The sequence below is a fragment of the Ursus arctos genome, unplaced genomic scaffold (assembly GCF_023065955.2).
Source record: "Ursus arctos isolate Adak ecotype North America unplaced genomic scaffold, UrsArc2.0 scaffold_26, whole genome shotgun sequence".
In the NCBI taxonomy this organism is placed as follows: domain Eukaryota; kingdom Metazoa; phylum Chordata; class Mammalia; order Carnivora; family Ursidae; genus Ursus; species Ursus arctos.
In genome coordinates this window covers 8,876,027-9,122,727 of record NW_026622941.1, presented here as the reverse complement: position 1 = coordinate 9,122,727, position 246,701 = coordinate 8,876,027, and the positions used below count along the sequence as shown (strand labels likewise).

The 246,701-nt window shown below is 40.9% G+C and overlaps 5 protein-coding genes across 9 annotated transcripts; 2 read left to right on the top strand and 3 right to left on the bottom strand.

Moving 5' to 3' along the window:
- Positions 1-22,111: 22,111 nt before the first annotated feature.
- Positions 22,112-60,068, top strand: LOC113257917 (alpha-2-macroglobulin-like). Its single transcript, XM_026502489.4, has 36 exons — positions 22,112-22,591; positions 24,894-25,077; positions 26,118-26,277; positions 26,457-26,509; positions 28,347-28,367; positions 28,642-28,810; positions 29,439-29,523; positions 30,917-31,037; positions 31,779-31,893; positions 32,043-32,152; positions 34,644-34,805; positions 36,507-36,734; positions 36,978-37,041; positions 38,599-38,741; positions 39,347-39,496; positions 41,462-41,629; positions 42,081-42,189; positions 43,542-43,662; positions 44,358-44,586; positions 45,303-45,423; positions 45,787-45,908; positions 46,284-46,335; positions 48,733-48,816; positions 49,115-49,291; positions 49,611-49,698; positions 50,374-50,530; positions 51,115-51,189; positions 51,616-51,796; positions 53,602-53,825; positions 55,180-55,398; positions 55,553-55,680; positions 56,591-56,681; positions 57,933-58,001; positions 58,979-59,081; positions 59,547-59,588; positions 59,927-60,068. Exons 1-36 carry the CDS (start codon positions 22,431-22,433, stop codon positions 59,941-59,943), a joined length of 4,503 nt encoding a protein of 1,500 aa, XP_026358274.4. The 5' UTR covers positions 22,112-22,430; the 3' UTR covers positions 59,944-60,068.
- Positions 60,069-64,833: 4,765 nt separating this feature from the next.
- Positions 64,834-149,248, bottom strand: KLRG1 (killer cell lectin like receptor G1). 2 transcript variants are annotated; one of them, XM_057319025.1, is made up of 8 exons: positions 132,553-132,597; positions 128,692-128,796; positions 125,777-125,946; positions 108,071-108,171; positions 107,372-107,471; positions 84,802-84,978; positions 69,333-69,405; positions 64,834-67,755 (listed from the first exon to the last, which is right to left on the bottom strand). In XM_057319025.1, the coding sequence occupies exons 3-6, from the start codon at positions 125,894-125,896 to the stop codon at positions 84,901-84,903; spliced, it is 399 nt and encodes a 132-aa protein (XP_057175008.1). In that variant the 5' UTR covers positions 125,897-125,946; positions 128,692-128,796; positions 132,553-132,597; the 3' UTR covers positions 64,834-67,755; positions 69,333-69,405; positions 84,802-84,900. The 2 variants fall into 2 exon arrangements, with proteins under 2 accessions (XP_057175008.1, XP_057175007.1); XM_057319024.1 differs by lacking the exons at positions 64,834-67,755; positions 69,333-69,405; positions 84,802-84,978 and adding exons at positions 132,115-132,157; positions 147,800-147,985; positions 148,744-149,248 and having other exon boundaries at positions 106,332-107,471; positions 132,553-132,601.
- Positions 149,249-149,453: 205 nt separating this feature from the next.
- M6PR (mannose-6-phosphate receptor, cation dependent) lies at positions 149,454-159,101 on the top strand. Its single transcript, XM_026502499.4, has 7 exons — positions 149,454-149,758; positions 153,597-153,776; positions 154,457-154,623; positions 155,792-155,901; positions 156,183-156,313; positions 156,854-156,980; positions 157,466-159,101. The coding sequence occupies exons 1-7, from the start codon at positions 149,532-149,534 to the stop codon at positions 157,586-157,588; spliced, it is 1,065 nt and encodes a 354-aa protein (XP_026358284.3). The 5' UTR covers positions 149,454-149,531; the 3' UTR covers positions 157,589-159,101.
- Positions 159,102-159,175: 74 nt separating this feature from the next.
- Positions 159,176-179,999, bottom strand: PHC1 (polyhomeotic homolog 1). Of its 3 annotated transcripts, none has more exons than XM_026502493.4 (15): positions 179,709-179,998; positions 176,609-176,766; positions 174,929-175,039; positions 173,848-173,928; positions 173,158-173,307; positions 172,409-172,564; positions 167,082-167,577; positions 164,881-165,674; positions 163,895-164,042; positions 163,436-163,647; positions 162,741-162,855; positions 161,951-162,059; positions 161,612-161,762; positions 160,938-161,169; positions 159,176-160,186 (listed from the first exon to the last, which is right to left on the bottom strand). In XM_026502493.4, the coding sequence occupies exons 2-15, from the start codon at positions 176,720-176,722 to the stop codon at positions 160,032-160,034; spliced, it is 3,024 nt and encodes a 1,007-aa protein (XP_026358278.1). In that variant the 5' UTR covers positions 176,723-176,766; positions 179,709-179,998; the 3' UTR covers positions 159,176-160,031. The 3 variants fall into 3 exon arrangements, with proteins under 3 accessions (XP_026358278.1, XP_044241175.1, XP_057175006.1); XM_044385240.3 differs by having other exon boundaries at positions 172,409-172,540; XM_057319023.1 differs by lacking the exon at positions 172,409-172,564 and having other exon boundaries at positions 179,709-179,999.
- Positions 180,000-207,977: 27,978 nt separating this feature from the next.
- Positions 207,978-243,521, bottom strand: A2ML1 (alpha-2-macroglobulin like 1). 2 transcript variants are annotated; one of them, XM_026502503.4, is made up of 33 exons: positions 243,274-243,521; positions 237,062-237,082; positions 236,093-236,252; positions 235,737-235,821; positions 234,984-235,110; positions 234,182-234,296; positions 233,735-233,844; positions 232,435-232,602; positions 230,808-231,035; positions 228,642-228,702; positions 228,236-228,381; positions 227,581-227,730; positions 226,853-227,011; positions 225,475-225,568; positions 224,969-225,089; positions 224,022-224,250; positions 223,767-223,893; positions 222,311-222,432; positions 221,318-221,369; positions 220,871-220,954; positions 218,808-218,984; positions 218,559-218,640; positions 218,050-218,206; positions 216,233-216,307; positions 215,891-216,053; positions 214,670-214,884; positions 212,263-212,478; positions 211,970-212,097; positions 211,722-211,812; positions 211,356-211,424; positions 210,146-210,248; positions 209,671-209,712; positions 207,978-208,514 (listed from the first exon to the last, which is right to left on the bottom strand). In XM_026502503.4, the coding sequence occupies exons 2-32, from the start codon at positions 237,074-237,076 to the stop codon at positions 209,672-209,674; spliced, it is 3,870 nt and encodes a 1,289-aa protein (XP_026358288.4). In that variant the 5' UTR covers positions 237,077-237,082; positions 243,274-243,521; the 3' UTR covers positions 207,978-208,514; position 209,671. The 2 variants fall into 2 exon arrangements, with proteins under 2 accessions (XP_026358288.4, XP_026358289.2); XM_026502504.4 differs by having other exon boundaries at positions 207,978-208,347.
- Positions 243,522-246,701: the final 3,180 nt, after the last annotated feature.

Sequence of the window (246,701 nt, the reverse complement as noted above, 5' to 3'; positions counted from 1 at the left end):
AAGCTTCCATCTTAAGAAATTAGAAAAAGAAAAGCAAATTAAATCCAAAGTAATTATAAGAAAAAAAATTAACAATTAGAACAGAAATCAATGAAACTAAAGCTGCTTCTTTGAAAAGATTAATAAAATTAATAACTTCTTTAGGCTAAGAAACAAAGAAAGATGACCCAAATTACTAATATCAGAAATGAAAACAGAGACATTACTAGAGATCTCATGGACATCAGAAGGATAATAAAAGAATACTATAGACAATTCGATGCCCATAAATTTAATAATCCAGATGAAACTAGCCAATTCCTCAAAGGACACTTTGGCAAAAACTCACAAAAGAAGAAACAATTTGCATAGGTCTATATCTATTAAAGAAATTGAATCAATAATTAATAATCTTTCAAAACAGAAACCACCAGGCCCAGACAGGTTGACTGGTGAATTCTACCAGACATTTAAGGAAGGAATCATACTAATTCTCCATAATTTCTTCCAGAAGATAGAAGCAGGGGAAGTTTTTTCTAACTCATTCTATGAGTCCAGTATTAATTTAATACCAATATAAGACAAAGACATTATAGGAAAACTACAGAGCAATATGTCTCATAAGCATAGGTGCAAAAATCCTCAACAAAATATTAGTAAATCAAGTCCAACAATGTATAAAAGAATTATACACAATGACTAAATGGGATTAATCCCAGGTATGCAAGGCCAGTTCAATATTTGAAAATCAATTAATCATCACATGAACAGGCTAAAGAAGAAAAATCATATGATCATATCAATAAATGCAGAAAAAGCATTTGAAAAAATCCAACCCCCAACCATGATAGAAACTCAGCAAATTAGGAATAGAGGGGAACTTCCTCAACTTGACAAAGAATATTTACTAAAAACTTAGTGCTAACATCACACTTACTGGTGAGAAACTAGAACTTTCCCACTAAGATCAAAAGAAAGGGAAAGATATCCCCTCTCTCCACTCCTTCCCAATATCATCCTGGAAGTCCTAGCTAATGCAATAAGGGGGAAAAAGGAAATAAAAGTTATATAGAGTGGGAAAGAAGAAAATAAAACTCTTTGTTCAAAGAGAACATGATTGCTTGTGTAGCTGTGTGAAAGAAACAACAACAACAAAAACCCTCCTAGAACTAATAAATGGTTATAACAAGGTCACAGTATACAAAGTTAATATAAAAAAGTCAATTGCTTTCTTAAACACCAGCAATGAAAAAGTGGAATTCGAAATCTAAAACACAATACCATTTATATTAGCACCCACACAAAAGTGAAATATTTAGGTCTCTAACAAAATATATAAAAAAACCCATATGAGGAAAACTATAAAATTCTGATGAAAGAAATCAAAGTACTAAATAAATGGGGAGTTATTCCACGTTCATGAATAGAAAGACTCAATATGGTCAAGTTGTCAGTCTTTCCAACTTGATCTACACACTTAATGCAATCCCAATCAAAGTTCCAGCAAGTTATTTTGTAGATACCAACAAATTAATTCTAAAGTTTATATAAGGAGGCAAAAGACCCAACACAATATTAAAAGAAAAGAACAAATTTGGAGGATACCCACTACCCAACTTTGAGCTTTAGTAATTAAGATGGTACGGTTTGGTGAAAGAAAAAACAAATAGATCAATGGAACAGAATACAGAGCCCAGAAACTGACCAACATGATCTTTGATAAAAGAGCAAAGGAAATATAATAGAATGGACAGCCTTTTCAACCAATGGTGAAAGAAGGAAGGATAGAAGAAAGAAAGAAAGAAAGAAAGAAAGAAAGAAAGAAAGAAAGAAAGAAAGAAAGAAAAGAGCAAGAGAAAGAGAGGAAGGAAGGAAAGAAGGAAGGAAGGAAGGAAGGAAGGAAGGAAGGAAGGAAGGCGAGAAAGGAGGGAGGGAGGGAGGAAGGGAGAGTCTGGGTCTGAGGGGGGGAGGGAGGGAGAGAGAGGGGGAGGGTAGAAAGGAAAGGATCTAGATACTCTTATATTCTTCACAACCTTATACTCTTCACAAAAATTAATTGACAGTGTTTCATAGACTTAAATGTAAAACACAAAACTAAAAAAACAAAACAAAACAAAAAACCCTAGAAGATAACTGGAGAAAATCTGGGTGACCTTGGGTATGGCGGTGACTTTAGATACACAGCAGAGGCAGAGGCACAATCTATAAAAGAAACAATTGATAAGCTGGACTTCATTAAAATTAAAAATCTGTTCTGTAAAAGATGCTGTCAATAGAATGAAAAGATAAGCCAAAGACTGGGAGAAAATACGTATAAAAGACATATCTGATAAAGGACTGTTATCCAAAATATTTTTAAAAACTCTTAAAACTCACTAATAAGACAACAAACAACTTCATTAAAAAATGGTCAAAAATCTGAACATATACCTCACCAAACAAGATATATAGATAGCAAATAAACATATGAAAACATGCTCCACATCCTATGTCATTAGAGAAATGTAAATTAAAACAGTAAAATACCACTACACACCTATTAGAATGACAAAAATTCAAAACACTGAAAAACACCAAATGCTGGTGAGACTATGTAACAGGAGCTCTCGTTCACTATTGGTGGGCATGCAAAATGATACAGCCACTTTGGCAGACAGTTTGGCAGAGTCTTACAAAAATAAATTTACTCTTGCCATACAACCCAGTGATTGCACTCCTTGGTATTTACCCAAATGAGATGGAAAATTATGTCCACACAAAAACCTGAACATAGATGTTTCTAGAAGATTTATTCATCATTGTCAAACTGGGAAGCAACCAAGATGTCCTTCGGTAGGTGGACAGATAAATAAACTGTGATACATCCAGACAACAGAATATTATCTAGTACAAAAAAAGAAAAGAGCTATCAAGCCGTGAAAAGACATTGAGGAACCTTAAACATATGCTATAAAGTGAAAGGAACTAATGTGAAAAGGCTACATACTGTATGACTCCAACTATATGACATTCTGGAGAAGGCAAAAACTGGAGAAAGAGCAAAAGATCCGTGACTACTAGTGGTTAAGGGAGAGGATTGGATGTGGAGGCAGAGCCCAGAGAATTTTTATGGCAGTGGAACTATTCTGTATGACACTGTTAGGTGGGTACATGTCATTATACATTTGTCAAAACCCATAGAATGCATGACAGGAAGAATGAGCCCTAATGTAAACTATGGACTTTGGGTGATAATGATGTGTCATCGAAGGTTCATTATTTGCATACCACTCTGGGGCAGGACATTCTTTACGGGAGAGGCTGAAAATGTGGGGGCTGGGGTAAATAGGAACTTTATGTGCTTTTGATTTTGCTGTGAATCCAAAACTACTCTAAAGAAGTCAATTTTATATTTTAAAAGAAAAAGTATATATAGCTTTCAACTCCATGTAGATCTTGAAGGCCTCCGGGTTCTTAGGTCTATCTCTCTTTCCTTGGACCTCAGCAATTAGTCCAAACGCCCACTCCAACTTTCAAACCCTTTTGGCCACTATTTTCTTCTTATTCTCAGTATATGACCTTGCCCCATATTTTACTGAAAAACAGATTGAGTCTATCAGCCGAGAGCACCAGAACTTTCCTTTCTACCATCCCAAGCAGATCAGAACCTATACTAATCCTGTCTTCCATCCTTTCTGGGTCAGAGAAGATGTGTCCTCCTCCTCTCTGAGGATAATCCCACCCATTGTGTTTGGGACACCAGGCTTTTTTAAATTTGTTAAGTGAATAATTTAATTTATTAAATTTATTTATTTAATTTCTCTCTCTATTGGATCTTTTACCTCAACTAATAAATATGTTGAAATTGACCCCATTTTATGGAAAAAAAGAGCAAATTTTTAAAAAATAAACTTTCCTGTCACTCAATTCACCATACCTACCATTCTGTTTCTCTCTTTTCTTTTGCAACTATTCTTTTTCTTTCTTAACTAGATACTAATTAAGCAATCCCTGAAGAAATTAACCTTCCATTCTTGCCCCCACAGAAAAATAGCATTTTACCAAGATAATCCTATATAATGTCTAGGCCTATGTCTGTTTGCCAGTTTATTTTTTTATTTTATTTTGTAAGCAGCACATGTCTACTAAAGTAAATTTGGAAAATGCCGTAAGTCACTAGAGAAGTAATAATTAGCTATCTCTTCCCTTCATTTCCTGAACAGTTCAGTCCAGTGCCACTAGATGGAGCCAGCTAAACTGGCTGCCACACTGAATTAAAGAGAGTCAATACAGTAGAGCGGGGTGTACAACACTGACCAGGTTGAGAATGCTCACCAAGGGGGGTGGTGTGTTCAAGCCGTCAGAGCCAGAATAAGATGAGGAAGGTGTTCTTATGGATGGGGTAGTCCATCTGTGGAATATAGACGGTATCAGGCTATGAAGCCAATCAGAGTATGGATGGATGGATGTATGTATGTCTAAACATACGTACATTCCCTAACTCTGTTTGCTGAGACAGGCTGGTATACCTACAGCCCAGTTTTTGATGTTTAATATTATCCTCTAAAAACAGCAAAAGCCATAAGTCCTTAGAGAAATGATGATTCTGGGTTTGGAGAAGGGAAATTATAAGATGAGCCTGAAATATTCTAGACCCGAAAATAAAGAATCGTTCAAAGAATGATGAGGACATGTCAAAAGGACTCAGAAGCCAGCTTAAAAAGTGGCCAATTTAGCATCCAAATAATGACAGTAAGAGATTATAACCCATTAAATAAAACAGGAAGCCATGACTCCATATTGGCATAAACAAATAAATGAATTCATTGAAATTTTGATGAGAAGCAGGATATTTACATAGTATGATAGTACATAAAATATTCATTAATTATAAATGAAAAATAGTTTTATAGGCCAGAAGCTTGGCATATATCACCTTAATCAAGTGATCAAATTTAATATTGCCAAAAATGGGAGAGAGTGAAACTTATGCCACCTACATTAAGACCACAGTCTGGGGTATTCCTACTAAAGATGTAAATGTCTTCTACACATTTCTACTTGAATGTCTTGTAAACACATCAACTCTTGACCCTCCTTCTCACTTTTCCTCTCCTCCTATGTGAACTGTCTTGGTAATGACAGGATCATGACTTAATCACCTAAATTTACTCTCTCTACCTCCATTCTTGATCCTAACCTAAAACACCATTATCTCTCACCCTGTAAGAACCTCCTTTCTGATCTCTTTGCTCATCTCGCTCTCTTAAATCCATGCCCTACATAGCAATCATGATTTTTTTAATGTCTATAAGAGTACACCACTCTTTTGCTTAAATGCTTTTAGTCAATGCCCTTGCATGATCCAGACCTTTCTCTTTAAACTCATATCACTATCCTCCCTGTGCACTCTGCTCCATTCACACTGGCTTTCTTCCAGTGTCGTAAATGCTCCAAGGCCTTTTGTCTTTCAGAGGTACTAACTGGAAACCTCTTTTCTCTAATCTTTTCCTGGCAAGGTATTATGTAGGGATCAGCCAAATGTCACTTCCTTTTCCGGATATCTGCCAATCTGTCTTCCACATTGCTACCAGGATGATAGTTCTGGAGCACAGAATTGATCGTCTCACTTCTCTGTTTTAGAATCTTTTGGTGAAGACCTTTAGCTTAGCACCAGATGCCTGTGTTCTGGCCCCTGCTTCCTCCTCTGCTGCCACTTCCTCCTCTTTTGCTCCTCACATGTGGCCTTGACTGTGTGCAGGGATTCAGGGAGACCATGCCCTTCACATCCCCATGTGTTGTCTCCTCTTCCTACTCTATCATCTGAAGAACTTCTGCTCTTCCTTCTAAAGTCAGGTCCATGGGTATCATCCCCAGGAGCTTTATCTCTGTCAGATTTAGGTGTCCCCCTACCACTTCCCCAACATGCTAGATTGAGGTTTTCAAGGCACTTGACGCACAGTGATGTCATCATTTATTTATTCATCTGTCAATCAATAGGTGAAGTTCTCTCAGGGCTTTTCAGCTTCAGGAATCACAGAGCTCCCCATATAGAGTAAGTGGGCAACAAATGATGGTGAAATGAGTGACTTGTTTACATAAAGTGCCATTGCGAATTGCACAAATTAGTTTGTTTTTGTTGTGGGTCTATAAATTGTGCAGCTAAAGATATTTTTCAGATAATTGGAATGAAAATTTTCAAGGTTCACCCACCTTTTCAAAAGTCTCTTAGCTTGTTCTCCTTAAAACATTTACTGTATGGGTGTTTGTTTGTTTGTTTGTTTGTTTGTTTTTTTAATGGGTAGCAATCACATGGCTCAAACACTAGAACATATAAAAAGCTATACAGTGGGGGTGACTGGGTGGCTCAGTTGGTTGAGCTTCCGACTCTTGATCTGGGCTCAGGTCATGATCTCAGGGTTGTGGGATCCTGAGTTGTGGGATGGAGCCCTGCATCAGGCTCTATGCTCAGCAGGGAACCTGCTTGAGATTCTCTCTCTCCCTCTCCCTCTGCCCCTCTCCCCCACTTGCACATACTCTCTCTCCCTCCCTCTCTTAAATAAATAAATAAATCTTAAAAAAATAAAAACTATACAGTGAAAAGCTGGCTTTTCACCTTTCTCCAGATTTGCCTACTTCTCACTCACTCCCTCCTTTAGGCAATACTTCTTCTTAGTGTTTTATGTAACTTTCCAAACTGTCAATACCCAAACAAATATGATTATTCGCTCTTACTTCCACCTTGTTAACATAAAAGGTTGAGATAAACTCACTTTTTATTTTCACATAATGTATCTTAAACATGTTTCCATATCGGTGGAGAGTTTTTTCACAGCTTCACTGCATTACATTATATGCATGTCCCATATCTTATTAACCTGCTGCCTATTGATGTACATTTGCACTGTTTCCAGTCTTTTACTACTACAAACAAAACAGCAATGAATAATCTTGAACACACATCATTTCGCAAGAGTGCTAATAAAACAACAGACTGAAGTCCTAGAAATATAACTGCTGAGTCAAATGATTTGTGCAATTATAGAGGTTTTTTGTGATTTATTTTGATAGATGTTTTCTATATTGACAAATATTGCTGCATATTAATTTTATGTCCAGCTAACTTACTGATTCTCATATTGTTTGATGTAGTTTCTTGGTTGGTTTTCTTATATTTTCCAGGTATAAATGATCTCATATTCAGATAATCCTCATTTCATCTTTTCCTTTTATACTTAATGCCTCTATTTTCCTTTATTTGTATTTGCTGAAATGTTTAGAACAAACTTAGAATAGTAGAAATAGCATTTTTCTCTTCTTTCTTCCATATCGTAAATACTTTGATGTTTTCACATCAAGCCTGGTCCTAGCTTTCAGGAAAAGATAACATATATGTATAATTATGGAATTAACCATTCATTCTTCTTTTACTGATTTTTATAAAGAGCAGATACGTTTCAAATCTCTTCCTACATCTACGGAAATGAAGTCAACTTGGTCGTGATGTAAAATCAGTTCTTCTTGGATGAGCAGTTGGATCATGTTTACTAACTTCTCACTTAAGACATGTTATCAATATTCCTGAGTGAGATTAGTTTCTACGCTATCTTTGCCAGGTCTGTGTATTAATGGTATACCCAGTTCATAAAAAGAAGTTTGAGTTTCTTGTTTTTCCATACTCAGAAACAATTCACACATTTTTGAGCACATTAAGTGAAATAATTAAAGCAGGATGCTCAGCACAATGCCTGGCACAAAGTACTTAGAAATATTAGCTATTACCAACTTTCAGTGATTCTAAGATATGCATCTTTCCACATCTCCGAAATCAGAATGTGTGTTACAATCAGTAGTGTAACATAATTTAATTAGAGGTTCTTTTCTTCAAATAGTGCCTTAGATAATAGTGTCCATTATATCAGTGATGTCTTAGAGGTGATAAAATGCAGTAATATAACTTCTCTCCACTATGCCCGTCGATATTAAACTAGTAACTAAGTCATGTTCAATATACTTCAAATCCATATTTTTCTCCCTCTCCCCACTGTCGCAACCTTACTTTAGGCCCTTATTTTCTCTCACTGCAACACTGAAATAGCCTCCTGATTGGTCTTCTTGTCTCCTACATGCTCTACTCCAACGTGTGTGCCACCTTCCTACCAGAGTGATCATGCTTCTCCCACATCTAACTCATTTCTACAAGTTGCCTACAGAATGAAATCCAAATTCTTCCCTACGGCACAGAAGGCTCTAACTCTCTCCGGTCTTATCCCTAAGCCCCAGCCAAGCTGAATTCCTTTCTGTACTTGCAGATTACCTAACACCCCATGTTGTTTCAAAACCCATGTTTTTCATCACATTGACCTATCTACTTAGAATATATTTTGCATCTGTCTCTGTATCAGCTAGGAATCCCTCTGGCAATAAATAACAGAAAAGCAACTAGTAGTTGTTTAAACAAATAAGAAAGAAGTCCATAGGTTCACCTTTCAAGGTTGATACAATTGCCCAATAATGTTGGCAGAAACCAAGGCCCTTTCTATCTTTTGGACTTACTTAGCATGCAGACCTTCATCCTCCTCCTGTTGCTTCATCGTCTCAAGGTGGTCACTGAACTTTCAAGCATCACATCCATTTTCCATACAGGAAGAATGAGGAAAGGCATTCATTGTGACTACTGCAACTTTCTCTTTTTACTAAGAAAGGAAAAGTTTTCCATAAGCCCACCCTCCAGCAGTTTTCCACTTATATGTCATTGGTCAGATTAGATCAAGCTAGACCCATAGTTTGAAGATGGCTAGGGAGAAGGATAGTGTGTGACTAGTTAAGCCAATGAGCAGTGTCTGCAGTGGTCTGCTGGGCAAATATCTTCTCAATTTTTGAGACTGAGCTCAAGAATTATACCTTAGGAATTTAGGATATATATCATCATTAAATAAATATTTATTAAACATCTAGTACATACCAGGTACTGTTCTATTCTAGGCTCTGGGGATATAGCAATGAACAAAATCCTTTCCTTTGTGAAACCTTTATCCTAGTATTCACCCTTTGATCCAATATGTCTACTTCTAGTAATTTGCCTTTCAGACTACTCTTCAAAATCATGGACGCTCCAAAAACAGACATGTAGATCAATGGAACAGAATAGAGAACCCAGAAATAGACACTCAACTCTATGGTCAAGTAACCTTTGACAAAGCAGGAAAGAATATCCAATGGAAAAATTCTCTTCAACAAATGGTGTTGGGAAGATTGGACAGCCATATGGAGAAGAATGAAACTGGACCATTTCCTTGCACTATACACAAAAATAGACTCAAAATGGATGAAAGACCTAAATGTGAGACAGGAGTCCATCAAAATCCTAGAGGAGAACACAGGCAACAACCTCTGTGGCTTTGGCCACAGCAACTTCTTGCTAGACACATCTCCGAGACAAGGAAAACAAAGGCAAAAATGAACTATTGGGACTTCATCAAGATAAAAAGCTTTTGCACAGCAAAGGAAACAGTCAACAAAACCAAAAGACGACTGACAGAATGGGAGAAGATTTTTGCAAATATCTTATCAGATAAAGGACTAGTATCTAAAATTTATAAAGAACTTATGAAACTCAATACCCAAAGAACAAATAATCCAATCAAGAAATGGGCAGAAGACATGAACAGACATTTCTCCAAAGAAAACCTACAAATGGCCAACAGACATATGAAAAAATGATCAACATCATTCAGCATCAGGGAAATACAAATCAAAAGTACAGTGAGATACCACCTCACACCAGTCAGAATGGCTAAAATTAACAAGTCAGGAAACAACAGATGTTGGCAAGGATACAGAGAAAGGGGAACCCTCCTACACTGGTGGGAATGCAAGCTGGTGCAGCCACTCTGGAAAACAGTATGGTGATTCATCAAAAAATTGAAAATAGAGCTAACTTATGACCCAGGAGTTGCACTACTGGGTATTTACCCAAATGATACAAATGTAGTGATCTGAAGGGGCACCTGCACCCCAATGTTTATAGCAGCAAAGTCCACAATAGCCAAACTATGGAAAGAGCGCAGATGTCCATCAACAGATGAATGAATAAAGATGTGAGATATATATATATATACAATGGAATATTACTCAGCCATCAAAAAAATGAAATCTTGCCATTTGCAATGACATGGATAGAACTAGAGGGTATCATGCTAAGCAAAATAAGTCAATCAGAGAAAGACAATTATACATGATCTCACTGATATGTGGAATTTAAGAAACAAGGCTGAGGATTATTGGGGAAGAGAGGAAAAAATGAAACAAGACAAAACCAGAGAGGGAGACAAACCATAAGAAACTCTTAATCATGAGAAACAAACTGAGGGCTGCTGGATGGGAGTGGTGTGGAGGCATGGGGTAATTGGGTGATGGACATTGGTGAGGGTATGTGTTGTAACGAGCACTGGGTATTATATAAGACTGGTGAATCACAGAACTCTACCCCTGAAACAAATAATACATTATGTGTGAAGTAATTGAATTTAAATTTTAAAAAACTAAAACAAAAACATAGACGCTTATTAATGCAATAACTAGAATAACAAAAAACATTGAATATCAATAAGGCATTAATTACAATATAAATGTAATAAATCAAATATCTCAAATGAACATATTTCTCTTAATATAGATATTTATCCTGACATGGGTAGTTATCTTCAATACACATTTTAATGGAAAAAAATGTAAAGTAAAATGTATAGTATAGTAAAACCACACTTTTAAAAGAAAACCATAACAAAATTTGTGTGGAATCTCAAGGGACCCTGAATAACCAAAATGGCTTTGAAAAGAAGAATAAATTTGGAGGATTCACACTTCCTGATTTCAAAAATATTACAAAACTATAGTAATCAAAACAGTGTAGTACTGGCATAAAGATAAAGAGATCAGTGAAAGAGAATAGACAACCCAAAAACAAATCCTCACATAGATGATCAGATGGTCTTCACCAGCAGTGCCAAGACCACTCAAGAGGGAAAAGACAGTCTCTTCAACAAATGATTATGGGAAAACTGGATATCCACATGCAAAAGAATGAAGTTGAGCCCTTATCTTACATAATATACAAAAATAACACAAATCAGGTTAAAGAAATAAATGTAGGACCTAAAACTATAAAACTCTCAGAAAAAAACAGAGGGGAAAAGCTTTATGACATTGGACATGGCAATGATTTTTTTTTTTTTTTGGCTATGACACCAAAAGCACAGGCCAATAAAAGCAAATTACATAATTGAGACGACATCAAACTTAAAAACTTTGGTACATCAAAAGACATGATCAACAGAGTAAATACACAATCTATAATGACAAAAAATACTTGCAAATTGTATATTTGATTAGGGGTTAATATCTATAATAGATAAAGAAGTCCTACAACTCAACAATAAAAGATCATAACCAGATTTGTTAAATTAGCAAAAAGCTTGAATAGACATTTCTTCAAAAATGATATACAAATGGCCAATAAACACACAAAGAGATGTCAGCATCACTAATAATCAGAGAAATGCAAATCAAAACCATAGTGATATATTATTTTACACCCATTAGAATGGCCACTATCAAAAACAAATGAACAAAAACGAGGATGTGGAGAAACTGGAAATCTGACCACTATGGGTGGCATTGTAAAACCACCTATGCTATGAAGAGCATGGTGTTCCTCAAACAACTAAGCATAGAACTACCATATGATCCAGCAATCTTGCTTTTGAGTATATATCCAAAGAAAAAAAAAGGAAGGAAGGAAGGAAGGAAGGAAGGAAGGAAGGAAGGAAGGAAGAAAGAAAGAAAAAGAAAGAAAGAAAGAAAGAAAGAAAGAAAGAAAGAAAGAAAGAAAGAAAGAAAGAAAGAAAGAAGAGAAAAGAAGAAAAGAAAAGAAGAGAAAATTGCAGAATAAACAATTACCAAAAAATTAAAATATGTTAGCAGTCTACAGCCTCCTTTTTCATTATGGGAAAATTACATCATTATGTCTAACTAATTAATAGAGTTATTTGTGATTATTGCTCTTTTTGGTCTCTCGGACCCAATTTTAATGGGGAGGGGGGTGATCTTCCCACATACGACAAGCAAGTCTCCAGGCACCAGTTGGGCGTCCTACAATTCAACACAATTCTGACACTATCTACCTGGAAATAGCATCAGGTTCTACAGGTTAAGGGTTCAGTCCTACAAGCCTGCTCCCTAACCACCGCCTCAAACACCAGTTGTAAGTACAAGCTGTTACCTATGCTTCTGACTACAGGTTGGGAGTTCCAATGGCCCCCTCATTGGGTTAGATTAATTTGCTTGAGCAGCTCACAGAATTCAGGGAAACATTTTACTTACTAGATTACCAGTTTATTATAAAAGGATGTAACTCAGGAACCGCCAAATGGAAAAGATGCCTGGGGCAAGGTATGTGGAGTGGAGCGTGGAGCTTTCGTGCCTTCTCTGAGTACAGCATCCTCTTGGCACATCCACGTGTTCACCAACCCAGAAGCTCTCCAAAGCCAATCCTCCTGGGTTTTTATGGAGACTTCACTACATAGTCATGATTGATTAAACCATTGGCCACGGGTGATTGATTCAACCTTCTGCCCCTCTCCCCTCCCCAAGCATCACGGTATGGGTGTAGGGGACCGAAAGTTCCAGTGCTCTAATCACATGATTAGTTCTCCGGGCAATCAGCCCCCCATCCTTAGGTGGGGTTTAAAAGTCATCTCATAGACATAAGAAACATATCTGTCCCTCTCAACACTTAAGAAATTCCAAGGGTTGGGGAGTTGTGAAAAAGACCAAATATAGACAAAGACTAAATATAAATGGGAAATGCATATTTGGTCTTCTGAATGACCAAATATATTTTTTTCTTGTAAAGCACAATATTGCAGTTACCAAAAGCTGAAAACCAGAATTTTATACACACACGTTTATTAAAGTAATACCATTTTTTCATACTCTTTGCTTTGTAGATAGCATGATTTTACCTCCAAATTATACTGCATTATTTCAAATTAAGTGATAGGAGACTACATATTTATAACTTGCCATGAAAATACATGAATTAAAAGAACAATGATTTTTAAAACTTAACAGCTTTTAATAATATCTTACAAAACATATTCCATTATTTATTTCTTACACATTGCTATATAGTACTACTAGAAATTGTAGGTTATTTAAATAACCCACAATTCAACTAATGGTTAAATAACCTTTGGGCATGACCAAAAAAAAAAAAAAAAAACAAATAAATTAGAACATTTAAAGCTCTTAGAACATTACTCAGTTCATCCATACAGTATGTACTATGTAATTACTAGCTATTGTCTCTATTGTTGTTCTTAGTATTGTCTTTAACATCTAAGTAATTAAAGCTTGACATATAATTTCACCTTTTCCTATTCTTAAAATCTGATTCCACTGTTTTCTCCTAGACTAAATATAACTCTCTAAAATGAAGGTTCTGGGGCGCCTGGCTGGTTCAGTCGGTTAAGCCTCCAACTCTTGATTTTAACTCAGGTCATGATCTCCGGGTCATGAAATTGAGCCCCATATTGTGGACTAGGCGTGGAGCCTGCTTACAATTCTCTCTCGCCCTTTCTATCTGCCCCTCCCCCATCTCTCTCTCCGTCCCTTTCTCTCTCTCTTTCTCAAATAAATAAATAAAAGGAAGTTCCTGACACTAGAAAGTTCCACAGTGAACAGGAGAGCCTCAGAAAACAAAGTGGATTCATATGGTGAAATAATCCCATGTGTGTTAGGGCACACATGTGCATGCACACACACAATTTTTCATTGACCAAAGGAAAATTCACCCTGCAACATATCCTCTATTTTGTTTCATATTCAAAAATGAACTACATGTAAAGATAAAAATATAAAATACAAAAACTTAAATTAGGAAAACAATATAGCAGAATATTCTTTTACAATTTTGAGGTTCAAAAGGACTTCCTAATCAGGAAATAAAAACCCTAAACAAAGATAATATACAAGTAACAGATTTCCTACAGGTGACAATGACGCAGTACACCGCTAGTAACCATATACTCACAAAAGAAAAGAAATATATAATGCACCCCTCCCTATCAGATTGGGAAAATTTTAAAAGATGTGGAAAAGTAGTCTGGAGCACAGCTGGAAAGAGATAATTGGCAAAGGGCACCTGGGTGGCTCAGTCAGTTAAGCGTCTGCCTTTGGCTTAGGTCATGATCCCAGAGTCCTGGGATCGAGCCCCACATCGGGCTCCCTGCTCAGTGAGGAGTCTGCTTCTCCCTCTCCCTCCACTCCTCCCTGCTCATGCTCTCTCCCTCTCTCTCTTGCTCACTCTTTCTCTCAAATAAGTAAATAAATAAATCTTAAAAAAATAAAAAGATAACTGGCAGAGTCATTTTAGAGACGTGACAATACCTCTACAAAGTTTTAAAGGTGTATGCTCAGGGTGCCTGGGTGGCTCAGTCAGTTAAGCATCTGCCTTCAGCTCAGGTCATGATCCCAGGGTCCTGGGATCGAGCCCCACATCGGGCTCCCTGCTCAGCGGGGAGTCTGCTTCTCCCTCTCCTTCTACTGCTCCCCTGCTTTTGCTTTCTTGCTCTTTCTGTCAAATAAATAAATAAATAACATCTTTAAAAAAAATTAAAAAGGTGTACATTCCTCGATCTAACAAATTCACTACAAAGTCATCATACAAAAATACTTCTACATGCCCAAAAGTATTGTAAGGACAGTCACTGAGTTCTATTGTTTGTAATAAATTGCTTTAATCCAGGCACTGATTCCTCTATCTCGCAATGTAAAATCCCATAAAATAGATTATTTGCGGATATCAGTATTCTTTAGAAACATAAAGGAGTAAATGAAACTTGAACTTAAAAGATAAAACACTCTGCTTTTTGATAATTTTGAGAAATTATACCCAAGCATATTGTTTGAATAGAAACAACCTCAGGGTTGTTTGTTATGCCTTTTTATCTTTGTACATTCAAATATTTTTCCCATCAAAAATTAAGGAAGGTTAATGGATCGCCCAAAAGAGAAACATTCTGATCTTTGAGATCATCTCTGGAGATACATAGTGTCCAAACTCCCAAGTTTTCCTCAAGGTACTCGCGCCAAGATAAAGCACACGCACTCTCTCATAGAGTGAAGACAGTAGGCCGTTCACTATGCTTTCTGGCTTTGAAAGCGGTTAACATGTAATCAGCTGCCATGTCCTTGATTTCACTCTCAGGAGCTACACTCTCCTGAACGTTCTCTGCACCTACTCAAAGTAAACCAAGTGTAACACTTGTTACCACTAGAGGAGCCATATTCAGTCCCTGGCAAGCAGTATACCAATACAATGGAAACCTGTTTTTCTATGTGTTTCTGTTAAGACCCGTAGACCTCCTAATGCTATTTTCTTTCAATTCCCAAATAATCCTCCCTAGTTCTTAATGGCATGAGTTTTCCTGCATTTTGCTCCCTTGCTTTTTTTTTTTTTCCAGGAACTGCCTTTTTTCTTACCCCTACTTTCTTTCCTTTCTTACCCTTTACCTCAGTTTTTTAACAGTAAGTATTTGCGAAATACTTCAAACTCATATAGAACGTGTTCTCTTTTCTGTCAAGGACTTGTTACTCAGGTACCCTAACTTTCCTTATTTGGATGCCATTCTAGACAAAAGCCCAGAGCTCTTCTTCAGTCATTAAGAGTCAGAAGATAAATATTCATTTTCACAGGTTCATTAAGGTTAAAAGTCTTAAAAACTCTGTTCCATGAAGCATCATGTGTAAAACTATCCTGTGAAGCTGATAGCACAGACATTACCATCCCCATATTTTTTGGTGAGGAAGCTGAGGCTCAGGGCAGTCAACTGAGTTATCCAGGACCTTACAGCTGGGTCAGAACTAGGACTCAGGGGGCGCCTGGGTGGCGCAGTCATTAAGCGTCTGCCTTCGGCTCAGGGCGTGATCCCGGCGTTCTGGGATCAAGCCCCACATCAGGCTCCTCTGCTGGGAGCCTGCTTCTTCCTCTCCCACTCCCCCTGCTTGTGTTCCCTCTCTCGCTGGCTATCTCTCTCTCTGTCAAATGAATAAATAAAATCTTAAAAAAAAGAGAGAGAGAGAACTAGGACTCAATGTCCTGACAACTGATCCAGTCACTTTTTCCCCTAAGCTCATTTTTCCTCTTCCCAAGAAGAGAAAGCCCCACCTTGGGTAAAGGCAGCATTTTCATAAAACTTACCTCTTTATCTATGATTATACTGAAGCGATGCCATTTCTCCCGAGGATAATTTCTCTGTCCACTCACTTACAACCGTCTCACACATCCTCAGCCTTCTCTTGGGATTATCACTTCTCACGCCACAATATTCAACCTCTCCCCTTTCATTTGACTTTCCTACTCAGCATTTATAGAAGCAACATTTCATTTAAACTTTTTCAAGTCCCTTGCCTCTTAAAGAAACACTCTGTCAGGGAGGAATGAACCATGAGAGACTGTGGACTCTGGGAAACGAACTGAGGGCTTCAGAGGGGAGGGGGGTGGGGGATTAGGATAGGCCAGTGATGGGTATTAAGGAGGGCACATACTGCATGGTGCACTGCGTGTTATATGCAAATAATGAATCATGGAACATTGCATCAAAAACTGGGGATGTACTGTATGGTGACTAATATAACAAAATAAAAATTATTAAAAAAAAAAGAAGAAGAAGAAACGCTCTGTCACCCAAGTCTGCCAAGGACTGAGCTATCATTTCTCTTCGCTTTAGACCAACTCAGTGAAATTGACTCCAGTTCCTTGTTGTCCTCTCACTCGACAAACTGCCATCAGGTTTCTGCCCAACACAGACACTGGGGTCCCAGTGTTCTCCTTGTGCCTAAATCTAGAAAGAAAAAAAAAAAAAAGATCATGTAATCTATTATTTGATTTCACTGTGGCATTTGACATGGATAGCCAGGGATTTAACAATAACAATCTTCACAGATCATCTTTATAATTTATAAGGCAATAAATTAATGCTTTTAATGTTATTGATCCCTCGTCCTTTAAGTAATTAATCTTGCAAGAAAATATTTAGTTATTTCTAGTTTCTTAAAAACAACTTAAGTTCTGTTGTATTTTGAATCAACACATTGTAAAATCACGGCAACTGCTGAAATGACTTTCTAATTCTGTATGCCATTAATAGATGCCCTGGCATCAAGCCCTAATAACTTCAACTAGTGGAAATCTTCTCTTGACTCTTCTTTTCTTAAAAATGTCCTTTTGTGGAGAGGGCTTAGCGATCTCATACACTCTCTTGTTTCTCTCTCTGTTGGGCCCTTCTTGTTCCATTGGGTGCCCCTGCCCATCACTTAGACGCTGAGGTTACCTGGGGCTCTGTCCCGGGCTCTTTTCTCTTTTCACCAACATATCCCACCTGAGTATTCTCATCCATTTTTCATGGCATCAGCTTTCCCAACAAGCTGAGAAATCTCCAATCCGTGTAAGTAGGCCAGATCTCAGTAAACTGGCAGTGTTCCGATCGCTTTAACTTTAAGCTACAGTGACAAATTCTGTACATTCTCATTGGACAGTGCACAATGGAACACTACAATCACATTTTCGCAATGTATGAAGACACTCACAGTTAAGAACAGAGATGACAAGAGACAGAGATAGTGATAAAGAAATGACTTAGGATACAAGCTTTGCTGCCCCAGTGAGGAGATCTAAAATGCAATAACTTAAATAAGAGAACACATTTTTCAATTACATGAAAGTCTAGGCTACAGCGGCCTTTGGATGATTCAGGAACGCAAACTGCATCTTGCTTATTGTTCTGCCTTCTTTGACACATAGCTTTCATCTTCAGGTCTACTTTAGGAGCTCTGAGTATAGTCTTCATGCCCACGTTCCAGCCAGTGGTAAGGAAGGAAGGGGGAGCACAAAGCCCAACTCATCCTTTTGAAGTCATGAAAAGCTGCAACCATAACTTCCACTTGTACTCCAATCACCAGAACATAGTCACATGCCACATTCAACTTCGAGGGAGAAGGTTAGAAATGAAAGTATTTAGCTAAGCATTTTGTGTCCAGCTAAAACTCAGGAGTTCTATTATTTTTTTAAAGCTTTTATTTACTTATTTGAGAGAGAGAGAGCATGAGTTGGGGGAGAGGCAAAGAGAGAGGAAGAAGCAGGCTCCCCACTGAGCAGGGAGCATGGTACGGGACTCCATCCCAGGACCTTGGGATCATGACCTGAGCCAAAGTCAGATGCGTAAATGACTGAGCCACCCAGGCGCCCCCTCAGGAGTTCTATTTAAGATATAAAGACAGAATTGGAGAAGGGGTAAAAAGATACGACCAACAGTTTCTGCTGCATGGATGTGAAACAAATGTTTCTGAAATCAATCTTTTTACTTATTCTGTTCACTACAATATTTTCTATTTTACTATATTCTAGCTCATGTTTTTTAAATCTTGGCCATAACTCACTGATCATATCATAGCTCATTGTAGGTGATGACCCATAATTTGAAAAACATTGCTCTAAGCCTACTGTGTCAAACATGGTACCCAGTAGCCACATGGGCTATTGAGCACTCAGAATGTGGCTAGTCTAAATTGATATGTGCTGTAAGTATAGAATCCCACACCAAATTTCAAAGGCTTAGTTCAAAAAAAGAACGTGAAGTATCTTTTTTTTTCAATTTTTTTATTGTGATAAAATACACGTAACATTTACTATCTTAATCTTTTTAAGTGTACGTGTCAGTGGTGTTATTCACAGGCTTATGTACCCACCACTACCATCTCCCAAACTCTTTTCATCTTGTGAAACAGATTCTCTATACCCATTAAACAATACTCTCTAGTCCCCTTCTCCCAAGAACGTGAAGTGTTGTAACAATTTTTATATTGATTAAATGTTGAAATGATAATATTTTGGATATATTAAGTAAGATATATAATCAAAATTAATTTAATCTGCTTATTTTTGTTTTTTAAGGTGGCTACTAGAAAATGTAAAATTACATAGGAGGCTCACATTATATTTCTATTAAGCCATCTACTCTAAATTCTAGATGCCAATGTTAAACTCCCTTTGAATATTAATACTTAAATATTCCATGAGCACTTTCTTTTTTTCTTTTCTTTTCTTTTTTTTTTTTTTAGAGGGGGGGCAGAGGGAGAGGGAGAGAGAATCCCAAGCAGACTCCATGTCCAGTGCAGAGCCCGACGTGGGGCTCATCTCATGACCCTGAGATCATGACCTGAGCTGAAATCAAGAGTGGGACACTTAACCAACTGAGTCACCCAGGTGCCCCTACAAGCACCTTCTAAAACCAGACTCTTTATCTTCCCAGGCCTCAGCCCTTCTTGTGTCCTTCATTCCCACTCTGTATTTCCTCGTTTCATTTCATCAGGTAAAGGCAACACAATTCACTCCATGACCAGCCAGGAAAATTGAAAGGCTCATTCCATCACATTCATATATTCGCTGTGTACTATAATTTTACCTCTTAAATATGATATAAATCTATCAGTCTTTTTCTAATGTGATCATGAATGCCCTAGTTCAAAAATACCATCATCTCTCACCTATACAATTGTATCAATTCCCACATTGGCCTCTCTGGCTCCTGGATGGTCTCCTTTCAGTCAGTCTTCCAAATTTCAATAAAAGTGACCTTTATGAGAAACAAACCCAGAGAAGTGACTCCACTGATCACTCCCCAATCACCTTAATAAGGTCAACAAGTTCCTTTTTGATTTGAGGCCAGCTTGCTTTACCACTTTCCTGAACACATGGGCATTTTCTTTCTCTACCAAGTACTTTTCATTTCACTGAATATGTCATGAATATTCTCGCATCCTGAACCTTTGTATAAATCATTCCTTATGTGCTTAGAAAGCATTTTTCATCTCCTTCTTTCCTCTGGCTAAACACTATTCATACTTCAGACCTTGATTAAAATTTTGCTTTGCCATAGATTTCCTTTCCAAAGCCCAAGAGTGAATTATGTGCCCCTCTTATGTGCCCCCACAGCATCCTGAAAACTTCGATAATAATGTTTGGCTACCGAAAGGATGAGATCATGCCATTTGAGACAGCATGAATGGGCCTTGAAGGTATTACGCTAAGTGAAATAAGCGAGACTGAGAAAGACAAATACCATATGATTTCACTCATAAGTGGAATCTTTAAAAAATGTATAAAAAACAAAAAGAAGGGGCGCCTGGGTGGCACAGCGGTTAAGCGTCTGCCTTCAGCTCAGGGCGTGATCCCGGCGTTATGGGATCGAGCCCCACGTCAGGCTCCTCCTCTATGAGCCTGCTCCTTCCTCTCCCATTCCCCCTGCTTGTGTTCCCTCTCTCACTGGCTATCTCTATCTCTGTCGAATAAATAAATAAATAATCTTTAAAAAAAAAGAAGAAGAAGAATTCGACCTATAAATACAGAGAATAAACTATATTCTCCCCACCAGTGGGAGCTGGGAAGGGCGTGATGGGCAAAATGGGTGAAGGGGAGTGGGAGGTACAGGCTTCCAGGTATGAAATTAATAAGTCACGGGAATAACAGGCACAGCATAAGGAATATCATCAATGGTACTGTATAGCAATGCACATGGACAGATGGTAGCGACACTTGTAGTGGACACAGCACAATGTATAATGTATAAATTGTGACTACGTTGTGCACCTGAAACCAATGTAATAGGATATGTCAACTATACTCAAAAAGTCAATAGATCAGTAACATTCCATAAACGCCCATGTACAAAAGATATTTCTAAGAGTGCTAGGTGCTTGAAAGAATCAGTAGAGCGCTGTCTCTGTCTACACATTGCTCAGCAGTGTGTGCAGTGTGTGACACATTCCTAAAGGAAACATGCACAATTGTTGGTAACAGTGGTATCTGAGTGAATTAAACCATACCTTCGATTTTAGTAAAACACCGTATTTAGCGCTTTGTGCTGCGTGTTATGCACTCCATACAGGAACACGTCCAGAGGTGATCCTGACAATGCTGGTTTCATGAATGATTCAGTGCACTGTTATTCCCAAATAAAAAGACACAAAATATAAAAAAGAACCAATCACAGTTGAAGAATGAAATAACCAATAAAAATACACGAGAGGAAATCAAGGGTAGATCAGGAGATGCAGAAAAACATATCAGAGATCTGGAAGACGGTAATAATAGAAAGCACCCAAGCTGAAGAACAAAAAAGAAAAGAATTTTTATTTTTTATTTTTTCTAAAGATTTTACTTATTTATTTGGGAAAGAGAGCAAGAGGGAGAGAATGAGAGAAAGAGAGAGAGAGAGGGAAAAGCACTGAGCAGAGCTGACTCGGGGCTCGATCCCAGGACCCTGACATCATGACCTGAGCCAAAGACAGGCGCTTAACTGACTGAGCCACCCAGGCGCCCCAGGAAAATAATTTTTAAAATGAGGATAAGCTGAGGAATATTTTGGACAGGATCAAGCAAATGAACATTTATATTTTAGGGGTCCAAGTAAATAATAATGTTTGCCTACTGTATTTTTATTGCTTGCTTATTTGTCTGCTTTCACACCCATAGAACATAAGACCTTTCAGTGCATACCAGTTTCTACATATTTGACCACTCCATCTCCATAATTTTGCATAATATCTAGCCTTATTAGGCTCAATAAATACTTATAAAACAACCGGTTGGATGGATGAATGAAATAGTTTGTTTGATTAGAGATTGTTGAGGACTAGCATATTTAGAAGGCTGTAACAAAATCTGTTTGTATAACAGATGATAAATTGGGTTCTTTGTTATGCACAATAGGTCAAAGCTTTTTTTTTTTTTTTTAAGTCATGCTACTTCTCTTTTCATCTTTTCACTTTCTTAATACAGGAAAATATTTTCTATTATCATTCTTCCAGGATCTGGCTCTTCATCCACAAAATCCAGTAATATTCTTAAGGTCAAAAACCTATTAGTGTAATCCAATGCCCTTCCATAGGGAACTACTGAATTCTGAAAGTGCTTCAACATTCCAGGAGGCATATCTAATGGAGGACTTAAAGGGACGCTGACTTGAAGTGAAATAGCTATTTTGAGCCTGTCCAGAGTTGCTTAAATTGTAGCTTCCCTTGCCAGCTATTCAGGCAAGAGACGTGAGGAAAGCCATAAAAGGAGCAGTGGGGAAGTGGACCGAGGGGGGAAGAGAGAGAAGGGGTTGAAAAGCCGATTAGCTTCTTTACAGTAAAACCCAGAGAAAGTGAGCACTAACGGGGAATGTGGATTTTATCCCTCCAGGAATTCTATTCAGCCCACCCGAAAATAACCTTGACTGTAATTAGGCCCCTGAGAGCAATGACCCTTTCAGAGAACGTTCAGAAACCTCTACTTTGTTTAGACACTATGTGTGGGTGGAACTTCCTGTTTGCACCGGGAGCAGCATAAAGCCTAGTTGCTCTGAGGAATGTTTGGGACCAGACCAGTTGCAGGAAGCAGGGTCAATACAGTCTGGTCTCCTCAGAGACCTTCTCCCTGCAGCATGGGGAAGAACAAACTCTTTCATCCAAATCTTATTCTCCTCCTTCTGGTCTTCCTGCCTGCAGATGCCTCAGTCTCTGGAAAACCGTGAGTTTCACAGAGAACATGAAGAATCCTTTCCTTAAAAGAGAATCCTTTGATTCTCACTTAGACGATTCATTTATCTTTCCCACAAACTGTCACCTTCTTACCTCTAAGGTCTCTTCCAATGAAGAAATTTCATAAATCTGGTTTATTCTTTCTTTACTTATTTTGTTTGTTTGTTTTTCATTTTTTTATTATAATAATATTTTTTATTATATTATGTTCGTCACCATACAGTACAGCCCTGGTTTTTGACGTAAAGTTCGATGATTCATTAGTTGCGTATAACAGCCAGTGATTTCTTTACTTACTCTTAAATATTTTTCTCCAACTCTGAATCTCTGACCTTTCTAAATTTTCTGGGTATATACAAAGACTTTCTAAGGGGCATTGGTAATTGATACTTTTAAAGGAATCGATTTTCAGATCTTCAGATTGATTTGCTGGAAACCATGCTATTTATCCTTTCTTACTTCTCCTTTCTTAATTGCCCATCTTCCACTTTATAAAAGAAAGACAAACCTCTCCCTCAACCAGATGTTACCTGGAGCATTGTCCTGGACTATAAAAATCTGTAGGGTGGAATAATTTGAAATACAGATAAAGGAAAAATTTGAAATACTGATGCTGATCTTGAGAAAGCAAAGGACTCTCACAATGGGGGAGAAAATTCTTTTGCACATTATGTGGTGATGAATTCTTTGTTTCAACAAAGTTAAAAGGGGCTCTAAAGGAAACACCAGCTGATAGATGATTAGAAGCAATTCTTGATAATACTGGGTGACTTTTGGTACCTAATGCAGGAGTTGCAAGAACTGGTAACAATGATATAATTGTTTTATCTGTATTTTATTCACTTTATGTAAACAATTTTTCATGGCAGTCATGTTCATACAAACTAAAAATAGTTACAGAATTAATATCAAGCTTTGTTCAGTTCTTACAATTAAGGAATATCCATCCATGGATACACAAAAACAGCTCATGTTCTTATTAAAGATGTGTTTCAAAAATATTTTTATTTTATTTCTAATATGTGTGAATATTGTAATACATTTATTTTGCTTTGATCAGTTATAGACTTGAAAATAATTCAATCCAGAAGAAAATGTTTAACAGCTTTATGGTCACATAAAGAGTTAAAGTTAAATTAAGCACCCATATATAATATTACATATATATGAGTATATGTCTATATATATACACATATATATAGTTAATAAAGAAGCAAGAGTTACCCATAAAAATATTTTGAGGATAAACTTCTATGTAGTAAGTGGCATGTTAATTCAAGTTTAAGGAGGAAAAAAAGGAAAGATGTTAAATTTCTGATCATTACAAAAAGAACCTTTGGTGTGTTTTTTAAGTAGGTCATACTGGGTATATTATCACTATGATATTTAAGAATCCATCAAAAACTTATAGAAGACTAAGTTTTAATTTAAAATATCATCAAAAATTATATCTTTTGCTATTATTTGTGATAAAAATATCGATGTTTACTTGAAAATATGTAGGGAATTAATACTGTCTATAAAATTATTTTAGGAATTCTGTGAGCAAAAAATGTTTGAAAACTACATAGTCAATAAAATTATATAAGGAGGGTATTGGCAAAGTTTCTGTTCTGCTCATGAGTTACCAAGACCCAAAATTCCATCACTAGAAAGCCATTTTTGGGTGGAACCATTGTCTAGCGGTGAGTTGAAAGGCAAATATTTAAAATGCAAACAGCCAGGGTTAGGTAACATGAAGATTTCATTAGTTACTTACTACAACTGAGACTTTAAACTAATGACTCACTTTCTTTGAGCCTCAGATCCCGTATCTGTAAAGTGGAAGCAAGTGTCTGCCATACCATTTTCACAGGGTTGTAGAGTATACATATCCAATGAAATACTGTTTATTGAGTGATTTTTGTAGTGTCTCTCCTGAGACTTTGCTTGCTTTTTACAGCAATCCTAGTGTAAAATAGATTTACAACATGAATAAACATAATTAGCATATTTTTTATTTGAATTCAGATGCTCGCATATTGTGGTCCTTAAAGTGAGGTATCCTTGAAATTTTCATCTATTTAAAGCTCTCTTCCAGCAAAATGTTCACTGTCATGGCACTGACGATGGAACAGGGAATAATTCTCATGCATGCCATTCAACAGCAGAGATCCATGTCATGTTCCTCAATATATCCTCTCTTGATATCAAACTAATGATAGTAACAATCATTGTGATGGAAAATACTGCTGGTAATAACAACACCTTTCCTCTTACACTCTCCTCTAACTGTACTCCCCCATTCCCAGGCAGTACATGGTCCTGGTCCCCTCCCTGCTCCACTCTGAAACCCCTGAGAAAGGCTGCCTTCTTCTGAGCTACCTGAATGAGACAGTGACTGTAAGTGCTTCCCTGGAGTCTCTCAGGGAGAACAGGAGCCTCTTCACTGACCTGGTGGTGGAGAAGGACTTATTCCACTGCGTCTCCTTCACTGTGAGTATGCCTGTTTGACTTCATAAACTTGATTCTACTCGTTAGGATTATAGGCATCTAGAATTCAGTCAAGATAAAGCTTTGAGAGCCTTGGAAAGACTTCAGAAAGAAATGTAAATATAGCAACGGTGCATAGAAATTAAGAAGCAGTGCATGAATTTCCAACCATGGGAGACAAATACTTATAGGCAAATTAAAAATCAACTTAGGGGTGCCTGGGTGGCTCAGTCGTTAAGTGTCTGCCTTTGGCTCAGGGCATGACCCCAGGGTCCTGGGATTGAGCCCCGCATCAGGCTCCTCCACTGGGAGCCTGCTTCTTCCTCTCCCACTCCCCCTGCTTGTGTACCCTCTCTCACTGGTTGTCTCTCTCTCCGTCAAATAAATAAATAAAATCTTTAAAAAAATCAACTTAATGATCAAAGAAAATTTCTATTAGCTGGGAGGGGGAAAGCAGTATACACTAGACAAAAGGAAAATGTTGACTTCTTAAAATTCAAATGGAAAAAATATTAATAAGGCAAACTAGACCAACACATGACATAAGCCTCCAGTGGTGGTCTGACAGGAACACATCAGCCCATATTAAAGAGGGAAAATTGCAGAAATTACCATAAGCAAATATCCACTCTCTCTTCAGAGTGGCCCATATGTAAAATACTTACAGCCTACAGCCAATAAAATATGGTAGCTTCATTTCCCATAGCCTTAAATATGCTTCTACCATGCCCTTTTAGCACAGAACTTCAACTTGGCAAAGTTCATTATATAATTGAATCAAGATTCTATTGGCTGATCTACAAGGAGATGTGAGTCTCACTTATGACCTCTTTTACTGATGTGTCTTCCTCCATCTTCTGTTCTGTCTCCCCATTTGTAAAATAACAGCAATATTTCCTGTCCGGGCCAACTTCCCTTGATGAAAATGTTGGGGGGGGGGCAGTGAAGTAAAGGGGCCAGATCTCCAGGGATGAGAGGAACAGGGAGTGGAAGAGGAAACTCGCAAGACTGAAAGGGTTCTCTGGGTCTGTCCTATATTTCAGGTCCCAAGATCTCCATCCAATGAGGAAGTCATGTTCCTCACTATCCAAGTGAAAGGACCAACCCAAGAATTCAAGAGGAGGACCACAGTGGTGGTTAAAAACCAAGAGAGTCTGGTCTTTGTCCAGACAGACAAACCCATCTACAAACCAGGGCAGACAGGTACGAAGAGGCCCTACAGTCAGAACACCTCCAAAAAGGAAAGACCTCCTCCCCTGCATCTTCCCTAGTCATAGGCTCTATAGTCCTGGTTCTTTAACAGTTTTGTGTGTTTTTTTTTTTACTGGCTGCTAAGCCTGATTTAAGATTTCTGGGATTCATGGAAAATATTTCTGTTTCAGTGAAGTTCCGTATTGTCTCATTGGATGAAAATTTTCACCCCCTGAATGAGTTGGTGAGTCTCCAAGTATCTATCTAGAATCATTATTATCTATGTAAACAATCTGGAAGCCTGTTTTTAGTGCTGGGGGAGGACCAGGGAGAAGAAGAATCTGGTATCACTAGCAATGATTTCTGGCATTACAATAGTGCCATGATCCTAATTTAAACCAGAATCCTAGGTCAAGAACATAGCTAGCTCTTTCCATCTTGGTACTCGTACCAGGTCAGTTGTCACACAATTAAACTTATGCTTTATAAAGTTTTCGATTAGGCAAATTAGAAAGATATGTTAAATAATAGACATGCCTACACCAAGAAATAACTTAAATTCAAATAACTTCTCAAAGATTTAGAATTTTTCTAAACACACCTACCAGAACTTCTTCTATCAAGGAATAGTGTAATCAGTGTTTGTTCTTTGAGACTAACACCTGATATTTATAAGAAACAACTCTTTCAATTTTAATGCAGACATCAAACCAGAAAGTCTTAATTTTTCTCTCCCAAATCTATTGCTCCACCACATCTTCTTGTCTCAGAAGCAATTCTTTTCTTCTAATTCCTAAAACAAAAGCTTGTCATGGGGAACCTGGGTAGCTCAGTTGGTTAAGCAACCAACTCTTGATTTTGGCTCAGGTCATGATCTCAGGATCCTGGGATTGAGCCTGGTGTCAGGTTCTGTGCTCAGTGGGGAGTCAGCTTGAGGATTCTACCTCTCCCCCTCTTCCCACTCCCACTCTCTTCTCTCTCCCTCTAAAATAAATAAATAAATCTTTAAAAAAAAAAGATTATTGCATAATCCCTGTTTCCTCTCTTTCTCTCATACCCACATCCACTTTATCCGAAAATCATGTTATTTCTATTTCTTATAACCTGAATTGCCACAATCTCATCCTGGCCAATATCACCTCTAAACAAGGCTATTGCAATAACCCTGAAGCTGGTCTTCTAGTTTCTACTTCCATTCCTCTATCTAAAATAAACACCTCATCGGTCACTCTAGCAGCCTTACCCTGCTTCATTTTTTCTTCTCAGCATTTCACTACCTAATATAATATAAATCAGGTGTGTCTGTATGTGTGTGTGTATATATATATATATTTATCATATACATTTTATCTTTGAGACATGATTGATAGCATATCATTGATATAAATCTCAAATAAATACTGAATATCAAGTAAATATCAATATCAAAATATACATATAAAATATTAAGTGTATATAAAATATGTATCTCTCAAATATATGTATGTGTGTATATATGTGTATGTGTGTGTTTCTTATGTACCCGTCCCTATTAGAATGCAAGCTCCACAGGAGCAGATATATTGTTCTTTTGTGCATTGCTATATCCCAGCATCTAGAATGATGCACAGCACATGGGAAGCACTTAATAAATATTAGCTTTTTAATAATGACTAACCATTGATAGTAGAGGAGCTATTCTTCCTCTTTATTCTTAGAACTAAGAATTCTGTGACCATCTCAATATTTGGATCTGAGTATGGTTCCTGTAGTTCTGTTAGTGTTTATTTCTTAATCTATAAAATTTCATAACAAAGGAGTGTTCCTCACTAGGATACTATAAGTATTTAAGTAATGTTAGTAAATCCCATTCTTAATGAATGGCTGTGCACATGGGTATTTGTTGCGATGGCCTAATAAGTTGTTCATATTATTTATTAATTGCTTAAAATAGATTAATTAAAAGTTTTGTAAAATTTAACCTGAATTTTTTTTCTGTTTTACTACAGAGTTATTCTACGTAAAGCTGTCTTGCTTATAAATCAGAATTGAGAATATTTGAGAATAATTTTACATTCCTTTGTTTCTCTTTTGTCTTTCAGATTCCATTAGTATACATTCAGGTAAGTAACATGAAACTTTCCATAAGCAGAATTAAATAAATTTAGAGAAAATGTTCATATTTGAGAGGTTCTTATGATATACCAGAAACTTGTCATTAAGGGAGGAACCTTTGAGCTCATATAGCGCTAGATGGTTCTAACTCAACTGTCCTCCCCACCCCTCACCACCGTCTCATTGGTTCTCTTTGTGGATAACACAGGAGTTTCCATAGATTTCCTTTATTGTCTCTAATGCTCTAAGCTCTATTTTAAGTTACAATTACCTTATCCATAGGACCCGAAAGGAAATCGCATCACCCAATGGCAGAAACTCAAATTAGAGAACGGTCTCAAGCAATTGAGCTTTGCCCTCTCATCCGAGCCCTTTCAGGGCTCCTATAAGGTGGTGGTGCGGAAGGAATCGGGTGGAATAACAGAGCACGCCTTCACCGTGGAGGAATTCGGTACGGATTATAAAAAGTCACGGAGCATTTTTCTTCATATCTAAACTTCTAAGGCCTGGAATTTGAGCTTATTTAGCGTCTTTTTATTTCCCGTGTGTGAGGTTGGGCTTTGAGTAGAATCAATTATATCTGACTCCAATGAGACTATCAGTGATCTGTGAAGAGAACTTCATATAGCTTGGTTATTTTTTGTAATAATTTTTAATCTCAAAAAATATATAAAACATCCTTGTTTTAGACAAGTCATCCATAATTCATTAAGGTTACAGTGATCTGCCACAGTCCTTCAATCAGAATATCCATTTGAGGGGCACCTGTGTGGCTGTCAGTTAAGTATCTGCCTTGGGCTCAGGTCATGATCCCAGGGTGGTCCCTGCCCAGCGGGGAGTCTGCTTATCCCTCTCCCTCTCCCTTTGCTCCTCCCCCTGCTCATACTCTCTCTCTTTTTCAAATAATTAAATAAAATCTTAAAAAAAAAAAGAATATTCATTGATAGTAAGGTGGTTGCCTTGGAGAGTATAGCTACCTTTTCAGAGCCCTAAAATATTATTAGGGAACTGTTACTGAAAATACTAATTCCCCAAAAGTTGAAAAACAATCACTAACTACCTTTATCTCCAATGAACAGTGCTTCCCAAGTTTGAAGTGCAAATAACAATGCCAAGGATAATCACTATCTTGGAAGAAGACGTGAATGTGTCAGTATGTGGCCTGTGAGTTCATATATTTTTAATCTTTTGAGAGAATTATTTAAAGGAAACTTACCACTGGGGATATTTTGACTCGCTTTTTTAGGAGCAGTGAGAGCACAAATACTTATAAGTACATGAGATCATCCTATCTCTGGAACCTTCCTCACCTGTTGCTTTTCTATTTTTCCTTCTTATTTTCTTTCATGGCCTTACCAGTATTATTATAACTATCATGGGGCAAGCTGCGTTCCTAGAGAAGTTATATGCTAGGATTGATTCTGAAAGCGACAAAGGTGCACACACACACGCACACGCACACACACACACATAAATGGGATTGTGTTGAAGGGTATAGTGACTTTCCCTTCCCCAGGCCGTAGAGGAAATTCTGTCATCAACAGATGATTTACCTGGCCTTGCATGCATAGTGGAAAAACAGCTTACATTCAGAATTTGTAGAGATAGGCATATTACCAAAATCTCCGCTGAGTCACTGGTCTACCTAGGGCACGTCACGTACCTCTCAGCACCACCATTTTTACTGATGAGATTGGACATGATCTCTCATTTTTGTCCTTTCCAACCTTGAAAATTCATGTTCCTAAAATCTTAGGCTCCCATCTCCAGTAGTCCAGGGGTAGCACTAGCAAAAAGCAGTAACAGAAAGCAGCACTAGCACTGAAGAAACCAGCCCTGCCTAAAGACCACATGTGCAATACACCCATAATTCAGCTGGGTCCCTGCACTGTCTCAGAGCAATCACCATCGAGTTCCTGTTCCCACATAACGGGTGAGCCAATACTCTTGCAAATAAAGATACAGAGAATATTTTAGATAGGAAAGGAAACAAATGCCCTTGAAAACACATCAACCATCAATGACATAAATGTACATATGGCACAACCCCATTGTTATAGAAAATAGACAAGTTAAACTCCATATCAATAGAGAGAGCTACACATCGGAAGAGGATAATGGAAGGAAACACCAATGTATTAATAGTTTGTATTCCTAGGTAGAATTGAGGGCATTTTCTCTCTCTCATTTTCATTTTGTTGGTACTGTGGTTTTTTTTTTCTTTTAAGAACAGGTGTAGCTTTGATAATAAGAAATACATTTTTTAAAGATGAAATTAAAAATAAAAAATTAAGGGAAAAAAGATATGATCAAAGACTGTAGTCAATTTCAGCATTCGGGGCTGGAGATATTTTAAAAAGCGTCATAACTTAGCTTACTTGCTCTCAACACTGTGAGAGCCCTGCAGAGATCAGAGAGAAGTGCAGAGGGTAAACATACTATCGCTAAAGGAGGAATAGAAATAGGTAATAAAAAATCATCAAAAAAAAAAGAAATAGGTAGAAACTGGGGATGTTCAATGTCTGCTTTGATTCATTTGGCAATGTTCTTATGACAGATACACATATGGGAAGCCTGTCCCAGGACATATGACTATGAGAGTGTGCAGAAAGTACAGTAACCCTTCTAACTGCTATAGTGGAGAGTCACAGGCCGTCTGTGAGAAATTCAGTCACCAGGTGGGTGGAAAACTGTTCCTTCTAGGGACTAACAATGGAGACATTGTTGATAATCAGTGAATTACAACATGGTGCTAATTCAGGAAGGGAGAGATCTGTAAGAGAATTCTGTGTTAGCTACACTGATTTTTAAATATCAGTGATTTAGCACAATAGGAATTATTTAGTTCTTGTAATTGTCCATTGTGGGTGTTCTTGGTTCACCAAGCTCCCAGAAAAATGAAAGTTGAGCAGTCTCCAATACTTGGAACTACCTTGGGCATCTGCTTGGATGAAGGAAGAAAAAAAACATTACACCTGTTCATCACTTTGGCTGGGAAGGATATAGGTTTTGCCTTCATTCATTGAGCAAGAACTTGTCACATGGCCCCTCCTAGGTGTCAGGGAGGTAGGAAACACAGTCTCCAAATGGGCACCCCCTTCCCAGCAACAGTTGTATACTATGGAAGGGGAGCTCAGTTTTGGTGAAAAGTTAGCTCCCTGCTACAGTAGGATTACCCACAAATTTTTAAGGCATTTCAATCTCAATAACTCTAGGTAATATCAGATACTAAGAAATATATCTATTATAAACCAGATACTATTATGAAATGCAATCATAAGTAATCCCTAGAGAATATTTATTGTGTTCTTATTATAGAAAATCCCTGGGTTATATGCACCAAAAAAAATCCCACTGTATTAATCGACCACTGATCTGTCCAGTATTATGTTTTCATATTTTATTTTATCCCCTCCTAGCTAAACAGCCAGGGCTGCTTCTCTCAGCAAGTAAAAACCAAGATCTTCCAGATGAAGAGACAAGGGTATGAAATGAAACTTGAAGCGGAGGCCAAGATCCAAGAAGAAGGAACAGGTTTGCGTACCACCTGGGTATGGGAGAAAAAACAATGAACGTGGATTTTTTTCCTTTGCCGAGCTATGAACTGAAAGGGAAGTAGTAGTGTAAGAAGTTCAGGGAGATCATCCTTCCAAAAAAACTTTTTTTCTTTTTCTTTTTTCCAGAGGTAGAATTAACTGGAAAAGGATCCACTGAAATAACAAGAACCATAACCAAACTCTCATTCGTGAAAGTGGACCCATACTTTAGACAAGGGATCCCTTTCTTTGGACAGGTGAAGTATTTTCTAAGTCACAAATCAAATTGTGTACTATCACTTAATAAGCACATCATATTCTGCTAAACCCAGACCTGGTTTATTATCTATTGATTAGTATAAAACCAAAAGTATAAAACCACATAAAAATAAATCTGTCCCCCTGTAAATGGATATATGAAATCTACAAAATCATTCTAAAGCACCATCAAAATTAGAAGTGGGTTTTCTTTTTCCACCTTTGGAACAGCATTGTGTGATATCACTCAATCTTTTCTTGGTTTACCAGTAGTCTCAGATTTTTATATTTTCTTACAAGAATCTCAAAATTCATAGTGGCCACTTACATTATCCTTCTAACATTAACTTTGTATGGAAATGAGTGGGCAGGTGGCTTTAATTTTTATTATGAAGTATAGAAGAGTCTACTGTACCTAGTGCTCCTTTCGTGGATATTATATTTACACTATTTTCTCTATAATAACAAGAATATATTTTTTTAAAAACAGTGCACATAGGGTAAAATACTGTTATTTAAGGCTTCCAGCTTTTAAAAATATAACTTTTCTCATGTACCTATAAAATATCTTGTATTGTTATTTTTTCTATTATAAACAGATGTGCAAATGGATCTTTCTGACTCCAGAAGTCTGAGATGGCAGTTGTATGTCCTTCAGTGTGTAATTATTGTGTATCATATTCTTAATGGAAATGTTATGAGGTTTCAGGTGTGAAGACTGTAAAACAGAGAAGGACTAGACCCCGCTAAGGAGGGATGGAGTATGTTCTAGAATGTTTTGATTATGTCACGACAGCAAAAGATTTGAGAAACTTTAGTCACTTCCTAAAATGAATAGTCCATTTATTTTTAATTTCTCAGAGGTATATTATACTTTTTTGATATTTCGTTCCTGCTAAATAACTACCTCATTAGTAGTAAGACTCTTTCACCAAAAGAGAATCAGAATTTTGTACCTGTCCTTGTCTTTGTAAGTGCAGCCAATATTTCATTGGCAAACTCAGATTTTATAAATCAACTACAAATATGGACCCAAGTCTTCCAATTGTCCTTCCTTCTACCAGAAGTAGCTTCTACTGAAAAAGAATCATCATTTTTGCAGTCTGAATTGGACTACTCATCTACTAAGTTCAATATTAGCAGTAATTTGATATTAGGCCCCTATGTAATACTGTATGATTCTCATCAATTTTGCATTTTTCACATAAGAAGTACCTCATAATATCTGCCTACCTTCCAAAAGTTTGAAAGTCTAGATTGAGAAGCAGATGTATAAAAAACAACTAGAAAAGTACACAGGGTAATTAATGTATTAGCAGCTGGTAACTTGTGCAGTCATTATACCTCAGAACACTAATGCATCGAAAGTTAAGGGTTGGCCACAAAATAAGTGTTTGGGGCTTGATGAAATTTGGCTAAGGGTTTAAAAATTTTCATTACTCTCCAACACTTATGCATTGTGACTCTCCAAGAGTTCTATATAGTACATGGCATTTCCAAAATATCCACAGAATACTTTTTTCAGTTCACCCCTATCATCAGCTCCGTGATTCTGTATCCTTCACACTGCTTTATTTTTTTTAAGTGTTCATTTTTATGATTAAAGGAACTACCTGGTTATTTTTAATAATAATATTTTTTATTATATTATGTTAGTCACCATACAGTACATTCCTGGTTTCTGATGTAAAGTTCCATGATTCATTAGTTGCGTGTAACACCCAGTGCACCATGCAATACGTGCCCTCCTTACTACCCATCACCAGCCTATCCCATTCCTCCACCCCCCTCCCCTCTGAAGCCCTCAGTTTGTTTCTCAGAGTCCATAGTCTCTCATGTTTCATTCCCCCTTCTGATTACCCCCTCTTTCTTTATCCCTTTCTTCTCCTACCAATCTTCCTAGTTCTTATGTTCCATAGATGAGTGAAACCATATGATAATTGTCTTTCTCTGCTTGACTTATTTCACTTAGCATTATCTCCTCCAGTGCCATCCATGTTGCAGCAAATGTTGAGAAATCGTTCTTTTTTATCACACTGCTTTATTTTGTTTTATTTTATTTTATTTTATTTTATTTTATTTTATTTTATTTTATGGGGATTGAGGGGGCAGAGAGAGATGGAGAAAGAGAATCCTAAGCAGGCTCCGCACCCAGTGCAGAGCCCAATGTGCGGCTCAATCCCACAACCCTGAGATCAACCTGAGCCAAAATCAAGAATCGGATGTTTAACCGACTGAGCCACCCATGCACCCCCACAATGCTTTATTTTTTGTCTTAGGGCTGATTACTACTAAATAAATATATATCATTTATGCATTTATTTAATATCTATCTCTTTTCTATGATGGCAGGAACTCTGTTCACTGCTTTAGCCTTAGTGTCCGGAGCCATGTCCAACATACAGGACCTAATAAATATTTGTGATAAAATGAATGTTTGGTGTCTACTGGGTATAACCATAGAACTGATCCACAGATTCTAATCTTCAGGTGCAACTATTGGATGGGAAAGGTGTCCCCATGCCAGATGAACTTGTCTTCATCACAGCAAATGAAGCTAACTATAATTCCAATGCTACCACAGATGAGCATGGCCTGGTTCAGTTCTCTATCAACACCACCGACATTACGGGTACCTCTCTCACTGTCAGGGTAAGTTTGAAGAGAAGTTTCCAATGACATGAAGTAGCCTTGGAAATAAGGTTGCAACCTAACCTAAAAGTGATGAAATTTCCAAGTTGTATTTAGTCCTCTGGAAAGGGAAAATAAATAAATAAATGTAAAGTCCTTCAGTTTTCAGGGTGGTGGGTTAAATATGATGTTTAATTTCCTTTTTTAAGCAGTTGTGTTATTTTGAAATAAACATAAATAAAAATTTACTTATAAAAATGATAATACATATTAAAGCACTTAGTAAGCTCTCTTTAGCTTGAAATTATTATTGTAAAAGTTCAGTTTAACGTCACTAGCATTTATTTTCAAGTATCTATACTCTATAAATTATTGTTCTTACTTTATTTTTGTCCTGCTATTCTAATTTTCTCCAGACTTTTGTTATACCCCTATAAATTGCTTTGTATAACATAGAGTTCTCTATTCCTCAGCAGAGATGTAGATATACATTTACATATATATGGATACACAATAAATATTACATAATAATGATGATAAATAGGATAAGTAATGTATTTTATTGATTCCACTTTATTTTTTTTTTAAAGATTTTATTTATTTATTCGACAGAGATAGAGACAGCCAGCGAGAGAGGGAACACAAGCAGGGGGAGTAGGAGAGGAAGAAGCAGGCTCATAGCGGAGGAGCCTGATGTGGGGCTCGATCCCATAACGCCGGGATCACACCCTGAGCCGAAGGAAGATGCTTAACCACTGTGTCACCCAGGCGCCCCTATTGATTCCACTTTAAATAGATGGCATGAAAGCCCATACTTCCTAATAATTAAAAATCAAGCATTCATTCATTTATTCAATCAAGAAGTGTTTTCCCTGAAATAAATAATACATTATATTTTAAAAAAAAAAGGAGTGTCTTCTTTTGACACTTGAATGTTTTCTATGTGCTAGGCAATGTCCTCATCCTGAAAATAAAAATATTATTTTTAAATGCTCCCTCTTTTTGATAATCATTTACCTATTATCGCTAGAACATATATTAAAATATAAATAAAGTGTTTTGTTGACACAAGGTTTCATTCACGCCACTTGGGAGGTGAGGATGAGGGTAGAGGAAGCCTGAAAAGAATAAGGAAAAACTTCTACATGGAGAAAAGTTAAACTACAACCCAAGTAGGGCCCGTGGACCTTAAGAGTCCAGAACCACAAAAAGCATTAAAAATAATCAGCCTAAGATAGCCCAGAAAAGATGGACTTCAGCTAATTCACCAACTCAATTCTTGGAACAAAGCCATGGACAGAAAGTGTTCTCAGACCCCTATGGTTGCAATATCACATTTATTCATAATACCTATTTGAAACCCGTCCTAATCAGGTTTCTGAAATGTAGTTCTTCAGTTTCCGGAGAGTATTTAGTCTCCTCTATGAGGTTCTGTAGCTCCAGCTCTCTGTCTGTATAGGTAAAGTGACCCCAAAAATGTCGAGCAAATTAAACAGAGCAAAAGATGCCTCTATGTACGCTCTTCAGAAATTTAAACACCAGCCCAAGGAGCCTCCTCAGTGGAAAGGTCTGCAATCCAGAAAAACTCTCACTTTTTACTCTAGAGCAAAAGCTTTCTAGGTATTAGTTAAAGTAGGACAGTGAGCTAATGCGGTTTTGTAAGAACACTGTTTCTCTACGACGTATGATCTAGAAAGTAATATTGTTTTTTAAATTCCTTAGGTCAAACACAAGGATTCCAACCCCTGTTACGGCTACCAGTGGCTGTTGGCAGAGCACGAAGAAGCTCATCACACCGCTAATCTTGTATTCTCCCTAAGCAAGAGTTTTGTCCACCTGGAGCCTATGCCTCGGGAACTGCCCTGTGGACAAACCCAGACGGTCCAAGCACATTATATTCTGAATGCACGGGTCCTGCAGGAGCTGAACGAGCTCGTGTTCTATTACCTGGTGAGAAGAAAAGCCACTTCATTGACTCATCCACAGACAAAAGCCCTCTGTGGGGCAAGGAATTATGAAATTCTTTAGACATCATGATTTTGACTTATTATCCGTGTTCCTGTTGAAAGTTTGACTACTCTTAGGGCTAGTTATTGCCAGCTGGAGCTCAAAGCATAACACATGCAGGGCAGGACATGGGGTATACGATTTCTGTCAGGAAAATCAAATTCCTTTTCCTTTCCTTTTTTGCAGATAATGGCAAAGGGAGGCGTTGTCCTAAATGGGGCACACATGCTGCCTGTGAAACAGGGAGATAGTGAGTATTCCCACAATTCCACATTTCGCCCCCCCTCTGACATAATCAGCCTTACACTGCAGAAATACCAGAAATAGTTTCAAATAAACAGCAGTGATTTCCATCTAACTCCAATAAATGAGAAGGTGAGAGGAGAAAGAAAGAATGGGTATTTGTTTGTTCGTCCATTTTGCCCTTTATCCAATATTTCTTTCCTTTCCCTTCAGCGTCTTCTGTTCAGATTACTTAAAATGTTGAGGTGGTTGTTTTAGAATCTATGCTTATTCCAAATTTTCAAGCCGTAAATATTCATGGAGCTTCTTCTCAAAATGGCGTTTGAGAGTTGTTTTAGGAAATGGAGAGAAGGTAAAATTGTGGAATGCTTCCTGTATACTAGGTCTTTTGCCGAGTCATTTCTATCTTTATATAATATTTCCTTTCTGAAGATAGCTCTGATTTATAAAAAGTTAAATTGGGTACTTCCATCATTGAATTGGACTCTCGCCATGAACAAATATGGAACAATATAAACCTCTGAAGTTTTCTGCTCTTCTAAGGAGGTTTAAAAGACCACTTAGAAGAAGACTGTCATCGAGCTACTCTTTTGATGCATTTTCATAGCAACACAGAAGCACCATTGTAGGGGCGCCTGGGTGGCTCAGCCGGTTAAGCGTCTGCCTTCAGCTCAGGTCATGATCCCAGGGTCCTGGGATCAAGTCTCTCATCGGGCTCCCTGCTCAGTGGGGAGTCTGCTTCTCCCTCTGCCGGGTGTTCTCTCTCTGAAAAATAATTAAATTGTTTTTAAAAAGCACCATGGTAGACTTATAGAAGCTTAATGCTACTACAAAGGCATCAAAAAAGAACTACTAAGGGGGCGCCTGGGTGGCACAGCGGTTAAGCGTCTGCCTTCGGCTCAGGGTGTGATCCCGGCGTTCTGGGATCGAGCCCCACATCGGGCTCCTCCGCTATGAGCCTGCTTCCTCCTCTCCCGCTCCCCCTGCTTGTGTTCCCTCTCTCACTGGCTGTCTCTATCTCTGTCGAATAAATAAATAAAATCTTAAAAAAAAAAAAAAGAACTACTAAGGAGAACAGTATTCCTCTTAAGAAAAAAAATAGAATATTTGGTTCACAGAAATTAAAGACGATATAAGGATAAATACAATGTGCTACTCTTACTATATTACAGCACCCAACTTCAGGTTCTAGTCTCTGCTCTAGTGTGAAGCCTAGATCAAATAGTAGCCAAGTGGATGTCTCCATACCCTCAGATAGCATCAGAACTTAACAGAGATGATCTAAAGCTGAAAGCTGATGTGAAATCATTATATGATTTACAAGAGAAGAGAACCCTTCGGTAAAGTTTTTTTCTAGACCTAGAGTTCTTAGAAGAATAGAATTCTTAGGGGTAAACATTCATTTATTACATCTACTTTTTCTTATCTCTGTTATACCAACTAATAGAAATAGTCATTCACCAGACCAGGCTCCTAAAAATGGCTCTGTGCAACAGAAAAATTTCATTTCAGCCCTGGGAGTTGTCTAAGCCATAATCACATCCTCATGCTCTCTGTGCTCCAGTGAAAGGCCATTTTTCCGTGTCCATCCCTGTGGAGTCAGACATTGCTCCAGTTGCTCGAATGCTCATCTACGCCATTTTACCTGATGGGGAAGTGATTGGGGATTCTGCAAAATACAAGGTTGAAAACTGTCTAGCCAACAAGGTGGGGTTTTTATCATGATATTTTCAACATTTAAAACTAAAAGTTGTTATTATTATCAATTACTTTCTGCATGTGAACATTGGGGCCAAAGGGGTTAAATGAATTTTCCAGAGATTTTCAGCAAGGTAATGGCAGAGTCATACTAAGAAGCCATGCCATTTGACCTCTAGTTCAAAATTCTCATGCATTGTCTCTTACTATATGATACAGTTCAGAGTACCTTGCTCCCTTCTATGATGAAGTGTTGGAAAATATGTAAGCAAGTTTTTAAGGCTACTAAAGGCCAAAAGAATAATCCAAGAGCATCTAGAACCATTTGCATTCCACCCGCATTTGATATACACCTTGCCATGTGCCAAAGATTAAAAAATGGCACTTCAAATTTAATAACTTATAAGAATAACTAGATATCATTATAATGGCTCAACTGATTCTCGAAAATCAGAGCGAAGTATAAGGGACAAGAAGCCCCAAGATACATGGTGCCAACCACCACCACGTCCAAGTGGGCATGCACTGAATGTGAGGAACACTCAGGAAATGCTCGTGAAAGCACAGTTAAATCAGAATATTTGTTTTCTCGCCCATTCTCCCCAATTCCCCAGGTGGACTTGAGCTTCCGCCCAACACAAAGTCTCCCGGCTTCCCACGCCCACCTGCGAGTTTCAGCTTCTCCTCAGTCCCTGTGCGCCCTCCGTGCCGTGGACCAAAGTGTGCTGCTCATGAAGCCCGAAGCAGAGCTGTCCGCAGCCTCGGTGAGTTCCCGGCAGCCGTGCGGGTCAGGAAGGGCCACACAAGAGGCCCAGAGTAAGGAGAAATGCCTGAGTAAGATCAGATCTATTAAAATTGTATTTATCTAAGAGCTCATAGTTATGATCTCCTTCATGGACACTTTTTTGTTATGAAATATATTACATTTGAACACGCACATATATATATATATTTATTTACATAATTTTAAATACATATATATGTGTGTGTGTTTGTATCAATAAAATCATGCACCATTCTAAGTCCCTGAAATCCCAGAGCTCTATGAAACTAGTAACAGGTGTTTTCAAGCTAGTTGCAATGTTTAAAAAAGTCTGACAAAAGTAGTACATTGACCTGCACTAAAACTGATTTGAAATATCAAATTTCTGTTTTTATAAGAATTATATCAAACACTGTATGTTCCAAGATGGACACAATTTCTGAAAGAAGATATACATTGTCTCTGATGAATAAAAATTTGGAAAAATGAGTTACTATATGATAAATGACATTGATAAATGAAACCCTTTAAAATGTTGGGTGAATAGAAGAAATATCACAATGGTATGGCTGGAGTAGAAAAATGAGGAACAACATGTGCTAATAGTAGTCTGCTTATATCTTCAAAATTTCAATATGAGGCCAATTGGAATAACTTCTTACCGAAGTTTGTTTTTTGTTTTTTTTTTTTACTGTCAGAATTTTACAAAGGGAAAGTCATGTTTTACTCCCTAAAAAAGAAAGTTACAAGAAAAGACATTCAACTTTTTGGTCCTTCCAAATGGAATCTAATCAAAAATATTAGAATTCTTCGAAAGGAAGTATTAAGTATATTTTCATGGGAACAAGGGGATACATGGAAAAATAACAATGTTTTATGTTTATATAAAATAATTTTATAGTTCTCAGGGGTTTTTCTAAATTATAACAATGCTGGTGGATAGATAAGGCAGAATGTCCTATTAATTCGTTAATAAAAAAACAGAAGCTTTCAGGTAGTAATAGACCTGGGTTAAGACACTAGCCTAATCCTCTCCAGCCTTGATAGTATTTTACTAATGAAACGCTTTGCTCCCAGTAGCATAAGCCATCCATTCAACACATGTTTATTTAGTGTCTGCTGTGTTCTAGGTGTGCCCAGTTTGTTGAAATGCTCAGGATCTAGTAGTGAACTACTCAAAAGACAAAAAGCCATCCTCTCATGGAACTTACGTTTCTATAGATGAGATAGACAATAACACATTGATATGCTTTGGAGAAAAAGCAGAGAAGAGAGATGGAGAATAATAAGAGGGAGCTACCTTTGAGAAAGCATTTAATTTCATTACACGACTTACTTGGCCAAGCAGTTTTAAACTCCTTTGAACATAAGACAGTGCACTATCAGCATTTTTACAAGTGTCTTACTCTTCCCCTTCAAATGAATTTGAAAGCATCATTTCCAGTATTTTATGTACTGTGTGAAGATCTGAAGCATTTTGTTCCCATGAATAATACCTAAGAAAATACTATCCTGTCCTATATAGAGGATTATATTTATTCGTGTGCCAGTTTAGAACATGGGTTCATTAACTTTGTTACACACAGAGTCAGTTGCTGCCCACAAGGAGAGACAAAAGTATCATTTCGCTCTATCATCCTGAAGTTTTATACCATGTCTCAAATACAGCAGACATCAATTTATCTCAATAAAGTTTTATCCCATTCTAGTATGGAGTCTGGTGTTTGCCTTTGAATTGTGCAACAAATGTTTGTGGTCTTTGAGTACTCAGATGGGAATGTTTCAATTTTTTTTTCCACCTAAAACTGTTAAAAAAAAAAAAAACAGCTTCAAAATCATCTCTATAAATTACTGAAGCAACAGTGGTGCTCAAAGACTGACGGTGATTATTCTTTTCTTTTCTCTTCGCACTTAAGAAGAATAAGCCACAGATAAGTTTGTCCTTTTGTCCTTTGCATTTGTACAGGTTTATAACCTGCTACCAGTGAAGGACCTCAGTGGTTTCCCTGGGAGCTTGAATCGTCAGGAGGAAGATGATAGAGACTGTATCAATCGCCATAATGTCTATATCAATGGGGTCATGTATTCCCCTGTATCAAATACAAATGAAAAAGATATGTATAGCTTCCTACAGGTAAATTCCTTATATTGTAAACGATCCATTCTAAAGATTTACAAAATATTATATGTGAAAAATTATTTTAATGCCTTTATATCATAATTGAGGGTAATGGGACACAGAGAGGTCAAATGACTTCTCCAAGGTCACTAATATTAGCAGATCTGACAATAGCAACAGAGGCAGGGCTAGAACTTTTTGGACTATTAATCAGGATTTTTTTAAGTTTTTCCTGAAATTCATTGCCTTGTGTTATTTATAAAACTCTCATATATAAAATATTACTCTTAAAAGAGTTTTAACAGACTAAAATTACCTCCGTAAGCATACCAATAACCCTTCTACAGATGTGAACATTAAAAGTTTAGTATTAAGTAATCAGATTATTTGTGAAATTCAATGAAGTATGTGCCTATGTATATTTTACAATATTTATGTACTGATTAGGTAATAATCTCCTTCACAGGATATGGGCTTAAAGGTATTCACCAACACAAAGATTCGTAAACCCAAAGTATGTTCACAGCCTGAACACGAGGCAGTGTACTCATCTCGAAGACTATTCGCTTCTCCAGGTAAAAAACTAATAAAATTCAATATATTGAGTCAAATCAAAGAATATTTTAAAAGATAAAATGTGATAAAATTAACAAAAAAGGCCTTGTGATTCAGATATGTTAAGGTTCTCGCTCAAGATCACATAGCAATACAAATCCCCAGATTCTGATTGTGTCAAGCCCCCACATGTGCAATGCTGGAGAGAATACAAGGCCGACTGTGAGGAGTTGTCCGAGACGTACAGTAAGGTTGTGTGTCAAGGATACTTCCATTTAAAAAAAGAGAGAGAGGCACAGATATGCAGAATAAAGGAAAGGATTAATTCTGATTGAGCAATCAGGAAATTCATTCATCAAGAATCTGCCTCTAGTAAACGGAGATGCGTGAATGTGTGAGGTTGAGAAGGAAAGGTGATTTCCAGAGGATCGGTATAAACTGAAGCAGAAATGTTCACAAGGTGGGACTACCTTCTCACCAGTTAGATAAGGAAGCACTTTAACTTATCCAAATTATCAGCCAATATTCATGTCGAAGTCACATTCATTTGTAAATGAAATGGACTACTTTACTGGTGAATCAGAGAGGAACCAAGCATTTATTTCTAGTCTGATATTGTCAAATCATGGTGGAATATAGGTTGAGTACAAACTAAAGAGTTTGTCAAAAATCAAGGAAAACGTTCAATGAAAATTAGCTGGTTATGTGGAATTTAAGTAAATATTATTATATATGTTTATTACTTGTGAATTGAAGTCTACCATCCTTTACAGTAGAATTTATAGTAAACTTATGTATGTACAAGACTATATGTTCATAAATTTTTTTCAGAGAGCTGGTTGTTGAATATTTACCAGTATAGCATTAACAGAAGGTAAATGGGTGAGAGAACCTGACTGACCTTCTGGCACACGTGAAAATAAAGAACTTTTTTATCCTTGATCTCTCACTCCTGTAAACTTTCCCAGAGCCATTGTCATCATGTCTGGGTACCATGTTTCTTTGATCCCACAGAGGAACACACCAAATGGAAACTGACACCTGTCCTCCTCCCAACCCTCCTCCCAACGTCCTCTCACTCTCCTCGAGACAAAGCACAGTAACCACAGAGGACACCTTTTCTGCTCCATAGGCCATCCTAAGCTCCTTCTGCCTCTAGGTCTCTGCTCTCTGCTTGTGATTCTCTTCCCCTAGCTCACTTAGAACTTATTCTAAGACTCCAGGATTCAGCAAAAGTATCACCTCCTCAAAGGAGCTTTTGCTTAGCACCCAAGCATCCTCTCCCGGTTCTATTACATCTATTTTTTTTTGTAGCATGTTTTACCATCTCTTTATCTTTATATTATTTCTTTCTCCCCCTCACCTACCATAGTCGTATCTGAATTGCAAAGAGGCCATGAACTTACAAAGATGGTCCATGTTTCTGAGCCTCTCACCGAGACTGTGCGAAAGTACTTCCCTGAGACATGGATCTGGGACTTGGTGGCAGTAGAGTGAGTAACTTTCTTTTTATACAAAAAGCAACAATATAGACTCCCCACAATTTCCATTTTTAGCTAATTTTTCAATACCTAAGTATTTCTTTTAGACACATTGCTATTTTCGAGAGAGGTTTAACATAAATACTTCTGCTATGAGAGTCTCACTATTCTAATTATATTCCGAGCTAAGAAATTTTGTGGACATTTAATTCCAAGACTTTCAGAAAATGGGAATAAGGACGAAATATGACCAGGCACTGCACAGACTAACACCTGTCAGAGATCCTTCACTGGCCAACATTCTTGAGTTAAATGCAGAATCAGTCAGGCCAACTACACACCAGTAGTAGAATTAAAACTTAAAAAAGCCTGCCCTCATTGGAACACTATTTTAAAGAATAAAATCTACGAGCAATCTCAGATTACATATTTAGTTCATAATGATATTATCTGTAATAGATAATGCTATAATTCTGTGTCTATGGGAGATTCCGATATAGACTAGAATTGAAAGCAGAATTGGAAGGAAAGGACTTCTTATATTTTCCCAGTTTGAGTCTTGATTATACTCTCCTTTATTGATATTTCTACTGAGTGCATTCAAGATATGACAATAGAATTATTTATAGGGGTTCTGTTCCTAGAAAGGATAGAAAGGATTTATTTAACTGCTTACTTTCTGTTCTTCATATTGCCATTCTCCCCAGCTCATCAGGTGTGGCTGAAGTGGGAGTAATAGTCCCTGATACCATCACAGAGTGGAAGGCAGGGGCCCTCTGCCTGTCCAATGACACTGGACTTGGTCTCTCTCTTCCCGCCTCCCTCCGAGCCTTCCAGCCCTTCTTTGTGGAGCTCACAATGCCCTACTCTGTGATCCGCGGAGAGGCCTTCACACTCAAGGCCACCGTCCTCAACTACCTTCCCAAATGCATCCAGGTAAAGACCTCTTACCTAAATTGAACACAAGGTGAAACAGTCACGTAAATTAAAAATTGCATTCTTCGAAATACTGACAAACTCTTGCGTGCAAGATGTGTTCACCCGAGAAGGAATGCTCTGAAAGGTATTCATATGTTGTAGAAGCTATGGTTGCTGATATCTCCATATACCTGCAAAGCTTCTGACTCTTACCCCAACCCCATAAGGTTAAGAAGCTCTCACAGTATGAAGATTTCTGACACGGTGAACAAAAATCAGTATGCTTCATTCTTATGTCTTAGATCCCCCAAGTTTTCGACTTCTGCATTCCAAATATTTAACTTTCATATATCATCATATGGCATTAATTAGATTAAACCTCACTTTAAAATTTATTTGTGAGCATCTTAATACCCATTTATAAATCTTGAATACTCTGCTGGGAGAGCCGAAGGAATGGTCGAGATCCCGGACCAAAGAAGAGCTCCCACGGGCAACATGCCATCTTGACTTTTCCTCACCTCTTGTCCCGCCCCATGAAAGAGCAGATTACCCAAAAATACAAAGATTTCGATGTCAGATCCACTGTAAGGTAGTCAATCTGCATTTCGATCATCTTCAGTATTAGGCAACCTAAAATCTAACCAATCCCCCAATATGCTTTATTTCAAACCATTCCTCCTTTGGTCCCCTTCTCCCTCTGAGCTGTCTCTTTGTCTCACATGTGGTTTCAGGTTGGTGTGCAGCTAGATCCGAATCCTGCATTCCTGGTCCAGGAAAAGGAACAAGAGTCTCACTGCATCTGTGGGAATGGCCGGCACACCGTGTCCTGGGCAGTAACGCCAAAGGCATTAGGTGAGGAACAGTCTCCTAGAGACAATTCTCTACTCAAGGATTGTACATATCAGCAGGATCCTTATATCTAGTGCTACTTCCCTCGGGCAAAGACCACACACCCCCTCCCCGCCATGGTAGGATATTTTTTCCTTTGTCTTTTATTCTAGGAAGTCTGGAAAACTGTCCCCACTTCCCTTATCTCCCTCTATCTCTGCCTTGGATTCTCAGGATCACTAGCCTCTAGTTGATGCTGCTTCCATTCCTGCTCCTATGTTTTTATAAAACAAAAAGAAGTTACAAAGCATTGAACACTTATAAATCTTGAGGTTTGGAAGCATAGAAAGAAGGAAATGGTGCTCATCCGTATTGGCGCTTTTTTAGGGAATGTGAATTTCACTGTGAGTGCAGAGGCACTGGAGTCTCAAGAGCCCTGTGGGACTGAGGTGGCGGTGGTCCCTGAGTTTGGAAAGAAAGACACCATCATTAAGTCCCTGCTGGTTGAGGTAAGTAAGCCCTCCCATTCAATAGGTCACTGTGAGCCAAAAAACAGTGGTGAGCTGAAGGTCCCAAGTTTTAGATGAGAAGGGCTAAATAATACATAATCACAGAATATTTCACAATATTCTCTCCTCTCTCTCTTTCTCTTTCTCCATCTCTCTGTTATCTCTGTCTGTCTTTCTCTCTTGATATTTACATAATTTTTCCTCACTTTCTCATCTATCAACCTGTCTCCTTCATAGTGCTTATACTTAGAGATTCGTTTATGTAATACATTTGGAAGTCAGCTCCAATTCTTCTCACTATCAAGAAATTTGTGGTTCCACTATCGACATGCATGTCCATTCTCACCTCCACTTTTTCTTTCTTTCCACCTACAGCCTGAAGGACTAGAGAAGGAAGTAACATTCAATTCCCTGCTCTGTCCGTCGGGTAAGAGTCATTCATCATAATTAGAATAGCATTGACTAAAGTTTCTGTAACAAGTTCAAAGAATCTTACATCTTATTCCTACACTTCCCTACGAGGTAAGACCCAAAGAACCATCAACCCATTTGATAAATGAGGCACCTGGTTCTTAGAGAAGCCATGTAATTTTATGAGGAGACTATCCCTAGCCCATGCTTTCTGAATTTTTATCTATTATAGCACCTGTACAAACACCTATTGTCTTTCTGACCAGTGTATGACGTGGTTACATAGAAAGTGAGTAGAATCAAATGAATATTGCTAAAGGGAATGTCCCCTTGAATATTTAGTAATACAACATATGGTTAGCTGAATTCAAGCCACCGCCACATTGAATTTTGCATAGCCAACAGCATTCGATAATGGGACCATGCTACGTCCCAAAGAAAGAATTATCTTAGCCTGTACCATTGTTGTCGTGTCAATATTGGATGCCAATCTTGTACCTAATGCTCTATGAGTCATTTGAGAAGATACTAAAGAAACTCACACAGAAGAAGATATAACTTTATCTTGGTGGAGAATTTTCTAGTCTAAACAAAAATACAGAGACTTAGCACACTAAGAAACTTATCAACACAATGTGTTCTCACTTCAAACAATGTCAAATCAACATCATACATGTATTTCTTGCGTTTCTCTGTCTACGTCCTAAGTTTTGTTTATTATTTTTATTATACTGTCAAGACTTCAAATATATAAAATGTGTTCTAAAAACATATTGCCTGGTTGTTCAGCCTTATTTCCACATTTAAGTGAATTTGTCACCAAATCCTTTTATCATGGTGTTTATAGCAGCAATGTCCACAATAGTCAAACTATGAAAAAGCCTAGCTGTTCATCGAGAGATGAATGGATAAAAAAGATGTGAGATATAGATATAGATATAGATATAGATATATAGATATAGATATAGATATAGATATAGATATATAGATATAGATATAGATATAGATATAGATATAGATATATAGATATATAGATATATAATGGAATATTACTCAGCCATCAAAAAAATGAAATCTTACCATTTGTAACAACATGGATGGAACTAGAGGGCATTATGACAAGCAAAATAAGTCAATCGTAGAAGAACAATTATCATATCATTTCACTCATATGTGGAATTTAAGAAACAAACCAGAGGATCACAGAGGAAGGGAGGGAAAGATAAAATAAGACAAAAATCAGAGAGGGAGACAAACCATAAAAGACTCTTAACTATAGGAATCAGAGGTGCCTGGGTGGCTCAGTGGGTTAAGCATCTGCCTTCAGCTCAGGTCATGGTCCCAGGGTCCTGGGATCAAGTCCCACATTAGGTTCCCTATTCAGTGGGGAATCTGCTTCTCCCTGTCCCTCTGCCCCCTCCCCAACTTGTGCTCTCTCTCTTGCTTGTTCTCTTTCTCTCTCTCAAGTAAATAAATAAAGTCTTAAAAGAAAAATTATAGGAAATAAAACTGAGGGTTCCTGGAGGGGAGTGGGGGGTAGGGGAGTTTAACTGGGGGATGGTCATTAAGGAGGGCACGTGATGTAATGAGAACTAGGTGTTATATACAACTGATGAAACACTGAACTCTCCCTCTGAAACTAATAATACATTATATGTTAATTAACTGAATTTAAATTTAAAAAATAGTAGGCACTGTTCTGTACAACATAATCCTCTTGCATAACTGAAATTGTATATCCTTCAAAAGTTTCAATATTAATTTCATGAGGAAGGGGATGCAGCATGAAGATAAATACTACATTTCTCTTTCATCATCCTATAATTTACCAATACTAAAACAACAGTAAATGTATGCCTATCAGCAGCAATTATTATATTTCCGGAGACTCAAACACTGTTCATCTTCACCCCCACTTCCATGTCTAGGGCTTCCATAAAAATACTATCTTCATATCTGGTGAAATTTGATGGCAATAAGGACAGAGCATTATTGTAGAATTCAGGAAATTTCAGAGATTTTTCTTTTGCTTATGTATACATTAGGGTATTTTTCATTAAACTTTTGAGTAAAGAGGGTGGGGATGAACACTAAACCGATTGTCTTGTGATAACCATCTCATGCTAGCCACAGGATGCCTACCACGGAGTCACAACATCATGGGCATTTCTCAATCTGTATCCTTCTTTTGGAATGCTCTCGATGTAAGGGAGGAAAAGAAAGATAAGGAAGGAGAATTTCTGGAAATCTCAGAATCCTGTTCATACACATTTAAAATATACATATTTTGAAAATAGAAATAGTAAAAGAGGGACAACTTTTCAGAACTTTAAGTGTAAGGCACAGTTCTGGCTTCTGGGTTTGGAGCTCTTCAAGAAAATACATCCAGAAATAATTTCCATTATTTGTCTAGGTGCTGAGGTGTCTGAACAATTACCTTTGAAGTTGCCAGAGAATGTAGTAGAAGAATCGGCCCGAGCCTCTGTCTCAGTATTGGGTAAGCTCCAACCCTAGTGAATTATTCTACTCTCTTGATAGTTTTTACTATTTTTCTTTTCCATAAATACTCGAAATCACAACTATAGTATTAACTTCAGCTCAGGTCAAGAACTTGGTTCTTCCCTCCTTCTTGGGGCTTGTATATTGCTCCCAATCATACTTCTGTCCCTGGACCACTCACCCTTCCTAAAAAATCTTCATTTTTCAATCTTCCTAAAATTATTCCTTTCTTCTTAATGATTCAGATAGATTATAACCTATAAGCTTTATGATGTCCCATCTCTCCCATTCCCTAGGAGACCTACTGGGCTCTGCCATGCACAATATACAAAATCTCCTCCGAATGCCCTATGGCTGTGGAGAACAGAATATGGTCCTCTTTGCTCCCAACATCTATGTTCTGAACTATCTAAATGAAACACACCAGCTGACTCCAGAAGTCATGTCCAAGGCTGTTGGCTACCTCAATACTGGTGAGTGACTAAATGAGTGAGTGAAGACTTCACAGTGTTATTTTAACAATAGCTTGGGTTTCCCAGTAGGTTTGAGTTACTTAGCAATTCTGTGGTATGTTAGCTTATCACAGTATCGTAGTTACTATGATAAGAATGACAGTTAATTTTATGGTTATTACCCAGTGTCCAACCTCTAATACTAAATGTTTAGGACTCAGAAACTTGTAACGTATGACAGCAAAACTTAAGAAATATCACAAGAGAGACCAAAGCATTTTAGTAATTTCTCTGGCCACAACACAGTCTGTCGTATTGTTTCATCAGCCTTCCATTTCAGGTTACCAGAGACAGCTGAAGTACAAGCACCATGATGGCTCCTATAGCACCTTTGGGGAGAACTATGGCAAGAGTGAGGGCAATACCTGGTAAGGGATAGACAGTTTTTCAAAGTCCTATTTTTGTACCAGCTCTTTTACATATATTATCACAATTATACTCATAGTAACCTTATCAGATATGTATTATTAAACCTATAGTTGGTTATACTCGACAAATATACCAAGGGCAGCAAGGTAACAAGCAGAAAAGCTGACATGTGTATGTTAGATTTGTCACCCAAATTCATCCTGTTAATAATAACCAGGGTATTCTTTCTAAAATAGCTATTTTTTTGAGAGAGAGAGCACACGTTCAAGCCCTGTGTTGGGCTCCACGGTGGGTGCGGAGCCTACTTAAAAATAAATGAATAAATAAAACCCCTAGGGCAAAGCAAAGCAGTTCGAAGTTATTCAACCTTCTTAATGAGAAGATTCTGCCACCTACAGAAGGAAATCTCTAAAGGAAGAAAGTCTTACTCAAATAAGTAAAAATAGCATCAGAAGTACTTAGACTCTCTGTAGCAAGGAGAAAATGAGTCAGCAAGGAAATATTAGATGTAGCAGACGAATCAAGCAGTCTAAAGGAGATGGGAGTTCTAAGTACACAGAACACCTGTCGGGTGACTCACATCAAGCTGGACAGTGTCACACGAAGCCTTTACTGCACCACAGTCATAAAACTATTGTAACAACATAAACATCATCACCCCTCCCACCGCTCAGGCTCACTGCCTTTGTACTGAAGAGTTTTGCCCAGGCTCGAGCCTATATCTTCATCGATGAAGCACACATCACCCAAGCCCTCACCTGGCTCTCCCAAAAGCAGAAGGACAATGGCTGTTTCAGGAGTTCCGGGTCTCTGCTCAACAATGCCATTAAGGTGAAGTGTTCTTGGAGTTAGTTTTTTGGGTTTGGTTTGGTTTTGTTTTGTTTAATAAGATTTTATTTATTTATTTGAGAGAGAGAGAGAGCAAGAGAGCACAAGCAGGGGGAGGAGCAGAGGGAAAGGGAGAAGCAGGCTCCCTGCTGAACAGGGAGCCCAATACAGGACTCGATCCCAGGACCCCAGGATGATGACCTGAGCCAAAAGCAGAAGCTCAGCCCACTGAGCCACCCAGGCACCTCCAAGTGAGTTTTGATTTGTCCATTTATGATGTCTACAATGATGAGAGGAAGTAATAATGTAGGAATTCCTTAGCAAAGGTAAATACATACATACATACCATACGTACATTAAATAAATAAATAAATAAATAAATAAATAAATAAATAAATAAATAAATAAACAAACTGGATAGTACCAAGAAGGAGGGGATGGAACTTCGGTTGAGTGTGATCATTTACCCCAAGGGGATGAATACGGGTAAGGATAAATTCCATGACACAGCAGAAAGCGAAGAGCTGATGAGGAGCATTCTCAGAAGTTAAATCACTCAAATCTCCCTCTCTTACTCATACTTACAGGGAGGAGTGGAAGACGAAGTGACCCTCTCCGCCTACATCACCATTGCCCTTCTGGAGATCCCTCTCCCCGCCACTGTAGGTACCACCTCATCCCCCTGCTGAGCCTAGTTCTGGATGCAATGAAACTGCTGCCCTGCTGTCAGAACCATCTCCCGGCTAAAAGTCAAGTGTCAGCCTTCCTTTCATGCCATGACAGTGCTCCGCAGATCAACAGAAAACTTGGTCAATCCATTACGAAAGATTTACACTATCCCAGTGATGCTCCTAGGCTATTTCTCCCCTATGGACCTCTCACTACTGCCGTATACACACCCAAAATGAATTCTAAAAATATGGTCTGTGTTCCTGCCTTATGAAAGCAATAACACAAAGATACATTCTCTCTATCCACAAGAATCAGAATAGATGGACACCTGCATTTGAAGAATGATCTGTGCCTACCTGGGAGCGCTGACATCCGTGTTCACAAAGCTTGGTTCCCTCTTTCTTCTCCCTCCCCAGCACCCCGTTGTCCGCAATGCCCTGTTCTGCCTGGAGTCAGCCTGGAAGTCAGCAAAGGAAGGACCCCATGGAAAGCATGTCTACACCAAGGCACTGCTGGCCTATGCTTTTGCCCTGGCAGGTAACCAGGACAAGAGGAGAGAGACGCTCGACTTACTTCATGAGGAAGCTGTGAAGGAAGGTGAGCGCACATCTGAGATCTCCCATCCCCCATTCTCTGTATCAAGAACTGTAGTGCAAACCCCCCCACCCCTACGTCTTATGATCCCTTCTCCCCTCTCTTCTTTTGTCTATATCACTAGAAAATCTGGGATCTCTTCAGCAAGTCACACGTCAAAAGATAAGAGGCAGTGTACTGTAGCAGTGAGAAGCTGAGCCTCTGGAGACTAGCTCCAAAACGTTTTACCTGTGAGGCCTTGGGCAAGTCACTTACCTTGGCTGTGTTTCGGGTCCTTCCTCAGTAAAATGGGGATAATAATAGTATTTACCTCACAGGGTTGTGTCAATATTAAATGAATTAATACAAGCGAAGCACTTAGTAGACTATATGGTACACAGTAAGTGCTATAAAAGTATTACCTATTATGATTACAATAGCCATTCTTACCCGACCTTTACCTGGTGCATCATACCATCTTAAACATAAGAAAAGAGTGAAGGAAGTAACCCCATGAATAAATTCTGCTATTTTATGCTCATATTACAAGTCTGATGATGATGACAAATCTATTCATATTCACACAATATTCCTATGTATACAGTGGTCTTGTATAAGGGGTCAAAGAAATAGAAAATAGAAATGCAAATAATATTTTATCCAATAAACCACATCCTACCTTTCGCCCTTGACTGTGCCATTAATTGCTTATTCTTAAAACATATAGGGAATATTTCAGATATACAAAAAGGCAAAAAGAATGATTAGCAAACCACTTTATACTTTCCTCCCAGCTTAAGAAATACAAAATTACCAGTGCAGGAAAAATTCCCTGTGTACCACTCCCACCCCCAAAGGTAACCTTTATCCTGAATTTGTCATTACAATTTCCATGGGTTTCTTTATTTTTCCTACCTATTTCTAAACAATATTGAGAATTGTTATGGTTCTTCATCTTTAGATTAAACAGTATCACACTTTGGAGTATTTCTGCATCTTGTTTTCTTGTCCGTTTGTCTGCTTTTGGTTTTGACATTCGACCTTGTGCTAATAGGAATCTCCTATATGAGTGTCATTGTTTCCACTGCTACATAACACATGGCGACATACACATAGGTCGTAATTTATATTAAGGAGTCTCTCCTCATGGATCTCTTCTCGTGTCTCATTTGTGGCTATTGCAAACCATGCTGCAGTGAACGCTCACCCACCTGCCTCCTTGTACCTGTGTGCGAGTTTCTCTGAGTTATCCTTCTGGAAGTGAATTGCTGATTAGTAAGCTGAGCACATCGTGCCCTTTGCTGGGTATTCCCAAATTGCTCTCCAAAGAGCAGTTTCCATCCCACAGCAGTGTAAACCCGTTCCCATTATTTCACATCCTTGTCAGCTTTGGTATTTTAAGGATTATGTATTTTTTTCTGGCCTAATGAGTAGGAACTACACGTCATCTGTGATCCTCACAAGAAACCTCTATAGAAAAATTTATAGAAAATTTAACAAAGCTCAGATAAGGCCTGGAGAGGACCACAAAGAGGAAATCACCGCAATCGGTGAGGGAACTTGTTCTTCACTGTCTCCCCAGCAACCCAACCGTAGCAACCATTTGAAAACTTCGCTGGCTGTGGGCTTCTGACTCCAGCAACATTATCTGCCTTCGGCTGGCCCAAACAGACCAAGTTCAGATTCCCACAGAAAGGAGACCAGGCAGACAATAAGGTTCAAGACAATATAATTGGAATGCACTCCTCACTTCAGCTCCGGCTTAGGTACTTTCACCTTTAATTAAATAAGAATACGTAGTCACTCATAAATCTTTTTCTCAACTCCAGATAATTCCGTCCACTGGGAGCGACCTCAGAAACCCAGGGCACCCGGGGGGCATTTTTACCAACCCCCGGCTCCCTCAGCTGAGGTGGAGATGACGTCCTACGTGCTGCTGGCTTACCTCACGGCCCAGCCCGCCCCCACCTCAGAGGAGCTGACTTCCGCCGCACGCATCGTGAAGTGGATCACAAAGCAACAGAATTCCCATGGGGGCTTCTCCTCCACCCAGGTCTGTATTTACCAGAACTTTTGACTTCACCTTTAGGTGACAAAAGTTTTGAACAAAATATAAAGACGCACAAGAAGAAAACTGAAACTGAGAATAACTTGAATGAGGAAAATATTACTAGCATCCAAGGATAGTGAGAAATAAGGAAAAATGACAGTCAAAGAGGGCTAAAAAGAAAATGCCTGCAATTCTGGCACCCCATCCTTGTTATCACGGCCCCCTCCTCCCGATAATGACTCTACCTCCCTAAAGAAATGGAACCCGGGATGCAAGGGTCGCAGCAGGATGAATAAAAAAGAAATCTACCTTCTGGAATCTTCTGGAAGTTCTAAGAGTGCCTTTCAAACTGTTCCAGGAATGCTATTCAAAACCCAATAATCTCTCTTTGCAAATCTCTCCATTTGTAGGTCCCCTTTAACTGGCTTATTTCAAAGCTGACACATTTTACGCTTCCACTATTCACCTCTTACTATACAAACATCTGTTCACCAGGAACATGAAGAATTTTCTTTACTGCGCCAACATCCTGAGCCTAACTATATAATCTTACATCTTAAAAATTCATCAATATGTACACAGCAGGATGTTTCATCTTCAGAGAATTTAGAGGTTAGCCTATAGACTAAATCTAAAAGAGAAAGAGAATGTGACACATCTTTTTTCCATTGTATTTAATCTCTTATTTTGCCATATGAATGGAAAGAACTGAACACTTTTATTAAGGCAGTTATTCTTTCTCAGAAATCTATTATTTAAAGACTGTCATTCGGGTCCAATGCTGATGAGAATTGAGAATATGACATGTAGGGGTGGGAGGAAACCAGACTTCCAATAAAAAAGGGAGAGCCAAAAAATGTCAATAAATCAAGAAGATAATTATAATTAAGCATGACCCTGATCGTGGCTGCAAAGGACCTTGGACTTTCTCAGGGCACTGACCTCAGCAGCAGAGCAGAGTTTAATCTGGGTGAGAGCCAGACTGAACTTTGAGTGGTGGCAGGTATGACAACAATTATCAAGGAAGACCTCTTAGGCAAATAGCTAATGTCAATAAATGATTCCCATTCATGTATATTTTCCACATTCTTTATCCCGCAAGTATTTATAGATGGAAAAAGATCGATGTTCTGAGAAATAAAATAAGCTTCTAAAGCATTCAGTCCCAGGCAGATTTGGGAATGTTATGGTCCTACTTAAGGATTGTAATCAATCTTGAAATTAGAACTCCAGTATTTAAGTAGTGAGGGAAGCAGGAAAGAGGAAATCAAAGCCCCTGTTGTGGCAGCTGACATGGGCCTTTGGGCCCTCAGAACGTTACCAGGCCTACGAAGGTTCTCTCACTCGTCTCTTCCAGGACACAGTGGTGGCTCTCCAGGCCTTGTCCAGATATGGAACAGCCACCTTCACCAGGACTGGGAAGCCCGCACAGGTGACCGTCCAATATTCTGGGACATTTGTCACAAAATTCCAAGTGGACGACGACAACCGCCTGTTACTACAGCAGACCTCATTGCCAAAGGTGCCTGAGGAATACACCATGACGGTGACAGGAGAAGGCTGTGTCTACCTCCAGGTGAGACTTGGGCCACGTAGGGGCAGAGGGTCCACTTTACCCGTTCCCACCGAAAATCCGTGACTCAGCAAATGATAGGGCAAATCAGAGAAAGAGTTGAGGAAGTTAGGAAAAGAAGAGAGAAACACAGATTTTTGTCTTCGGTGTTCCACAGACATCCTTGAAATACAACATTCTGCCAGAAAAGGCAGAGTTCCCATTTGCTTTGGAGGTGCAGACGGTGCCCCAAACTTGTGACAGACCCAAAGCCCACACCAGCTTCCAGATCTCACTGAATGTCAGGTAAGACCTCTGACTGAATCATCTAAGTCTGGGCATGACAACCAGTCCTCTTACTGGAATTCCTCATTAAGCTGAGCAGTGTGGCAGTAAATGTTTGCACTACGTTTGTTGAAAAAGCTGTGTGTCTTCATGCTCGTACAGATTTCTGCGTGGTGGGGTATACCTACATTGTGCATCCCCTGCCTCCAGAGCCTAGGATTGTCGAACCTCATTATTTAAAGGTTAATTCCCCTCAATAATAACTTAAAAAGAGCATTAGCCCTTGCCTCTGACCTGGATTCCTGATTTAATTCTCATGTAATTGAGTCATTCTCTGATTTCATTCTGCTGTAATGAAATTCTGTATTATCCTTGCTCTATCCAGGGCAGAGACGGAGAATTCCTGAAAAGCATGAATAGAAGGAAGTAGTGACTCCCTAGTTAGAATTCCTACCGGCAATAAATAAATCTCAGATTATATACAAAATAATCAATTTGGGGGGGGCGGAATAGATATACAGGCAGCAGTATTCAAATGGCTCCAGGGCTTACGAAAAAATGTATCTGTCCGCAAGAATATTTTAACCTGGATGGGGATACTATTCAGGAAAAAAAGTTAAAGTATATGTAACAAATAACTGGCAGAGAGCAGAGGTCTCAGACCCAGCTCCGCGTCACGTTCTTTCTCAAACGCACAGCCTCGAGCCCACACACATGAAGCCCTGATTCATCAGATCTAGGGTCCAGCCTGGTCTTCGTGGCTTTAACAAATTCCCCGGAGATTCTAATGCACAACCGTCTTCCACCTGGGTAGGATATTTAGGAAGACTTCCGTGTATGTTGAGGGCTGTGAGGGCTTGCTCTGGGCATAGGAAAAGAGACTGTTTAATATCACAGAAAACCCTAATTCCTTTCTTCCCTGAATCTTTAGTTACATCGGGAGTCGGTCCGTCTCCAACATGGTGATTATTGATGCGAAGATGGTGTCCGGCTTCATTCCCCTGAAACCAACAGTGAAAATGGTAGGTCTAGTGGACACCCAGGGGGCTCTATTTTATTTAACATTTTAGGTATCTCCAGACTAAGAAAATTTTAAAATATTTTAAATCACTTCTATGAAAGACTAATAATTTCTCCAAAGTCAGAAATAGAATTAAACATGTTTGTATATGGGTTTTTTGGTGTGGTTTTTTTTTTTTTTTCTCGTTAAATTTTGTTTTAATGGGTCTCAAAATTCTGTGACAGATTTTTGGTCAAGTTGCTCCTATTAGAAAGTACTCATTTTAAAAACTAATAAGTTAAAACTCACACACACACACACACACACACACATACATATACAAATGGTCCACAAAACGTTCTCTCTTCCCTCTGAAGGTTTTCCAAGGCATTTTTATTACTAACCCGTCTTCCTTTATACTTATATGGCCAATTGAGACAAACAGTACTGTGATCATTCTTCCCCAACTGGTCAGGACCGGGGTGGCGGGTATTAGGGATACTAATTCATTTAGCCTTCTGAGCTTTCTGGGCGGACGTGGTGACCTTGCCAGCTCCAGCAGCCTTTCCGTCCTCTGCTTTGATACACCCACAGGGACTGTCTGTTTCATGTTACAAACAGCTCTCTTCTAGGAGCCGCACCTACTGGAAGAATGTCAGCACGTTCCCGCTTTCATGGAGCTTAGACTCTTAAGGAGACAAAGCTTAGGGGCGCCTGGCTGGCTCAGACAGAAAAGAATGAGACTCTTGATCTCAGGGTCATGAGCTTTGAGCCCCGCGTTTGATGTAGAGATTACCTAAATAAATAAAACTTAAAAAAAAAAAAAAGAAGATAAAGCTTATGCACCAGTGGGAAAAAAATATGAAAATGACCACTAGACATAAACTATAATTATTACAGAAGTTCAGAGAAAAATAAGTTTGCTGTAAGTTAGAACAAGCAAAAAAAGTTTGGAAAAAACCCTCCTTCGTGAAGGAATCGAATGTACATTGAACATCGAAATTTGGAAAATTCCTAAGTTTAGGATACTTATTTCCCTTTTTTTCAGACATATCCATTCTACACATATGTCATGTGTCATACTAATACCAAACCCTGCATCCCAATTATCTTATATTTTCAATTTAAAAACATTATCATCTTCACTTACCAAAAATCACTTGAAAAAACTTTACCCTCAGGCTTAATTTGGTCATAAAAATTCTTCTTTTCTCTGGCTTTCCCAGAGGTTTAATCTGTTTATTAACATTTGTGATGTATTAATTTTCTTCAGCTTGAAAGATCTAACCACGTGAGCCGAACAGAAGTCAGCAACAACCATGTTTTGATTTATCTGGATAAGGTGAGAGCCCTGCCAATCTAGTTGCAAAAAATATATAGATAATAATCTCTCTCGGGGAGCTAAACTAATCCTAACCTACGGGCAGTGAATGAAGGCGTTATCGCCTCCGTGGCAAAAATTTGAGCATTCTAATATTAATTCCAGTAAATATTCTCCTCTCCTTTATTTGCATTTCATGTGAGACTATGGGAAGAAATGGTTTATTATAATATTGGAATATGAATACTTCTTATACCTCATAAGCAAAAAATTCTCTGCACAATGTGTTTATGTCCATAAGCTGTTTTGAAGACACCGAGTAATATGAGGAAGAAACGCAATGGTAAACCCAGTGGTTTCTTCCTTACATTATTATATCAACATAATAATTGATGTTATATATTATATGTGTATATATTATATCTCAAATATATCAATTATGTAACTCACATCTCAATTATTATATCAACAGTATAAAAGGGGAAAATACTGTCCATTTCAGCAAGGAAGCACCATAAAATGATAAGATCAGTCGGCCAATAAACCCATCTCATTTTGTTGATACGTGTTCTAACGTAATTTATTCATTCATATATTAATGGACATTATAGTTGGCAAGTTTTGTGAAATTTTAATAAGGCTGTAATGATAGACCTTTTACATGACTTTTAAGTCAATACAGTATTTCTACAAGATAGAGTAGGAAAGCTATACCACATCTCTAGATATGTAAAAATGAACGTCACCATTCAACCAACAAAACCATGTATCATTCACCCCCTATGAACAGAGCCCATGTACAGTACTGGTAGGAGTATATAAATTGTTTGGGTGATTTAAGAAAAACTTAGGGATGGTTTCATTCACCCTGGGAGCTTTTTGTACAACTTAAGGACACTGTTAGTTGATTAAAAGGTTGTTCCCTCCAAAAGTAGATGAATAATTAAACTCGCCGAATGAAGAGAGAAGAAGGCTTGTAATTCCCTTTTGCTTTCTAGGTGACAAATCAGACACTCAGCTTGTCCTTCATGGTTCTGCAAGATGTCCCAGTGAGAGAGCTGAAGCCAGCCATAGTGAAAGTCTATGACTACTATGAGACAGGTGAGTGTGAACAACTTTGACTTAGACATTACATTTCTGATCACAAAAATGTAGATTTGAGAACTGTGTGGGGGCAGCTTATTGCATGGTCCTTTCATTGTCTCCATCAAGTCTGACTCTTCTCTGTGTTCTGTACATACATTGCAGCAACTCCCTCTCGTGTAAGTACATCACCTCCTAATACAGACCACCTGTCGGATATTTAGTTCCCTTTTCTTCAGATCAATCAACTGTAAGACAACATGAGACTTAAATAAGTATAATATCTGAACTGTCTTTCGAAAGTTTAGAGGAGAGAAATACACTATACTTGAAGAGTTAACGTTATACAACAGCAAGCAACGCATAGATGATGCTGATGTTGCTCATACAATTCTGCCCGTAATAAAAGATCTTTAACGGACCTGTAACCCATAAGCGTTTGCTTTCCCTCTCACTTCACCTAATGGTTTTGTTCTTATTCAGATGAATTTGCAATTGCTGAGTACAGTGCTCCGTGCAGCCAAGGTAAGTAATGCACACTCTTCCAGCTGCAGTCAGACCCCCCTGCCTTGTCTCTTGTATGTCCTCCAGAAAATTCTGGCCCCTAGTTTTTGTAGACATCATCTTGCTCACAGTGCAACTTATTATAGAAAAAATGCATTTATTGGGAAAAGGCCAGTGACGATCAAACTTCAGATAGCTCATAGGATTATTTACCGGATACTTATAAGTAATAAATCTCATTTCCCACTATACTAATCAGGCTTCCTTAGACGGTATGCTACCCATATCTAAGGGATAGAATATTCGCTGCTCGGGAAACCCGAGTCCATCTTGATTCTCTCTTCTTTCCACTATCACAGATCATGGAAATGCTTGAAGACCACGACAGTGAAAACTGCTTTGCTGGGGTCCCTGTTTCACAGACTGACATTTCTGTGGAAGAAAAGAATTTTTGTTATCTATGAAGATTTGAAATAAACCTTTTTTTCTGGTCAATCTTTATCACTGTTTCCTCTTTCATTCAATAAACATTTATTACATTTCCATATAATTCCCAATAGAATCCTGAGATTAAAAATTCATAGCAATCAAGGGTTGAGGGACGTCAGAAAATGAAAAATATTATAGCGATGTTGGTCTGAGTAGGTCTCATTAGCAGGTGCAAGGAAAGTACTGGGTTATGTACTAGGAGAGTGGGAAGGGTATTTGGTTACAGGAATACCCTAAGAAAAAGCCAGAGAGTATTTTAGGAGAAAATAAGGCTGTCTGGCCTAGAAAAGACCTTCCACATTAAAGGGACATAATGAAATACAATGCCAGATAAGTCACATTGGGAGGCAGCGTCATTAGTTGGGACTTCACCTGAACTGGGGTTACATGTCCTCAGAACCAAATCTGCCATGGACTGATACAACCGATTAGTCAACTAACCGTGGGTCTCAGATTCAATAAAGGATGACAGATGGAAAATGTGGATGACACATTAGAAGCGAGCTCTCTTAGGGGCACCTGGATGGCTCAGTCGGTCGAGAGTTGGACTCTTGATTTTGGCTCAGGTCATTATCTTGGGGTCATGGGATCGAGCCCCATATGGGGCTCCGTGCTGGGCGTGGAGTCTGCTTGGGATTCTCTCTCCTTCTCCCTCTGCCCCTCCCCCTAACTCCCTCTCTCAAAAAAAGTGAGCTGTCTTAGAAGAAAGGATATATAGGATTCAAAAGCCCAAATAAGAGTGTTATATTGAAGCATTTTTTTGCCAGAACTTCAAGCCAGGATCAAAGGATAGGTGTAAACTCAGGGAAGAATTCAGAGGCAGAAATCGGTGTCCCCACAATACCCAGTCTCTACATTTTCTTTGTGGTAAGTATTCAAATCATTTATTGTATGGATGGAGGGGCAGAAGCCTCAAGAGTTCATAGAGATCTCTGGAGTTGTCCTAGGAGTCCAGGTCTGCCTTTGGGTTAGTTTGACTGAAGCTTGGATGGGATCAGCTAAACACTCTATAGGACTTTGAAGTTCAAGCATTCTTAGCTCTATCCCTGAATTGGGCAAAAGGAGAAGATAAAAGCTATCGCTGGATTCCACACATTCAAGAGCCCCCCAGCCCTACTTGAATCCCAGGTCACTTGCAAAGCTGCAACAGCACAGCAGAGGCCCCACGCAGGAAAACTCCCGGGGGTGATGAAGCACAAGATTTATTCAGCACAAACTCGATAACCAGGGCCAAGCTAAAACCCTCCCAAAAACACAGGGAAGAAACGATTACCCTAATGGTGACGTGGTCAGGAACCTGGTTACCCTCTTCTGAGGATCATCTCCTTTCCACATTTGACATCATTTTCAGTGTGATGTGGTAGGAAAAGCACATGCTTTCAAAGATGTGGGAAATGGACTCAAAATGCAACCCTGCCACTTAGCACCTATGGAATCTTACCTGGTACTTAACTCTTCTCAAAACTCAACTTTCTCATCTGTAAAGAAGGAGAATATTATTACCCTCCACAAGTGTGTGTGAGGATGAGAAGCCAAAGGCCCTGCACAGAGCGGGCCTCGCTGGACCCAGCTGTGCTGACTGGACTCAGTGACCACCTCAGTTCCATCTGTGAAATGGGAACAGAAACAGCAACTATCACAGGAGACAGCGGTGAAAATGTGCCGAATCTAGTTCTTGACACGTACAAACTCTCAATAACTAAATGGTTGCGATTTGTAAATGATCTTTTACTTTTTTTAAGATTTTATTGATTTGAGAGAGAGAGAGTGCAAGCGAGAGCAGGAGCAGCAAGGAGAGGGAGAAGCAGGCTCCCCGTGAGCAGGGAGCCCGAAGAGGGCTCGATCCCAGGACCCGAAGATAACCACCTGAGCCGAAAGCAGACGCCCGATCAATTGAGTCACCCAGGCACCCCTATTAAATGATCTTTTAAAGCCTGCCAGTAATAACATGATCTGTTCAAGGGAAATCTGTCCGGAAGTGGGGAAGTTCAAGGTTGTTTCTGAACAGTAATAACAATGCGCTGGAGAGCAATTAACCACAAAAAAGCAAATCTGAAATGACTTACCATTTAAAATATTACATTTTGAAGTCAAGTCATTTTCCCCAATTTCCTAAGCACAGAGCTGATAGAAATCTGAGACTTTAAATATATATTGGAAAATGCAAGTAATTGGGTTAATGCCCTTATATTCATTTTGCTGGCAGAGAAGGGAGCGGGGAGGTGACAGGGCAGGAGGAGGGGGACATCGGGCCTGAGCCTGGGGGGCTCCTGCAATGGTTTCTGAAATACGACACCAAAGACACAGGCAGTAAAAGAAAAGATATGTAAACTGAACTTAGTTAAAATTAGAAACATTGTACATCAAAGGACACTGTCAAAAAGAGTGAAAAACAACCACACAGTGGGAGAAAATATTTGCAAATCGTAGATCTGATAGGGGTGTGACATCCAGAATATATAGAGAACTAGAGGTCAACAACAAAGACAGAAACAACCCAGTTTAAAAATGTCAAAGCACTTGAATAGAGATTTCTCCAAAGAAGATATAAAAATGGCAAATACGTGCATGAAAGACATCAGTCATCAGGGAAATGCAAATCAAAACTACAATGAGATACCTCTTCATGCCTATAGGATGAGTAATGAAAAATAAAGGGGGGGAGTAACAATGGTTGCCCAGGATGTAGAGAAATTGTAACCCTTGTATATTGCTCCTGAGAATGTAAAATCCACAGCCACTACAAAAACACTTAGTGGTTCCTCCAAAGATTAAACACCGAATTACCATATGATTCAACAACTCCACTCCTAAGGGTATACCCCAAAGATTTGAAAACAGGAGCTCAAACAGATACTTGTACACCATTGTTCATAGCAGCATTATTCACAATAAGGTAGAAATCAAGTGTCCATCAACAGATGAATGGATAAACAAAATGTGGTACGTACTTGGGCTGGAACATTATCCAGCCATAAAAAGAACGAAGTTGATACACGCTACAACAGGAGGAAACTTGAAAACATTATGCTAAGTGAAGTAAGCCAGACACGAAAGGACAAACACTGTCTGATTCCACTTGTATGAAGTTAGCTAGAATAGGCAAACTCAGAGAGACAGAAGGTAAATGAGAGGCTACCAGGGGCAGGTGGAAGATGGGTGGGGGAGGAGCTTTGCTTAGTGAGCACAGAGTTTGTCTTAGGAATGGTGAAAAGCCTTCGGAAGTGGTGATGGCTGCACAACTTTGCGTATATAATTAATGCCACTGAATTGTACATTTAAATTATGGTTAAAATAGCAAATTTTATATTAACATTTTTACCACAATTTTTGAAAAGCAAAAAAAGAGAAACCACAGTTTGGATATTGAAATGGCTACATAAAATGTAGTATTGTGCAGTATAACACTATAGAACAGCTAAAATGAATTAACTGGCTCGTTGTACATGTCAACATGGCACCTAAAACCATCTGAGGGCTTCAGAGGGGAGGGGGTGGGGGAATGGGACAGGCTGGTGATGGGTAGTAAGGAGGGCACGTACTGCATGGTGCACGGGGTGTTATATGCAACTAATGAATCATCGAGCTTTACATCAAAAAATATATATTTATTTAAATAAACATGTTGGTAACAATTTAAAAAACCCACACAACTGGGAGAACAGAGCGAATTTCAGACTGATAGATGCATGGTGCTGCATTTATAGAGAAAAAACACACAGCAGTAATTTAGCTTTTCTCTTGGGATACATAGATGTATGTAAAATAGGGTTGTTGTTTTTTTTAATTCTAAGTATCTCTCTGGGGAGTATGGAAGACAGCAAATGGAGCGTTTGCCACAAAGGACTTTCCCTTCACTTGTAATTATCTTTTTTTTTTCTTAAGTATGCATTAGTATATTATTTCTGTGCTTTTAAAATGGAATGAAAACTTTCTGGAGAGAAACTTAATAAGGTAACAGTGGATACTTCTAAAATGGAAAAGTAGAAGAGGAGGGACTGATGAATGGAAGCCTTTCTATTTTTCTCTTGAATCTTCTGCATTTTTACCCAGTGTGTATTCACATGTTACTTTTGTCATTTTCTGAATGCTGGCTTCCTTCACCACATTACGAGCAAATATTTAAGGGCTGAGACATTGTTATTACTACACAGGTGAAATGTGATGATGAATTTCTCTGATTCTTTATTAGTACCTTCAGAAACTCTTCTTCCATTTGATGAAATTCTTAATCTTTACACATAAATGGCAAATTTTACTCAGCTGGGGCAAGGAAGGAGAGAAGTCAGCAAAATCAGTGGTAAGTTTATGCGATCCCTTAGACAAAAAGATAAATACAATTGATTTGCATTTAAAATGTCCAGTGAGTCAGTTTGTTTAATTTGCCTTACAACTCCGAAGAAAGTTTAAAACAATAATAAAGCCTGGGTTTGGATTCCAGGTGTTGTCTGTTTTTGTTTTTCGCCCTCTATAACTGACCCCGTGCTTGTGGACTATCACAAAAGATGTCCTTCTTGCATCCTTAAAAAAAAAAATGCAAGATGGCGGAGATATTAAACTCCCATAGTCAGAAATTTTGCAGGGGACTAAATGAGCCATTATTTTCACTGGACAATGGGCTTGGGTCATTTGGGGAATAGCATTAAAGAAACAAGATCTTAATGTTCAGAGGTTGACATGATTACCAAAGTATTTTATCTTTTATCACTTTTAGAAATGAATGAAATCACCTAAATTATCAAGTTCATTTTAAAAATAAACGAATTATAACTTGATGATAACAATGGTCTGGAAAATGTTTATTAGGTTTTTCACGTTGTGTATTCAGATTAAGCTTCCAATTAAAAACAAGGACATAGAATTAACATCATAGCATAGTTGGGCTTGCATTCCGAGAAGAAAAAATCGGTCATGTCCAGTTACTGGGCTTTGTATTCGAAAGCAGTTAATCTTTAACCAGACGAAAGGTCCCTCAGCCACTGTAGGACTCGGGCAAAGTGCAGCTCCTGTACTCTTGTGTAATTTATTCCGGTAGAGTTCGAATACAAGGCCAAGAATCTTAGGATGCAAGAAGACAGGAATTAATCCAGCCACACAGTAATCGTTACCAAAAACAAACATTTCATGCAGTTGACTTGTGGTGTCTAACTTTATAATCCCTATTTGTGTCCAATCTCAAATATTCCTGCTTTCCGTTTCATGCTAATCAATCGTGCGTTCATTCAACAGAATTCAACAATTCATTAATCAACCACGATAGGGTCCAATAGGAAACAACAGACAAAAATCTCCACCTTCAGAGAGCTTATATTCTAGAGGGTGGAGAAAGATTTTAATAAAACAAAAATGTAAACAAGAAATTTAAATTGCAGATAAGAAATATTTCCTGCTGTGGTGGGAGGGTGGGGGAAGCGGGGAGAAAGACGGGGTGGGGCGTGGCTACAGCTCTGCTCAGGGGCTCGGCAAAGACCTCTGTAAGAAGTGGTGTTACAAGAGGAGACTTGTAAAAGGTGGGAAAATATTGCTCATTTTCCTGTCTCTGGTTCCTTGTCTTTCTTGTTCTTGATCTCTCTTCCTTCTTTCCTTCCACCTTTTCTCTCTATTCCTCTTAGCTAGAGACACTCATGGGATGAAGTAAGTATTCCAAACCTGTAGTCAAAGTCACAGGGGCTCTCTTCTCCAACAGAATTTTTACAAAGATTATCTAATATCTGTATTGTCTAGAGGTTAGTAAATTCCTTCCCTAGCAGACTTGCAACTATTCGCCGTCTCACCCCTGGGCACAATGATAATAAGCAACTATGATTATCATGAGGGGGAGGGGAAAGAGGAGCTCCCACAGGATGTTGCTAACCTTGCGCTGGCACTGTGATAAGCACATTACGTGGCGTTCTTTCGCACCCTCACAGCCACCCCATGAGTGGATGGTATTACTGTTTGCATTTCAGGGTTGAGAAAGTGAGGCTTAGAATGCTCAGTAAACTGGAGAAGCCGGGATTTGATGACAACATTCTCAATCATTATGCTAGTCTTTCGAATGTGCTGTCCAGTGAATGTGCTTCTCTTCTCATGAAATACCAGCTATCACTATTCCCCCAACATTAGAGGTGATATTAGTTTATGTTATTTCTCCTCCCCAGGAACATTTTCCCAGTCTTTGCAAAAATGAAGAGCCCATATCATCTAAAAGGAAAATGCTAACGCACTTCTCGACCAGTACATCAATGTGCTGCAAAAAGAATTACAGTGTGTCTTAAATACTGAACCCCTCAGCCCTCAAAGCAGTCACCTTTAGCTGCGACAGATGCCTTTGACTTCCTACCAGCCTGAGCAACTATTCTTTTCTTCCATGTGTGCCCAGATGTGGGAAAGTTTGGGGAACACTCTTCTAATGCAGAAACTGCAGCCAATGACATGTTGTTGGTAACAGGCTCTGAATCTTCCCAGTGCCCACAAACTGGAGGAGTTGAAAATCTCTGACCAGGACTTTATAAGCCGGTGGTTCTCAACGGAGGAGACGGGAGACCTCTTTGGTTGTCACAACTGGGAAAATGCTACTGACATCTAGTGGGTAAAGGTGGGGGTGCTGCAAAGAACATCACAGCTCGCCCCCGAGAATAAACACTTATCTCACCCCAAATGTCAGTAGTGCTGAGGTTGAGAGACTGTTCGGAGACGAGGAGGTGGGTTCTGACGAAAGGCTGATTTCCATTCCCTGGACCCTTTACTAACATCACCTGCTCCAACACCACTTCTGGCCTCTCCTGAGAGCAATGACCCCTCTCAGGGAGTTCTTGCCAAATGCCACACACTCTGCTTGGAAGCCTTGGGGTGGGGCGTTCTGTTGGCACAGAGCGCTCTTACAAATAAATTCCTGTGAATTGGGGGAGTTTCTGAGACCAGGCAGAGTGCAAGGAGGAAGACAGCATATTCTCTGAGCCACACCATGGGGACAGGCAGCTACGCTCTGTCATGTCTAGTTCTAATTCTTCTTGTCCTCAGTGCGTGGAAGACCATGAGTACCCCCCATGGTCCTATTTTACACTGTCTCCTTTTCTTCCAGTCTCTCTTATCTTACATCATTCCACTGCCATTTTCCCCTCAAAATCTCCAACTGTATTCTTGAATGCCACTTCCTACTTTAAAATTATATGATTCCAGATAACTTTTTTTTCTAAAGGAATTAATGTGACTAAAGTTATATGTGATTTTATTGAGGAGAATCCCCTTCCTGTGGGTCTGTCGCTGTGGGCTCCTAACCTCCTCAGGAGCTTCCCAGGCGAAACCTGAAACCGGCCCCTGCACACGGAAGGCAGGGAGAGGCCAAATAAGCAAAGGGAGCTTACACAAGAGGCTGTGTTCAGCGGCTGCAAAAAAAGTGGATCACACCCACGTGCCAAATCTTCCAAGTGTATATGAAGGCCTGACCTGGGTTCAGGCACGTATACCGTGCAGGTGTCCCTAGGGCCGCTCCTGGGAGTGGGAAAGGCAAGCAGAATATATTCCAAAGACAGGGGAATGGGGAAGGAGCCTCTGAGTGCCAAGGTCAAGCTCACGGGTCAACTCGCAGTCACGTCCTCTTAACAACGTCCTCCAACATTCCACTGGCTCTTCTAACTTCTCTCCCAGTGTGCTCTGAGCAGTCAGCAAGGGGTTTCCTTGGCATGGAGGTGGCTCGTTTTCTGGCTGTCTGGCTGCACTGGAGGCAGATGGCGCAGGAAGAATGCAGGTACATGGAAGAGAAAACAGAGATTGAGACAGTGATTCCCGAAATCAGTGACAGCTTTTTCCAGCCAAAGCCCCATGATCCAAACCACTGATTTCTTAAAACCTCTAGGCTGGGGATCAGATTACTCAGGGTGTGTATTCGTGTCCTCATAATTTACTAAAGATGATACATGAGCAGACTGACTCATCAGGTGTGAACACACAACACTCTGTTTGGAAAATGGCATAAGTGCCTCCTTGTGAGACGTGATGATGTGTAAGGCCAGCCTATTTTGGAGGCTAGCCTTTCTCTTTAGAGACGTTTCAGTACTCAGTAAGGACAGGCTTTGTTGCTATCATTCGAGGCTTGCTGAGTGAATTTAGGAAGGGTTTCTCTTTGTGCTGTAATGTTCTCCAGGTCAATGGAGGGGACAAAGGATCGTACCAGTGTAAAACAGAATGTGTCCACCTGGCCTTGAGGAGGAGGAGGTTGGCAGGTTTAAGAACTTGACCTGGTTGTACATACCATGTCGTTGGCTGGGGAGACAGTGCTGCCAGGCATGAGGAGATGGACCGAGGGAGAGAGATGCCAGACCAGGACTCCCATCTTCTCTTCAACACCAGGGGTCTAGATGGCCCGTCTCCAGCCCCCTAGGCACTTGTACCTCCTCTAGAGATGCGCAGGGTCCCATGTGCCCAGCGAGATCCCCCTCATTGGGCTGACCCTCCCTGCAGGCTAGAATAATCCAAGCTATATGGGGGTGCTTGGATCCCCCTGAGGACCATGCAGTAGCCGGGGACCATGCGGGACTGGGGGTGCGTGATGCTGCTCATTTTCTCGGTCTCCCGCCCGGTCAGAGACACGCCGTGGCTCCTGTATCCCGCAGCCGCACGAACCACACCTGGAGACTTTTCTGGGCCTTTTGTGGGAAGTTGGCAGCTACTGAGTAAGCTCGGTGAGCGCATAGTCTCCCGTCATGAGCATTTCCTGAGTTGGGGGCTCCCCGCTAGCTTGGGAGGTCGTTGCTGTGCTTTGCTTTCCTTTGTGTGAGGAGCTGGAAGCCATGGGACGTTTTATCCGTTTCCCTGTTAATCCCCACGACACCTCCTGTCCATTCTCGCTTTCCCAGGGATCCTCCTTGCCGCAGTGCACTGCGCGCAGTTCTCAAACAAACACATCAAATCCGCAAGCATATTCAGGGCACGCGGTGGTCCACAAGCTGCTGACACACGGGCCACCCCCCACACACACATAGATGCCAACAGCCAACTCAGGATCTCCAGATGCCTCTTCCCCCAGGGCCCATCTCTTCAGTCTCCTGGCTGGCTGGCTGGCTCAGCAACTGTTGGTTCAAAACCCCCTTGGGATCTTCCCGGGTGAAATCTGAAGCTGCTCCCCTGCTCAGAGGCAGAGAGAGACCTAAGACAGAGGCAGCCACTCCAAATTGGCAGGTGGCAGGTTTAATAAACAAGGGAACTTACACATGAGGCTGGTTTTGGGCAGCCGAGGGACAAGTAGATCTCCGCACCCACCCACCAAATCTTAACAAGTTTATGTAATGACCTTACCTGGGTTCACTGTTAGGGGTCCAGGGTCTCAACACCACATCACTCTCTCAAGGCTATGTCCTTGGAGCAGCATCTGGGAGCAGAAAAGGGCAAGAAGAACGTCTATTCCAAGGGCAGGGGAGGAGGAGGGAAAGAGCCTCTAATTGCCGGAGTTGAGCTCATGGGTCAATGGGGGGGGGGGGTTGTCACGTCCTCTCGCTGACCTCCCCAACAATCACTGAGACATAAAGTTCCAATAGTGTTAAAGAGCCATTCCTTTGTGTTGAAGCCATTTAAACACAATGTTCTAAAACACAAATACTTCAAGTGTGGACACTCGTGATTAGATGACACGTTAAGACTGGAGCCATAAACTAGGGCCCCAGGTGAGACTGAACAAATCACCTCTTTGAGTCTAAATCAGTGTCTATAAAATGACCCTAACTGCTATGCAGGGCTATTGTGAGGACCCAAATGCCTTGAAAATCATCAGGTGTGCTACCGATAGAAAGTATTAATAGAGATTAAAAAATACACACATTAGCAGGAGTCGTGTTGTCATATTGCTTTCCTCCTTTTTTACAATCATAAAAACAAAGATATTTAGGGACACCTGGGTGGCTCAGTCAGTTAAGCATCGGCCTTCGGCTCAGGTCATGATCTCAGGGTCCTGGGATTGAGCCCTGCCTTGAGCTCCACATGGGCTCCCGGCAGGCTCCCTGCTCAGCGAGGAATCTGCTTCTTCCTCTCCTCTGCCCCAACCCCCACTTGTGTGCTCTCTCTCAAATAAATAAATAAAATCTTTTTTATTTTATTTTTTTTTAAGATTTTATTTATTTTTTTGACAGAGAGAGAGACAGCCAGTGAGAGAGGGAACACAAGCAGGGGGAGCGGGAGAGGAAGAAGCAGGCCCATAGCGGAGGAGCCTGATGTGGGGCTCGATCCCATAACACCGGGATCACGCCCTGAGCCGAAGGCAGACGCTTAACCGCTGTGCCACCCAGGCACCCCAATAAAATCTTTTTTAAAAAATGTAAGCACCAAATGTGACATTGTGCTGAGACCCATCAAGGTGTGGAAAGAGCACATAACTAAGAGTTCACAGTCCTTGCTGAAAGTTCAAAGTCTGCCACTAAGTCACTTTGACACTTGCCCTGAGTTTGCATTTCTTTATCAAAAAAAAAAAAAAAAGATTTTTTTTTTTAAAGATTTTATTTATTTATTTGACAGAGAGAGAGAGAGTGGGAGAGCACAAGCAGGGGGAAGGGGCAGAGAGAGAGGGAGAAGCAGCCTCCCCATTGAGCAGAGGGCCCCGAAAAAAAATAAAAATAAAAAAAGTTTTGAAATTGCTATTAAAGTCTGCAATCATGGAAATCCAAAACAGCAATAGGAGAAGTGACTTGCAGAGTGAGAAATTGTATCTGCCTAAGGATCAAGTACAGAGGACACTGCTTTACCAGGGCCCCCTCAAACTCTTTCAAAGTAATAGTGATGAGATTCTTTTTTGAGATTTATTTACTCCAATAACCTATGTTTCTTTCTTAAAAGTGAACATTCAGATAAATAAGAACAATGACAAAAAAACCAATTAGAATATTCGGATAAATCAGAACAAAATAATCAATTATTTTATCACATATTGAAAAGTGTATAAATGAGGAAGTCAATTCTCCTAAAGCAGAGTGATAATAAATGACATATGATGTGATGTAATATTTTTAAGATTTTATTTATTTGAGGGGGCGCCTGGGTGGTGCAGTCGTTAAGCGTCTGCCTTCGGCTCAGGGCGTGATCCCGGCGTTATGGGATCGAGCCCCACATCGGGCTCCTCCGCTAGGAGCCTGCTTCTTCCTCTCCCACTCCCCCTGCTTGTGTTCCCTCTCTCACTGGCTGTCTCTCTCTCTGTCAAATAAATAAATAAATAATCTTAAAAAAAAAAAGATTTTATTTATTTGAGAGAGAGAGTGCAAGCACATGCAGGGGGAGAGGCAGAGGAAGAGAGAAAGGGAAAAGCAGACTCTCAGTTGAGTAGGTAGCCAGGACCCTGGGATCATGACCTGAGCTAAAGGCAGACACTTAACCAACTGAGCCACCCAGGCACCCCGGTTTATTTTAGAGAAATACAGAGAGAGAGAGACAGCAACAGCATGAGTGAGGGGAGGAGCAGAGGGAGAGGGACAAGCAAACTCTGCGCTGAGCATGGAGCCCAACTCAGGGCTTGAACTCACAACCCTGAGATCACAACCTGAGCTGAAACCAAGAGTCAGTCTAACCGACTGCAGCAGCCAAGTGCCCCAAGGTGTTTTCATTACTTGGTATAAACAGTAACATCTAGCTGATGACATTTAGGCTTGCTAAGGTTTAGAACAGAAAACACTATATGATTAGCCAGAGGGGATAAATAACATGGATAAACTTTCAACAGTGAGGATTCTTGGTGGAAGCTATCCTGCACTAATGTTCATACCCTAACCAGACCATTGACCAGTAACACCCAGGCCATTAGCCACAGATAGATGTAGAAATGTCGGGGCGCCTGGGTGGCGCAGTCGTTAAGCGTCTGCCTTCGGCTCAGGGCGTGATCCCAGCGATCTGGGATCGAGCCCCGCATCAGGCTCCTCCTCTGGGAGCCTGCTTCTTCCTCTCCCACTCCCCCTGCTTGTGTTCCCTCTCTCACTGGCTGTCTCTCTCTGTCAAATAAATAAATAAAATCTTAAAAAAAAAAAAGATGTAGAAATGTCTTCAATATGATGCAGTTCCCCAAATCCCTATGTGTCCAACCACTTGGGATTTCCTGCCAGTATTCTGGCCCATGACCCTTCCCTCTTGTTCTCTCTGTGCTCCAGTGAGAGGCCATTTTTCCGTGTCAGTCCCTCTGGAGTCAGACACTGATCGCCCCCATCACTCAAATGCTCATGTATGTCATTTTACCAAATAGGGAAATGACTGGGGATTCTGCAAAATATGAGGTTTAAAATTACCCGATAAGGTAGGCAATTTCTTTTCCCTAAAACTAAAAAAACAAAAGACAAAACAAAACAAAAAAAAAACCCATGAGGCTAAGAAGGACATAGATTATTTTAAAGTTGAAGAAACTGGTAAGACCAGAAGAACTAGGATCCAGGTCTCCCAACTCTTGGTTCAGTGCATTTTTTTTCTCACTGTCCAGTGGTTGAAACACTACTTGGAGCAGAGTTGCCCAAATGTTGGCCAGCTATGTTGCGTGAGTATTTTTAAATAGGAACACAGCAATAAAAGAGTTGTTTAATAACTACTACAATTTTGAAGAAATGATGAGTAGAGATAGTATTTCCAGATATCTGCATTAACTATAACGGAATATGAAAATATCAATAGTATTTTTGGTAATAAACTCACAGTTGCTGCTGATACTACGGTAGCCTGTTACTTGGATTAATAATTGAAAGACATGTTAAATTTCAGTTAGATGTTTAAGAGAATAAAGATGTGATTTTTCCCATCTAAACTTACAAACTTCTGAATTCTAATCCTGAATCCCTTGAAATTCTGTGATCCAAAGTCAATTCCCAGACTCTAGGATCATGACCTGAGTTGAAGGTAGCTGCTTAACCAACTGAGCCACCCAGGCAGCCCTGTGCTTTTTTGAACATACTCTGTGGCACTCTCTTTACAACACTCAACTTGCTGTGCTGAAGAGTACAAGGAACAATATTCAAAGAGTCTCCAAACAGTAAAATTCTATTATTCCACTGTTGTGTCAACTATTCTGTAACTCTCCTTGGTTATGTAATTATAATGTGGATTAGATACTATAACTTTATACAAAGTGAGGTTTTTATATCATTTTTAAATATTTATGTTTAATTTGGTAATTATTTTCTTTCCAGAATATAGACTTAAAAGTATTCACCAACTTAAAGCTCAAACCTTATGCTTTCTTCAGGATTTTATCACTTCTACTTTTGACAAAGAACTATCCATCCAGAAAATGAGAAGCTCCACACATTGTTTCCAGTGCAATTGTTTTTAACATTTCAATTATAGCAGGAAAACTAAGTATTTAGCCACATTATTCATACATGTCACATTGTGTGGAAATACCTTTCTCAAAGTAGTATATTCTTTTCTTCCATTGTAATATTCACAGTGGCACTTCCTCATGTGGAATAAAATGAGATAATTGAAAATCTCCACATACAGCCATCTGCTGAGACTGTAAGAAACTATTTCCCTGAAACTTGGATCTGGAACTGACAGTGGTAAAGTGAGTAACTTGCATTTTTACCATTTGCTTGAGATGTGAAACATGATTTCATTATTTCCAACTATTTTTCTAATTAATTTCTGACATTTCAAGACAAGAGTAGGCTAATTTATAAAACTCTGGTCTAATTATATCAACTCATCAATTAATGACATATTTGTACTGCAGGCACTTCCAGAAAATGAACATGGTGACTGTTTACAATCTAGCTTTCTAATTTTTAACACCATTCAAGGACATGGTATTGAACAGCAAACTTGAAGCAATCCTACATGGAATAAACCATTTTAAGAATTATAATTTATAAAATTTTCAGATGGTGTTGTAGAGAGGGCAGTTCAATGACATTTTCAAACCCATAGTCAGATTTCTAATGGTAGGACAGACTTTGAGGTGGTGTGGGAGGCACGGCCATTGTTGGTGAAATAGAACCATTGAAATGCCTTTTATTTTTCCATTTTGGGCCCTGATCACACTGCTAATTTCTATAGTTCTTTCAAGAGGACTCAGAAGTACGGCAATGAATCATCATGATCAGTTACCATCCTAGAAATAACCAATGCACCTGCTTGCTTTCTGTTCTTCACATTGTCGTCCTCCCCAGCTCATCAGGTGTGGCTGAAGCGGGAGTAACAGTCCCTGATACCACCACTGAGTGGAGGGCAGGGGCCCTCTGCCCGTCCAGTGGCAATGGACTTGGTCTCTCCCACTGTGTCTCTCCAAGCCTTTCAGCCCTTCTTTCTGGAGGTCACAATGCCCTACTCTGTGATCCTTTACACTCAAGGCCACTGTGTTCAACTGCGTTCCCAAATGCATCCAGGTGAGGAGCTTTCCAAATTAAGCATGAACAAAAGATTATGTTTGGCCCATAACACTTCTTCCAGATCAATGAACTATCCCCTAATTCCAATGATCTATATTACCATATTGATAATTATCAAGTTCTAAAAAACTAACAAATTTTTTTCTCAAAAATATGTAGAACACTGACTGTGAAACTATAGCTTACAAAATCCAGATCTCAATTTTCTTTCATTTCTAGTTTTTAAAAATATTTTATCATAACCTAGACTGAGTGCCTTAAAATAGCATAAGAGTCAGTACTGTTCAATCTCATTATTTGGATTTTCTAAGTCTTCCTTTAAATTCCCAGACACTTTCTTTGTACCTTTCTTCTAACACATCACATTTAAGCATATGTAACATAATTCTTCTTTCTCAGCATCTTACATGTCCTGCAGCAAAAACATCTTGAGGACAAGAGCCACTTATATATCCTAGAAGTGCCTTATATACATAAAACTTTTCATATGTATTTTTAATTGAATGAATGGGTGAGTATGTGGATAAAAAATGAAGGAAGAAAAAAAATGAAAGAAGGAACTCCAACTGGACGACAGCCACAAAGTAAGCTAGGAGAATTCTCATGAATCTAAGCCAGTAGATAAATTTCTTCAGGACAACACGCTATTGTTGACTTTTCCTATCCTCTACTACTGGTACAAAAAATACACAAATAAATACACATATATAAAATTTCTATGTGTATATATTTATAAATATATATGTTCTATATCAATTTTATACAACTTTTTAATGTAAATAGTCTCAGCTATGTCATTTTCAACCCCACGCTTTCCAAAAGTGCTTCTCCTGGTCCTTTTTTTTTAAAAAAAGATTTTATTTATTTATTTGAGAGAAAGAGTGAGTGAGAGCCAAAGAGAGCACAAGAGGGAGAAGCAGTATGCCCACCGAGCAGGGAACTCGATGCAGGACTCGATCCCAGGACCCTGGAAGCATGACCTGAGCTGAAGGCGGATGCTTAACTGACAGAGCCACCCAGACGCCCCTCTCCTAGTTCCTTTTTAACACCCAAATTCACTCTGGGCTCTTTCACTTGCCCCATGCCATACATCAACTTGCTGCCCTTCTAAACTCATCTCTTGTGTTGCATGGCTCATGTGAGGTTATAAGTAAGTGCGCACCTGGAAGATTCTCCTGACTTCATGGCTATCCCAATAGAGAAAGACCAAGATTCTTACTGCCTCCGTGCAGATGACAGGCAAACTGTGTTCTGGGTGGTAACTCCCAAATCACTAGGTGAGTGGAAGTTCTCTGAAGGAATCCTCTCTGCTCCAAGCTGATGATATATAACGGTTCCTTAAATTAGGTTCCTCTCTTTGAGTCCCACAAGCAGAAGACTCCAGTTGATGCTGCTTCTGCTCCTGTACTTGCCAGCTCCTTAAATAAGGAGCAGATCTACGAACTGCGCACAGAACATAGGACACCTTAAAGATCTGAGGGATTTATTTAGAGAGTACCCAGTCCCTGGGACATCCAAGGTCAGATCTATAGGCTCTTTGATTCAGGAACGTGAATTTCTCCATGAGCCCAGAAACACTACAGTACTCTGAGCTCTGTGGTACTAGGGTGGATAGGGTTCCTAAAATTGGGAGGAAAGATTCAGTTGTCAAACTTCTACTAGTTGAGGTGAGTAAGCCTGACTTGTTTGATAGCTCCACCGAGTCCAGAAAATGGTAGCAAAATTCACTATCTATAATCTTCGGGTAAAAAAGAATTAATAAGAATAATACATGAACAGTATATTTCACAGCATATGACAAGTCTATGCATTAAAATAGACAATGTTTTATTTTTCCATTTGCCTTGTAACTATTTTCCTATTAGCTGAAAATTGAGCTAGATATATATTGGGGATTTTTTTGTTCTGTATGGTTTTTTTAAGATTTTATTTTATTTATTTATTTAGGGAAAGAGAGAGAATGTGTGTGAGGAAGGGGAGGGGCAGTGGGAGAGGGAGAGAGAGAATCCTAAGCAGACTGTGCCCTGAGCACGGAGCTGAGGTCATGACCTGAGCTGAAATCAAGAGTCCGTCACTTAACCAACTGAGCCACCCAGGTGCCCCAGAGCTAGATTAATTTTGTGCCTAATTCTTTTTTGTTGTTGTCTTTGGGGCACCTTGCTCAGTCGGTTAAGCATCAGACTCATGAGCTCAGTAGTGAGATCGTGCCCTGCATTGGGTTCCACACTCAGCTCAGAATCTGCTTGTCTCTCCCTCTGCTCCTCCCCCACTTGTGCTCTCTCTCTCTCAAATAAATAAATCAATAAAAATCTTTTTAAAACATGAAGTAAGGATGAATTTCGTTTGTTTTTTCTTGATGATACTGGCCAGTGACTGCTGTTCTGACTTTTCATTTTTCATTTCCAGGTGACATTCTAGGTCCTGCCATAAAAAACATACAAAATCTTCTCCAGATGCCCTATGGCTGTGGAGAAGAGAACACAGTCCTCTTTGCTCCTAATATCTATGTACTGAAATATCTGAATGAAACCCAACAGCTGACTCAGGGTATCAGGTCCAAGGCCATTGGCTATCTCAATACTGGCAAGTAAGAGGCAGAAACTTCACTTCATCATCATAAATGTTCTTTCCACAAGTAGGCTTAACATTCACTGGACAAGAAGAGCATGGCCATTGGTAGGTCCTGTGTGCCTGAGAAGCTAGGGCTTGTCATTGGCCTCTGGCTTCTCTGGCCTTGGGTTGTACATTTGGGAATCCTCTCATTCTTGGATATGTCACTGCTACTTCATGGCCCATCTGAAACCTTCTGTTCCAGGTTATCAGAGGCAGCTGAACTATAAACACATAGATGGTTCCTACAGCACCTTTGGGGACCAACATGGTAAGAAGCAAGGCATCACTTGATAAGAAGGGGGTCCTATGGACCAAACTTTGTACAGGCATTGCCACTCTTATTCCTCATGGAAACCCTACAAATTAAATATTATGAACCTCATTTTGGAGAGGTAGAAGCTTATACCTAGTGCTGTTAAATAAATGTTGTTAGATTGCACAAATAATAAGTGGCAGAGCTGAGACTTATCTCAAGGTCCATCTACCTGGACTCCTAAATGTATTTTTGATTCAACATGGTAAGCTGTTCTTTCTCCATGTCTAAAACCCATCATAAGAAAAAAGTATGGGGGCGCCTGGGTGGCACAGAGGTTGGGCTTCTGCCTTCGGCTCAGGGCGTGATCCCGGCATTAAGGGATCGAGCCCCACATCAGGCTCCTCTGCTATGAGCCTGCTTCTTCCTCTCCCACTCCCCCTGCTTGTGTTCCCTCTCTCGCTGGCTGTCTCTATCTCTGTCGAATAAATAAATAAAACCTTCAAAAAAAAATAAGAAAAAAGTATGGCCACTTTATTTTCCAGCATCCAGAGATGCTAGAAACTGGAACTAGAAAAGCTGTAGCCATCCTTCACACTACCTTATATTAAATAACACTGTTCCTCTGAGACAAAACACACAGTCAAACAAGAGGTAATAAATGAAAAGGAGGTTGGTGGAAGGAGAAGGGAAGGTGTGGGAAGAAAGTACTTAACTTTTTCTTTTTAAGATTTTATTTATTTATTTGGGAGAAAAAGAACATGAGTGGTGGGGGGAGGGTGGGAAGAGGGAGAAGCAGACTCCCCACGGAGCAGGGCTCTGAGCAGGGAGCCCAACAAGGGGCTCAATCCCAAGACCCTGAGATCATGACCTGAGCCAAAGGCAGATGCTTAACCAACTGAGCCACCCAGGCGTCCTGAAAGTACTTAACTTTTTAAGGCAGAAAACCTTGCCGAGATGTTAGTCCACATAGCAGGAGCTACAGAGGAGAAGGGTTTTCTCTTCTCCCATGGAAAATCAGTGAAAGGGAGAAAACCTGGTATGAGAGCACAAATGTCTTAACCACTAAGGAAGACAGAGCCTGAATCCTTGAAGCAATGAGAAAGTGAGCAAGGAAGTAAGGACCACTTGAAACCACTTGGTAGTATGTTAAGAGCAGATAGAGCCCAAAGAGAGTGAACAGTGTCATGAAGTAACAAAGAGAGAGTCCCTAGCTCTAAGGACCCGAGCCCCTCATATGACTCTCATGAGTGTTGACCGGGTCCCCATGAAGCCTGTGCATGTGACTTGTTGCATGAAAACAAATGGCCTCATCACCCCACTCTTCTTCCTCCAACAGGCTCATAGCCTTTGCACTCATAACTCTCACCCAGCCTTGAGCCTTCATCTTCATCGATGAAACACACATCACCCAAACCCTTACCTGGCTCTCTGAGAAGCAGAAAAACAATGGTTGTTTCAGGAGTTCTGAGTTACTGCTCAGCAATGCCATTACAGTGGTGGCTTTTGTAGGCTAGTTCTGAACCCTCTGATCTCACTAATCCATGGAAATTTGTCCAAGGGGGAAGGCACATAAGAAGGTAGCACACAGGGGGACACCTGGGTGGCTCAGTTGGTTAAGTGTCTGCCTTCAGCTCAGGTCATGGAGATCATGACCCTGAGATAGGGTCCTGGAATTGAGTCCTGCATTGGGCTCCCTGCTCAGCGGGGAGTCTCCTTCTCCTTCTCCCTCTGCTGCTCCCCCTGCTTGTGCTCTCTCTGTCAAATAAATAATAAAATCTTAAAAAAAAAAAAGTAGCACACAGGAATTCCTAAAGGAAAGGACTGGGAAGTATGGAAGGGCAATAGGATGGGAGAATATGCTAACATACCACTGAGGAAAAAGAAATGGAATCTCAGCTGGGAGTGCGGAGACATTGTACAGTGAGGATAGATATAACTGAGAAGAATTTCTGAGGAACCAAGCAAGAGAAAGGACTGACCATGAGGAGAGTGGACATCAAAGGGCTTTCTGAAGTAAAAATAACCTCTTTCCCTTAAACTTACGGGGAGGAGTGGAAGATGAAGTGACCCTCTCTGCCTATATCACCACTGCTCTTCTGGAGATTTCTGTCCCCATCAGTGTAGGTACCGCCTTAACTTCCTCCGCTTCCCAGACTGCTATGAAACCACTGCCCTACAGTTATAATAATACTCCTGTAAAAGCCAAGTGACAGCTTTCCTTCTGCATGACACTGATGCATTTGCCAAAATGATAGAGACTTTGACCAATTTATCAAGAAGGATTTTACTTGTTCAGGAAACAGGACTATGTACCGAAGCTAATCCTAAAACATGTAGCCTCCAGTTTACATTTTGCCTTACACCTCCTGCCTTTATCAGTTTACATTTTAATTAAAAGTAATTTTTGAGTGATTCTTATTATGTGTTTTTTACAACCAAAAAAAAAGTTATTTCCAAAAAGATGGTCAGAGAATGGATTGATAGATGAATTATTTGAAAAGCACTGCTACCACTTCTCCTGTGGGGTTTATATTATTCCAGGACTTACAAGGACTCCTTTTCCATAGCTTAGGATACCACTGCTCTGCCTTCACAGCACCCTGTTGTCCAAATGCCCTATTCTGCCTGAAGTCAGCCTGGAAAAAACACAGGAAGTGGCCCATGGCAGCCATATCTATACCTAGGCACGGTTGGCCTGTGCTCTTACCCTGGCAGGTAACCAGAACGAGAGGAGAGAGACCCTGGAATCACTTGACGAGGAAGCTATTAGAGAGGCGAGAGCATACATTAAGGTCTTCCCCCCACCCACTTCCAGTAGATGGAAAGGGGAAGAATATTGAATTCCTGAAAATAACGTCCCTTTTTGGCCTATACCACTATAAATGCTGACATTTTAATGCAAACTCACACATTAAAAGATTAATGTTCCTTTTATATCCAAACCTTTCCTGGAATATTTTGTTACAGAAAGAACAAGATAAATAAAAGAAACATCACAGGAGAACGCAGGTGTTTCAGTCTCTTTTTATTTACAAAGACAAATATAGTTGACATTTATACTTCTCCTTATGGCACATGACTATATATCAGTGTGAGTAGAAGCAAAGAGTCATAGCAAAGACACTGTCATCCACAATAATAGCTTCCATGTTGTACTATTTCTAATACAACTCTCTGAAATAAAGTGGTAGATTTTATATTTCATTTCAACAAAGCCTAAACAACCACAAAATCATTTTAGGTTGAGAGCAAGGAACCAACCAGTGAGGAAATCATGTCTGCCTTCCCCTCCACCCCACCTACCCACTGCACAAACTCTACCAGCACATTTGAGAAAGTAGTTGAGTTCACATCTTATGAATTTGTCCTCAATATTTCCCTAAGTCATATTAGACCATACCAAGTTCGTATTTTTACTCTGGAATAATAAAACTAGGGATATCATGATTGAAGTAAAAAATGTACTTCAGTAGGTAATATTTTAAGAGTTAGATAATAGAGACAGTGAGTAAAGAGGACTAAGAGCCCTAAATAAATGCAATCCATAATAAAGAAATTAGATTGTGTTAGACGTTTGTAAGCCCTGTTTTTTCAACTTATTCTGTCACCCATAACTTATTCCTGCTACCTAGCCTTAGAAAACTACCACAAATACTACCTACAACGTAAGCCTATCAATCATGCAAAATTTTGCAATGTACTAAGAGTCTTACAAAGAAGTGTTTACAGATAAAGAGATCTATAAATCACCTTCAAAAAATAACGTAAGGGCGCCTGCGTGGCTCAGTTGGTTAAGCATCTGCCTTCGGCTCAGGTCATGATCCCACAGTCCTGGGATCGAATCCCACATTGGGCTCCCTGCTCTGCGGGGAGCCTGCTTCGCCCTCTGCCCTTCACCCCACTCATGCTCCCTCTCTTTTTCTCTCTCTCTCAAATAAATAAATAAAATCTTTTTTAAAAAAAGATAACATAAAAACGCAAAGCAATAAATAAAAATCTAGAGAATTACACAAATAATTTTCGTAGGACATTTGAGACGGGTGAGAACTATAGCCTGAGTGGTCCCTGAAACGCAAACAAAGAAAGTAAAATTTGAGTGGAAAAATAAAAGGTGTGTTTTATGCTGATTAGTGGAGAACATGCCGAGTATTTCTGACTAGGAGGAAAGTATAATACCATGAAGGAAAAAAGAAGCAAATATCGGAAGAAAACCAAAAGGATGCATAACCACAGTTATCCCTCCTGTACTTTGCTTGAACAGCTGTAGTACAAGCAGGCTTTCATTCTTCCCCCAGAAAATGGGATTATGTCAATGTTATCGAGAGTGGAAATTCCTCAACCACTTTTGTCTATTGCCCCAGATAGTTATTTCCGCAACGATGTAGTTCCTGATTCAGGAAAGTCTGCAGTCCTACTATACATCAAAATCTCTCCGTGAAACCTGTCCCACTGAAGCTCCCTTTCTTGGGCTTTTCTTCCATTGTGTCTTTCGGATAAAGCAGCTTTTGCTGAATACAGTGCCCTCTGCAATGCAGGTAAGGAGCTTGCACTCCATGTCTCAAGCCTTCATTTTGCTCTCAGGGCCAGTCCTCTTAGATACAAAATAATCTACATCTTTTTTAGTTGATCTCAGACTCCTCAAACTACGTGGTAACACAGAAATATACATCTTAGGACAGGAGCACTAACTCTCTGGAAAACTTCTCTAATTCCTTTATCAGCAGAGAATATGTTTCTTATAGGTGCATATCTGATGAATCCCATTCTTAGCCATAGCCAGTTTGGTTTCCTTTAGCAAGCCCTATTGTTCATATCCAATTAAAATTATATTCAAGAATAGGTACTAACTCTTCTTTAAATGTTTGGTAGAACTCACCGATGAAGCCATCTAGTCCTGGATCTTTTTTTGGGAGAGTTTTTAAATTACTGATTCAATGTCATTGCTTATAATTGGTCTATTCAGATTTTCTCTTTCTTCATGTTCAGTCTTGGAAGGTTGTATATTTCTAGGAATTTATCCATTTATTCTAGGTTTTCCAATTTATTGGCATGTAACTGTTTGTAATAGTGTCTTATGATCCGTTGTATTTCCGTGGTGTCATTTGTAACTTCTTTTTAATTTCTGATTTTAGGGATGCCTGGGTGGCTCAGTCAGTTAAGCACCTGCCTTCAGCTCAGGTCATGATCCCAGGGTCCTGGGATCCAGTCTCACATCAGGCTCCCTGCTCAGTGGGGAGCCTGCTTGTACCTCTGCCTGCTGTTCTCCCTGCTTGTGCTCTCTCTGTTTCTCTCTCTCTTTCTAACAAATAAATAGATAAAATCTTTTTTTTTAATTTTAAGTATTTTTAAAAAATAAAAAATAATAATTTCTGATTTTATTTATTTGGGCCCTCTCTTTTTTTTTTTTTTTTTTCTTGATGGGTCTGGCTAGTGGTTTATTGATTTCATTTATCTTTTTAAAGAACAAGCTTTTGGTTTCATTGATCTTTTCTTTTCTTTTTAAGTCTCTATTTAATTTCTTTCTGTCTGATCTTTATTATTTCTTCCTTCTACTAACTTTGGGCTTTGTTTATTTTCTTCTCTTACTAGTTCCTTCAGGTGTAAAGGTAAATTATTTATTTGGATCTTTTCTTGTTTCTTGAGATAGGCCTGAATAGCTGTGAACTTCCCTCTTAGAACTCCTTTTGCTGTGTCCCACAGATTTTGGAAAGTTGTGTTTCCATTTTCATTTGCCTCAACGTATACCCTTATATCAAAAACAGACAAAAACACCACAAAAAAAGGAAAATTAGAGGCCAATATCCCTGATAAATATAAATGCAAAACTCCTCAACAAAATATTAGCAGACCAGATTCAGTAATATATTAAAAGGGTCATACACCATAATCAAGTGGGATTTACTCTGGGGATACAACGATGGTTCAATACACACAAATCAATGTGATATACAATATTAATAAAGGATAAAAATCATATGATTATCTCAATAGATGCAGAAAAAGCATTTGACAAAATTCAGCATCGATTTATAATACAAAACTCTCAACAAAGCAGAACATACTCCTCCATAACAAAGGCGATATGTGAGAAACCCACAGCTAACATCATACTAAATGGTGAAAAGCTGAAAGCTTTTCCTCTAACGTCAGGAACAAGCCAAGTGTGCCCACTCTTGCCACCTTTATTCTCCGTAGTACTATAAGTTCTAGCAACAGCAATCAGACAAGAAAAGAGAAATAAAAGGCATCCAAATTGGTAAAGAAGAAGTAAAACTGTCACTATTTGCAGATGACATGATACTGTCATGTCATGATAGAAAACCTAAAGATTCCGTGGGAAAAAAATATTAGAACAAATAAATAAATTCAGTGAAGTTGAAAGATACAAAGCTAACAAACAGAAATTGGTTGCATTTCTATACACGAATAGCAAGCTATCGGAAAGAGAAACTAAGAAAACAATCCCACTTACAACTGCAACAAAAAGAATAAAATACCTAGGAATAAATTTAACCAAGGATAAGAATGAACTGAAAACTCTGAGATATTGATGAAAGACGCTGAAGAGGACACAAATAAATAGATATATTGTGCTCATGGATTGGAAGAATTAACATTGTTAAAATGTCTATACTATCCAAAGCAATCTACAGAATCTAATGCAATCCCCATCAAAATACCAAGGGCACTTTTCACAGAACCAGAACAAAGAATTCTCAAATTTGTACTGAAGCATGAAAGAGCATGAATCTGGAGAAAGAAGAACAAAGCTGGAGGTATCACACTATCTGATTTCAATTATACTACGAGCCAGAGTGATCGAAACAGTGTGGTACCGGCATGAAAACAGGGGATCACTGGAATAGAACAGAGAGCCCAGAGATAAACCCATGCATATGCGTGTCAGTTCATCCATGACAAAGGAGGCAAGAACATACAATGGGGAAAAGATGGTGTCTTCATAAATGGTATTGGGAAAACGAGATAGCTACATGCAGAAGAAGGACACTGGATTACTATCTGACACCATACACAAGAATAAATTGAAATGGATTGAAGAGGGGCGCCTGGGTGGCTCAGTTGGTTAAGCATCTGCCTTCGGCTCAGGTCATGATCTTAGGGTCCTAATATCGGGCCCTGCTTTGGGCTCCCTGCTCAGTGGGGAGTCTGCTTCTCCCTCTCCCTCTGCCTCTGCCCCTCCACCTGCTTGTGCTCTCTCTCTCTCTCTCAAAAAAATATTTTTTAAAAAATGAAATGGATTAAAGGTTTGGATATAATCCATGAAACCATAAACCTCCTAGAGGAAAACATAGACTCTTTGACATCAATGTTACTAATATATTTTTGAACCAGTCTCCTCAGGTCAGGGCAACAAAAGCTAAGATAAACAAATAAAATAAACATCAAACTAAAAAGCTCTGGCACAGCAAACTATTAACACAATGAAAAGGCAACCTGCTGAAAAGGACTTCTATATTTCCTATATTATAGATATTTGCAAATCATCCATCTGATAAGGGGTTAATACCCAAAATATATTTTAAAAACTTACACAATTTAGGGGGTGCCTGGGTGGCTCAGTCGTTAAGCGTCTGCCTTTGGCTCAGGGCGTGATTCTGGGGTCCTGGGATCAAGCCCTGCATCAGGCTCCTTACTCCGCTGGGAAGCCTGCTTCTTCCTCTCCCACTCCCCCTGCTTGTGTTCCCTCTCTCACTGGCTGTCTCTCTCTCTGTCAAATAAATGAATAAAAATCTTTAAAAAAAAAAACTTACACAATTTAATATCAAAAACAAAACAAAACAAAAGAACCCAATTTAAAAAATGGGCAGAGAATTTGAACAGATACTTTTCCAAAGAAGACAGACAGATGGCCAATAGACACATGGACACAGGTAAAGATGCTAAACATCACTCGTCATCAGGAAAATACAAATGAAAACCACCATAAGATATCACCTCACACATGTGACATTGGCTAGTAACAAAAAATAAAATAAAATAACAAGTGTTGGTAAGAATGTGAAGAACTATATACACATAGTGACAACAGGGATGGACCTAGAAGGTATTATGTTAAGTAAAATGAGTCAGCCAGAGAAAGACAAACACTGTATGATTTCACTTACATGTGGAATCTAAAAAAATAAAATAAGTGAATAAGCAAAACAAACCAAAAACAGACTCATAGATCCATACAGGAAACAAACTGCAGGTTACCAGAGTGAGGAGATATTGGGGGTGACGGGGCAGGTGAAATAGGTGAAGGGATTAAGAGGTATAAACTTGCAGTTACGAAATAATTAAGTCATGAGAATACAATGTACAGCACGGGGGATACGGTTAATAGTATTATAACAACTTTGTGTGGTGATAGATGGTAACTAGACTTACTGTGGAGACCGTTTCATAATATATAAAAATATCAAATCACTATGATGTACTCCTCAAACTAGTAGTGAGTAAGGGACAGGCAGGGCCAGGGAGGGAGAGATAGGTAGGGAGTCATGGGATCAGGCTCACAAAAATTCCAAAAATGTGGAGGTGAAAGGAAACCAGAGATAAGGGAACATCCTGTCCTAGGTGTCAGAGGTGGGGTCTTGTTATAACAGCTACTTGTGACCAACAAAAAATTTCAGGACCCTAAAAAGGAAGTGAGCCATTGAAGGTGTTATCACTAATCCTTGTTCAATAGTGCTATCAATAGGATGTTAAAAGAATTTAAGCTCCCTGGTTAGCTTTCAATAAAAGACCAACCCTAGAAGCCCCCAGTGGCAACCCTGTCGGGACCCCTCTCACTCCTGAGAGCTTTTTCTGTATCCTCACTTAATAAAACTACTGCTTTACTCACTCTCCTTTGTCCTCCAGATTCATTCTTCAACTCCGTGAGACAAGAACCTTGTTCTCCCTCCCGCTTCAATAGGATATTATACTTCGATTAAAAAAAAAATTATATTCACTCTTTGGCAAGTACTAAACCATGCTACTTCTTTCTCCAAAGACACTGAGCAACGAAATACTTGAGGCCCATATCCATAAACAGGGCTTTGCTGAAGTCCCCAGAACCAGGACTCTAAAAAAATGTTTTGTCTCTGAAATGTGCAGCTAAACAACTTGGTAACCAAATGTATATTTGTAGAGAATATCTATCATTGATTCCTTCTTCATTCAACGCAAATTTACTCCAAGATCACTTTATTCTACCAAACCTCAGAATATTCAAAGTAATCTAATAGCAATTTGAGAAACTTTACCTCCCCCCAAACTTGTTGATGGGTAGATTAGTGACAAGAAGAGTATAAAGTATATCTGGGTGGAAGCACTTTTTAAACAGGCATAGAGTGTACTTTAAGCCAGGTAGCACGACTAACCTGATTAGATGGCAATTCCATATTTCAGAATGCTGAGAGTTAATTAATTAATACGTTATGTTAAGGTGGCAGACAGAAAAGTATTATGGCAATGTCACTGAATTAGGAATTAGTTGACTTGACTTCTAGTTTAAAATCTGCCAATAACCATCTGCATGACTTTGGATAAACTAACCTGGATATTAATTTCATGCATAAGAGAGAATCTGATGCTATTTAAGAAGTAATAAGTATAGTAGCAAGGTTCTGAGGAGATAAGAAAGTGCAGAAGCAAAAAGAATAGATATAGGGTTAACTTAATTTTTTTTTAAAGCCAGTACTGTCTACTATCTGCTAGGCACTTTTCTCAGCATTTTGTGTGTTATGTAATTCCATTCCCACAATCACTCTCTGATGTACCTAGTATGGTTAATACCATTTTTTAAATGAAGAGACAGAGGTAAAGAGAAATTACAGAGGTAAAGAGAAATTACAAAGCTTCCCAAGGTCCAACTGACGAGGAGGCAAAATTTGAAGCCGGGCATTCTAGCGTCAGACTCTATACCTCAACCACTTCCCTCTGTTACTTAGCTGTGGAAGGAAAGGTCATGTCTGCTTTTGAGATTTCAGATGGTGGTGAGAGGCTGGATGCAGAAAGACAGATGTATTTAAGAAAGAACAACGTATGTGAGAGCAGAGAACAGGTGAGAAAAATGGGACAGAGAAAGCAGGAAAGGCAGAAGTTAGGGGTTCCGGGGAGACCCTCAGGCAAGTTCACCTCGGAGACCTCTGGGCATCACCAGGTAGCAATTGTCCCTTTCTTGCAGGAACCATATGGAATGGGCAGACTCTGGCCAGTGCTGCTGACACTGGAATAGGCCTTCCCCAAAAGTCAAACTACACTGGGGAAGGAGGAAAGGTAACATCTACAAAATCTCTTGCTTAAAGCCTCTTTATTTGAAGATTATGTTGGCTTATTTCCTTCCTAGAGTACAGAAAGAAAAGGGCCCTTCAGTATTTCAAAAGAGCTAACAGATTATGATTGGATGATATCATGGGATCCAAGATTCCTTCTCTAAATGGTCACAATAAAAGGGTCAGAGAACCTCTGCTCTCAGACTGGACCTGGCCATGCCCACAGGCACTCAGACAAGGCATATGCTATCCCTCTGTTATATGCCCCAACCACAAAAGAGCTACAGGAGCTTAGAGCCCAGGTTTGTGGAGCTCCTCTCAGAAATGGTCACAATGGAGAACCCCAACTTCATGCAATGAGTTAGAAGCATTGCAAGTCAATAACCAAGTACTTTAATTAGCATTATATCTGGTGAGGAAGAAACAGGAAAATCCTGCATCGGACCCTTGATGCTCTGATATTTTTGTCTAATTGCAATGAAAGAAATATAAGACCGAGGACAGGATGTGGGAGCAGCTTTCAATTTTAGTCTGCGTTAGGAGAGTGAGACCAGGTTGAATGTTGAAAAGGTGTGACAGTGTTTATGGGAGTGATAAAGGCTAAAGCCACAGTGTAGCCTGGGTGGCTCAGTCGGCTAAGTGTCTGCCTCTGGCTCGGGTCATGATCCCGCGGTCCTGGGATGGAGTCCCCGCATCAGGCTACCTGCTCAGTGGGAAGCCTGCTTCTCCCTCTCCCTCCGCCCTTCCCCCATCCCTGCTTATGCTCTCGTTCTCTCTCTCAAATAAATACAATCTTTTTTAAAAAACAAAAAACGGAAGCTTACATAGATCAGGTGAGACTGATTCATCAAGCATCTTCATAGACGTCTGCATTTTATCCTACACTAGGGAGCCAGTGGAATCTTTTAAAAACAGGTTAGTGGCATGATCAGATTTGGTTTGGGATGGTAACAAGTGCAGAAAGGGTCTAGGTGGCAAGGAGATTATTACAATAGTACTTATTTCTCATGAAAAATGTGCCTGGAAAATAGGCTGTAAGTATATTCTACTTCTTAAAACTGTATTCCTTAATTCTTACAATTTCGGGAAAGCCAGAATGTTGTGCACCAATATGACGAGTTCTAGACCAAAATTAAAGTCTACAAAAAAATTTAAGACACGGGCCTACTGTAGATAGGTTTAGCTTCCTATGCAATTTTTTCCCCTGGACTCATTAAAAGCCACAACTGCCACTAAGTGGCAAATCAAGATCAACAATTCATGTGTTCCCAGAGTAATTATGCATCTTGGTTATAGGATGAGGAATGGGGGACTACTGAAATAAGCTTAGACTCAGACTAACAGGATTTTAAAGGACAAATACTATAAGAGACAGAGATAGCATCTATGAGATTCATGGCTAAAATCCTGAGCATTCTGGTGAAAGACCATCTTGGATGTTCTGTGATTTTTTTTTTAAGATTTATTTATTTATTTGACAGAGACAGCAAGCGAGAAAGGGAACACAAGCAGGGGGAGTGGGAGAGGAAGAAGCAGGCTCATAGCAGAGGAGCCTGATGTGGGGCTCGATCCCAGAACGCTGGGATCACGCCCTGAGCCAAAGGCAGATGCTTAATGACTGCGCCACCCAGGCGCCCCTGTAATTTTTTTTTCTTTAATGTGCTTCCTGTACACTTGTCCCTCTTCTGATGGCTTAGCAGAAGCGTTGTGATGCCCGCTTCTCACGTACAGTAATGACAATTAGCCACAGGGTGGCAGCAAAGTTTAAAAAGTGAGTACTGCTTCTCCATTAATTATTAAAAAAACATGTAAAAATTTTTAAAAAGTTAGGCATAAGGAAGAGAGAAAAAGAGGAATAAATGCTTATGGAAACTTAAAATAAGAAGATACCAAACTAAGGTACCTAGAACAAGCCGTCCGTTATCTGTGGGCAGAATTATGTTCACAGTGCAGGAAAGAGCTGGGTGATGGGGAGAGGGCCATTCTTAGAATCAGTGTATTCTACAAGAAAGATTACATTTCTTTGTTTTCTATAAGTGAAATGTGACTTTAAGCCTTAGCCCATTGGACTACGAGAAATTTATCTCAGGGGGCACCTCAGGGCGTGATCCCGGGGTCCTGGGATCGAGCCCCACATCAGGCTCCTCTGCTGGGAGCCTGCTTCTTCCTGTCCCACTCTCCCTGCTTGTGTTCCCTCTCTTGCTGGCTGTCTCTCTCTCTCTAATAAATAAATAAATAAAATCTAAAAAAAAAAATAAAATAAAATAAATTTATCTCAGATATCCTGGGGAACTAACAGGATGAAGGTGTTGCCTCCCCCTGGACTGCCATCACCTGTCTGTAGCCTACATGACTGTCCTAGAGCCTGTACTCTGCAGCCTCCTTGTCATTGCAGGGATCGACTCTGACAAAGATATGTAATGTTTGTCTGGTTTTGGTATTAGGGTAATGCTGGCCTCACAGAATAGGTTAGAAGTGTTCCTTCTGTTTCTATTTCCTGGAAGAGAGTGTAGAGAATTATACAAATGTTGGGTAGGATTCACCAGTGAAACCATATGGTCCTCGTGCTTTCTGTTTTGGAAGATTATTAATTTCTGGTTCAAATTTTTTAATAGATAGAGGCCTATTCAGATGATCAATCTCTTCATATGAGAAGTTCGGTAGATTGCATCTTTCAAAGAATTAGTCCACTTCATGTAAGTTATTAAATTTATGGGCATGAAGTTGTTCATAGTATTCCTTTAATCATCTTTCTAGTTCCCATAAAATCAGTTGTAATGTTGCCTCTTTCATTTCTGATGTTAGTAATTTGTGTCTACTTCTTTTTCTTGATTAACCTGTTTAGAAATGTATCAATTGTATTGATATTTTGATTTTTTTTCTGTTGATTTCTTGTTTCTAATTTCATTTATTTCTGCTCTACTTTTTATGATTTCCTTTCTTCTACTTACTTTGGATTTAATTTGCTTTTCTTTTTCAAGTTTCCTAAGGCGGAAGCATATATTACTGATTTCAGAAGTCTCTTTTTTTCTAACACACACATTCAATGCTACAAATTCCCTCTAAGCACTGCAAAGACAGAAAAGGCCTGGGGAGTCAGCACTGTGTCTGTGACTCTGAGGATTTTGTGCCATATACAAAAATTATGTACGGGCTTATGAAGCACTTTACTCTACCACCCTTCTCCTTTTTCTCCTGCCTTACTGAAAATTTAATTTCCTACAATCCAACGTCACCTTTTATTAAGAATATGATGTGTCTCTGTTTTATCCTCTTTTGTTCTTTTTCCGTTATGGAACCTTCTACTCCTGAAATTTCCAGTTTCCTTGCTACTGAATGTTATCATTCTTCCTTCTTACTCGCTGGCTATCATCCTCGGGCTAGTGTTCAGAACTGGCAGTAACCTGAATACAGTGTACAGGCAGCCTTGCTAATCGAATGATCCTAGATCTCTATCTTGAAAACCTACGTTCACAAAGGGAATGCCTGGCCACAAATAAACTGTTCATATCTGAGTAAGGAAAAAATAATGCACGAATATTTCTAGAATCAACGTAATAAGAAAACATTCTTTCCACTAGTGATTGAAAATAGTCTGCCCTTGACTGGCCACCAAAAACAAGCCCCGAAGGGGTATCTTTAATTCAGCGTCCTCCAAAATGACCTCCGGCCGAGTGCTTTAGCAACTCTCATTATCAGTGCGATCGCTGGCTCTGACCACAAGAGGGTTTAATTGCCCCTTGTGTAATGAGATGATTACACATCACTTTTTAAAGTGGAGAAACAGGAAAAGGTGGTGGGATAGGAAAAAAATTGTTTTAATGTTTTTTTAAAAACGCATAATATTATACATATGCAGAGATCAAAGAAGACTGCTTTGCCAATCCTCTATTTCTGTGTACACAACTGATACCTGGAAAGTTTAATCCAATCTAAATCAAATTGTCAATCTTAACAACCAACTCAAAAATTTCACCTGCATTTCTCTCCGTTCTGATCCTTGTTTTCGCAGACCAGCAGTATGAAGATGAGGCAGCCCTCCGGCCTCAGGGATTGGAAGAAAAGGGCAAAGACCTTCTCGTTGGTCGTGTTGTTATCAGGCCATCATTCTGGGTAGAAGATACCTGTAATGGTTATTTGATGTCAGCTGGGCTAAGCACCGGTCCTATACACTTGTCCTTCTTCTGATTCATGTAATCAAAACACTAATCTAGATGTTGCTATGAGGGTATTTTAGAGAGGTGATTAAAGTCTATAACCAATTGACTTTGAGTAAGAGATTATCATAGATAATCCTTGTGGGCTTGATTCAATCAGTTCAAAGACCTTAAGAGCAGAGTTGACGCTTCTCTGATGAGGAACTAGCCCCGGTGGACAGCAGCCTCAGCCCCGCTGGGGAGTTCTAGCCTGCCTTTCCCGACAGCCTCCCCCATGGATGTTGGACTTGTCAAGTCAGCTCCACGATTGCACAAACCAATTCCTTGCAATAAATATCTTAACGTCTATCTCCTACTGTATCTGCTTCTCTTGTTGGGCCGGATACAACGCCGAGATACTAGTTTTCTTTCATGGGGCACTTCAGATACACGCTTGAAGAGCTCCTGCCCTGCATCATTCCCTGATACAGGTGATAAGCTCTCTAGAAGGCCTCTTACAGGTTTACCTTAACTCTCAATCTACGGTGAAACATTCCACAGGACTTCTTCCTTCTGGGGTCCCTTTGCCTGGCAGGAAGTCCTCTTAGATAAAGCCGTTTGTAGGTGACTCGAATCCCATTACCTTCTTCTGCTTCCTCTGGGCTCAGGGGAGCTCATGTACCCAGGCAACAAACCTCGAAACTGCAGCTTGCTTTGCCTGCAGCTCTTCCTCCTTACCTCATCTTTAGGGGCGATTTCCACAAGTTTTTCTACAACCATCAGACCTCTCTACGCAGCATTCAGATAAAAGTTTCTATGCCCCCCCTTCCCATGCTAGCAAACTTGGGTCAAGTTCTTTCAAGCACTCTCTTGTTCTCCAGGCAGCCCCAAATCTATAAGTTTCCATGACTGAGCAACACAGACCCGGGGAGTTAGAGTTAGACTCTGTTCTCACCTCCAGGAAGCAGCACCCACTCTGTCCCAGCTCTCCTCTAGTTTTTCCTCTCACTTGGCTTGCGGGTGGGAGGCAAAAAATACCCCTGCCGTCTCTTCATCTACAAATTCCTGCAAAGAACTTGCCTGTAATTGATGAGAGAACAGAAGGCAAGCGGAAGACAAAGCAGAAGCTGACACCCCACAACCCCCTACCCATGGGATATATGTGACATTCCTCAGGCACTCCTGGCTGCCCTAAAGCTGAGGAAAAACAAATAGTTAACAAATAGAGATCACAATCCTGCAAGACCTGAGTCTCCCTGAGTTTACAAATGCCTTAGCAATCTACAGGAACAAAGCATTTCTATCAATGGTCTAGCTTCCAAAAGGGAATGTAAATACAATTAAATGTCCTTATAACCTGCAGCCCATTGACAGATACTTGAAGTGGGCCGAGTGTAGTGTTCCTCCAGGAAGCTCCCAACTATCTTACTGTTCATGCCTTACTAGAAGGGTAAACAATCTTAACTGGACAATGGCAAGGCCTCCGGTATCCCGTGAGTCTTCTTTAACCAATGAAAGTTCTTTCTCGAAACCTCCCTTTTTCCTTACCGCCCCCAACCCCATAGTATATAATCAGCCACCTCTCACAACCTTAGTGCAGCAGCTCTTTCTGCCCACGGGTCCTGTCCCCATGCTTTAATAAACCACTACTTTGCACCAAAGATGTCTCAAGAATTCTTTCTTGGTCATTAGCTCCAGACTCTACCCCACTGAACCTCACCTATATTGCAAAACTATATCATAATCAGTGTTTAATTTCCCCTAATGAACTGTTGGTAACTGTCCCTAAACCAGTTTGGAAAATCCTATGGGGTGTGTCTAAGGACTCCCTTTAGAATATGGCACTTCTTGTCCCCTACTATTCTCAGCTTTAGCTTCAGCCAGAATTTCAAGACCACAGAATGAAGTCTTTCTCTAATATTCTACAACTCTCATCATTGAGTAAGTTTTTATACTCTCAAGAAAAGCTATTATTCATAGGTAAACTTCTATCCAGAATTTTGTATATTTATTTTTTTTAAGATTTTATTTATTTATTTATTTATTTATTTATTTATCTGGCAGAGAGAGCACAAGCAAGGGGAACAGCAGAGGGAAAGGAGAAGCAGGCTCCCCACTGATCAGGGAGCCCGATGCAGGACTCGATTCTAGGACCCCAGGATCATGACCTGAGCCAAAGGCAGGTGCTTAACTGACTGAACCACCCAGGCATTCCCAGAATTTTGTATCTTTAAAGAGCACCCCAGGGTTCTAGACTCTCAACTATGTTTTCCACTTGTGGCTGTTTCTGAGTCTAGGGATTCTTGGTGAGTTCCTGAGTCAGAGACTATCTGTCCCACCATACGTTGGTTCTTAAGCCCTCCTGGATGAGCCTTCAAACACGTAATCATTGCACTCTTCCATGTTTCATGGGCAGATGCACCAATTTTCCACCCTTCTTGCCACAACAGTGCCGATTCCAGTTAGTCCCTGATGCTTCGGTAATTCTGCATTTCACTAGAAGTCAATTGTCTTGTAACTCTTCTTTAACTAATTTGATCTTAGAATGGAGACTGAAAGATTTCAAATGATATGAAACCCAGAACTTATTTAAAAAATTATAAATTTGATATATAAAAACCCAAATTTCTTTTTTTTTCTTTGCTTTGTCTTGTTTTCTTTTTCATTTTATTTGAAGTTCTTTCTTTTTTTTTTTTTTTAATGATTTTTTATTATATTATGTTAGTCACCATACAGTACATCCCCGGTTTCCAATGTAAGGCTCAATGATTCATTAGTTCTGTATAACACCCAGTGCACCATGCAATACGTGCCCTCTTTACTACCCATCACCGGTCTATCCCATTCCCCCACCCCCCTCCCCTCTGAAGTCCTCAGTTTGTTTCTCATAGTCCATAGTCTCTCATGTAAAAACCCAAATTTCTAACTAGGGAAAAAATCCCATCATAGACAAGAGAAAAATGACAAACTAAGACAAAATATTTTCAGTTTTTATCACACGCAAAAGGCTAATCTATTTAGTATATACAGAACTTTTTTCTTCCAAATTATTGAGGAAAAGATTACTCATCCAAAAATTTTTAAAGACTTTATTTATTTGAGAGTGCACGAGCTGGCGGTGAGTGGGCAGGGGAGCAGCAGAGGGACAAGCAGACTCCCTACTAAGCAGGGAGCCCTACGTGGGGCTCGGGGCTCAATCCTGGGACCCTGGGATCATGATCTGAGCCAAAGGCAGATGCTTAACTGACTGAGCCACCCAGGTGCCCTTCATCCAATTTTTTTTTTAAAGGATAAAGGCTAACCCCAAAGATACAGACGTAGTGAAGAGAAGGGCCATATGCACCTCAATGTTCATAGCAGCATTGTCCACAATAGCTAAATTGTGGAAGGAGCCGAGATGCCCTTCAACAGATGACTGGATTAAGAAGATGTGGTCCATATTTACAATGGAATATTACTCAGCCATCAGAAAGAACGATTATCCAACATTTGCAGCAACATAGACGGGACTGGAGGAGATAATGCTAAGCGAAAAAAGTCAAGCAGAGAAAGATAATTATCATATGGTTTCACTCATTTATGGAACATAAGAAATAGCAGGAAGATCGTTAGAAGGAAGGGAAGAATGAAGGGGGGGTAAAGAGGAGGGGGAATGAACCATGAGAGACTATGGACTCTGGGAAACAAACTGAGGGCTTCAGAGGGGAGGGGGTGGGGGATTGGGATAGGCTGGTGATGGGTATTAAGGAGGGCACATATTGCATGGTGCACTGGGTGTTATACGTAAGTAATGAATCATGGAACATTACATCAAAAACTAAGGATGTACTGTATGGTGACTAACATAACATAATAAAAAATTATTATAAATAAATAAATAAATAAATAAATAAATAAATAAATAAAGGATAAAGGCTATGAACTGTCAGTCCACAGAAAAGGAAATACAAATGGCCCTTAAGCACATGAAAAGATGCTCTCTATAGTTCTTAATAAGAGAAATACAAATTAAAACCAAAGTGGGAGAATATTTTTTACCTCTCTATCTAATTAGCAAAGATCAAAATGTTTGATGAAAAACTTCTCTGGTGAAGAAGGTCAAAACGTCTGTTGAGGGCCCCTGGGAGAGCCTGCTTCTCCCTCTCCCTCTGCCACTCCCCCTGCTTGTGCTCTCTTGCTCTCTCTCAAATAGATAAATCAAATCTTAAAAAAAAAAAAAATAGACTAGCTAAATACATTGTTATATCCATAAAATAGAATTCTATCCAACCATTACAAAGAAAGAAGCAATTCTTGTGAGTATAAACATAAAAAGATTCAAGATACACTGTTTACTGGGGGGGAGTGAAGTTCAGAACAGCACATACACTACGCTACAGCTCGAGGGGCATATGCGTCTGTGCACGCACACATGCTCATATAAGTAACTGCTGTGTATGAGAAGATTCTATCTGGAAAAGAACGGAAGAAGGAGTAAAAACTGAGTGAGTCAGCAATCAGAGGTGGGAACAGACTGTTTTCAAATCCATCCCTTTCTCGCTTTTGTATTTTTATACTGTGAACATGCACATTTTCAAAACTAGTAAATAATAACTTCAAAGAAGTAACACGTCAAGAGAATCACAGACTTGACGAGAGTTTTGAAGGAACTAACCTGCAAGTGCATGTCAGAGTAAGGAGACCGGCTATTTTAGATGGAATGAGGTTATAGGATAGGCAAACCTAGGCTCAGAGAAGTTACGCGTTTTGCCTAAAGTCACACAGTAATTATTTAAAAAAGGATTTGAATACAGGTTTGTCTTATTATCTCCAGCATTGGTGTTCTTCCCAGTACGTTCCCACCCCTCTCAAGTAGGCACAAGGTATTACCTAAAAATACATATATGTAACATATGGCCATACAAAGAGCCAGTGTAACTAACAGGTTTCAGGGAAGTGTTTGAGCACAGTACACCCATCACAGTGAGGAGCAGCAAGTAGATGGTACTAGTCACACAGGGCCTTGCAGTTCGGAATACTGAAGCAAAAACAAACAAAAAACCTTCTCCTAGTTCTTACCGGGGATCTACAGAGCACATGCTAGCCAGCCCGTGGACAGATCGCATGCACATAACAGCTGCTTTGGGGCCGCACTGGTAAGACCAGCACCGGCCACAACAGCCCTTCTAGCCCACAGAGGCCACCACCTCAGTCTTGGCATCCGTTACAAATTTGGAGTGAGGTCACTAACTCTATAGCCATGTGACCAAAGATGTCGCCTTTTTGAAGATAGAGAGGACCTGTTCTCAGGGGCAAAAGAAGAAAATGCAACTTTTGAGAGTAGATTTGTATGGGGGGGGGGGATGGAGAAAGGAGAAGGTACATTAAGCAATCCAAAGCACCATGAAGCAATAGGACTACCGTCTAAACTTGCATTCCCACAGGAGCCAAACCAGACTAATCCTCCAGCTGGGACGAGCTGGGCAGAAACCCGAGTCCAAGCGAACAAGAGCACTGGGATCCAGAGGAACTCCTCACTCCACTAACATTCTAGCTTGACGATTTTGTTGGAGTAAAGACCGGTTTCTTTTTCTCTATTATTTTTGTTGTTTCCTAGTTATACGGGCAAAAAATGAAAACATTCTCATTTTAACAGGTCTGTTCTACAGAAGGAAAGCAAACGGTGAGGCGATGTATTTAATCATTTCAATACTGATGGATATTTGAATCGTTTCTAACCTTTCCCATTGTAGAAGTGTAATAAAGTTCTCTGTACATAAATAAAGGTGCAGGCATATACAAACATTCTTTTAGAACCCATTGCTGGCATCACCAGCACACTGACCAGACCCAGAGCAGGAACAGCGATCTGGGGTGAGGCACCACCAGTGTCCGGTCTGAGTCGGCAGGAAATGCTCATGCCGATCCTGGGTACCGGTGCCCACGCTCGCGCCAGTCCTGATCGGGGCCCCCAAGATCGGCCCACGCTCTCACTGCTCCTGTGGGCAAATACCCCCATGTGCTCACTGAACTCCCCATCGCACTGAAAACACGTGACCTTACCTTAGTCACCTGGGTGCAGAATGTTCCCACACTCCTTCATCTTAACCGCCTACAACCGTTTTTAGCGAATGAAGTCCTCACAGAATGAGGCTGCCGAAGGTCCCGCAGCACTGGAAAGACAGAGGAGGGAGGAAAGGACAGCCTGCATTTTTGCGGCTGTTGTGTTGCTGTCGTTCCCTTTGCGGATTCCAGAACACTCTTTCCTCATCCCATAAAACTGGATCCTTGAATCGATTCGCATTGTGAATGTAATTAATGCTACTGAATTGTATGCCTGAAAATGGTTAAAATGGTAACTTTTACTTTATCTGTATTTTCCAACAATAAAAAACCATGCCCCCTTTGAGGCACATGCCATCTGCCCCCCACTCACCCCCCCACCCATAGTCTATGCCTTCTTGCCACTGTAATTCTCTGACCTGTTCCCTCCCTCCCAGTGATCCGCGATTTTGGCCCAGAATTCAGTTGTCGCTAAGTTAGACCTATCTATACTCAAAACAGCAAAAATGAATTAACTATTAAAATGTAAAACAAGGGCTGCCTGGCTGGCTCAGTCAGAAGAGCTGCGACGTTTCTGTGTTGGCGGTAGAGGTTACTTAAATGAATAAATACAATACTTAAATAAAAACTGTAAAAAAATAAAACGTAAAACAAAATAATAATAATAATATAAATTTATTAGGAAAATATTTGGGTAATGTATGCATAATCCCAGGTAGGGGATTCAAAATAGAAAACCAGAATCCACAACTGGGGGGGGGGGGGGGCGGCATGGAAATGAGAGATTTGACTTTATTAAAACTTAAAATGCATGTATAGAAAACAGTCTCCATGACATTAAAAAAACACACACAAATAATAGAAAGAAAACATTTGTAACATATACAACTAACAAAAGATTATTAGAAGTATACACAGTGCCTACAGATCGGTAAGAAAGAAAAACAAAACAAAACAAAAACCGAAAAAAAAAACAAAAACAAAAACCCTGAGAGAATAAACAGCCAAGGGATATGAAGAGGTAATTCAAAGGAAATACAAAGTACAAATTAACTTGAGGAGATGCTCAAAGATATTAGCAGTTAGGAAAACACAAACTATAACTGGGATGTAACATTCCTCCTACCCCCCCCCAACACACACACACACACACACACACACACACACACAAGAATAGGAATAAGAATAAGAGGGGCACCTGAGTGGCTCTGTCAGGTAAGTGTCTGCCTTCGGCTCAGGTCATGATCCTGGGAGGCTGGGATCAAGCTCCGTGTCTGGCTCCCTGCTCAGCGGGGAGTCTCTTCTCCCTCTGCTTCTCCCTGGCTTGTGCTCTCTCTCTCTCTCTCAAATAAATAAATAAAATCTTTTTTTAAAAAAAGGATAAGAATGATGATAATAAGCCAAAATGTAAACTCCGGAGCTGAGAAGGAAGGAGCAGTGCTCTCATCCGCTGCTAGTAGGAGTAAAATGGTTTCAGTCTTATAATCTGCTAGTATCTATTAAAATTTTTAATTTGGCATACATTTTGGCCCAGGAGTCTTGCTTTTAGGAATCTATTATAGAGAAATAGGATGTATGTACAACTGAAGAGGAAAATTACCCAGAGCAGGCCCAGGCAAGCAGGTCCCAGAAGATGGAAAGTACTAGCTCAGTCGTTGGACCAAGAGATAACCAGAAGCCCCGCTGGGAGCAAGAAATAACCAGCCCTTTCTGCTTCTGTAAACAGGCTTCCGGCCACAAGCTCCCTAACCGCTGTTCCTGCCTAAAGCAGCCCCCCACCCCAATTGAAACTCACCTACCAGCAGTCAGCACAGCCCTTGGAACCTGACCCCTTGCACCCCCCTATAAAACCTCTGTAACCCCACTACCCGGGCCCAGCATTTCGAGCACAAGCTCATCTGAGTCCCCCGGTGTAAAATAAACCCGAGTTCTCCTACCTCTCTGAGTGTCACTTGGTCTCTGGCCGGTCTGATTTTTATTTTTCCGCACCACAACCATGTTCACTGCAGTATTTATCTCATCTCCTGTATTACTGATGAGGGAGCAGAAGGCTAGCTGAGGGCAAAACACAAACTGACGCCCCGCAAACCCCCCACCCCCACTCCCAGGTGGGATCTGTGACATTCCTCAGGACTCCTGGCTGCCCCAAACGTAAGGGAAGGGGAAAAAAACCAAATGGTTAACAATAGAGATCACAGTCCAGCAAGACAGGAGTCTCCCTCAGTTTACAAATGTCTTAGTGATTTACAAGAAAAAAGCATTCTCATCAATAACCTAACTTCCAGAAGGAAACTGTCTTAAGTTAATGCTTTCCTAGAGGGAAAAACTACTTTAACTTGACAATGGCAAGGCCTCCAGCATCTTGTAGGTCCTCCTTAGCAAATAAAAGTTCTTTTTGAAAACCTCCCTTTGCCTTATATGCCCCCAACTCCCAAGTATATAATCAGTCACCCCTCACAGCCCCTGGTGCAGCAGCTCTTTCTGCCCACGGGCCCTGTCCCCGTGCTTTAATAAAATCACTTTTTTGCACCAAAGACGTCTCAAGAATTCTTTCTTGGTCATCGCCCCCTAACCTCACCTACATTACCAAACTACATCACTGTAACTCCCAAATCTTTTCCCATCCAGCATGTTCCTCACTGCAGGGTCCCCCACTCTTTGGGTTTCTTACCTAGTTCTGGCTACTTCTATTTCCTGACACCATTTCTCTCCCCTGAAACCACCCGTAAAATCCCCACCCTTCATCATTCCTACCATTTGACTTCTCTGTCATGACAACTAGTGTGACATGGGCCGCTGCCAATAACCAGGCAAGAGTGCAGGCTGAAATCACTGAAAATGTATGGCCTCCTGCCTCACTGGAGCTCTCGGTGCCGAGCAGCCATGTTGGGTCTCTAGGCAGATGTCTCTTTTCCCTGTGTAGAAATTCCAGAATTCTTCCTTCCATCAATCCCAAACCTATCACGTTCTCCTTCACTCTTAGCATATAACCTTGTTCTTTATTTCACTGAGAAAATAGAGTTCACCAGGCAAACACAGTGTACATTTTCTTTCCTATCACTTAGACAAACATATCGGAATCTTCCCCCATCAAGGGGACGCTCTTTCCACTCAAAATTATTTCTCCCATTTGTGTATCAGGTCACGCAGTCACCCACTGCCTCAAGGATCCTGGTCTTCTATGAACTTTTAATCTTTCTCTTTCAACTAAGTCAAAAGTTATAAACATAAGCTACCCTTTCTCATTTATGTAAAAATATATTGGTGCAGCGTATAACCCTTTATTTAGATATTATCTTTTTCCTTCCTGCTGTAACAAAACTTCTTAAAGGAAATGTCTAAACTCATTGTTTCCATTTCCTTACCCTGTGTCAGGTCACTGAAATTTCACATCTTTCACCAGCACACTAATAAAGAATGATGAACAGTGACCTCCGTATCGTCAATCTCACTGAATACTCTTCTGTCACTATGCTACTTTACATCTCTTTAGCATTTTATATTGATGAACGCTCCCTCCACCTTGAAAATCACTCCTTCCTTTGCTTTTATGACATTCCTTTCATACTTTCTCCTGTGTGCCTAGAGTTTTCTCCCCTCCCCTTTATTTCCTTCCTCCTCTCATTACTAATATGGAAACAAAAAACTTTATAATCATCAAGGTTTTGCTTCGAGAGGTGCTTACTAGCAAAGATCATTACCAGCTTTGTCTTACAGATGTGCCAATGTGAAGAACCTGAAAGACCTAAGTAAAAACTCATAGGAGGATTAGAGCTAGCAGTGAAAACTCATTATCATAAGGAGCCTGTGGTTCACTTCACCCTTGTCTGAGGAGGGTAGAGAGCAACAGGCACGTGACCTTAAACATTGCTGGAGAGTTTAAATTCATAGGCTCATTTGAATAAAGTATCCATTCACCCAGCAATTCAACCTGACATATCCATACATTTACAAAATTACATAGGAATAGAATATTTATCTAAGATCTACAGTAAAATATCATAGGACCTAGAACAACTAAAACAATTTTGAAAAAGAAAAAGTTGAAGGATTACACCACTTGATTTCAAGACTTACGATAAAATTACAGTGGTATAAGAAATGAAATGATCGACATATAAATAAATGGCACCAATATGATCATTGATTTTCAACAAAGGTAAAAGATGCTTAATGACAAAGGGTAGTTAGTTCAATAAAAGGTGCTGGACCAATTAGGCTTCTATAAAAAGAAGAAAAAAAGAGACCTCAACCCATATCTCACACCATATATAAAAGTTGGATCAAAACAGATCACGGACTTAAATGCAAGAGCTAAAACTATAACATTTCTGGAAGGAAACATAGAGGCAATCTTTGTGAACGTGGACTAGGCAAAGATTTCTTAGACAACATACAAATAACAAAAGCTATAATACAAAGATTGATACAATAGACTTCACAAAAATTAAAAACTTCTGTTCTTTGAAACACACTATTAAGAGAATGAAAAGACAGACCACAGACTGGGAGAAAATATTTGCAAAGTGTGTATCTGGTAAGAATGTGGTATCAGAATATGAAGGATTCTGAAAACTCAGCGACAAGAAAACAAATAAAGACGTAAAATATTTGAACAGTACTTCACCAAAGAAAGATATATGGATGGCAAATAAGCACATGAAAAGATGTTCAACCATTGTTACACACAATACCGTGAATGAAAATCAAAATAATTATTCTGAGTGAAAGAAGACTGGGGGACAAAAAAGTACATACTTATTGACTCTGTAAAACTCTTGAAGATGTAATCGAATCTATAGTGACATAAAGTAGATCAGGGTTTCCTGAGGATGGGAGAGTGCTGGGTGACGAGGACGAGAGAGAAGGAAGAATTACAAAAGGCAGGAGGAAGCTTTTGAGGGTAGCTGCTGTTTCATCATTTTGGTTATGTGACATTTTCATGGATATATAGACATAGATATACGTCAAAACTTATCAAATTTTACTCTTTAAATATATTCAGTTTACTATATGTCAACTATACCTCATTAAAACTGTTTTTTTTAAAGATTTTATTTATTTATTTATTTACACAGTGCATGCACATGAGCAGGGGAAGAGGCAGCAGGAGAGAGAGAATCCTAAGCAGACTCCCTGCTCAGTGCACAGCTGCCTTGGCACCCCATCCCATGACCTGAGATCATGACCTGTGCCAAAACCAAGAGTTGGACATTCAACCACCTGAGGCTTCCCTCACTAAAACTATGTTTAAAGGCGGTAATAACAAAGGAAGCTGTCACAGTAATCTAGGTGAACACCAACAGAGGCTTGGACTGGAATTAAAAGTGGAAATGGAGTGGGGGCGCCTGGGTGGCACAGCGGTTAAGCGTCTGCCTTCGGCTCAGGGCGTGATCCCGGCGTTATGGGATCGATTCCCACATCAGGCTCTTCCGCTATGAGCCTGCTTCTTCCTCTCCCACTCCCCCTGCTTGTGTTCCCTCTCTTGCTGGCTGTCTCTATCTCCATCGAATAAATAAATAAAATCTTTAAAAAAAAAAAGTGGAAATGGAGAGGCACCTTGGTGGCTCAGTTGGTTAAGCATCCCACTCATGATTTTTGTTCAGGTCATGATCTCATGGGTCAAGAGATGGAGCCCAATCGGGTTCCTGCTCAGCGGGGAGTCTGCTTGAGATTCTCGCCCACTGCCCCTTCCCCCACTCACACTAGAGCTCACACACTCTCTCTCTAATAAATGAATAAATCTTTTTTTAAAAAGTGGAAATGGGAAGAAGAGAGGAGATTTAGAATATACTTTGCTGATGGCGATGATAAACTTTGTTGGTACAGAAAAAAAGAAACCAGGAAGCACTTCAATTTGGAATCTGAACAACTAAGTGGAGGTAGGGCCATTTCCTAAGATGGGGAAGACTTTGGAGTAGGGATAGAGAAGAGAATATCCATCCCATCACTGCTTGTGATAGTGGGGAAACAAAAGCAAACTAGGTGTCCATCATTAAGAGAATGGATACATAAAACGAAGATTATGCAACAGCTACAAGGATGAATTACACGTACATAGTGCAACATGAATAGAACTCAAAAACATGTTCACAGAAAAAAGTGTAACAATGAAATATATAGAATCATTTAATTAAATATGAAACAAATAAGAACACTACATATTTTATAAAGATACAAACAGGCTCAAGGGATACAATGAACATCAAAGTACGTTTCGGTGGAGGAAAGATAAATGAAAGCGGGGATGTGGGGCCAAGGAGAAAGGTAAATGCACCGCGAGAAAGGCATATATGACTGATGAAGATGGTGACCCATGAACTGAAGAATCTGATTAACTCTAATCACTGTACTCTAAACTACAAAACGTGGATGAGAGAAATTGAAAACAACACAAACCAAGGGAAAGATGTTCCATCCTCGCAGATTGGAAGAATAAATATTGAGGGCTTCTGGCCGGCTCAGTCAGTGGAGCATGTGACTCTTGATCTCAGGGGTGGTAAGTTCGAGCCCCATATTGGGTGTAGAGATTACTTAAAAATAATTTAAAAATCTTTTTAAAAAAGTGTTAAAGTGACTACACTACCCAAAGCAATATATAAATTTAATACAATCCCTATCAAAACACCAACAGCATTTTTCAAAGAACTAGAACAAACAATCCTAAAATTTGTATGGAACCACAAAAGACCCCAAATAGCCAAAGCAATCTTGAAAAAGAAAAACAAAACTGGAGGTATCACAATTCGAGATTTCAAGATGCACTACAAAGCTGTAGTAAGCCAAACAGCACAGTACTGACACAAAACAAACACATAAATCAATGGAACAGAAGAGGATACCCAGAAATAAACCCACTGTTACATGGTCCATGAATCTTCGACAAAGGAGGCAAGAATATGCAACAGGGAAAAAGTCCCTTCAACAAATGGTAGTAGAGCTAGGGCTCTGCAGTAATCTCTTTCCAGCACTTTTGAGTTCTTAAATTTCATGCTTGTGTTTGATTATAGACGTCAGTGACATTTCATAGTTTCAAAAGTCTTTGATGCTCTGAGAAGGGTAGACTCTAGTGAAAATTACATTGTCATAAGAGAAATGTGTTTTGTTTTTGTTTCCTTTTTTAAAATTGTGCTATTATTGGTTCTACGCTCCCTGGAATATTACTGCTTTGTCAAAGTCCAGACCGGACACAGCGCCCTCCTTGTATCTACTCCATTTATAAGCCTGGGTCTCTCACTACTTGATATGTTTGCATTAGTTAAGAGAGAAATTTGGTAGCTCGGTTAGAGGGTTGGGGAAATCTGCTGCTAGATAGGTCTGAACTAAATGCCATACTCGTCTGGGTAAGAGTTGGGAAACATAACCTCTGTACACTAAAAAAAAAAAAAAAATCGTTAAACATCACGTAGTAGACAGCCATTAAATTATTTAAAAAGTTAATTTATGAAGAAAGACCTTTTTTACAGATTGAAAAAATAAAAAGATTTTCATGGAGATAACGATATGATCAAGAGAGTTAATTTTTTTTTTAAAGATTTTATTTATTTATTCGACAGAGATAGAGACAGCCAGCGAGAGAGGGAACACAAGCAGGGGGAGTGGGAGAGGAAGAAGCAGGCTCCTAGCGGAGGAGCCTGATGTGGGACTCGATCCCATAACGCCGGGATCACGCCCTGAGCCGAAGGCAGACGCTTAACCGCTGCGCCACCCAGGCGCCCCGAGAGTTAATTTTTTGTTTTTGTTTTACTAGTGCCACAAACTTGCCAGTGCTAACTTGTCTGGTTCAAGAAAACTCTGGAGTTTTCTTTCCTAGGACTTGTTGCTAAATCCCAAAAGACATTTTTGAACTGTACATTTGATCAGATTGTTTTGCTTTTTCTGTTTTATTTCTTTTGAAAACCTTGGAATAAAAAGATCCAAATTTTTTTTTTTAATGGTGTTGGGAAAACCGGTCAGCTACATGCAAAAGAAGGAAAGTGGACTGCTTTCTTGCACCAGACACAAAAATAAACTCAAACTTTATTTCACGAGGCAAGGTAGAAGAATTGAGTTAATGACTGACCCTGGCTCCTAATGAGTAAGTCTAGGGGAGAAATAAATAGCTAGGAGAGAAGTGATTTCTAATGTAACATCCTAAAGGGAGAAAGAGCAGTGAAGAACTAGATCCAATTCTGATGAGAGGGGGTGAGAAATCCTTGCAAAAAGACTGAACCTTTGTCACGGAGAAGAGCTGCCCTCAAACTGCCTGCTCAGGGGAGAGCTCAGGAATGCAACGTCCTCCTCTGTTTCTCTCTGAGCAAGTAAATGAGACTGTGCGCCCTGTAGCAGCCAAGCCAGGGCCAAGGGGCATCATTACCTACATCCTTACCCAAGCGGGACTCGCTACCACCACATTCATAAACAAGAGACATCCTCCAGCCCCAGAGCCAAAGGTAAGAGATCATGAGGAGATGGGAGCTGGTTTCCACCACGTCCTTCTGTAAACATTACATCTAGATGAAACTGGCTCTTTGCCTTTTTAGAGGCAGCTACTGAACTCACACTGGGTGGGGTTAGGAAGGATTAGAAAATACTGTGTTTCTTGCCCTTAATTCCTCTAATAAACTCATGGGCTAACAGAAAAAAAAAAAAAACTAGAATAAGAATTTTTAAATTTTTTATTCATCCATTCATTCATTTAATATTCATTGATACAAGCACTCTATTAGGTGTGGGGGATACAATGGTGGATAAGATACAGTTCATGTTCCTAAAAAAATAAAACTATGAGAGAAAGATAAGAGATTATAATCCAGGGTCATCTATAGTACAGAATGATGGTCCCCCTCAGTACTCCCTCCTACATCTTTTAAACAGCACCTTCCCTCCCTGCCTATCTCTAAACCCTACTTAAGAGAAATAATCATGTTTTTCTCATTTTTGAGTCATTCGTGCCTCAAATAATTCGGGTATCAAGCACATAAATGGCTTCCGTAAACTTTCCTCAGACTGACCACTATTGTGAAATTAACTCGCAGATCACCCATTCACAACATGTTTAAGATATGGTCATATATCGGTTTACTCAACCACGTCTACGCACGCCCAGAAAAATTAAATTTAGCCAAGGCCAGGACTCTAGGTGGTGAAGAGCTGAGAAGCAGAAAGCAGCACCCTGTTCTCGTCCACTTTCTACAATTTACGTTCTATTAGCACCATCCCTAGAACACAGCTTTATCTGCAAAGGGCCACCGTTAGGATAAAAATATATTATGAGGAATAAGTCACATGCCAACCCACTAGCACACATCAAACCCCGGTAACGCACTAGAAATAGTGTACACCTGCACGGATTTCGTCAGATCAGTTTGGATCATAACAGAGAGGAAACATACATTTTTGACAGAGATGGTGGGAATGGGGCTGAAGGAGGCCTCATCAGTCACTAGGGTGGGAAGTACTACAAAAAATGTTTATTTCCCAAATGTTTCTAGATCATTTAAATTGTTAAGATAATATCTAAACGTGCTCAAAGAGGGTCGAGCGATAAACCATCAATCCCAGGGAAACTGCATTAATCTTGCATCAAATGTCGTGTACTAGAAGGTTCAGCATTCACACACTCATGGCCACCCCAGCAGCCAGAGGCCTGCTCCGTCTTGTTAGGGAGCCATCTGACAGCTCTGACCCCTCAAAGTCTGACCTTCTTACAGACCCAGTGTAAAAGAACTTCACAGCTGGAGGCCCGGAGACCTTCTTCGCTGAGGGTACCGCACTTCTGTATCAGGCTATTTGAAAGAATCCTGTAAGAAATCAGAAAAGTCAATCACTTAAGGTAACAGGAGAGCAGAGGAGCTGCAAGGCATGAAGGGATAAAAACTGGGCCGTTCTTTCTCCCTAGTCAGGCCCCACTTCTCTCAGCTCCCAAAACATTAGCCTCCCTTTAAGATGTCATCCTTTTTTGGAGAAGGGGGGTAGTGTTTTGGGGTGGGGTTTTTGTTGTTGTTGTTTTTGTTGTTGTTGTTTAAGATTTTATTTATTTATTTGACAGAGAGAGACAGCCAGCGAGAGAGGGAACCAAGCAGGGGGAGTGGGAGAGGAAGAAGCAGGCTCCCAGCGGAGGAGCCTGATGTGGGGCTCGATCCCATAACGCCGGGATCACGCCCTGAGCCAAAGGCAGACGCTTAACGACTGTACCACCCAGGCGCCCCTGGGGTGGGTTTTTGGTTTTTTGGGGGGTTTTTTTTTTGGCTCTTATCCACCACTCATTTCCTCTCCTGTTCCCTAGTTCCTTTCCTTATCTTTTCCGCTCCTCTCCATCTGTTATCCACAATCTATTACCCCAGTCACATAATTTCTCTTCCCCTTTTCTCTTTTTCCCCATTGTTTTGAACCCCCTTACCTTGAGATGTTTAGGGCTGATCCATCTTCCCACCTCCAGCCAGAATTGTTCCTCAGACCAATCCAGTAAAAGTCCTTTTTGAGGAAACGTTTAAGCAGGCTCTAAGGGAGAGATTGAAGATGATGGAAAAAGGTAAGAAAATGCAGAAAACCAAAGAAGAGATTCAGTGTCATGATCAAATAATTATTCCTTACACCCCCTCTGATTACCATTATTATGGACTGAATGTTTATTTCTCCTCAAAATTCATATATTGAAGCACTAACCTCTGACTGTGATGGTACCTGGCAGTGGGGCCTTTGGAAGGTAATTAGGTTTCGATGAGATCATGAGGTCTTCACTAATGATGGGATTAGTGTCCTTGCAGGAAGAAGAGACCCCAGCTCAATCTCCCTCTATCAGGAGAGGACACAATCAGAGGGCAGCTGTCTGCAAGCCACAAAGAATGTTCTCACCAGAAACCGAACCTGTCAGCACCTCAATCTTGGACTTCCCAGCCTCCAGACCTGTGAGACATAAATGTCTGTGGTTTAAGCCACCCAGTGATACTTTGGTCAGCAGTTCAAGCTGATTAAAACCACCACCTAGTCCAAATAACTAATCTTTCTTTTAAACTCTAATTCTAGAGATGCATTGCAGAGTGGAACATTTCCTAGAATTGAATCTTATGTGTATAATTGCATTCTATAGCATGAAAGATAAGATAAATATTATACTCTGCCTTCCACTATAACTTCCTCCTTGATTAGATGAAGTACTTAATAGGTATTCAAATAACTTTTACAGAAGAAAAGCTAAATACCACTATGGAAACAGTCATCTTTCTCGTCATCATTTAATACATAAGTTATTATTAAGCCTGTAGCAATATACTTGGTTTTTTCCCACCACACTCCCATTTTTCAAGTTCTCATCGAATCTTGCATATGACAAGAAAAATAAAAACAGTTCTTAAGGAAAGAAGCATAAGACAAATTTAAGTTGGCTGTACCCATATGTCCCATGCCACCACTAGAACAGACATAACAGCTCTTTGCTCTGTAGAATCTGACATTCAAATGAAGGAGTTTATACTCTAAGGTAATTGCCTTGATAAGTGGAATAAAATAAAGGATAAATCCCAGAAGATTAATTCTGTTGTAGGATTTTGAAACTCAAAAAAGAGCAGTAACATATGTTATTCCACAGCAATTTAGTGGCAAGACTTGTTCTAGAACCCAACGCCTTGGCATGTCCTCTACTGAGATAGCCCATCTCTCTGCAACCCATCTCTCTCTTTAAACTATGCTTTCTTGGGGCACCTGGCTGGTTGTAGACCATGAGACTCTTGATCTCAGGGCTGTACGTTTGAGCCCCATGTTGGGTGTATGTATTACTTAAAAAATAAAATCTTAAAAAAATAAAATAAAATACACTGTGCTTTCTCTAGCCCTGAGAAAAATCATGAGACTCCTAGGATGTGTCAAGAAACATGCACATTTAGCTAAGAAACCACTTTTTCTTTGATGAAATATGCCAAGAAGACAGCTTAAGCTTATATTATAACATTAGATTCCAGTATTATTTACTTTCTTGGGGTCCCAGTGTTGCCACAGAACAGGCTGATGTATGAATAAGGATGTCTACTAAAGCTAATACACCACGTTTGTTTCTCATTATACTCAAGGTCAGATATCCTAAAACCTGGGCTGGGTAAGGAAGACCCCACATGGCAGAGTACTCCCGGGGCTCTTCAGGCAATCTGAAAAACCTCTTCTAGAGGTTTTGAAAAAAATCAAAGAAAATTACTTTCTTCTTCAAGTTTCAGGAAAAAATATTTTTAAACTTCCTAATTTTCCTCCAACATTATACACTTTTGTTCATTTAAACATATCAATAACTCCTAAAAACAGCGTCATTAGTTGAATACTCTTTGAAGAAAATATTCTTTCTTTATCCAGCAATTACTAAAATATTAGATTCTGGTAAGAAAAAAATTTCAACTTTGTGATTATTAAGATACCACCAGATATCCCATTTTGATGTCATTGTTTTTACTGGAAGATAGGTACTAAAGAACAAGAATTCAAGGACTCTGCTCTTAACTTTGTCTGGATTAGTTCCCTTTCCTTACTTGGAGACTATCACTGGCATGAATAAAGAGTTTTCACTCTAAAGTAAAGAGAAGCATAAAGCTCCTTTGTACTCCCAGTAAAGACATTAAAAGAGGTTGCCTTAGTTCAGGCTGTTATAACAAATTACCATAGACTGGGTGACTTAAACAACGGCATTTAATTCCCACAATTCTAGAGGCTGGGACGTCCAAGACCAAGGTGCTGGTGGATCGGTGTCTGATGAGAGCTTGCTTCCTGATTTGCAGATGGCCATCTTCTCACTGTATCCTCACATGGCAGAAGCAGAGAGATAAACTCTCATGTCTCTTCTTATAAGGGCACCAATCCCATCATGAGAGACCTACCCTCATGATCTAATTGTCTCCCAAGGACCACATCTTCAAATACCATCACACTGAGGATCAGGATTTTCATATATGAATTTCGGAGAGACACAAACATGTGGTCCATAACAGACAGAACAAGTCTTTCATGCTATTTCCCATTTCAGAATAACTTCTATTTTCTCTCCATTGGATTTCAATCTTAGATTCCATTGAAGAAACATGGTTGCAGTGGCTTCTAAATGAAACATTTGAAAAATTTGTAAAACTTGTTTATCAATACTTCCTTCCCAAATAATCTATCTCCTGTGATAGCTTTGTTGTCTCAAGGTGAAGTATCCTGAAAACAATTACGTCTTATATTTGTATGGTACTTTAAGGTTTACAAAATACCTTTGCATTCATTCCTAATTTCATCTGAAAAGTATGGCATTTAGGAAAACAAAACAAAAACAATATACTGGTATCTACCCCTAGCTCTATTGCTGCTATCTAAAGATGAAAAATTGCTTAATCTGACTGAGCCTTAATTTCCTTAAGAGGATTTAGTTCAGATATTCTCAAGGATTTTTTCCAGTTATAAAACAAAACCCTAGATAAGATGGCAGAACAGTAGGGGGACCCTAAGCTTGCCTCATCCCTCAAACACAGCTAGATAAATATCACATCATTCTGAACACCCAAGAAATGGATCTGAATGCTGAGAGAGCAAACTGCAGAACTAGAATGAGAAAAGAAGCCATATCAGGGAAGGCAGGAAGTGCAGAGACATGACTGTGGGGAGAAAAGAAATGCAAATGATGCGGGGGGAGGGGGGGGCCTTGATCTTAGAGAGAGGAGAGAGAGAGAAACAGACAAAGCAGTGCAGAGGGAATTGCACAGGAGAAACACTTCCCCCAAACCACTGACTGGGAAAACTAGAGCAGCTGATCATTGTTTTTACAATCACGGGAGCCCAAAGTCTGAAGTTTCAGAAGTCTATTAGTCACCATCTGGTGGAGCCTGGAGGCCATAGCAGTGCTTCTGTGGGGAAGGAAGGCAGAGACCTGGGACCAGATAGCATGATTTGAGGATCCTCTGGGTTGCACTGGAAGAGAGAGTTCCCCTTCTTGGAGTGCATTTGAGAGAGGCAGCATGGCCTCTCAAGGGACAAAAAAGCCAGTGGGTACCAATGTGCTGCCCCGTTCATCAGCATAGGAACAGAGACACCTGCTGAGAGCAGCAAACCCTGGTGCCAGCTTTTGCCGCGCTTTACCATAAACTCCAAGCCACTGTGCAATCATGTCACTGCTTTTCTGGGAGTAATGGGCACCAACTGCAGGGTGGCAAGACTCTCCACAGAAGATCAGCACCACTCTGCGCACTCCGGGTCCCTAAAATTTGGAGTTCTGAAACCCAGCCATGAGCCTAAAAGAAAACATAGGAGTACTGTGCCATGGGGTGGGCAGATGGCTCAGCCGCAGACAGCATGAGGGCAGGGATCTGATGGAAGCCGGTGACACAAGAGGGGAGATTGTCTGCTCTTCTGTGAGGGCTTCCTGAACAGGGGCAGGCCCCGACCCCTGTATCCTATACGTGCATCTTTACTAGGGCAAGTCAGCCTGACAACCAGCAGAGCAGGCTCCTCCTCCAGAAGACCAGCACAAATCCCTCACGCACACCAAGGCTACTGACCATAGAGTGCTGCAAAGCTTCAGCTCTAGGGGAAATAGGACCTAGCCTCTCAACAAGCAGCCCAAAACACACTTAGTTAAAACTTGCCACACTGTGGACAAGGTCCAAACACTCCCCACTGCAGACAAGGAGAAACTCTGCAAAAGACCGACCTAGGGAAAAGAGCAGCCAAAACACAACAGCACAGTGCACACTCTGAAACACATCCGAAAGCACCAGATGCTGGAGGGTATAGGACCTCTTTTTAATATAGCCATTACTCTCAGGAGCAGGAAACATAATAGGCTTTCCTAACACACACACACACACACACACAAACCCGGTGACTTACCCAAAATGACAAGACAGGGGAATTCACCCCAAAAGAAAGAACAGGAAGAAGTGATGACCAGGGAACAAATCAAAACAGATAAGTAATATGCCTGAACCAGAACTTAAAACAACAATCATAATGATACTAGCTGGGCTTGAGAAAAGCATAGAAGACACTAGAGAATCCCTCCCTGCAGAGGTAAAAGAACTAAAAACTTGTCAGGCCCAAATAAAAAATGTTGTAACTGAGGGGCGCCTGGATGGCCCAGCTGGTTAAGCATCTGCCTTCAGCTCAAGTCATGACCCCAGGGTCCTGGGCTCAAGCCCCACATGCTGAGCAGGGAGCCTGCTTCTCCCTCTCCCTCTGCCTGCCTCTCCCCTTGCTTGTGTGCACTCTCTCTCTCTCTCTGTCATTCTCTCTGTCAAATAAATAAATGAAGTCTTTAAATTAAAAATGCTATAACTGAGATGTAAAACCGACTGGATGCAATGACAACAAGGATGAACAAAGCAGAGGAACGAATCAGTGATATAGAAGATACAATTATGGACAATAATGAAGCTGAATAGAAGAGGGAAAGAAAACTACTGGATCACAAATGTAGACTTAGGGAACTCAGTGACTCCATAAAGCATAATAAAATTCCTATCACAGGAATCCCAGAAGGAGAAGACAGGGAAAAGGGGGCAGAAAGTTTATTTGAGCAAATTATAGCTGAGAACTTACCTAATCTGGGGAAGGAAACAGTCATCCAAATCCAGGAAGCACAAAGAACTCCCATCAAATTCGACAAAAGCTGGCCGACACTAAGACATATCATAGTACAATTTGCAAAATATAGAGATAAGGAAAGAATCCCAAAAGCAGCAAGAGAAAAGAAATTTCTAACCTACAAGGGAAGATAAATTGGTTAGCAGTAGCTCTCTCCACAGAAACCTGGCAGGCCACAAGAGAGTGGCATTCAACGTGCTGAATGCGGAAAAATATGCAGCCAAGAATACTTTATCCAGTGAGGCATCTTTCTGAATAGAAGGAGAGATAAAGAGCTTCCCAGACGAACAAAAACTAAAAGAGCTCATGACCACTAAACCAGCCCTGCAAGAAATATTAAAGGGGACACTTTAAGTGGGAAAGAAAGACCAAAAGCAACAAAGACTAGAAAGGAACAGAGAAAATTTCCAGAAACAGCAACTTTACAGGTAATACAATGACACTAAATTCTTATCTATCAATAATTACTCTGAATGCAAATGGACTAAATGCTCCAATCAAAAGATACAGGGTATCATAATGGATTAAAAAAACAAGACCCATCTATATGTTGCTTACAAAAGACTCATTTTAGACCTAAAAACATCTCCAGATTGGAATTAAGGGCATGGAGAACCATCTGTCATGCTAATGGAAATCAAAAGAAAGCCAGAGTAGCTATACTTACACCAGACAAACTAGATTTTAAACCAAAGACTGTAACGAGAGATGAAGAAGAGCTCTACTACATAATTAAAGGGTCTATCCAGCAAGAAGCTCCAACAATTACAAATACTTATGACCCCCAACTTAGGAGAACCCAAATATATAAATCCATTAATACCAAACATAAAGAAACTCATAGACGGGGCGTTTAAGGTGGCTCAGTTAGTTAAGTGTCTGCCTTCAGCTCAGGTCATGATCCCAGGGTCCTGGGAAACCCCTGCATCAACCTCCCTGCTTCTCTCTCTCCCTCTCCCTCTGCTCTTCCCCTCACTTGTGTGCTCGCTTGCTCTCTATCTCAAATAAATAAATATTTTTTTTTTAAAAAGAAACTCATTGATAATAATACAATAATAGTAGGGGACTTTAACACCCCACTTACAGCAATGGACAAATCATCTAAGCAGAAGATCAACAAGGAAACAATGGCTTTGAATGACACAATGGACTGGATGGACTTAACAGATATATTCACAACATTTTATCCTATAAAAGCAGAATACACTTTTTTTTAAATGCATATGAGCGTTCTCCAGAAGAGATCACATACTGGGTCACAAATCAGCCCCCAACAAGTACAAAAAGACTGAGATTGTATCATGCATATTTTCAGACCACAACACTATAAAACCTGAAGTCAACCACAAGAAAAAATTTGGAAAGACCACAAATACATGGAAGTTAAAGAACATCCTACTAAAGAATGAATGGGTTAACTAGGAAGTTAAAGAAGAAATTTGCTTTTATATATATATATATATATATATATATATATATATATATGCAAATGAAGATGAAAACACAATAGTCCAAAAGCTCTGGGATGCAGCAAAGATGGTCAGAAAAGGAAAGTACATATCAATACAGGCCTACCTCAAGAAGCAAGAAAAGTCTCAAATACACAACCTAACCCTACACCCAAAGGAGCTAGAAAAGGAACAGCAAATAAAGCCTAAAGCCAGCAGAAGCAGGGAAATAATAAAGATTAGAGCAGAAATAAACGATATAGAAACAAACAAACAAAAAACAAAACAAAACAAAAGAGAGAACAAATCAACAAAACTAAGAGCTAGTTCTTTGAAAGAATTAATCAAATTGATAAACCCCTAATCAGACTTATCAAAATGAAAAGAGAAAGGACCCAAATAAATAAAATCATGAGTGAAAGAGGACAGATCACAACCAACACCACAGAAATAAAAACAATTATAAGAGGATACTATGAAAAACTATATGCCAACAAAGTGGGCAATCTGGAAGAAATGGATAAATTCCTAGAAACATATAAACTACCAAAACTGAAACAGGAAAAAATAGCAAATTTGAATAGACCCATAACCAGCAAAGAAATTGAATCTCCCAACAGACAAAAGTCCAGGGCCAGATGGCTTCCCAGGGTAATTCTCCCAGACATTTAAAGAGTTAATACCTATTCTTCTCAAACTGTTCCAAAAAATAGAAATGGAATGAAAACTTCTTAACTTCTAGGAGGCCAGCATTACCTTGATTCCAAAACCAGACAAAGACCCCACTAATAGGGGCGCCTGGGTAGCGCAGTCGTTAAAGCGTCTGCCTTCGGCTCAGGGCGTGATCCCGGTGTTCCGGGATCGAGTCCCACATCGGGCTCCTCCACTGGGAGCCTGCTTCTTCCCCTCTCACTCGCCTGCTGTGTTCCCTCTCTCGCTGGCTGTCTCTCTGTCACATAAATAAATAAAATCTTTAAAAAAAAAAAAAAGACCCCACTAATAAGGATAATTACAGGCCAATATCCCTGATTAACATGGAACCAAAAATCCTCAACAAGATACTAGCAAATGGAATCGAACAGTACATTAAAAGAATTATTCACCATGTTCAAGTGGGATTTATTCCGGGCCTGCAGGGGTGGTTCAATACTCACAAATCAATCAACATGACACACCACATTAATAAAAGAAAGGATAAAAACCATACGATCCTCTCAATAGATGCAGAAAAAGCATTTGACAAAATACAGCATCCATTCCTGATAAAAACCCTCAACAAAGTAGAAATAGGTGGAACATACCTCAACATCATAAAGGCCGTATATGAAAGACCAACAGCAAATATCATCCTCAACGGGGAAAAACAGAGATTTTCCCCTACAGTCAGGAACAAGACAGAGATGTCCACTCTCACCATCATTATTTAACATACCACTGGAAGTCCTAGCCTCAGCAATCAGACATTAAAAAGAAATAAAAGGTATTCAAATCGGCAAGGAAGAAGTCAAACTTTCACTATTTTCAGATGACATGGTACTCTATGTAGAAAACCTCTAAAAGACTCAACCAAAAAATTACTAGAATACATAAATTTAGCAGTCACAGGATATAAAATCAATGTACAGAAATCCGTTGCATTTCTATATACCAATAATGAAGCAGCAGAAAGAGAAATGAGCAATCAATTCCATTTACAATTGCACCAAAAATGATAAGATACCTGGGGATACACCTAACCAAAGAGGTAAAAGATCTGTACTCTGAAAACTTTAGAACACTTATGAAAGAAGTTGAAGAGAACACAAAGAAATGGAAAAATACTCCATGCTCATGGATAGGAAGAACACATATATTGTTTAAATGTCTATGTTACCCAAAGGAATCTACACATTCAATGCAATCCCTATCAAAATACCACCAGCATTTTCATTGAGCTAGAACAAACAATTCTAAAATTTGTATGGAACCACACAAAAAAAAACCCAAATAGCCAAAGCAAACTTGAAGAAGAAAAGCAAAGCTGGAAGCATCACAATCCCAGACTTCAAGCTATATTACAAAGCTATAGTCATTAAGAAAGTATGGTACTGGCACAAAAACAGACACATAGATCAATGGAACAGAATAGAGAACTCAGAAACGGATGCACAATGGTACGGTCAACTAATCTTTGACAAAGCAGGAAAGAATATCCAATGGAAAAAAAGACGGTCTCTTCAACAAATGGTGCTGGCAACACTGGACAGTAACATGCAGAAGAATGAAACTGGACCACTTTCCTACTCCATACACAAAAATAAATACAAAATGGATGAAAGATCTAAATGTGAGACAGAAAACCATCAAAATCCTAGAGAAGAACATAGGCAGCAACCTCTTTGACCTCAGCCGTAGCAACTTCTTACTAGACACATCTCTGGAAGCAAGAGAAACAAAGGCAAAAATGAACTATTGGGACTTCATCAGGATAAAAAGCTTCTGCACAGCGAAGGAAACAATCAATAACTAAATGACAATCTATGTAATGGGAGAAGATACTTGCAAATGACATATCTGATAAAGGGTTAGTATCCAAAACCTATAAAGAACTTATTAAACTTAATACCCAAAAAACAAATAATCCAGTTAAGAAACAGGCAGAAGACATGAACAGACATTTTTCCAAAGAGAACTTCCAAATGGCTAATAGACACATGAAAAGATGTTCATCATCACTGATCATCAGGGAAATACAAATCAAAACAATAATAAGATACCACCTCACACCAGTCAGAATGGCCAAAATTATTGACATGGGATACAAAAGATGTTGGCAAGGATGTGGAGAATTAGGGAGCCCTCTTACATTGTTGGTAGGAATGCAAACTGGTGCAGCCACTCTGGAAAACAGCATGGAGGTTCCTCAAAAAGTTAAAAACAGTACTACTCTATTCCCCAGCAATTACACTACTAGGTATCTACCCAAAGGATACAAAAATCTGATTCGAAGGGGCACATGCACCCCGATGTTTATAGCAGCATTATCAACAATAGCTAAATTATGGAAAGAGCCCAAATGTCCATCAACTGATGAATGGATAAAGAAGATGTGGTATGTATATATACACAATGGAATATTACTCAGCCATCAAAAAAGAATGAAATCTTCCATGTGCAAGGATATGGATGGAATTAGAGGGTACCGTGCTAAGCAAAATAAGTCAGTCAAAGGAAGACAAATACCATATAATTTCACTCATATGTGGAATTTAAGACACAAAACAGATGGACATAGGGGAAGCAAAAAAGAGAGAGAGAGAGAGAGAGAAGCAAACCATAAGAGATTCAACTATAGAGAACAAACTGAGGGTTGATGGAGGGAGGTGGGGGGATGAGCTAAATGGATGATGGGTACTAAGCAGGGCACCTGTTGTTGATGAGCACTGGGTGTTATATGTAAGTGATGAATCACTAAATTCTACACCTGAAACCAATTTTACCTTTGTGTTAACTAACTAGAACTTAAATAAAAACTTGAAATTTAAAAAAAAAAAAAAAAACCCTGAAAGATATGCAAGTTTTCTCATCCTCTTTTTTATAGAAGAGTAAAAAAGTTCACCTGGGTGAAAGGGCGTACCCAAGTCTCCTTATTGAATAAGCACACAAGTGTTCTCTCCCAGTGCTAAACTTTTGCATTATATGAGGCAATAGATATTAGTAATAGTATTACCTTCTAGAAATAAAGAAGATCATACCGTGCCCCTGATTAATGCTCTCTGATGGTTGCTTCCTTCACGTAGAATAACATCCAAAATCGTTACTACGTATCACAAGATTTTACATGATCTCGACCCTGCCAACCATTTATTCACTTACTAGCTTCCAGTCAGGTGAGCCTTCTTTTTGTTCTTTTAACATGCCAAGGGCATTTTTACTTTAGGGTCTTTACACCGCTTGTCCCTTTGTCTGGAACACCCTTTACCTAGATTTTTACGTGGCTGTCATTCAGGCCTAGGTCTCAGCTCAAATGTTACCTTCCTTTGTTGGCCAATCTAAAGTAGTACACATTCACTATTATACTGTTTCATTTTCTTCAAAGCATATATCACCATATTTATTTACTTGTTTGTTGTCAGTCTTTGCTCTGACTAAAACGTAAGCACCATAATAGCAAGAATTCTTGATGACTGCTGTATCCCCACCACCTAGGAAAATATATGAGACTATTTAATTTAATTATCTAATACAATTTAATAATATTTACAGAATTAAGGAATAGAAAGACAAGCCGTATGCCGCAAGAAATTAAAACCTTTTGAACCCAAACGCTCTGCACTTTTTACTTTATTCCCATGGACTACTTACTTATGTATGTTGGGGGTAGGGAGGTAAACTGCAGAGTAAAGGAAGGGTAAGAGAGATGAAACGATGTCCTAATTTCCAGAATAGCTTGAAACCTTTCATACAGTTCTTAACCAAGTTGCTTTAAAGGATTATTTAAATTGGAAAAAATGAGTTTTTCCTCACTTATCCACTGGAATGACAAGAAAAACAGTTTCTTTCTTTCTTCGCCTTATTTCAAGGGTAGGGAGATGGCTAATAAAGCACAGAAATGAATAAACACTTGCTCAAAAACCTCAGGTAGAGGGGCGCCTGGGTGGCACAGCGGTTAAAGCGTCTGCCTTCGGCTCAGGGCGTGATCCTGGCGTTATGGGATCGAGCCCCACGTCAGGCTCCTCCGCTGTGAGCCTGCTTCTTCCTCTCCCGCTCCCCCTGCTTGTGTTCCCTCTCTAGCTGGCTGTCTCTATCTCTGTCGAATAAATAAATAAAATCTTTAAAAAAAAAAAAAAAAAACCTCAGGTAGAGTCTGAAGAGCTGGGATTAGATAATGTCCCCGTACAAATGCCAACCCTGCACTAATTTACTACTCTCTTGACCCACGGGATTCTAAGTCACATGATCAGGCCAGTTTACTACTTCCCACTGATGAGGCTGGAGCATGAAAATTTTTATTATTCCACTTTCACTTGAAAATCTTCCCACTTGGAATAAGTTTCAAAACCAGATTACAATTACCTATGTTCTATTTACTCATGGATAGTGTGTGTGTGTGTGTGTGTGTGTGTGTGTGTGTGTGTGTAGAAGCCGCATAGAAGTATAAACAAGGGTGTTAACTCAGAATCCTTGTCCTACAGAGATGGTGTGAACTATAGGACTCAGGTTTGTTATATTTACTTCAGAGTTTGTGATACTTGGTCATATTTTAGAGAGAAAAAAATGCAAAACCTGAAAGCAAAATGAAGACAGAACTCAAAACAGATAAAATCAGATACATTTTTCTTTCTATTTCTTTCTTTTTTTTTTTTAGGTCAATATTTATGCCTTATACACACACAGACGTACTTTTGCAAGTAATGCTTTAAAATTGTAATTTAAATATTACTAAGTCATAGAACATACTCCTTAAAATACCAAACTAACATGGTTTATGGGATATATCTAAGTTATTTCAACCATTCTGGAAATAAACTAATAATATATCAAAGTTACTTGGTCATATCTTAGATTGGCTCATCTAATCTTAGGAGCTATATACTAAAAAAATGACCTCAAAAAAATAATTCATATAAATATGCTCATAACTGCATAAAAATTAAGAATAAGTAAAATTTTGTCTAAGAATATGAAAAATAGATAAGCAATAATAGAATACAGAACTTCAAAAAATAAATACCTACGATAATTTAATGTTTGGAAAAAAAGGAATGAAATAATGTTATGTGATAAAAGCAGAACATATAAACACAGAGTGTTCAAAAAACCTAGAAACATAGGATAAATGTATTTTTAAGTATACACATCTGTTTTAAAAAAAGGTATCTGTTATATTTTTAAATAATATCATTAATATTTTTTTCTTCAATCTCTGGACACCTTCTCAGGTGAAGTATTTAAAGCAATGGATGTTGTTATTAATTTGAAACAAAAAAAGTACAATACAGAACACCCATAATGTCTAAAATCAACTGGATCTATTGCTTTAAATTTAGAGGAGTTTTGCCTGAAAACGTATCTACAGGTTGAATAACAACATATGGAGCATATTACTTGAAAATGTAACTAACATACTATTTAAAAATAAGTTTATCCTATGTTTCCAGACTTTCAGATGCCTTATAGTCTACAAACAGCAATTAGTATCATATAAAAACATGCAGATACATTAAGAGTATAAAAGGAAAATCTGACAGGCTACAACATTACTAGAGTTTAATATTGATATGAATATCCCTTATAATTTTGTGTATGTGCACAGTACTAAAAGTCAATGAAGACTTGCTGTGTAAACCAGAGCACTCTTTAAAAGACGAGACTGTCCATTGACAGATGAATGAATAAACAAAACATGGTAAATCCATAGAACTGAATATTATTCAGCTGTAAAAAGGAATAAAATTCCAATACATGCGACAGCATGAATGGACCTTGAAAACATGCTAGGTGAAATAGGCCAGGTACAGAAGGACGTAATAGGTAAATTCGGAGACACAAAAAGTAGAACAGTGGTTACCAGGGGTTGGGGGGAAGGAGGAATAGGGAATTAGTGTTTAACGGGTACTGAGTTTTGGTTTGGGATGATGCAAAAGTTCTGGACATGCACAGTGGTGACGGTTGAACAACAATGTGACCGTACTTAATGCCACTTAATTGTACACTTGAAAATGGTTAAAATGGTAAATTTTATGTTATACATATATTTTACCACAGTTTTGTAAGATGTTAACAAAAAAAAAAAAAAAGATAGTGAGAGATATCTTAACCTATCTATGACACCTACACTTCTGGTGTGAAGGTCACAGCTGCTGCTTGTTCTGTTGATGACGGAAGGGTGACAAAAACATAGACACTATCAGGCTATAAGCACCTCCGGAGTAAAACAGTTCTCCTACCATCACCCTGGGTTTCCAGGCATTTCTTTGAATCTTCTAACATATTTCAGATTTCCTCATAACAAAGTACTTAGTCCAACAAGTCATAATCTATTTTGTGATACATATTTATTGAAATTTCACATCTTGGGAGACAGAAAAGTCCGTTATTTTGACCCTAGGCTTTATTTTGAGCGACAAGGAGAATTCAAGTGGAAAAGGAAAACTAAAATTAAGTGATTCCTACTATGTTAAAGGAACTTCCACACAGTATCCCACAATATTATTAATGTTGTAATAATTCTGGGAAGAATTTTCTCTACTTTATACCTGAGGAAACTGAGAGTCAAAGAGGTTAAGAAAATTTCTCAAGTTCACATAGCTAGTAAGCAAGGTAGTAAAAACCAACTCGTGACTGTCTGAAAGAAACCAAAAAAGCCCTTTCTGATGCTTTAAAATATGCGGGAAATTGACCATGTTACCATAATGTTTGTATTGTAGTCTCCAAAGAAGGAAGCCCTGAGTATATTTGGATGTAAATCCTAAAAAAAAAGAAAAGCCAGTATCAAAGGTTCAGGAGGAAGATAGGGACAAGCCCAAAGGCAGAAACTCTGAGAGGGAAGAGGGTTAAGGGTGAACAAGAGGTTGTTAAACAAGAGCCTGATGATAGAATCCCACATTGTGATAATGAGGAGGAAAGATGTTACAGGGTGAGGAGCAGCGGATAGATTAAAGAAACCGACGTATTTCCACAGGGAACTTTCTGGTCAAGAAGCGTTTTAAAATAACAGACCAGCAACTATAACAAATGCTGACAGACGCACAAAAGCAGCAAGGGCGGCAAGGGCGCTGGTCCCGTGAGCGGGGCGGAGGGTGGGCGCTAAAAAAAAACAAACAAAAAACTAAAAGCAAATGCTAACATCCTAAATGAACTGAGCCTAACGGAAAAACATGACAACAAAAATCAAGAACTTGAATATACGTAAAGATCTGAAGATAAATTCAAAGAGCAAGAAAAACAACAAAGAGTCGATGCGATAATGTAAACTGAAAACTGAAGAAATAACGGAGCGATTCAATTTCCATTTTGTTTATTATTTTCTCAAAAATAAAATAAATATTTCAGTCCAAGATAAAAGAAAAGGAGAGAGACAGTAAGTGAGCATCTCTCTACTTTAAATATATTTAAATCCCAAGAGTCCTATCATGTACACTCCAGATTTCAACTTCAAATAATTTTTTAAACATGAATAGAAAAGGCACAGAAGGCAATTAATAGGGAAAGTTATCTCATTTTTCAGCATGCACAAGATGTATCTGGAAGCCATCAAATACAATATTTCTGTAAGTGACTTTAAAAGCGTGGCTGATGGAGAGTTTAGAATCTGGCTCTGAATTAAAAAGCATCTAGCTCTGCCAGATCTGTAGCCTTATCCTTGTTCACTAACTCTTGCTCATTAACCGTTCACTCATCAGTAAATGGGGATGTTGATCTCAATTTCATAGGATGTGCTGCGAAGATTGAGAATAACACCCATAAAATACTTGGCACGTGGTAAGTGCTCAATATATCCTAGTTTCCTATTATTATAGCCTTTGCTGTAACTGATCTAAGAGAGAAGTGGGCTAGACGTGTGTGTCGTACTGACAGATAACTATTTAACAGCAGGAGAGAGAGATTTTCCCTACCTGTGCAGCCTCTGGCATGGAGCAAACTAATTCTCTAGCAGTATTCTCCACCACTGGAATGCCAGTTTGAAAACCTTCCACATTCATAGACCCATATGCTCTTCTGGCAGCTGTTTAGTCCTAAGTATGATACTAGGGATATCAAGCGTACCTTAAAATAGAATATAAATCTCGTCTTGAGAACAAAAGAGTAACAGTGCTGGTACGGCTCAGCAGATCAGATATAAGTCAAGCTGGTTCTATAGAATCTGACAAAAGCTGGGGGCAAGAAAAAGAATCAGACCAGAGAACCGAGCAAGGTTCCATAGGAATGTCGGAAGCAAAACTCATCTGATTGCTATTAAATCTCTCAGGGGCATTCTACCCTCTCTTGCACGGCCTTGAACCAAGAGGCCTTATGAGAAAATAAACCGGTTCCGGAAATGCAGCCAATCTAACTGTTCAGCTTACTCAACAGCAGAGGCAGGACTCAGGGAGAATAAAGAGAGACAAAAATCCCTCTAATACCCCTCCATTCCTTCAGGGGAGCACTAAGAAAGAGAAATATCCCCAAGCCCCAGATATCCTGGGCCTTAGCCCTTTTCCTCCACCGTTATTATCACATCACCTCATTTATCATAGCTGCCACACCACACTTCTCTGTGACAGTGCCTTGCATTATGACTCACTACTCTGTTTATCAGTATTTGCCCTGCAACGTTTCCAGCTCTTTGCACTTCTGCTATTGACGTTAGTCAGCTCAAGTCAGCTCAAGTATCAGAGCGAGAATAGGAGTTGCTGCAAAAGGTCCAGAAAGCAAGGCTATTATTATCAGATGCCACAAAACCAAGATCTCACATATCTAATGAACGGACCCCAATGCATTCGACCATCTAGTTTAGGGAAGGCACAAAAGAAAAGGAAGTCACAGGGACAGACTGATTTGGAATTAGATCCTATGCGGAATTTCACAGGAATGAGTATTCCTCGTTTGACAGAAAACAAGAGATCTAGATGCTTCCATCTTTTCTTAATAGGAAGTTACACGATTTAGGGACTACATGTTCTCAACAGCTTCAGAGTAGTTACCTCCCTGAATTTCCCCCCAAAATGTTAATATTGTTGAATTCTTTTTTTTAATTGAAGTATAGTTAATGTACAATGTTACATTAGTTTCAGATGTACAACATCGTGATTGGACAGCTCTGGGTACACAATGCTACAAAAGTAGTTAGCATCTGTCACCATAAACGTTATTATAATAGTTATAATTTAATTCTTAATAAACTGTTCTCTATGATTTGATTCCACCCAAAAGAGAATATACAAAACAATATCAACACACAAATATCAGCATGAAATTAGCACGAAAAACCTAACTAGGATTTATTTTCTTCGTATTTTGTCTTTCTTTTCTTTTGTTTTTATTTTCTTTGTATTTACATTGACAAGTTAGAATTGGATAGATTTTTGTACCAGGTTACCTCAGGATGTCAATTCCTTATATTACCTTGAGATGCTCTAGGATTAATAAAGCGCTCTCATCCAGGAGACTGCCGGCTGCACAGGAAGGATCTGAGAGGCATAAAGGAAGGGAGCCCACCTGCTTAGCCCTGCAAGGACGTTAAGATCTCTCTCTCTCTCTGTATCTCATACATACAAGAGCGCGCGCGCGCACACACACACACACACATTCCTTTCCTCTTTCCCAGCTTTCTGGAACTGCTTCTTTCCCATGACCTCCCCCTCATTCCAATCTTTCCTAGCCTGGAACTTACTAGATACCAGTGAATGAAGGGCTATTTTTTTTTTTAAGATTTTATTTATTTATTTGACAGAGAAAGAGATAGCCAGCGAGAGAGGGAACACAAGCAGGGGGAGTGGGAGAGGAAGAAGCAGGCTCCCAGCGGAGAAGCCTGGTGCGGGGCTCGATCCCAGAACACCAGGATCATGCCCTGAGCCAAAGGCAGACACAACGACTGAGCCACCCAGGCGCCCCTGAAGGGCTATTATTGAAAAGGCATTTAAACCGTTGCCACAGTCTCTTTGTCCCCATGATATCTCTCTTCCGCTCCCTCCCAAATTCCACCAGCTGTTGCATAGGAATCTGCTGTCTCCTTGTTGTTGCACCCATGTTTCTGGATCTAATGCTTTCTTTTAATTAGACCTGTATTTCAGGCCTAATTCCTATCTGTAATACTCACCATCCTTGCACCTCCAGCACACACACATACGTATACAAGAGTACTCAAACATCTAGTTTTCTATACCTGAGGGTGGCTGGGTCAAGCAGAGAAAGGGTAAGGAAGTAGAAAGGAGAGGTGAAGGAACAGGGGTAGAGGGGGAAGAAGGAAGGGAAAGAAAGAGGAGAGAGAAGGAGAGGGAAAGAGAAGAGTGTTCCTTTTGTTCCTCAAAAGAGAATACAAGATACATTGGAACAACATTCACCAGCAAAACAACATACATTCGCTAAATGTTTGCATTTACCATTTCCTGGTCGTCTGTGAACATAAGGAGCTGTGAGTCTTCATCTAGGCAGAATTTCTGACTAGAATTCCAGTCTGCTTTCTCCACTGACAAGTAATAACAGTGGTTACCATACTTCATCCAGAGGTCTGGGCAACTGTGACTACTGGCACAAGTGCTGCACTTGGAACCTAGAAAGGAAGAGGACCTGGTTCACATCTTTACGGACCACTTAGTCTTGCAAATGGAATGGGAGACAAATAGAACATGGTACCCACCCACCACACCACCACCTTTCAGACTAAGGTTTAGAGAAATGCACAACAATGCCTGGCCTCAAATTAAAAAGTTCATGATGTCCAACTCTATCACAACTATTGTGCATTCCACTACTTAAGCATGTGACTATGACTAAAGCAGGTAAGGAAATGGATACAGCCTGGCTGAGGATGGTGGACAGCATACATCACTTGTGCTAGAGATCTTTATGCACCTCTGCTGTATTCATACGAGATAAAATAACTAAGCATCTGCATTATATGTATTAGTCCATTGTCTATGTAGGCTCGGTGCACACCCTGTGTAACTGCATCATACACATTGCTGAAATGAGGCAGAATGCCCAACCCCAACCTGATATCCCAGAATAGCACAAAAGAAAAGGAGAGAAACTAGAAAAAGCATTACAGTGGCTAACTGAATATAATAAAATAAATATCTTATTACTGCTAAAAAAAAAAAAAAAAACCTAGAAAAAACAAACTTAACTAGAGTGAGAGGTGATTTATCTTTTATCACAAATGTGACTGTCATCATTGCATATTAGATAAAAGACACTTCAGCAAAAAGAATTTATCAAATAAAAGTTTCTGACAGAGAAGGGTATCAGATTCTAAAGTGAAACGTAATGCAATTTCTTCACAGAGCTCTTTTAAATACAGAACATTCTCACTCCTTTAAAATGGCTGGATTATATCTTAAAAAGGGGTGGGGGGGTGGCATCTCGGTGGCTCAGTCAATTAAATGTCTGCCTTAAACATCTGCCTTCAGCTCAGGTCATGATCTCGGGGTCCTGGGATCAAGCCCCACGTTGGGCTCCCTGCTCAGCAGGGAGCCTGCTTCTCCCTCTCCCTCTGTCCCCTCCCTGCCTCATGCTCTCTCTCTCTCTCTCTCTCTCTCTCTCTCAAATGAATAAATACAATCTTTTTTTAAAAAATGGCTGGATTATAGTTCTATGAAAATGAAAGGGAACCAAATAAGCTTTCAAGGTAATTTCAGCCAAGATTCCATAATTTTATTGATTTTCTGCTTTCATGAAATATATTTGTATAAGCTCCTCATAGGCACAATTCCACAAGAGGCACGTATGAACCATTACAGCAAATGAGCACGTGTGTGGATAGACGGCTGCATAATAGGCTATACAGCTAATCTAGATTTCGGGGTTAAAAAGCATCAAAGGCAGTCCTTTTTAAAACTGTCAAAATTAGGGGCGCCTAGGTGGCTCAGTCAGTAAAGCATCTGCATTCGGCTCAGGTCATGATCCCAGGGTCCTGGAATCGAGGCCTGAGTCGGGCTCTCTGCTCAGCGGGGAGCCTGCTTCTCCCTCTCCCTCTGACCCTCCCCCCTAACCCTGCTCATGCACGTGCTCTCTCTCTCTCTCTCTCTGTCAAATAAATAAATAAACATAAAAAATCTTTAAAAATGTCAAAATTAGACAACTTTTCTGTGGCTTGGCATGGGACCAATATAGGGTTCTGGAGATCAAGCTATAAAGTTGGCACCTTATAGATTTATGATTTTTCCATACAGCTGTGACATTACCCAACCCGAATGAGAAATTCCCAACTTCCTTGGAGTCTCTTTCTGTCAAAGGATTTGGGTCTGAGGTAGAGGTCCTAGGGCTGAACCCTTAGAGTCCTAATGAATAAAGTCTGTATAACAATCATCTGTCAGGGGCGCCTGGGAGGTTCAGTCGTTAAGCGTCTGCCTTCAGCGCAGGGCGTGATCCCAGAGTCCTGGGATCGAGCCCCACATCGGGCTCCTCTGCTATGAGCCTGCTTCTCCTCTTCCACTCCCCCTGCTTGTGTTCCCTCTCTCGCTGGCTGTCTCTCTCTCTTTCATATAAATAAATAAAATCTTTAAAAAACAACAACAACAACAACAATCATCTGTCACTAACAATCATCTCCAGAAAACATAAACTTAAGTCAGGACTCTGGATTGTGAAATAATAAACCAAGGGCTTTCTGGATCATCACAGTTAATGACCTAGAAGAATTAAATCTAGAAATTTTCACTTTAAGCAATGTGAAAGCACTCTAATTGGGAAAAAAAATCAAAATACATCTAATTAAATTTTGATATATCTATCATGTGAAAAGTTAAACACAATATACAATACATAAATAATACAATTTTAATTTGATTATCATAATAAATATGGTAGTAGGAAAGTGTTTATGACATAATATAATTAAAAAGCAATATCAAGTTATAGGCATATAATGAACTATACCCAGTCTTACTTTAAACTATACCCAGAACTTACTTTAAAAAACTATACCCAGTCTTACTTTAAAAAAAAATAAGTGGGGAAGATTTTAGAGGACTTGATATTCTTTGTTAAAAGAATAAATATTTATACAAATGCATGTAGTCAAAGCCTAGGAGACAATACCCAGGAAATGTTGTTATGTACAAGTGATGATTTATTTTGTTGGCATTATTTTTCATTTTTCAAATTTTCTGTTATGTTATATTGCTTTTATAACACAATATAGGTAAAGTAGGGATACTTGGCTGGTTCAGTCAGAAGAGCACGCAACTCTTGATCTCAGGGTCATGAGTTCAAGCCCCATATTGAGATTACTTAGATAAATAAACTTCTAAAAAAATTGGCAAAATAAATGATTTTGACTTAAGTTAGTACTTACGTTGGCAGAGAATCCACTGGACAAGCAGGAAACACACAAAAATGGTGTTCAGAAGTCCCAAAGCTATTGCCACATGGCGTGAGAGACGGAACCTGGAAGAAGAAACTACAAGAGCAGAATCCAAAACAAAATCCTGAGTTAGAATAAAAGTTGAAAGAAAAGAAAAGGCAAAGGAAGGATATCTGGAGCCTCAAACAAATTTGGCCTAGTGAGAACTGAGACGTAGGCTCTAAAAGTTTCTTTGCTGGATATTAGCGAATTGCTCTAAAGTCTAGAGTAACAACCCACATCGCTGTCAAGGAACATCCTACATTTATCAAGTTAAGAATACTTTTTTCTTGGGGCGCCTGGGTGGCTCAGTTGGTTAAGCATCTGCCTTCAGCTCACGTCATGATCCCAGGGTCCTGGGATCAGGTCCCGCATTGGTCTCCTTGCTCAGTGAGGGGCCTGCTTCTCCCTCTGCCTGCCGCTCCCCCTGCTTGTGCTCTGAGAAATAAATAAATAAAACCTTTAAAAAAAAAAAAAAGAACACTTTTTTCTTCAGGTACTGAATGGCTCAGTCTGTTAAGCCACCAACTTGACTTCAGCTCAGGTCATGATCTCAGGGTCTTGGGATTAAGCCCCATGTCAGGCTCCCAGCTCAGGCTCAGCGGGGAGTCTGCCTCAGGATTCTCTCTCTCCCTCTGCCCCTCCCCTTCCTCTAAAATAAATTAATCTTAAAAAAAAAACAAAAAACCCTTTTTTCTTTTGAAATTGTGACTTGCACTTTCATGCTTAACTGGTGAAAATATTAATTGGTACAACCTCTTTGAAGGACAATTTGGCAATGCCTACAAAAATTGCATTTATCCTTTTTTCCTACAGATACTCACCCACGTGCAAAATGTCATATTTATAAGCCAATTCACGGCAACAGTATTTTTAGGAGAAAATGTTATAGACCAGTCAAATACATTTGGATATAGCCATAAAATGAATATGTAACTTTTAACAAAGGAATAAAGACACGCTTTTTTTTTTTTTTTTTTACAGATAGAGAGTGATTTTCAAGATACATAGCTCAGGGAAAGAAACATTCTGCAGCACAATGTATGCTAGTATCTCTGAAAGTAGATACAAGAATCTGATAATGTTGTTTGTCTCGGGGAGGGGAAATAGATCACTGAAGACAAAATAGGTGGGATACTTTTTACCTTGTTTTCTTTTGCACCTTCTGAATTTTGAACCATGTGGGTATTACCTACTCAAAATTTAAATAACTACAATTTAAATAAAATTAAAGTAACCTACATCTCAGAAATGCTTTGTAAACTGTCATTACTGAAAAAACAATGAGTTTAGGTTGGTATGTTTAAGGATGGAACACTACATCATATTAACTATGTTACATATAAGAATGTGATCTTCCTTCTGGAAAATGGAAATTTTTCTTAACCCAAACTTTTATTTCAAAATCATAGTGGTCTCATAGTCTGACAATGTAGGAGTTATGTGTAAAAAACAAAAATGTATAAAGTAAAAATTTAAGTGCTAGTTTTGACTCCTTTATCTGGTAATCTTTAATTTGGAAATTTGGAAATTAATTCTATTTGGGGCCTCACTTTAACTACTTAAATTTTAGATAAGGTACCCTGTAGACATGTGTGTTTATGCATGAAGCATTCTGAACTTCTTTTGTTGTTGTTGTTAAGTGAGGGAGAGGTAGAGAGAGAATCTTAAGCAGGTTCCATGCCCACCATAGAGCCCGACAGGGGGTTCAATCTCATGACCCTGAGACCATGGCCTGAGCCAAAATCAAGAGTCAAACGCTTAACCAACTGAGCCATCCAAGGCTCCTCACCCCACTTTTTAAAAATTTATTTTAGCATTCTGAACTTTTTAAAAGAAAGAAATTCATAGTGAGGAGTGCCTGGGCGGCTTAGTCGGTTAAGTGTCCAACTCTTGATTTCGGCTCAGGTCATGATCCCAGGGCCGTGAGATCAAGCCCCACGTTGGGCTCTGCGCTCAGCATGGAGTCTGCTTGTCCCTCTCCCTCTACTCCTTCCCCTTCTTGTGCTCTCTTTCTCCATCTCTAAAATAAATAAATAAAATCTTAAAAAAAAAAAAATTTATAGTGAGAGGTATCTTTAAAATGCGAGAGTTCTGCATGATAAACATTTGGACTGATACATTCAAAACACTAGATTTCTACTGACATGAGAAAATACGGTTTCAGATGCCTGGATGGCTCAGTTGGGTGAGCATCTGCCTTAGGCTCAGGTCATGATCCCAAGGTCCTGGGATCGAGTCTCACATGGGGCTCCTTGCTCAGCGGGGAGTCTGCTTCTCCCTCTGCCAGCCACTTCCCCTGCTTGTGATCTCTCTCTCTCTCCCTGACAAACAAATAAATTCTTAAAAAAAAAAAGAAAAGAAAGTACATTTTCACTATAGTAAAATATTTAATGAAATAAATGATTTTAGATGTTATGCAAAATGAAAAAGGTATCAAAACTTAATTGTATTTGTGTAATCACAATCCAATTCAAGAAATTAAGCAAAATTTTAAATTTTTAAAAAATTTACTTTAGAAATATACAATTAAAAGCCTCTTAATAGAGTACATATGATACGTTGGCAAAGACAGGCAAAAATAGATCAAAATAGTAACAGCAATAATTGCCAATTGTTGTAAAAATAATTAGTGATTTTTATTTTCTTATATCTGCTTTCATAGGTTCCCTATTTTCCATAATAAACATGTAATAATTTTGTAAAGAGATTTTTAATGTAATTTTAAAGTTCCTAGTCTATATCCCTATTCCCAAGTAGAGCACCCTGGAAAGCTGGGGTGGAAATGAGCATCCCAGCAGCAGATAAGAATGTGCAATGTGTACTGGATATAAATAAAAAACCACTTGCCTAGAAATAAAAATAATTATATTCAAGTTCCAACTTACCACCAGCTGTGTGACCTTGCACTTAAACTTTAGTATGTAGATTCCTTTGACTTAACGTTCCTATTCCTTAGAAATTGGGACAGATATAATCCAAAAGAAATCTATATATAAATGAAAATATCCAATGCCATATAAATTATAGTAATGGAAATAAATCTAAATGTCCAAGTATACTGGAATGATGTAGCAAATTATAATTTTAATTATATAATTATATAATTATAATTGCTAAAAGCAATGCTTTCGAAGAACAACACTAAATATCATAATAATAAGACTACGTAGCATAAAGAGAGAAAGTTGATGAAGCCGCATTAAAGAACATACTTAATGGGAGTTTATTGCCTAAGATATAAAATCAAATATTTATTTTGGCTCTTATACTATGATCTGCCTGTCTCAGAAAGTGTTCTCCCAGGGCTCCCCATAAAAATGTCTTTTTCATCCTCAAATCCCCAGAGTCACCAGGAATACTTATTTGTAGTACTCTCAATGCCGTCTTCCTACCCCAGTCACACTCCTGTGCAATACTGTGGAGAGGAACGTAGATAATGTGAATCGGTTTCTTCTCTGACAAACTCTTACTATCATCCACTAGCAAAGTTATTGGTGTCTTTCTCCTGATTTCATGGTCAGAAAAACAGAGATACTTAGAATTTAAACAGCCTTAGCTTGGGTTTCATAGATGAGACTTTAGAAGGGAACAGTTTGAAAAGACTTTATCTGAGCCTTAACTAAGATCAGATCCTTGACTGTATCCCAGATTTTCATATCCCAAGTCTGGACTTCAAACTGAACCAAATGTATTCCTTCAAATTACCCTCGATTTTTCTGCATCCTCTACTCCAAACTTATTCTACCTCCCATTCATCCCTCAGTCTATGGGCACTCTGCATGGTTTTGCACACTAACTTGATTAACTCACCTGTTTGCTGTGGTCTGTAGTCATTCTGGACTTGAGGTTCTGTAGACAACTGTAACTCAGAATAAATACCACCGTCAGTCACCTCCATCTAATATCATTCACACTCAGTTGAGAGAGTAAAATTACAGAAGTGTGAAGAGACACATGTCAGTGAGGAAACAGCCCAATATCTAAACGGTGAGCAGGAAATTTGAAGGTTTTCAAGTTGTTGTGTGTTGTTTTTTTTTTTTTTTCAAATGGTCCAGCATGATAAAAACAGAAGTAATTTTTCAGGAAATGACTCAAAATCTGGAGCTGATTAAGAAATTAATATTCTAAACTGTGTTTTTTTTTTTCCCTCACCACTCTCTCTAGATACACATTAAATACATATTAAATTAATCTCCATCTCACTAAGTCTATTCAGCAAGGAAAAGTTGCTCTGAAGTCCAGCAATTTCAATTATGGAAACTGGAATAAAAATGACAGTGGTTCTTAGCTATGAATTTATCTCAGATTTTATATTTGCTTTGTTTCCTTTTGAGAAAATAGATGCATGCCAAACGGGACCAATTTCATTGTTTCTTGGAGCTTTGGGTTAGGAATATGTGACAAGAGAAATGGACTGTTGTTGGCTGCCTGTGCCTGGCATCATGGGGAAAATGAACTATCTCCCAGATACGTGTTTTGTGAATATGCTGTACCCCCATGTCCCCCTAAATATCTTCCCGATTGTGCTCTAATCTTAAGCTTCACTGGGTCAGAAATTCCATTAAATTTTCTCTCCTTGCTCTCTTATTTTCATATGCAAAGACAACTATAAGGGGAACAAATTAAATAAAGACATACTAAAGGGTGAATAATGTATTTCTAATAGGTGAAACGTTAATAAAAAGTTAAAGTAAGGAAAACAGAAACGGAATTAAAACTCTACATAAGTTCAAGACAGGAAAGAGATGAAAAGCAGGGAGAGCATACTAATAAAAAACTAGGATAGCTCTGGGGAGCCTGGCTGGCTCAGTTGGTAGAGCGTGCGACTCTTGATCTCAGGGTCATGAGTTTGAGCCCCACGCTGGGCATAGAGATTACTTTAAAAAATAATAATAAAAGTTTAAAATTAAAAAAAAATAGTATAGTCCTGCTTCCCACCATGACAGAGTAAGTCTGGACTTGCTCTTCAGCCGAAGAACTGTATCCGACAAAATATATAAGGCAACTGTTTCAGGCACAGAAGTACAGGCAGCACTGTGCTCCCTGAGAGAACAGAACACGCAAGGGTGAGCAGCAGGATCACCCTGGCATTACCCTACCCAGGGTCACTTTCTGGCACAAAGCAGGAAAATGAATCCTAAACAGAGCAGCAGTCTCACTAAGCTGAGGAGGCAGAGATGCGAGTTTTGAGCTGTTTTATATGCTTGGAGCTCGCAGGGCAGGGTAGCGGACAAGAGACTGCAGAGAGAGGTGTCCCAAAATGGCATGGGAGTTCACCGTGGTCCCTGGCTGAGGGCAAGCCCCTGCAAGCCCCCTGCGGAGACGGCCTCCTGCCCCACGGCTGAACAGAGACCCGAGGTGATGCAGTGCGGACCGCGTGAACAGAGCGAAAAATAAGACTGACAGAACCAAAAAGATTTGCCAGTAATTTCGCTGCCTATAAGAACAAATTCTGATGCCCTTAAAAAGAAGACAACAGAAACAAAATGTGGTCTATACATAAAATGGGATATTATTCAATCTTAAAAAGGAAGAAACTGTGTCACACTCTACAACATGGAGGAACCTTGAAGACGGTACGATAAATGAAATAAGCTCATCACACACACACACACACACACACACACACACACACACACACACAAATACTCTATGATTCCATATATATGAGGACAAAGTAGTCAATGCATAGAAATTGAAAGAATTTCCATGGCTGCAAGATGAAAACTTCTGGAGCTCTGTTGTACAACAAGGGGAATAAATGTGTATCAGTCTGCTTAGGCAGCCATAACACAATACCCTAGACTGGGTAGCTTAAACAACAGAAATTGATTTGCTCACGGTTCTGGACCCTGAAAGTCCAAGATGAAGCTGCCTGCAGGGTTGGTGTCTGCTGAGAACTCCCCCGTCGGGTTGCAGTGGCCTTCTCATCATGGTGTCCCGTGGCCTTTCCTCGGTGCATGTGTACCGAGGAGAGAGAGCGAGCAAGCAAGTTTCTGGTGGCGCATCTTTTAAGGACACTAATTCTATCAGATCAGGTCCCCACTATCATGACCTCATTTAACTTTAATTACTTTCTTATGTTAGGAGTTAGTTGGACATTAGGTTGTCAGGGCCAGTGTCCCCACAAGAAAATATGGAGTCAGGGCAGCTAGAATAAAACAGCACCGACATCCTGTTTTGCAGCTTAGACAGGCCCGCACTAGCATTCTGCCTTGCAGCCTTTGCAGAAATGACTTCTGCAAAATGTCCTAAAATAAGACAATTAACCACAAGGCATTTGTCAATATCACGGGCAAGGGGCAGTGAAGACATAAGCCCCCAGATGTCACCAAAAAAAGACCATCAGCACAGAGACATTAACCTAATAGGTAGACAGATACGTGACCAAAGCCCTGATTAGAACGACTCAGCACACCCTGAATGCTTAAGATAGTTCTGCAAAGAGCTCATAAAAACCCCTAAACTTAAAAACTCCGGGGGCAACCCACTTGGGCCCCCCTCCCTCCCTAAGAGCTTCATACTCTTGCTCAATAAACTTTGCTTTGCTGCCCACCACTTTCCGTCTGATCTACCTCTTCATTCTTTGAAGCGGTGTGACCAAGAACCTGGGCACTAAGGGGACAAAAATCCTGTAACATTTAGAGGCCCCATCACAAAATAAAGAATAAAGCCACGCTGGAGGTTAAGGCTGCAACATATGACTTTGGGGATGCAGGGGGACACAAATATTAAGTCCATAACAATATTTAACACTACTGAACTGTACACTTAAAAACAGTTAAGATGGCTGAAGAAGGAGGAAGAGGAGGGGGAGGAGGGGGAGGAAGGGGAAGAGGTGGTGGTGGCAGCGTAAGAACCAGAGTTTCTTGAGGAAATGACTAAATCTAGGGTCAGGGCACAGAAAATCCAAGATGAGTCTGGGGCACCTTTTAGTCTTTTAGTGCGAGAAAATGAGGAAATACTCAAAAACTTGAAGAAGAAAAAAAAAAGATGACGGCATGTCAGAAGGACACAGGAACCAAGTGGACAAAGCTCTCAATGGCTAAAAATAAAACAATTAGAGCAACAAAATAAATAATGGTATTGGATTGTAACTCAGGAGTAAAAAGGAGCTATGAATTCATACTGAGTGATTTTTATCTGCATGCATTTATAATTAAAATTGTACATACTTATTACTCAGTCATCAAAAAGAATGAAAGGTGGCCATTTGCAATGATGTGGCTGGAACTGGTGGGTATGATGCTAAGCAAAATAAGTCAGAGAAAGACAAATACCATATGATTTCGCTCAGATGTGGAATTTAAGAAACAAAACAGATAAAGGGGAAGGGAAGGAAAAATAAACTAAGAGGAAAACAGGGAGGTAAACCATAAGAGACTCTTAATTTTGGGGAACAAACTGAGGGTTGCTGGAGGGGAGGTGGATGGGGGAAGAGATAATTGGGTGATGGGCATTAAGGAGGGCACTTGAAGTAATGAGCACTGGGTGTTGTATGCAACTGATGAATCACTGAATTCTACCACTGAAACTAATAATACAGTCTATTAACATAGACTGTTAAATTAACATAGACATATTAAATTGAAAAAATGTTTATATTTAAAGCATATAATGTGGAACTTTTGATATAAGTACACATTGTGAAATGATTACCACAAACTAACATATTCAACACTTTCAACAATTACCATTTGTGTATGTGGGTGTGGGTGTGTGGTGAGAACACTCTAAATCTACCATTTGTTTGGTTTTCTTTAAGATTTTACTTATTTATTAGACAGAGCGTGTGCGCATAAGCGGGGGAGCGGTAGGCAGAGGGAGAAGGAGAAGCAAGCTCTCCACTGAGCAGGGAGCCTGACGCGGAACTCAATCCAGGACCCTGGGGTCATGACCTAAGCCAAAGGCAGATGCTTAACCGACTGAGCCACCCAGGTGCCCTGAAATCTACTCTAACAAATTTCATGCATACATGCATATTTTTAAAGTAGGCTCCTGCACCCAACATGGTGCTTGAACTCCCAACCCCAAGATCAAGAGTCACACACGCCGACCGAGCCAGCCAAGCACTCAAGATATATTATTTTTTAATAGCTTTGTTGAGGTACAATTAACATATATACATGCATGAGTGAAACCATCACCACAATCAAGAAAATAAACATATCTGTCACCCCCAAAAGTTTACTTGTGTACTCTGTACTACTGCCCTCCTGCACCTCCCATTCACCTTCCTCTAGGCATCCACTAATCTGTCTTTTTTTTTTTTTAAGATTTATTTATTTATTTGACAGAGACAGCCAGCAAGAGAGGGAACACAAGCAGGGGGAGTGGGAGAGGAAGAAGCAGGCTCATAGCGGAGGAGCCTGACGTGGGGCTCGATCCCAGAACGCCAGGATCACGCCCTGAGCCGAAGGCAGACGCTTAACGACTGTGCCACCCAGGTGCCCCTGCCTTTTGTCACAGATTAGTTTGTCTCTTTCCCAAGTTCTTCGTAAAAGGAGACTCATCCACGTTGAAGTGTGTATCAGTAATTCATTTCTTTTTATTGCTGAATATATTCCACTCTCTGGATAAACCAGTTTATCCATTCTCTTGTTAATACATTATTACTGACAATAGTCACCCACCACGCTGTATGTACATTAGGTCTCCAGAGCTTATTCATCTTGTAACTGAAAGTTTGTACCCTTTGATCAATATCTCCTCTCCCTCATCCACTAGCCTCTGGTAATGACCTTTCTACTCCTACTCTGTTACTATGAGAGTAACACTTTTTTTTTTTTTATTTTGTAGTGAGATCATGCAAAATTTGTCTTTCTGGTCTGGCTTATTTCACATAGATGATGTCCTCTAGTTTCATCTATGTTGTTGCAAATAGCAGGATTTCTTTTCTTTTTTTTTTTTTTTTTTTGAGGCTCGATAATTTTCCATTATATATATACTCTCATATATACAATGTGTATAAATATATATATTTTCTTTATCCACAGACTCTAAGGCTCTTTCTATATTATGATTACTATGAAAAATGCTGCAATGAACATGGCAGTGTGGATATCTCTTCAAAATAGTGATTTTAGGGGTGCCTGGGTGGCTCAGTCATTAAGCATCTGCCTTCAGCTCAGGTCATGATCCTGGGGTCCTGGAATTGAGCCCCGCATGGGGCTCGCAGGGAGCCTGCTTCTCCCTCTCCCACTTCCCCTGCTTGTGTTCCCTCTCTTGCTGTCTCTGTGTCAGATAAACAAAATCTTTATTTAAAAAAATAGTCATTTTATTTCCTTTGGATATATAACCAGAAGTGGGATTGACGGATCATACAGTAGTTCCATTTTTAATGTTTTGAGGGGCTCCCATACTGTTTTCTGTAGTGGCTATCTTAATTCACATCCTCAGTCATTTTGTTGTTTCCTTTGCTGTGCAAAAAGAACTTAATCTCAGGTAGTCCCCTTTATTTTTGCTTTTTTGTCTGTTTGTTTTCTTGTTTTGGGAGGGGGAAGTTGGTTTGTTGTTGTTTTTTAAATAGGATTCATGCCCAGTGCGGAGCCCCACACAGGGCTTGAACTCATGACCCGGAGATCAGGACCTGAGAATCAAGAGTCAGACACAATTAACTAAGCCACCCAGGTGCCCCTGTTGTTGCAGGGTTTCGGGGTTCTTGTCTCACAGAGTCAAAGAATGAATCTCAATGACAAAAGTGTGAAGTGAAAGTTTATTAAGTGAAGGTGAGAACAGAACTCCCTCTGGAGTGAGGTCGATGGAATGTGAAGACAGATTGCTAGAAGTTTTCCAATATAAAGAATAGAAAAAATAAATAGAGCCTCAGTGATCTGTAGGACAATATCAAGTGCTTATAAATGAAGCCCCACAAATATAGGAGAAAAATAATGGAGCAGGAAAATAATTTGAAGAATTAATGATCAAATATTTCCCAAATTTAGTGCAAAATGTGCAGATATAAAATATTCAATGAACCCCATTCAGGATAAATATAAGGAAAATCACACTTAAGAACACCATAACAAAACTGCTAAAAACCAGATAAAGAGAAAATATTGCAAACAGCCAGAGAAAAACAACATAATAACAGAGGGGCATGATGACATGAATGATTGCTGAATTCTCATCAGAAACCAAAAAGGAGAAAGACAATGGAATGTCATCTTTTAAAAGGTAAAATAATACTATTGGTACAGCCACTATAGAAAACAACATGGAGTTTCCACAAAAAATTAAAAATAGAACTACTGGGGCGCCTGGGTGGCACAGCGGTTAAGCGTCTGCCTTTGGCTCAGGGCGTGATCCCGGCGTTCTGGGATTGAGCCCCACATCAGGCTCCTCCACTAGGAGCCTGCTTCTTCCTCTTCCACTCCCCTGCTTGTGTTCCCTCTCTCGCTGGCTATCTTTATCTCTGTTAAATAAATAAATAAAATCTTTAAAAAAATAAAAATAAATAAAAATAAATAAAATAAATAAATAAAAATAGAACTACTATATGATCCAGTAATTCCACTTCTGGGTATGTAGCTAAATGAAATTAAATCACAAAGTCAAAGAGACATCTGCACCCCCTTGTTCACTACAGCATTATTAGCAATAGTTAAGACACGAAAACAACCTATGTGCCCATCAATGGATCAATAAAGAAAATGTGGTGTACAGATATAATGGAATATTATTAAGCCATAAAAATGAAGGAAATCTTGCCTTTGTGACAACATGGATGGACCTTGAGAGCATTATGCCAAGGGAAATAAGTCAGAGAAAAACAAATGCTATATGATCTCATTTATATGTAGAATCTAAAAAAACCAAACTCATATTAACAGAGAGAACAGTGGTTGTCAGGGCTGAGCGGTGGGACAAATGAGGAGACATAGGTCAAAAGGTATAACTTCCAATTATAAGATGAATAAGCTCTGGGGATGTAATGTACTGCACAGTGATTACAGGTAACAATGCTATATTGTATACTTGAAATTTGCTAAGAATAAATGTTAAACATCCTCATCACAAAAAAAGAAAGGTAATTATGTGAGGTGTTGGATGTCGTAACTGAACTTGTAATCATTTCACGACATATACATATATCAAATCATCCCAATGTACATCTTAAATTTACACAATGTTATATGTCAATTATATCTCAATCAATCTGGGGTGTGGGATGAATGATACTGCCAGTCCAGAATTCTATATCCAGCAAAAACATCCACCAAAAATAAAGAGGAAGGGAAAAAACACTTTTATTTAAAGAAAAAATAGAATTGTCATTAGAGTCCAGCACTATAAAAAAAATGCTAAAAGCAGCTCTTCATACTAAAAAGAATGTCACAAGATGAAAATGTAGACCTACAAGACTGAAGACCAGAAATGGTAAATACATAGGAACATACAAAAGATTGTTTTTCTTAATTTCTTTAAAAAAAAAAAGAAACAAAGGAAAATAAAACACAAGACAAACTGTAAACAAATAGCAAAATGACAGAGCCAACCATATCAATAACTGAATTCATCATAAATGGACTAAACACATCAAATAAGTGGCAGAGATTTTAACACTAGGGAGAAAAGGCAAGAAACTAACAATATGCTGTGTATAACACATGCACTATAGACACGATGACACAAACAGGTTGAAAGAAAGCACAGAAAAAGATACATGCAAACAGTAAACAAAAGAAACCTGGAGTGAAGTACATTAGTTTCTTATTATTGCTGTAACAAATACCACGAACACAGTGGCTTAAAACAATGTACGTTCATTCTTTCACAGTTCTGGGTGTCAAAAATTTAAAATGAAGATGTTAGAAGACTGCTTTCCTCTGGAAGCATTAGAGAAGAATTCATTTCCTTTATTTGTCCTGCTTCTTTAAAAAAAAAATTATTTATTTATTTGAGCGGGGCGGGGGGGAGAGAGTGAGTGGGGCGGAGGGGGGGAAGGAGAGGGAAAGAGAGAATCTCAAGCAGACTCTGCTGAACACGGAGTCCAATGTGGGGCTTGATCTCACAAACCTGAGATCACGACCTGAGCCAAAACCAAGAGTCAGAGGCTTAACTGACTGAGACATCCAGGCGCCCCAATTTTTCCTGCTTCTATAGGCAGCCTGAATTCCTTGGCTTGCAGCCCCGTCCTCCATTTCAAAGTCAATGACTGTTTCCATCATCACATCTCCGTTTTCGAACTTTTACTCTACTGCCTCACTGTGATTGTACTGGATCTACCTGGATAACCCAACATAATCTCCATTGCAAGATTCTTAATTTAATCATATGTACAAAGTTTCTTTTGCCATGTAAGGAAATACATTCACAGGTTCCAGGGATTAGGACATAGACATCTTTGGAGGTGGGAGTGGGGGACATGTTTTAGCCTACCCCAAGTGGTTAGATTAATATACAACAAAACCGACAAGTATAAAGAGGTACATTTCATAGTTCTATGAATCACAGCATTAAGTATACGTAACAACTGTAAATGCACCTAATAATACAACTTCAGAACATATGAAGCAAAACCTCACTGAATTAAAATATAAAGACATAAACAAATCCATAATCATAGTTAAAAATTTAAACACTCCTTTCTCAATAACTAATAAAACAGTTAGACAAAAAAAAATCATTAAGAATATAACATAAAAGATTTAAACAATACTATCAACCATCGTGACCTAACTGAAATCTATCCAACAAAATGACACCAAACAACTACAGAATACACAAGCCTTTCAAGTGTAAATGGAATGCTTACCAAGTAAATTACATATTGGGTAACACAAGCTTTAATAAATTTCAATGTTACAATCTTAAAAGATGTGTTCTACAACCAGAGTAGAATCAATAACAAGAAAAAAATCCAGACAGTTCCTAAATATTCAAAAATTTTAAAACACACTTATAATCATCAGAGAAATACAAATCAAAACACAATGAGATATCACCTCATACCTGTTAGAGAGGCTATTTCTAAAAATAGCCAGGGGCACGTGGGTACTTCAGCTCAAGTCATGATCTTAGAGTTCTGGGATCAAGCCCCACATTGGGCTCCCTGCTCAGCGGAGAATCTGCTTGTCCCTTTCCCTCCACCTCTCTCTTTCTCTCTCTCGAATAAATAAAATCTTTTTTTAAAAAATAGCCAAAAAAACAAGAAATAACATGTGTTTATTAGAGTTTTGGAAAGGATGTGAGGAAAAGGGAACCCTGTGCGCTACTGGTGGGAATGATACTGGTGCAGCCATTATGGAAAACAGTATGAAGGCATCTTAAAAAATATAACTACCACATGATTCAACAATTTCACTTCTGGGTATGCAGCAGCAGAAAACAAAATCACTATCACTCATATCTTTTATATCAAAATATATCTGCACTCTCATGTTCACTGCAGCATTATTTACAATAGCCAACACACAGAAACAAACTAAGTCTCTGCTGATAGATGAATGAATAAAGAAAATGTGGTATATTTACATAATGGAATATTATTTAGCCATAAAAAAGAAGAAAATTCTGTCATTTGTGACAACATGGATGGACTTTGAGGGTACTGTTAAGTGAAATAAGTCAGATAGAGAAAAACAAATACTGTATGATCTCATTTATATGTGAGATCTAAAAAGCAAAAACAAAACAAAACCCTGAACTCACAGAACAAGACTGGTGGTTGCCAGATGTAGGGGATGAGAGTAGGGTAAAGTTAGTTAAAAGGTACAAACTTCCAATTACAAGATGAATAAGTCATGGGGATGTAACGTACAGCATGGTGACTATAGTTAACAATACCATATTATATATTTGAAAGCTGCTAAGACAGTAGATCTTAACAGTTCTCACTACAAGAAAAAAAAATCTGGTAACTATGGTGATGGATGCTGACTAAACTTACTGTGGTAATCATTCTGAAATGTATGCATATATCAAGTCATTACTTGTACACTCAAAACTAAAACTTACATGTCAATTATATCTCAATTTGAAAAAAAGCGTTAGGGGTACCTGGGTGGCTCAGGTCATGATCCCAGGGTCCTGGGATCGAGCCCCACATCGGGCTCCCTGCTCAGCAAATAAATTAATTAATTAATTAATTAATTAAATAAATAAAATCTTAAAAAAAAAAAAGGCACTAGAGAGGTGAGAGGTGTTAAAAACCCACTGGGACTAACCTGAGATTTTTTTCATTGATGTAATAATAAAGATAATCAGAAAGAGGTGGAAAAACAAAAAAATTAAGTTCTGTTACAATAATTAACATGACTTTTTGTATACCTAAAACACACACACACACACACACACACACACACACTCTAAATAATCCATAGGTTAAAGAAGAAATAAACAAAATTAGAAATTATTTAAAAAACTAAATAATTATGAAAATGTATAGACCAAAGCTAAAACAGTAGCTTAGAGAGAATGTTAGAGCTTTAAGTGAATAATCTTTAAGTAAATCTGTAAATAAACAATCTGTTTCTAATTTAAGAAGGTACAAAAAGAAGAACGAATTAAAACCAAAGCGAGCAGGGGTGCCTGGGTGGCTCAGTCGTTAAGCAACTGCCTTCAGCTCAGGTCATAATCCCAGGGTCCTGGGATTGAGCCCCACATCTAGCTCCCTGCTCAGCGGGGAGCCTGCTTCTCCCTCTCCCACTCTCCCTGCTTGTGTTCCCTCTCTTGCTGTGTCTCTTTCCGTCAAATAAATACAATCTCAAAAAAGAAAAACAAAAACAAAGCAAGCAGAAGAAGGGTCAGAAATTTAAAACTAACCACAAGCAATAGAAAAATTAACAAATTTTTATTATTATATTACATACACTTATATACTTACATAATATATATAAAACAAATTAACAAAATAAACAAATACAAATTTGGTTATTTGATAAAATTATTGACAGATAAACTTCTAACAAAATTTACCAAGAAACAAAGACAGAAGACAAATTATGAATATCGAGAATGAAGCGAGTATATTACTACAGATTTTAAAGACTTTAAAAGGATAATAAGGGAATATTATATCTGTATGCCAATAAATTTAACAATTTAGATAAAATGGAAAAATTCCTTGAAAAACACTGGGTATTATAGAAGACTGATGAAACAATGACTTCTACCTCTGAAACGAATAATACATTATACGTTAATTGAATTAAAAAAAAAGTCTGTAGGGAATATAAACAGATAACAGATTTTATAGGATAATGTCTCATAATGATAATTAACATTAGCAAATGAAAATGTATTTGACTTTTAATTTTTTGTATTTGTAAAGAGTTCAAATAAATGAAATGTATGGATAATTCCTAAAAAAAAGAAGAAAAGAAAAACACAATTTACCAACTGACGCAAGAAGAAACAGAAATTCTTAAATAGCTCTACTAAAGAAACTAAATTTAATACAAACCTTCCCATTAAGAAAGCTTCATGCTCAGATAACTTTAATAGCATATTCTATTAAACTTCAAGGAATAAATAACACAATTCCTTCAGAAAATAGAAAATGAAAGTATACTCTCCAACTTATTTTAGGCAGCCATCATGACTCTGTTAACAAACTGACAAAGAATTAAAAGAAAAAAAAAAATTAGCGACGCCTGGGTGGCTCAGTCGGTTAAGCGTCTGCCTTCAGCTCGGGTCATGATCCCAGGGTCCTGGGATCAAGTCCTACATCAGGCTCCCTGCTCAGCGGGGAGCCTGCTTCTTCCTCTGCCTGCAGCTCCCCTGCTTGTGCTCTCTCGTGCTCTCTCTCTCCCTATCTCCCTGACAAATAAAATCTTAAAAAGAAAAAAAATTAGACTCCAACACTCATGAATGTAGACCTCAAGATCTTTGAAAAAAATCAGCAAATCAAATTCAGAAAAATATGAGAGACAATTCATCATGACAAAGCATGGTTTATCCCAGGAGCAAAGCAAGGATGTCTAATTTTATCATTTCTATGCAACACTATAATGAAAATCCTAGACAGGACTAGAAAGGGACATGAGGAAATGTTCTTGGGTGATGAAAATCTACTAAATCTTGATTAGAGGGTGGTTACGGTTATGATGCATTGTTAAGAATCACTAAACTGCCTACTTAAGAGTTGTGCATTTCATTATTTATAAATTTTACCTCACCAACAAAAAAAATAAAACTTTAAACAAAATTGAACCCTAATTAGTAGGCTTGCTTTACACAATGGTATGGTTTATCAGTTATAAAACTACTTCCTGTGTTTTCTTATGTGTGAACAAATGTATAAATATATTGAGCATAATGGGAGCCTGGTTTCTCACTCTTGGAAGGATATATAGATTCCCTAACTCTGCTGAGAGGCACTAAAGCAGTGACCCAAAAGTGGCAACAAATACACCTTGTAATCAGACCTTGGTTTCTCAACAACACTACTAAAAGGAACCAGGCTCCCTTGGAGAGATGACGGATTCTAGGGCAGTTAAAATACAAGATGAACATCTGTATACCCAAAAGTAAAGAATTTGCTCAAAAAATGATGGGGACATGTCAAAATGACAAAAGGAGGCTCCCACTGGCAGTTCAACATCAACCCACACCCTCCAGCAATTTATCTGTTACCTCATCAGTGGGCTGCATGTTCCTGTGGCAGGAACTACACCCTCTCTTCACAGGTCTGAATCTCTACCTTGTGGTTGGGGAAGTGAGCCCTTCCTTCAAGTTTCTAAGGTGCTTCCTTGCTAACGCTTCTTCAGCTCAGAGGTAGTAGCTACATTTTGTAGTTGTGATTTCTGTGTGATTTCTGTAACACCCAGAGTCCTTGTTTACTCCCTCTTAGTAATTATTTTTTACTAGAAAACAAGTCTATATTAAATTTTTCCTTAAAATCACTGGTGTGGTATCTGTCTTCTAACTGGATCCTGACTGACATATAAGGACACATCACTTCTCTCTTAGTCCTATCAACAAATGCATACCTAAATATAATCACGTGGAAATATCAGACAAACCCAAAATGAAAGACATTCTATACCTTAAGTGACATGGACTTTTCAAAATTTCAAGGACAAACAAGATAAAGAAAAACGACGACTAACTGCAATGTATGACTCTTGCTGGGCTTCCGTGGTTGGGGAATGAGAAATAATTATAAAGCATATTTACTGGGACAATTGATGCAATCTGAATATGGACCATGGATTAGGTAATAATATTCTACCAATGTTATAGTTTCTAATTGTGATAAGGTAAGAGAATATCTTTATTCTTGGGAAATACACACAAATGTACTTAACAGTAACATATTCAAATCGTTCAAAATAAACTAGTGTGTGTGTGTGTGTGTGTGTGTGTGTGTGTGTGTGTGTGGACGGGGAGGGGGGAGACTAATAAAGCAAATAGGCCAACTTGTAAACCACTGGCAAATCCAGGTGAAGTGAATACAAGAGTTCTTTTTACTATTCTTGCATCTATTCTAAAAATGTTAAATTATATTAAAATTGCAAATTACCAAAAACAAAAAATAGATTTAGTCCTTGAAATATGTTAAACATTTTAAAAGGAAAGCATCAGTAAAGATTCAAAACCGAAGTCCGGTTCAAGATAGCAAATTGAATACATCCATGACAGTATTAAGAAATTACCAAACAAATTTCAAAAGATCCCCAAGCAGATCAGAAATTGTGAGCAGGTAGGATTTGACAGTGAAACCAGAGCAAAGCCTGCAACACAAAACTCATACAGAAAGAAGCTGTTGAGAGATTTAAAAAGCCATTCCCAACCAAGCTCCCAGCTCAGAGTTAACAAAAAAGCAGACCCAGGAAAATTATCAAAGCAGTAAACTGAAGAAAGAATTCAGGATACAGTAGTCTCCCCTAACCCACAGTTTCGCTTTCTGTGGTTTCAGTTACTCAAGGTCAACCACATCCCAGAAGCAGATGATCCTCCTCCTGACTTATCTGTCAACAGCAGCCTAACGTTAAATCACAATACCTGCGTCATTCACCTCACTTCGTTTCATCATGGGGGCATATCATCTCACACCATCACAAGGACGGTGAGTACAGTACAGTTAGATATTTTAACAGAGACTATATTCACGTGTTGTTATAATTGTTCTATTTTATTATAGTTATTGTTGTTAATCTCTTACTGTGCCTCACTTATACATTAAGTTTTATCATAGGTATGCATGTATAAGGAAAAAAATATAGTATATATGGGGTTCAGTACTGTTCGTGGTTTCTAGGGGTCTTGGAATATATCCTCCATGGATGAGGTGGGGGGGGACTAGATCTTTCAAGCACCCTCCCTTCCTCTGCTTATACTAAACAGGAGGCATCCTCAGCATTTGATTTTAGGACAAAATTCACAGAACTTCTTTCTAAACAAAGTGAGCAACTGTATGTGGAAGGGGATGTGGGTATAACGTGGAGGGTGTCCTTGTTAACGACACAGCTAGACAGACACAGAACAGAAAGGCAAAAACCTCTGCTAATTTCAATTTTTTTTCCCTGGCACAGACAGTTTTCACAATGGGCACTGAAACCTGAGAAACAGGGAAGTAACCCAGGGTATTTGTAAGTGGATGGAAAGGGAAGTCTCTCCCTCCTTCTTACTCCTACGTAAGATAAGCTATTCATCCTAGCCAACTGCATTGCCGGACCTTTCACCACTTCCAACATGCACCCTACTTTCCCTCTACCAATGACCAAGAGGCAAGATTTCTGAAGTTAACATTTGAATTCACCAACAAATGAATATCAATTCTAGAATGAAAGCTCGTAAAAGGGATTTCTGTCTTTTTATAACAGTGTAATTGCTCAGTAAATATTTGTTGAATGAATTGATAAAATACCTAATTCTAATAGAATTGCTTAAGCAGCGATCCATGCACCTAAATATCATGCAACCATTAAAAAGTTTATTTGTAAAGTTAGTGATATAAAATATTTGATGACATTAAATGTTTTTACAAAGGAAACGGATAACATATTCCTGAGGGAAATACACAACCTCTTGGTGGGTTTATGGATTTTTGTTTTATCGTTCTCTGTATTTCCTGATTACAAATTACTTTTAGTATTAGAAAGAAACTCACCTTTTGGGGCGCCTGGGTGGCTCAGTCGTTAAGCGTCTGCCTTCGGCTCAGGGCGTGATCCCGGCGTTATGGGATCGAGCCCCACGTCAGGCTCTTCCGCTGGGAGCCTGCTTCTTCCTCTCCCACTCCCCCTGTTTGTGTTCCCTCTCTCGCTGGCTGTGTCTCTCTCTGTCAAATAAATAAAATCTTTAAAGAAAAGAAAAAAGAAATTCACCTTTTATTTTTTTTTTCTTGAGAACACATTCAAACCCAACCCAACATGATAACCACCTTGGCTGAACTGAATGTACCAATTAATAAACAAATACAGGATCCTATACAGTGAGCATAAAGTATTGCTTGAGAGCCTGGACTCTGAAGACTATATGCGTATATAACTAACTTACACCTAAATTAGGGAACCTGAATACTAACAACGTAACTTAATAGCTGTGGGACCCAGAGTAAGTTACTTAGCCACCATCACCTTTAAAATTCAAGGTTAGTGCGAAGATTAAATGAATCAGTACTCCTTTAAAGCACTTAAAACAGTGCCGGCGCCACAGAACTATGCACGTGTTAGCTTCTATTATTACTGAATTCAAAACATTGTACTAGCTCTGGTGAGGAGAAGGACGAAACAAAATCCAGTCCCTACCCGCGAAAAGAGGGTATACACACACACACAACAACAACAACAACAACAACAACAACAACAACGTAGGGTATACACACACACACACACACACAACAACAACAACAACAACGTAGGAGTCAAAGCAGAATGAAATCGGGCTAAAACCAGGTAGAGTCAATAAGCGGGCATTTAGAGGAAGGAGTTCTTCATTCCGAAGAGTTCATGCAGAAAGTCACGGGAGCAATAGCATTTGAACCAAGTTCCAGGAACGCGCAGGACTTCAGCAAGTAGTAAGTAAGTAAGGACTTCAGCGACCAGTAAGACCCACCTGAGGGAAACCGCAGAGGATCCTGGCAAAGGCACAAAGACTAAAGGTGAATTGCTCTTTCCCCAGGACACGAGAATGCGGACAGGATGGAGTGAACAGAATTAGCTACAAAGCGCTCATCACTCAAAATGCCACGAAACCTCTGGCGAACAGAACTGGTCGCACTGTTTTACGCAAAATGACCGGGACGACAAGGTTAACGAAAACAGTATCGGTAACAACAGACCCCAACGTACTGAACTGTAGAAGGGAAATAAAAAACAAAGACGTCCTTAAGAAAGCCAGCACTACCGCGACTATCGCCGTCCGCGATCCTCTAGGAACCGACCCTGGAGACAACGGGACTCGGGGCCGGCAGACGGCGAAACAGCGCCTCTCGCAGGCGGCAAACGAGCTGGGGAAGTACCGAGACGAAGAGACCTGGGGTGAGAACTACAGCTCCCACTGAGGCCTGGCCGACAGCCCCCTTTCCATACTTCCGCTTCCGCCGCCCGCCCTCGCGTACCCTCTTCAGTGGGACCTACCGGGGAGTGGGCCTGGCGCGTGACCGCGCGTGACCCCGCGTGACCGCGCGTGACTCCGCGAGCGGAGAAGCAGGGAGGCGGGACTCTGGGACCCCATTGGTAGAAAGACGACCCAAAAAGGTGGGACTCAACTTGAAAATCTCGATAGTGATTGGAGTTGATAGGACAAGGGCGGAGCTACACGCCCAGGATCCTGGCCAATCAGCGTCTGGGATCGGCCAGGGGACCGGGAAGGGGAAAGGGGCGAAATGGTTCTGTGGTCACATGCCGCGGGGTCTAGTGGGAGGAGCAGTTGCCCAGAGGACGCCTGGTGCTTCCTGTTTCCGGTTCCCGAAGTGGAGCACAGCGAGGCGCATTGGGGAACGCTGGCCTTTGACACAAGTTCTGGGTCCGGGGTCTGTGGCTGGCTCCTCGCTGGCCCTGTCTCCCAGCCCCAGACAGGTATTCAGCCGGGGATTCTGCGCCTTGGCTACTCCCTTTGCCCGTGACACGTGAGTATGAGGGGCGTGGAGGAGGAGGGGAGCTGGAGAGCGCTCACGCCTCGGTACCCGTAACAGGGGATGGGATCGCTAAGTCTCCTTTGGCCAGGGTTCTAAGCCAAAATTCCAGCTAAAGAGTCCTAGGGCAGAATGGAGGCGGAGGCATGAGGGCGGGGGTTCCAGAGTCCCGAAGGGAGTGAGGGGGAAAGGACCTACCAAGACCGGAGAGGGAATCGACGTGTATTTGGAAGGCAGAGAAAGGAAGGACCCTGGGTATGGAGTCGTTTGAGGTATTACTGGATACCTGTAGAGGGAATTTTTGGCCTGCATCGTGGAGGAAGGTAAAGTGGCATCCTTTGGAGAGGATACGGCCGTAGGCAGTTGGAAATCCGGAGACTAGACGGAATGAGAATTTCTAGAACCCTGGAAGAAGTTTGAAGGGCATGCGTGTATGGTGTGGAGTAGCTACTAGAGGGCTTATCTAGTGTTTTCTCTTTGTAGGGAGCTTCCGCCTATGGGACTTAGAGCTACTTTTCTAAGGCTCTTCAGCATTGGGCGGTTTAGGTAGGTAGGGCTTCTCTTCTAAAAGGGTAGGCTGCTGGGAAAAGGAGATAAGGGCCGCTACCTCAGGAATGAGCCAGACAGCAGAAAGTAGAAATTCCACTGAAAAATGGAAAATGCCCATGGCTAGTCTTGAGGGGTGGGAAAGAGTGCTACAGATGCCCAGTGATGTGAACTGCTTCCCAATTCCTGGCTTAGTCATTGGTCATCCCATTGAAGATGATTGTTTAGCTTTACCAAAATAGATCTGTTCTAGAAAAAGAAAATTGAAGGGGATTTTTCAAAATCTTAAAGTCCTGCCCTTTATTTCCAAAGTGTCTAGACAAACTATTGCATCTTGAGGCTCTAATTGTAGCACATTAAAAGGGAACTACACAGCCTTTGGGTTTCATACTCTCCCTAATAAATTTTTGCACCCCTGTATTTATCACAAGTTTTCCAGAAAATAGCTTAATGCCATGAATCATCCAAGTTGCCCCACCAACTTCATACATGTTTAATACTTGTATAACCTAGGGCAAATAATTTAACCTCTGTAAGCATCAGTTTCCTCATCTGTAAAATGAGAGAAATTATACCTACTTTTCTGGGCTGTGAAGATTAACAAACATAATCTAGATAAAGCACTTAGAGCATTTGCCACCAAATCAAAGAGAAGCAGCTCAAACAGAAAAACCTTAAGCAGAAAAGAGAGAAGAGTATAAGTTGATTCTCATCCTAACTTCTTGAACCAATAAGCACATGAAAGATAGTTCAGCTCCACTAATGCAGACTGCAGGGTCTTTAACCCTTTGTCCTATCCCAATTTTGTAAGATTCTTTGTTCTAATTTGGGAAAAGAAATCATCAACTGTTAACGGATAAGGAACTAACTTTGAGGCCAAAGAACCCAGTCTACTGTGTGAGCATCCCCTCCAGAAAACCGGTCCTGGGGGGAAGAAGCTTGAAAGTCCAGAATGTTGAAATCTTAAATTAGATCCTGAGAGAATATAAGGAGTATGGCATGTTAAATCAGTCTAATAAAAGGAATGTCTTATTTTTTTAGGAACGCTACTGGTCACATAGTGTGTTGAGCAATGAGTTAATTTAGGGAAGGTAGGAGTTTGAGGTTTGAGTTCTTTATTCCACCTCCTATTTAGTGAACTGTGTGAGGAGTCACTTCCTCCTGCTTTGTCAAAAAGAAAGCAAGGCTTTGGCTGCGTAGTCTGAGCCCCAAAAAATTAATGTGAAAGGGGATACACATGCAGTGGTTAAGTATAGACCATGAGCTCTGGAGCCAGACTTTCTAGGTCACTCCACTGGCTGTGTCTCAGTTTTCTCATCTGTAAAATAAGGGCGATAATTGTATTTACTGTGTAGGGTTTTTGTAAGGATTAATTAGTTAATGCGTGTTAAGTGCTTTTAAGAGTAAAAGGCAAGCACTCTATTAAGTTTCCTATTAGTGCTTTAAATGTGTTTATGGGGGCCTCAGACTTTATGACTGGTGATAATTATTCTACGGAAACGCTTTATAAATACTGCCATAGTGAGTTGATTTTGGAAATACACAAAGTCAAGGCGCCTGGGTGGCTCAGTTGGTTAAGCATCTGTCTTCGGCTCAAGTCATGATCCCAGAACTGGGATCGGGCCCCAGGTCAGGCTCCCTGCTCAACAGGGCTCCCTGCTTCTCCCTCTGCCCCTCCCCATGCTCCTGCACATGCGCGTGTGCTCTCTCGCTCTCTCTCTCTCTCTCAAATAAATACATAAAATCTTACCCAAAAAAAGAAAGTAAGTAAGAAATACACAAAGTCAGGGAGACCAACTTCCCAAGCCTTTGTTGCCTTAGTGGAGTATGGAAAACAGAAGGTCAAATATAAGTTTGTTTAGGGGAGTAGAGAAAAGTCAGCCAGGGCTCAGAGTTTCCATTTTCCTATCTTTAAACTTACTAGTACCCATTAAGCTCTGCCTAGTTTTATGTTCTAGAAATGCACAGGAGTTGATGAACCAGCCTGAAAAAGAATTAGAGGACTTTACAGAGTAGAAACCAAAGTCCAGGCTCGTAGTCTGGAAGCGTGTTATTACAAGTGAGAAAAGTTTGGAAGAATTAAATCTTTGTATGATAACATGACACTGTTATGAAAGTAACAAGTTGCAATGGCCTGGAGGATCGTTAACTAACGGACAGCAGGGTGAAGTCTTTTGCAAGGGTATATCGGTATGTCCTGGGCGTGAAGATGAATGATCAGAGAAGAGAAAGTGAGTTTGGGAAATGGAGCCGAGTGTCTCCATTCCTAGAGCAGGACAAGGAACAGGTGAATTGGAAAGTGATTTAGTGATTCCCAAGAATGGTCACCAGTTAAGACTGTACAAAGACAGCTCTGCTTACTGGTAATTTAGAAACTCTTCAGATTTGTGACATGTAGAGCCTGAGGTGGGTTTTGGAAGACATCTTCACTCACTTCGACCTAGTGGATTTTCTTCTTCCTGTAATTTGAATGATTGCATGTGTTTTCAGAGATGTGCCATTAAAGTAGATAAATGTCAACTTTTAGATGCAATGGCTGTGTTTATCTCTAGTCCTCTTTCTTACGGTGAATATGAACAAAGGGTGTTGGATGAAGTTAGGACCCAAAGTACTGAAGTCCCTTTCCCTGTTTTACGTCTTTCTCAGTAACTTTCAAATAGACTTCATCAAGTGTTAAGTTATAATTTGAGTGTTATCTAAGGAAGAATCACAGGTTGAAGCAGTTTTTATGAGCTAGTATTAAACTTTAAATGTGAGATATTGCGGGGTGCCTGGGTGGCTCAGTCGGTTAAGCGACTGCCTCCGGCTTGGGTCATGATCCCAAGGGTCCTGGAATCGAGCCCCACATCAGGCTCTCTGCTTGGTGGCAAGTCTGCTTGTCCCTCTCTGGAGCTCTGTGATCTGTCTCGCTTTCACTCTCTCCCAAATAAATACATCAAATCTTTAAAGAGAAATAAGTAAATAAATATGAGATATTGCACTCTGACTTTTAACAAAACAGTAAAGATGCTTGCAGTCTCTCAAAAGAAAAAGAGAAACCTAAAGATTAAGAATCCTATTCTGAATATTAAAGGACAGGGGAAAAATAATGGGTGAAAGCTAAAAGCTTGAAATAGACACAAGAAAATAAAACCCAACTTCGTGATAATGAGGAAAACTGACTAGTGTAAAATAAGCGATGGGTGGAAGATAAAACTGTAAAAATTACACATTTGTGTGCTTTGTCTCTTTCCCCCCTCTCCTGGTCTTTCTCTGCTTCTTCAACACCCACACCCTCTCCCAAAAGGATGTTCCCCTTCTACAGCTGCTGGAGGACTGGGCTGCTCCTGCCACTGCTCCTAGCTGTGGCAGTAAGAGAATCCTGGCAGACGGAAGAAAAAACCTGCGACCTGGTAGGAGAAAAAGGTCGAGAGTCCGAGAAAGAGTTGGCTCTACTGAAGAGGCTGCAGCCACTGTATAACAAAAGGTAAATGAGAAGAGCTTTGAAGGGCTTGAGAAAATAAGAGTCGGACGCCTAGCCTACTGAGCCACCCAGGCACCCCCTTGTTTTTTTTTTAATGCTATAGAGCAAATTCTCCACCCAGTTTTTAGTAGCAATGTGTAATTCTCTTATGCAGAAGAGTAGCTGTTTTCAAGACTGGATCCAGCTTGTAGGAATTAAAAAGCATTATTTGCTAGTTCCATTTAATAGGACTTTAGAAGTGAGGCCTGTGCACATCGTAAGTGTCGGGAATCTTCAGGTATATAAATCTGAAGATGATTTTCAAGGAACAAGGGACCATGGCTGGGATACTTCCCATGAACATAGATCCTGATTCACAGGGAAGTAGCAGCTGACACTTCAGCATAGTCTAGAACAGGTATTCTAGAATATCTAGCTGTCTTGGATGTTGTGTTTTAATCAGTCACCATCAACAATTAGGATTGTCTCATTCGACAAATTATTCACTATTACATGGCTGTCTCATGATCAACAAATACTCACTAGTACATTTAGTTGTGACATCAGATAAATAAATTGAGCACACTTGGAGGTGGGGTAGGGAGGTGGAAGGGTGGGAAGGCAGCTTTAAGAGAGGCTGCTTGTCCTAAGGCTAATAGCCAGTAACTCTTCTCTTCCTTCTTTCTCCTATCTTCTCCTTACAGCTTTGAGAGCACTGTGGGCCAGGGCCCAGACACCTATATCTACGTGTTCAGGGTGTGCCGGGAAGCTGGCAACCGCACCTCCGGGGCAGGCCTGGTGCAGATCAACAAAAGTAACGGGAAGGAGACAGTGGTAGGGAGACTCAACGAGACTCACATCTTCAATGGAAGTAAGACTCTCCCCCGTGGATTAATTGGTCCCTAGTCAATCCCTCTGCCAATTCTGTGGCAGCCTTTTCCATTCTCTTCAGGGTATCGTATGGTACACGTGCTTCAGCTCACGTGAGACTATAAACCACAAGATACGTACTTGCACAGCTCCTCTGGAGCCATGGCTCAGGACCTTTATGTGTTTGTTTTAAAGTTAATGAAAAGCTCATGCATAAGGAAGACTCCAGCTGGGATTCTGTAGCTTAATGTGTTTTTCATACCAGGCTGGAAAATACCAACAACGACCATTTCTCATCAAATTAGTCCAGTTTTGCCAGTTACATTTTCAGAGATTAAGCTTTTTTGCAAACCAGTCTACAAAAACTTCCCCAGCCAACTTGTGCTATGGTGATTAGTTGCTCAAAAGTCATAAAACCATATTTCTGGAAAGAACTACGTGAGCCCCTGTGGTCGAATTCCCTCCCTTAAGCAGATAACTGTATTTTCCAGTGCAGATACTTGTTTGTATCAATAGTATAATGAAAAATAACATCAAGAGTTTGGGGATAGGGGTTGGAAGACTAGATTTTTGACCCAGCTCGGGTTTACTTGTCCTGTGACTTTGAAAACTCATTTCATCTTCTTGTGTCTCTTCATGTGCAAGATTAGAAGCAGAACGTTTATCTTATTCTCCTCACGTGAGTGATAAATCAAAGAATATTTTGCAAAAGAAATTTGGATGCCATAAATATTAAAGAAAAAATGGCTCCCGATCTTAAAAATCACCCACCTTGCATTTATCTGTGGCTAATTTTAAATCTTAGGTTTTCCCCTGCCATCTAAGACTTATGGAACCTCTTCTTTTGACGTTAGCAGGTGTTCAGGAAATTCGAATCAGTGTCAAAGTATGGGTCCTCGTTGTTTTTCACTATCGGTTGCCTGCCTTTAATGTGGAAAATTCAGATTATTCTTACATAAATCTCTGATTCTTAGTTGTCTTAAGGGAACACAGAGCTGCCGTAAAGAAGCAGGTTTTAGCTTGGTGTTGCCGGTATGCAGAGCTCACATCGATACAGATTATTTTAACTAAAAGCAATTTCACTGAACACCTCAGTCCTCAGGAATTGCACCCAGGCCAGCTCTGCGTTTCCCCCCGCCCCAGAGCGCATTTTCCTTGTCCTTCCTCAGGTAACTGGATCATGCTGATCTATAAAGGGGGTGACGAGTATGACAATCACTGTGGCATGGAGCAGCGTCGTGCCGTGGTGATGATCTCCTGCAGTCGGCACACACTAGCGGTAAGGCATCCCGGGGCCACGAGCCTAGAGAGCAGATGAGAGGGCTGACCTGAGGTGGGAGAGGACTTCCGGAGGGGACAAGAAACATCGGGATGGATAAGAGAAGACTAGAAGTTCAGTTTTTCCCTGTGTCACAGACACCTGTCTTCCATCATACGTGGAAAAAAAGTGATTGAACCAGGAGAAAGCAAATGTTTTTTAGCTTGTGGGTTCTTTCTAAATAAGAGTCAAAAGGAAACAGTTTACCACGTAAGGGTTGTGTTCTGTCCTTTCATCATTAGGACAATTTTAACCCTGTGACTGAGGAGCGAGGCAAAGTGCAAGATTGTTTCTACCTCTTTGAGATGGATAGCAGCCTGGCCTGTTCCCCAGAGATCTCTCACCTCAGTGTGGGTTCTATCTTACTAGTCACGTGAGTGCTTTATCAATCCAAACCTTTTTTTTTTCTTAAACTCAATTACTTGGTGATATTTAAAAACATTGTGTGTGTGTGTATGCACGTACTATATACTATAATTGGAAGGGGAGAACTTTGTGTGAGAATCCTCTTTAAACTCTGTGCAGTTTAAAAAAATTAGATATACGTTTCACCCCTAATAAATATTTGCATTTGGAAATGCTTTATGTCCCACTACTGGAGGACTGGACATTTTTAATACTGTCCCATTAGATTATAAAAACTTTTGGAGAAATGGAACTGTACAACTAATAGTGCCTATTCTTGGCTATAGGTCAGAGTCACTAGGTCGTATTTTTGTCTGAGCCTTTGCGTTTAGACAGTGTTCTAATTGGTTTTCTAAATGAGGTACCCTCCCTGTTTTGGGTGGTTTTATTTTTTTCATTTTTGTAGAATACAGACTAGGAAACCACTAATGAATATAAAGATTATCTCTGTTATCAGAGTTGTGCTATTCTTTGGTTTTTAAGTAGAGATGTCTTTCTTCCTCAATAGGTTTGCATCACTGGTCGCGGTCTATATCATTGGGGGATTCCTATACCAGCGACTGGTGGTGGGAGCCAAGGGAATGGAGCAGTTTCCCCACTTAGCCTTCTGGCAAGATCTTGGCAACCTGGTAGCAGTAAGTAACAGGACTGCTGGCTGAGTCTGTAGCCTGTGGGGAAGGATGAGTGACCAGCCATCCTGGTTTACCCAGACTAAGGGATTTCCAGGGACATAGAACTTTGGGTGCTAAACCCATGGAAGTCCCAGCAAACCAAGTACAAAGTACTTGTTGGCCCTAGTACAAAGTAACAAATAGCATAGCATCTTAGTGTCTGGCCTTGCTAAAGACTTGGCTAGAAGAGCAACATTGTTGCTTAAATTGAGGAATCTGATAAAGCTGTTAAGGGACCTGTATGGGGAGAAAGTAAGACCTAATTAGAATTTTTCTCCCATTAGCCATAAATTCAATTTAGGCTGGTCCTTAGAGCTCCTGGATTTTATCTTCATTATCCTTGAAGAAACCTAGTTCTTGCCATATTCTTGGACCATAGGTATATTTTGCCTCATCCTCAAAGTTGGTGATTCCATATTATCATTTCCTTCCTTTGCTTCTCTCTACAGGATGGTTGTGACTTTGTGTGCCGTTCTAAACCCCGCAATGTGCCTGCTGCATATCGTGGTGTGGGAGATGATCAGCTGGGGGAGGAGTCAGAAGAAAGGGATGACCATTTATTACCAATGTGATTGCACTTTAAATGCCCAGCTGCTTCTTCAGTCCCCCAAACCAAAGCATACGCAGCCAGATTTCTTAAGCAGTCTCCACTCCAGTCTCTCATCCCACCCTTAACTAAATTGCTCTTGCTTTCCAGTTTGCTTTTGATTTGCATTTTCTCACTAGTAGAAATGCCTTCCCTTCGTTCCCTATTTTCTTTTTCCTCTAGAGAGGTACAGTTGTGGGACAGATAAAATAATAGGGCCTGTGCAGAAGAGGCTATTACACTATCTCTTGGTATCAGAAGGTACAAGTAGGATAGTTACAGTGAGCAAAAAAGTGTGGCAGGCTCCCTGACTTTTTTAAACACATTTTCACAAGTTTTTGAGACACTGGATTTCTTTAATTAAAAAAAAAAAAGGCAAAGAAATATTATTTATACAAGGTTTGATTGCTTTCATGCTGTTACTCTGTACCCTACAGTAGTCTCCATGAGAATCTGGATGTAATTTCTTGCTGCTTGGAACTACTCTGTGGTGATTACTTGGTTGCATTCCAAGTATTGCCATTTGGTCTGAGCCTGGAGATGTTGCAGACTTGCTTCTCCCGCCTCTGGGATTAGGACGGGGGAAATGTTTAATTTCCCACTTAGAGGATTATAAAACACCATCACATCAGTTGTTGGCATTGGAGTGACCTTTTGGCCGGAACTGGGCCCTGGATTGTGGGCTCGTGGTCTTTGGTGTGGTCATTGGTCCATATGTGGCCAAAATGCCTTATCCAGAAGTCTAGTCCTTGGGAAAGGGAAAGGGAATCGGACCTCCTGTGCTACAGGGGTTCCAGAAAAGGAAGTCTATTTACCTGTAGTGGGATCTCCTCAGTGGCTTTCTTCTCCCACTTGCAGTAAAAGCTGGCAAAGCTTTTCTTCTAAGCTGTTTCCCTCTACCAGTATTTCTAAATATGTTGCACTTTCTTCACAGGCATGTCGACTTCCCCTCTTACACCCCCACTCCCCCCCGCAAATCTTCTGGAAAGGGAATGAAAGCAGAGGTGGGACATCTAGGGCTTTGCCATCCTGTGCTCTGGGTGTGGAATGCTGCTGCACCTGTCCCTTCTGGCTCAGGGAAGTATCTTCTTGCCCACAGCGTTCTGTGGGGAGAGATTTTGAATCCTCTGATGCTTCCACTTTTTTGTTTAGGCCATGTGCCCAGAAGCCTGGCCCAGTCTGTCTTTAATAGTGAACCTGGGCCGTTGAAGAGTAACATGGCTCCACTGGACACAGGAGGATGGAATCAATAGGCAGGGGCTTTAAATAGCCTTTAGGGAAGAAAATGAAATTATTTCATCTTTGGACTTTTAAATACTATTGGAATGATTTTTTTTTCTTCTTTCTAAACAGGGAAAATAATGTTATAAAAGCATCTTTTTTGTTAGTTGTTTGCATCCCTCCCCCACACTGGTGTTTTAAAAATGCAAAAAAAAAAAAAAAAGAAAAAACTACATTTTTTGTATAAAAACATTTAAAAGATTAAAAAAACAAACAAACAAGTTGCCCTAGTCTTTTGTATGAAAGAAGAGGGTAGAGACACTGGAATGGAGTAAGAGACAACTGAGACCAATTTTTATCCTTTTACTGAGGAGGAAAAAAATATTTAATATTTTTGTTGTATAAGGAATAGCGCCTAAGGCAGGTAAACTTATACTCCTGACCTCAGCCCCACACACTGCCGTTTTAATAAAGCTATAGGACAGAGCAGAGTTGGAATTGAAAAGAAAGGCAGGGTAGGAGACACAACAGGGAAACTGAAGGGAGCAGGGGGTGCAGAAAGAATGACAGCCACGTGTGTACCACACGCCTTTTGGCCCCTGCCGCACATCAGAATGACGCCAACCAAGTCTCTGCACCGGCAGGTGGCCCTGCCATGGATGCAGGAGAAAACGTTCGATACTAAGGGAGTGACAACAAAGAAAACTCTGGGCCACAGCCACAGTTGGGCAATCCGCAAGGAAGAGAGTGAGTACCAGATGTCGCTACTTGTGTCACACAAGCTAGAAAAACCCTACCTCTCCCATTGTGGAGGCACACCTACGTCCCACCCGCTTCCTTACCTTACCGTACTGTCTATTCCTCTTGGAGAACTGAGACCCTGGCTAGATACTCCACTCCAGGATAAGGCTGAGCAGTCCTAGTTCTCTAGACTGCCTCTTTTATGAAGATTGGATTAGGGTAGGTGAGAAAAGTGAGAACTGTAATTTTAAAAAAATAAGGTAGAACCAGAGAAAATGTCACAGCTGCCGCAATGTAGCACCAGCAACCAATTCTTGCACTTTTCTTCCCTGTCTCAGTAATCCCCTCTACAGAAGATTTACGTAATTGGAACAGCTCTTTCTTCCCTGTAAAGTCTGCTGGTACCAGGTTATAACCTGGACGGTGGAGAGTGTCTGCCTTAGGCTCGTTTGTGCAAGAGGGCCACCTTAGGTCTCCTTGAGCACGTTTATCTTGGCGCAGATCTTCAGGGCAGGGCCCAGCTTGATGTTCATGGCACTCATAAGATGTTCCTCTTTAAGTAATAAGAGGGCCTGTCCATCAATCTCCTGGGAACGAAACTCCTCTGCAATCTCTTGGCAGCCTAGAGGGAAGTGGTGGGAATACATATGAGAAACTACGCGGTGGCACCAGAGGGCAGGAGGGGGAAGCCAGCAGTGCTTAATCCCAAAGTACTCATCCTAAATTCAGGAACGCAATAGTGTGAGGTGACAAGCTTTGGAAGTAAAAGGAAACCAGAGAGAGAAACTGGCTACTTAAAAAAGCCAAGAGAAAGGAAGAACAACAAAGTCATTCAATCACAGAACTAACTTCATTCAAATAGCTTGAGGGAGAAAAGGGAAGGAGCAAAATCGTATGTTTTCTTTTACGCTAGCAAGTTCAGAGCCTTTTTGACATTTTTGTTTAAGGGCCCAGAATTCAGACAAATGGCAAAAAGGGTAAGGTGATTTTCTTCCTGGAGAAAACCATCCTTCGTCAAGAATAGCTTATAAATAGTTCTGCCTGGAAGGGGGCGGTAACAATGGCCCCTACTTTCCTAACCCCTTGACAGCTATCACAAAATCACATATAAAAACACATCTAAAAATTATTGGTAAGAAATACAAAAGTGAAAATCAAACACTGCAAGACTGCTGACACGGTAGAGGACCGTCAGCACAAAAGGGAATTAAGGACCAGGCTGTGGCCAATAGGAAGAATGGAGCCTTCGTCATACCACACTTAAGTACCTATTGCTTAAGTCAGTTCTGTTCCCTGTCAGAGGCCCATGTGGGATAACCTAAAGAAAAGTAAACCTGGATGTGATCTGGGTTCTACTGGATAGGCCCTCCTACCTTGTAGAGAAGCGATAAACTCATACACCTCTTCTACACTCCAGCGGCTGGGATTGCTGGACAGGAACACGGGGTTGATGCCATGTAATTCCGGTGTTGGTGGCGCTGTATTGGGGTTCCCCAGGTCACGTTCTCCATGCCCAGTTCTCACAGATAAAGGCCCAGGAGATGTTGGAGAGAGTGCTTCATCATAACTGGAATTATCTGAACCCCGGCTAGAGTCCTCTTGACCCTATGGAGAACGTCACAAAGCAGTGACGTCATGAATAAGTGTCAGGAGGTTTCTTTCCCTCGCCCCTCACCCCTTCTGGGTTAATATTGGGCATAGAGGAAAAACTAGGATTACAGTGAAGAAACTACTTCGTTTGCAAATGCCCGGAGTCACTAGTCTACTCTCAAGTAACTTTTAAGTATAAACTACCAGTTTCTTGATTCTCCCCTTCTTCCAACAATCGATCTAGCTTTTGTCTAATGTAATGATTAACGGATACAGGAACCAGCCATCAGGTGAGGAGACAAGGAGTCAGGATCTCTTGGAATCTGGAGTAATGCCATCAATACAAAACTCAGTTCTGGTCTCATACTCTTTACCTGGGCAAAGGAACTGCCCGGTAGGGAAAGAGGAAGGAAAAAGGACCATTTTAAAAGCAGCTGGCTGTGCAACGGAAGCTCACCCGGTGGCGCTTGCCCTGGATCTTGGCACGGGCGATGTCAGAGGAGCTACGGCGGGGTCCACGCCGACGAACGCGAGCATAGTTGGCTTCTTGGAACTCTTTCATCTTTTTCCTCTTCAGCCGGAACTGGTGACTACAGCTCACGTTATACCTACAAGTCGGGGCGTGTACGGGACGTCAGCGGCACTAGAGAAGCCCACCTGGCTAGCTGCGCTGTGTGGGAACTGGTATTTTAAGAACCGACTTGGGGAAGAACACGAAAGCGAAGACGACATGAAACATGAGCTGTGCGGCGATCCTAGGGAAGGGGCCCACTGTTAGATGGAGGAACCGGTGTACCTCTTAGCGCACGTCATTGAGCAGAACCTCTTGGAGCCGCGAAACTGCTCGGCAGGAGCATACTTCCCGCAGTACTCACACTTCAGGAGATTCGCCTTCTTATCTAGCTCTGGAAAACAAGGCATCCCTGGAGACTTCTCCCTGGTTCTGCTGCCGCTCGGGCCATCGTTAGGCCCACAGCTGACTAATTACTGAGGGTTGGCCCCCACAGACCTACACAACCTAATTCGGAATCTCTAAAACAAAGTTCAAAATCCAAAACTATAAAGACACGTCTCAAAAACATGGTCTTCCTGACAAACTAGACTAGTTTCCATTTTCGATGACTAACTTTATCTCAATTCATACTCTCAGACTGCAGACAAGACTACATTTCAGAATAGGAGAGAGGAACTAATAACTAACTAGAAAGATACAGGATCCCTCTCCCAACAAAAGTTTACAAAAGCAGTGGGACAAATGTAAACAAGAGTCCTTAACATAGATTATAAAACCTAGAATAAGGAGAAATGGAAATTAAGAAATATCCTATTTTAGATCATCTTTTAAAAGATACATCCTTCCTTACAGTAAATCAGTAAATAAGATTCAGATTAGCCTGATAAAATTACCCCAATCCTCTAGGGAACTCCTTTTGTGTGATTCTATACATTCTGATATCTAATACAGTTCCTGTGTATGGATGGACTTTGTATAACCCCCACTTTAAATAATTACCATTTTACACTGAGTCCTCAAACACAGCTCCCTGAGCCTCCTTCCCCAGACGGGTCTCCAAATAAATACTTACCAGCAGATGGGCTGTCCCCTCCCAAGGGTCCCCCTGACTGATTCTCATTCAGCCCTGTCGGGAGGCCAGTCTGTAGTGGCTTCTCAGACTCTTTCAGTAACTGAGAACAACCCACCTGTGCCAGAAAAAGTTTACAGTTAAGTTAGCCGAATTCCTTTCTGCTTCTCTAGAACTTTCCCCAGTATTTCTCACTGCCATGTCTTTGCCTGGTTCTCAGAGTTAATGGCCAAGTCTGGTTTAGAGAAACATTTTTCAACGTGGCAGTCAAGAGGCCCTAACGCTCTTTTCAGATGAGCCACTGGAAAACAGGTTCCTACCTTGGCTCCCTATCTTGTCCTTTTTCCTTCCAGAGTTGCAGATACCTGTGTTCTAGTCCTAGTTCTGCAACCCGTCTGTATCTAGAAAGTCCCTTAACTTCTCTACCACAAATTTCTTCATTATGATACAGCCTAGTTTGTGTAACTAAACATTACAGCTTCTTCCTTCTCCTCTTCCCAACATTTTCATTTGCTGGTCTACACAAATTCTTTCCTTCCCCCCTTCCCTTCCTTCTTTACAATTAACCATACAAACAATAGAATTGAACCATTCTCTAATAATTAAATAGTTCTGAGACTTGATTTTAGTGGACTTTGGAAAGATAAAATCAGGGCAAGTCCCCACTTGAAAGTCCCACCTTATGGCCCTGCCCTCACCGGGAAAGGCTCTGCTCCTTCCTGGATAACGAAGCCTTCAATGATGTGGGTGAGAATCTGGGGCTTCACGATGGCCTGTGGGGGTTTTGAGTCGCCCATCTGTCTGGACACCATGGCTAGTGTAGGAGGGGGTGCGGATGGGGCAGGAGCCAAGGCTACTAGTTCACTGCTTGGAGGGTTAGCATTCACACCAGTCACTGGTTCCGCTTTCTCTGGAACAGATTAAGGAACAGATAGGGGTGCCGCAACTGATCCATCGATTAGCCAAGCCGGTCCGGTCCTCCACAGTGGTACATGTTCACCTTTGACCATTCACCCTGGCGTCCCTGTGTTTGGGTCTACGCATTAGTCCACCAAGTTCAGGCCCGTCTTCTACGGAGCCATATTTAGCTTTGAGCTCACTCAGAACAGGTCTCTAATCTCTGCACTCCAACAGCACTGCGGAAGTCGGTTACTCACCTCCAAGACTGCTCTTCTCCTCCATGGCCTTTGGGCTGTCAGCTACTGGAGATGCCGTGGCTGGAAGCATTGAACCCAATGTCGCGACATCGTCTCTCTCCTCCTCAGACTCTGCCTTGCGTTTCACAGCCAGTGTCTGGGGTTTGCTCTATAAAGTGAAGAACAGGAAAGAAACCAAGATTTGTGAGTGAAGGATAATAAGGAACCTCAATGACTCCCATACTATCAGTGAAAATGTTCTTAGTTCCAGATTTCCCAATTTAGTGTACTTCCCGTGGTACACTAAAATTCCCGGTCTCTCCCAAGAAGCATATCTTCTACATCAGGACAAAAGAAAATGTCACATTTAGTCCTGACCTACACCTCAGGATCCTGGATTCATTATGGCCCAACCGAGAACCACTGTTTTTCTAAAGACCGATTTAACGTGATTAAGGCTATCTTGATTTAACTCAGCACAAATCCAAAAGCCCAGAATGATTTCAGTAGCAAATTTAGGAGTATGAAGTACAGATTTTTATATACATTAATGTCTCTCTCCTACAAAAGGAACAAATAAATACCAGTATCTACCTTTCATCAAAGTTTCTCTTACAAAAGCAGCACATACTAGTATCTTTTCAGTTTTACAGTTTGTAACAAATAGTTGTCACAGACAAAACAATGCAATGATTAACAGAGGAGCTGATGCGATACCATTTTCACACGCTCCCACATGCTCCCTCACTCACTCACACACATTAATTATGTAATTGTTATGGACTGAATATTTGTGGTCCCCTCCCCTCCCAAATCCTAAGTCCTAACCCCAGTATGGCTGTATTTGGAGATGGGGCTTCTAAGGAAGTAAAGAAGGTAAAATGATAAATATCAGTATCTCAACCTTCCCAACTCTTTACTCTCCTCCTAAGTTACACTCCATGTCCACTGAGCCCCAGGTCTACTCAAGGGTGACCGTGCCCTCAAAACCATCAGCCGTCACTCACCGGCAGGTGCACAGACTGCATGTAGAAGGCAGCAGGTACCTGGGCCACGACAGGTGAGGAAGTCGTAGCCCCACCCTTTACCACATGGGCCGTCCCCTGCACGGGAGCCAGGCTCATCCCCGAGGCCAACGTGGGAGGGCACTCTTGCAGCGCCCCAGGAGCCTGGGATGAAGGTGGTGAGGAGGCCAAGTGGGCCTGACCGGGCTGCACTGTACTGGGCATCCCCCGGGAAGTAGGTACGGCAGCCGCCAGCTGTGCCAACCCCAAAGCCTGCGCCTGTGCCGTCCCCGGCTGTCGGGTGCCCACAACTTGCACAGGGATGTGGGGTGGTGGTTGCTGGGTAGCTGACATCTTAGCAGCTCCTAACTGAGGAGGCTTGATAGGTGCCACAGGTGGTTTGGACTGGATGGGGATGGGTGGCTTGGGGGTTGGGTCGGGTGGGAGGGACAAGGGTGAAGACTGAAGCATGGGTTGAACGACCAGGGTCTGGGCTTGCTGCTGGGACTGGGAAGGTGGGACCTGCTGAGTGGGTGGGACCTGCGGTGGCTGAGGGGCAGTGAGGGTGGTGGCTGGCGGCGGGGGCGGCGGGGGCGGCGGCTGCTGCTGCTGCTGTTGCTGCTGCTGCTGGGCCAGCTGGAGGTGTGTGGCTGTGTGGAGGAGCTGGGACTGCCGGTGCTGGAACTGCTGCTGGTGGTGGATGGCAATCTGCTGCTGGATTACCACCTGTTTCTGCTGGAGGTGGATCTGCTGCTGTTGCTGAATCAGGGAATGGGGCTGGATCTGCGTGTAGGTGGCTACGGCAGTAAGCCCAGGACGGAACAAAGGAGGGCGGAAAATCATCATCGTTACAAATAAAAGTGAAATCACCTTTCCACGGTGTACGTAGCTTTGGTATCACACAGTGAATGGAAATCTAACCTGGAAGGACCCGAGAGCTCATTTCATTCATACTTTCCTCTGAGTCAGACATTAGCAACTATCTCTCTCCATAATTAAGGACCTCAAGGGAAGAAGTCCCTTGCCCAATCATTTCACGGGCCTCAGTAATTTCTTGCAGCCATCTCACTTTCATTTACTTTGCTATACAAAATCCTATCAGTTTGACCCAGCAAAGGAGAATGGCTGGCCCATCTCCCGTATGGTTAGACTGAGTTCTTCAAGGGCTGAGTCCCTGCTTTATTCATTTTTACATCCCTAAAACCCAGCCCAGTGCCCAGCACATGAGAACGACTTAATGGTCACTGAGAGAACAAATGTTCACAGAGGTAAAGATTCCAACATCTTCCCGTGAATGCCGCGGTTTTTCAGACTCATCGGTTTAGGTCACCACCTACGAGAAGTCTTAAGAGTCAGCTGCTGTAGGCCCGGCCTTAACCCAGTTTCCTCCACTGCAGGTGGAGCCGACAATCTCCCCCACTCCCTACTCTCCCAGATTGTCCAGAGAGCGTATGTGAGATGAAAGCACTTAGGAAATAGAGTGCTACAGTATGTAAAGACGAGGTAGTAGTACAACCGATGATTAACTCTTCACTTTTTGTAAGTAAATCATCCAAATATAGCAACAACTAAAGTGCTAGAGGAAAGGCAGGTAAAACATTACCAAGCAAGGTGCACACATCTAAGTATACGGAACCGCAGTCTAAAAGCAACTACAAACCATTTGGGGTTATTATTACTCTTTTTTATCCTTATCGTTGATACCGATGATCACAAGTTGACTAGACTAGACCGTGGCTCCATCTGCGAGTCCTAAGTGCTCTAAGGCACTTACACCGTCCCCGTTCTACCCTGGTCCAACTCATCATCACCGAACAGAGCGAAGACAGAAGTCATCCCTTACGCTAAATCGTAAGCTCCATGAGGACAAGGAATCCGTTTGTCAAAGATGCATCCCTAACACCTCCTACAACACAGTAGGCGATTCAGTAAGAACTGGGTGAACGAAGGGGTGGGGTGGGAAAATTAACAAACTCAGGGCCTGGGAAGAAGCGGACAAAGCAATCTGTAAACTGATTGCTGCCTACCTCTGTTACCTGTCCTCTTCTCTCCCTGGACTAATATGATCAAGACCGATGGGATTTTCTTTCCTTCCCCTACTCTGGGACCAAGAGAAGCAGGCAAAATGGCAAAGAAAGGTACTCTGAAGACTGCAAACAAGTTCTGAGAGAACAATGACGTTATTGTGAGAGGTGACGGCTTACCTGAGCTAATAAGGGTCTGGCTGGGAGCAGGCGTAGCTGTCCGTGTCAGGTTCATGCCCACGTTCTGCTGACCAGCCCCGTCTGCTTCTGCCTTCTTGGCCGCTGCACTTTCTGCTTCTGTCTGGCTTCCCTGACTCACAGTCACTGTTTGGGCTGCAGGCAAGGGCTGCACCACTCCTGTGCCCTTCCTAGGACAGCTCCCACCCCCACCCATTCCTGAGGAAGGCAACTGACCCAAGCCCCCAGGTGCCTGGCCACCTCCGCCTGGCCCCATGGACCCTGGGATGCTACTCCCACTGCCCGCACCAGCTTGACTGAGGTTGAGAGACTGGCCCGAGGCCCCAGAGGAAGCCTGAGCCACAGCGAGGGCCTGGCTAGAGGCCTGGGAGAGGCTAGAGACAGGGGAGGCTCCAGGAGGAATGGCCTTCTGAGTAGAGCCCTGCATTTGGGGTCCTTGGGCTGAGGCCTGTTGGTTCCTCACTGCCAAATTCTGCACCTGAAAGATAAGAAAAAGATATATTGAGAAAAGGGGAACAGGAGGCATGAAGGTCAAAGACTTCTGTGACTGATTCAGAAGCAGTGAAGACAACCACAACATTCCCCAGCCCTCCCTCAAACTTTGTCCCCCCACCTTTACAACTACATACATTAAAGTCCTTCCAGTCACCCAGGGAGGGACTCTTGAATCCTATTTGATTTTCAGTCTCCTTCTTTCACTGTCAGATCTATCAGCAACTTGCTCATTTATTCCTTCGAAATGTCTCAAATTTTCCCTTTCTTCTCTGTTCATTCATTCAACATCGACCAAATAACCTACTATGCTTCAGGTACTATGCTGGATACTGGAAATGCAGGGACAAAAGACACTGTCCCTGCTCTTACTGAGTACTTTCTGCCCGAAAAGACAGACAAAATCACCGCTCACCCTGACATACTATGCAGAGAGATGCACAAAGTGCCAAGGGAGCACAGAGGAGGAAGCCAGACTCACACCGGGGAGATTAGGGCAGACTTCCTGAGGCAGTCTTTTGTTTCACCTGAGACCCCACGGGTGAGAGCGAAAGCGAAGTCTGAAGACCTAGGTAACAACATTTGGAAGACGATCGAGCCAAGAGCACAGCACTTTTGGAAATTATAAATATTTCATTATGTTCGGGGTGAGTTAGAGGGAGCGGCAAGAAATGAAGCTAGGAAGACAGGCTGAGGCCAGGGAGGTAGAAAGGCGCCAGGTCAGGAAGGGCTTGGTGTGTTCAAATGAGGAGAGTCTGAACTTCCGTTCGGGAACAGAAGGTTTATCCGTCTTCCCCACTGTTATATTTCCAGCACCTAGCACAGTGCCTGACATAGTAAGTACTCCAGAAGACGAACAGGGGACTGATGAGCACTTCACTGATAACAGGAAGCCACTGAACGATATTAATCAGAATAAACATCATCAACTCTATAGCTGAAACATTCTTTTAAACATTGCTGATAGAAGCGTAAATCAGTACGACCGCTTTGGAAAATGGTTTGGCGTCCTATCCTAAAGTTGAACATCCACACGCCCTCTAATCCAGGAATTCTACAAGAGAAACTCTTGCTGTAGACCATAGGAGGCATGTGTAGGACAGTTCACGGCAGCACTATTCATAGTTAACGAAAGCTTGGAAGCAACCCAAATGGCCATTATCAGAAGAGAAGATGAATGAACTGCAGTATATTCACACGGTTCAATACTACATAGAAATCAAAATTAATAAAATACAGTGACATGCAACAATACGGATGGATCTTACGATAAGCTATTAAGAGAGTATTCTCCCCAAATCACATACAGCACAAAGACCTTATAAACTTAAATACAAATACATATATACATATTATATATATAAAATAACGTTACGAATAACATGTATTTTCTTATTTAAAAAACTTATCCTGATAGTAATATGGAAGATGCTTAGAGGTAGACGAGGCTGACGTCAAGAGACCAATTAGAAAACTAGTACAGTAATGCAGGCAAACAATACAAAGAACCTGAGTTCAGGCAAGCAGTCAGTAAAGAAGGGAGAGCTTTCGAGAGAGATTTACAAGAATTAGGACGGGCTGCTGAGGGCTTAATGTGAGCCGGCAATTATATAGTTTGTTTCTAATCAGCTTTCTATAATGACTACTTAGAACTTTCCTAGTCTCCCGATCTACCTCAGAACCACTTGCTCTTCCTCCTCTTCCTCACCCCCCTGCAGAGACAATAAAACTATTACATGGCACACTTCAGAAGTTCCGTCACCGACTCCATCCGTTCCCCTCATAAAGCCCCACCACTTCCTTTTCCCTGCTCTCCCTTCTATCTCTCTCCTATCAAATCCTTCTCCACAAGCGCGGCCCCAGCCCTCCTCCCTCTCAAGGAGCCTGTACTATCAGTTCCTTCCTGTCTCTTCAACCTCTCCACTAAAGGCGCCCTCCAATCACACCTGAACCCCCCTCCTCCAACCCCAGCTCCATCCTTTCCTATTACTGCTAAACTGGTAAGAACTGTTCACATTCCTTAGAAAAGAGAACAGTTCAAGGTCGAGTAGAGGCTGATGAACTGGCAGAGGGGAGTAAGGAAAGAGTGACAGAGAAACAGGAAAACCTGGATTGTGTGGTGTCATGAACACAAAGGAACAGAATGTTAGAAGTGGCAGGGAGTCCTCTGTCAAACTCAGTGGAGAGGACAAGAAAGAGGTACTAATATGGATGGAGAACCATTTCAGTGGAGTTTGGGGGGGATTGAAGCCAAACTAGTATCACCTGAGGAATGGCTGGGTAGTGAGCATAGATGCAGTGAATGTGAACAGTCCTAACCCTCAGGGCTCCACCTTAATTAAAGGCTTTTCTCTTGTCAATCTGTACCTTTCCCTAAGCAATGCCAAATTCTCTCCTGACTTCGATTATCATCTAGGTGTCTACTACTCTTGAATGTGTATCTCCAACTCAGACCTCCCCTCTCAGCTCAAGCGCCAGATATACAAAACTGCCGACCTCGGGACCCAGTGACGAACAAGCACATCTAGACCGCGGCATCCAAAAGTTAACTTCACCCTAAATCCGCTTCTCCAACATTCTTCATCTCCTAAGTAGCACTAAGCAGCTACCTCACTGCTGTCACACCTCATCTCTGGCACCTCCCTCAACGGAATCGGTTTTCCTTTTTCAAAGATCTTCTAAGTTTTTCTCAAATCTATTCATTTCTGGCCATCTCTGTTGTTACTGCCTAACCCAAACACCATCTTTCCCCTAAAAACTGTTGTTCTCCCCAGATTCACACTCCCTAGATTCAAACTCACACCACCTCCATTTATTCTCCACAGAGGAGCCCACATAGGCTTTAAACAAACAAATGAACAAGCCTGGAACCTCTCCATGTCACTTCCAAGTTTAAAATCCTCCCGTAGTATCCCATCACCCTTCGCATAAAGCCCCAAATCCTAAACACTGCCCCCAGTGCCCTGCAGGGTGAAGTTTCTCCTACCTCCCCAGACCATCTCCATCCCCGCTGCCGAACTCCAGGCACGCAGGTCTTCTTTCAGTTCCTCAAATATACAGCGCTCCTTCCCTCCTCTTTGGAGGTATTTGGACCTAAGGTTTCCCTGCCTTTGCCACTCTCTTATGGCACTCTTCGGGGCGGTCTTCTTGACTTTCACCCCGGTCCCAAGGCTGAATTAGGTCTCTTTCTGTGTTTTCAGAGCACTCTAGACTTTCTAATGCAGCAATTATTAAACCATTCGGGTGATTCTTTGTTTAATGTCTGGTGCTTCAGTGATGTGTAATCTCTAACTCATTTAATCCTTAACACACCCCGAGGTAGGTGTTTAACAATAGCTATTTTATATAGGAAGAAACTGGAAAAAGATGTTAGGCCATTTGCCTAGGTCACACAGTAAGTCGTGGACTTGGAATCGGACCCAAACATCAGATTCACATTTTCAACCACTATTCTGTCCCTCCACATATTGACATAAATGAACTAACATAATGTAATAAAAAAACATTAAAAAAATTTTTTTTAATTTAAAAAAATAAAAAAAAAAAAGAGATGGATAAATGAAAGAACTGGATATGAAACTAGTCTCAACCTCATCCTCTGATCCCACTGCTATTACCACAGTCTAAAACAAAGGTCTTACCGTAGTAACTAAATGACCCCCAAGAAATCTCTTACTAGGTTCCTTAACTTCTCTTTCTTCTCCAGGTACATGTTCCTGGATGATTCTTTCCAAAGTATTTTCCTTATCCTATTAATCTGCTGTTCAACAGCCAGCCATGACCCTGCTAGTATGAAGTCACTTGGCTTTTCGACTTCACCTTGACAATGACTTTTTCTACCATCAGGTGTGTTGTCTGCACTTTATCCACTCATCCCCAACTCAGTCACATGAGTCTGCCTTTACACACACTGTTCTCTCTCCAGTTTTCTTCTAACTCTGAATCAAATCCTACGGATCCTTCGAGAATCTGCTCAAGTATCCCAAAAGTCACCGAGCAGGAATGCAGCCAACTCTTCTCTAAACTCATGTTTCACTCCAAGCTAGTAGCATTTACTTTGTACTTTTTGGGGCTCTAAGATCTTTGGAGTTCTTTGTTCTCTAAGATCTCTGAAGACTGGACTTGTCTTTCTTTTCAAGCTTCCCAAGTTTCTAGTATATATTGGAGCACATCAGTAGACAGAGCTCAACCTCAATATTTACTTGCTAACTGATAAACTAAGAGAATGAAAAAAGTTATTATGAGATCCCAATTTGTATTTCATCCATAAGAAGCAAAAGCTTCAGGCTCGAAATATGTGTACGTATTTGGGGGGTAAGGCATGGGAAGCAACAGTGAGAAAGACTTTCCTGGGCACACAGCGAGTAGAAACAGACTACTGAGAGTCGGCAGCCACAGGAACTCATAAAGAGAAGGAATCGAACATCCTTCCAGCAACAGCCAGGTGGGCTTCACACCTCCTAACTGCAGAATTCCCTCACTCATCCCTTACTTTAAGAGTACCGCAGAGAAAGAGAATTAAGACCTCCTAAATAAAACTGAGCCATGCAGGGCTAAAAGAATGCAAGGAAATCTGCCCTGGATTGAGAATAAGGCTTCCCAGATCCACAGGGCTGTTTTCAGTCAACTCCACCTCCCTTCCTAACTCAAATAACCCAAAAGTTACAAGGGATTCGAGTTCTATAGAGATTAAGAAAAGGGGAGAAAAAATAAGACTCCTGAGAAGTCACAGTGGGGTAGCGGGGTGGGCCCTGGTCTGTGGTGGGTCCCTTCATCCTCCCCAGCGCCCATCCGCAGGTCAAGTGGTTGCCACTGACCTGATCTGCATCTGTATGTACTCCCGGAGACTGAGCAGATGGCACCTCCTGCTGGACCGCAGCCACCGCCCCGTTAGGCATCAGGATGAGTTGGGAGGCTAGAGGCACATTCCGGCCCAGGGTCCGGTTTACCTGCAATAGGTTTCCCAGCTGTGGCTGGCAAGGAGAGGAGGAAGAGGAAGAGCAAAGGAAAGAGAACAAGAGGAAAGACAGAAGAAACGGAAGGGAAGGACCACAAGACAAAATAAACAGAAGATACGAAACTGCTAAGCCCTGCCCCTCTCCACACCAACCCAGGAGACCCTTATTCTCCATATGCGATGAATCTTCCAGAAGGAAACCTAGAATGTACATAAAACTACAGACTGATATCAAAGAGTCAAACATCAAAGAAGTTGAGACAATGAGGATTTTAGAGCAAGTATTTACGTATAGTAAGTAGACAGGCTAAGAGATAACACTTAGAATTTGGGTACTCGACCCACGGGTTTAAAGATTAGATTATATGTGACACCACTTCAGTCAAATATTAAGGCGAACACCTTCTCATTCAGGATCTCAATGCAACCTGCAGGCTCCCCGTGAATACTGGGCATCACTTCTAGAGGTAAGTAAGGCCTAGGAAGTAGATCAGCGTATCTTAACGTCTCTGGGCAACCGTGGTTAAATCAGACAGCTTTCACTCAAGTCTTTGCCAGGGGCATAACAGTTATGCCCCTGGAACAATGGTGGTTGTGTCTGTGGCTTACCCGTAGATACATCTGGGCCTGGGATTGGTTGAGAGGCGGGGAGGTGGTGTTCCCCAGTAGCACAGATTGGGTCAAAGTGGTAGCACTGGGAGAGCTCACACTCTGGGATCGGCTGATGAGCTGGGCGGCCGACGTGGTGGCCAGATTGATCTGTGTGGTACAGAAAGGAAGCAGAACAAAGGATTTAAGAGACGTAAAAAGAAATGCCCATCACTGACAAATGCAGAGGGACAAAGTCAAGAACAGAATATATTTTCTTCTTTTTGTTCTTCTTTTTTTTTTTAAGAACAGACGATCCCATTTTCAGAGTCAGGGGGAAATGAATAATACCTTCCTGACAGTAACTGCCATCCTGGCTACTGTAGGGTAGTACCAAAGAAAAGAAACTGGTCCCTAACCACTAACATTACCAGTTGAGACGGAAAAGGAACAAAACAGAACAGATTTCACTCCCGTTAAGCGGCCCACAGATTAGTCCCTTTCCTTTGTCATCTCCTCTTCTCCCCCAGGATTTTCTTCCTCCTTTCTTAGACCTCGTCACTGAGACTCCTGAATATAGATTCAGGTCAGTTGTTTCCCTTTTACCATAAGCGCAATAATCACCATTGGTGGCTCAATACACAAAGTCGTTCCACCCAGAGACGAAGCCCCAGGGCAGGAAGCCTCTCAGTGGGGAGACGCAGTACTCACTGAGGCCTGGGTGGTGGTAGTCTGCTGCTGTGCAGTGCTGGTGTTTGGGGAGCTGGCCTGCCGACTGGCAGCAATCGTGGCCTGTTAGAGGCGAAAGGAAACAAGAGAGAGCAGACAACGGAGACTGAATCTTCTAATCACAGGCACAAAATGTAATAGAGATTTCAGATAAAAACCCAGAGACTACTATGGAGCAAGGAAAAGTTATATTCGCTATCCCCAAAACTCTCACATTACCACATATGCCAACCTAATAACGCCCACATAACCCTCCTGGGGCAATAGGGTAATCTGTCCTCCTCCTCCTCCCACTTTCTTTTAGGTGGAAGAAGAAACTTTGATCAGGTCATATCATGAGTCACTCATAAGTCTAGCCCAGGGCTGTCCAAAACAAACATAATCTGAGCCACATAAATAATTTTCTAGTATGCACAGTTTTTAAAAAGTGAAAAGAGGGGTGCCTCAGTCGGTTAAGCGTCTGCCTTAGGTTCAGGTCATGAAACCAGGGTCCTGGGATCGAGCCCCACATTGGGGCTCCCTGCTTGGCTGGGAGTCTGCTTCTTCCTCTCCCTCTGCCCTCCCCCCAGCTCGTGCTCGCTCTCTCTTGCTCTCTTTCTCTATCTCGAATAAATAAAATCTTTAAAAAAATAATAAAAATAAAAAAGTGAAAAGAAATAGGAGAAATAAACTTTATTTTATTTAAGCCAATGTATCTCATTTCAACATATAACCAATAAAAACAAACTACGGAGATAGTTTATATTTTTTTATACTAAGTCTTTGAAATCCAAAATTGAACTATACATCCCAACTTGGACTAGCTACATTTTAAGTGCTCAATAGCTACATGTGACTAGTGGCCGCCATATTGGACACTGCAGTTCTAGAACACAGCCATTCTACCTCCCAGTTCCTACTGCAACCCCAAAAACTAAGATCCCTTTGTTCTCCCACGGGAAGACAGGAGGTAGGCAAGACTGTGTTTCTAGCCTGAGTGGCGGAGTGGAGGAGGCAGTATGCCCCGACCCACCTGGAGTGCCTATCCCCTCCCTCTTGGGCCAGCTGGCTGCTGACCTCTCACCTGCTGGACCGCAGCCAGGCTATGCAGCTGGGCATTGCTGAGCTGCTGCTGGAGCATGAACTGGTGGAAATACTGAGCTGCGTTGGGCTGACGCTGCAGTGCCTGCAGAGCCTAAGAGGAAAAAGAGAGGATCAACCCACTTAGAATGAATCACTCCTAATTCCTATTCTATGCAAATGACTGTGATCCGGTGAAAGGGACAATTGGAAAGGAAAGAAACAAAGGAAGATGGGGAGTGACTACTACAAATCAACATCTGATTTGTCCATTTTTATATTAGAACTGGTAAATTCACATAGTCTTCAAGAAGTGGAGAAACAACTAATTCTGTTATGCTCTATGCTTGTATATAAAGAAAAGTAAAGCAATGTTAACTCACATGAACTCTTAATTCCCAAAATGAAATGTGGACACACATGATAGCAAGGAAAAGAACTGGAACTAGACAAGTTGAAAATAAATTGGACATCGAATAATATAAAGAGAAGAAGGGGCACCAGGCTGGCTCAGTTGGTAGAACATGCAACTCTTGGTCTCAGGGTTGTGAGTTCAAGGCCCAGATTGGGCATAGAGCTTACTTAAAAAAAATAAATAAAAATGGGGCGCCTGGGTGGCTCAGTCAGTTAAGCATTCAACTCTTGATCTCCGCTCAGGTCTATGATCTCAGGGTCACTGAGTTCAAACCCGACATTGCACTCCAGCATGGAGCCTACTTAAAAATAAATAAATACATGAATGAATGAATGAATGAATGAATGAAAGAAAAATAAAAGACCATATTCTAGGGACACAAAAGACCATGTTCTAGGGACACAAAGGTGACAGAGCCCCAACTGGTTGAAAATGATGAAAAATATGGGGCTCCTGGGTGGCTCAGTCATTAAGCGTCTGCCTTCGGCTCAGGGCGTGATTCCGGGGTCCTGGGATCGAGCCCCGCATCGGGCTCCCTGCTCAACGGGAAGCCTGCTTCTCCCTCTCCCACTCCCCCTGCTTCTGTTCCCTCTCTCACTGTGCCTCTGTCAAATAAATAAAAAACAATCTTTAAAAAAAAATGATGAAAAATAGAGTAAAGAGTGGCTTGTGAAAGATTTTATCAGGTAAAATTTTCCAATAACTGGCATTTTCAAATATTTACAGTAAATGTTTATAAAGATGACACTGGTAATGCAGTCTTAGTGTCACCTTTAGGATATTACTATATTCTTATTCTTTAATAATTACAACTATTCTTATGACGTGCATAGCTATTCCAGCAACCAAGATATTTTGAGTTAAATGCCCCATTCCCAAAATTGTTTAAAGCGTGGAATCTACTATTTGTCTAAAAATAAAACTCCGAAGAGTTTCATACGTCCATTACTCAGGGTGATTTACAAGAGAGACCAAAGATTAAAAACCTGACAATCCATGAAGAGAAATGGTTAGTTAGAATCTAGCTACATGAACTGAATGGTATAAAAAAAAAAAAAAATGCGATTTGAAGACGGAATCTCATTCTCTGTTTGCTTGCTTGAACTACTGTAAACCCCTAAGATTCTCAGGGCTGGAAGGGACGTTAGTCATCACCTAACCCAACGCCCCCAGTCTGGTGGAAAGGAACTAAGAGCAGTTACCTCCCAGCACCCATGCCCACTGGAAGCCAATGCTCACAGATCACAGCCCCTCAGAGTCGAGCCTCACCTGCACCGCTTGGCGTTCATAGAGTGACATCTGAGCTATCTGGGGCCGAGAGCTGCCCCCAGAGCTGGAGCTCCCATTAGTGGAGTTGGAGTTCTGCTCACTCTCGGTCTCCATGATAGTGGTGCAGGGTCCCCAAAGCCAGTGCTCTGCCTCAAGACCTAGATGGAAGTAGCGAAGGATTAAAATTCACACCTGATCTCAAACTATGATTTCGTATTATTCGAGTTATCTAAGACTCTTCCTCTTCTTTCCAGTAGCCATGATTCCTTGGGCTTCTTTAACCACCAAATCTGTAATTCACACTTACAACCATATGCTTCCCGTACCATCTTTTAAAGCTATGCAGTGTCTCAAAAGAAACCTCTACGTGTTCCCTCATGACTGTCTATTAAATATCAAATGGCTAGAATTTAAGACTCATAATAACGAAGGTTGCCTTACATTCCCCGTAACATTTTTTAACAGTTTAAAATAGTCCCACTTAAAAGTCACTGTCTTCTCATTTTTATCTGCACCTGCAATATCATTACCGCCATCACCTTAGCCATGGTCACCGCGGAGTGAGAAGCCACCAGGTGCCTCCTCTCACGGCCTAGGCTCCATTACCTCTCACATGCTTTAAGGTAAATATGATTATCCCCGTCATATAACTGTAGAAATACGGTTTTCTGAGGTTAAAGAAGTTCCCGGTAAGTATCAAGTCTTTACATTAACACAGCCTGCTTCCTCAAACCAAAAAAAAAAAAAAAAAAAAAAAAAAAAAAAAAACCACCTGTGATGAAGGCAGTGTCATTCGGTTTGAGTGTTCACTGTCCTCATTTATGGATGAGGGGCTCAAGATACAGATATGTTAAATGCATCATGGAAAGTCATAAAACTAGAGGTAGAGGGATGCCTGGCTGGCTCAGTGGGAAGAGCGTGTGGCTCTTGATATCAGGGTCATGAGTTCGAGCTCCACACTGGGTGTAGAGATGACTTAAATAAAACTTTAAAACAAAAGAAAAACTAGGAGGTAGAAGAGCTAGTCTACAGCCCAAACAGCTGCCTGGTTCCAGCTCAGGCTACTAATAAAAACACCTTGGACACATCACCTTCCCTGCTGCCACCTCGGTTCCCCCATTTGCAGAAAAGCCTTCACAACTGAATGTAATATATTATTTTAACAAATGACTACCAGGTACTGAACATATTAAATACACAGCAATGAAAATCTTCAAGAAAGTAAAACTCAACTTTTTAGTTCCCTTTAGTAATCAGAATTTACCCTCTGGGGTCTACACTAAAATTTGCAAAAAGACATGAAGACATTGCTAAGAACCAAGCAGAGACAGGAGAAGAGAAGCAAGAAGAAATATGCCTCCAAACAGCACTAAATGACAATAAGGGCTTTTGTTCATTCTTTTTTTTTCTCCTCTTTTGTTAGGCTTTCTCTACTTTGGAGGCACAGGGCCACTAGAAATATTAGGTCAGCAAAGCACTATTTGGTTTAGGAATGTAAACATCAAACCAGAATTTCTGCTAAGGCCTGTCAACAGTTTTATTAAAATGGATTTAGCATAATGATTACATCCAAAACAAAGTAAATAAAATCAAACCGCTTGGCCTTGGAAACAGAGTTGGGGAGATTTCTTATTCTGTTCCCAGTATCATCCAATCACATCATTATCACCCAAGTATTCAACCCAGCTCTTCAGTTTTCCTTAGGTATAGCAAAAGTCACTGCAAACATGGATATAACCCAAGAAGCGCAGAGAAGAAATCATAGCAGCTTCAACCCTAGTTATCTTCTCCCACAATATCAAAGCACTAAACAGATACAGACCCATGAATCCTCATTATCAGCATGTGAAGAAAAAAAGTGGGTAAGGATTAGAGGCAGCATGGCATAGTTGTACAGATCAATGGACTTAGTTCACTGGACTCAGAGACACGAGACCCCTTTACTAGCTAGAGGAGACATTAACTCCTACATTCATAGGTGAAAGTGCTAATAAACTGTAGGACCCCTCATCTCCCCCAAAATGGAAGTCTTAGTCATATTTATTTTTTCAGATTGTGGAACGAAAATAGAGATGGAAAAGTACTGGCTTAAGTAATAAAATCAGGAGAAACTGACATCAAAACCAGGATTCCTGGATCCCAGGCACAGAAATCTATTCATCTGTGATCAATGTTGGGACTGCAAAATTAAATACAGAAAATGAAAACAACAAAAAGTTTGGGAGGCACAGTGCATTTAAATTTTCAGAATTATGCCAGAAGAGAAAGTGCGAGAAGCTGATCCACAGAGGTGCCCACAATAGCTAAACTACGGTCACCCTTAAAGGTAATATTTGAGTGTGTAGGGGTTGGGTTGGGTAAGGAGCACAGACCTCTGGGAGGGAGCTAGAAAAAAAGACAGTGAAGTGGACCTGGGACTGGGTCCATTGAGCCAAGAGTTGGGAGGAAATAAATTTCCCTAAACCTAGAACTCTGTCTTGTAGAAAGTATGGGACACAGAACGGCGGCAGGAGAAGGGGGGGGGGGGGAGAAGACTGTGCCAAAGAAATGGAAGTGATCCGGAGAACAGGGATTGTAAGCGCCCAGGGGTCCTTGTTGTATACAGAACCTTGATGAAAATGAGGTTCCAAAGAGGAATCAAAGACACCGGGGGAAGGGGGCAGATAGAGTGGATCCAGGAGTCAACTGACCCAAGTGAGCAGGGAAATGTGCTTACTGATAGCAGGGACACAAGCGGGAGAGAGACAGAAGTCAAGGAATTGGAGACCGAGGGATCAAGCGGACCATAAAAAGCAGGGAGATTACCAGACAGCATGCTTGGATGGGAGGACCGAAGTCAGAGAAGGAAAAATGAATGAGAAAATGAGCAGTCAGAAGCAAGTAGGGTGACGGACAGACGGCATCCAGCACAGCGAAATGAATAGCAAGAAGCCTTGGACAGAGCCGAAGGACCGCAGAGCGAAGCGCTAGAGGTAGGCAGGGAAAGAAACTGGGGGAGGTACCTGGGGCGTTACACAGACGGAGCTGGTTGAAGAAACATCCCCGCGCAGCCAAGCCCCCAGAGGTCCTGCCCCTCCCCAGCCCGCGGCCGCCCAGTTACCTTCGCGCCCGGCTCTGCACCCAAGTGCTCCCGGGGGGCGTCCACCTCATGTGCCGGGGTCCCCAGTCGCCGGGCTGGGCGGGGGGCTCGCTCGGCCTCCGCGGCGGGCTCCCCTCGCCTCCTCCCCTTCCTGGAGGGGCGGGGGCGCCGAGGGCGGGGTGGGAGGTGCCCGGCGCGGCCGCGGCTCCCCGCCCCTCCCGCCGCTCCGGGTGCGGGCCCGGCCGCGGCTCTGCCAGGCCTCCGGGGCTCGCTCCGGGCCTGTCACTTCCTGCCGGGCCGAGAGGGTGGGGGCTGCAGGCCGGGGGCTGCGGGCCAGGCTGGAGGAGGGGGCTGGCGGGGAGGTGCTTCCGGGGCAGCCGGACCCCTCCCCCGTCCCTCCCCTCCCCTCGGCGCCCTCCTCCCCCTCCTCCCTCCCGCGCGTCCCTCGTTTCCTGCCGGCGCCCGTTGCCATGACGACGCCGCTCCCGGGCCTGTGCGCTCTAGGCCCCGGGGTTTTTTTTCCCCCTCTCTCGCTCTCTCTTTCTCCTCTTTTTTTCCCTTCTTTCTCTCCGAGTTCTGCTCGCCGGTGGGAGGGACGAAACTGAGAAAGTGCTGGCCTCTAGTGGGGAACTCGCTCTCACCGACAAGGAGAAGGAGATGGGAGAAGGGAGGGAAGTGACGTGAAAAGGGGGGAAAAAAGGAGGTATTTTCTGGAGCTTCTGGGAATAAGGGAGAGAAAGAAAGGATCAAAGGGACGATCGAGCAAAGAGGGAGAAAGCGAAGCAACAACCCTAGAGAAACGACAGACTGGGAAAGGGGATAAAGCCGAGGAAAGGAGAGAACGGGAAAGAAAAAGACTGAGGAACCGGAGAGAGAATGTCGATTGTTTAATCCCTCACCTCAACTCCGAGAAGGCGGGAAAGAAGGCTGCTCAGAAACTGAACCCATTAGGAGTTGACATTCATTTAAAAGCAGCCACCCAATAAGACTTGCTCTGAATAACACTTCTAAGCCTGTAGTTTCAGGGATTTTGTGTGCGTGTGTGTTCTTAGATTTAAATGTGTATGTGAGAGAGAGCGACCAAAATAAGGGAAGAGGCATAAAGAGAGCAGAACAATGGGACTGTGTTTGGGGATATGCTAAACATGGGATGAGGCAGTAGCCTTTGTCATTTTATTTATGATGGCAGTTTGTCGGTTTTTCATTCTCTCGGTCTTGTGAACATTCAGGAAGTATTAGTAGAGCACCTACTATGTGTCGCCTCCTGTTCTGGAAGCTTGGATTACTTCGGTGCACAGAACAAAGATAACAGCCCTCCTTTACCTTTACAGAAGGCTGGGGAGTCCTCGTGGATTAGTAACTGGTGCTTTTTCTGGTGGTCCTCTTAATCCAGTAACCACTTTTACCTCCTATTTTTTCCTAACCTCTGTTCTCCTCAGTTATCTTCTCTGTCCGCCCACTCTTAATTCTCTCCTTTAAAAACCAATGCAGGGGCGCCTGGGTGGCGCAGTCGTTGGGCGTCTGCGTTCGGCTCAGGGCGTGATCCCGGCGTTCCGGGATCGAGTCCCACATCGGGCTCCTCCGCTGGGAGCCTGCTTCTTCCTCTCCCACTCCCCCTGCTTGTGTTCCCTCTCTCGCTGGCTGTCTCTTGTCACATAAATAAATAAAATCTTTAAAAAATAAAATAAAAAAATAAAAGCCAATGCATAATTTGTTTTTAGAGGAAAAAATAGAAGTGTTCTCTTTGTTTATAAATTAGATCCATTTAGATTTGCACTGAGAGGTGTGTTTGGACTCCCGGCTCTTAGTTCGTGGTAGTCAGATTTATGTCAAAGAGAAATCCCTGCCAGGCTTCTAGGAACCAGCCAGACGAGTATGTGAGGGAAGACACCGGAGGGCAGCCAAAGGACTGGGAAAGCAAAGGCACGAGGTGTGGGGGAGTGAAAGGGTATGTTGCAGAATGGTTGACAGGGTTTGGCAGACGATGAATTGAAAAGATTCTGGCGGAGAACTAGTGGTAAAAACTAGGTAAAGCATTAGTCATTTAATTCAAACTTAGGTTTTGGCACGTCAAAGAAGTTTAAAGCTTTCTTGCAGAGGCTTACGCTGGATATAGTGAGCATGAAAAAGTTGTATCCATAGGTGATTTTCAGATGATCCAGCATTCACATTAGTCATGTGCTTCCATGGGTTCCATGGGAGAATTGTTGCCGTTGAGTGTCTAGAGAAGGCCTGTAATAGATCCCAAGGATAAGGAACCCAGGTGCCAGAGTGTTTTTCCAAAAGCCCGTGCGAGTTGCATACCTGGCAGAACACGGCCGTTCCAGCCCCATTAGAAGTAAAGCATTCCTACCTTATAGAGATGTATGCCACCTCCGAAGACTTTTGTATTCCCTGGTCACCGGCCCCTACATCCACTAAAAGTTACACATTTAGAAGATGTTAGGGGAAAAGATAGTGATGATGTATAATTTTGTTGAATGATCTAAATCTAGCCGGGGAATTCTCACAGACCATGTGTTACTGATTATGAACCAGTAGTTTAATTTTCTGACCTAAAGGCTTATACCCCATATTTCACAGTAATTCTTTTCAACTTCATTTCCCTCTAAGACAGACCAGTCTTTCAGAGTCATGGGTCTAAGCAGTTTTCCAAAGACAATTTCAGGGTAAAAAAGAAATGGATCAATAATAAAGTGAAGTATTAGGAAAACCTCCATCCATAGGAAAATCATTCTCGGGGACTAAATCAGCTTGGGAACAGGTACTGAAGAATGTGTCTCCCTCTACCTAAACAGAGCAAAACAATTTGTAATCCCTGGAAAATCCTTGACTGACTTTTCTCTTTTTTTTTGAATTTTGCTAAGCTTTCTCATTTTCATTTAATGATTCTGCTGGAATTACTCTTTTCTTTTTCAAACGAAATAGTTCTCCTGAATGGAAGGCTAAATAATTTCTGTACTCTGCATAACACTGAAAGTCATTAGCCTAAACAGGTGAAAAGGAAATGCATTCTATCTGTTTGTGTGGAAGTAGAAGCCCTCCCCCTGCAAACTCAGCCGAGTAAGGAAAGATCAGGATTTGAAAGGAACTCAACTGTTTGACAACAACTAAAGCAAATAGAATAGTAGGTTGGCCGATATAATTTTGCATATCAACCAAACATTGAATAAGCTTTCCTCAAACCTTCCGAGCCCAGCATTGCACAAGGAATTGTGCAATGGGCCCTTAACCCTAGAGGTGTCAGTGTCTTTGGAATCTATCTGTTTACAGGTAACCAAGTAAGTAAGCAAGTATGATCACTGCTTCTATGCGAAGGTGGACTGGATGAAGTAGGGAAATAAGAAATCAGAACCTTTACTCTAACCACCACCAATTGCAGATGTGAACCACCATACACATCACACCCCCATCCCACCACAATGCTATATCCCACTTTAAAGTCTAGTTGAGAGGAAATGAGATGAAGATTAAAAGGATTGGGGCGCCTGGATAGCGCAGTGGTTAAAGCGTCTGCCTTCGGCTCAGGGCGTGATCCCGGTGTTCCAGGATCGAGTCCCACATCGGGCTCCTCCGCTGGGAGCCTGCTTCTTCCTCTCCCACTCCCCTGCTGTGTTCCCTCTCTCGCTGGCTGTCTCTCTGTCACATAAATAAATAAAATCTTAAAAAAAAAAAAAAAAAGATTAAAAGGATTTATAGACTCTTAAATTTTTTAAGCAAAAAAGAACTTCAAAGTTATCCAAACCCCTCAACTTTAATGGGACAAAATTGAAGGCTAAAAGATGAATGTAAAAGAAGCACATTTCATAATCCCTACCAAAGAGAAGATGTCCAGTAAATATTAGTTAACTGAATTAATTTCCTAGATGGCTGCCCTTCTCTCAACTGAAAAAAATAGATGGAATTAAAAGATAAAAAATACCTCTTATTCCTCACCACTACCACCTGTGGTGGAGTTCTCAGGACACACTACCCTGAAATACAGCAGAAGCCTGAAAGTCATTCTAAACTCCTGCTTCCCTCTTCCTTCTCGAAAACAGTCCATAAAGCCCTCCTGTGTGAGGTGCCCGGCACGGAAAGGAACATCCTCGTCTCTGAAGACAAAGGGACGCCAAGAAGAGTCCCAACAGGCCTTGCTAAATGTCTCCCAATTTATAACAATTACCTCAGACTCCTTAACTTACGATATTCCTCTACAACGGTTCATTCTTTATCAAACCTGGCACAAAAACGCACTCGTCTATTTCTTTGGGCCTTATTTTCTGATGAAGCTCCCCCCAGGTCACATCAAAATTAGATTAAATAAATGTTGTTGAAATAAATTTGTAGATCTGAGGTGCAGTCACTTCTGCCTGGACGCTGAGCCAGCAAATTGAGATTTAGGTCAATTTCATGTCCCTGTAAATGCTTCGCTAGGTCAAAAACTCAATATATCCAACCAGCCAATCCCCAAACACCAAGCCAAACCTGGGCTCAATCCCTACTTCCTTGTTCTTTATTGTTTATCCTACAAAAGCTTCCTGCCTTCTGCCCCATTTTGCAGTTCTCTGAATGGAAACTGTCCACTCCTTAAAGTGGTAAATAAAGTCGTTTGTGCCAACTAAATTGTCTTCTTTAATCATTTTTAAACAATTTGTATGCTTTTGTCCTGTTAATCTGTCTTTGTCAACTTAATTTTCAGGCTCGGCCAGGGACCCTAAGAGGGTTAAGGAAAACTTTTTCGTCTACTGCACTGACCATACTTTCTTTAGAGTAGAAGTTTAAAATTACCATATTGACTGGTTCTTCTGAGTATTCCATCCAGCATTTCCATCAAAAGAAACGGATACACCCCCACGTCCTAGAGTAGCATAAAATTAACAATAACATAGGATTCACCAGTTTAGACTGTTAGCATGCAATTAGGGCAAATAACGTACCTTCTCTGGGCCTTGATTTTTTTGTAAAATGGGAATAACACCCAGTAGTTATTGGAAATAAATGAAACATTTATAAATGATTTCATAGTTTCCTTTAGTAACTCAATATATTTTTGTCATCACCAGCTGTATCTAAATCACTATTTTTTAAAAGATTTTTTATTTATTCATTAAAGAGAGAGCCAGTGAAAGCAGGAGGAGGGGGGGAGGGTCGAGGGAGAGAGAAAAACAGATTCCCTGCTGAGCAGGGAGCCTGATGACCAGGGCTCAGACCCCAGGACCCCAGGATCATGACCTGAGCCGAAGGCGGACACTTAACCAACTGAGTCACCCAGGTACCCCCCCTAAAGCACTATTTCTTAGTCAGCATACATCACAGCTTTATTAACTCACAATTGAGTTAATGAGTTTATACATTAATGAGTTTAGTAAATGAATTTACTGTTGAGGAAGAAAAATTTTTACTCTCTTAATGGGGGCCCATGAATTAAACTAAAAGATAGATTAACAGGAGAAAAGGCACACAATTTTATTAATATTTTTTTGTAGGAGAGTTCACAGAAAAGAAGTAAAACTCCAAGAAGGACTTAGACTCAGGAGCTTATATGCCCTTCTTAAAAAATGAAAAAGGGTTTGGGCTTTCAGGGATCATAAATGTCAGTGAGTCGCTCACTTTTCTCCCTGCACCCAAAACCAAACTGGGTGCAGAGGGGATCTTCCTCGAAGGGAAATTTATTAGCAGGAGAACTTGTCTAGTATCTGTTCATTCTCAATTGCCTTCAGCTCAAAATAATCTTTGTGCCAATGTGGTATATTTTGGGTAGCATATTCTGATGCCCTTTATTACTTTCATTTTATAAGGAAAGAGTATTCTCGGGGCGCCTGGGTGGCTGTCTGTTAAGCTTCTGCCTTCAGCTCAGGTCATGATCCCAGGGTCCTGGGACTGAGCCCCTTTGGGCTCCCTGCTCAGCAGGGAGTCTGCTTCTCTGCCTCCACACTTGTGTTCTCTCATGTGCTCTCTCTCTTTCTCTCAAATAAGTAAATAAAATCTTTTAAAAAAAAGAAGGAAAGAAAGCAAGAAAGAAAGGGTAAGAAAGAAGAAGAAAAGAGTATTCCCTCCCCTGTTGGGGGGGGGGGGGCTGGCTGGCTCAGTCAGAAGAGCGTGCACCTCTTGATCTCAGGGTTGTGAGTTGGAGCCCCAGGTTGGGTGTAGAGATGACTTAAAAAAAAATTACCTCCTTGGGGCTTCCAGTGAGTCTTCTGGTCTCCTTTTCTAGGATTTGGGTGCAAATCCATATTGAGATTAAGCACTAGATTTATACCCTTTGGGGTTATGTACCCTAGGTCAGGAGAGCTATTCTCCTGGGAAGAAGTCGAAAAGGAAAAACTGATTTAAAATATACTTAAAGCCTCCGCGCATGTCTTCACATACATTATTGTGTTCAACCCTCTCAATAACCTTTTTCACTAGCTATTATTAATCCTTAATTTACAGATGAGGAAATTAAGTTTCCTTCATGAAATCAAAGTGCATGAAGATAGTAATAGAATTTAAATTCCGTTCTGTCTGACTTCGTCACATCTTTCATTCTATGAAAATAGAGTAGTGCAAAAAATCTATTTAAAATGCGTAGCACACACATAAATGTTTGCCCAAAGATGCCTGGCATTTGCCACTGTAAATACATGCAGTGGAAGGCCCACCCTGCCTTTGTTAGCAAGGGAAATAGCTCTGGTCCACGAAGATACTGGGGAGATGTCTTAGCAAAAAAATAAAGAGGACAGATGTATATATTATTTCCCTAAATTCTCCATTTTCTCCCTTGAATGCTTATAAACTGCGGTATGCAGATAATGGCCCCAAACCTGTGAATGTATTATGCTATGGCAAAGGGGCATTAAAGTTGCAGATGGAATTAAGTTTGCTAATCAGCTGACCTAAAAATAGGGAGATTGTTCTATATTACCCGAATGTTCTATATTATCTTAGTGAGCCAAATAACAAGGGTCTTTAAAAGTGTAAGTGGGAGACAGAATAGATAGGTTGAATGTTGCCATATGAGAAGGACTTATTCTGTCATTGCTGGTTTTGAAGATGGAAGGGGACCATGAGCTCAGCAATGCAGGAAGCCTCTAGAAGTTGGGGGAAAAAACCAAGGAAATGGATTTTCCCCTACAATCTCCAGAAAAGAATACAGGCCTATGAAACCTCCATTTTTACCCAGTGAGATACATGTCAGGCTTCTGATCTACAGAACTGTGAGGTAATAAACTTGTGTTGCTTTAAACACCGAGTTGTGGTAAATCTTTAGAGCAGCAATAGAAAACTAATACAAAAGCTAACCAATATTTCCGAAAGCAGCAGCGAATTTTAGGCCTTTTCTGCTGCCTAAAGTCCAGCCAATTGCCAACCTCATTACTCCTTTGTCTGCTAACAACAGGAGAATGGATTGTATCCCTTGCTTGGACTAATCAATGAATAAGTGCCCAGGAATCATTTTGAGGGGCAGCTTTTCAGTTCTGTGAAAATGATATTAAAGTGTAATCTTCAAAAAGGTAGAATCATAACTCTCCTGTAAAATCAACACGTCAAAGGTTTTATATAACTTGCTAAGTAATGAAAGAACCAAGGAGACATGAACATCAGCTCAAAGTTCATTTGAGAAGCTGGGTGTTTACAGCCAAGTTAATAAAGGAATGCTAGGGAAGATGGCCGGGATAGATACGAAACTGGTTAATGTCCTTTTGAACCGTGAACCATAACCTTAAGGATTATCGGTTCCTCCACTAGCCAGGAAATCTGTGCACCTATGAGTTAATCTCTGCCTCTTCAGAGATTGTAAAGTAACCCAGGCAATAGAAAATCAGTCAAAGGCACATATCCAGTCCTAAACTGAAAGGACGCATAGTAACTTCTTCCTTCATTTCTAACTTTTGGGTAATCTTTTTGACATTGATAAGTCTGAGAAAAGAAATTGTTAGAGTTGCCAGAATCAGGGAGAATAGATCTCCCTGTCAAAGCACTGTCCCTGGGGCACCTGGGTGGCTCAGTCAGTTAAGCGCCTAACTTAGCTCTGATCATGCTCTCAGGGTCCTCAGATCAAGCCCTGCATTAAGCCCTGCATCAGGCTCCACACCCAGCGGGGGAGTCTGCTTGTCCCTCCCCTCCCCGATGCTCCTCCCCCACTCACGCACTCGCATGCACACTCTCTCTCTCTTCTCTTTAATAAATAAATAAGTAAAATCTTTCAGGGGAAAAAAAAAGCAGTCTGCCTAGGTTTCCTTCCTGCCTGCATTCTAGAGACATGTGTGAGAGACCACCAGTAATTGCAACAAATCAGCTCCTCAGACTTCCCCAGCTGAGAAAATGGCAATCCCAGTAATCTAGGCAAGAACTTTAGAATCATCCATGACTGTTCTCTTTAGTTCATACCTTATATACAATTCGTCTGTATATTCAGTATTCATCAAAAATAGTTTGAGGGCCTACTATGAGACAGCAACTTTCTTCTGTCATGGGCATCCATCGGTGGACAAAATGGACAAAAATTGTACCCTCATGGAACTTGCATTCTAGTGGGGGAGAAAAATAATAAACATAAGTAAAATCTACAATCTGTAGAATGTTATATGAGGACAAATATTAAATGGAGAGGGCTTGGGAGAATTGGGGGGATGGGGCTTAGAATTTAAGTAGAGTTGTCAGGGAAGGCCTCACAGACAAGATGACAGTTAAGAAGGGATCTGAAGGGAGTGAGAAGCAGTCTTGTGTCCATTCCTTCCAGGCAGAGGGATCATGTGCCAGTGCATTAGAAGAATGATGGGGTTCAGGACATACTACCCCAAAATATAGCACCTTGGCATACTGATTATTTTCAGCAGAAGGAATTAGAGAGAACAGCAGAAACAGGAATTTCATTTCACCCTCTCCTGACCCTTCCTCCTTGAAATAGGTCATAAAACCCTCATGTGAGAGGTGCCTTCCCTCTCTCTAAGAAAGGAACATCCTTAGCGCCAAAGAATGCTGCAAAGAATCTGAACAGGACTTGCTGAGTTTCCTTCAGTTTACTACAGACATACCATATTTCCCCTCAACTATCTGCTCAGGCTTAACCATTTCTTTGGGTCTTCGTTTCCTTGTGAAGGCTCCCTTGTCACATCAAAATGATATTAAATAACTTTGTATGCTTTTCTTCCATTAGTCTGTCTTTGTCAGTTTGGCTTTCAGACCCAGCCAGAGACCCTAAGAAGGACGAGCAGACTCCATGCTGAGAGCAGTGCCCTACTTGGGGCTTGATCTCACAACCCTGAGATCATGACCTGAGCCAAAATCAGGAGTCCCTGGCTCAACCAACTGAGCCACCCATGTTCCCCACCTCCAAGCTTTTTGACATAAATATAGACTTGAGTGATTATCCTAAAGAAAATATGTAAAGCTGCCATTTCTTGTTGAACAATTACATAGTGTTCCCTTGTGTACATATACTGAATGGACATTTTGTTACTATACAATATAGATATAGTGATGAACATTTTTGTCATTTGTAATATTGTGTAATCACAATAGTCTTAAACATGTATTAGTACACATAGATGCAAGCATAACTATAAAATAAGTTCCTGAAAGTGTTACTATTAGGGGCGCCTGGGTGGCTCAGTCGTTAAGCATCTGCCTTCGGCTCAGGGCATGATCCCAGCATCCTGGGATCGAGCCCCGCATTGGGCTTCCTGCTCCTCTGGGAGCCTGCTTCTTCCTCTCCCATTCCCCCTGCTTGTGTTTCCTCTCTCTCTCTCTCTCTCTCTCTCTCGCTGGCTGTCTCACTCTCTGACAAATAAATAAATAAAATCTTTTAAAAAAATAAAAAATAAGTGAAGTGTTACTATTAGGTCAAAATATGTGTATGATTTATATTTCAAATTACTATCCATAGAAGTTGTAAATCTGTATTTTTTTTTAAGAGTTTATTTTATTTTTTTAAGTAATCCTTACACCCAACGTGGGGCTTGAACTCACAACCCTGAGATCAAGAGTCACACACTCTACTAACTGAGGCAGCTAGGCATGTTCTTAAGTGGGTGAATTCATGCTAGCAGCCAGAATTAGATGTAATCCGGGTCCCCTTTATAGAGATGAGTCAGGGTAGGGATGACATGTGAAAATGACCTCTCATTCATGCTGTAGCAGTAAAAAGGTTAAAAACCTCTGCTTTAGATGACTTCTTATCTAAGCCTGCCTTGTAATTTTATACTTGTCTTCTTCTATCTTTTGAATTTTTCTTTCTGCCTTTCCAATGCTCTGTACACACACGCACCAACTTATCTACACACACACACGCAGAACATGTCTCTTATGGACACTTGTTAACTAAAGATAAGCTGTCGTTCCCATAGAAAGATGATCTATTATCAACAGAATACACACTTTTGATGTTTTTCGTTTGTAGCAACAAATTCATGCTGAGCTATGTGAGTATCATACATTTACAAGATGACGGTTAGGGTTAGAAGTATATTATTTGACCACAAACGAGTTTTCTGCACATAAATGAAAAATTTAAGTTTTTATTTATTTAAGTAATCTCTACACACCACATGGGGCTTGAACTCACACTCCCAAGTTCAAGAGTCACATTCTCCTCCAACTGAGCCAGCCAGGCACCCCTAATGCAAAATTATTAATGAAAAAGCAAGCCTGAATGGATTCTAGTATCAAGAATATTAATGGGAAATTTGAAAACATTGCCCCCAGGATCTATCTAGGTGTGTTCAGCTTTAATAATTCTATACTTTATGATAGATTCAACCAGTCTCCCCCAAAGTTTAAAGTGGACATATAAGTGAAGAGAAGTTTAGATTTTTGAAGCCACACACCATGATATCACATGATTAGTCATTGTGTCCTTCATTTTTGTATTGAGAAAAATTTACGACAATAAATCAAGTGGAGAAAGCAACATTATCGATCCTATGTGAGATATGGCTTCTGTAGCCTAAATGCTTGTTAGTCTTGGTAAAGGTGATTATTTTACTGCTTATCACAAAGGTAGTCTGATTTTTTTAACTTTTAAATGTGCAAGGGAGAAAAAAAACTTTCCTCTACTCTATTAAGGTCCACAGTTGGGGCCTGTGGATAGACTGACAAAAGACAGATGAACAGAAAAGAATGGTTTGTTTGTTTTTCATATGCACACAGGGAACAGGGCTCAGAAAAGAACTGAAAATCCCAAAGGGCAGTCAGACTGTGAGTTTGTATACCATTTTAACAAAGGGCAATAAATTGTGGAGAAGTGATAAGAAAAAGAAAAAAAAGGTTTAGGTTTCTAGGAGTGGTAAATTGTGAGAAGATAAATATATGGGGGAACTAATGGAAAGTAAAGGTGACTTTAGCAAAGCTTGTCTGTGCAGACGTATCTCAGTGCTGCATCCCTCTTATCGTGTCTGGTGATTAAAAGTCTGTTCTCATTTTCTTGGTATGGGAGAGGGGAGGAAGACACCTTCACAAAGGGAAATTTATGCCCTGATTTTAGGCAGATAGGGAGAGGGGAGAGGTAGAAAGTTTTTCTTCCATCTGCTCTTTCTAAATTGCTTTCAGCTCAAAATAATTCTTATACCAAAGTGCCTATTTTAGAGTAGTATAGGCATATTCTAATTCCCTTCAAATGCACCACTCATAAAACCCGAACTCATATACCTCAATCTGTAATTTTTGTCACAAACGTAACAATCTACAGAGAATTAATTGATATTTCCCATTATTTAACTATTAACTTTGTTCAAGGAATTGTGCTATAAACATTATGGACACACTGAGATGAAACAAATTGGGAAACAAAGTCAGGTATGTATAGTATTTAAGTCTGGTTTTGCAGTTAAGAGCATGAACTTCGAGGATACAAAAATACAGATTTGGAGGGGTACGTGTTTATAGCAGCATTATCAACAATAGCCAAACTATTGGGGTGCCTGGGTGGCACAGCGGTTAAGCGTCTGCCTTCGGCTCAGGGCGTGATCCCGGCGTTATGGGATCGAGCCCCACATCAGGCTCCTCCTCTATGAGCCTGCTTCTTCCTCTCCCACTCCCCCTGCTTGTGTTCCCTCTATCTCTGTCAAATAAACAAATAAAATCTTAAAAAAAAAAAAATAGCAGGGGCGCCTGGGTGGCACAGCGGTTAAGCGTCTGCCTTCGGCTCAGGGCGTGATCCTGGCGTTCTGGGATCGAGCCCCACATCAGGCTCCTCTGCTATGAGCCTGCTTCTTCCTCTCCCACTCCCCCTGCTTGTGTTCCCTCTCTCGCTGGCTGTCTCTATCTCTGTCAAATACATAAATAAATAAAATCTTAAAAAAAAAAAAAAAATAGCCAAACCATGGAGAGAGCACAGATGTCCATCAACAGATGAATGGATAAAGAAGATATGATATATATATGTAATTATTTTATTATAATATATAAAATATATGTATTATAATATATATTATTATTCAGCCATCAGAAAGAATGAAACCTTGTCATTTGCTATGACATGGATGGAGCGAGAGTGTATTATGCTAAGTGGACTATGTCAGTCAGAGAAAGACAAATACCATATGATCTCACTCATATGTGGAATTTAAGAAAGAAAATAGACGAACATATAGGAAGGGGGAAAAGAAAAAAGGAGAGAGGGAAACAAGCCATAAGAGATTCTTTTTTTTTTATTTTTAATTTATTTGTCAGAGAAAGAGAGAGCGTACAAGCAGGGGGAATGGCAGGCAGAGGGGGAAGCAGGCTCCCCACTGAGCAAGGAGCCTGATGTGGGATTCGATCCCAGGACCCTGGGACCATAACCTGAGCTGAAGGCAGACGCTTAACCTCTTGAGCCACCCAGGCATCCATGTCAATAGTTTCTTGGGTTTCTTGGGTTATGAAGCCTCTAAGGTTGTTGTGCCAAAAGGTAAACTGTAGAGTGAACTCATGAAATCTCCCCTAATTTCTATTCTTTAATTGTAAATGAGTGTAACATCTCCTTTGACTCATCATAATATTGCAAGTATAAAATAAAACAATCAATTGGAAAAGGCTGTAAAACAAAAGTTACAAGTTCTAGGAGAGAAAATGGAAATTTTTTTAAAACTTCATTTGAGAGTTAACACAGTCCCATGAAGTAAGATACTTTATAGGAGAAAATAATCAATATGTCTACATTTTAGCTTGTATTATGTTTTCAACACTGTGCTATGCAATGTAAGGGGTACAGGAGAACTGTAAAACATTGTGCCTGTTCTCAAAAAGCTTGTAATATGGTAGGATAGAAGAAAATTACTAATGTAAATTACAGCACACAACCAACACATACAAAGTTTTCTTTATTGGAAATACTAAAACCATATGATACGTTATCTCTGGACAGTGGATGGAAGAAAAGAAAACTAATATTGAGCTAAGTGATTTCACAGGTGATGTCTTATTTAATCCTCTCAAGCATTCCTTGAGTTAAGGACTATTTTCTCCACTTTTATAAATGAGGTTACCAAAACTAATATGCTAAATGACTTATCCATGGTAAGTGATATGCTAAACAACTAATTCATGGTAATATTAATAAATATTAGAACATGGACTAAAACTACATCCTTTATTGTTTTTACCATACAGAGGCAGCTTTTAAGACCTGTCACAAATGGGGGTGCCTGGGTGTCTCAGTTGGTTAAGCATCTGCCTTCTACTCAGGTCATGATCCCAGGGTCCTGGGATGAGCTCTGCTTCTTCTTCGGGCTCCCTGCTCAGCGGGAAGCCTGCTTCTCCCTCTCCCTCTACCCCTCCCCGCTCTCCCTCCCTGGGTTCATGCTCTCTCTCTCAAATAAATAAATAAAATCTTAAAATAATAATAATAAAAAGACTTGTCACAAATGTTCCAGATCTTTCTCTTTCTGGGCATATGGTAGGATTGTACTTCCCTGCTCACTAAAAGTTAGGTATGTGTGACCTGCTCTGGCCAGTGAAATGTGAGTGGATGTGATATGCATCACTTCTGAGCAGAAGCCCCAAGAACTAGTACACCCAATTAACCTTGTTCTCTCTTCCTCTGCCACAAAATGTAGCAATATTCAATATGGCAGCTGTTCAGTCACTTTGGGCCCTGGAATGAAGACAACATGGAGCACAGGCCCTACCCCACCCTCAATGGACATGAAAAATGAGGAATAAATGTTTTTACTTTAAGCACTAAGCTTTACATTTGTTTTCTTTGGCAACTTATAACCAATCCTGACTCACTGGAACTGGAAATATGGTGCCGTTCTCATTAAATTCCTAAAATATGTAACTTTAGCTTAAGAACTAGTCAGCAGGTGATGAGGATACTTATTGGAGACTGAAAGTCTGGGATGATATGTTGTTATTTTGTCTGTAGTAACTCGAAAGTCAGAAAATGTGTTTGACCATCTTATAGCTCTAGAAGAAGTTGGAAAATAGAATATCAGTAGCATGTTTTGGTTACTGCGTTCTACTAATACTGACAAGGTACTACAAGAGATGACCGTAGCAAAGAACTGGCCAGTTTTCAATCAGGAGTGTAAGGGAAAAGAGAATCCAAAACTCTGGGTGCTTAACAGGATTGGAAGAGGCAACTGTGTGATAAAGCTTTTGAATAATAAAGGCCAATCAGACCTTGGTTTTGTGGCAAAGGGCACATCAAGGTATGGTAGTCCCATTAGCTGTTAAAAACTCAAAATGGATTAATGCATTGCCCAGCAAATTCTTCCAATTAGAAAAAATGGCTTAGAGTATAGCTCTCCCAACCAAAGCTGCATAGTCCTAGGGTAGCCACAGATTGAGAGATTTATGTCTTGAAAGAATTACTGTTGTGGCTAATGACACATGGAGCTGACAAGAATAAAAGAGATAACAAGCTGACTAACTTTGAAACCATAAACCTGAATTAGGAAATCTATAACTATTGGAGACGGAAAATGACTCCAAGACGCTTAATCTTCTATAGGCAACGAGCAAGGGGTAAACCTGGCTCGGTTATCTAACATCTTCTTCCAAAGTGGCCAAGGGAAATAATGGCAAAGAAACAGCTTCCAGAGGGTAGAGCCATACCACAGAGAACATAAACTGGTGAGTCCTACCTGGAAAAGAAAACTGAAGCCTAATTAAGAAAATTCCTCAGAGCGCCTGGGAGTCTCAGTCGGTTAAGCATCTGCCTTTTGCTCAGGTCATGATCCTGGGATCTTGGGATCGAGCCCCGCATGTGGCTCCCTGCTCAGGGGGCAGCCTGCTTCTCCCTCTCCTGTTCCCCCTGCTTGTGCTCTCTTTCTCTCTGTGCCAAATAAATAAATACATAAAATATTTAAAAAGAAAATTAACTTCAAAAAAAGAAAAAGAAAATTCCTCATCCCCTGGGTAAGAGACCCTCTGAACATTTGTCTAGAATTTCTCCAGGGTAAGTTTTTCTAGTTTAAGAAAAAAAAAAAAAGGAGCTCAGAATTCCTAATCTTTTATTTTAAATCATCCCCACCTTCCACACATCACAGAAGGCTAATTGCTGGGGAAACATATCAGCATATCAGATTTTCTGTGAGATTATAACCTGTTCAATTTCTGTAGCCCTCAGGTCTCTTGTGCTGCTTGTCTTGAATGTCATAAAGAATTCTGTACTTTGGGTCTCAGTTTCCTCATTCTTCAGTTAACGAGATCATATCAGCTGATTTCTAGAGACCCTTTTAGTACTAAAAAATAATTCTATCTCCTGCTAACGGTAGTCAATTCTTGAACTTCATGCACAATTCAGAAAATGATTTCCATTGCATCTAAAAACTAAAAAGTAGTGCAGGGCTGTCTTTCCCTAGGATCACTAACACGAGAGCCTTGCACTGATGAGGGATGCTAGTCACAGCATAGATTCTTATGTGTTCAGGATGATAACGTTTTTTTCTTAAGTTTCATTTAAGTAATCTCTACACCCAATATAGGGCTCAAACCCAAGGCCCCAAGATCAAGAGTCACATGCTCTTCTGACTGAGCCAGCCAGGCACCCCCAAGATGATGACTTTTAACTGGAAAAAATCTATGTACACATACTTATTCAAAATATATGGAGAGGAGGGACACCTGGGTGGCTCAGTCGGTTAAGCATCTGCCTTTCGGCTCAGGTCATGATCCCGGGGTCCTGGGATCAAGTCCCACATTAGGCTTCTTGCACAGCAAGGAGCCTGTTTCTCCCTCTGCCTGCTGCCCCCCATCCCCTGCTTGTGCTCTCTCTCTCTAATTAATAAATATTTTTTTAAAAAGTAGAAAACAAAAATTTTAAAAAATTAAATGCTTACATTTAAAAATATACATGTATTTGGAAAGGACATCACAAGATGGTAGAACAAATGGCCAGACAGGGAAAACAGGGAAATTGAAAACAATAGCCTCAGTTTTCAGAGAAGGCATAAGCTACTTCCTCTGTATGGAATATTCCCCTCATACCTATATCATTGCTGCTTATCCCCCCGCATGCAGCACCAGCATCAGTAAGGGAATCTTTACTTTGGTCCCAAGATTAGGTTAGGTTCCCATACCTCCCGTCCTTTGTTGTATTCATTCCACTCATAACTATACGTTCAGCGTTTATCGTCCTCGTTAAGCTCTAAGCCCTGTAAGGACAGAGAACGGAGTCAGTATATTCAACCTGTGCCTAGCACAGTACCTGGAACTGAGGGGTGCCCAACGACCACGGACTTAATAAGGCCCTTTCCGGTTGCCTTTATGTGTCAGTGCACGTCTCCTCTGCCACACAGCCTTGTAACTGCACTTTAAGATGGACAAGAAGAAACCAGAAATATAAGAGAGAATGTGCCCCACTAGTTTTGCCGAAACCATGACCTGTTAGATAAATTGTTAGGGGGGAAATGCTGGTAGAATACTTCAAACAGTAATTCCATTCTACACAAGAGATGAGAAGGTGCGTACTCTCAAAAACCTATGTCACGTATCACTACAGAGCAAATGCTCTTGGATAGCTATTAGTTAAGGAATATCTCAAACCCAGTCTCTATTTCTGCAACAACTGTTAGAGGGTAAAGGATGACATTTCTTTTTTTTTTTTAACTTTTTTTTAAAAGATGACATTTCTTAAATGTACACATGTATGACTGAATAAGCACAGAATATTTCTGAAAAGATGTACAAGAAACTGAGAACCGTCTACACCCACACAGTGTACTGTCTGCATCGGCTTGACTATTCCGCTGTCTTCATCAACAGGAACTTAGCACCCCAGGAAATTCTTGCCCAGAAAATAAAAGTTGCAAATAATTGTAGTGTTCAATTCAGGAACATCCAGAAAAACCGTCTGAAACTGCTCAGCTTTTCCATAGGCAGTTGTCAAATGATTATTTATTCTCTAAGACATTTTGAAACCCTCACTCTTGCCGTGTCTGCAGTCCTAAACCATGATCTTTAACCAATCTTAATCAAACCCCACACTGAAAGACGCCCCCACTTAAACCAGACCCCCAAACCACATAAATATCCTGACTTAGCCCTCCCCTCCCAGCCACTCCTAAGGCTCCTTCCAGGCAGTGTGCTTCCTTACCACGGTCTGAATAAAAATAAACCCAGCTTGGCCCTATCATGGGTGTTGGAATATTATTTTCAGGGTGCTAACATTTGACAAAACTAACAGTAGTTACTCTTGAGGCGCAAACTGAGAGAAAAGACATGAAAGGTGGGGGGTTTTTTGTACCCTTGAATTTTACATCGGTATGTTTTATCTATTCCAAAATAAACGATAAAAACAAAAACAAAAACAAAAGCAAAGTAAAATCTGAACACTTGAAAGCAGAAGATACTACTGTGTACTCCCCTCTCTGGCCAGAAGGTGTCACTTTCTGGCCTACGTACCAGCTGCCTCCCCCTTTTCTCAGTCAGTCACATGGCGGGGGACCTAGATGGGCCTGGAAACTGTTAACTCCTGGAAAGAAGGGTTCAGGATCTCTCCTCACAATAATAGCTAATATTGTTGAATGCTTACTAAATGCCAAATAATATTTCTTAAATGGTTTTACGGTAAAATTAGTACAACTAACCGCACATATTTAGAATGTACAATTTTTAAAATTTTTATTTAAGTAATCTCTACACCCAGCGTGGGGCTTGAACTCATGCCTGAGATCAAGAGTCGCCTGCTCCACCGACTCAGCCAGCTGGCGCCCCTAAAGTGCACAATCTGATGAATTTTGACATGTGTATGCAACCATGAAATTATCACCACAATCGAGACAATGAACATACCCATCGCCCCCAAAAGTTTTCTCATGCTAATTTGTAACTCACCCCTCCCTCCCTCTGGATAAGTATGTTAAGTACTTTGTACGAATATCTTATTTCAGCCTCACCACCACTTTTTGAAGTAATGAACAGGAGAGAAGTAAGGGGCATATCCTGAGGGGATCATGTGCTCTCTTGCAAGGTGGAAGCGTCTGCCTCATCTGTACGTGAGAAAGAAATTCTAGCATTTAACAGGGGGGAGTGGGCCACTTTTCAGGCCCTGAGAATTCAGGGGAATCTGAAAATTCAAAAATTTGGAGTGCATCCATTGTGACATCCCTATCCCAATGTCTAGGGTCCGAGTCCTTCCCAAAGAGCGCTTTGACCTTGGCAGAGCAGTCCGGCCAAGGCTGAGAATTCACCTTTCCCTGTAGTTGTTCCTCTTATAACAAAATGCTTTTCCCGGTCTTTAGATTGTCCTGAACTGTGGCTGCAGAAGTTGAGAATTTTTGTATTCTGCCAAGAGGCCTTCTGACTGTCATATTTAGCATTGAATTGCTTATTTTATTTATTTATTTATTTATTTATTTATTTATTTAAGAGAGAGAGAGGGCACAAGTTGGGGGGAGGGACAGAGGGAGACAGAATCTTAAGCAGACTCCACGCTCATCACAGAGCCCAACGAGGAGCTTGATCTCACGACCCTAAGATCATGACCTGAGCTGAAATCAAGAGTCAGATGTTCAACCGTCTGAGCCACCCAGGTGCCCCTCATTTAACTGCTTATAAATCACCCTCGACATGTAATTCTCTCTCTCCAAAGTATCTGTTGCTCCTTATCAAAAGCCATCCAATTCCGTTGTCCTAATAAATACTATTAATACCATAACACTATTATAGTATTATAGTATTATATGTAGTACATATATACCAATTTGTATATTAATCAATTACTATTAATTATGACATATATCTTAAAACATGATTATACATTAATCAAATATAATATGATGTTATTATATGATAATATATAACTCTATGTTAATGTTATGTTATGCCACTATATTATACTATACTATTATAAGTACTATTTTCCTTTTCTCAAACACCTGACACAATGCCCAGCCTCCTGCATTTCTTTCTTTTTTTCCAAGATTTTATTTATTTATTTATTTGAGAGTGAGAGAGAGTGAGCACGAGCAGGAGGGAGAGGGAGAAGCAGGCTTCCCACTGAGAGGGGCTCGACATTGGGCTCCATGCCAGGACCCTGGGACCATGACCTGAGCCAAAGGCAGATTCTTTTTTTTTTTTTAAGATTTTATTTATTTAACACAGAGGGAGAGAGTACAAGCAGGGGGAGGGGCAAGGCAGAGGGAGAGGGAGAAGCAAGCTCCCCACTGAGCAGGGAGCCCCATGTGGGGCTCGATCCCAGGAGCCTGGGATCATGACCTGAGCCGAAGGCAGACGCTTCACCGACTGAGCCACCCAGGCGCCCCCAAGCCAAAGGCAGATTCTTAACCACCTGAGCCACCCAGGCGCACTGCCTCCTGCATTTCTTTCTACAGATGTGCCATTTCACTTCAACGCAGATGAAAATACTAACAATTGCGCTGCCAATGATGCCAGTGGCTATGAATGCTCCGCCTGCCTGCAGTGATGAGGTTATCTTCAGCAGCTGGTCAGTTGATGATCCAGCAACAAAAGCACAATTTAGAGTCTTTTTCTTGGACCAATTCTGATACCACTGTTTCAAATCAGGTTCTCTAGGAAGCAAATTTTGAGATATAGGTTTGCATGCAGGAAATTTATTAAGGAATGATCTCAAGACCAATGCCTGTTGTTGATGAAGGGAGAATCTGGGCTTCGATTAATTCCATCACGATGGATCTCATGAGGAGCTCTGGAGCTGACATGATTGTGCAGACTGTTCCTGAACTGAGGCAAGAAGGTAGAATCTTCATCCCCCACACTGGCCAGTTACTGATTATGGGCTGTCCCTGGGAAATGGATAATAGCTGAGGGCAATAATCCAGAAGGAACACCACTGCAACTTGCCAACTGTTAACAGCCCCAGGAGCTAGAGGAAATAAGTGCTTCTAACCTGAACAGGAATAGATGCGGGTGGTGTGCCAGAGTCCACTACACTGTTAGATAGATTACAAGGTTTTGTACCTAAATAATCTAAAAGATTCTAAGGAAAAATCAAGATGATAAGTGGATTTAGGGGCACCTGGGTGGCTCAGTCAGTTAAGCATCTACCTTTGGCCCAGGTCATGATTCTGGGATCCTGGGATCGAGTCCCGCATGGCGCTCCCTGCTCAGTGGGGAGCCTGGTTCTCCCTCTCCCTGCCCCCTGCTCATGCTCTCTTTCTCTCAAATAAATAAATAAAATCTTAAAAAAAAAAGACAATAAGTGGATTTAGAAAGGTCACTGGATTCAAGTCCAAATATATAACAAATAGGAAATTAAATTTAAAGACTGTTACCATTTACAATAGTATCAAAAAAAAAAAAAACAACAACAACAACCATTAAATACCTAGGAATAAATCTAACATAAGATGCCTAACACCACTACATTGAAAACTATAAAACACTGATGAGAGAAATTAAGAATGATCCTTAAATTGAGGGATAAAGCATATTTGTAAATTGAAAGATTATACAATAAAGACTGATGTCAGCAAATCTATAGCTGCAAAACAGTCCTTTCAAGTTCCCAGCAGGTGTTTTGAGGAACTGAACAAATTGATTTAAATTCATATGGAAATTCAATGGCCAGGGAATAGCCAAGGCTATCTTAAAGAGGAATCACAACACTAGAAAGCTATACTACCATCATAAAGCTAGTGTGTGTGTGTGTGTGTGTGTGTGTGTGTGTGTGGTATTATTGTGAGGATAAGCAAATTAAACAATGAAACAAAACAGAATCCAGAAGTAAACTGTCGCATGTATGGTTACTTTGTTTATGACAAAGCAACACACTGCAATGTAGTAAGGAAAGGATGGCGTTTCAATACCTAGTGCTGAGTCCATTGGGTATCCATAGAGGGGAAACAATGTATTTTGTCCCCTACTTCACGCCATTTGCAGAAATTAAATCCAAGTGGACTGTATACCAAATGTGAAAGTTGGGAGGTGCCTGGCTGGCTCAGTGGGTAAAACATGTGACTCTTAATATCAGGGTTGTAAATTCAAGCCCCATGTGGGGTGTAGAGATTACTTAAAAAAACCCAAAATCTTATAAAAATGTGAAAGTTGAAACAAAAAAGCCTTTAAGTGAAAACATAAGGAAAACACTTTTGTGACCCCAGCACACACAAAGATTTCTTTTTTCCCCCAAATATTTCTTAAATAGAACATCAAAGCATTCATTTGAACTGTATTAAAATTAAGAACTTTTATTCACCAAAAGGCACTATTGAAAAAGCAGGGAACCCAGAGACTGACATTTGCAATAGGCCTCTTATTTCAAATATATAAAGAATTTCAAAAAGAAGACAACCCAATAGAAAAACAGACAAAAGGCTTGAACAGACACTTTGTAAAAAAGGATATCCAACTAAATGACTAGAATCAGAATGTCAGATTAACAACGATTATTAAGGAGGGTGTGGAGAAGGCAGAGTGCTCATACACGGCTGGTGGGACTATAAAAGGGGATAGCCACTTTGGAAAAGAATCTAGCAATTATTCAAATAATTCAACACAGAGTTACCATATGACCCAGTAATTCCACTCCTGGGTATACACCCCAAAGAACTGAAAACATATATGCACTCAGTAACTTGTAAATGAGTGTTTATAGTAGTAGTGGTCATCATAGCAAAAAGGTAGAAACAACTAAATGTCCATCAATGGACAAATGGACAAACAAAATGTGGTATAGCCACAGATAATATCTGACCATATTATCAGGTCATAGAAATATTATCTGATCATAAAAAAGGAATGAAGTGTTGATTCATACTACAACATGCATAAATCCTGAAAACATTATGCTAAATGAAAGAAGCCAGTCACAAAAGTTCACATTTGGGGCACCTGGGTGGCTCAGTCAGGTAAGCAACTGGCTCTTGATTTTGGCTCAGGTCATGATCTCAAAGTCATGAGATCAAGCTGTGCCAGGCTCCATATTGGGCTTGAAGCCTGCTTAAGATTCTGTCTCCCTTTGCCCCTCCCTCCACCTCTCTCTCTCTAAAAAAAAAAAAAAAAAAAAAAAAAAAAAAAAAAAAAGTTTGCTTATTATATGTTTACATTCTGGTTTTTTTTAAAGATTTTATTTATTTATTTGACAGAGACAGACAGACAGCGAGAGAGAGAACACAAGCAGGGGGAGTGGGAGAGGAAGAAGTAGGCTACTAGCGGAGGAGCCTGATGTGGGGCTCGATCCCAGAACGCCGGGATCACGCCCTGAGCAAAGGCAGACGCTTAACGACTGAGCCACCCAGGCGCCCCTATGGTTCCATTCATACAAAAGTTCAGAGTAAGAAAATTTGTAGATATAGACAGTACATTAGTGGTTGCTTAGGGCTGGGCAAGGGGAGTAAAGGATGATAGCTAAAGGGTATATGGGGTTTCTTTTGAGATGATGGAAATATTCTAAAGTTGACTGTGGTGATGATTGAGTGTATCTGCAAATATACTAAAAGCCATTGAATCGGACACTTCAAATGGGTGAATTGTACGGTATGTTAATTATATCTCAATAAAGATTTTTTTTAGGGGCACCTGGGTGGCTTAGTCAGTTAAGTGTCTGACTCTTGATTTTGGCTCAGGTCATGATCTCAGGGTTATGGGATAGAGCCCCCGGTTGGGCTCTGCACTTGGCATGGAGTCTGCCTGGCCCTCTCCCTCTCTCTGCTCCTCCCTCTGCTGGTGCGTGCACATGCATGCTCTCTCTAAAATAAATACATAAAATCTTTAAAAAAAAAAAAAAAGCAGTTTTTTAAAAGAGAGAATATTCAAATGGCCAATAAACTTTTTTCAAAGTGCTCAGCTGTATTAGTTATTGGGAAAATACAAATTAAGAACCAACGCAACGACAGTATACACTTACCATAACGGCTAAAATAAAGTCAGGAAATAACAAAGTGTTGGCAAAATGTAAAAAAAACTGAAGTTTTCATACATTGTTATTGAAAGTGTAAATTGGTGCAAACACTTTGGAAAATGGTTTACTAAACTAAAACATATGTGTACCCTATGACTCTATATACTCCTAGGTATACATCCAATATAAATGCGTACGATATGTTCACCAGAAGGGCTGTATTAGAATATTCATAGCAATGCTATTCAAAGTAGCAAAACCTTGAAACGCCCAGATTTCCCAGCAATTGTAGAATAGATAAATAAATTGAGGTACTGATACAATGGAATACTATGTAGCAATGAGCATGAATGATCTGTAACTATACAAAAGAATATCGAAAGAATCTATAAACTTACTGTTAAGGGAAATAAGCCAGGAGCAACCCTATGAATTCTTTTTTTTTTTTACAGTAATCTCTATGCCCAACATAGGGTTCGAATTTATGACCCTGAGATCAAGAGTCACGTGTTCCACTGACTGAGCCAACCAGGCACCCCACATTCTTGTTTTTATATGCAAAGAGCACAGGCAAATATAATCTGCGCTCTTAGAAGTTAGAGTTGTGGTTACCGTTGGGTGTTGGTGACCAGAACTGGAGAGTGGGCTTCAAGGATGCTGGTAACGTTCTAGATGCTAGTTACATGGGTGTTTTTAATTTGTGAAAATTAATTGAACTACATATTTATAATACGTGTACTTTCTATATGTTTATTAAACTTCAGTAAAAAGTTTAGGGGCATCTGGGTGGCTCAGTCGGTTGAGCATTTGACTTCAGCTCAGGTCATGATCTCAGGGTCCTGGGATCAAGCCCTGTGTCAGGTTCTCCACTCATCAAGGAGTCTGCTTCTCTCCCTCTCTCTGCCCCTCCCCTGCTTGCTCTCCCTCAAATAAATAAAATCTCTTTTAAAAAGTTAAAACAAACAAACAAAAAGAGCAAACCATTGATTATTTTTCATTACCTATCCAAAATGTCCAAGGACAGGACAGATCTGTGATGTCATCAAGCACCCAAACTCCTTTTATCTTTCTGCTCTCTCGTCTTCAGCATACGGCTTTTATCTGCATGATTGCAAAAGGATGCTCTTCCTCCAGGATTCGTGTCTTGTGCCAGTCAAGAAGGAGGAAAAGCCAAAAGCTTTCCCTTCCTGAGGTTCTGTGACCTCATTCAGAAGGGATTTATTTCCAGAGACTTCCAGTTACTTTTTTTGGCTAGAATTCTGCCCCACTGCCTCCCCTAACATAAGTAATTCTACGAAGATGAGTATTTTAGTTGGGTACATTACTGCTCCAAATACAGCTGTGCTTTTCCTTAGCGAAGAAGAGAATGGATAACGGGGAGGCATTAGCAATGCAGACTATAAGATACAAGCACTCGAGGGTCTTACATTCTGGTGGGGAACACGGGGGGATTAACAGAAAATGTGAACCCAGTTTGGTAAGTCCTCAGTAAGAAGCACAAAGTCCTGTAGGAATGGAGAGGAATTCTTGTGGAAGACTGACTTACTAGAGTAGAAAACACACCTTGAAGGCCATACCGTATAGGACCAACGGAAGTCCTCCAGGCAGAAGAGATGGAGAGGTTTGGCAAGCACAAAAAGCATATTTCAAAATTATCAGAGAACACAGTAGAAATAGGCAACTAAATGTAGTTTGGTGTTCCTGGAGAAATAAGGGTTAAGGTTGAGAGACCAAAGGTGTCTCTAGGAAGCAGGCACAGGAAGAACTCTCTGCTTTCCTCCTTCCCCCTTTCTGCCTGCAAGCAGGGCATTAATTTCCTTAAGTGAGAGTGTCTCCCCTCCCCTCTCCCAAGCCAGGAGGAGAACAACCTTTATCACAGGAGATGCAAAGCATTAATTTTTTTTAAGATTTTATTTATTGATTTGAGAGAGAGAATGAGCAAGAAAGAAAAAGAGAAGGAGCAGAGAGAGAGGGAGAAGCAGACTCCCCATTGAGCAGGGAGCCTGATGCAGGACTCAATCCCAGGACTCTGGGATCATGACCTGAGCTGAAGGCAGACACTTAACTGAATGAGCCACCCAGGTGCCCGGTCAGCACTAACTTGTATCTGCATAAGAAAACCTAACTAAAATAACCTTAATCTTCCAGTCTTTTCCCCCTATATTTATTTACTTTCCCACAATATCATTGCCTCTATAAGCCCAAACCCCTTTTCCTTTGTTTTGTAACTTCTCCCACAACAGTATCACTCTTTGTTAAAATGGTAATATAAGCACCCAGGCTTTACTGATTCTTAGGGTTTTCATTTTTTTCCTGTGAAGTGACCAGGTGCATACAAATAGATCTTTTCTCCTGCTAATCTGTCTTTTACCAATTTAATTCACAGGCCCCGGGGCACTAACTATAAGAGATTAGAGGGAAAGTTTTCCTATCTTTTGTATTCTACAATCTAGAATCCTGGCAGTTTTCCCAGACTCTTCCCTGACTCTCTTGTCTTATTTCCAATTAGTTAATGACAGTGGTGAGTTTTACCTGAACCCTATGCTTCTAGAAAACAGGCCAGTTAAGAAACACCTCCATTTTTTTTGTTTTCCAAAATCCCATTACCTTTTGTACTCTGGTGCCAGAGCTAACTCTAAAGAACTACCCTGTTCTCATATACTCCATGAAAAGCCCCATCTCTACCCTTCCTCGTGACTCCAGTAAGATTCATGCAACCTTTGTTTCCCTACCTCTATCAAACCTCAGGTCCCTTTCCTTTTCTCAAACATTCTTCATTAATAAACATGTTCTCTGTTGCAATAGCCTGAATAGAATCATCTCGGTTGTCTGGTGCATGTTGTCTTGGTATCACTGAGTCTTCCTGATGCTATTCCTCTGTGGAGTAACTTCTGCAGATGCCCCCTCTTCGTGCCCCCTGCTGGTTCCTCAGCCCGTGTCTGGATTACTGCAGCACTTTCCTAGACGGTTTTGAGAACTTCGGCTTTACTCTTGTCTTCTCCATTCTTCATTCTGTTGCTAGAATGATCTTTCTTTTTTTTTAAGTTTGTTCATTTATTTAAATAATCTCTACACCTTACCCCAAAGATACAGATGTAGTGAAGAGAAGGGCCATATGCACCCCAATATTCATAGCAGCAATGTCCACAATAGCTAAATCGTGGAAGGAGCCGAGATGCCCTTCAACAGATGACTGGATTAAGAAGTTGTGGTCCATATATACAATGGAATATTACTCAGCTCTCAGAAAGAATGAGTTCTCAACATTTGCTACAACATGGACGGCACTGGAGGAGATAATGCTAAGTGAAATAAGTCAAGCAGAGAAAGACAACTATCATATGATTTCTCTCATCTATGGAACATAAGAACTAGGATGATCGGTAGGGGAAGAAAGGGATAAAGAAGGGGGGGTAATCAGAAGGGGGAATGAAGCATGAGGGACTATGGACTATGAGATACAAACTGAGGACTTCAGAGGGGAGGGGGGTGGGGGAATGGGATAGACCGGTGATGGGTAGTAAGGAGGGCACGTATTGCATGGTGCACTGGGTGTTATACACAACTAATGAATCATCGAGCCTTACATCGGAAACCGGGGATGTACTGTATGGTGACTAACATAATATAATAAAAAATAAAAAAATAAAAAATAAATTTAAAAAAAAAGGAAAAAAAAATAATCTCTACACCCAATGTGGGGCTCGAACCCACAACCCCGAGATGGAAGAGTTGCACAGTCCTCTGACTGAGCCAGCCAGGCACCCTGCTCGAATGATATTTCTAAAAAGCAAGTCATGACCTAATTTCTCTCTACTTTCTCAATCTAACTTTTAGACACACACACATACACACAATCCCTGAGTGCACTGAACTACTTGGATGAAATACCGTGCTTGCTTCTACCTCTGTCTTTCATATGTAGCCCACTTTGCCCAAACCCATTTCCTCCTTCATTTTCTGGTTGTTGCTCGTCCAGCTCAGGCATCCATTAACCTGGAAAAGCTGTTTCGACCATCCCTTCACCTCAGTCTGGGAAGGTGTCTCTCCTACGTACTCCCAAAGCTTTTTGTATTTCTTCTGTCTCCTCTTTCCTCCTTTGTTTCCTTCCTTCCTCCCCACACTGTAATGTAACTGTTGATTGGTTTATTTTCTCCCTCCACCAGTCGTGAGCAACTTGAGGATAGAAACTTCATTTTACTTATGTTTGCATTCCCAGAACTGGTAAAGTATCCGGCCTTCGGCTAGTGCTGTTGATAACTTAAGTCATAAGAATATTCTTTTTCTCCTATCTGAAGCCCAAAAGATGTAAGAATAGCTTCCGTATTCATTTAAAATGTTCTATCCAGATACAACTTCAGTCTTGAGGAACACCATCCCCCTCCATTGCAAAAAAGGGGGTGCTCTGGTAGGAGCTACAGAGCCAAATGTAACAGAGTGTCGAGTGCTCAGGAGTGGAAGTGGGAGGAGTGCCCTCTTTAGAGTTCCCTCTGTTCCCTTCCTGTGATACCTGAGGAGTAAGGCAGGTTGGGGATGACCTCCTTTGGGTATGTTCCCCACCTTCTCTCATTTTGGGAGCTCCTGGGAGGTCCAGGGCAGAGTCTAGGGTGGGGGAGACAGGAAATGAATGGTTTTTGCAAGTATGGCCCTGGGCTTAGGGAGATATCTCTACGTCATGGACTTACTTTTTCCTGACACTTTTGGTCAAAATCTAAAATTTAGAGGAGCAAGATGAAAGAGTGAATATCTGGGGTTAGAAAGTGTGATTACCTAGATGATTTTCTCTGTTGAAATATCATTCATCTCTTCCCCCCACCCCCCATACCTTTGCCTCCAATCCGGTTTCTAAAACAAAAACATTGCTTCCAGAAAGAGTTTACACGACAATAGATATCCCCTGCAGGTAAAGGCTGGGGGAATCCTGAAGGAGAAAGGCAGAGATGGGGAATCCTGGTAAGCCACTCTTCTTGTTATCAATCACTGTTTTGCCCTGCAGTGCTGGCTGGCCGAACAGTCAGTCCCTTAATTAGGGTTCTCTACCCTGACCCCTCCCTGAATCCGCAGTACAATTCTCCAACGTGTCTGGGTCAAAAGCTTTAATGAAGAAGCCAAAATGTCAGTTTGGGTTAAAGGATGATCACCATCTTTAAACAGAACCTTTGGTTTCTACAGAAATATGCACAGAGCCAAGCACACAGATTTCTTTTTCAAAGAAAAAAAAATTTTTTTACATCTATTCCCAAAGCCCTAAATTACATCTTCCCTTAGATTTAACCTCCAGGAAGCCATTTTTATCTTCCCTGGATCACCCTCTACTTCCGTATCCTCTCTGGAGAGTCCCGCACATGGCTAAACCACATCTCGTCTCCAGTTGTCTTTTCCATGTAATTCCTTCTTTGTGTGACGATTCCTACCCCATCTCCACAGCCCTTTGTTCCAGCATCTGTGCACCTGTGAAGTATAGAAAGTAGCTGAGGTTCAAGCCTGCTTATCTGTTACTCACTCACTAGTCAGAGAAATCACATTATTTGATTGAATGCGTTTTGCTCTAAGAGGCAGAAGAATGCTGTCCGGTAATGTCACAGAGGATTTAAATTAGTCTCTTTCCAACTTCTATCCTGGGAGAGGAAAAAAAAAAAGAAGAAGACATCATTATACTCAGAAAATCTTCACAAGTATAGAAGAGCTTTTCCCTATCCATTTATTTTTTTAATTATTTTTAAAAAGTTATCTCTATGCCAACGGTGGGGCTTGAACTCACAACCCTGACATCAAGAGTCACATGCTCTACTGGCTGAGCCAGCCAGGCATGTCTTCATTTTTTCCTATCTAGAAAAAAATCTCACAAATGCATGACGAGATTATTAATAGTGTTAGGGGAGTAGAATCAGGTAATCCTTACTTTTCCCTTAGTATTTTTAAATAACAAAGATGTAGAATGTAAAAATAATTTTAAAAATTCACTAATTTCGGGGCGCCTTGGTGGCTCTGTCATTAAGCGTCTGCCTTCGGCTCAGGGCGTGATCCCGGTGCTCTGGGATCGAGCCCCACATCAGACTCCTCCGCTGGGAGCCTGCTTCTCCCTCTCCCACTCCCCCTGCTTGTGTTCCCTCTCTCGCTGGCTGTCTCTCTCTCTCTCTCAAATAAATAAATAAAATCTTTTTTTAAAAATAAATAAATAAAAATTCACTAATTTCAATCAGAAAAAAAAATATTGTTTTTAAAAATCACATAAAGGGGCACCTGGGTGGCTCAGTTGGTTAAGTGTCTGACTTTTGATTTTGGGTCAGGTCGTGATCTCAGGGTCTTGAGATCAAGCCCTGTTATCCAGCTCCACACTCAGTGGGGAGTCTGCCTCTCTCCTTCTCCCACTACCCCTCCCCCTACTCATACTCTCTCTGTCTGTCTCTCTCTCTCTCTAAAATAAATAAATAAATAAATCTTTTTAAAAAATAAAAATCACATAGAAGCCCTCACACAAATGCCATTATGAACTTTTTCTGGTGTGAACCATGGAGATAATTATTCTTTCTTTCAGAGTTTGGGCCAAAAAAATGGGGGCGGCAGGCTGGCTCAGTCAGTAGAGCATGTGACTCTTGATTTCAGGGTTGTGAGTTTAAGCCCTATGTTGGGTATAGAGTTTACTTTAAAAAAAAAGAAAAAAAAGGAAAGCCCACTTTCTATCAAAAATTAGCTTTCAAAAGACACAGTAACTCAGAAGAAGGTCCCCTTAACTTTTAATACTATCACCCTACCCTAAAAGCTCACCTTTACCTCATTCACAGGGGTCAGAGTACTGAATTGTTGCCCGTTCATCTGTAAAACGAAATGACATGTATCATTACATTACAGGCCTTATTCATTCAAAGAGAAAATACTTAATGAAAACTACTGCTTTAGCCCTTTTCAGAGGATCCCTATAGGCTATGAGCACATTAAGAATTACAGGGAAGTTCCAAACACTAATACTATAGTAAATTATTAATCACACCAAAAATACTCAGAATGGTGAGTCCTTAAAGGACAATGGTCCTTCTTGTTCTTTTGGTCTATAGACCACATCTGATAAAATATCCCTAGGGCAGAAGACATAAGAATGACATACAATTGAATTATAATGTTTTAGGAGATCGAAAAATGTAGTTATGTGCTACTTGGCTTGGGAAGGAGTATTTGTAAAATTAAGAGAGATATCATGAAGAATGAGGCAGAAATATGCTGGGAGACACAAGTAGATCTCAGCCCTCACCTGGGAGGTAGTAGTCATAGACTGTGATGGTTGCTGGTTTCAGGTTAGTGACCAACACACTTTGGCTGATGGTGAAGGTGTAGGTCTGAGTCGTCTTATTCAGCTGTGGAGAAGACAGACAAAGCATCATGTTAAAACTAAAGTGAAAATAAGACTGTCTGTGTGGAGGTTAAAAGACTCTTGTTTTAGGGTGCCTGGATGGCTCAATCCCTTAAGCATCTACCTTCAACTCAGGTCAGGAACCCCAGACCGGGCTCCGTGTTTGGCAGGGAGCCTGCTTCTCCCTCTGCCCCTCACCCTAGCTCATGCTTTCTCTCTCTCTCTCTCACAAATAAATAAATAAAATCTTAAAAAACAAACAAACAAACACAAACAAAAACAAAAACCCTCCCTTAAAAAAAGAAAAAAGAGACTCTTGTCTCCACACAAATTTTCTGAAACACTTCTACCTGTCCCTTCTGCCCCAAGCCAGTCTTTTTTTTTTTTTTTAAAGATTTTATTTATTTATTTGACAGAGAGAGAGACAGCCAGCAAGAGAGGGAACACAAGCAGGGGGAGTGGGAGAGGAAGAAGCAGGCTCCTAGCGGAGAAGCCCGATGTGGGGCTCGATCCCAGGACTCTGGGATCATGCCCTGAGCTGAAGGCAGACGCTTAACGACTGAGCCACCCAGGCACCCCATGCCCCAAGCCAGTCTTAAAGATACCCGCTTCTGCTGACTTCCTGAGTCTTCTTAGAATCTTATAGCTCCCTGGCCCTTCGGTAAATTGGTTCCCTCTGTTCTTGGTCTACTCTAACCCACAGTTCCTCCACGAAATTAACTGAAGTGGCCAAAGAAACAGACACTTCCATTTTATTTCAATGATTCTATGCTCCCTATTGGTTTTCTCTCTTCATTGCAGTCTCCGATCAGGTAACATCTCCGAAAGGCCCTCCCTGACCACTTTATTTTACAATAGTCACATTCTGGCGTAGACATTTTTAAATGACATAGACAGCTTCCATTTTGTATCTGTTAGACAGCACTGCCCTGGAGGTGAATAAGAGTGTTTTAAGTACACCAGCGGGGAGGTAGAATTCATTTTGTGGCTGTGGACTCACTCTCTCCGTTCCCTCATCCCTGTGTATGCGACCCTAGTGTACGCAGATTAGACGGGAAGTTGCAAAGCTGTATAAGCAATCCAGCTCTTAGGTTCCCTTCCGAATGCCTACCTCTTCCAAGTAAATGTTCAGTATGTCAGTTCCAGATTCGACCTTCTTCACCAGACGTTGTTGGAGAAGCTGAATAAAAAAGGGGAAAATAAAACAGACTAAGATCCAGAGCCTTCCCGCTGCCCTGGGGTAATATTCCAAAGCTCTTTCATGATCAAGGAAACAATATATACTGCGGAAAAGGTAAGAAAAAGGGACCGAGAGGAGTCGTTTCCATCGTATCTATCTGATGCACTTTGTAGCCCACTGAAACAGCGTAACCATGAGTGGTATGTATATACCATGAGGCCCACTTCACCAGTGTTTTAGGAATAATGTTAGGTCCTCTTGAGGCTTAACCAGATGCAGAAAACAGAACAGACTTACGAACTGATTGGTGCCCTCCATGGGACCGAACCCGGAAAGCATCTTCACTTCTACAATGGCCATATTGGAAGAGCTGCGACTCCCCACATAACTGAGGGCAGAAAGGAGCACATCAGTGTGAACCCGTTATTCTCCCTCTCAGCATACTCTATATCCCCAACACACACATGCGTGCACACACGCACACACACACTCACACTCAGCTTCTATGATCCAGGTGCCCCCACCACCCGCTCAGCTTTTCTCACCTGGTACGGACGGTGAGCGTCAAGGATCGAGGTGAAGCACCTTGCTCACATCTAGCTTTTCCCACTTCCACACTAAGACTAAAGGTGTCCGCAAATTTAGGAGGGGGAATATGGTATTTCAGCACCGTCTAGTGGGGGGAAACGGACACCCAAATCAGAGCGGGGAAGAACTTTATCGCACAGTCCTAACAATTCCCTTTACAAATAAGAGAGAGAAAAGGTCCCACTGGAGGCAGAGTTGCTCTCGGACTCTCCTTCCCAACACATGCTTGTTCTCGCGGATCGCCACTTACCTGCACATAGACGCAGCCCCGGCCTGAGGCCTCCAAGGTGTACACCCCAGGGACATTGGGCAGGGTCTCCTGCTGAAGCACCAACCGGTTGGCAGCCTGAACGTGGAAAGTGTGCTGGAAATTCTCAGTGGATTTTAAAGCCAGGCTGACTTCCTCAGATGACACATAGGCAGTAGTGGCGTATCTGGCAAGAGCTTGGAGAGCAACGACAGTGTCCTAAAGAAAACAATGGAGCATCTGCTTACATTCTGTGAGCCACTGGCATTAGCCCCAAAGAAGCCTATAACCTACACATCTGGTTCTTGTTCCCCAGCTTGGACGATACCTTCCAAGTCTCTAAACACCACACTCACCAGTGCTGCGGAAGCTGACACAGAAATCATGTCTTGCCTGCATAGAAAACTGCCATCAAGCTAGTATTGGACACCTATAGGTCACCAGGCTAATCTCATTTTCATATTCAATGAAACCTCGTTTCAGAACGGGCAGGGGCTAGAAGCACGTGGATAACTGTCAGTATATGTTTTGCAGTTTCCTTATTTGGAGAGGAAACAGCGGTGATATGATAGCCCTAAACACTGCACATTCTTCGGAGTTATTTAGCTGGGTAATGATCTTCTGTGGCACAGCCGGGATCCTTCCTGCAAGCCAAGGCTTCCTCGCCACTGTGCCATGTGACAAGCTTTCCTTCATTCGGGTATAAGACAGACAAACTGCCACTAAGAGAACATGGTATCGTGCAGCTGGAACTTCTCCATTCTGAAAACATGACTTATATAAATTACAACTAAAGGAAAGAAAAAAAAGAATGAGATGTTCAGAAAATTGTTGTATTTTACTGTTCCTAGTATGTCTACACGCTCGACACTTCGGACAACATCTGCAGAAGCAAGGAACCCCACTTCTTCCTACCCCAAATTTAAAAGAACGGTTGTACTTAGACATCGCACTGTCATATAAAAACGGGAAGACAGGTCACCCACCCTGGGGAAGCTACAAACAACTTGTCTACTCTCTGTGAACGGGTCCTAGGGGTCCTTATTGTTCAAATACGGGGAAACAATTCAAGAAATGAAACCTCATCATTAGCTGAAAAACCCATGTGAGTGATGTGTGACTTCTTGTCATAGCTAAGGATTTTACTGAAAACAATTTTGACGTCTGTGTGTCACTGAGTGTTCCAAACGTTTCACCCACTGCTTTCTAAAACTATATATCATAATTATTTAGGGCTCAGCAAGAAGAAAGTCCTTCCTGATCTTGGGCCAAGAATTTCCTTGAAGTAAGGAAGCATAGTACCACATAATTTTTTAAAATTCCAATTAAGTCTTTTCCATATTCAAACTCAGTGCTCTTTACATCTTTACCAAACACTGTTATCAATTAAAATCTATTCTGTTTCCAGGTCTAATTTACACGTTACATCCTCAGTGAACTGGCCGTAATTTCAACAAGTCAGAATATAATCTTTGCAAGGATAAGAAATATGTTTTCTTGATCATTTTGTATCCTCAGTGAATTGGACATGGTATGTATTTAATAACATCTGCAGGCAAATGAATTAATAACTACTCTCTTTATTATCATTTAAGACAATTTTTATGATGGTATTCAAATTTATAATGCAATTCTACCCCTTTTTCCCTTATTGCCATCTGACTGATTCAATTTCTCCTTATCCCTAACCTTGGCAAATGAAATAGTGTCCTTATCTCTTCAAATCCAATGTCTTCCTCCTCTAAATCACCCCCTACACCAATAACAGGTCGATTTTTCTGAAACAAGGTTAAAAAAAGTTAATAGCTCCTCCGAACTGGGCAAAATCTTGAGTCTGATATGAAAGGACCTTCAGGGTATAAAGCTGCCCTAACTTTCTAAACTGAAGTTCCATTATGCCTCAGCTAACCCAGTTTTCCCAACAGTCATTTTATACTTTTGCAAACTGTTGTCTCTGCTCAAGCCATTTCCTCTTCCTTTCAATAGCTGTCTCTCAAAATCATACACACACTTTTATCTATCTATCATCTATCTATCTATCTATCTATCTATCATCTATTTTTTAAGTAGGTTCTATGCCCAGTGTGGGGCTTGAACTCACAACCCCAATGCTCTATTAACTGAGCCAACCAGGGGTCCTACATATCCTTCTAGATCTATCTCGAATGCCATGCCCCTGAAGACTTTTCTTACCTACAAGTTGGTGTAAACTCTCTCCCTTTTGGAACATGTTATTTTGTACCTTCTGTATCTTTCTTATGTTATATAACCAAATCCTGCTCTGTAATTATAGAACTATTCCTAACTTTACTTCTAGTTTGCAAACTTTTTAATTTTTTTTAAAGATTTTATTCATTTATTTGGACCTAATCCTACCGGATAAATGGCAGTTGGAGACGAGGCTATTTACCTGAGTAGAAGAGAAGCCCCCATAGGCATTACGTTGCTTGGCCAACCAAGCCACTATGGCAGTGGCCTTGGAGAGCTCCTTTTGAGTCAGGCTGGCTTTGCTAAGCTGGGCCAGTAGTACATATGCTGTAAGTTCCACATCTACAGCCGCAGGCTGAGACCAAGGTCTGGCATCCGGTGATGGACTAGGCTTTGAGCTCCAGTGAATGGACTCTCCTATGGAAAAAGAAGCATGATCAGGAAGGTCTTAGAAGGAAATGATTTCTCATATTCAATTTGTAAATGGTGCACCTTAGAGCAGAGCAAGTACCAACCAAAAATTAAGCGTGAGTTAGACAAAGATATTTCTCAAAATCTTCTGATATATTGGCCATAATGTTTACACAGGAATGTGTGTACATAAGTGTGTGTGTAGAACATACATCATTCCCCAAGATGAAGCTGAGACTATCAATAAAAACCTCCCTCCCGCAATTACAGGAAAACGATTCTTGTTAATTTGTAAATTCTAATGCTAGCGGAGGTAGGTAAGTAGAAACTTTTAAGAATCTTATGTGTTTGGGGGCTTTTTGGGAGGGGCGTATAGAATTTTAAGTTTAATTTTTCAGTCTTTATTTTACCTAATAAAAAGTTTAATGTTTTTTAAAGATTTACTTATTTATTTGAGAGAGAGAGTGAGAGAGCAAGTTGGGGGTTGGGCAGAGGGAGAAGGAGAGACAGACTCCCAAGCAGACTTCCTGTCGAGCACAGAGCCTGACATGGGGCTCGATCTCATGACTCTGAGATCATGATGTGAGCTGAAACCAAGAGTGGGACCCTTATCCAACTGGGCATGGAGCTTGCTTAATATTCTCTCACTCTCTCCCTCTGCCCCCCCCCCCCGGAGGAAAAAAAAGTCTCTAAGTTTAACTCTTACCCCGTCAACCTCAGTGATCTCACACCAAAGAACTTTTACAGGGTGATTCTACAATGCCCACAGGTCTTCTGACTAGCTTCCACCATCTCTTTCCTCTTCATGTTAGAAGTATAACGATACCTTTTAAGGACTTCCACAGGCTTTCTCACAAAACTCTCAACAATAATCTAATGACTTCAAAACTCTTCCTAAAAGGAATCCTATATATGAGAGCATCTATGTGGGACTATGGGGACTAAGGAAAACTATAGATAACTCACAGCATATTTTCATAATTTCAAAAATCTCCTAACATGGCCAACGTACCTGAGCTGATAGCCTGCTGGTCTAACTTCTCAAGAAGAGTGTTTCTGATGTCCATCTCCCCAGCCAGAGAGAAAGTATAAGCCAGGAGGGCCTGTGTGTAGAGGTTGGTGGTGGAGGAAACCGAGCCCCTGAGGCACTGCAGACCCTGACTCACCATCGGGTCCTGGAAAGCAAGAGGAAGAACTGAATTTATAAGGCATTCCTTGGGAAATGGGAGGTGGTAAGGAAATCATCATATCCTTTTTGAGTTTACAAGGGTGAACAGGGATTGAAAGGTGGTGAATTCCCCTAGAACGAGGTGTAATAAGAAGGACATAAAGAGGAGGAGCTAGAGACACTCACATGTGTGGTCCTTCCCATCTCCAGCAATGCAGCTGTGATGTACGCAGTCAGGGAAGTCTCATCCTCAACGCCGCCCTAGAGGGAGACGGGCAGACCGGTCACGGCAGCAGCCAGCACAGCATATGCAAGAATCGTGTGCAGTTTGCAAAAAAGCATCCCCTCTGAATGGGTGGAGAACTAAATGAACAAGCAAACAAACACAGCGGAGGGGATAGGGAGAAATCTCTCATTCTCAGCTTCTTACTGAATCTGAGCTCCTCAAACGGACATCCTCTCAAGAAGCAAAAGGCCCAGACTCTTCTCCAGGAGGGATTAGGTGGCACCTGCCCTGTTTAATGCCTTTCACGGAAAGATACTAGCAAGTTTTTAAAAACAGCTAATCTAAACTGTTATCCTCATTCTGTAGATATGAAAAAAAAATAAAAACACTTAAAAGCTTAAACAACTTGCTCGAGATTACACAGCTAATAAGCAGCAGGACTAGGACTTGAACGCAGGGAGTTTAATTACGGAGCTCCTGCACGAACCGTGCTGCACGGGTAATGGGTTTCTTACTAGACTGGCAGGGTCTGGTAAGAAAGGAAGAGGAAAGACCTCTGGGATCTTGTTGGAGTCAAGCCCTGGCTTGTGCTCCTCCCACGTGTATTTCACACAGGATATAAGAGGAGAGAGCCTTGGGGGGCACTGATAAAATCTTGCATAAGGAAAACTAATGAATCCTATACAGAGATTTTTTTTTTTAAATGCTCAAGATTTTTAATCCAGGCCCTGGAACAGCAATGTAAACAATTTCTCTAGCAACATACGCACAAATCTGTCTTTCACTGGGTATATTCTGAATTGAACAAATTCTCTGGAAGCATCAACACCTCACCCTGTGTTTGGGAAGGGTAGGGGCAATGTAGTGAAGGGGCAAGAGCAGTGCCTCTGGAGTCCAGCGGCTGTGGTTCAAATGACAGTCGTCCTACCAAGCATTAGCATTCACCTTGGGCAATTCACTTAATCTCTGAAACTTAGTTTCTTCATCCGTAAAATGGGATTAATAATGGCATACCAGCAGCCAGCTCATTAATTTGTTGTAAACATTAAATAATATTGAATAAACGAAGTGCTTAGAACAGTGCCTCTTACAAAAAACACTGGGCTGCCTATCAGTCCTTACCAGAGCAGATGGCCTTGCTGTAGATTTAGGGACATAGTAAGAAACCCAGAGAACTTCTAGTCCAGTGGTTCTTACACTTCCACAAATACCAGAACCACCTCGAGGACTTGTTTAAAATACAAATCCCAGGGACGCCTGGTGGCTCAGTTGTTAAGCGTCTGCCTTCGGCTCAGGTCATGATCCCAGGGTCCTGGCATCCAGCCTAGCATCGGGCTCCCTGCTTGGCGGGAAGCCTGTTTCTCCCTGTCCCTCTCCCCCTGTTGTGTTCCCTCTCTCGCTGTGTCTCTCTCTGTCAAATAAATAAAATCTTAAAAAAAACACACACACACACACACAACAAATCCCAGAGGTTCTCAGAGTAGGTTGGGGTAGGACTGGAGTTTGCATTTTAAACAAGTTCTCAAGTGCTGCTTCTGCTGCTGATCTGAGGTCCACACTATGAGAGCCGTGGGCTAGTACATAGTCCCATTCTACAGACATGGAAGCTGAGGCTCAGACTGGTTAAGTACGTTGACCAAGGTCATCTGAAGCCAGGGCTGAGACCTGAAGAACACTAACACTGATCCCAGGCTTATGCTCTTTTGATTGCTCAGTCAGAGGTGCAAATTCCTCCCAGACATGGTAGTGGGCTGAAGGCCCGGGGGCAGGTCTGCACCTTCATAGCTGTGTGAATGAGCCTTCCCACATTGGCGTAGCAACCGCTGGGGAGCTGGTTTCCTGCCATCCACTTGAGAGCGTCCTGGATATTATTGTCATCAATGAAGATGAATTCTTGAGCTTGGCCAAAGCATTTGGTGACAAACGCTGTCAGCCTATATGGGTAAAGAGGAAAGTGTGGCATAAAGGGGGATTTCCCAGCAAGGGTACAATAGTTCTATAGTTTATTTTGGTATAGGGTTCCAGAAGGGGATTAAGGAAACATAATGCCATAGGAGCCTAGAAAACGGAGGTATTAATGGGCATTAATGGGGGACAAGAACTGGGGAGGCACAAGGTCAGGGAGAAGGGTGAGGGGCTTGACCATGCATGAGGCTGAAATAAACAATATTAAAGAGGTAGAGAAGATGGATATAAGAAGGAATGGGGTAAGAGGAGAGGGAGAGGAATAGTTCCATAGGCCCAGGAATTATGCTCTGGGGTCCACTGAGAACTGGGCAATATTACCATGTGTTTCCATCTCCATCCTGCTCCCCAAAGGCACTGTATGAGCCATTTCTGTGTTTGTACATTAGCTCCTTCTGGTACCCTGGGAAGCCAGATACCATGTTAGATCACAGGGACAACTTCGAAAACCATGGCTTTCAAGGCTTTCAAGGGTACAGGACACTTCACTGGGGAATTCCTCTGTATCTTATTAACCTATCATTAGGCTCTAGAGAACGTGTCCAAGAAGAAAAGATTGAACCGACTCACCTAGCTTCAGGAAACCCACTGCCCGAGACCTGATTTCTTCAGTCAGCAGCCTTGCCTTCTCCAGATACTGCAAGACGTAGATTATGGGAGCAAACAAGACCATGTTCTGCTCCCCACAGCCGCTTGGCATCTGTACCAGATTGTCTAGGTTCTGTAGGGCTGTACCCATAATGTCTCCTGAGATCCAAAAGGAGAGAGAAAGTGATGGTAGGGAGAGGAAGGAGCCCTTGTGAATTACTGTCATTCATTTAACAAATATGTATCAGTGGGGCGCCTGGGTGGCTCAGTCATTAAGCGTCTGCCTTTGGCTCAGGTCATGATCCCAGGGTCCTGGGATCGAACCCCGCATCAGGGTCCCTGCTCAGCAGGAAGCCTGCTTCTCCCTCTCCCACTTCCCCTGCTTGTGTCCCCTCTCTCACTGTCTCTGTCAAATAAATAAATAAAATCTTTAAAAACAAAAGAACAAACAAACAAAAAACCCATGTATCAGCAACCATTCAGTTGAGTACCTACACTGTGCCTGGGAGACGGTAAGTCAAATACAGTCTTTACCTCAAAAGATCATAATCACAGGGGCAAACAATGACAGAACATTGCAAGTAGAACTCATTATAGACGATTATAATACAGTACTATAGTTTTGGGTTCGTACAAGGTGCTGGAGTACACAGAGCAGTACATAGGCTACGGAAGGGAGTTCAGGACTTTTAAGAAGACATGTCACTGGGGCTGGTGAGTGCCCTAACAAAACCTGCAATACTTAGGCTCAATCTCTAAGGTCCTCCACTGCCTATAAATACATTATCCTCCAAAGCACCACATTCCCCCCAAGCACACACAATCCTGACACCCTTTTCCAGGGATAGCTACTGACCCATCCGTATATTTATTTTATAAACCAGTGAGCCTGACACAAACGACCCAGTAATATCTGCACTTCAGCCATCAAGTTCAATTCAAACCTATAAGTAGGTACCAAAGGTCAACTATTTAGGGGCGCCTGGGTGGCACAGCGGTTAAGCATCTGCCTTCGGCTCAGGGCGTGATCCTGGCATTATGGGATCGAGCCCCACATCGGGCTCCTCCGCTATGAGCCTGCTTCTTCCTCTCCCACTCCCCCTGCTTGTGTTCCCTCTCTCGCTGGCTGTCTCTATCTCTGTCGAATAAATAAATAAAATCTTTAAAAAAAAAAAAAGGTCAACTATTTGGCAGAAACTGCACTAGGACTCAAAATAAAAAAGACGTGGCCCTTACCCTCAAGGAGCCCACAAGGCAGTGTGAAAGACAGGTATAGACAGTGGGCTATGCTATAATAAGATAAGTTCTATACAACAAGTATGCATCAAATACAGTCCAAATAAAGAAATTTTAACCTGGAAGGGATCTTGGTAGGGGATAAGAATAAAGAAATAATCTAACATGTCCAGGGCTCCTACTATCTGCTAGATATTACAGTGGAAACTTTATATTTAATTTTTACACCAATCCTGAGAGGTAGGTTATCATTAGTGTCTTAGAGAAGGGGGGACAATGATCAGAATTGTTCACTTATTTATTCAAGGTCACGTGGCTATTAAATGGCACAACTTGGATCCCAACCCAGTTTGGTATGATTTCCAAGCTCAGGCTTTTCTACTCAATCCCTCTCCTTGCCCAGAGGAGTGAAATGCCCCATCTGTGTAAATAAGGTTTTATCTTCCCTAACTATACTCAAATATATAAATTCCTCATTTTTAAAATGGCTACTACAAACACTGTATTTCTCCTCCACTCAATTTATAGACTACCTGAACCTAAATGCATATGAAGCTTCACTGACCTTTAACTTCTTCCTGTCCACACTCCTTTCTGTTTTTAACTATCATATACATCTAATCCCGCATGTACTGTTACCTATAGGGTGTATTTGCAGACTATATAAGCTAAGCTCTTCCGTCACTTCTAATCTAACATGCCTTCCTTCAGATGGGTCCACATGCCCCAACCCACTCCATGCTTTGGCAGATTTCAGCCCCGTGTTTTTTTTTTTTTTTTCTTTTGAACAAGAATCACTCGCTATTTACCCAGAACCGTGACATAAGCCTTGCTTGAGTCAGGAACAACATCCGCAGGGAGCTCCAGGGAGATGGATTCTGAAGCCACTTGTCCTGTGAGAGGCAGAGAAAAGGAGAAAGTATAGAAGGTGGAAATAGTGCGAGTTCAAGCCCAAACCATAGAAAAACTTTCTATAATCCAGGGTTTTCTGTACCCAGTGCTTTCTGTGGGTTAGAAGCAATTTTTTTTAACCTTTTCATAGTGTTCTCTGCTGAAAATAAATCCCCCCCAAAACCGTAATTGTGCTGTACATGTTTTCTTCTTCATCCTGTCTCTCAGCTAATTGGCCCTATAACGGATAGCACCCCAGACTCTCTTCTACCCCTTCTTGTCCTGTATACTCCTCCCTTGGCCTACAAAAATCTGCTGCTGTCGACAGGAACTCTCAGCACCAACCCCTCTCTGCATTCACCCACCTTTTGGGCAAAGCAATGAGCTGTATGTCTTCTCCACAAGGACTCCCTCAGGCTGACATGAAGAGAGACATAGGACGAAAACAATGAAGACAAATGTCAGGGCAGATGGCACTGAAGGAGGAAAAGGGGAGAAGAGGCCCTCTCTGTGGTCCCCAGGACTTCTCAGAACTGGAGAGAATAGAGCTTCTCTTTGAAGCTCAGGAGAACTCCACTTCAATGCAGGAGTGGGCCTGTCAATCAAATTCTTTCTGAGCAAGGGCTAGAGCTAAGGACAAGTTTAGGAAACTTCTAAGAGGCAGGGTTGACAATGGGGTTCTTAGTGGGATAAAAAAGCAATTAATGATGATATTAGAGATGTTAATAAGAGAAACTAACATTCATTGAGTGTACCAGGTACCGTATTCAGCACTTTCATAGAGTATTGGAATGGGTTAAGCAAATACTAAGGGCAGAAGGGAGCCACAGAAGAAGGAAGGTGAGCTACCTGATTGAAGTTGGAGTCAGACAGCTGTGAAAGACTAACCATATGGCTAGACACACACACAACATCCCTGGGGTGACTGCTGTCTCTACCTCTGAAGCTAGGCCTGCAGAAAACTCACAGAAATGAAAGAAAGAAAGAAAGAAAGAAAGAAAGAAAGAAAGAAAGAAAGAAAGAAAGGAAGGAAGGAAGGAAGGAAGGAAGGAAGAAAGAGAAAAGAAAAGAAGAAATAAAAAGAAAAGAAAAGGAAAAGAAAAAAAAGAAAAGAGAAGAGGAAAGGGGAGGGGAGAAGAGAGGGGAGGGGAAAAGAGGAAAGAAGAGAAAGAGAGAAAGAGAGAGAAAATAGAGGAAAGAAAGAAAGAAAGAAAGAAAGAAAGAAAGAAAGAAAGAAAGAAAAGAAAAGAAAGAAGGAAGAAAGAAAAGAAAAGAAAAAGGAAGGAAAAAAGAAAGAAAAGGGAAGGGAAAAGAAGGGAAGGGAGAAGGGCAGCGAAGGGAAGGAAAAGAAAACTCACCTTGACCAGAACTGGTTTGATGAGTGTGTCACTCTGGCCCTTTGCTGGAAGGAACCCCTTCTGCCCCCCACAGAGTTCATTGCTGTCCAGAATCTTAGTGGTGATAGTAAAGTTCACAAGACCTAGAAGAGAGAAGGGGAAAGGAAGGCATTAACCTTATTGCCAGAGGTACCAATGAGGTCTCTTCCCTTCTAGACCAGGGCTTCTTAAACTTAACAACATGCAAAGACCTGCAGATCTTGTTAGAATACAAACCGACTCAATATATCTGGGGTGGGCCCTATATTCACATTTCTAACAAGTTTCCAGGTGATGTCAATAATGCTGGTCCAGTGTGGTAGGCAGCCTCTAAGGACCCCCAGTGATCCCTGCATCCCAATATATACACCATTGTGTAAGCTTCTCTCAGAGTGTGGGCTGGACTAAGCAACTCACTTCTAATGAGAAGGATAGGGCAGAAGCAATGAGATGCTCTTCTGGGACTAGGTTAAAAAAAACTATAGCTTCTATCTTGGGTGCACTCTTTCTCTTGGGCCACTTGCTCTGCAGGAAGCCAGCTGTCCTGTCCTGAGGCAGCCCACTGGAAAGATTCATGTGATGAGATACTAAGGGAGGCCACTAGACCACAGCTGAGGCCCAGAACTGCAGCCTGTGAGGGACAGAGGTTTTGGAAGGAGCTTGGAAGTGGATCCTCTCCCAGTCAAGTCTCCAGATGAGCACACGGCCCTGCTGACAGCGTGACTGGTATTTCATGACAGACCTTGAGCCAGAAGCATCCTGCTGTTCTCTGCACCTAGATTACTGGCTCATGGAAACTGGGTGATCATAAATGTTTATTCTTTTAAGCCTCTAAGTTGTTGGGGTTTTTTTTTTTTAAGATTTTATTTATTTCTTTAAGAGACAGCACGAGCAGGGCTCCATCCCAGAACCCTAAGATCTGACCTGAGTCAAAGGCAGACACTTAACTGACTGAGCCACCCAGGCACCCCAAGCCTCTAAGTTTTAGGGTAATTTGTTAAGCAGCAGGAGATAACTACACATCTGAAGACCATACCAGGTCTTCCGGTTGCCAGGGTTTTTATCCTAAGAGCAAATGACATCTCAGGGTTACTGGGATGATTAAATGGATTACCACCTGTCAAGCAGTTAGAATCGCAGCTGGCCCGTAGTAACTATTTGATGAGTAATATGACTATATATCCCTTGTCTTGGCATAAATATGAAAAGCTCCCCTTTTCACACTCAAAAATGTCTAGTTTGGATAATTTTTTGGTCATCTATCAAAGAGCATTTGCTTATTTATTTATAGCATAGACTTAGGAGGGAAAAAAATAGAGGCAAATAAAATGAGAAAGAACGAGAACAAAGCAAATGCGGGTGAGGAAAGGGTAAAGTTCTCCATCGCTGAGCTTTTGCTATATGCTTTCCTTGCTCCTCTGTCGCTTCCTTCTCTTACCCAATTTGACAGCGGTGATGTTCCAGTGATAGCTTTTTGCTTCATCAGCACAGAGACAGCTGGAGCCCTGAGAATCTGCCCACGATTCCACCTGGTACTTATCTGATGTACCCAGGTTAGTCTGAACCTGAAGGTGTTTAAGAAATAAAGGGTCTGAGTACAGGAAACAACACACAGAGGCTTAGGAAAATGTGGGGGTGGAGACACATCCCCTCTTTCCCAGGGACATCTGCTTCCCGTATCCCCAGCTCTTACCCTGATGCAGTCCTTCAGATAATTGAAGATGGTGGCAGTAAGGCGAAAGGATTCCCCACGAACTACTGAGTAAGGGAGAGTCAGTTCAACAAAGAATGGCTTGAAAGCAGTCAGTCCTACAGTAGGTGAAAGACCAAAGCCGCTGGACTGGGAGGTACAAAAAGTCATGGCCTTCCACTCGGTGATGGTATCAGGAACCGTGACATGGACAGCCTCCTTCCCGGAGTAACTGCGAGAACACAAGAACCCAGGTGAGGGACATAGCAGGAGAACATTGTGAATTAAGCTATACATTTACCTACAGAAGACATTTGTTGTTATTGTTATTGTTATTGTTATTGTTATTGTGGGGGGTGGGGAAAAAAGGCAACTGAACCGAGGAACATGCAATCTCAGAGCGTGAACGTTCAGGTGAGTGAGGATGTACGAATATGGGAGAAGGGGGGTGCCTGAGTACGTGAGGGGGTGAGTGAGAGTAGGGGGGCACGTGTGCAAACACATCTGAAAGAGGCCAGTGCCCTCTGAATCTGTGAGAGGATATCTCGTTGGGGTTTTGATTTGCATGCTCTGATGATCAATGCTGTTGAGCATCTTCTCATGTGCCTGCTGGACACACGAGCCTTGAGGTGAGAGAGGCTGGTCATTCTTCTGGCTTGTCAAAATGAGTAGGTAAGCAGCGGGCAGGAACTGATGTCAACATGTGCGTTTATGTCTGTCGGACCTGGACTCCAAATGCACTGTCTGTACTGTGTAAATGTGGAGACATGTGAATTCGTTTTAAGGGATTGCCTATGATTGCCTAAGAATTCAGGGAAAGAAGCAAGTTCCCAGGTCCCCATTAAACTTTCTTGGCTTGAGGCTTAGATTCATCAGACATTATCTGAGTCTGACTTTTCTCCTGACTCCCCACTGTACACTCTTGCTGTACCTTTAAAGGCACCACTTACCCAATAGGAAACAGATCCCAGAGCCAAGTCTCCGGGAAGTACTGGCGGACCTGAGCGTCCTTTGACTGAATTGACGAAGGTGATGATGACTCAGATCCCATCTCAACATCACCATAATTTACTAAGGAGAGCAAGAATAAGGGAATTGAGGGGAAAACAGAAGACTTCCATTGTAAAACAAATTGAGGCAGAGGGATACTACCAAGAAATTTAGAGGGAAACAGAGAACATCCAGTCAGAGACAAGGAGGAAGGACCACAGAGGAACTGACTAGTCGTACGGCCATCAGGGGGAAGTGACAGATAAGGAGGTTGGGCCAGAGGATGAACAGGTAAGGGCTTCAGCCTTCAAAGGGAGAGAGATCCGGCTGCCTGCATTTATGATCCACAACCCATCGCCATTCTGAGGCTAGAGGCTCAGTGCAGGAACAGGAGGCAAAGAATAAGTTTTCAGAGTTCTATGATTTAAATATCGCAGAGAATCCACAAGCCACACAGGTAGCTTACCTCTAGCCATTGCAGTGCTGTATCTTAGAGACTGTTGACTGCAATCTACTGGCTTCTTAATTTTGGCATTGGACAGTATTTTCAGGCCCATGTCCTGAGAGACACCAAAGAAACCACAGAGTGAAGTGTTAGGGTGGCCCCCTCCCTTACTACCAGGCCAACTGCCTAGGAATGCAACCCTCCAGGGACTGAACCAAGACATTCTTTTCCTATTAATTGTGAGACTGCTGGTTACTACCCAATACTCAGCCACGAAGGTTTTGTTCGCTTCTGTCAGCTAACGTGAAAGGCCTTCAATTTTTTAAAATATATTCTTTGCAAAATGATCACCACAATAAGTCTCGCTAACATCCATCACCATACATGGTTACAAAAATTTTTTCCTTGGGATGAGAACTCTTAAGATCTATTCTTTAGCAACTTGCAAATATGCAATACAGTATCAACCGTGCTGTCGCCATGCTCTACATTACATTCCCAGGACTTATGTATCTTACAACTTACTTATCTTATAACTGGACGTCTGTATCTTTTGACAACCTTCAGTCATTTTACCCACCCCAACCCCTGCCTTTGGCAACCACCACACTGTTCTGTGTATCTATGAGCTTGGTTTGGCTGTTGTCATTGATTTTTAGATTCCATGTATAAGTGAGGTCATATAGTATTTGTCTTTCTCTGATTGACTTATTTCACTGAGCACAATGCTCTCCGGATCCATCCATGTTGTCACATATGGCAAGATTTCATTCTTTTTTTTACGGTTGAATAGTATTCTACTTATTTCATTGTCAAATATGTTTAATGCTTCTTCCAAATATTAATCACTGTATCATTATTATTCAATTTAGACTGAACTTTCTGAGGGCAGGAACCATATCAACTCAGTCAATTCACAAAAATACACTGAGTATTATGAAGGATCAGTCATTAAAGAGGATACAAAGACGAACAAGACATGGTTCCTGACTTCAGAGACTTCCTGGTCAACCTTGGGCCACAGCATCCCCAACTTCTACTCACAAAGTACTCAGTTCCTACTCACGTAGTAGTTTTTATAATAATAGTAAGACGCCTCTGGTGTACCTTTCCTCATTTTCCTTCTTGGCCGATCCCACGGAGATCAGTTTGTTTAGGGTCAGAAAGAGGTTGCACACAGCCTCTCACAGTGGCTCTCTTCTGATGCAATCAGGCAGCTGGGCCCCTTCTTCAAGCATAAGGACCAAGAGAGGCTACCTCACGTATCAGGAGTTTCTTCCAAGACTTTATCCCTTCAGTGCCCACATGAGTCTCTCTGCTTTTTTAGATATGGACTTTCCATCACCCCCCACCCCACCACCATTATTTCTATAAGAACAAAATGGGTAAGAACATCTACCTGGAAAAAGTGGAAGAGGTCCATGTCTTCAGAGAACCAAGGCCTCCACATAATTGAGAGGGGCCGAGGAGCGTCCCAGGAGCCAGACATTGGACACTCATCATATTCAGCCACCTGATAGGGGTAGTGACCATACCAGACTGAGAACATCCTATAGACCTGAAATGGGAGGGGAAAAAGAAATAAACTATTGACACAGTGAAATCAGTTGAGAAATTTCACTCAGATTCTGGTGCCATAGTTCACTGCTCTTGTATTATTTCTCTTCTTTACTCCAGAATTCTTCCTATATTTAACCATCATAATCTCTTCCTACTTTTTTTTTTTTTAAATAGGCTCCATGCTGGGCTCCAGTGTGGGGGTTGAACTCATGACCCTGAGACTAAGACCTGAGCTGAGATCAAGAGTTAGACACTCAACCAACTGAGCCACCTAGGTACCCCATCCCTTCCCTACTTTCTAAATTTTGATCTCTTTCTCACCTTTTTCAATAATTTGTCACCTTTATCTCCTATTACAAATTTCCTGCCTCTATGTCCACATGAACCATCTTTCTTCTGCCATCATTTGACCTTCATTTCCACACCAGCTTTTCTACCACCTTGTGGTGGTATACAATTCCCCTCAGACTTTCTTTCCTACTCCCTGAAACCCATCTTTTATTCTAATTCAGTCAAACCGTCTTCTCTGTCAACTCCCTCTTCCCACCCTGTTGGCAGACTACTCACGGAATGGTTGCTCAGCTCTGTCTCTGGCCTAAGTAGTAAGACACTCTCATCCACAGCCCGGACTGCACACAGGGACCCAGGAGCTGCCTGTAGCTGTAGTTCCACATTTGCTCCTGGAAGCTGCTGGGAAGGTGAGAAGCCAAGGGAAACCTGTGAGGGGGAAAAGTATACTTGGGGATCAGGTCAGCCCGGAGAGAAGGGGGAACAATGTAATTTGGATCATCAGCCGATATGCCCCAACTCTGGTATTCAAGGCCATTCTTTCACTTTTATACTGATTTTTTTTTTTTTTTGTAAAGTCTAGTCCTTTTGGAACTCGTGTCTTGTGGTATACATTGGAAAAAGTGAGCAGCATAGCACGGAATAACACAGAAAGTTTAAGAGACAAAAATTAATTAAAAAGTTCAAAAAAAATGAAGAAAGTTAAGAGACAAAAACTAGAGAGAAAGAATTGTGCAATTTCCCAGCACAACTTCTTAAAAAGAAGTGGGAGATAGATTCAACAAAGCGTACTGAAGACATGAATACAATAATGACATCCACTTCAATGGGATCTCCTTATTTCCCTGCCCCTGCCTGATTTCCACCCACACCATACACATGCTCTCTCTCTGTGCCCAGACCTTTTCTTCACCTTCCTCAACTGCCATTTTACCTGATTGTCAAAACACATCTCCACTGAGAACTGAACTTTGTCAGCTATAATGCCTCCACTGGGAAAAATGGCATAGACCACCAGGGAAGGATCAGGGGCTAGTCTGGAAGTGAAGGTCAGTGAGAGGGAAAAGGAGCCTTTTGTTCCTGAAAAAGAAGAGGGGATACACAGGGATGAGAACATGCCCTGATGACCTCCAACCACATGTCTGCTCTTCTCACTGGGCCTGCTGCCGGCCTCATCGTGCAAGCTACTTCCCATCTTCCTGTTCTCCTATGGTTATCCTTAGTGTTCTGCTCTCATTGCTTCGTCTTTTGCTTCCAGTATAACATTTCCTGGAAGCTTAAAATATCCTTTGGTCTGTTAAAATATCCTTTGGTCTTTCAACAGAAGTATGAATACTCACCTTCCTTCTCAAAGTGCAGGTGTTTCTGCCCCTCCATCTCCAAATGCCCTTTCCCTATTAACTAAAAAAGACACACACACACACATAAAAATCAACAGCATGGAAGTTATGAGAGTTTCGCCTTGACCCTACTCTAGAGCACCCCTGCACCTCTCCATAAAGAGAGGCTCTTTTCATAGCTCGAGAGCCTGGGTCAATACTTCATGCAGTGTCCATCAGTTGGTCAAATGTCGGATGGTGCCAAGAGCCCTGCTGACTCTGCCTCCTGAAGGTCCGCCTGAGAACCACGGGAGTGGATGGGAAGAGACAAAGGTCATCAGTACCTCCACACCAAACGGAAGAGAAACTATTCTTCACAACAGATAGCTGTCCACCAATTCTTCAGTTTCCAGGTTTTATTCTCTTATAATCCTTATAACATAAAGTTCCTAAGATCCATCTTCATGACCTTTTTTTTTTTAATCACTTAATTCAAAATTCAATGGAAATGAGTGTGCTTTAAACTGACCTGAGCCCTTCTGACATTTGAGTCTTTGGAGGAGAAATCCCTTTGTCTGACTTCCCTTCCTGTTCGCTCCCTTGAAACCAAATTCAGAGAAACTCTCTAAGCAGGGCTGTCATCTCAGACTGCTGTCGAGGGCTCTATGGCCAGCTTCTCAGACTCCTGACTGACACTCAGCCCTTCCACACTATCTGCCGACTACTTCTCCTGGCCTCGCCACACCCCTGTCCTAAAGGCAGTGCGTGGGCTATCACTCTGACTCCTCCTCTGTCATGTCAGGATGACTGTGTCAGCTTGACAAAGGTACTGAAATGAATCAACGGGGAGACGAGCCCTCAGAAACCTTGAGATGATGGTAAGAGAACGGAGACTCTAGGCCATCAAACGCGGGACTTACACAAATCTAATTTCTCACTATCACCAAGGTGACCAGTAAAGCTGCTTATCTTTATACATTTCTTTCAAGCTACAAGTTACAGTTTTATACCACAAAGCTGCTATCCATGTTAATTTTAACCTTTATCATCTATTTTAAAACATTGACCAATGAAACACAGAATGAAATTTATTCTGAGTCCCATCCCCTCCTCACCCTCTCCCCCACTCACCCACCCAGCTCCCGTTCAGCCCCCACCAGCAATGTTTTATCCTCAATTCCTCATTTTATCTTCCCATACAATTTTCCTGTTTAAAAATCTCTTTTTTTCTCATTCCCTCCCATCCTTTACACCTACACTGTGCAATGCAGTAGCCACTAGCCACAAGTGACTGCTGGAGCCTTTGAAATGTGGCTACTGTAAAATAAATACCAGTTGAAACCAAAAATGTGAAATATCTATTAATAATTTTGAGGTGGATTTTATGTTCATGTTGACATGATCATATGTTGGATACACTGCGTTAAATAAAATACTTTTTTTTTTTTTTAGTTTATTGACTTATTTAGGTAATATCTACACCTAATGTGGGGCTCGAACTCATGGCCGGAGGTAAAGAGTCACATGTTCCCCCGACTGAACCAGACGGTGCCCCCAAAAAAATATTTTTAAAATTAGTTTTACCTAGGGGCACCTGGCTGGCTCAGTCGGTTAAGTGGGGGTTCTTTTTTTTTTTTTTTTAAGATTTTATTTATTTATTTGACAGAGAGAGAGAGCACAAGCAGGGGGAGCAGCAGGCAGAGGGAGAATCAGGCTTTCCACTGAAGCAGGGAGCCTGATGCGGGACTTGATCCCAGGACCCCTAGATCATGACCTGAGCTGAAGGCAGATGTATAACTGACTGAGCCACCCAGGGGTCCCAAGGCACGGGATTCTTGATTTCAGCTCAGGTCATGATCTTGGGGTCCAGGGATAGAGCCCCAGGTCAGGCTCTGAGCTCAGCAGGGAATCTGCTTGGGATTCTCTCTCTCCCTCTCCCTCTGCCCCTCTCCCCACTGTTGCACATGCTCTCTCTCATATATAAATACATCTTTTTAAATAAATAAATAAAATAAAGTTAGTTTTACCTATTCTTCTAATTTTTAAAATATGGCTTCTAAACATTTTTAAATTGCCTCTGGGACTTGCATTATGTCTCTAGACAGTCTACCCACCCTCTCCGGCTCACTCTCCTCGTTTCCTTTCCTTCCCCAGTGCGCTTTCACCAGCCCTCATTTCCCTTCTCACATAGTAGGAGAAGATGACTTCCTGGTCAGGGTTTGCATCCGCTGGATCAATGTAATAATCCACCAGCACTTCCTGGGGCTTGCCACAGGCCAAGATTCCATGTAGTGGCTGGATACCAAGGAAGCTCCGAGTTGTGCTGTAGAAGGACCACAGGTGCAGATAGCCATTGCTGTAGTAACGAGGCCTCTGTCCTGGATTATATACCGAATCTTCCATTTGGAATCTGCCCTAAGAAAAGAGAGGAAGAAAAAGGCTCTTAACACGTACCTGGACCATAGTAAACCCATGGACTTGTTATGGTTTTCAAACAGATCTCTCTCAAATCTTCACTGTCTAAGAATGGCATGTAGATATTCGCCTAGGGGTCCAGCCAAGGATGTTTGAGAAATCCACAACAGCAGCACTTCAGTATGAAGAGGAGTGAAATAAGGGCTGAATTATAGCTGTCAAGTAACAGGCAATTGTAGATCATAAACTTTCATGGACTGATGCAGGGGATATAGATGAGCACAACTAAGATTACATAGAAATTAAAGAATACATCCTGGGGATAAGAACACAAGGCATAAAGGATAATAAGATTAAAAATAATTATTTCTAAGTAGAGTGATTGAGTGATGCCTTGTCTAAAGAATTAAATTAGCCACAACACAAATTGTATGTGTTTGCTTAAGTAATATGGCTGCATGATTGCATTCATGGCACAATCCATCCCTCCCTGTATTAACGTCCTTTACTATGTAATCTTACATTGCCCTTCTAGTCTAACTGCAGGCTCACCACGCGACTTGCTGGGAATGGGATGCGAGCACATGCAAGACAAGTAGAGGCTTGGAAAAACCATTGGGTGTCCACTTTTGTTCTCGCAACTCATCGTTGTCATCAGAATATACCTGGGATAGCTTGCTGGAGCATGAGACACTGGCCTTCAGCCACAAGCATGCAAGAAATTCCACCAAGATCAGCAGAGCTGCCTATCTGACTACCCCAGATGCAAACAATAAAGGCTTGTTGTATAATACTAAAGTTTGTAGTTGTTTGCTAAGCAACATTGTTTCATAGTTGATAACTGATATGAGTAGCCTTCCCTACAAGTTATCCAAAACCTAGAATTTTCTTCTTTGCCATTTTTATGAGTAATGACCGGGGGCAGGTGGGAGGAGGGATCTAGGAGGAAGAAAATGACTCTGAACTATTTTTAGCTCCCTACTGTGATTTTAAATATAGGATCAAATAGAGATGGGGTAAGTTGTAAGATAAATGAGTAGAAATAACAATTTTTATCTGAAGGGTCATTCATTAGATTGATATTAAAAACCAAAAAAACCCTTGGGCACCCGGGTGGCTCAGTTCGTTGAGCATCCTACTCTTGGTTTTGGCTCAGGTCAATGATCTCAGGGTCCTGGGATCGAGCCCCATGTCAGACAGAGCTCTGCGGGGAGTTTGCTTGAGATTCCCTCTCCTACTCCCTCTGCCCCCCCCCCCCAGTAAATAAATAAACCTTTTTAAAAAAAACACCTTTTGTCAACTAGGAAGCAGGACTGGTGAGTGATGGAGATGGAATTACAAATGAGGGAAGAGGTAGAGACACAGGAAAAGTTTGAAGTTTTCCTTCAGGGAACCTTACCTCCAGAGAAATATCTCTCCCATTCCAATTAACTGTATCCAGCTTAAAGGGAGCAAGGCCATCGTTGTCAGTAGTTAGGGTCTGGTTGATGGTTCCATTGATGCCGTAAACCACCAGAAATACTGAATGATTCTTGAGAAAGGAGCCATCATGGCCCCTAACTCTTATCTGGGGGATGAAGGTTATCGGGACATTAGAGTTAGGTCTGGAGTAGGTTCAAGTATGAGGTATAGCGAGGTGATAAAAGAAACTCTAAGAATACATTTCAGGAAAGAGTCCAGAAACAGGAAAATGTGATTCAAGCATTGGAAACTAACATCTATGAGGAAATGAGAAACAAACAGAAGCAGTTCAGCCTGGAGTAGAAGTGGATTTGCCATGGAGCTAATGAAGCTTTAGGACCCCTCATTTACACAGGCCCCTTCCAAGCCTCTCTGTACATTATTTTGCTTTAATTTTTTTAAACTGAGTCCCCTTCCACTCCCAAATTGCATAATTGTTAGGCTCTAAGAAAATCTGGATCACTCTTGGTCTAGAGGAAAGATGACTAAGGATAGATGTAAATGGATCCAAAAAGATACAAGGTTACCGTGTGGAGCAGTTATCTGGAAGTTAAAAAAGATAAGCTGGAGAGAGGGATAGATTGTTGAGTATCAGAAAGAAGACACGGGGCGGGGGCGGCGCTGGCTGGCTCATTTGGGAGAGCATACACCTCTTGATCTGGGGGTCATGAGTTCAAGCCCCACGTTGGGTATAGAGATTACTTAAATAAATAAATGCTTTCTTAAAGAGAAAGAAAGAAGACACTAACAAAGGAAAATTATAAATCTCTGAAGAAACTGCTCAAGGAGCTGTGAAAGGCTCTCTGTCAAGGAAAGTTTAACGTTAATCTTGCTTAGATGAGAAGCCACGCTAGATGATTTCTCTAGATATCTCTCAGGTCTAAAATTCAAAGATTTGAACATTGGAATATGAGCCTCTGGTACTGGGAAAGCAATAAAGTCACATGAATATTCAAAGTACATCTCATGTGAGATTAAGGGCAGCACAGCAGACGGAATTAAGAGTATATACTCTGGAGGCAGGCTGCCTGCCTGGGTTTGATCCTAGTTACGATTTACCAGCTGTATAATTTTTGGAAAATCACTTACCCTCTCTGTGCCTCAGTCTACCTCACTGGATAGTTGTAAAGATTAAATAAGTAAATATGTGTGAAGTACTTAGAACAATGCTAAAGTGGCCATTATTATACGTCTACAGGAAGAAGGCATTTTTTGTGTAGAGACCAGTTTCAACATACCTTCCCACTGAAGGGGAAATTGGGGTAATAAAAATTTTTGGTATCTTCAAAGGTTATTGTTCCCACTTGCGAAGAAATGTCGATATCCTGAGTGGTATTGGCCTCTACTCCTACAGAGAGAAACCAGATGTATGACAACCGAAATACCTGATATCCTCACCTTCATGTCTAACATAAAATCCCTGAAAGGACAGGGCCAGCGGAAGTAAAAAGCTGAACATATTTCTGGTCAAAGATCCAAACAAACTCCTCCTCCCCCACCTTTTGAGGAAATAGGTAACAGATGATAGATGGGAATCGGCTTCTCCCTCTAACTAGGAACTAGGAACAGAGTCGTTCCCAAACACTAGTGAGGGTAAGAGGTCTTGAGTGCTCTGAGTAAGTCTATTCCTGGAACAGCCCTTCTCCCTTCACTTTTCTTAATGAACCAAGGACTATCCCACTTACCTGTTCCTTCCTCCACCACAGTAGCCACAATATTGATGGTGCGGCTGTACATGTAACCAGTGAGGTTGAAGGTGGACATGTCCACAGAAGCAGAGAAGCACCCTGCTTTGTCAGTCTAGTGGAGCAATCAGGGAGAGAGGAAGAGGGTGAATAACCTAACTTTTACTCCCATTTCATAATGTACTATTGAAAAAAATTCTTATCTCCATGCTTTAGTTTCTCCACCTTGAAGTCAGAAAAACTCTCTTATAACATAGAGTATCCACTTGCCCGTATACAATCCTGAAACAACTTTGAGGGTCCAAGATATGAGAGTGGGGAAAAGAACCAACTGCAGGGCAGGAAAATTGTATCTCCCAAGGATTTAGGTTAATTTCTTGACTCCAAGGCAGATTCTAAAGACTTCACCTGTTTAGAATAAGGAAGACTGCTTTGTTCTTTGGAACTGGGGCAATAATTGTATGAAAGGATTTCTACTTTGGGCTTTTTACCACTTTTTATTTTTTACACTTTTCAATATATTTTTTCTTTTTTAAGTTTTTACTTAAATTTCAGTTAGTCAGCATATAGTGTAGTATTAGTTTCAGGATGCCCTCCTTCACGACCATCATCCACGTAACCCATCCCCCCCACCTCCTCTCCAGCAACCCTCAGTTTGTTCTCTACAGTTAAGAGCCTCTCTCTCCCCCCCCATGTTCATCTGTTTCATTTCTTAAATTCCCTTACCACTTTTTTATATAGGTGCTTAGTTACTCATTGGGACATACGAATAAGGTTCCTTTTCTACAGCCCATTTACTCACCTGTCCAGAAAGATTCCTGCACTTGTCAGGTAGCCGTTCCCGTTCTCCTTCTGGAAAATAGTAACTATATGCCTTTTGACACACCGATACCTGCACTGCCCCTAGCATGGGCTTTCCATAGGTGTACCTAACCCAGAAAAGCATGAGAAGTCAGAGTTGGGAGATGGCACTTGAGATCCAACCCTCCTCTTCCAAAACACCGCTGTCCCTTCTTTCCCCTACTCCAACTTCTCAAAGTAGTGACAATCCTTCACTAGTCTTGTTCATTTCCCTGCTTTTCTCAAAGCCTTACGATATTGCCACTACACAGTAAGTACTATCCGAAGGACAGAGACGGTGTTTTTCCCTCTCCTTACTCCCATTTCTCCATGGGACTCAATATTGTGTTCTGCATAAGGAAGACAATGAATCAATGATGCTGACTGAGCGAGCACTGGAAAGAAGGCAGCAGAGACACAATTAGAAAATGTGTTCTTGGAGAAGTCGTGACTCTGGACCACATAAAATATCTTAAGTTTTTTTTTTTTTAAGATTTTATTTATTTGACAGAGAGAGACAGCCAGCTAGAGAGGGGACACAAGCAGGGGGAGTGGGAAAGGAAGAAGCAGGCTCATAGTGGAGGAGCCTGATGTGGGGCTCGATCCCACAACGCCGGGATCATGCCCTGAGCCGAAGGCATATGCTTAACCGCTGTGCCACCCAGGCGCCCCAGTATAGCTTTACTCTTCACCAGATCCAGAGCTTTATTCTTACCTACAACAGACTTTCACTAAGAAGGATTCCTCCACTGTCGATAACTGCTTGGGTTCCACCACGTCCACCTTGAACTTAGGCAACACTGGAAAGAGCGGAACCAGAAATGGGAAAGGGAGAGGAAGAGGATTTGACCGTACAGGGAGGGGACAGAGGGTATAAAAACAGTTGTACTTGAATTAGTTAAATTAAGGGGGGATTATGAAGGCAAAATTCTCCTAAAGTTATTGGCTGGTTTAGCCTGGATTCAAAAGTGAATAAAAAAATCCCTTCCCATAGTAGATTTTACTTTACCTTTGCTGATTTGGGGGACAAGATTATGTCCAACACTTTGACCTGCTAATTCTCCCACCTACCATATTCTTCCACACTGAAGGTGCCAAAGGTCGTGCCCCCGGCCACTGCTACTGTATAGGTCCCCAGCGTTGCCTCTGGAGCCAGCTGGAAGGAGAGATCTACAATGCCTTGCTCAGGCACCACTTCCAGCCACTGCGCAATCCTGTTGGTATTTGGATCCTGTGTTCATTAGAAAGAAACTCACGATATACCCGCTTGTTTCTCACTCTGCACTGCAAAAAGCAGGTAAAGACGCAAAGTGCAGGTAAAGAACCCCACTCATTGCTCATGACCCCCGTGGTCTGTGTCCAGGAAGAACAGCTCTGTGTTTCATTTCTAATTTTCTTTACTACTAAATGAAATAAATTTTCCTATAGGTCCAACGCCATTTGGGACGAAAAGCATCTTTGTGGATTCAAATAATCAGACTGAATCCTCAAAGGTATTGTTGCCAGTTTCAGAAAGTGGGCTTTAGGATGTCCTTTACAAAGAGTGTTTATTCTTGGTACCTATTTAGGGGCAATGCTGAAGGAATTTATCATAAGATACCCCAAAGAAAATCTAACAGAACAATGGAGGGGTTGCTGTGGGACATTCACCCTTCTAGTCCCTTTCCTTCTTAGCACTTCCCAAGGTATTCATGTCATATTCAACTGGTGAGTGTCTATGACAAGAGCCATTAGAATAAGAGGAGTACAGAACTAAGCCTGGTTGAACCGGCATGGCATAGAGAAGTCACAGGAATCAGAGAGCGAGGGCTAGTGGCAGAAGGAGTGGTGTCCCTATCTACAGAGGTTCAGGACTGAGAGGGTGGGGGGCGCAGGCAGGAAAACAGGCATGGCTTGGGTGGGGCTCTGGGTGCTCTGTATGGGTCAGAATCTTGGGCCCTGGGCCAAGATCGCAGAGCTGTTTCTGGCTCCACGGTTTAGCACCAAATTCACTTCCCCTTTTCCACAGCTGACAGAAAAGAAAAGGAAACTTCGACCTACCTGCAGCTCCACCATGGAGTACTGAAAAGGAAAATCAGATAATGTGGGTTAAAGCCGGATAAGCAACAAGGATGGGCTGAAAGCAGAAAGTTCACAAGGGCCTCTTTCTTTCTCTGTTGCCCACTTCTTCCTTCCTATATGGCTCTTTTGTGCCCTCATCAGGGTAACAATGCAGCAAAAACTTACTGGCTAGGGGAGGAGAGAGAAGAGGTTTCCTCAAAGGGATTGCCAGGCTCCAGAACATTTGAAGAAATGAAGCTTCAGACCCTTCAGCATCCCTTAGTGCTCTGGAACTGAACTCTACCACAACATGCCTTAAAAGAAAGTCTTAACATCCGGAGGCTCCCCCATGTTTTAACCTCTTCTTGGCCAACTATCTCCTTGCCTCTTCCTCTGCTGTCTGAATACAACTGGCAGCATCGGAACATTTACTTTCTAAAAAATATTTTGTTTAAAAGAGTTCCATCAGGGGGCGCCTGGGTGGCACAGCGGTTGGGCGTCTGCCTTCGGCTCAGGGCGTGATCCTGGAGTTATGGGATCGAGCCCCACATCAGGCTCCTCTGCTATGAGCCTGCTTCTTCCTCTCCTACTCCCCCTGCTTGTGTTCCCTCTCTCGCTGGCTGTCTCTATCTCTGTCGAATAAATAAATAAAATCTTTAAAAAAAAAAAAAAAAAGAGTTCCATCAGGGCGCCTGGGTGGCTCAGTTGGTTAAGCATCTGCCTCCGGCTCAGGTCATGATTCCAGGGTCCTGGGGATCGAGCCTCACGTCGGGCTCCTTGCCCAGCAGAGAGCCTGCTGCTTCTTCTCCCTCTCCTCCCTCTCCCTCTGCTGCTCCCCCTGACTGTGCTCTGTCTGTCTCTGTCAAATAAATAAATAAAATCTTTAAAAAATAAAAAATTAATTGAAAAAAAAAAAGAGTTCCATCAAAGGACTTCAAGAAAATGGATGCTAAAACCACAAGGTTAGCGGTGAACAGGTTATTGGGCTAGGTGCCAAAGTGTCACCAAAATTACTTGCTAATTAGAAAAAAAGAAGAAGGGCCACCTGGCTGGCTCAGTTAGTAGGGAATGTGACTCTTGATCTCGAGGTTGTGAGTCCAAGCCCCCTGTTGGGCACAGAACTTACATTAAGCAAATAAAAAATTAGGGGTGCCTGGGTGGCTCAGTCAGTTAAGTGTCTGCCTTTGGCTCAGGTCATGATATCAGGGTCCTGGGATTGAGCCCCACATCAGGGCTCCCTGCTCAGTGGGGAGTCCGCTTCTCCCTCTTCCTCTGCCCCTCCCACCAACTCATGCCCTCTCTATCAAATAAATATTGAAAAAAATTAAAATAAAAAAATTAAAAATTAAAATAAATTTTAAAAATTTTAAAAAGAAGACATACGTTCACACTGGGGAGATTAGGCTGTCACCACCTTAAGCAAGTAATCAATCTCATCATCACTAATAAGGCGACAACCTGACATTATGTGTCTCCTGCAGAGTACCTGGAGGTTCACAGCATTACCTAATAAGTATTTTTGCTTAAATTTGATTAAGACCTCGAACTACTTCCAGAAGACAGGGGAACAAGTTGGACTACACAATAAAGAAATAATCAGACAAATCAAGAATGTTGAGTATTCTGTAAGACAATTAGGCTTCCTCAAAAGTCAATGTCATATTCTGGAATGGGGACATTATCATTAAGCCTGATAACTTTCTCTCTCTCTCAAAAAAAAGTCTATAATGAAAATTTAAGATTATTTTAAATTAAGAGAAATTTGAAAGACATACCCAAATGTAATGCATGAATTTGATCAGATCCTACTTTGAAAAAAAAAAAAGAACCCTCAACCTCATTTGAAAAAACCTGATTTAAGACTGGGTATTAAATGATATTAAATGATTATTATTAATTTTCTTAGGTTTGATAATGACATCATGATTATTTAAGATGGACCTTTTCTTTATTTTTTTAATGATTTTAATTTTTAGTAATCTCTACACCCACCGTGTGGCTCAAACTCGCAGCACCAAGATCAAGAGTCGCACCCTCCACGGACTGAGCCAGCCAGGTGCCCCGAAGATCCACTTTTAAGAAGATACCTGCTAAAGTGTGCAGGAGTAACGTGTTAAGATGTCTGCAACTTACTTTTAAACGATTCCGAAAAAAAAAGGAAAAAAGATCGATTAAAATGATACGGCAAAATGAAACATAAAGAATGTTATGCTTGAAAATTCTTGTAATAAAAAATGGAGAACAAAACGGCTGCTCCAGATAATCTATGAGAAAATCATCTTTTTATTGTGTTGTTTGTTTGTATAAGATCTTTTGATTTTTTCAAGTTGTAATCATTAGAACTGTACAAAATCATAGCCAAGGAAATTGGTAATTAGAATGTCTAAAATGTTAGGGATGCCTGGATGGTACAGTCGGGTAAGCCACGGACTCTTGGTTTTGGCTCAGGTTAGGATCTCAGAGTCATGAGACAGGGCCTCGAATCAGGCTCCACACTTACTGCAGAGTCTGTTTCAGGTTCCCTCTCCCACTCCCTCTGTCCCTGCCACTCGTGCCCTCTCTCTCTCTCAAATAAATCTTAAAAAGAAGAGAAAGAAAGAATGTCTAAAATGTTAATATTATTAAGACTCTGATTAGAGACGGTACACTTATTGAATTCAGGGCATTCCGATTAGTATTATATACACTTAAAAACTAAATGGGATTGAAAGCTGGAATTTAAATATAGGAGCCTCAGCGAGGGTACAAGAACTGGATCCCACTTGGAAGGAAAAGGGAATGAAATCAAGACGGTGCTTGCCTTTGATTCTTGGACCAAGTACCACATGATGTCAACCAGTGAAGAAACAGAATGTCACAAAATACAGCTATCAGTCTTGATACCCAGGATAATGGCAATTCTTCAGAAAAGCCAAAAAAAAAAAATGAGAGACAAGGATTATAGGAACAGAAAAATTTCCCTTCTTCCTTTCCAGGTTCTTTGGCTGGTCTAATAAATAAATTGACATAAGATGGATTAACAGGAGAAAAAATTTAATTACATACATTTGGGAGCCCCGCAAAGACAATGAGACTCAAAGGCAGCCAGGCAATTGAGGCTTATATACCATTCTGAGCTAAGGAATGAGAGAGGGGCCTGGGGCTTCAGCGGGAAATAGGGCAATTCACAGGAAGATCAGAAGAGCAGATGTCTGGTAATCAAATGCTTGCCCTACCATGAAGATGAATCTTTTAGGTAAAAAAGTTATATCTGGTAACTGAGCCATGCCCCCATGTAAGTTCTTTTTTTTTTATTTTTTAAGATTTTATTTATTTATTTTAGAGAGAGACAGAGAGCATGAGCAGGGGGAGGGACAGAGGGAGAGGGAGAGAAAGAATCTCAAGCAGACTTTGAGCTGAGCATGGGGCCCAAAGTAGGGCTCAATTTCACGACCCTGAGATCTGACCTGAGCCAAAATCAAAAGTCAGGCACCCAACCGACTGGGCCACCCAGGTGCCTCCCCGACTATATAAGTTCTTTTAGTCAGTTAAGGGAGAGGTAAAAATTTTTTCCTGAGTATTTTGGCTCTTGACTGCCTTCAGCTCAAAATAATCCACATGGCAAAGTGGCTCATTTTAGGCTAGCACATTCTGCTGCCCTTCAGGATCAAGGGGGAGACAGGACTTTTACAAACCAGAGCGATCCAGACAATAAGGAGACAAAAATGAGACTACTATGGATTGCTAAAAAGTACAGAAAAGGAACACTTCTCCGATGACAAAGTACTTTTCTCACACAGAGGGTCAAGAAGCAGGGAGGAACCAGTTACCTAGAAGTAGGCTCTGGAAAAAACCAAGTGTTCAACAATGCTAGGAAGATAGCACTTCCAACTGGAAGCAGGCTGAGATTTCTGAATAAATAGTTGCATCAACCGAACCAGAGAGGCTCAGTTAATCTCAAGTATATTTCAGTTGCCTAAGGATAAAATGCTGTGCTCTGTAACCTCACAATTTTTGTCTCTCCGTTTCTTAGTAAAATTCCTTTAGTTGATCTCAGTGTTTCAAATTGGGAGTTTCAAACTGAGGGCTTCAGAGGGGAGGGGGATGGGGGAATGGGATAGGCCGGTGATGGGTATTAAGGAGGGCACGTATTGCATGGTGCACTGGGTGTTATACGCAACCAATGAATCATGGAACTTTACATCAAAAACTAGGGTTGTACTGTATGGTGACTAACATAATAAAAAATATTTAAAAAACCCCAAAACCAAAATGGAGTTTCAAATTTTCAGTGTTTCATACTGGAACCTGGAGTGGGGGGCTGGCTAAAGAAATGGTGGAAAGAGGAAGAAGTAATTTTACAACAGAAATAGAGAATGAGAATGGAAATCACAACAACTCTCAATAACGGGCAACAGTGTAACAAGGGTGGCTATGAGATCCACCTGCAGGGGGCAGTAGAGTCTAAACTAACCCTTGGCTGCGGTGGTCACGCTCTCCCCCAGTACTTCCTCCTTTCAACTCTGGGATTAACGGTCTGTTGAGAAAGAAGTCGGCAATATTAAACCAGATCGATGAAGAGAAGATACAGGTGGTAGGAAGGAGCAACTGCAAAGAATTCTAAATTGGGGGAGAAAGTAGTGGTGGAGGAAACTACTAATTAATAAGCTGAACGCTTCACTGTATGTATAGGGAAAGGAAACAGGCCCTGAGAACATGGGAATGGAAATAAAAATTAATGCATGCCCTATCATTATCTTTAAAGCTTCATGACACAGCATGTATCCTGGGCTGCGACTGAAGGAGAAAGAAAGCAACAGGGATCTCGGAGAGGTAAGTGTTTCAGAAATGTAAAACTGACCAGGCCCTAAATTGAGATCAAACGTATCAGAAGGCTTATGATTCTAGGGATTGAGCTGTTCAAGGAACATTTAAGTAATCGCCAAATGTTACCACCTCTTTACCTTTGGCACGTAGTCTTTTTTTTTTTAATTTTAATAATATTTTTTATTATATTATGTTAGTCACCATACAGTACATCCCTAGTTTTTTATGTAAATTTCGATGATTCATTACTTGCGTGTAACACCCAGTGCACCATGCAATACGTGCCCTCCTTACTACCCATCACCAGCCTATCCCATTCCCCCACCCCCCTCTACCTCTGAAGCCCTCAGTTTGTTTCCCAGAGTCCATAGTCTCTCATGGTTCATTCCCCCCTTTGTTTACCCCCCCTTTCTTCTTCCTTTTCTTCCCCTACCGATCTTCCTACTTATGTTCCATAAATGAGTGAAACCATATGATAATTGTCTTTCTCTGCTTGACTTATTTCGCTTAGCATTATCTCCTCCAGTCCCATCCATGTTGCAGCAAACGTAATATAGTCTTAAGAGAATTGCCTACTTTATCGAACACCTTGCCTTGTAGTAAAAAAGGATGGTGGGGATAGATACTCTTATTTCTTCCTTTTGTTAAACATACTCCTGAATTATTTCTAATATCCTAACTGCAAAGGCACGTGGTGTCATTCCTGGAGAGAACGCCTTGAGGTTTTTAAAAAAACTTTTTTTTAAAGGATTTTATCTATCTATCTATCTATTTGTCAGAGAGAAAGAGAGTGCACAAGCAGGGAGAGTGGCAGGGGAAGGGAGAAGCAGGCTCCTGGCTGAGCAGGGAGCAAGATCCCAGAACCCTGGGATCATGATCTGAGCAGAAGGCAGACGCTTAACTAACTGAGCCACCCAGGCATGGCTTTAAAAACCCCTTTAAAATGACAGTGGATATCAGCATCTCTCAGGAATGTTAACTTAATTGATGTTCTCAGCTATCCACTTGAGACAGACACCACTGCCCGTTTTTAGGAGATGGACAAGGAGGATTTATCTTATTATTTTTTAAGATTCTATTTATTTATTTGACAGAGATAGAGACAGCCAGCGAGAGAGGGAACACAAGCAGGGGGAGTGGGAGAGGAAGAAGGAGGCTCATAGCGGAGGAGCCTGATGTGGGGCTCGATCCCATAACGCCGGGATCACGCCCTGAGCCGAAGGCAGACGCTCAACCGCTGTGCCACCCAGGCGCCCGGACAAGGAGGGTTTAGACCGGTACCCTGAGACTAGCACAAACATTCTGCATCTCATCACAGTGTTAAAAAGAATCTCTTCTCCTTTTGCCTACTCTCTTTCAGTCTGCCCTACTCCTCTCCCTTTCCCTCTTCCCAACCAAGTTCTCACCTTGTCATTCACCGGAAAAAAGCCGCTGTTCAGGGTGACAATGCGGAAGTGCACTGGAACAGAACAGGCATCATTGGCAAAGGGGATTTTCCCCTCCCTGAAACTTTCTTCCACCCTTTCTATTCCCCCCCACACACACTTCTGAGTGTGCAAAATTCCACCAGGTTTTGCTTTAAAAAACAAACAAACAAACAACTGAGTCTGAGAGAGAGCTCAAAGCCCCCAGAGGGTTTCTCTTCACAGCTCCTGACTTGGAAACATTAGAATGGAATGCCCTTCTGAGGAAGAAGGCACAAAGTTCAAATACCAGGGGCTCAAGCCAAATGCCCTTGATGCTTTCGTATTCACGTACAAGCAGCTTGCCCTGAAACGCAGCAGCCGGTTAAACTTGCCAAATTCCACCCCAGGAAAAAAGTACATACTTTTGTTTCAGATACACACACACTAGCAACTTCACTGACTTACTCCTGCTTGTGTGACACAGGGCGTCTTCAACACCTGTGACCCTTCCTCCCTGCAGACCTTTCTCCCTCCAGTCTTGTTCCACGGACCTCCCACCAAACCACAAAGCCCCTCTTTCTGAATATGTGCAGCGGTTTGCCCTGTCTTTTGTCCAGTCCCATCTGTGCCTCTCTTACCTTCCTGCCCTGGGTTGTAGATAGGTTTGTCAGTTTGTATAATGATGCCATTCCCCTGTCTCTGAATTAGAACCTTTTTCTTCTCCTCAAAGCTGATATTATTTCCAGTCACCGACACCCAGACTGTAGCCACTTCTTCTGTGCCACCAGCAGGAGGTGGTACCTGAACAAGGGAAGGGAGCTTGCGGATGAGTAGGATACTGGGAGTGGAATCAACTGAGTTAGATGGAGGTTGGAGGGGCAGGGCCATAAAACAAGATGCCGGGAGGAAGAAGGGAAACAATATTCGGAGGTTAAGGTAAAAAAACTAAAAGAAGAAATCCAAGGTCAAGGAAATAGTGAATGTGTTATGGCCAGGAGTTGAGTTTAGCTTTAGGGGAGATGGGTTGGAAGACTGTGATGAAAGTAGATTGCCTAAGTGCCTAGGAAGGAGGGTAAGAAAGGAAGGGAGCAGAGTTGGGGTTGAATCTGTGCTTACCAGAAAGGAGATGCACTGTAAGTGCCTCTTCTTCGATCCAGAGGTTTCTAGCAACTTCTGGGTCTTGTCCTTCGTCTCCAGAGTAATAGTGAATTTTACATTATGGGACCCGGGGCTCAGATCCAAACAAACTTTCTGGGTAGAGGGGAAGTTAAGCTGGGCTGGTACTGTCACCAGGTAGTTTCTATTAAGGAAGCAAAAGGATCTCAGGGCAGTAATGACTCATTCATTCAATGAAAAATTAAGCCCTCTCCTAAGCGCTCAGCATATAGCAGTGAATTAAACGGACTGATCCCCAGCCTTTATGAACCTTATTTTCTATAATGGAGAAACAGATGAGAAACAAATAACTCAGCCTTAAGCCATGCACAGCTTAAACCAACTACAGGTAGGAGGCCATCATCGAGAACATACACCTAGGGTACCAAGAAGGAAATTAATTCTATTACAGAGAACAGGGTATGAGGAGTCTATTATAGTTTCATGCTATCTTTTCTTTACTTTTTTTTTTTTTTAACGTTATCTTTCTTAAAGCTTTCTTTTGGTGCCTCTGCCTTTCTCTCTGGGTAAAGGAGAAATGGAAAACCTAAGAAGGAACAGATGAGAAGGAAATTCAAATAAATCAGAGGTTATCTCTTCTTTCCCATATTCACATTTGAGAAAAATAGACAAAGAAGCCACCTGCCCTAAATCAGCTCTGACACCAAGCACTTACGGGAGATAGTTCTCTGCAATGGCTGGTGATAGGGTCAATATTCCTAGAAGGAGTTGAGCCCACATCCTTGTGGGTGAGAATCCTCAAGAGCAGGAACCAGAAGTCTGCAGCCCTGCTATAACTTATATATTAACCCCACAAGGTGTGGAGCTTTGATTATGACTCTAGCCAATCACCTCTTAGAGCCTCAGGCTAAGGTGGTAACTCCGGGTAGCACTTCTGTTCACTTCCTCAATTTTACTTCTCCCTGAAACATTCATGCTGGCTCAGCCAGTCCTTAATACCTATCCTGGGAAAAACCCAGGGCTGAGTATTTGCAGTGGTAATGCTCTCAGAACAAATTTTGGACTCCTCCCTTTTCTTCTGGTTTCATTCCAAATTTCCATCCGCATTTGATCTTTGTTCTCTTTTTATTATTCTATTAAGACATACTTGGAAACACAGGTACGGGAATAATATCAATGGAAAAGCAGTATATCTATCTAGTTGGGAATTAAAACAATGAATACTACTCATATTCTTCTATGTGGAAATAGGGACACACACTCCTTATAAAACAGTATAAGTGGACAGCCTTTCTGAAGGTAATTTCACACACATCAAAACCGTTTCAGATTTCTATGGCCCAGCAACTCCTTTTTTGGAAATGTTTCTTAATGAGGAGAGAGAGCATGCATGTATGCAAAAGATGTATCAACCCTAACTTTCTTCACTGTATTCTTTATAATGGCAAGACTTGAATGCTTCCTGGGGTATAAATTAGTGAGAATACTTTCTGGAGCAATGAACAACTCAAATCAAGCCAACTTAAACAAAAAAGAATTTCTGGTAACTGGGGTGAATCAGATGTGAAGAACTGAAGGAACCAGAGAAACCGGAAATGTTATGGCCTGAAATTAGGCACTGATGCTGTCGGTACTCATTTCTCCCCCACTGCGCACAAGATTTCCTTCAAGTAGTGAAGAAGACGGAGCTGGGAATTCTTCCAGCTCTATGATCCTAAGAGAAATTTCTGAAAAAAAAGATTTTGTTCTTCCTTCTCTCACATGCTCACCTCTGAATTAATCATTGTAGCCAAGATACTGCAACAAGGTGGACTTGGGTCATTCTTATCAACCAGAGGCCAGCACGATGAAGTACTGTGATTGGGAACCCTCAAAAGACACATGGAATTGGACAGGAGGGGGCTCTCTAAAGAAAGGAGTCCACTGCTATAGGAAGTGCATTGGGGTAAAGATGCTGGGAAAATCGAATATTAACTCTATTACAATGCCCAATAATTTAAATTTGGTTGAAAAATTGTCATAATAATATAAAGCAACAATACACAGTCATCAAAAATAATATTTTCATGACAAGGGGAATTGTTTGCAATATTAATTGAATGGCAGGGTGGAGAAGAGGGAATATAGTACAAAACAATATGTGGGAAGTTCCACTTCCAGTTAGGATGTAAAAACAACTGGAAAGAACGTTTTTCCCTCCCTGATAGTGAAAAAAGCCAGATAAACTGCAAAATCATAACTTTCCTTGAACCAAAAATTTGAATCTAAGAGCTGAGCAGAGGTTGCTGGTTAACTAAGTAGCCTAAAATCCA

Excerpts from the sequence above, each read along its gene's own strand:
- A2ML1 (XM_026502503.4), bottom strand. Across the intron at positions 232,603-233,734 it reads ATTTCCCCTTCAGTGGGAAG|ATAAGAGTTAGGGGCCATGA; the intron begins GTATGTTGAAAC and ends TTCATCCCCCAG. Across the intron at positions 228,703-230,807 it reads AAGTCATCTTCTCCTACTAT|TTAATAGGGAAAGGGCATTT; the intron begins GTGAGAAGGGAA and ends TGTCTTTTTTAG.
- M6PR (XM_026502499.4), top strand. The coding sequence starts at position 149,532 with ATGCCGCGGGGTCTAGTGGGAGGAGCAGTTGCCCAGAGGACGCCTGGT. Across the intron at positions 155,902-156,182 it reads GCAGTCGGCACACACTAGCG|GACAATTTTAACCCTGTGAC; the intron begins GTAAGGCATCCC and ends TTTCATCATTAG. Across the intron at positions 156,314-156,853 it reads GGTTCTATCTTACTAGTCAC|GTTTGCATCACTGGTCGCGG; the intron begins GTGAGTGCTTTA and ends CTTCCTCAATAG.
- KLRG1 (XM_057319025.1), bottom strand. The coding sequence starts at position 125,896 with ATGAAGTATGGTAACCACTGTTATTACTTGTCAGTGGAGAAAGCAGAC. Across the intron at positions 107,472-108,070 it reads TCAGCCCTAAACATCTCAAG|GATTCTTTCAAATAGCCTGA; the intron begins GTAAGGGGGTTC and ends GATTTCTTACAG. Across the intron at positions 84,979-107,371 it reads TACACTGGGTCTGTAAGAAG|AGAGAGAGACAGCCAGTGAG; the intron begins GTCAGACTTTGA and ends TTTATTTGACAG.
- LOC113257917 (XM_026502489.4), top strand. The coding sequence starts at position 22,431 with ATGTTTGGGACCAGACCAGTTGCAGGAAGCAGGGTCAATACAGTCTGG. Across the intron at positions 41,630-42,080 it reads ATATGTATAGCTTCCTACAG|GATATGGGCTTAAAGGTATT; the intron begins GTAAATTCCTTA and ends TCTCCTTCACAG. Across the intron at positions 55,399-55,552 it reads AAGGCTGTGTCTACCTCCAG|ACATCCTTGAAATACAACAT; the intron begins GTGAGACTTGGG and ends GGTGTTCCACAG.
- PHC1 (XM_026502493.4), bottom strand. The coding sequence starts at position 176,722 with ATGGAGACCGAGAGTGAGCAGAACTCCAACTCCACTAATGGGAGCTCC. Across the intron at positions 167,578-172,408 it reads TACATACAGATGCAGATCAG|GTGCAGAATTTGGCAGTGAG; the intron begins GTCAGTGGCAAC and ends CTTATCTTTCAG. Across the intron at positions 161,763-161,950 it reads TCAATGACGTGCGCTAAGAG|GTATAACGTGAGCTGTAGTC; the intron begins GTACACCGGTTC and ends CCCGACTTGTAG.